This window comes from Staurois parvus, unplaced genomic scaffold (assembly GCF_062004578.1).
Source record: "Staurois parvus isolate SC_StPar_1 unplaced genomic scaffold, SC_StPar_1.0 ptg000086l, whole genome shotgun sequence".
Classification (NCBI taxonomy): domain Eukaryota; kingdom Metazoa; phylum Chordata; class Amphibia; order Anura; family Ranidae; genus Staurois; species Staurois parvus.
This window is the reverse complement of record NW_028317882.1, coordinates 14,628,106-14,837,500: the sequence shown is the minus strand read 5'-3', so window position 1 is coordinate 14,837,500 and position 209,395 is coordinate 14,628,106. Positions and strand designations below refer to the sequence as shown.

The following is a 209,395-nucleotide window of genomic DNA, read 5'->3' as shown; positions in this document are numbered from 1 at the left end:
GCCACCAACTGTATTTGTGCATTGGAGCACCACAACATGCATTATATACAGTGGATATAAAAAGTCTGCCATCATTTAAAGTGCTTCTTAATAACCCCAAATAATGTTCAGCTGTTCTAGTACTTCTTTCCTGACATTTTCTTAGTCGCATCCAACAGTAAAAACCATGGTCTGCAGAGAGCTTCCAAAGCATCAGTGGGATCTCATTAAAAGGTATCAGTCAGGAAAAGGGTACAAAAGAATTTCCAAGGCATTAGCTATACCATGGAACACAATCATCATCAAGTGGAGAAAATATAGTGCAACAATGACATTACCAAGAACTGGACCTCCCTCCAAAATTGATGAAAAGATAAGAAAAAAACTGGTCTGGGAGGTTGCCAAGAGGCTTACAGCAACATTAACCTCCTTAGCGGTATTCCCGAGTGTAGCTCGGGGTAAAATTTGAGTACCAAGAGCGGTAACTCCAAGCTACACTCGGGCTTACCATGCGGCGTTGCTCAGGGAGTCCCTGCAGCACTTACCTTGTCCTTCGCTCCCACGATGTGTCCCCTGCAGCGTCCCCGGCCATCTCCTCCGGCCGATGCCGGCATCCGGTCCCTGTGACGTTGGGACGTACGGGTGCCGGAACCGGCGGCAAATTTGAAATTTTTTAAAAATGGCATTTTTTTTAAAATGACTATTACATAGTAAAACATTGCTGTTTCAATGCATTTCACATACATTTTGTCCCTACTGCTTTGTCCTGTCCCCTGCCTGCATTTTGACTGTTCTTTCTGCCTGGAAACTTAGAAAAGTCCATGGAGTCCAAAAAGCGTCCCTTTATGTCAAAAGCGGTTTTAGACCAGCTAGAGAACAGCAATAGTAAATCAGAACCACTTGCAGAATTGAGTGATAATGATTCGTGGGGAAATTCGTCATCAGACACTGAAAACGATTTTGCGACTTTGCTCAGCGATGTGCGAATTTGCCTCTGTATTTCAAATTTCAGTGTTTTTGGTTTGATTAGATTATTGAATTAATTTTATTATTATATTATTTTTTATGATTTTTTATTAAATTATAATTTAGGATTTCGTGTTTCAAATTTTATCCTACCCGGGATGTTTACTAGACTCTTGTTCGTACAGATTTCAGTGAGTTATTCCTAAAAATTACATCCTACAATAAAAAACTACATATTTCCATGCAAAAAAATGGTACCGCTTTCAGCACAAAAAATCGGAAATAATCAGACCGCCGAGGAGGTTCAAGGAGCTGCAGGGATATCTGGCAAGTACTGGCTGTGTGGTACATGTGACAACGATCTCCCATATTCTTCATATGTCTGGGATATGGGGTAGAGTGGCAAGATGGAAGCCTTTTCTTACGAAGAAAAACATCGAAGCCCGGATAAATTTAGCAAATGCACATCTGAAGTCTCCCAAAAGCATATGGGAAAATGTGTTATGATCTGATGAAACCAAGGTTAAACATTTTGGCAATAATTTCAAAAGATGTGTTTGGCACACAAACAACACTGCACATCACCAAAAGAGCACCATACCTACAGTGAAGCATGGTGGTGACAGCATAATGCTTTGGGGCTGTTTTTCTTCAGCTGGAACTGGGGCCTTAGTCAAGGTAGAGGGAATTATGAACAGTTCCAAATACCAGTCAATATTCGTACAAAACCTTCAGGCTTCTGCTAGAAAGGTGAACATGAAGAGGAACGTTATCTTTCAGCATGACAACGACCCAAAGCATACATCCAAATCAACAAAGGAATGGCTTCACTAGAAGAAGATTAAAGTTTTGGAATGGCCCAGCCAGAGCCCAGACCTGAATCTGATCAAAAATCTGTGGGGTGATCTGGAGAGAACTGTGCATGGGAGATTCCCTCGCAATCTGACAGATTTGGAGTGTTTTTGCAAGGAAGAGTGGACAAATATTGCCAAGCCAAGATGTGCCATGCTGATAGACTCATACCCAAAAAGACAGAGGGCTGGAATAAAATCAAAAAGGTGCTTCAACAAAGTATTAATTTAAGGGTGTGCACACTTATGCAGCCATATTATTTTAGTTTTTTATTTTTACTTCCCACCACCTAAAAGATTTCAGTTTGTTGTTCAACTGAGTTGTACAGTTCCGAAATGATTTATCTTTGTCTTTTTTTTTTTATATCACAGAAACCTGACATTCAACAGGGTTGTGTAGACTTTTTATAGGTAACACATGGTAAAATTAGCTTGCTACTGCAATAGTTTTGAAGCAAGCTGCAAAAAAAACTGTTTTGAAATAAATGAAGAGCTTGCTATTGCTAACCTCTCCTTCTCATTTCCATGGCTGTCATGGCGATCCCGTGGCCTCAATATTTTCTGAGTCACTAACCTGAAAAATATATGCAGATTGGAAATGCTAACTTTGCAGAGTCAGAGTTGATGGGGGAATGCCTCCCACAAACTATTGTGTTCTCCCAGCGGGGGAGGGGGCACAGGAGAACACAAATGATTCTATCAACTGTAGACCCTGGCAATAAACGCATGCTAAAAAAAAACTGAAATGCTGGGTGTCCCCAAGTCAATTGATGGATCAACTTGGGTACAATCAGCCTGGCCATAGATGGATCAAATCTTGACCAGTCCCCGATTGCTGCACCAGCCAAGATTCAAACAATCTATGGCTTAAGAAAGGATTGATAAGAAAGCCAGACAAGTAGTCTTTTAGAATGAGGTCAGCAATGGCATCCTACATATTCCACTTGCCAAGTAATGCCCCACTAAAATATGATCTGAGAAATAAGGACTCACATTTATTATTGGAGTGTCTATTGTACTTTTGTTTCTGAACAGGTTATTACCTAAAAAAGTCCTGTAATGCATGAATGTTTTTGCTAAAGTACAATTAAAAAATTAAAAAAAGACTAACAATCTTTACACAGCATATAGATGATTAAAATTTAGGTTTGACTAGCATTCTCTGTATTTTAATGAATACAGTTAAGAAAAAGCCAACAGTGACCATTCCTATTAAATGTTATCTACAAATTATTCAGCATATAATCTTGGAGATCCATTCTACACTTTACCAGCAAGCCATGTCTGACATATCTGGCTCATTGTAGATGTTTGTACTACATTACATAAATAAATCCAAATTATCTTCAGATACCACAAGTCTCTTTTTTAACCCATGCAACAATAACACACAAGCAATAAAAGACCTTCTAACTTGTTGCCATGAATAGCACAAACACTTTCAAATGTTTTGATACACAAGACTCAGTTTGCATGCTCTACATTAGCAGCTTTTACTTTTTGCAGTGGCTGGCTATTAGTAAGTGGCTTTTTCTGCAAATACAACCTTTGTGTTAAATATTATAAACTAATGGTTTTTTATCTTTCATTAATCTTTTATTTTTGAATATTAACTATATTACCATAATCACCACAGTACACAAAGGGCTTCACAGGGGCAGCATGTCAGTCCTTCTGTTGCTTTGAGACTCAGGCTAGTAAAAATAATTGCTAACTAATTACACCAGGGTTAACTTTAGCAAAACTTTCTTAACCTTTTGTCTGCTGAATTTATTGGGATGAAGCCACCATTACGTATGCTATTAGAAATTATAACAGTGATACAAAAAGTTTTTTTATTTAGAGGAATATTTATTTTAATTTATGTCTGATTTTGCATTAATTCTTCTTCTTCTTATTATTATACTGGATTTATATACCACCAACAGTTTGCGTAGCACTTTACAAAATGAAGGTAGACACTACAGTTGCAATACAATTTGGTACAAAAGGACTCAGAAGGCCCTGCTCCTTAGAGTTTACAATCTAAGGGCTCATTCACACTTGGCTGTTTTACCAACGCTTGCCAAACGCCCCTATAGCGTTTGGCAAGCGTTGGTCCGGCGTTTGCGGAGTGTTTTTTAAAGCTCTGCAAACGCTCCGCAATGCCTATAATGCAGTTTGATTGGTGTTACCGCTCCGCAAACGCCCCACAACCGCGTCACAACCATAGACTAGAATAGGAGGCTTCAATGCCTCCTGACTCGACAAGAGGCGTATGTTTTGCTGCGATGCAAATGCTCCCGTTAAAACAGCACCATGTGCTGCAATGTGCAGAATTGGCAGAGGCATTTGGGAAGCGGTAAAAACGCTTCCCAAACGCCTCTCTGCCGCCTGCACACAGCGCTAGTGTGAACGTAGCCTAAGAGATACCTTTTGTCTATAATTTATATACACCAATTATCAGCTTTTTTGAGCAGGTACAGGTTTTGGGACATGGATTTCTGACACTGGAAAAAGCTTGAAGCTGTTAGAATATAAATGCTTCTTTACTTATTATCATGACCTATTTTACTTTTTATTATTAATTTAGTTCAGAGCAGATACTGTAGAAGACAAAGACTGATCAGCTGTTCTTTGCTAAAGTATGATGACCTTTAATATTCGTTTACAACTCTGAGCGCATCAGCATTATAAAGTCTCATTTACGCATACATTGCCCTCTGAACAGCAATGTACAGTGGATCACTTTTCAGGAGTTTGACTAGCAGTGAGGAGACAATATGTTGCCTCTTCACCACCTGTTTTAACTCATAAAAGCCCACTCAACGGAGACACGTGCTACACACACATTTCCAGAGTAGCCCGGTTCATTTTAATGGGTTGAATGGATGGTACTGAGTTTTGAAGCCTTTAAACCACCATTACTTTCAGTTTGGAGAGATTAAGCACAGATCTTAACCACTTGCCCTTCAGAAGATTTAACCCCCCCCCCCCCCCTCCTGACCAAGCCATTTTTTGCGATACTGCACTGTGTTACTTTAACTGACAACTGTGTGGTCATGCAACGCTGTACATAAATAAAATTGATGCAATTTTTTTCCCACAAATAGAGCTTTCTTTTGATGGTATTTGATCACCACTGCATTTTTTACTTTTTTTGCGCTGTAAACAAAAAAAAGTCCAACAATTTAAAACAGAGATTATTTTTGAATTTCTGCTATAAAACATATCCAATAAAAAAATTTAACAAAATCTAATTTTTTCATAAATTTAGGCCAATATGTATTCTGCTACATATTTTTGGCAAAAAAATCCCACTAAACATGTATTGATTGGTTTGTGTTATAGCGTTTACAAATGGTGGTATATATACTGGATTATTTTTTTATTTATATATATTTTATACTAGTAATCAGCGACTTATGGGAGGACTGCAATATTGTGGCGGATAATCAGACACCAACTGACACATTGTGGGAACCAGTGGTACTAATACAGTGATCAGTGCTAAAAATATGCACTGGCAATGTACTAACAACACTGGTTAGGAAGGCTTTAAACATCTAGGGCGATCAAAGGGTTAACTGTGTGCCTAGCTACGTGCTTTTGTGTAAACCATGAGCTGCTTTTACTATGGAAAGTGATTCATCTTACTCCCTGCTTTGCAGGGACACAAGATTCATCACTTCTTCCCTGTCAGAACAAAGCTCTGCCTTGTTCACATAGGCAGAGTTCAGTTCTGTGTCTCTCCCTGATGATTGGCGGGTGCCGGTAGCTATCCACTACCTGGCACCTGCAGATCGGTTTCTGCCTGGAACACTCACAGCCGAACCAGCACGCCCCCTAGGTGGAAGTGCAGGATCACGCTTATATATGTGATTTTACATAGGAGGACCACCCTTTAACAGTATATACGCTGTGGGGCAGGCGTAAAGTGGTTATGCTGGCCATACATTATACTTCTGGTCTGCTGGCCTTACGTCCTGCGTCACTTCCGGAGAGTAGAACGCACGCCTTGCGGTGCGTTCCAGGCGACCATCTTTGTTGTTTGAGCTGCGTCTGTTATCCTTTGCAAACTAAAAGGCTGTGAGGTCTCTGGATTGGATTGTGGTCCTATGGACCTGTGTGAGCCAATAGAGGAAATAAATCAATGCTTTTAACCTTTTCTGAACATGTGAGTGGCCTGGTATTATTTAATACTGTATTTGGTATTAGCAATATCACACTATGGTATTTTTCTTTTATGCACCATTATGGAGCTTCTATTAGGAGTAAGTGGAAGGATTACATCAAGCCATACAAGGAGAAAGGAGCTCGGGAAGATATAGAGGGGGTGTAGGATCCCTAAAATCTTAAAAGGCGCAACACTCACTAACATCTGGTGGGTGCGGTTGATGTTGATTTTACACTGGTGAATGGTGGAAGCACATTTCTTTGGGAGAAGATCATTTTGAATTTATTTTATGGGAAGAAAGAACTTTTATATTACATTTTATATTTTTTAAGCACACAATTTATATATTTTTTTGGACACTAATATCATTATTTTATTTATCAATGTTTTTTTGATTTATATAACAATTTCGTTTATATGGTGAGGAGGTTGAATTGCGCTGTTTATATATTATTTTACTATTAATTGGTGTATTGCACAGCAGCATATTTTTACCTCTATTGTTTATTGAAAGGTATTCCTGTGAGCTGGGGTGTGAGAGAGATATACTGTATATATATATATTGTACATTCAGATCAGTCCCTTACCCTCAAGGGGCATACAATCTAAGGTCCCTAACTCACATTCATACATACACATACTAGGGCAAATTTAGACAGGAGCCAATTCACCTACCAGCATGTCTTTGGAGTATGGGAGGAAACCAGAGTACCCGGAGGAAACCCACGCAGGCACAGGGAGAACATGCAAACTCCAGGCAGGTGGTGTAGTGGCTGGGATTCGAAACAACGACCCTGGTACTGCCAGGCAGAAGTGCTAACCATTTAGCCACTGTGCTGCCAATGAGTCATCAGTTGTCAGTGGGGTTCCCCACTGATAGCTGAATATAAACAAACCTATTGCTGGCAATTAAATTTTTTTTTAAAAAGCAGCATGGCGGTCCCCCCCCCCCAATCCATACCAGGCCCTTCAAAGGGATTGAGGGTAGGAACTCCCATGCTGTTTTTTTTCACAATTTTTTTTAAATTGCAGGCTGACAGCTGATGACTCATTGGTTGTTAAGGAAGCCAGCTGACAACCAGCTACAGTCACACAAAGCACAAAACGCAAAAATAAGCCTCAAAAACAGGTGTGAAAAAAACACAAAGTGCACACAGAAAATGCATCAACCGTAATCTGCATAGATGTGAACCTAGGGCTGATCAAAAGACATATTGTATATATATCAAATGGTAATCCTAAAACATTGCAAAAAAATTATTTCACAAATATTGTAGACAAAGAAGATTAAAATGTTTTGGCTAATTAAAACACATAATGACCTGCACCCTCCGAACTAATTATATATTCATATCCTGACAATGGGTTAACCTCCCATCGGGGTACTCAGATTATGCAGTCCTTTGCACAAACCATAGTCTTGTTTCAAAGCTTGTATTCAAATTCATTTTAGTCCCAAAAAATATGAGGTTAAATTAACAGAGTATATAGAATATGGCACGGATGTAGCAATCTTGTGCTGACCACATTTGCATGTATCCTGTCAAGTAATGAATATGCTAGACTTCCCATTAACTAAAATAACTGTGTCTATTATTCTTCAGCATATCCATTGCTTCACATGTGTTCATGTGTCAAGCCACTTTAAACCATGAAGGCTGTTGGCCTGTCAACTGGAGACTAAAAGGACCACTTTTAACAAAATATTTAAAAGTGATAAAACGTCTTGTGCCAGAAGTAGGTGTGCTAACAAGCTACAAATAAAGTGCAGAAAAAGAACATGAAATTCATTAGTAAAAATTGGCATTTTCCATGGTCCACATGTCTCATGTGACTTCTAGAAGTGGCACAGCATGCGTCAAATTCATATCGTTTAGTTATATGCATCTGAGGGGTGATAAGAAAGTATAAGTGTACTGGTCAGCATGAAAAAATGTATATCCTAGGTGCTGTTATATCAGCCTTTCTTCCAAGGTGGACACTAGGGTAGTTATCAGACATGCTGTTTATATTTTGTGTTGCAATGTTGTCTTTTCCAGCTTTTTTCTAGGCCACAGAGAGCACAGAAATGGAAGCGGACTTGCATGGCGTGGCTTTTGGATTACTGGATACCGCAACTCTCATTACATTCCTAATTAAGTACTTGATATCCATGGAGATCCAACCAGCATGAAATTTCAGTTGCTTGTCTGTACCATTCTTTCTTTTTACTGCATATTATATTGCATGTTGATTAGATTTTTTTTAGAGATAAATTTTATTAAAGATTTTAATAACAAGGGTAGTAGGGCTAAAGGGAGGAGGCAGATGGGAAAGGGAGGAAATAGGAAAGATAGAATCATAAACAACAGATCTGCCATTAACTCTGTAATGCAAAGTCCTGCTTGATTGTTACATAGTCTGGCTGAAAAAAGAGAAAAGTCCATCCAGTTCAAAAATTTAAAAAAAAAAAGAAGTTATAATCCTATACCCACAGTTGATCTAAAGGAAGGCAAAAAAACCCAGCAAAGAATGATCCAATTTGCTCCTGCAGAGAAAAAAGTTTCTTCCTGATCCCCCGAGAGGCAACCGCATATTCCCTGGATTAACTTTACCTATAAATGTTAGTATCCAGTTATATTCTATGTATCTAAGAAAGAATCCAGGCCTTTTTTAAAGCAATCCACTGAGCTGGCCAGAACCAACTCTTGAGGGAGTCTATTCCACATTTTCACAGCTCACACTGTTAAGAGAGATACTAGTTGAATTGGTTGCTTATGTTTGTCCTCATATTACATTGTTTCGGTAAAGGGAGATTGTACAATCAGACTGTATAGAATATGGACAACTTTAGAGGACTATGCTTTTCTCAATTGCAGAAGATGGTGGAGTAATTTCATTGTACTGTTTGTAACATGCTGCCATGCACAACAAAGTTCATCAAAATTTGTACCGCAAAAAGCCCCCTAAACAGGTTAGTTGGTTTAGAGGAGAATTTATGGATAGTTGTAAGCCAGTCTTTTTAAGACAGAGGAGATGAGAGTTTCCATTTTGGGAGAATTTCCTATCTAGTGTAGTATGCTACCTAGAAAATGAGTTTGCAATACGTAGAAATAATGGGGTCACCAGGTATGGCCAACAGTAGAATTAGAGGATCCAAGCTCAGAGATACACCCAGGATGGTTTTCAGTCTAGCCCACACCTATTGCCAGTAGTATTCAAAAATTGGACATCGCCATATCCTGTGAATAAATGTCCCAACCTCAGTATGTGACTTTATGAAGGTGAAATATCAGGGTTAATCCCATGCAATCTTTGAAGAATATAGCAGATTATATGTAGAAAAGTGTGCTTATTTTTAAATGCACCTATACCCCTTAATTTGTGGTGTAACATGAAAGACATGCATATGGTAGTAGGTTGCTGATAATTCAACTTTGTATTCTGCTATGCTAGAAATAACATTTCTAATGTAAGTATACAATGTAATTGTACTACTTCGACTGGTGGCCTTAAGTAGAGATGCTTCACTATTTAGGCTTCACGTACACTGGCAGCTCCTAAACTTGAGTTTTGGCACAAAATGCCAAAAGCTAAATTCAAGTCCATAAAAGCCTATAGAGGGGATTTACTAACACAGAATCTGGTGCAGCTGTGCATAATAACCAATCAGCTTCTAACTTCAGCTTGTTCAATTAGGCTTTGGCAATAAAACCTGATTGGTTGCACAGCTGCATCAGATTCTGTGCGCTCCAGTTTTCGTATATCTCCCCCTATGTGTCTATGTACACATCGGCTCTTAGAAGATTTGGATCTGCCGCGTTTAGGTGAGGCTAAACCTCCCTCTCCTGAACACAGAAGAATCACGTTCAGGGTAGGAACGTTTTGACCGCCGGCCATGGGAAAATGCAAAATCGTGGTTTCGGGTTGCCTTAGACATCAATCAGAGCAGAACCTGCAGTCATTGATACATGCTAGGCATTATGAAGCTATCTCAGTGATCAGAGCGTGTAGCAGAAGGAAGTTTTCTGGTACCCTTCATGGCTCTGGAATGTCATATGATTGAATCTACAGATCTAAAAAGGATCCTGATGCTGGTAGATGTGAAAATGGTGTCACAAGGCCACAAAGATTACACTTGCTGCTTTCTTATATAGAAAGAGAGTAGTCAGTGACTAATGCTATGATGTATATACAGTATCTCACAGAAGTGAGTACACCCCTCACTTTTTTGTAAATATTTTATTCTATCTTTTCATGTGACAACACTGAAGAAATGACACTTTGCTACAATGTAATGTAGTGAGTGTACAGCTTGTATAACAGTGTAAATTTGCTGTCCCCTAAAAATAACTCAACACACAGTCATTAATGTCTAAACCGCTGGCAACAAAAGTGAGTACACCCCTAAGTGAAAATGTCCAAATTAGGCCCAATTTTCCCTCCTTGGTGTCATGTGACTCGTTAGTGTTAGAAGGTCTCAGGTGTGAATGGGGAGCAGGTGTGTTAAATTTGGTGTTATCAGTCTCTCTCTCTCTCATACTGGTCACTGAATGTTCAATATGGCACCTCATGGCAAAGAACTTTCTGAGGATCTGAAAAAAAGAATTGTTGCTTTACATAAAGATGGCCTAGGCTATAAGTAGATTGCCAAGTCCCTGAAATTGAGCTGCAGCACAGTGGCCAAGACCATACAGCGGTTTAACAGGACAGGTTCCACTCAGAACAGGCCTCGCCATGGTCAGCCAAAGAAGATGAGAGCACATGCTGAGCATCATATCCAGAGGTTGTCTTTGGGAACTAGACATATGAGGTTGAAGGGGTGGGGGGTCAGCCTGTCAGTGCTCAGACCATACACCGCACACTGCATCAAATTGGTCTGCACGGCTGTCGTCCTAGAAGGAAGCTTCTTTTAAAGGTGATGCACAAGAAAGCTTGCGAACAGTTTGCTGAAGACAAGCAGACTAAGGACATGGATTACTGGAACCATTCCAGTAATCCATGTCCTGTTGTCTGATGGGACCAAGATAAACATATTTGGCTCAGATGGTATCAAAATTGTGTGGTGGCAACCAGGTGAGGTGCACAAAGACAAGTCTGTCTTGCCTACAGTCAATCATGGTGGTGGAAGTGTCATGGTCTGGAGCTGCATGAGTGCTGCTGGCACTGAGTAGCTACAGTTTGAGGGAACCATGAATGCCAACATGTACTGTGACATACTGAAGCAGAGCATGATCCCCTCCCTTCAGAGACTGGGCCTCATGACAGTATTCCAACATGATAACGACCCCAAACACACCTCCAAGACGACCACTGCCTTGCTAAAGAAGTTGAGGGTAAAGGTGATGGACTGGCCAAGCATGTCTCCAGACCTAAACCTTATTGAGCATATGTGGAGCAAATGGAAGGTGGAGGAGCACAAGGTCTCTAACATCCACCAGCTCTGTGATGTTGTCATGGAGGAGTGGAAGAGGACTCCAGTGGCAACTTGTGAAGCTCTGGTGAACTCCATGACCAAGAGGGTTAAGGCAGTGCTGGAAAATAATGGTGGCAACACAAAATATTGACACTTTGGGCCCAATTTGGACATTTTCACTTAGGGGTGTACTCACTTTTGTTGCCAGCAGTTTAGACATTAATGGCTGTGTGTTGAGGACAGCAACTTTACACTGTTATACAAGCTGTACACCCACTACTTTACATTGTAGCAAAGTGTAATTTCTTCAGTGTTGTCACATGAAACGATATAATAAAATACTTACAAAAATGTGAGGGGTGTACTCACTTCTGTGAGATACTGTATCTCCCTTCTGCCTGTTCAGATGTGTGATCTTGGCCTTCCAGCAAGACTTCCTTTGCAGTCCTCTACACACATTACATGTGTTGCTGAGTGCACTTCATTTCAGAAGGTACCCGAAAGCACCAAAACAATGCAACTGTTTTGCTGTGCGCCACAATGCACAACAACACATGGTAATGCAGTGCGGTGCACTGTGTTCCAAATATTATGACATGTCTGATTGTTGACACACTTTGGCGTTGATTTACTAAAGGCCAATAGACAGTGCGCTCTGCAAGTACAGTTACTCCAGAGCTTAGTAAATGAGGGAAAGCATCACTTTGCAAAGAATACCCAATCACCTACAAGGAAAATAAAAAAAAAAAACCTGCATATTTGCGTACACATGATTGGATGATGGAAGTCAGCAGAGCTTCTGCACATTTACTAAGCTCCAGAGCAACTGCACTTGTAGAGTGCACAGTCCGTTTGCCTTTAGTAAATCAACCCCTTTGGGTGCAATGGGAACCGTTATTTTAAATGAGCTTATTTGATGGAACACATGACATGTCATAACATGCGTTATTGTACAGAAAAACCCTAAACAAGCCCTCAGTCAGGTAACATTTAAGAGCCAAAAAAGAGGTCAGTGCAGTGTTGTGGCGACAGGTGTGAACAGGGTGTAGGTAGCTAAGTAATTTCAAGCAGCAGTCACTGATTGCAGGTCCAACTGTAATCAAGGGCTGAATGTGGTAGTATCTCCATTGCAGACAACAAATCAGTATATTCTTTTTGCCCTAGTCCACCCTTGGGCTCTATACTGCCACCTACACTGAGAGTAGAGTACAGGTACTTTAAAGTGTTACTAAACCCATGACTGTGCATTCACTATATCTGGTCTCCCACAGTACACAGAACATGGAAGTGCTATTATTTTAGTAAATCTAACCTGCTAAATACCTTTTTTCATCAGCAGTTAGAGCAGTCTTGTGACTTCTATCAGTGTCCAGCAGAGCACATGTTAAAGCTTGTAGGAGGAGTTTTCATTCTTCTCTAGGAGGATGCAGAACCCCTGACCTGTCTGGACAGTGCTGATTGGCCCTGTGCTGATCACATGCACTCTCCCAAGGAAAAAAAAAACTCTCTAGCAATACATACCAAACTGAGCATGTGCAGTGTGATTCGACACAATATGTCTTATCAGGAGAGAAGAGGGGGACACTGGAAGAAGGGGAGGATCAGAGCAGTCAGGATCAAACAGTCTTTTAACACAGTGAAGAGGATTAACCCTTATTAACCCCCTGCATATACAGACTGATTTTACTGTTGTGGGTTTAGTAACATTTTAACTTAGGATTTGTGTTTCAGATCAGTATAAGTGTACTAGGAATATAGGTCAAGGCAGATAACACATATACTTTTACATTCACTTGGCTTTATGTCATTTCTTGGGAAAATAAAATTGTCATCCATATCTTTATTAAGAAATTGATATTTTTTTTGTCTTTTTTTCATTACTGCTCTGATGGTCTCATCTCAATGTAACACTAGTAACAGCATGTGTTATTTTGCTGTGCAGAATCGACAAGCTGAAATATGATCTACATCTGCTTTTAGGGAGCAGTTGGGGACAGCTGTTGATTTTGTATTGTGCATGTGAACATCTGCTCATTCAAATGAGCATAATCAGGTGCAACTGGAAGAATGTTATCTCATAGTAGTCCTACTCTATCAGTATAAGCATTTATAAAGTTACTCAAAAAAAAAAGGCTAGCTGATTTACTAATTTTTAGTATGAGATGACCGCAGCAGTGAAGCACTTTATTTGCTAAACAATGAAGGAAAAAAGAGACTATGCCCTACTTGGAGTGTTCTTTAAGCTGGAAAATCTCTGTGCAGGCTGAGGGTGGGAGTGTATTAAGTCACAGCCGGCATGCTCTGTAAACTGAGTGTTTTGGAACCAATCTTTATTAAATCTTTATTTGCTAAAAAAAAAATAAAATAAAAAGCATAATAATTGCTTAAGAATTCCCCTTTAAGCAAAACATTTAAAAACACCATTCATATTCTATCCGTAGTTCAGATATAAACCACAATTTTTTCAAGGACCTAAAATAGTAAACATTTTCACAAATACTGTTCAAATTGTGTATGTGTTACATTTCATAGTTACCATATCACACATTAGGTTAAAGAAAAAAAGAAAGCAAAAAAAAGGTGAAAAGGAGTAATAGAGAAATGAAGTTGCATCAAAAGCGTTAGTTCAAGCAGGGACTCTTGAATCTGCTTTAGATTATATTTGTCAGGGCTTTCATTAGCTATGTGTTTTATAGGTTATTTACATTAAATTAAAGCCACAAGCTGCAACATTTGGCAGACTTATACTGTGAAACAAATTTTAAAATTGGAAGTCTTATTCCTGGCTTGTGTTGTGCATGTACATTGTATGTTGTAACACAAACCACAGAGTTGGCATTCCAGTTCATGTTTTTATTGTTACACAATATGCCAGACTAAGTCTCTTAAGTAATCCTTAAGTAAAAGTATGTAAGTCTCTTACATTCCGTTACTTTCTCATTACTTATACTGGATCAGGCCCATAAACACTCTCCATCTGCATATGTATAGCAAAGATGCTGTTGTTCGGGGTCCTCAGGAGGACAATCGACATAATCTGTTTAGGCGTTGCATCTGGTGGTCCTCTTGCTGTGTCCATGGCCTGATGTAACTATTTGGGGAGAGCAAGATTCTGTTTAGCGTACGCTCATGGTTCACATGTCTTGAAGGCATCATTATATATTCTTGATTATCTTCAAGTTTGGGACAGTCACACTGGTTTGATACCCAAACATATTCACGGTGTACAAGAGGAAACTTGTTTTTAAATACGTGCTTCACATGTATGTCGTACCGTGTCTCCAGACCGATTTTTCTGCTCCCCATAATCTTGCCACGGATCACTACACACAGGGTGAGTAGGAAATTAGCAAACATAACTACATTTTAAAGATTTTCTTTAAAGAAAAATGTATTTTCAACAGAAATATTATGTTTCCCAAAACACTGAAATTAGTTAAAAGCAAATACTGTATCTGTATTACTGCTATAGATCTAGATTAATGATTGCATTGTAAAATTGGCAAATCTTGCCTATGAATATCATTATGTCATTCAGGGCTTTCTAAATTATATGTTATCAAAAATGTTCATTTAAAGTACAACCTAAGGGCAAAACAATTTTTTCGTTTTGGATGGAGTGGAGAGGGATAAGAACCCCTATCAGGTTTTTATTGCTGTCTGTGCCCCAATTAGGGAGATTCAGCTTATTTGTTTTGTTTACCATTATCATTGAAAGTCAAACGAAAAGAAAACTCCAAATTTTGAGTTGTCACCAGAAAAGTAAAAAAGAGAGCAAAATTTTCAAATTGGGATACTAGTTCAGGTGACCTGGGGGTCCCTAAGGAATTCCCTTAATTTGCAGAGATTTTCTCACTTGTTTTGGCTATGGGAAAGTAAGTGAGGGTAAATTGCACCAATGGGACACAGAAAAAATATATTGATACGAGTTATAACCATTCCCTACTAGTTAAATCCATTTCAAAGTTAATTTGCACTATAAAACATTAGCCATTTTCTATATTGTTCAGTTCATTGAAGTAAAAGTACTTGGTAATCCAATTTTCCTTCTACATCCAGTATCTTCAGCTTTTGACAGGCATGCACATTACCTGCAGCAATGTGAACAGCAGGCAGTCCTACATGATGACCCCAACATCACCAGTACTGGTGGGATAGTATGGGAAGAACCATGCCCCGCTGTCCCAGCACATTTACTCCAGAGCTGCTGTGGTCACATGACCAGTACAAAATAGAGCTTGGAAAATGTATTAGGATATTTCTCAAAAGAGAAAATATAAAACATTTTGTATTTTTTTCCTTACTGAGAAAACAATGTCAGGAATATGTTAGCTACTTTCAAAGGAGTTCACATAAATTGAATTAATCACAGAAGATTAAGATCTATTTAAAATTCTAAATGTAGTCAAATTCTCTTTTTTATTGTATATGCAAAACAGATATATACACTGCTCAAAAAAATTAAAGAAACACTTTGAAAACACATCAGATCTCAATGGGGAAATATATCATGCTGGATATCTATACCGATATAGACTGGGTAATGTGTTACGAATGCAAGAATGCCCCATCGTTTGATTGAAATGAAAATGATCAACCTACAGGGGACTGAATTCAAAGACACCCCAAAAATCAGTGAAAACATGATGCAGCAGGCTAGTCCATTTTGCTGAAATTTAATTGCAGCAACTCAAAATGGTACTCAGCAGTTTGTATGGCCCCCGCATGCTTGTATGCATACCTGACAATGTCGGGGCATGCTCCTAATGAGACGACGAATGGTGTCCTGGGATATTTTCTCCCAGATCTGGACCAGGGCATCACTGAGCTCCTGGACAGTCTGAGGTGCAACCAGGAGGCGTCAAAATGGACCAAAACATGATATCCCAGATGTGTTCTATTGGATTTACGAGCATGGGGGCCATTCAATGGTATCAATTCCTTCATCCTCCAGGAACTGCCTGCATACTCCCACCACATGAGGCCGGGCATTGTCATGCAACAGGAGGAACCCAGGACACACTTCACCAGTGTAGGGTCTGACAATGGGTCCAAGGATTTCATCCCGATACCGAACGACAGTGAGGGTGCCATTGTCTAGTCTGTGCGTCCCTCCATGGATATGCCAGCCAAGACTATTACTGGCTCTCATCAAAGCGGTCATGCTGAACGATGTTACAGGCAGCATACAGCTTCTCCAGACCCTCGAACATCTGTCACGTGTTCAAGGTGAACCTGCTCTCATCTGTGAAAAGCACAGGGCATCCAGCTCTATGGTGCCGGGCAGTGAGCACAGGGCCCACTAGAAGACCCTCAGGCCACCCTCATGAAGTCTGTTTCTGATTGGTCAGAGACATTCACACCAGTGGCCTGCTGGAGGTCATTTTGTAGGGCTCTGGCAGTGCTCATCTTGTTCCTCCTTGCACAATGGAGCAGATACCGGTCCTGCTGATGGGTTAAGGACCTTCTAGGGCCCTGCCCAGCTCTCCTAGAGTAACTGCCTGTCTCCTGGAATCTCCTCCATGCTCTTGAGACACAGCAAACCTAGCAATGGAATGTATTGAAGTGCCATCCTGGAGAAGTTGGACTGACTGTGCAACTGCTGTAGGGTCCAGGTATCGCCTCATGCTACCAGTAGTGACACTGATCCTAGCCAAATGCAAAACTAGTAAAAACAGGCAGAAAAGATGAGTAGGGAAACAAATGTCAGTAGCTTCCACCTGTATAACCATTCCTATTTTGGGGGCCGTCTCATTGTTGCCCATCTAGTGCACCTGTTGTTAATTTCATTAACACCAAAGCAGCTGAAACTGATTAACAACCCTCTCTGCTACTTAACTGACCAGATCAATATCCCAGGAGTTTAAATTGACTTGAAGCTATACTCTGATTAAACAGTGTTCCTTTAATTTTTTTGAGCAGTGTATTGCTCAATACCCCAGGATACTTCATATTCAAAATGGAACCCACAGTGTTTACTAAAGTAATGGCAGTATAATTGTTGAATTTGGACTTGTTAGTCAACATACTTCTAGAAAACTGCTCTAGAATTTGTTGACACACATGTACGGGTCACATTAAGGTGTCTGTTTATGACAGTCGGGCAAAGTCAGGTAAATTTGCCTGCTGTGATAAACCTGCATATATTGGCACATAATGTAAAACCATTCAAAAACTAATTAATGTAAAGCTGTAGTAAATGTTATGTTACTATGGGTGAATCCTTGGCAAATCATTAGTAAATGTCATATGGAAGAGGGAACATAACTTTGAATGTGAGTGTAATCTATGGCTCCAAGGCTCATACAGTAGGTTTTCAGTCAGCTGGGACATTGGTTTGTACTTTTCCTTGTTTGCAGCTCTAGGTTCTCCTTGGAAAGTTCCTTCTAGCAACCCCATTATTAATCAGTGGCCCATTAAGACCACAAATTACTGGTGTGGGACAACTATCAGCACTATTTTAGCAATATTTGCATATTGCATTTCTCCTGTATTCAGAGATCCCAAGGCATTCAAACATGTTTGTAAGTGGAATATTTTGTCCTGGTACTATCTTTGTAAGATTAATGTATAGGAAGGTGCACTCTTAAAGAGACATTTGGAACAGTCTCCTATAGCATAATGTGTAAAGTATTTTATTTTCCAACCATCATTTACTAATGTCTACAGCTGAAAAGGGTGAATTCAATTTATTACAATTTTATTGCACAGACCAGACTAATTTACTGCATGTGCATATTATCACCTGCTGCTGTACTTAAACCGGGTTTTGCCACAAAATTGCCATGAAATTGCCCTTCAAGTTTGCCTTGCAGAACTGGTGTATTTTTGGGAGGTTATTTATTTTTATGATACTTTTTTGCTTTTTTTTTTTTAATCACAGCATGTTTGATCATGCATGCATGCTGCAAAGAAAATACATTCCCTAAATGAACAAAAGGAAATTGAGGAATTTTTTTAATTTAGAGGACAGAAAAAAAGTCACTGGGTCCTTGAAAATTTTCAAAAGACAGTACACTTTTAATTTTTTACTTTATTTTGGTATACTTTTATTGTAATGTTAAACATCACATAATAACAAAATACACCAAGAAAATAAAAAAAGCGAAATGTCTCTAAATGTTTCAAGTTGCTAACCATTGGAAATGTGTTTTTTTTTACCTAATATCTAAAAAAACAAACAAAAAAAAAACACCCCAATAATATAGTTAAAAACATTCAGAACACACCGAAAAACATTCAAGAGCTTTTTTATGCACCTAAAACCACCTAACCTACCCCACTGACTATTGCTGTTCACCTAAAGTGCATTTAGTTAATTTTACTTATGCCTAGATTTAACACTTTAAAATACCTTTAGCTTGAGGATAGCAGAGAAAGGTACTATTTCTGGTGGAATTAAAGTACTGCTTCATAGCATTTAACATTATAATGTAGAAACTGCCCTACTAAAACTCACTAACGATCTACTAACAGCTAAAACCAATGGACACTACTCCGTACTCTTACTACTTGACCTCTCTGCGGCTTTTGATACTGTTGACCATCCCCTCCTCAAATAAAAACTCCACTCTCTTGGCTCTCTCCTAGTTCTCCTCCTACCTATCGCAGCGCTCCTTCAGCGTTACCTATAACGCTGCCTCCTCCTCTTCACTCCCTCTTTCTGTAGGGGTCCCTCAAGGTTCTGTCCTTGGACCCCTTCTCTTCTCCATCTACACCTCCTCCCTTGGTCACTTGATAAACTCCCATGGCTTTAAGTACCATCTCTATGCTGATGACACACAAATGTTTCTACCCCTCACCCCTTCAGTCTCCTCTCGCATTACTAACCTACTAAGTGACATATTGGCATGGATGTCACTCCACTTCCTCAAACTCAATCTTTCCAAAACTGAGCTCTTAGTATTCCCCCAGCCCATGCCCCCTCCCCTGACTTCTACATCAAGATCAATAACCCAATCATCAGTCCCTCCCCTCATGCCAGGGTACTAGGTGTAATCCTAGACTCCCATCTGTCCTTTAAGTCCTAAATCCATTCACTGTAAAATCTTGTAGACTTCACCACCGCAACATCTCCAAGATACGCCCGTTCCTAACCTCGGAAACCACTAAGCAACTTATTCACTCCCTTGTTATATCTCGCCTTGACTATTGTAACTCCCTCCTCATTGACCTACCTAATCGCAGGCTATCCTCTCTTCAGTCTATCATGAATTCTGCTGCCAGACTCATCCACCTTACTAACCGTTCTGTATCTGCCACCCCTCTCTGCCAATCCCTCCACTGGCTTCCCATTGCCCAATGGATAAAATTCAAAACATTAACAATAACGTATAAAGCCATTTATAACTCTGCCCCAAATTACATCACCAATCTTGTCTCTAAATATCACCCAAACCGTACTCTCCGCTCCTCACAAGACCTCCTACTCTCTAGCTCACTTGTCTCCTCCTCCCATGCTTGTCTCCAGGACTTCTCCAGAGCTTCCCCCATCCTCTGGAACTCTCTACCCCAATTTATCAGACTATTGCCTACTCTGCTCACTTTTAGGCGATCGCTGAAAACCTCTCTCTTCAGGGAAGCCTATCCTGCCCTCAGCTAATAATGGAATCTTCTACTCTTCCAACCAGTCCATCCCCCACAGTTACTACCTTTTGTACCACTAGCCCCTCCCTCCTAGATTGTAAGCTCCAAGGAGCAGGGCCCTCCTATCCCTCTTGTATTGAACTGTATTGTTGCTGTATTGTCTCCCGTTATATTGTAAAGCACTGAGCAAACTGATGGTGCTATATAAATCCTGTATAATAATAATAATAATAATAATGATAATAAATATGTCATCCACACAAAATAATTTATATTTCAAAATTAGCAATTTCATTTAATTCTATTAGTAATGGCTGTATGAAAATGTTTGCTCCATAATCATACAACTGTAATAGACTTTTGTCAAATTCGTTCTATTCACTAAACCAAACACCAAGTGGAGGTATGTACCAGCCTACAAATTAGAGACAAGAAGTGCACCTGATGGGGTACTTGCTGTATTCACTGCCATATTTCTTATACAGTATGTGTATATAATGTGTGTATAATATATATATATATATATATATATATATATATATATACACACACACACACACACAAACACATATATACACAAACACACACTGTGTGTGTGTATGTATGTATGTATAATATATACCGTATTTTCCGGCGTATAAGACGACTTTTTAACCCCTGGAAATCTTCTACAAAGTCGGGGGTCGTCTTATACGCCGGGTGTTGTGCTGAAACCTTACCTGTACTTCCGAGCTGACGCTTCTGCGCATGTCTTCGGCAGCAGTAGACGATCGCTGATCACCATTCCTCGCAGAACTGCATGAGACGTCAGATGCAGCCGTTCAGTGCTCGATTGAGCTTGACTGAAACTGTGACATGTGCAGAAGCGTCTTCTTGCCGCTACCCGATGTGTATCCCTTCTCTGCATATCACAGTTTCAGTCAAGCTCAATCGAGCACTGAACGGCTGCATCCGACGTCTCATGCAGTTCTGTGAGGAATGGTGATCAGCGATCGTCTACTGCTGCCGAAGACATGTGCAGAAGCGTCAGCTAGGCAGTACCTTGCAGGAAATACGGTAATTAACATTAATTATTATATATTAATAACTGTGGCAGTTCTCAGATCATCTTGGAGACAGGGAGGGCTGGGCAGGCAGGGAGAGCTGACCCACCCAATCCAAGCAGGCTTTGTTTGCAGTGTGCACAGAAAATACTGGTACATCGCTTGCCGTGATTGGTTGGTAGAGGGGGGTAGTCTTATACGGCGAGTATAGCCCAAAGCCTATATTTTAACAGGAAAAGTAGGGGGGTCGTCTTATACGCCCAGTCGTCTTATACGCCGGAAAATACGGTATATATATATATATATATATATATATATATATACACACACACACACATATACACATACTGTATATATACACAGTATAGTATATACAGTATATACCAGTATAATGAAACAAAAAGGCTTTTAGGGGTTAAAAAAAAATCTCAATTCTGATAATGAATGAGAAAATAACAAAGGCAGCTAAAATAGTTTATGCTTTATGCTGCTTAGAGCATTGACCCTTATGATTATTATGGTTTATGACCACATTACTCATAGAAAGGAAATGACTGTAAAATTAGTTTTTACAATGTTTGCTCTTACCAAAATCACTCTGGCAGTAATGCTTCTTCCTTTGGGATTTTCTTTTGAATGGTACACACTTTTCACACCCTTCTTTAAAAAAAACAGAAAATTTTAATTCCCCAACAACATAATTTAAAAAGATTACCAAGGAAACATAACTATCAGTCATGAAAAATAAACCATACTAGAACCCATTCAAACCACATATACAGATGTGTTCTGTAATTTTATTTTTTTTAATGGGTCAAATTAAAATTCCCTAGCGTGTAATGGATTACTGTTCTAAACCTAGGCTGCCAGATATTATGTAAAAATTAGACTAGTACTGAACAAATATATATAGCCAGGTACTGCTGCAGCCAGAGGAGTGGGCTGTGCATCCCTGCATCCATTCTCCTCCTTCACCTTCCCACTGCTGGGCTCTATTTGACAGGACCGTTGTACCGCTGGGCTGCAAGTTAAGGAGTCTCACGCCTGCTTTTATCCCCTCCCTAGAAGCTGCATTTTGTTCGGGGCAGGCTCTGTGTGTCCTCCCCCACTCACTCTTGCCCCTCTACTGCCTAGCAGCAGTGGCTTTAGACCAATATGTGGCAGAGAGGATTTATCATGCAGCCACAATGGATTCTGGGAGATGTAGTCTGTAAAGGGGCACTGCACAAAACAGGTGAATGACGGCTACTGACTGTAGGACTTTAATACCCAGGATTACCTGCAGGGCCAAGAAAAGGGGTTGGCAGGAGATGAGACTGCCCTGGGCGCAATGGTTTACTGTAGGGATAGGGGCACCTTCATTTTGTTACAAGGCTGACAGAAGTAGTGATAGCAGCAGTGATTTTGACAAGAAGTGAGTGACTGCTGGATATAGGATCCCCTAAGCTTGCACATCATGAATGGGGGGTGGGGGGGTGCTGTTTGACATCTTTGCCCTGGGCACTGGATGACCTTGGCCCAGCACTGATTTCATGTGTCAAGAGGAGATATACAGTATTTTACCAGGCAAATTACCAGAGTTCGGGGAGAACAGCATGAAGAGGGAGAGAGTGCAAACCTTTGCTGGGGTCTGCACAGAATACCAGCCATATGTGGGATAGCCAGTACATGTAGACCTTTGCTGTGCTTGCTTACATACAGACCAGCACCTGTGAGCACCAGAATGAGAGAGCCACTGTGTCTTAGAACCTGAGCTGGCGAGACCTATTTCCGTGTGAAACTGCATCAGAGAGAGCCTGATCATGAGGTCTAAGACTTCTAGGACAATTGATCGCCAGGTGTACTGGAACTGACCCATTGCATACTGGGAGTGGTGAGTGAAACTACAGAGCTTAATCCCTTACTGCCCAAAGATGGCATAAAGACTGATCCGTACTTAACAGCCCATTAGCTTTCAATTGCTTTAAAGGGACAACTTTACATGCACCTCCTTTCCGAAGGGCCCCAACAACAGTTGGCTAATCTCGACAATTAGGTGCCAGGTATTTTAACCAGCACCAGGAGTATTCCTTTGCCAGCAGCGCATATACCCATCCGCTATTAGGGCTGTATGTGTTGAGCGCACCTAGGAACATTGTTTAAGTAGCTATTGCAAAGAAATACAATGAGCTTTCCTTTATGCTATTCTTGCAGATACTGTATAGACTAGTGTAATGGGGTTAGCCTTATTTCATCACAAGTTAATGGCCATAGGTGAGGCTAACCTGCCCATCAGTTAAACTAACATATTCTGTTGTCCTGTTTATTTGTTCTATGCATTGCATTTGCTTACCCTTCAATAATGCATTCACCTTATTAATCCTCAGGTTGCGTGTGGTCTATTTTCTTTGTGTGGTAGAATAATCATGCTTAAGCTACACAGGTGTGAGTAACCAAGTGTGTCAGTGGAGACTGAGTGGCTTCAGGAGTCGAGGCAGAAATTAGAAGACCCAACAAACCAAGTGGCTCATGCAGGGGTAACACTGCATATATTTTTGTATTTGTTTCATATTTACCACTTGCAGTTAACAAATAGTGTACATGCTGCTAGAGCAATTTTATGCTCCAAAGCAAACATACCAGTGTGTATTTCTGACACAAATTCAACACTTGCAGGGTGTCAGATCCTCAAACTTTTGGGTTGCCTACAGTGCCATACCCCCTAGTCTCTACACCATCAAATTTTCTGCTACAAGTTCAAAATTCTTCAATGATTAGTACTGAAAGCTGATAAAAAGTAAGCCTTTAACCATTATTGATTATGTCATAGTATTCAGTGCCGAATATTTTTGTACTTGCTGCAAAAACGATTATGTAGGGGCTGGGGGGAGGCATTTCAGGAGGCATCTCACTTCCAGAAGGGTTGATTTTCTGGCAGAATCTCAGCACTGATATATTTGCCTATGAGTCTCAAGTTGCCAGTCTGTGTTTTACTTATCAAGATAGAAGGTAGGGACAGACTGAACAAAACTCTGGCTCACTCAGCATCGCTGTTGTTTGGGGCAGTAATTTAGGAGGGGCATTGTCAGAACACTGGAGAGCCAGGCTGATACTTTGTGTCAAAGAGCTGTCGGCTGATTCTATGTGCTGCCAACACATGTTCATCCTTGCTGAAGCACCTAGCAGTTAGTAAAAGAGCCCCATATGTATTACTGCCTATGCAGCTTGACTGCATTACAGTAATAAATAGTGAGGGTTCAATTTGGCTTTAAAAAATCATCATATACAGTATATTTTTCTAAATACAAGCAGTGTATGTAGCTAAATTTGCCTTGGTTTCAGCCTCTAGTGGTTCATGTACAAGCAGCAAAAATACCTAATCATATGTTGTCAAGGAACATGCTGATAAAAGCAGAAAGCTGAATGACAGAGAGATGAGCTTATCAGTGTGCTGTTTCTCCTTTAACCACTTGCTTACCAGGCACTTAAATAAAGTTTTTTTTGTTCCTACTATAAAATTTTGCAAACAGGTAATTTTTCTCCTTCACTGATGTGCGTTGATGAGGCTGCATGGATAGGCAGCACTGATGAGGTGGCACGGAAGGCAGCACTGATGGGCACTGATAGGTGGCATTGATAGGTGGCACTCATGAGCTGGCACTGATGGGCAGCACTGATGGGTGGTACTGACTGGTGGCACTGCTGGACATTGATGGGTGGCACTGCTGGGTAGCACTGATGAATCACAGCTAGGCACAGGTGGGTGGCACTGCAGGGCACAGGTGGGTGGCACTGATGGGCACTGATGATCAGTGCCGATCACTTCTCTGACAATTGCTGGTTATCGGCAGTACATTCCTCATGCTGTGACAGCGTGAGGAAAGTGCAGCCGATAACGAGCAACTGTATTTACACGGATATCTGCTGTGTCATTGGACACAGCTGATCACGTGGTATAAGGCCGCTGTGATTGGCCATTTATTGTATCATGTGATCAGCTGTGTCTGTAGGACATGCAGGGGGCACGCAGGGGGTGTGTTCTGGGAGGACGTCCATGGACGCCCTCCCAGAACTAGACAAACGCGCTGTAGCCGTCTTTCGGGTATAGCACGGTAGGGAATCTGTTAAGCTGCCCATAGATGGATCAAAATTCAACTGGTTCATCGGGAACCCGAAGATGTGTGGCCACTCCTGCTCGACAGAAATAGACTTATCCATCAATTTCTGTCTAATGACCTTGTTGAAAAAATTTCCTTGATCAGCAGCTGCAGCCAATAGGCAGCAGCTGCTTATCAGTGTATTCTGATAGCAGAAAGTCCCTGCTGTCACAATACAATGACTCAGTGGGGAGGATTCCTCTACCCACCTCAGTTGAGTGGATAAATTAATCCTCTATGGCCAGCCTTACTTCCCAGTGCCAGGCTGGGGCCTGGGAGGAGACCTGTAGGAATTATTCAACTTCAGTTTAGAAAAAACATCAGGTCTCCTTCCCTCTCAGACAGCACTTTCCTGGTGGTAGAGCAGTTTTAATTTCAGAACTAAATGGGCAGAAAGACAAGTCCTTTGGTGAGTAAAACAGCTTCCTTATACAGTATAATTTATCAATATATTTAGCAGTTTGCCTGATGTCCAGCTTCAAGAAAAAGTGGCTTGCACTATACTATTTGTTGTGTTCGTTCAATACACTGTTATGTGTATATTCATTATATAAACAATATGAAGGTCTGTATAAATGAAAGTGTTATTGAGGTACCTGTTTTTACATTGGAAGGATCATCTAGCTTTTTTTCTGTCTCCATTGTGTTTCCATCACTCCCAGATGCAGGCGTACGTACCCAGGCATCCAAAGCTGAATCCTTGGGATGCTGTGGAGCTTGTATTTGTGAATCCCTCTGGATGCTAAAGTACTTGTCCTTTGGTAGCCAGTATTCATATTCAATGCCTGGGTTCTGCACCTGAAAGAGAACCTGAAAATGGTATTGTAAGTAGATTGTAGGTCAAAGGCTAGTGTGCATACTGCAACTACTATGATTGTATGGTTCAGTAGAAATAAATAGTGAAGAAGGCTTCTCACCAGAATATATAAGTCCTCATTTGTAGGTCCTGGTGCTTCTAGGAACTCATGACTGCCATTATGACCATAACGAACCTCTGTACCTGCTACCCTGTAAACTCCTGGCCTGGACATGGCCCAATTTCCATTGATCTCATAACCCTTGCTCAGGCTCATCAGGGCTAAGGCAAATATGGAAGTGGCAGCTCAATATGCAGAACTGTACAATACATGAACATTAGACAGAAAGGGTTCCTATTTTTTTAGAACATTTAACAGGTTTGGCTTGACATAAAATTTGTACAGAAAAAAAGGCAGATTTTAAAGGGAATGTTTAATTTTTGTTTTAGTGATGGTCAAGTTTAAAAAATAAATTTTTTTACAAATTTGTTTTTAGGTAAACATGAATCAGTGAATATTAACCTTTTGACGCCCGCCACATGCATATATGCAGCTGCTCAGTGTGTGGGCCTTAATGCAGAGAGGCCGCATATATGTGGCCTTGTTAACTACTAACTGTGCTGAGAGCACGCTCCCTGCAAGCTCCCAGCACAGTAGCAGGTGGTGATCGGTAAGCTCCCAATCCATACTTGCGATCGGGAGCTTTCCAAACATGTGACCGCTGTAACAGCCAATCACAGCGATCACATGACCCAAAGGCCCTTCTCCACCTCCTGGCTTTTAGAACCCTTAAAGGGTCGGGAGGCAGCCAGCGCAAAGGGGTTTAAAATGGAACATTGTCTTTTAGAGCCATCAATTCAAATTGTATGGTCTTTATCATGCTTAAAAGACACTTTTTTTCTGTGATGAAAGAAGCCCGTTGTTTATAGAAATCAAATGCTCAAACTGAAATGTATACACACAAGTGAAAAAGACATCAGGGCAGGGATTCCTTCCTTACTGTATAGCTTAGCTTCAATCACAGAAATTGTTCTGTACCACAGGCAGAAACTGATAGACTGTCTCTTTACCTAACTCATGGTGCTCTGTGAACCTTTATGTATTAAATGTTTTTTTTTTATAAAACAAAGACTGTATACAGATAACAAAAAATAAAAAAAATAAAACAAAACAACAACTTAAAACATAAAAAAAACCAAGTTACATAAAATTGATCAAAAACAGCTGATTTTCCCTTTAAAGAGAGAATGTCAGACTGAATACACAATTTAGAATTGTGAGGCTATCTAACTATTCAGGAACAAAAGGAAACACACAGGCAGAAAAGGAAACTTTGACAAAAATAAGAATTTTATACTCACTGTAAAATCCTTTTACGGGAGTCCATTGAGGGACACAGAAAATCTATAAACTTAGGGTTATACTGCAACCTACAAGGGTATTGGACACTGTCAGATGCTAAAAAAAAAAACTGTAGGCCAGCCAAGGATAACTCCTTCCACTACTAGCATGCCTCAGTTTTATAGTAAAGCCCTACTGACAGCATAATCATAAACACAGAGGGGTCGAACCTGGACAAGGTAAAAGGAAAGGATATTACGGTGAGCTCAAAAATCCTTTTTTCCTTCTAGTTCTTTAAGGGATACAGGATCAAGGCATACAGATAATCTTTAACCCTCAAGACAACAAAAGCAGTTCAACTGAGGGAGAAGGACGCAATATAGCAAACAAATGCTTACAGGCACAAGTTAAAACAGCAGAAGAACTGGGACTGCCTGCAGGTCAGAGGACCACCTGACCGTACACCTGAAGCTGGAACAGGCTACCCACCTGTGACACAGATCCTGGAATAATTCTGGGTGTATTAATCACTCCCCTGGGTGCAGATGCTGACAGCTGAGAAATTCTGCCTATCAATTGTCCATGCCTGAAATTTAAATGGAAGACAAGGCTGGAGCTCAACCCAGATAATAGTCCATTTGCCACAGCGAGATGTCTGGTCTTCACTGTATGCCACTACCGTGGTGTTGCCCAGCTGGAGTCAGATTTCTGAGGTTCAGGATCTACAGGTATCTAAGCTGTTGTAATGTCTGGGCGATCAAGGCCACATTGTCTGTCAAAGCCTGCACTGACTGTTCCCACTATGGGGATGCCACAAGAAATGTAGAAGTGCTAGCACTGGGGCCAGCACAAGGTGCAGACAAGAAGCCAAATGGAATGTGCAGAGGACACACAGTAAAGCGCAGGAAATGCTGCAATAGAAATATTGGGACATGCATGTTTACAACCTTGATGTCCTCAGAAACCAGAAAGTGTTCTTGCTGAATGAAGGCAGTGACAGACCTCTCAGATTCCATGCAGAACTTCTGATCCCAAACGAAGACATTCAATGCTTTGATATCCAAGATGGGGTGGATGCCCGCTTTGAGTTTAGGAACCATGAACAGGTTGGATTAAATCCCTTGAAACCATTTGGCAACAGAAACTAAAGAAGTGACACTTTTATCCAGAAGACCCAAGAGGAATCAATGGAGAGCTGATTTTCTGTGCAGTGGTACAGAAAGATAGGAGGTAGGAAAGTGACGATGGGGGAGGGAGCAAAACTCTAGCTTATAGCCCTTGGAAGCCACCTCCTATATCAAAGCATTTGAGATAAAAGCCATCCAAATGTTTGCAAAAGAAAGTGGGGGCACATCCTTATGCAGAGGAAGGTTTGTCTGAGGGTTAGTAGACTTTCAACACCAGACCTTGTCAGAGGACTGGGAGCCAAGCTTAAAAGGTCTGGATGTGGAGGTTGCATAGTGGCATAATGAAGAGAACATTTCTTAGTCTCCGGCAAGGGATTAACTTTCCAAGTCTGTGCCTCGGGCTTCTTTCGCTGGAGAAGATAATTGCTTTTGCCACCAGTAGTATCTTTGGTAATGGAATCAAAGGTTGGTCCAAAGAGACGTCCCTAAAGGCCATGCAGATCAAATGCTCCTTACTTGCAGGTTGACAATATACTGTGTAAACTTTGTATAATAAGTAAAGAAAGCTGGCAACTGACGAGTAAAAGCCAATTTCTAATTTATTTATTTAAATATTATACAATATATTTATAATGTACAGTATGTAAACATATTCTGTTTTTACCCAAAATATTGCGGCTTTGGTCTTTCACCTTAATATGTAAAGCACCAGCTGGAATCCGTGTTACATTTTTGTATTGAAAGAACCCTAAAAGTAAATTTTAAAATGAAGTTAGAAAGTAAAAAAAAAAAAAAAAAAATAGAAAATAGGTTTACATGATTTATGATTTGATATGAACACATTTCCTGGGCAAGTGTTAAAAATACTCTTTCAGTAAACAATGCATAATTGCTTTTAGAATACTAAAAAGCAGTTGCCCGTGCGTATCTGAAGCAGCTTTCAGTATGTGCCAAGTTGTGGGTCTGTTCTTATCAATAGCACCAACACTTTATGTTAAACCCAACCCAAAGCCCAACTCCAGTAAAATGATCTCTTGCTATGGGGCTACGCCTGCACTACAAGGGTTAATTGCAGGTTTGGCTAGGGGGGAAGAAATACTTTTACTCACCTAATCCCCTACTCCACTGGCAGATGGCACTCCCCCAAACTCAGATGGTGGACTATTCCTTTCAACATCAACACATCAGGAATGGATCATGGTATGATGAACCCTGCTTTGGTCTTGATGATGTCAGGATCCTAGACCACTGTAGTGTGGAAGAGAAGGGGTTAGGGGCTGGTCTAGCTGTATGGAGGAGTGGTGAATTGGGTAAATAAATAATTTTTTTTCCGTAGACCTAAACAAGCAATTAAATCTCGCAATGCAGGCGCACTTCCAGTGCCAGAGATAATTTATTAGTTGCCTGGACTTGGACTTAAAGCAATGATTCCAGTTAGTATTTCTAAGTGTCTAAGTGTTAATTCTGGCCATGCTAAAGAACATAGGTCACCCACAACTGAAAATGCTTTAATAATTAACTGCTATCGAATTACCAAGTTTCACAGCTGTAATTTTCTCTCTCTGGCTTGATAGATTTGTTTTTACAGCCTGCAGGCATTGAAAGAATTGTTCCTTGACCCAGTGAGTCATAACTTTTTCAGTTATATTTCAGAATGATTTAAGATTTCTTTTAATGCTATATCAATATAAAGTTCTATGTTTATTGTCAGTCATTCCCAAACCATAACCTACCTAGTTTAGGCAAATAAGTGTGCAAAAAACAACATAACCTGTAGAGGGATAAGGGTCCCGGAAAACATTCCAGATAAAAATGCAGGAGTCTTTCTTGCCACCGCAACTTCCACATGAGTCAACAGTCTCCCCAGATCCCAGAACACCATCACAGCCTGCTGTCTGTAAAATAAGAGCACATGCAGAATTGACAAGAGGCTCAATTCACCTTGCTAGTTAAATTATTGTTGATATAGTGATCCTTGTTTTTACTGTCAATACAATTTTCAGTCAAGAACAATAAGTAACATGTAATCATGAAAACAGTGTACTGTAGACATTAATATAGAATTGAATTGAGACCAGATGTGTTCTAAAGTTAGAGAGTTTATACCGCCTGTGAAGAGGAGAACTTTGGTATGAGGAGGCCAGGCTACAGTGTCACTTACAGTACATAGTTTTGTAAGTCCTAAATTTGTCTGGTAGGTAATGGTGTGTGTGGTCAACAAAGAGAAAATCAACTACAAAAAGAAAGGGAGGTAGGTGGGGAAGAAGAATGCAGTATGTGGGGGGGGGGAATCTTTCAAATCCGCTGAATGTTCCATTCCAAGGTGGTATGCTATAAGGAGGTCAGGGTGCTGGGTGAGAGTTGTTGATGATAATAATAAACTTTATTTTATATAGCACCTTTAAAAAGGTAGCTTCTCAAAAGCGCTTTACAAAGAAAACAAACAAAAAATACACGGGATAAAACAAAGTAAAAAAGGGACCATTAAGTGAAGGCTTGTCTAAAAAAAAGTTTTTAGATTTGATTTGAATGAGTTTAGAGAAGATGACTCTCTGATGTTCCTTGGAAGTGAATTCCAGAATTTTGCAGCATAGCAGGAAAAGGCTCTGTCTCCCATCAAGTGTAGGTGAGTAGGGTGGACATACAGAAGACCATTTGAGGAGCGGAGATCACTAGGGGGTAAGTTGATAAAACTTCAGACAGATAACGGGGTACCAAGCCATAAGGAGCCTTATAAGTGAGCAAGAGGATCTTAAAGTAAATGCGATATGCATTGCAATAGTCAAGTCAGGAGAACACAAATGTATGGATCAGCTTTTCAGCTACAGTGTATGATAGCATAGGACGCAGCGGAGCTGGAAAAAGATGTTCTGACAACATTTTGTACATGTGGACCAAAGGTTAAGCTAGCATCAAATATCACCTCTAGATTTTTCAATTTAGACTGAAGATCAAGTACAGTGCCAACGATAGATAAGCTTCCAGTACTGGCCAAACACAATTTATGGGGGGGGGGGGGGGTGCCAATAAGCAGGACTTCATTCTTGTCACAGTTTAATTGAAGAAAATTATGGAACATCCAAGTTTTTAGATCATAAATACAGTTAGATAGGAGAGAAGCAGCCAAGTAGAATCCAGTTTAGTGTGGAAGTATATCTGAGTGTCGTCAGCATAGAATTGATCATTGAGCCCATGTGATCTAAGCAGTTGGCCAAGTAGAAACATGCTAAAAAGTAAGGGACCCAAGATTGAGCCATGAGGAACATCGTACTTAACTGGACCGACTTCAGTCTGAAATCCGAAAGAGAAACAAAGAGATAGCGATCAGTAAGATATGAATTAATCCATTTCAGAGCCAATTCTGAGACATCAAAAAAGCAATAGAGTAAAAGGTTGTGGTCTACAGTGTCAAAGGCAGAACTTAGATTCAGTAGCATAAGAATAGTTAGTGAGCCAGAATCAGAAGCTAACAGAAGGTTGGCAGTGACTTTGACCAAGACGATTTCTGTTCTGTGAAGTTGCCAAAAACCAGGCTGAAGGGGTTCAAATAGGTTATTTAAAGCCAGGTGGTTATGTAACTGAGATAGCACAACTTGCTGATCAATAGTACCCCAGTTATGATAATTAACAGATTGAGACAGGGAGGTGTTAGAAGCTGCTAATTCCAGATTGAAAAGAATAGCTAGGTCAGCAGAGAGTCCTAAGTCAAAGGAAGAGCAGTCAAAGACAAAAGAACCATTAGCAATGATATGGTTCAGGGTGTGTCCTTTGATATGTATAGGGATGCAAACAAATTGATTTAGGTCAAAACATTCAAGTAAACCCAAAAAACAGTCAATGCCCTGTTTAACTTCTGTAAATTGTACACATTGGGACCAATTTACTAAAACTAGAGAGTTCAAAATCTGGTGCAGCTCTGCATACTGTAAAAACCAATCAGTTTCCATTTTTTTTTTGTCTAAGCTTAATTGAACAAGCTGAAGTTAGAAGCTGATTGGCTAACATGCAAAGCTGCACCAGATTTTGCACTCGGAAGTTTTAGTACATCAACCCCATTTTACTAACAGATCAGCTACTCATCAGTAGCCAGAAGTGAATGCAGATGCCACAGACACATACATATGTCAAAATTTGACATGTGGGCAGGAGCGGGTGACCGAATAAAAAAAAAAAAAAAGCAGCTCAGTACTGAGGACAGGTCTCAAAGACCATCTGAATGAGCACTTAAAGATAACCCCACATTTGCAATAATAATAAGAATATTATTATAGCATACAAAATTGCTACACAAGCCATTTTGTAATGAAATGTTATTAAAATTACCTTTCCATTTAAATCTAATAGCACTTTCATTTTCTAAAATGTTTTGAAAGTTTAATGCAATATGGCAATGTGGAGGCATTTTGTACACCACTGGTTACATAGTTACATAGTTAGTCTGGCTGAAAAAAAAACAAAAGTCCATCCAGTTCAACCAAAAAAAAATGTATAATCCTTTACCCACCATTGATCCAGAGGAAGGCAAAAAAAAACCCAGCAAAACATGATCCAATTTGCTCCTGCAGGGAAAAAAATTCCTTCTTGATTCCCTGAGAGGCAGTTGAATATTCCCTGGATCAACTTTACCTATAAATGTTAGTATCCAGTTATATTCTGTGTATCTAGGAAATAATCCAGGCCGTTTTTAAAGCAATCCACTGAGCTGGCCAGAACCAACACTTGAGGGAGTCTATTCCACATTTCAGCTCTCACTGTGAAGAAACCTTTCCGTATTTGGAGATTAAATCTCTTTTCCTCCAGACATAAAGCATGCCCCCTTGTCCTCTGTGATGACCTCAGGGTGAATAGCTCAACACCGAGTTCACTATATGAACCACTGATGTATTTATACATGTTGATCATATCCCCCCTTAATCTCCTCTTGCCAAGAGAGAATAAATTCAGTTCCTCTAATCTTTCCTCATAGCTGAGCTCCTCCATGCCTCTTATCAGTTTGGTTGCCCTTCTCTGTACTTTCTCCAGTTCCCCAATGTTGTGTTTGTGAATTGGTGCCCCAAACTGAACTGCATATTCCAGATGAGGTCTTACTAATGATTTGTACAGGGGTAAAATGATCTCTCTCTCTGGAGTCTATACCTCTTAATACAAGAGAAGATTTTGCTGGCTTTGGAAACCACAGCTTGGCATTGCATGCCATTATTAAGCTTGTGATCTACCAGAACCCCCAGATCCTTCTCCACCATTGATTCCCCCAGTTGTACTCCCCCTAGTATGTATGATGAATGCATATTCTTAGCCCCCAAGTGCATAACCTTACATTTATCAACATTAAACCTCATTTGCCACATAGTTGCCCAATTAAACAGTGCATTGAGGTCAGCTTGTAAATTGGAGACATCCTGTAAGGACGTTATTCCACTGCAGAGCTTGGTTTCATCTGCAAAGACTGAAATGGGATTTTTAATCCCAGACACTATATCATTTATAAATATATTAAAAAGTAAGGGTCCCACACTGAACCTTGGGGTACACCACTGACAACCCTAGACCATTCAGAGTATGAATCATTAACCACTACTCTCTGAATATGATCTTTTAGCCAGTTTTTCAACCATTTACATACCGATTTTTCCCAAGCCTGTAGACTTTACCTTACACATTAGCCGTGTGTGGGGAACTGTGTCAAACGCTTTTGCTAAATCCAAGTATATCACGTCCACCGCCACACCTCTGTCCAAGGTTTTGCTCACCCCCTCAAGAAATCAGAATTGTTTGATAACTTCTGTCTTTCATGAATCCATGCTGTCTGTTACTTAAAATATTTTTTTTCAGCAAGAACTCATCTATGTGGTCTTTTATTAAACTTTCCAGTATCTTCCCAACTATAGAAGTTAAATTAACAGGTCTATAGTTACTTGGTAAAGATTTTGATCCCTTTTTAAATATAGGCACCACACTGGCCTTACACCAATCCAGTGGTACTATGCCAGTCATTAAAGAGTCCCTAAAAATTAGAAACAATGGCTTTGAAATGACAGGGCTCAATTCTTTAATGACCCGTGGGTGTATGCCATCCGGTCCAGATGCTTTATTCACCTTTATTCTGTCTAAATAATTCTGGATCATATGAGTTGTGAGCCAATGTGGATCATCTGGAGCTGTGTCAATACCATGCCCATTATGGACAAGAGCTCCCCCATGCTCCTTTGTATACACAGAGCTGAAGAAGGTATTTAATACATTTCTTGGAGAGATTTTATTTCTTGTGATATTTATTTCTTGTAAACTTTTATTTCTGGTGAATTTATCAAGTATCTTAGATATTTATGGTTTAAACGTACTTCTAGTCCTTGTGCATTTCTCATAGGAGTTATTCGTTTTATCACCTCGAGCGCTGCACTATTTTTATATATTTATTTGAAGGCATATGGTTTTTCCTTTTAGTGCATTAGCTGCTTTTATGATCTAGTGCTCGCTTACAATTTAACTATTTTAGGTTCATATAGTGAACTTGGTGTTGAGCTATTCACCCTGAGGTCATCACAGAGGACAAGGGGGCACTCTTTACATCTGGAGGAAAAGAAATTGGATCATGCTCTGCTGGGTTTTTTTTTGCCTTCCTCTGGATCAACTATGGGTATAGGATAATAACGTTTTTTTTTTTTTTTCATGGTTAAACTGGATGGACTTTTGTCTTTTTTCAGCCAGACTAACTATGTAACTATGTGAGTGGGCAAACATTCAAAATCAGCAGGGGATCAAATATTTATTTCCTTTACTGTAAGTATATTATCTTTTTTTTTCAATAGTGTTCTCTCTAACTTTTATTCAATGCCTCAGCAAAGGAAGGGTGAGACAACAATTAAAAGACTTTTTAAACTGCTCAAAAAAATTAAAGGAACACTTTTTAATCAGAGTATAGCATCAAGTCAATTAAACTCCTGGGTTATTGATCTGGTCAGTTAAGTAGCAGAGGGGGTTGTTAATCAGTTTTAGCTGCTTTGGTGTTATTGAAATTAACAACAGGTGCACTAGATGGGCAACAATGAGACAATCCCCAAAACAGGAATGGTTTTACACCTCCAGGTTACACCTCAGACAGTCCAGGAGCTCAGTGATGCCCTGGTCCAGATCTGTGAGGAAATATCCCAGGACACCATCATTTGCCTCATTAGGAGCATGCTCCAACGTTGTCAGGCATGCATACAAGCACGTGGGGGCCATACAAACTACTGAGTACCATTTTGAATTGCTGCAATGAAATTTCAGCAAAATTGACTAATGGACTGCATAATTTTTTCACTTTGATTTTTGGGGTGTCTTTGAATTCAGTCCTCTGTAAGTTGATAATTTTCATTTCCAAACAACGATGTGGCATCCTTACATTCCTAACACATTACCCAGTCCATATCAGTATAGATATCCAGCATGATATATTTCCCCATTGAGATCTGATGTATTTTCAAAGTGTTTCTTTAATTTTTTTGAGCAGTATATTTAAAAGCAAGGTCTGCTGTTTAAAACATTCATGCTCACCTAAAAGCAGCACTATTCAGAATATAAATCACTTTTACATATATATACACAACTATTACACTGCACCTATAATGTGATACCTAATGAGACAAATCCAAAATGTAACACCAAATGTGTGCTATACCCTGTGCTATCCAAAAAATAGTTGCAATATTGTTAAATCACCAAATGTGTGTTATACACTGTACAGTCCCCAAAAAATGTGTTAAAAAAAATTGAATAGTGATATGTAGATTATCCACTAGAGGAAGGATTGCACTGCAGTTACTCTGTCTCCTTGTATCATAACTACAGGGATATGATATCAGCCCCATAAGGATTATTAGGTTGTTTCGGTGGAGTGGCACAGGCATTGTGAGAAGGAGCAGTAAAGTACAGCCATTGTGTAGCACTGCTAAACAGTAAGTATTTACGGCCCCATGCAGGGCCGTGGATAAGGGGGTACCACCAGTCCTCCTGTATGGAGCCTAGGCCAGCAGGGGGGACCAGGCGACTGATGTGGGTGAGAAAGGTGATTGGCATGGTGTGGGGGGGGGGGGGGGTTACTGTAAGCGATCCCCTGTATTGCTTTCTCTGCAGCAGCTGAAATCTGGTCTCTTCACCTCTCCCTCCCACTAGCTTTCAGCTGCTGCTGAGAGAACCATACAGGGGATTGGCTCCAGTAATTGCCCCAACTCCACCCATCACCCTCCCTGTGCACCATACATTTCCCGCTGCTGCCCAGGCCCCCCCATGTGCCCACCCCTGTAGTGAAGCTGGCTTCCCTCCTCTTCTTTCCACAAGCAGCTGAAAGCACACAATGAGATCCTTCAGGATGGAGAGTGGGGGAAGGGTCCAGTAAACATGTTACATTTACCAGCCCCTTCCTTTCCTGAATGAGCACAATGAGTGATCAGTACCGATTGCTGACTTTCTTCATTCATAACTGTCAGGTTGGCTGTATGGGGCCCCGTGATTTCTAACAGCTGTCCTGCCCTCATGCACTAATTGTATATCACTAAAACTATACATGAAAAAACACATTTGTTTGTAAATATTATTGTATATGAATAAAGATTATTTGCAGCAAGCTGATCTCTTATATGTGGAGCTAAAAATAACTGACAACATTTTTTAAAAAGACCTAGTCTATCCAAAATATTTTTAGTTTTTGGTGAACATTGATAAGTTGATTCACCTACTTTTCTCATATACATGGGGACTTTAGAGTTCCTATGAGATATATAGTGCTTATGGAAAGGGAGGGAAGGGATAGAGGAGAGTAGATATTTATTGTTGCTTCCACAAGGATTGCTCTCTCTGGATCTCGAAATGGATCCTGCATAGGCTATATTATCTTGTGCATAAGGCCAGGGGCAGACTGACAACTCATGGACCCCCTGAGCAATAGGGGTTCATGGGGCCCCTGTGTCCTTGCCCAAACTCAAAAAAGCCTATGAAAAAGGTACCAGGGGCATCTCATGGGGCCCCCTACTGACCCCGGGCCCTCGGGCAGTGCCCGAGTTTCCAAATGGTCAGTCCGCCCCTGCATAAGGCACAAGCTGCATATTGCAAAAAAACAGCACTAATTATGGCATTACCAACTAAGATCATCCACCTAGAATGTAAGGGAACTTGGGAAAATATTATCTTTAGTAAATATGTTTTGCTTTTGAGATAACATATTTTTAAAAAGAGGTGTGACTTGAAATCCAGTATAGTGATTGCACTAAAAATGTATAACTTTGTGTTTAAATATCTCCTTTATTTGTGCATTTAAGGAACTTTACCAAGTCCACAAAAGGGTGTAGAATGTCTGGAAACCTAAAAGGTACCTCATTCAACAATCCCAACCACTATAAGAAGAATCCCCTCCCCCAAAGAAAAAAATAAATGCAAAGCCCCAAGATTGTAACCGTTTTCTATATAAATTCTTGTCTTTTTATATCAACTTGTAAAACAAATGTAAAGATTATTACCAGGCATTTGCCGCTGATGCAGGTACCGACAGAGTCTTCTCCACAGCTGGTCCCATCAAGTACTCGCCCAAAGGTATAATAAAAGTTATATCCAACAGCCAAACAGTTTAAATCACAGGCATTGGAAGCTGAAATTAATTATATATTTGACATGACTATGATAATTATTCATTATTATCACACATTTTAATAATATAGTAATTCCAATACTAATCTTTTTCTAGTTCTAAAAGACGAACAGGATTTAAAATAAATAGAGATAAGACTTTTAAAATAATGATCATAAAGTGAAACTTCAGAAAACATATTTTGACAATATTTAGGTAGAGTGTAGAAAATGTTTCACTTTTTTTTTTATTTCTTCCTTTATCCCCACTGAGATTATTTTTTCACTCCCTTTCCTAATGATGTGACAGACAGTGAAAAGAAAAAACTGCCCAAACTAAGGGGGCAATCCCAATGTAGATCCCTTTTGCCAGGTTTGCCTTTTAGGATAGCTCCCTTTCCTTTTTCAGGAAAAACAGTGGTGAGATTTCCATTTATTTTTTGTTGCCACCAGAGCAAGAAGTCAAGGTAAACCTTACAGAATTTCTAACTTTTTTGATTTAATTATCCACTTAACGGTGTGATAAAGAGACTCTGTCCTAAAGGAAACCATTGCGTAAGGTGCTTTATGTCATGCATTAACATGAATTGCATTAAGGCAATCCAATTATTCTAATAAGCTGCCAACACACCAGAAAATGCTCCTGCACTATTTTTCCTGACACAGTGCACCACAATACAGGGTTGAGGGCTACATTGTGTTGTACTGCAACATAGAGGTCTTTCTTTTGTATATTTAGAGTGCCATTGAAAATGAATGGTATCGCAACACTGTGCATGATGCATTGACTGCAATGGAAGAAACCCATAGGCATTAATACTATGTCACATGGAGTTTTCACCAGGTTTAAGATCTCTAAGAGATCACTTGCCTATCTCTATGGAATTATTCCCTTGCTAACAGGCCACTGAGATGTTGCTTCTTTGTTTGCACATACAGTAGCTATTAAATGAAATTCAAAAGCGTTCGGAAGCGATTCAACAGAGATGAGTGGAAGGCGCTCCAGTATGAGTTTGTCACTGGCAATGTGTTTTTCAGGTGCCCCAACCTGCAGAAGCATAAAGTGTATGAAACCAGCAGAGCAGACACAGCTTGTTGTGTAATGATGATGGAAAAAGTTATGCATCTATTCAATTTAGCAAATGAACCACACCATCATAAATAGTATAAATATCTGCATTCTGGCCTGTACCTATCCAGGTTAGAACTATGGTGTTACTATTGTAATGAAGAATTTTAAACAATGGAAAAAGCATCATACATTACCTAATCAGAAACTGTCATGGGATATTAAAGTGTTACTAAACCCAGGACCCTGCATTCACTATATCTGATCTCCCACAGTACACAGAACATGGAAATGCAATTATTTTAGTAAATGTAAACTGCTAAATACCTTTTCTCATCAGCATTTAGAGCAGTCTTGTGACTTCTATCGCTGTCCAGCTGAGCACTGGTTAAAGCTTGCAGGAGGAGTTTTCTTTCTGCTCTAGGAGGATGCAAAAACCCCTGACCTCTGTCTGGACAGTGCCGATTATCCCTGTGCTGATCACATGCATTCTCCCAAGAAAAAAATAATTCTCTAGCACTAAACTGAGCATGTGCAGAGTGTCTCCACATGATAAATTGTGGCAGCATCCAAATATTGCAGAGTTCCCCTTTAAACTTTAAGGTTTCTAAAACATCTGTTTGCAGAACCAAGCCATCAGCTCGCTTTCTCCCCCTCATTTCCTGTGGAACAATCTGTTAGCTAAATGTGCAAATCGCAAAGATTATACTCTGTATACTGCTTAGAATGTTTTTTAAAAGTAGAACAAGTGAAGAGGAAATATATGCATTATGACGTAATTGTTGGTATATACACCATGTAAGATGCTTTTGAAGACACTTAGCTTGCAGACATTAGTCCTTGCTAAGTCCCAGCTGGTTAATAAAGCTTGTTTTCTTCAAGTTTGTGTCCGGAGTTTTAACAGGAACTGCTACTACAATATCTTATCAGGAGATAAGGGGAGACACTGGAAGAAGGGGAGGATCAGAGAAGTCAGGATCAAACAGCCTTTTTACACAATGCAGAGGATTAACCCGGTTCCACAGAGCATAGAACAAGCATGCTTTACTGCATATATAGACTGATTTTACTGTTGTGGGTTTAGTAACAGTTTAAGCTTTATTAATGGCAATAATGTTGTAATGATACCTCCATAAAATGGCACCCAGTTGTATGTTTTCTCAGATGAACCTGGTATTGGTCTGTTATTGTAGACAGCACATTGCACATTTCTGAAAGGTACGGCATCTGCAGGGCACTTCTGTGAAATCATACAGCAAGCAAAGAAAAAAAAATACACCATTAGCAATAAGAAAACACACACAAACACACACTTACTATCAAGTCTTTAGTGACTATTATAACATACAGCCAGCCATATGGCATACAAATATGAGGCATGTGTATTCTTATTTACAATATACCTAGATGTACTTTATGTATTTGTTTAAAATTCATGCAATTTTACAGCAGCTACAAAAACTATAGCGAAGGCATGGAAATCTACACTCATCCCTGAAGTGGCAGTCAGGTCATTAGTTACCCAAACTATGCTCCATGAAAAAAATCAAGGTGAGGCTATCGGAGATGATGGAAAAATACACATCAATATGGTACCCTTGGTTCTCCAACTGCCTTCCTAGAGATGCTGCCACAGTTCAGGTTGCCCTTGCCTCCCGGCTCTCCTGACTTTTCTCATTTCACTAGTCCCTCTGGCTGTTTTTACGTTCCCCTTTCTAACTATAACCATGTTACAATGGGAAATGTTCACTATTCTGTATAATACTCTGGAACCTTGTGTACTTGATATCCAATTATGATACTGTACATTAATGCTTTCAGAGGTATACCATATGTTACAATATACTTTATTACATTATCTCTCTGAATCTACTTGTATATTTTGAATGTCTAGGTCACTCTACTTAACTATTTAATATAAATCACTGAACTAAAAATGTTTGCAATAAACCGGCATGAACATTTTGACTTTATGCATGGGACTTCTTTAACAAAAGACCAGGCATTGCTGCTCTCCCTCCTTATTCAGAGTGACTGTTCTTGTATCATTTTCCCCTTCTAGTTTTCTGCAGTTTTCTGAGAAGTGTGATGAACGGCAGTGTCACTATCCTGCCGATGTCACCAGTATGTGACCAGTAAAGACTTTTTTCTGGATTAGGTCAATCACTGTACAAAACAAGTTGCAATAATAAGTGAACAGTAGACTGAAACAGGTTGGGTACTTTTAAGGGAACCCAAGCTGGAAACCTTAGATGTAGGCTATGTAAGCTCTTCCAGATCTAGACACGTGCACAGTAGGGACTCGAGGAGCAGTTAAAGTACAACCAAGTTCACATAAGGGCAAAGTCCTCACTTCAGCAATGGTCCTGTAATGCCCCAAGCAAATGAAGAAGCTAGGCAGGATCCAGGGGACAAGCCACATCCAACAGCTTTTGACCCCCCAGTGAGTATACTCCCTTAGGGTCTTTAATGACAGGGTTCCACAAGACAGATGCACTGCAGCCTCCCAACCAGTAAAACACTCTGCTGATTTACATGTTACACCAAGGGCTAGAATAGTGCCTAATGCAGAGTCCAGTGCCCAGAAGACACATTAGTGGCTGACTCAATTCCTCCTCATAATGGAAACCAGGTCAGCCACCCTGGCTATGCCAAGGATCAGCTTGTCCAGACGCTTCAAAATGGCCCCTAGTTGCTCTGTAGCAACCACAGAATCTTGGAAAAACAAAGTCCTAATAAAAAGCAGAAAAAAGTATGGATACCAGCATACTGGGAGTGGGAAGGGTTATACTGGTTCCTCCTTATAGCTTTTTTGACAGTGTCAAAATTCCTGAAAGGCAGCTGTATAACCATATTTACCCCATGTACCTAAGTACCTCCCATGTCCTTCAATGTACAATTAAGAAAAAAAATACTATCAGGCAATATATGCAGAAAGGAGTGGGGATAGTATTACAGTAGACCAATCATGTACATTACTGCTTTGGGTCAATTGATGTTTATGTTTCTGCTCACAGACTCGTGCTGCAAGCATTTCATGCTAAAAATGTAACGAATCCTTGGGATTAAGGACTGGTCAGATTTGAACCAATGAGAATATCAGACCTTCTGGGACCTTGTTGATCTCTGTGAGAAACAACATATATAGAACTCAGAAGATTTTTTTTTTATCTAACTTTGGATCTGGTCCTAAAAGCCAGAGGATACCCAGGGACCTAGACTGACCAACTGACAAACATCACTAGTCTAAATGGGACAAAAATCCAATAAATGTGCTCCTTGTCTGCAGTAAAAGGTGTATTTATTTAGTGTGTTTTCTTAGGTGTAGTTTACACAATATATTAAACAACTGAATTGTAATTTTAGGGATAATTTGAGTGCAACTGAAAGAACAGCATTACAGAGGAATCCAGAGACAGAAATGAAGACTGCAGACAAGGATGGTTCTATGTATCAAACAATTCTGAAAAGCAATACCTGGTATTGAAGGATTTCATGTGTAAACAAAGAATCAGATAAAAAGGTTATGTTTGTGATAAAAGATACTTTTCCACAAGGAAAGAGTATCATTGACAAAAATATGTGCTTTACGGGCTACCTAAAGTGCATGAATCTGTCAGGGATCCATCTAAGAGGCCTATCATCTTGGGTTGGGTTTCCTTTACAGAGAGGATTAGTGAATTCATAGAATGTACTCTACAGACATTTGTCTTAAACCTTCCCAGTTATGTGAGAGACACTTCACATTTGCTTATTCTTCCATATGACATTGCAGTCCCTGAGCATACTCTTTATTTCAATTTGTACATAGAAGCTCTTTATTCTTCTATTCCACAGCAACAGGGATTGCAGGTTGTAGAACATTACAGGCAAGAGCAATACACAAGAAACATACCAAATGTTTTTTTTTATTCTTCTTGGATTTCTTTTAACACATAACAAATTTGGTTGATGGACAGTATTTCACCCTCACTAGGGGTGCCCCAGCATATGCCAATAAGTATCTTGGGGAATGGAAAAATTGGCTGCTCGATGGTGCATCCTTGCTGTTGTACCTATGCAGGATTTTAATCTGGTACAGGTTCAGCGATGATGTCATGATTTGGTGGCCAGGCTCCATGTAGGAAGTTAGGGATTTTGTGGTGAGTTTGGAACTAATTTACTTTAGACTTACAAGTTTGTATGGTTCTGTTAAGGTCACTTTTTTAGACCTGATTCTTGAATTTGAAATAAGGGGAGAAAAGATGAAACTCTTTAGGAAACCTACTGCCACACAGTTTCCCCAGTGCAGACAGTTTCCACCCCCACACTTTGACAAGGAATATTCTGGTAGGACAATATTTGATACAATGTATCTCTTTCTCTCTCTGGATTTCTGGTTCCCAATTGTTGGGATGTTAGTGAGAGCCCAATCCCTGTGCTGGGAGTGTGCTGTGCAGCACACTCCTAGCACAAAACAATGTATGCATACATGCAGCCTCATAGAATAAGACCTACTCAGTGTGTACATGCAGTAGCAAGTGAATATATATATATTACATATACATATATACACACACACTATATATATATATTTATTTTTATACACACAGTTCTGTGATTTATATATATATATATATATATATATATATATGTAATAAAGACTTTTTTTTAATTTTGCATAGATTTTATCACAATAAAAATAAGGAAGAACAACAAACAAATAAGAATGAAAACATTTTGCATTAATGTTTAAATATAGAAATAAAATCAACAGAGAAAAATGTGCTTGGGGGAGAAGGGGGAGAATACGTTAATTGGGGCTGATTTTAATAAGGGGTTTTTATACAGATCAAAAGCATCCCATTGAATTGTACATGAATGAAAGTACAAAGTAGCAGTAATGGTATCTTGTGTAGTCAAATGAACCTCTAAACAGTGTACCAAATACTGTTCAGAAAAGAAGATCTGTGTTACACAGCAGCAACAAAGCAAGTCCCAGCTGTCATTTTGACCACTGTTAGTTGTGGTAATAAAGGCCAGACTAGAGAAGAGGAGCAGAGTGTGGAAAGGAATGTGGCACTCCTGGCCGCTGTCTGCATCAAGGGGGAAGAGAGCAGTATCACATGGGGCTAAAATAATGGGGCAGCAGTACCGCCACCTAATTACTTCTGCTAAACATAGAAACCCATCTTATTTCAGACAGCTTTTCAGTTTTCGGACGCTCCGACACCCACCGGCACTAGGCACCCACCTAGATCCAGCTCTGATTGCTGTGTCTCCAGGGTAGAAATTTGAGGGAAATATGCCCATCTGAACACAGAGAGCAAAACAATATAGGGGTTTGAAACCCTACTACTACCCTAATATAGTAGCCTACTACCCTACTATATCTAAAAATAATAAAAAGGTTTGGCTCTACATTAAATTTACAATGTCAATGCCTTATTTTCTATTTCAAAAGCTGAAAAAAAAAATTTATTTCCTCATGCAGCCATGTCTTTTGCCACATTTTTATATCTATATTTTAAAGATTTCTGATATACTGTAGATCAAAAACTGAAGCTCAGTGTATCAAACACAAGGCCTGTTCTGACAACCCTTCCTCAACAATCTCTCTCTTCCACAGGTGTGTCCATGGTCCTATTTAGCTTACTTACCACTGGGTCAAGGTGCATTCTCTTTTTTTTTATAAACTTGTTTTTATTGAGTATATGCAAATAAATGTACATGCACAAGAACTATTCTGTATATGCAAATAAAGGTACATTCACAGAGGAATATTCTGAATACCTCAGAAATTTGGCAAGGAACAGATGGCATAATGCCGGTTAACACATAACCAAACTTTAAATAATACAATAGCTTGACCCCTTGAGAAAAAGGGTTATTGTTGTGCTTACCTATGTTCTAGGCATAATAAACTGGAGGGCCTGTGCCCAAAAAAAAAAAAAAAAAATGTCAACAAAGTCCTGGCTGTGCTTATTAAACCATGTGTTGGCCAAGTATTAATTACAGCCGTCATTAAGGTACAATCTTAGTCAAATTTTCAACCTATATATTTATACAGGAACTATATAGAGATTTGCTATGCTGGAAATAGACACAAACCAATACTCAGTAATAGTGGCACAACCTATGCAAGACAATGAATGATGTTTTAGTATGTCATGTGCCACCACACATTAGCTTCTATATGTGTGTTCGGAACTGTATTGTTCATTAACCTAGTTCTAATACCCTAGACCAGCAGACTTACCTTTGAATGACAGGATTTGTATTGTCGTAGATCTCCGACACATGTGTCCTTTGCAGAAATCCTTTGAAAGGCAAAATCAGCATTATATGATATGATATCTAAAAATTTTTTTATAATAATAATAGTTTATTACATTGTATTCAGTTATAAAGTGTCACAGAGTTTATACAAACTTTATTTGAATTTCATTTTACAGAATATTCTAAGTGTAGAGATGTGCTGGTTGCTTTAAATCTTAAGCAGCAGTTGCAAAGCATTTTTTTTCTTTCCCTCTTTGTGAGTGACAGACAGGAAAAGCAGGACTGTGCTCTGATTGGTTGTTGCTACAACTGAAAAGGATCCACCCATAGCAGCACTGTTGTAGCTGGACTTATGATTGACTGTTGAGGAAAGGAGAGAGGAAAAAGGAAGAAGAAGCACATGTGGGGAAGGAGACATTTTCAGGGGACCGCATGGAGCAAGGGCTCCTGGTGTAAAGTCACAGAGTCTCACTCTCTGTGCTGCTAGAGCCCATGGGCTGGGCTGGGAGTGTATAGCAGAGGAATTTTTGCAAGAGGACAGTGTGCAAATCAAGGATTGTCCTGCCTGACACTCAGGATTACAGCCACTCAAGTGCATGTGTCTCTCAAAGTTTGGAGCTGCTGAAAGAGAGAGGATTTCTACTACTGTCTAATGCTATGTAGAGGACAATCCAGAAATAGTGAGTACTCTGTGATGAAAGGGGATTTTGATATTGCTGCATTTGCTGTTCATCTCTGTAGAATGGTCATGAGAAAGCCTGCTCTCTAATTCTCAGAGTGACACAGATCTTGGAAAGCCCAAGCTGCTCAGAATTAGCTATTCCTGCTGCTGATTGATGAGAGAACTCTGTCTCTGTATATTACTGGTGATTGTCTCCTCAAAAATTGTGCTGTGGCTGAAGAGTGTGTTTAGCTCCAAATCCCCACAGAAGCTTGCTGCTCTCAATATACTGAGCAAGTGCCAGTATATCAGGATTTCACCTGTATGGTAAAGATTTTCTTGAAGTGTTGTTTTGTCCATTTGCAGTGTTCACTGGAAAATTCTGCTTAAAGGAGACTGTGCTATCCTGCTACCCCTGGATTACAAATACTCTCCCATGCAGAGAGTGAGTGCTCTTCCATTGATTAAAGGGTCCCAACATTGAGAGACTTTAAGTTTCATCCCACTGGCCAGTGGTTAGGTAGGACATTTCTGCTCTAGATAGTACTGCTATAGCAAATGTCAATAAGCTGCTAAATCTCATTAACAGTTATTGTTTCATGTGTCAATGTCACTCTCATATGTCACCCTAGTCAGTGTGATACTAGTCAGTTTTTGGAGTCTTTGGCGAGTGAATTGTGACTTCTTACTAACTGTGTTATGCAAAGTGGTATCTCTGTTTTATGTACATTACCTGTGTTAAATCAGCTAGTTTTTTTTTCAGGGTTTGTCTTCTTCAATAAAACCCATAAAAAATACTCTCAGAGTGTCGGAGTGTTCTGGGTATAATCGGAGGTGTCACCAGATTCAGGTGGGAGCTGAACCTATATATCTAGCCAAGCATCACCTAAGGGTGTGCTACATATGTATCCTCATACTATATGTAGGATTACCCAAAATTAGCTCTTACACAATGCTTTCTTTTGGTAATATGGCCTAAAATAGCAAAGAAATAATAGCTAAGAGGAGAAGGGGAGAAGTGAGTAAATTAAAGCTGGCCATACATGAATCAAAATTCAGCAGGGACTGGCCTAATTTTGATCCATGTATGGGCACCATGGTTGTACAGAAGTCGATCTAAATCAACTTCTGTACAACCACCCTGTCCAATTGTAGTCGCTAGATCAGCACTGCAGGCTATAGCTGCAGCACTGATCAATATATTCTGACAGTGAGGAGGTCCCCCTAATGCACTTCATCTGATGGTGATGAAGTCTCCAAGCTGTCAGATTACAATAGCACAGTAGGAGGGATTCCCCCATCTACACACTTGATCTGGATGGGGAAATCGGTCATTTAAAAAAAAAGAATAATGTATGCTCTGCCTAAGCCAGTGATTCAGAAAGTATCAAAGACAAAACATCAGCAGGACAGCAAGACAACGAACATTTGTCAGCAATGGTATCCTACATCATTAATGAACTGCACTCAAAGCAGATATAATACAGTTATGCATGTACTAAAAAAAATATTGAATGCATTTGTAAATGCAATTTGTGTAAGCACCTGATCTTTACTTAGTATCAACCTCTTGAATTCTCTTTTATAGAATAAGTTAGATTGGAAGAAGGATAGACAGCATTAGAAACCAATCAGCTTAGCTCTATGCAAATATACAGTACTGAGAAGAAAAATGCTGAGTCAGCCTAGGTTCACACCTATGCAGGTTGCATTTGAGCCATTTCTGCATTGCGTTTTGTTTTTGCACCTGCATTTTTGAAGCGTTTTGTATTTTTTTTCCTTTTTTTTATTATCTTGTTGCTAGGCAGATTTAAAAACACAAAACACAGCAAAAACGTGGCAAAAATGCACTACATGCTTTTCTGCAGTGTTCCCATTAAAGTATATAGAACCAAAAATGCAACAAGTCCCTGACCCTTTTCAAAAAAATTCACCGGGTGAAAACACTGAGATGTGAACATGTGCCATAGGAAATCATGTTAAATGGACTGTACTGCGTTGCTGCAAAACGCTGCAGTTAACGCTTAGGTGTAACCTAGGGTAAAGGAGAGACCAGTATGCTGAGCTCATTAGTCTGATACTGTTCCCTTAAAGTACAACTAAAGGCAAAGATGGAGATGGATTACATGGAGATGGATTAGAACATCTGTCACTTTTTATTGCTGTTTGTGCCTTTTGGGAGATTCACCCTTTGGTCCTGTTCACATTTGTCCTGTTTACCATTATCATTGAAAGTAAAAGAAAATCCCAAATGTTGGGTTGTTCTCCAAAAAAATAACAGAAGGGAAAACTTCCAATGGGGACACTAGTTCTGGTGACCTGGGGGTCCCCAAGGAATTCCTTTAATTTGTAAGAATTTCCTCTCACTTCGGGTTTTGGCTATGGGACAGAAAATTAAGGTATATTTCCCCAATGGGACACAGATGGCAAAAACAAAATTTACGGGGGTTACAAGCCTCCTTTACTCTATCCAAAATGAAAAAAAGTGTTGCCTATGATTCTACTTTAATTGTAATATACAAAAATCAAGTTACTTGCCAGCCTTGCTGTACTCTCTGAAAGGACTGTGCAGATCTCAGGACTAGTTGAGCAGAAATGAGTCTTTTAGCATCCAAGTAAAGGAAAGAAGTGTTATGTCTGTTAGTTAAAGATAGCTTAGAAATTAGGAAAAGTGGCATACTTCAAAAACATACTGTTGTATTTATCAGCCATTTACAAAAACATTGTTTATGCACCTTAGACACTTGCGGCTCCTAAGTACTACTCCATCCCCACATGAACTGGAGCAAGTAGTCCATGATCCCCATGTTGTCCATAGTCCAGAGGAAGAGTACAGCATTCTCTCACTTTGAAGATTCCAACTGTCTCTTACCTACTTCATAAAATGGACCAGAAATTATGTTAGACCTATACCTAATTTGATGGCAAAACATTTCTAAAGTCTAATTCCAACGCCCGAAACAGTACTGGAATTCTTGGACAGGTGACATCTACAGTAACAATAAATAAAGAACATACATAGTCATGCCACTAGCATGACAAGCAGTGCTACATCATACAGCATAACTATCATATGAAAGCAGCAGGAAAATAGGGATTACTTTTATAAAACAGGCTAGAAATCTAAGAAATTGATTAATATGCAATACAGTCAACTTTCTTCTGTTTGTTCATAAAAACGTTCATAAAAAAAGCACAATAATCTTTGAAATAACACATTATCTTCAGTTTACATAAACCAAGCTGCATCATGTAGAGTTACTGAAACTTAATTTGAAATAGCAAAGTTTGTGGAAAGCACATTGTTTTCATAATTCAAATGCCTGTGAGTACATGTTCCCCCACGTATTACTGTGGATAGAGCAGGCAGATTACCAGTGCTGATAGCCTCTCTGACAGCTCTATGTGCAGCAGCTGGGGACAAGAGGAAGTGGCAAAACAAAAGGAATTCCAGAGAATTCCTCTAAGAACAAGAAAACAACTGCAATAATGTTGTTTACGTAATAAATAACACAGTAAAACAAGAAACTATGTTAATATCCATCATATATATGTTCTCTTCTATATACAGTATTTTATGTTGTAAGACTTTAAGCAAGCTTTTTCAATATGTTGTAATTATTTATATACCTAAACTAATAAATACATACCCACCTGCAATATAATATATAATATAAATAGTGTGAAAAAAAACCTTGAATGTGCATGTCACGACAATTTTAGTCCATCTTATAAAAAAAATAAACTAAATAATAATACAATAAAAAAAAATATTTTATATATTTTTTATATATATATATAAATTAAAAAAAAATAAAAATATATATATATATATCCAATGGAAAAGAATGTATACAGTACATACATAAATATAACCTGATACCATATTTACTATATCTGGAAGTATATTTAGGAACATATCACCTGAGCTTGGATGGTAGTATGAATAATAAAAAAGGACATGAGCAGTCTTACACCTGGAAGCCTGATCCTGTTAAAGATACAGAAATATTACAGCTAAGTAGCAATTATCTCACATGCATTGACAGATGTTTACTAAATAAAAAGTGAAAACTCACCAGTTTTCCTGCCACATCTTGAGTGTTTTAAGAAAAAAGAAGACTTTTCAAAATACTCAGCTATGCTTCTCCACAAAACAAGCCAAGATAGCAGTTTCAATTATTACTGCTCAGTTGAGTGACTTTGCTAGATTCCTTATTGCTTACAACAAAACATACCCAAAAAACTGATCCAAGATCCTGAACATGTGTTTTTTTCCTCCCTAAGAAACACGCCTCTTAGATAATACATTTAACAGTCTCCTTCCCAAGGCAATCCGTTCACATCAGTCATGAAAACAAAACGTTTAGCATTCATATGATACAAACACTTGAGTTAATACTGCAGCTGGATGCTTGGAAATCATTTTAAAGGTTGCTCAGTACTTTTGTGTAAATCTATGTACTGCACTTGATGGTGCGTTTTCTTGAATATTCTATGCTCAGTGTCAAATCAGTGCCACCTTATGGAATACCAAACAAAATACAACGTCCATTATAATTTAAACACTGTTTGGAAATTCACAAGAAAAAAGTCACTGTTCGTAAAAATATAGCAACTAGTCTAATAGCAAAATATATTTTAAAAATATATAAAAATAGTCTGTTTTATACACTTTGTTTCAGTTCTTTACCTTCTATTTTTTTGCATGCACTGAAATAAAAGGGTTTTTGTGTTAAGCACAACCATCCCTATCACAAAGCAAAAAACTGCTGAAGCTGAGAGTATTTCTACTTGGTTTTGAGGGGCTACCACTGATGGACTGCATTCAAAATGTCTTGAGAGAAATTAAAGCATTGAGGGCCTTCTCATATAGGAAGGGGCAGGCAGTCCCATCTTGGGTACTTTAAATAGCTTTGAACAAAAGACTTGGTAATGCTCCTGAGGTAGTAGAGGGACCACCACTCCCTGAGAAATGACAGGAAGTCCTTGAGAGAAGCTGACATCACCTAAGGGGAGTGAGAGAGACATGAAGTGAAACACCTTTTTGTGGGGGAAGATAGCAACAGAGATGCTAAACAGGCAAAAATCAACAATCTGTTATCCACAGGTGATAGTAGAACTTCATGCTTCTGTGGAATGAAAGGTCTTAGCAAACAGAGGACTTTTGCTTCAATTAAGGATTAGTCTTGAAGATTTAGAACTTTTCAAAAGGAATTCCTGAAAGCAGTGAAATAAGTGGGCACTTTTATGAGAAGACTAACTGATCTGCCATAATCAGATATTGAGGAATGCTTGGATGCAGACCTTGCAATTGGGATAATTTTTGCCTTCTAAAAGGTGAGATGCAGGTCCACCAACAGTGGTGTCAGAAAAGTGGTGGTAGAAAGAAAATAAAAAAGCAGAATGAAGAAAGGGCATCGAAACAAAAAAAAGGAGAACAAGAACCAGGAGAACCTGTCATAAAGCCACACAATCTGTTTTGCTTTTGGTACCAGGGTTCTCTCTCACATTTCTTTTCTTTTACACTGTTCTCATCTCTTCACTACACTGGTTTCCCATCATTCCATGGGCCTTCTCTCGTTTTTACTTTTTACTTCAGTGGCTGATTAAGTCTTTCCATCACAGTAGTAGCTCAATCGCATTCTCAATGTTGGTGATGTAGCTATTATATCACTATTTACTGTTGAGACTCATAGCAACTAAACGTACTCTTTTTTTCATGTGCGGGCAGCCTATTGTAAACTGCTCAGCACCCCCGCCAGCACATCTAGAGCCCATTGATGGGCCCAAACCCTGCAGGGACCTCAACCTACCTCCAGAGCGGACCGGGTGACCTGGAGCTCTCTCCCCATGCCGGGTCATGTAGTGGGGAGGGGCAGCAGCGGCTCCACGGCACCCAATGCCTGCGGCGGACAGGGGAGCCAAGATGGCATCCAGCTCAGCTCCTGCAGCCTCCACTGCCTCACAGTATTCAGGGGATGCAACCCTTATTGCTCGTTTTGCTGACCTGTTACAACGAGAGATGGATAGAGCTACTACTAAATTGGCATCAAATCTGATACAAGATTTTCAAGAATTGGGTTAACGTCTTGATAGTATTGAATCTAAAGTTGATGCGACAGTCCATAATGCGTCCCAAAACTCCAATATGATTACCAAATTGAAGGATTGACTGGATGAAGCTTACTCTAAAATTGATGATCTAGAGAACTGGGCCAGATTGTCAGGGATCCAGGTATGACTAGAGATGTGTGGACTGACACAGGGAAACACAGGCTTCAAGTATGGTGTAAAAGTAATAATTTATTTAAGGTTACACAATACACAGAACACACAGTGCAAAACCAAACCTTAAACTAGTCTCAATATGTGCGGGAACACAAGCGTAGTCAGGCAGGCCGGGTCAGTAACTATCAGGTAGACAAGGTACAAAGGAGCAGGCAGGAGAAAAGTCAGGAATAGCCGGGGTCGGTGCAGGCAGAGTTCTGGCAGAGTCAGGATCAGGCAGGAATATCAGGCAGGAAGCAGACAGAATGCAGGTACAGGGGCTCATGGGGAACAACACCAAGGCACTGATTGCAGGCCTGGTCTTGCTTAAATACACCTCCTGCAATCAGCCTCAGGTGATGGCTTGATTGCAGGAGTGTGACCCTGGCTTCTGAAAGCACCCTCTGGTAGGAGCTGGTACTGCAGCCCACCAGGCAGGTGAGTCCCAGCACCACCTGTGGTGAGTCCATTCCTGACACTGTGTGGAGAGGTTGTGTGGAAGGCTGCTCTGCTGAGTTCCAGGAAGGCCGGAAAGCCTGAGGCTTTCCTGCCCCAACCCAGCCCAGGTGGGATGTCGGTTCCTGGGTCTGGTTCTACTGGCCTGAAGGCCCCAAAGCCTGGGACCTCAGGTGATTTATCCGGCCCGGACAGGATGGAAGGCCCTGGGCCTAGTCCTGGAGAGAAGAAGGCCCCAAAGCCTGGGACCCCAAGTGCCCTACCCAGCCCAGGCAGGAAGGAGGGACCTGGTTCTGGGTCAAGCGAGGTTAGTACCCCGGAGGGACCTAGTACCAGCCTCCGAATTCCAGCAGTGGAGGACCTGGGAACAGCCCCAAAGAAGGGGGAAACCTAAGGGGGACCGTGTGGTTGCTCGGGCCCGGCTGTTCGAGAGGGAGGAAGCTAAGCTGCAGAAGCTCTCATTAGAGCTAAAAAAGTTCCGAGCCTCTTATGCCTGGGTCTGTTCTAACAAAAGGCAGGCCATGAAGCCTGGCCTGGAGGCCCTGGAGCTCCAGGTCTCCCAGCAGGGATGTTACGTTGCTGCACTGCAGCGGAAGAGTGGGGCCTTGTCAGAGAAATACCTACACGAGGCTAGATTTAGCGTGGCGGCATTGCGGGGGCCAGTAGAAGGGGTCTCCTCAGTAGAAGACCTATCGGAGGAGCAGCTGGTGGAAGGAGAGAAGGAGCAAAGGCAGGATGCATCTGCTCCGATGGAAGGAAACATGGCGTCTGCTAATGTGCAGGATGGCGTGGGCGCGGGATCGCAGGAGTCCCTCCCCCCAGGGCAGCAACCCGTGGATTAGGGGACCCAAGTGGAGGAGGCGGAGTCAGCAGGAAAGCTCCAGTTTGTGTCAAGGGAAGTACCAGAGTTCCGTGAATCAGACTTCCGGTTCACGTCAGAAGACTCAGAGGAGGAAAGAGGAAGTGATGTCATTTCCAAGAAGCCGGCCAAGATGGCGGGGCAGGACAGCGCGGCGTACGTGAGGCTTGAGCGCATCCCTAAGGATGTGTTCGCCAAGGCTGGTAAACTGCCTGGTGATGGACCGGACTCTGCTATTCATGCGGGTGAGGTGATTTTAGGCGCTGGGGCAGCGGGCAACACCCCTAAGGGTGGGATGGTGACGCAGGTTGACGCAGTGGCCCGGGTGGATGAGGTTTCTTCCCCGGAAGTGGTCCCGCGGGGCTCCGACCCCTTGGTGATTGGGCAAGCCCCTGCTAGGGGATCTGTTGGGCAAGTTCCTGTGTTGGGGGTCTCCAATCTTCAGGGTCAGGCCCCAGAAGGCCGAGTTCATGAGGTTTCTTTCCCTCCGGTTGGGGTTCCACAGTCTCGGGGTCCCGTGCCCTCTGTCTCAAATTCCCCTGCTCCTGGTGGTAGTGTGGGGGTCCCTTCAGTTCCGGCTCCCCCTGCAAGTGCCCCTGAGTCTGGTGCTGCTATAGGTTACTCAGCAGTGGTTAGGGGTACTGTGGGACCAATGGGGTCTGCCAGGGTGAGGGTGGGTAACTTACCCACCTATGTGGCTTGCCGCAACATGGTCCAAATAAAATGGACAGGGGAGGGCCCCCCCTTGGGGAGGAGGGAAGTGGTAGACAGAATCCTGGAAATGGGTTTCAAAGGGAGTGAAATTTTTGCTTTTATAGCCCCTGTGAGAACAGGGGAGTATGATGTCTCCTTTGTGAAGCCGGAACACCTGGATCTCTTTTGGCAGAGGTTTGAGGCTGCCTATATCTCTAGCCCCAGGTGGGCCCGCTTATCCCCCAAGCTTGTCGTTGGTAAAGAAAATAACTATACTGGTACGGAATGAATCTATCCCAGCAGCAGACATCCTGGTGTGGTTAGGCCGGTTTAGGGAGGTACTTGGGCCCTTGCATAAAGTGGTTGACGACAGGGGGATTTGGACGGGTGGGTGGACTACCACCATCCGCCTGAAGGTGGAGGGTAATACTATACAGCACGTCCCATCTTCCGCCTTCCTGGGTAAAGACCGGCTGGTCATATTTTACGCGAGCCAACCCAGGGTATGCCACAGATGTGGGATGAAAGGGCACTTTGCTGCCACCTGCCCGGTACAGCGCTGCTGATTGTGCCAAGAAATTGGGCACCTGGCGAAGGACTGCACGGTCATACGATGCAATCTTTGTGGAAAGGTGGGCCACTCGTACAACAGGTGCCCGGAGGCTTTGCACAATCTCCCTGACAGGGAGCTGATTGAGGAGTTTGACAGGATGGATGCAGAGGAGGCAAGTGAGGCGCTGGTTAAGAAGGCCACGGCGCTTGTGACAACCCTTGCAGGGGAGGTCGGGTCTGCTGAGGCTGCAGCTGCCTCTGCCCCATATGGCTTGGTTGGATCCCCTGTCCCCCCCTCAGGTGGGCCTATTCCCCCCCCCAGCTTAAGGAAGCTGCTAAGGGGGCTGGGGAGAGGAAGGCTGTAAGCGGGTCTAGTTTAGCTATGACAGCTCCCCCTGTGCACTTACTGCTGCGGAGGGAGAAGGCAGGTGTGGGGTCTCAAGATCCCATCCCGGGAGGGGTGCAGGTGGAGGAGGGATGGTCTCTGGTGTCCAAAGGAAGGCACCGTAAGCCGGTGCTGTCTTCAGTGGGGTCAGTTTCCTTTGGGGGAAGTGGCCTTGGAAAATCGGTTTGGGGCTCTATCGGGGGAGGAGGAAATGTCCAGTGGTCATGCCACCCCGATGGAGGATGAGGATGCGGGGGGGGGGGGGGTCTCTCAAAAGAGGGAGGGATCTTGCCAAAAAGGTTAGGAGGGTTAAGAAACGTCCCTCTCAATTATCTTAATGGTAGTTCTGGCTCCGATAAAGGTGGCAACCATTAATGTTGCCAGCCTACGGTCTGTAAGAGCAAAGGAAACAGCCTTATTTTTGATCAGTGGGATGGAAGCTGATATTTTCTTTTTGCAGGAGACCAGGTTGTCCAGCTTGGGTGACATCCATCTGGCCAAGCGGGAGTGGAGGCGTGGGCCCTCCTACTGGCCCCTTGCGGCTGAGTCTTACAGCGGAGTCGCGGTGCTTTTTACCGGCATGGTAACGTGTTGGCGGATAATTGAGGTAGAGATCGGAAGATGTCTGATTCTGGATGTTCTCGTAAGGGGGCAAGAGCTCCGTCTCATTAATATCTATGGTCCACAGTCCAAGTGGGACAGGAAGAACCTCTTTGCGAGGATTAAACCTTACCTCTTTACATCTTGGCTGGTGGTCTTTTGAGGTGATTTTAACACCATCACTAGGCCCAAGGACAGGAGAGGCTCCACTGACAGGCTGGGATATGACAGAGTTTTTCTAAATGCTATAGTCAGGGAGGCAGGTCTGGTTGACGCTTGGATTCAAAGTGTCCCAGACGGCACGGGTTTCACCTATAGGAGAGGTAACTGCCAGAGTAGGATAGACAGGTTTTTTTTGAAGGAGAACTCTGCCTTCTCGGCACCTGAGTGTCGGGCGGTAGAGTTTTCCGATCACCTTATGCTGTCTGTCACCTTGAATATTTCAGACACGCCACTGAGAAGAAAGGGCATCTGGAGGATGAATTTGTCTCTGCTGGAGGACAAGGAGGTGAGACGATCTTTCGAGGAGTTCTTTCAAGTGCAGGAGACGGTGCTGGATTTCTGCGGCAGTAAGTCTGAGTGGTGGGAGCTCACCAAAGTGCGGATCAGCAGGTTTTTCAAGGCCATTGGTAAGAGACGGCAGTTTAAACAGTATAACGCCTACCAGTGGTTGCGGAGGAAGCTCGACCGCCTTGTTTCTAGCAGTGGAGATTCGGGGGCAATCTCAGAGGTAAAGCTTTCCTTAGGAAACTCCAGTATGATCGGCGTGCCTCTTTGGTTCTGGAGAGGGATTATGGGAAATACCACTCGCCCGACCCTTTCCAGAATTGCAAACGGAGTGCAGCAGTTAAGACGATCTCTGCTCTGAGGGATAGTACGGGGTCCCTGACTAAATCCAGGTTGGGGATTCTGGAGGTCTCCAGGTCCTTTTATGAGGATTTACTGAGTGAGAAGCACCTTGACCGGACAGGGATGTCGAGCTTTTTGGAATCCATGCCTGGTCTGGACAGTGATATCCCTCTGGCAAGTTTGACTGGGGAGATTACTGCAGAAGAGGTGTCCAGAGCAATTGATAGTCTGGCCATTAAAATGACTCCTGGGCCAGACGGTCTGACAGCCAAATTCTTTAAGGCTTTTAAATCCTGCCTGGCACCACGTCTCGCGGAAGTGTATAACAGCTGTCTGGATGAGGGATCTCTCCCTCCTTCCATGAGACAGTCTGCAGTTATCCTCCTGTCAAAGGGTAAGGATCCTTTGGCTATTGAGAACTGGTGCCCCATCAGCCTCCTCAATGTCGATAGAAAGGTTCTGGCGAAGATCTTGTTCTGGCGCTTGTCGTCAGTGGCAGACAGTTTGCTTTCTCGTCAGCAGCATTGCTTGGTTCAGGGCAGGAGTACCATTACAGCGGTGTTAGCTGTCCGGGAGGCTCTGGAGCGATGTAAGGCTGAAGGATGGGGAAAGTACTTGCTGGCGGTGGATCAGGCAAAGGCCTTTGATCGAGTTGATCACAAGTACCTCTGGCATCTCCTGGACCGGTATGGTTTGGAGGGGAGGTTCATCGGCTGGTTGAAGACATTGTACCAAGGGGCTGAGAGCTTCATGTTGGTGAGCCCTTTGAGGTTGGATCTGGGGTGCGCCAAGGGTGCCCGCTGAGTCCCTTACTCTATGCCTTTGCCATCGACCCCTTCGTCAGGAGGCTAGATGGCGGGGTGGTGAGTGGGGTGCCAGTGGGTGCCACTGGAGATCCGCCTTTGAGAGTTGTGGCTTATGCTGATGACGTTTCTGTTTTTATTTCTGGACCAGAGGAGGCACAGGAGGTGGTTTCAGTAATGGATCAGTATGCCGAGGCATCAGGTTCCAAGGTCAATCAGGACAAATGTGAAGTTCTCTGGATGGGCAGGGAGGGTGAGAGCTTTTCACTCCCGGACGCCTTCCCGATGCCTCAGCCGAACATCAAAGTGTTGGGCATCAATTTTGGCCCTGCTGATTACAGCAAGCAAAATTGGGAATCCAAGCTGTCGGATGCCGAGGTCAAAGTGAGATGCTGGAAGGGGTGGCGGCTCTACTTGAGGGAAAGGGTTGATTTTCAAGACTTTCCTGCTCCCTGTCTTTTTGTACGTCAGCTTCGTTTTCCCCTTGCCAGAATCGCTCTATACGAGGATATATAGCTGCTTCTTCCAGATGTTATGGGGGAATCAGCTGAACCTCGTCAAGAGGGACGTGACTTACTCGTCCAGGCGGGAGGGTGGCCTAGGTATGGTCAACCCGGTGGTCTTTTTCTCTCTGATGTTCTTGAAACATAACTTTGGTAACATGTTGGCAGAGAGACCGCCTGCATGGGTGGGACTGTTCCAGATCTGGTTTGGACCCTTTCTGTGCAGTCGGCAGAGTGGCGGGCCGGTGAGAAGCCTGCCGGTCAAGCATGGTGAGCTCCCGGCTTATGTGGCCCCGTGCCTGAAGTTACTCCGGTGGTGGCATGTGACTGTGGAGGCGGTCCGGTCCCTCCCTAGGAGGCTCCTGGGTGAGAGGATTGTGGCATCTGCTTTCCATGCGCTGCTGGCCTTGAGAGACTGCCCGGGCCATGTTATGAGGGAGGGTTTGCGGTTGATAAATCTTGGGCGGATCCCCCTGAAGTTGCGGGACCAGGCCTGGCTCGCCTTCCATGGCAGGCTCTACGTGAGGGGTAACCTGAAGTACTGTCCTCTGGATGACCGTGGTTGTCCGAGGTCGGAGTGTGGGGATGAAGTGGAGACTATGGACCACTTCTTGCTTCAGTGCCCCTTTAACGTGGATGTGTATAAACAGGTGGGTGGGAGGTGGGTGTTCCTTTCCTCCATCGCATGTCGTATGCGGAGTGGGTGTACGGAGCATTCGAGCGTTGCATGGGTTTTGATTTGGACACCTTGTTTTTAGTCAGCTTAGTTGTCCGTTATTACACCTGGATGGCATGGTGTCAGGTCTCCATTCTGCAGAAGGTCCTCCCTGTTCAGGTGGTGGTGAATGACATCCTTGGTGAGGTGGGGAAAATTTGGGGTCTTGAGAAAGACAGGCTGCGATGCACAGCTTGGATGGAGGCGTGGAGGAACATCAAGCCTGTTGCTGCGGTCTGTTGATCTCGGGTGGTGGGATCTGTCCCTAGTTTCTGCCTTCTGCACTCCCTAGATTTTGCGTTCAGATCCTTTTGGTAGCCTTTTGCACGGTAGGTTGTAGGGGTCAGATGTGGAAGGCCTGCGGGTTCCTTAGTCCTCCCCCGAAGTGTATAATAGTGTGGTTAGGTTTTTTTTTTCTGTATATAGTTTAGGCCATATAGGCAGTAAGCATCAGGTTTGAATATGGAAATTGCATATGGTTTATGTTTATGTCTGAGCCATAAAGGCTCCTACTCATATGGTCTCGGCCATAAAGGCCTTGTAAATACTGTATATAGTTTCCGTTTTTCTTTTCAGGTTAGGGACTTTTATTTATGAGCCGTTCAGGCTATGTTTGAGATTTGTTTTTTTTTCACCCAGGGACTTGGAACTTCCTTAGTTTCTGGCCGTAAAGGCCGTTGTATATATGTATGCATGTATATATTTCTGTGGTTTATTTACAGGAGCTGGACTTTACGTTTGCAGCAATAAAGGCTAAGCTTATTATTTGGTTGATAATTTTCCCCACAGGGACTGTTGGGATTTTTTGTTTCCTTTCTGTTGAGTTTTGTATTTATTTATATTTGTACTTTTGAAATATAAGTTTGCTGGATATGTATGACATCAATACATAATAAAAAAATTTCCATTCCTGACACAGGTGTTACAATTTCCATATTCGGGAGCTCCCGGAATCGGTCAAAGAACTTACTAGCCTTGCTCAATCCCTCATGAGATCCGCGATGCTTGAAATTGATGAGCTTCATACAGAGATTGATTGTATTCATAGGGCACTGATCCCCTAGACCGGGGGAGCCTCCTGGGGATGTTATTGTCAAACCGCATTTTTTCAAGGAAGCTGTCATGAAATATGGTAGAGAAACTCCAAAGCTGGAACTTGCGGGACATAAAATACTAATTTTTACGGATGTTTCTCCGACCACCATCCAGAAATGGAGATCCCTCAAGCCATTACTTTTCCACTTGGTACGGCAGGATATCCGCTATTGGTGGGCCTACCCTTTCCGACTTCAGTTTACCTACAATGGTAAACCTTATATGTTCTCTATATTTCAAGAAGGTGAAGAACTCCTGCTTCAATTGGGTATCATTTCCCATAGTCCATCTCATTCTCCATTGGGAGCTAACTCTTGTCCTCCACCGCTTTCACCATTTTGGTCCGCTTCAAATTCCAGGAAGACAAAATCGCATTTGAAGACTACTTGAGGTTTTTCTTTTTGACTTTTGGGGTTCGTAATTTTTTGTATTTTATGTGGTGGCTTCTCAGTGGTTCCCTTGGGAACATTAGCCACCACTGTTAGGCTGTTTCAAGAAAAAAATGTTTTATATGGCTGTTTGTTGCAATGTGATCTTTATTTCTGCTGATATTTGTTCTTGTGGGGTTCTGGTTATATTAATGTTTACATTATATCGGCTTTTATTTTTTGTGTCGGGGGGTGTCTATGGGCCCTCCCAGACTTGGAAGACTCTCCCCTGAGATAGTTCCCTGGGTAGACCCCTTCCCTTGCAGGGCTTTAGTCCAGAAAATCTTGGTTTATTTTTCTGCTTCGCTTGTGTTATAATGTGTAATACTAGACATTGCTTGACACGAGGGTTTGAATACTCCACGTGTCTTCTTTCTCTTCTTTTTTTTCTTTCCTTTTTTTTCTTTTTCTATCCGAGGGTCAGCCGTCCTTGCTATTGGTTAATCCTGTTTTCTCTTGTGCTCTGGAGGTGGATAGCTCTCGCCGACTATAGTTCCCCAGTTATTGATCATGTCTCCCCAACGGCCTGACAGAGGGGTGATTCGATTGCTCACTCATAATGTCCAGGGGTTTAACTCTCCTTCCAAAGGTATTAAGGCCTTTAATTCATACCACTCTTTAGGTGCAGATATCGTAGCCCTTCAGGAGACACATTTTCCCCCTTCTTTTACCCCACAATATGTCCACAAAGATTATCCTCTTTGTTATTTTGCTAATGCCATGGAGAAGAAATGAGGGCTAGCCCTTTGTTTGTCCCGCCGTTTGTCGTTTACTGAATCTAAAATTATTAAGGATCAGGAGGATTGCTATCTTCTGGTGAAAAGTCACATGAGAGGAAACCTGCTCACTTTTTTGGTATACTATGCTCCAAATATCAATCAGATGGAGTTCATTCATTCTTTATTGAGCTCTTTGGCTTCAGAGCTTGAGGGCGATGTTATTTTGGCTGGTGACTCTAACCTAGAATTAGATCAGCTGCTGGATCGATTCCGTACTGTCGTGCTTAAATCCTCTTCTAGACAGAGACGTAAGTTTGCTCAGTTCTTATATTGCTATGATCTCGTTGATGCCTGGAAAGAAACTAATCCAACTTCCCGACACTACTCCCATTTTTCTAGAGCTCATAATGGTTATTCCCATATTGATCATATATTCCTCCATACCCGTTCACTTTCTAGATTAATTACAGTTAGAATTCTTTCTACACCCTGGTCCGACCCTGACCCAGTTCTTTTAATGCTTTCGTTTTGGACACATGGGTGGACTGCTCTTCATTGGTGCCTTAATGAATCTCTCTTAGGTAACTTCTTATTGTCTTGATATTTCCACACATCTGAAATTTTACTTTGAAATGAAAAAGGCGGATGACACGACTCCGGCTATTAATTGGGCGGCTCATAAGGCCTCGGTCAGGGGTTTATTCAACTGTCTTCGCAACTTAAAAAGGCTCGAAATGAATTGATTTTGACTAAATCTAATGTGTATACTGATCTTGTTGCCCAACATAAACAGACACCCGATCCTACCCTATTGGTTAAACTTGACCAGGCCCAATTGGAACTTAATTTGTGCCTTACTACTATGGCAGATAAACAGTTAAGTTGGGAGTTCACTTGGAGGGACAGACCAGGCACCTTATTAGCACACAAACGGTCTCCTAAACATTCTCATGTGGCTCTTCCTAAAATTAGACTGACTATCGATGCTCTATCTTAAGATCCCAGTAAGATCCTCCAAGAGTTTCATTCCTTTTATACTGATCTTTACTGTTCACCTCGAGGGGACATCTCCTTATCTACAGTTTCCTGAGTTCCTTCTCTTCAGGAGGTCCATAAGATTTAATGGATCAGCCTATCACTTGCGAAGAGATTCAGAACGCCTTAAAAACCTTAGCTCCACATAAATCCCCAGTATCGGACGGCCTTCCTCATGCTTATTATATAGCTTTCCCTGACCTTCTCATTCCACATATGGCCCATTATTTTAATTATTTACGAGACGGGGGGAGTGGTGCCTTCTGATGAAAATAAAGCGTTCATTAGTGTCATTCCTAAGCCTAATAAAGATACTACTGCTGTCTCTAATTATCGTCCTATCTCCTTGATTAATTGTGATCTCAAGATTCTCACTAAAGTTTTGGGTTTACGCCTTAATAAATTTTTAGCTCATTATATTTATGATCAATCAGGATTTATTAGCGGTCGTCAAACACTTGATCAAATTCGCTGCACTTTGGTACTACTGTAAGCTGTACACTCTAATTGAGTCCTGCTGTGGTCTTTAGATCTTCAAAAAGCTTTCGACAGCCTGTCTTGGGCCTATTTATTTCAGATGTTAGGTGCATTTGGGTTTGGCTCCTCCTTTTTGACTTTATTGAGGGCTCTATATTGTAATCCTTCAGCCCAGGTCTCTATTCGTGGATACAAATCGGCTCCTCTACCTGTTGGGAGAGGTACTAGACAGGGTTGCCCCCTTTCACCTTTACTTTTTGCATTAGCAATGGAACCACTTGCTATAGCTATCTATTCTGACCCTGCTATCTCTGGTATCTACTGTGGCCAACGAGATCATAAATGTGCCTTATTTGCTGATGATGTCCTTATGTATGTGTCTGCTCCTCAAGTGTCTTTACCTAGTCTGCTCAATTTACTTCACGGATTTCCTAAGGCTTGGGTCTTACTCTGAATTCCTCTAAAACAATTGCTTTAAATATTTCTTTACCCACTTCGGAGGTTCAATATCTTCGGGACAATTTCGATTTTCAATGGGCCCCCCACTCTCTTTCCTATTTGGGGATCCATCTCACAAGCTCTATTTCAACGCTATATCATGCTAACTATCCCCCTCTTTTTAAACAACGTAAGACCGATTTACATAATTGGGCAGCTCAGATAATGCAGCTCTCCTGCACTACAGCTAGGGGCAATGTACCTCAATGGGTTAGCATTGAGGCCCTATCTTGCCATCCGTATGCTATTGCCTCCCTTATGTGGCTTCCTAGTCAGTTGCGTCCTCCCATCCTCTGCCCTACGTTTTCATATTCTGTAACAATCTGGGATAGATGGTGGGCCTGCAAGCCTTTATTTTCCCTACATACCCCTCTGGCCCCAGTTTTTTGTAATTCACACCTGATTTAACACCATCTGTATTTCAGTGGTGGATCAATAAGGGTTTTTTTGCGTATTGGGGATTGTTTGGAAGGACTTCGACGATATTCTTTCCAATATTTTCAGACAAAGTGCCACCTGCCTTCTAACGAACTGTTTCGCTATCATCAAATCATCTCTTTTATCACTAGCAAGCTTAAATTACTAACGGAACCCTGTATGCTCACCCCTCTCGAGGTCTCCTGTGGGGCTACGGGGACAGTGAAAAGTTGTCTATCTAGGACTCCACACAGACTTCTGCCCCACCTAGCATCCCTCACACAAAAACCCCCTCAACACTCCTCTCCTTTGACCTCGCCACTGTCCTGACCTCCACCCCGCCCAACATTTCTCACACTAAAACCCCCTCAACACTCCACTCCTTCGACCCTGCTACCACTGAAGAGGTCACTAAGGTCTTCTCTGAAGCTCGCCTCACCACCTGCCCCCTTGACCCTGTCCCCACACAACTCCTACGATCACCCTCCTCCTCCATCCTACGCTCCCTCACCCACATCTTTAATCTCTCCCTCTCTGGCACATTCCCCTCCTCTCTGAAGCACGCACACATCACTCCCATACTTAAAAAAAACCCTCCCTGGATCCCACCGTCCTAAACAACCTTAGACCCATCTCCCTGCTGCCATTTACATCCAAACTCCTTGAGCACTTAGCCTATAATCGCCTAAGCTCCCACCTCACCAGCAACAACCTCCTTAATCCCCTACAATCTGGCTTCCATCCCCTACACTCCATCGAAACTGCCCTACTCAAACTCACCAACGACCTGCTAACCGCCAAAGCCAATGGCCACTACTCAGTGCTACTACTCCTCAACCTCTCTGCGGCTTTCTACGCGGTCGACCACCCCCTCCTCAAAAAAAAAAAAAAACTATACTCTTTTGGCCTCAGACTCTGCTCTCTCCTGGCTCTCTTCCTATCACAACGCTCCTTCAGTGTTACCTATAACGCTGCCACCTCCCCCTCACTCCCCATCTCTGTTGGGGTTCCCCAAGGTTCTGTCCTCGGTCCCCTTCTCCATCTACACCTCCTCCCTTGGTCAACTGATACACTCCCACGGTTTCAACTACCATCTCTATGCCGATGACACTCAAATCTATCTCTCTACCCCCCGCCTCACCCCTTCACTCTCCGCCCGAATCACTAGCCTCCTGAACGACATATCAGACTGGATGTCACTCCACTTCCTCAAATTAAACCTTGCCAAAACCGAGCTCCTAGTTTTCCCCCCAGCCCGCGCCCCCCCGACCTCTCTATCATGACCAACAATGCCACCATCAGCCCCACCCCGCAAGCCAGAGTACTAGGTGTCATTCTAGACTCCAATCTGTCTTTCCAGCCCCAATCGCTGACAAATTCATGCAGACTCCACCTCCGCAACATCTCCAAAATACGCACGTTCTTAATTCCAGAAACTTCAAAGCAACTCATTCACTCCCTCATTATACCACGACTTGACTACTGTAACTCCCTCCGCGCTGGCCTACCTCAACACAGGCTATCCCCGCTTCAGTCTATCCTGAATTCTGCGGCCAGACTCATCCACCTTACTAACCGCTCAACGCATAAAATTCAAATTATTAACATTGGCGTACAAAGCTGTTCATAACACTGCCCCAAACTACATCACCGACCTGATATCCATCTACCACCCAAAACGCACTCTCCGCTCCTCACAAGACCTCCTACTCTCTAGTTCCCTGGTCTCTTCCTCCCATGCCCATCTCCAGGACTTCTCCAGGGCTTCCCCCATCCTTTGGAACTCACTACCCCAATCCATCAGACTGTCACCTACCTTCCTCACCTTTAGGCGCACCCTGAAAACCCATCTCTTCAGAAAAGCCTACCTCGCCCTCACCTAATTGCCCATCTCCTCCGCTCTTCCCACCACTCCATCCCCCACAGCTATTTCCTCCTGTACCACTCTCCTCTCCCTCCTAGATTGTAAGCTCCAAGGAGCAGGGCCCTCGAACCCCTCGTGTATTGTATTGTTTTGTTACTGTGCTGTCTCATGTACTCCCATTATAATGCTGTCTCCCATTATAATGTACAGCGATGAGCAAACTGTTGGCGCTATATAAATACTGTATAATAATAATAATATATGCTTCCCTTGTTGATCCAAATATTAAGCTCTCTTATATGGTGCACTGGGAAAAGGATTTAAATATTTCTCTGGAGTTAGACCAGAATACTGCTAATGCTTTATCTAAAATCTCAATTAACACTACACACGTTGAATCTAACTACAAAACGCTTCTTTGGTCGTATTTGGTCCCTACATATCTTGCTAAAATGTACCCTTCTGTGTCACCCAGCTGTTTTCGACATTGTGGACAGGAGGGTACTATGCTCCACATATGGTGGAAATGCCCTGTGGTGACCAGGTTTTGGATCCGTTTATTTAATTTCCTTTACTCGGCAACAGGGATTAATATTTGTAGATCCCCTGAAATAGCTCTATTTAATTTATTGCTCACTGATATTCCTAAGAAATCGATTAAATTGATTCTTTATATGCTGTTGGCGGCAAGTATTACGATAGCGAAACATTGGAAAGAGCAATCTCGCTGGACTTAGTCAAACAGAAACTTAATTAGATTATGATTAATGATAAACTTACTAGTATACTTAATAGCAATACTTTAAATTTGAGAGCACTTGGGTATATTTCTGCTATTTAACGGACTCTTGGCTGGCCCTCTCTCATTTCTTTTCAGGGTTTTATTCTTTGCTTTTCTTCTTCAGTTCTTTCCCCACTTTTCATTCTCTCTACTTTTGTCTACAACTTTAATGATATTATTTGTACCACTCTGTTTCTGGCGCAATTTGCTCCTAATCGATCAAAATCTGCATGTGTTACCAGTGTATTCATTACGCTTTATTGGTCGATTTTGTTGTTGTGTTGCTACACATAGTACTTGAATATACGGTTTCATTGCTTGATGTTCTACAACTCATCATGTTGGTGGGTTGCGATTTCTGTCTTTCTGTATAATGTTTCTAAAAATCCTTAATAAATATATTGAAATATTTATTTATTTATTTATCTAGTTTATATAGCGCCAAAGGGTTTGCTCGGAAATATAAACTTACTCTTTTTTTCTGGCTGTTTCATGAAGTGGTGACACATGCAGAGTTATATTTCTCCAGGCTACAGTGTATTAGATACTACTTCTAAATTAATTTCCATGGCGTCACCTTTATTTATGGGTTCACTGATCATGCTATTATAGTTTCTCCATAGAGCATGTTCTGAATATCTAGGTCTTAGAATTAATACTTTTGTTTCTCTATTTAAAGCCCAATTCCATCCAAGACATTTTTTTTCTAGTTTTGATTAAAGTGTGCAAGGGTTTAACCACACCTTGCCATTGCCAAACTGACGTATGAAGCCAGAGGGTGTCCAAAAAAGTTTTATAAACTCTGGGGCCCTTGGCTTGATCCTCAGGCTATCAGTGACTCCTTGTTATCCCTGAGATCTGTCCCCATATAAGGAAATGTCATTGTATGTTGCTGGCCTAATGTTTATCTGTACCTCAGTATTGGGGTATGTATATTCCTTTATTGATTGCCACCTTAACAAATAACATTTTACATTTATATTTATATAATACATTATACATGTAAATACATTTGAATGGACTTTTTGTGCTAACTTGTTCTGGCAGGGTAATTGCCAGGGTTTTTTTTTATTTTTACTTTTCTTTTCTGGCTGTTGCTGCCAGTTTGTTACTAATATATGAACATGGGTAAATTGCTTTTTACTCGTTAGCTGATGTGTTTTTTTTTTATGGTGAATATCCTACTTATCTTGTGATAGATTATTCTGGAATGTTTGTATACCACAAGGGACTGCGTCTTCCTAGCAGCAGTATCTTCTCCTGTAATGACTGATTGCTGACATGTATTGTCTATGTATGACTTGTACTTTACTTAATAGAAAAAAAATACTGTGTAAGGGTTAGCACCTCTGTCAAATTTTCTGCTTAATTTATGTCTATGTCATGTTTTTTTCTAGTAAAGTACAGAAGGGTTAGAACCTTTGTTGGATATTTCTTACAGTCAGTTCCTGTTTAAAAAATGTCAGAACAGGAAGTGAAGGGAAAACTACTCAATGAGGAAAAAAGAGAAAAATAAAACCATTCTAAAAACTAAAAATATGATTTTTGTACTGATGATAAAATCTTGTTCTTGAAGCTCATTGAGAGGCACAGGAAGCCTTAAACCTTTGTGGCTTTACTGTCACCTACAGGAGAAAAAGACACTGACAACAACAAAAAACTGTTAGCTTGGAATAACCCTGTCCACAACGAGCATACAGTGAGGAACAGAGGTATTTGAACACCCTGCGATTTTGCACGTTCTCCCACTTAGAAATCATGGAGGGGTCTGAAATTCACATTGTAGGTGCATTCCCACTCAGAGACAGGATTTAAAAACTAAAAATCATACAATGTGATTTCCTGAATTTTAAGAATTTATTTGTCTTGCACTGCTGAACATAAGTATTTGTACACCTAAGAAACAGCAAGAATTCTGGCTCTCAAAGACCTGTTACTGTGCCTTTAAAAAGTCCACCTCTACTCCACTCATTAATCTTAGTAGTACCTGTCTGAGCTCTTTAAAGACACCTGTCCACCCCACAGTCAGACGCCAACTACTACCATGGGCAAGACCAAAGAGCTGTCAAAAGACACCAGAGACAAGGCTTGAAAGGGCTACGGGACAATTGCCAAGCAGCTTGGTGAAAATAGATCAACTGTTGGAGCAGCTGTTAGAAAATGGAAGAGGCTAAAGACAACTGTCAGTCTCCCTCGGACTGGGGCTCCATGCAAGATCTCACCTCGTGGGGTATCACTGATAAGAAAGGTTAGGAATCAGCCCAGAACTACAAGGGAGGAGCTGGTCAATGACATAAAGAGAGCTGGGACCACAGTTTCAAAGGTCACTGTCGGTAGAACACTATGCCGTCATGGTTTCAAATCATGCATTGCACGGAAGGTTCCCCTGCTCAAGTCATCACATGTCCAGGCCCGTCTGAAGTTTGCCAATGACCATCTGGATGATGCAGAGGAGGCATGGGAAAAAGTCACGTGGTCAGATGAGACAAAAGTAGAACTTTTTGGTCTAAACTTCACTCGTCGTGTTTGGAGGAAAAAGAAGGATGAGTTGCATCCCAAGAACACCATCCCTACTGTGAAGCATGGGGGTGGTAACATCATGCTTTGGGGGTGCTTTTCTGCAAAGGGGACAAGATGACTGCACTGTATAAAGGAGAGGATGAATGGGGCCATTTATTGTGAGATTTTGAGCAACAACCTCCTTCCCTCAGTCAGATCATTGAAGATGGGTCGTGGCTGGGTCTTCCAACATGACAAAGACCTGAAGCACACAGCCAGGATAACCAAGGAGTGGCTCCGTAAGAAGCGTATCAAGGTTCTGGAGTGGCCTAGCCAGTCTCCAGACCTAAATCCAATAGAACATCTTTGGAGGGAGCTGAAACTCCGTGTTGCTCAGCAACAACCCCAAAACCTGACAGATCTAGAGGAGATATGTGTGGAGGAGTGGGCCAAAATCCCTGTTGCAGTGTGTGAAAACCTGGTCAAGAACTACAGGAAACGTTTGACCTCTGTAATTGCAAACAAAGGCTTCTGTACCAAATATTAACACTGATTTTCTCAGGTGTTCAAATACTTATGTCCAGCAGTGCAAGACAAATAAATTCTTTAAAAATCATACAATGTGATTTCCTAAATTTTTTTTTCTTTAATTCTGTCTCTGAGTGGGAATGCACCTACAATGTGAATTTCAGACCCCTCCATGTGGGAGAACTTGCAAAATTGCAGGGTGTTCAAATACTTCTGTTCCTCACTGTACCTCAGTTTGGTAGCAAAGGATTAACTAGAGTATTATCATAAACATAGATGAGTGGAACCTAGGTCCTTCAATTGACTCCAAGAAAAGGATTTTATAGTACAAATCTTTTTTTATTTCTCATCTATTGAGGGACAGAGGAAGACTTAGACCTTCGGGACTTCCAAAGGCAGTCCAACTGAGGGGTAGACTCCACAGCTAACAAGTCCAAGAAAACAACAGAAGCTGGACACTGCCTGAAGCTCAATATTCATTTTACACCCAAAACTGGCATCAGATGAGGCCTGAAAATCCATCTGGCAAAATTCAGAAATTCAGAAGCCAAGGCAGTAGCCTTGCAAATCTGGGAAAAATTACTAGTCTGCAAGTGCTTCTTGATCTTTTCAGGATCTAACATAGTGCACCATAATGGAAAATAATAATGCTAGATACCATAAGATTGAATGATGATCTGTCTAAGCCATCTTGGGATGGTGGAATGAGAAGTTGGAACAGCCTTATGAAATAATACAGAATCAGTCTTTCTGAAAGAAGCAGTGACTGAGAGATTGACTTACACAGCCCAACTAGCATCCAAACAATTAAGTTATTATTATACAGGATTTATATAGCGCCAACAGTTTGACCAGCGCTTTACAAAATGAAGGTAGACATAACAGTTACAATACAATTTGGTATATGAGGAAACCGAGGGCCCTGCTCGTTAGAGCTTACAATCTAGGAGGAAGGGTTGAGTGATACAAAAAGGTAATAGCTGTGGGGGATGAGCTGATGGAGGAAATAAAAGGCAGTTTACTAGTTAGAAGGGTAGGCTTCTTTAAAGAGAAGGGTTTTCAGGGATTGCCTAAAGGTGGATAGATTTGGAGACAGTTGGACAGAATGGGGTAGGGAGTTTCATAGGATGGGAGAAGCTCAGTAGAAGTCCTGGAGGCATGGATGGGAGGAGGTGACACGGGAAATAGAGAGCAGAAGGTCTTCAGAGTATCAAAAAGAGCGGTTTGGAAGATATTTTGAGACCAGATTAGTGATGTAGCTGGGGGCAGAGTTGTGGATGGCTTTGTAAGTTGTTTTTCGTAATTTGAAATTTTATTCATTGGGCGAGTGGAAGCCAGTGGAGGGATTGGCAGAGAGGGGTAGCAAACACTGAGCGGTTGGTAAGGTGGATGAGCCTGGCAGCAGTATTCATGATGGACTGGAGGGGGGATAGCCTATGTAAAGGTAAGCCAATGAGGAGGGAATTTCAGTAGTTGAGGCGAGAGATAACTAGGGAGTGAATTAGGAGCTTTGTGGTATCATTGGTTAAAAAGGGGCGTATTCTTGAGATGTTGCAGAGGTTGAGGCGGCATGATTTGGACAGGGATTGGAGGTGGGCCTGAAAGGATAGTTCAGAATCCAGGGTTACCCCTAGCACTCTGCCATGAGGGGATGGGTTGATAGTACTGCTATTGATCCTGACCAAGAAATCATGGGAAGAGGCACGCGGGGGAGGAAATATTATGAGCTCAGTTTTGGATAGAGTTTTAGGAAATGGTGTGACATCCAGTCTGATATGTCTGTTAGTAAATCGGTGATACGTGAGGAAACTGATGGGGTGCGTTGAGGAGTAGAGAGATAGATTTGTGTGTCATCAGCATAGAAATGGTATTGAAAACCATGGTAAGTTATCATGACCCAAGGAAGTGGTGTAGATTGAGAATAGGAGAGGTCCAAAGGACAGAACCTTGGGGAACCCCGACAGTAAGAGGAGTAGGAGAGGAAGAGGTAGAGTTGTAAGTGACAATGAAGGTGCGGTGAGATAGGTAAGATTCAAACCAACAGAGAGTACAATCACAGAGACAAAGTAAATAGAGTTTTTGAGGAGGAGGGGGTGGTCAACTGTGTCAAAGGCAGCAGAGAGGTCCAAGAGTAAGAGTACAGAATAGTGACCATTGGTTTTAGCAGTTAGTAAGGAGTTTGTGAGTTTTAGGAGAGCAGTTTCTGTGGAGTGTTGTGGGCGAAATTCAGACTGAAGGGGATCAAGAAGGTTATTCTCAATAAAGGTGGCAGCTCAGCCGGTTGTAGATTAGACATTCAAGGAGTTTGGAGGCAAAAGGGAGTAAGGAGATGGGTCTTAGGTTGCTAAGATTGGTGGGGTCCAGTGAGGCCTTTTTAAGTATGGGGGTGACTAGCGCATATTTTAGAGAGTTGGGGAAGATGCCAGTAGATAGGAAGAGATTGAAGATAGGAGTTAAAGAGTGAAGGATAGAGCCAGAGGGTGACCATAGTATATGTGTGGGAACAGGGTCCAGGGGACAGGTGGTTAGGTGGGCTTTAGAAAAAAGTTTACCAACCTCCTCTATAGTAGCTGGGTTAAACAAGGGAAGTATAGATTGTGCAGGTGGACAAGGAGTGTGGGGTGAGGGAGATATCTGAACAGTGGAGATCTCGTCTTGGATTGTATCAATCTTATTTCTGAAGTGATTAGTGATCTCCTGTGCAATGAGTGAGTTAGTAGTTGGAGGTAAAGAAGGATGAAGTAGAGAGTTAAAGGTAGAAAAGAGTTGACGGGGATTGTGGGAGAGGGTGTTAGTGAGTGATAAAATAGGTCTGTTTGGCAGTGTGGAGACAGGAGTTGTATTTTTGAAGGGCAGATTTATATTGGTCGAAGTCTTGCTGGGTCTTAGTCTAACGCTTTAAACGCTCCAGAGGACAGCTACGTTTTTTGAGGCATCTGGTATTGTCTGTTTGCCAGGGCTGTAGTGGTCAGGGCCTGATTCTGTGTGTATTGAGGGGGGCCAATGTGTCCACAGTGGATGACAGTCAACTGTTGTAGACAGAAGTGGCCAAGTTTCAGGACAGGGCTGAGATTTTGTCAGATACAATCTGTTGCCGAAAAAAGAAGAGATGGCTTAAGATAGTGAAGGTTTCTACGGGTAACTGTTTGGTAGTTGGAAGACAATGAGGAGGAAGCCAAGGAGAGAGTGAAGCTAATAAGGGAGTGATAAGAGAGAGGAAAAGTAAAGTTGATGAGATTTCAAGGAGTGCATAGGTAGGAGAATACAAGGTTGAGGCAGTTACCATTGGAGTGAGTAGAAGCATGTGGCCATTGTTTTAGGTTAAAAGAAGTGGTTAGGCTTAGGAGTTTAGAAGTAGCAGGAGTGTTAAGATTAACAGGGATGTTGAGGTCACCAAGAATGATTGTGGGAATTTCAGAAGAGAGAAAGTAAGGCAGCCAGGCAGAGAAGTCAACAAGGAAGCTTGATACCATTCCAGGAGGCAGATAGATCACAGCAATTCTTAAAGAAACTGGAGAGAATAGATGAATAGAGTGAACTTCAAATGAGGAGAGGAACAGAGAGGGAGGTGAATAAAGGACCTGAAAAGTGCTTTGTGGGGATAGGATTCCAATTCCACCTCCTTTCCATCCACTAGGCCTGGGAGAGCGAATCCAGAGGAGACCACCATGGTAGAGGGCAACAAGAGAGGGAAAGTCGGATTCATGAAGCCAGGTTTCCGTAATTGCAAGCAGGTTAAAGGTGTTTGTGATAAAAAGGTCATCGACAGAGGTGAGTTTGTTACAGACAGAGCAGGCATTCCAAAGGGCACAGGAAAAGGGGAGGCTGGTTCTAGGAAAAAGAGGAATAGTAACCAGATTGTGTGCATTGCGGCCGCTGTTAGAGGATAGGGTGTGCAGGGTGTATTGGTCAAAGGAAAAAGATGGCGGTCCAGGATTTGGGGAAATGTTTCCAGATGTTAGGAGAATCAGAAGGGTGAGAGAGGTAATATGGGAGTATGACTTATATGGAGGGACAGGTCCCAGTGTTCTGGAGGTTTTTTTAGTATGTGGGCTCAGAATTAGCAGGAGTTGAGAAGTACAGTAATGAGGTGAAGACAGGAGGGTGATATATATAAGCTGTGGGGTGGAGAAGAAGGGTGAAGGAGAGTTTGAAGAGAGAGGATACAACTGTGAGAAGGAGAAGTAGGGAGTGCATGTTACAGAGTGGTGAGATGAAGAAGCAGAGCGGGTAAGAGCTGAAAGAGCTGGATGGGGAAACAGGTCACCTGTAGTCTGATTAGTATTTGAAGTGGTCTGCTGTGGTTTTTCACTTTGTGCATTCGCTGAAGTGCAGAGCCATAGTACAATGCTCAATACTTCAGCCAAGATGATAGTTGCCAAGGCTACCCCTGGCTGTGCTGCCCCTGGCTGTGCCTCCCCTAAGGAAGGCCTAAATTTATACGGAGTTGGGTGGGGGTACTGACAATCAATTAGGAATGCATAGCAGAGACACATGGCTAGCAGGGCAAACTTCTCACACCAAAGGAGGACTACAAGAGACAACAAGAGAGCAGGACGGCAGAGTTGCAAAGATTAGGATCAGCTCATAAATTTGGGTTAGACAATAAGAGCAAAATAAACACCACAGTAATATGAATAGAGTTAGAGATTTTGGAAGCAGTAACAATTACCAATAAGAACACTGATAGTTATGAATCAGCTTCAGTTAGAGGTGGATTTTAAAAGCAGTATAGATTACCATAAAGAAGTGCGGGGTGAATTAGCATTCATACATGGCATGGGTGATAGTACAGATGGATATTGCTTGCATTCATTTAAGTGAACTGGAGTTGGACAGAGGTACAGAAGAATGATCTCCTAGTTCAGACAGAAGGTAGAAACTACATTACGGAAGAAGGAAGTCCTGGATCTCAGCACCCTTCTATCTCCATATAGAATGAGAAGAATTATTAGGATTAGGCTGCCAACTGAACCCTAACCTTGCAGAGGTGATGGCAGAAAAAACAGTGTGGAGAAAGTACAGAGCAAAATCCTTCTAATGGATTGACATGGTGGTTTCTGAAGTTCAGAGACAGCCAGATTCAGATCCCACTTGGTAACAGAGGAATGAACAAGGGGAGCTACAGTGGGGCAAAAAAGTATTTAGTCAGCCACCAATTGTGCAAGTTCTCCCACTTAAAATTTGAGAGAGGCCTGTAATTGGCATCATAGGTAGACCTCAACTATGAGAGACAAAATGAGAAAAAAAATCCAGACAATCACATTGGCTGATTTGGAAAGAATTTATTTGCAAATTATGGTGGAAAATAAGTATTTGGTCAATATCAAAAGTTCATCTCAATACTTTTTTATATATCCTTTGTTGGCAATGACAGAGGTTAAACGTTTCCTGTAAGTATTCACAAGGTTGGCGCACTCTGTTGCTGGTATGTTGGCCCATTCCTCCATGCAGATCTCCTCTAGAGCAGTGATGTTTTGGGGCTGTCGCTGGGCAACACTGACTTTCAACTCCCTCCAAAGGTTTTCTATGGGGTTGAGATCTGGAGACTGGCTAGACCACTCCAGGACCTTGAAATGCTTCTTACGAAGCCACTCCTTCATTGCCTGGGCAGTATGTTTGGGATCATTGTCATGTTGGAAGACCCAGACACGTTTCATCTTCAATGCCCTTGCTGATGGAAGGAGGTTTGCACTCAAAATCTCACAATACATGGCCCCATTCATTCTGTCCTGTACATGGATCAGTCGTCCTGGTCTCTTTGCGGAGAAACAGACCCAAAACATGATGTTGCCACCCCCATGCTTCACAGTAGGTATGGTGTTCTTTGGATGCAACTCAACATTCTCTCTCCTCCAAACACGACGAGTTGTGTTTCTACCAAACAGTTCTATTTTGGTTTCATCTGACCATATGACATTCTCCCAATCCTCTTCTGGATCATCCAAATGCTCTCTAGCAAACTTCAGATGGGCCCGGGGAATGTACTGGCGTAAGCAGGGGGACACGTCCGACACTGCAGGATCTGAGTCCCTGGTGGTGTAGTGTGTTACTGATGGTAGTCTTTGTTAAGTTGGTCCCAGCTCTCTGCAGGTCATTCACTAGGTCCCCCCGTGTGGTCCTGGGATTTTTGCTCACCGTTCTTGTGATCATTTTGACCCCACGGGGTGAGATCTTGCGTGGAGCCCCAGATCGAGGGAGATTATCAGTGGTCTTGTATGTCTTCCATTTTCTAATTATTGCTCCCACAGTTGATTTGTTCACACCAAGCTGCTTGCCTATTGCAGATTCAGTCTTCCCAGCCTGGTGCAGGTCTACAATTTTGTTTCTGGTGTCCTTCGACAGCTCTTTGGTCTTCACCATAGTGGAGTTTGGAGTGTGACTGTTTGAGGTTGTGGACAGGTGTCTTTTATACTGATAACAAGTTCAAACAGGTGCCATTGATACAGGTAATGAGTGCAGGACAGAGGAGCCTCTTAAAGAAGAAGGTACAGGTCTGTGAGAGCCAGAAATCTTGCTTGTTTGTAGGTGACCAAATACTTATTTTCCACCATAATTTGCAAATAAATTCTTTCCAAATCAGCCAATGTGATTGTCTGGATTTTTTTTCTCATTTTGTCTCTCATAGTTGAGGTCTACCTATGATGCCAATTACAGGCCTCTCTCATCTGTTTAAGTGGGAGAACTTGCACAATTGGTGGATGACTAAATACTTTTTTGCCCCACTGTACATGGGAAAGTCCCAATAGAAGAGCCTTACTCAAGAAGTTAGGAGTCAATGGTTTCTGAAATAAGATAGAGAGGAAAAAAGCCTGGCCTCTGAAAGAGCTAAGAGCCAAATGGTTGCAATAGGAAAGAAAAGGATTCGTCTCACTAGCGTGGACTACCCGAGATTAACATTAAGCATGTCTTATATGTGTGATCATAAACCTTGCAATAAGTAGACATGCTAGCTTTTATCATTGTGGATATCACTGTTTCAAAGATAAATCTGTTTCTCAAAACCTGGGGCTTCAATAGCCATACCAATATAACCAGTGAATAGGACTCCTCCTCAGGGTGAACTAATCACAGAGCCACCAAAGAATCCACTGCTTATAGCAAACAACAACGCCCAGTGTATGGGCTGAACAAACAACCTAAATTTAAAAAAAAATAATTTATACATGTACAGTTGTGCTCAAAAGTTTACATACCCTGGCAGAAATTGTGAAATTTTGGCATTGATATTGAAAATATGACTGATCATGCCAAAAAATGCTCTTTTATTGAAGGATGGTGGTGATATGAAGCCATTTGTTATCAAATAGTTGTTTGGCTCCTTTTTAAATCATAAAAACAGAAATCACCCAAATGGCCATGATCAAAAGTTTACATACCCTGGAATGTTTGGCCTTGGTACAGACACACAAGGTGACACACATGAGTTAAAATGCCAATTAGAGGTTAATGTTCCATATCTGTGGCTTTTTAAATTGCAATTAGTGTCTGTGTATAAATAGTCAATGAGTTTGTTAGCTCTTACGTGGAAGCACTGACTGGGCTAGATACTGAGCCATGGGGATCGGAAAAGAACTGCGTAACAAGGTAATGGAACTTTATAAAGTTGGAAAAGAACATATAAAGATGTCCAAAGCCTTGACTAAGTCAATCAGGGTTTCCCTTTGTATCCCAAACAATTCTTATGGCAGTTGTGGCTGCAATCTTTCTTGGTCTACCTGACCTTGGCTTGGTATCAAGAGAACCCTGAACTTTCCTCATCTTAATAGGTGATTTAACAGTACTGATTGGCATATTCAAGGCTTTGGACATCTTTTTATGTCCTTTTCCATCTTTATAAAGTTCCATTACCTTGTTTCGCAGGACTTTTTACAGTCCTTTTCTGATCCCCATGGCTCAGTATCTAGCCTAGTCAGTGCTTCCACATAAGAGCTAACAAACTCATTAACTATTTATACACAGACACTAATTGCAATTTAAAAAGCCACAGATGTGGGACATTAACCTCTAATTGGCATTTTAACCCGTGTGTGTCACCTTGTGTGTCTGTACCAAGGCCAAACATTCCAGGGTATGCAAACTTTTGATCATGGCCATTTGGGTGATTTCTATTATAGTTACGATTTAAAAAGGAGCCAAACAACTATTTGATAATAAATGGCTTCATATGATCATCATCCTTCAATAATCAGTCATGATCATATCAGGCATGATCAGTCATATTTTCAATATCAATGCCAAAATTTCACAATTTCTGCCAGGGTATGTAAACTTTTGAGCACAACTGTATATTATGACAGAACAAGGTAAAACTGCTACATCCATTAACATACAAAAGTATATTTATATAACAGACCATGGCACAAGTTACACTTCCTCAGAAATCCCACTCTTTCATACTAACATATGAGTACTGTCCGTGATACTTTTTTTATTTGCACTAACATACAATTTTGAGGACAAGCTTTCCGGTATGTCCCCTTCTTCAAAGTCCAAACAGTACTATTACAAATCACAAAGTTTTGGACTTTGAAGAAGGGGACATACCCCGAAAGCTTGTCCTCAAAATTGTATGTTAGTGCAAATAAAAAAAGTATCACGGACAGTACTCAATTGTTTCTGTCGCAAATGCACTAATACGGCTACAATCACCTCATACTAACATATGAAAGATTAGATTAGCACATATTAAGACAACAAAAGAAATGCTTCATGTAAACCAGTTGCTGAGATTTCAAAATTCACATATACATTAGATATGTTAACAACCTCAAGAGTCATGTTAAGGAATAATCTTCTCAATATATGAAATAAGGACAAAGTGAGATTTCTGTAAATATTTACAAGCAGGCACTTGCAAATGCACAGCAGGTTTGAAAAAGGTAGAAGTGCAATTATTGTGTTTTTAGGATGGAATATATACGCCACTAAACAGGCATTAAGCAAATTGACTTGCAAGTACTGGATAAGAGGCAGATTGAGAGCAGGTATCGAGGTCCAAGGCCAGGCTCAGCCCCCTGCGTCAAAGGAAACCCTCTCTTATCCTGTACTTGCAAGTCCAGATGGTTATTCATTACATCTCTTTACGATAAGTATACCAGTACTCCTGTGGTGGGGATGGACAGTAGTCTTTTGAGTGCCTGTGATTGTTGCCAGCTTTATAACTGCAGTGGCCTGTGATGCTAGTCAACTTCATACCTGCCATTTGCTAAAAATTTCTATTGGTATGTACAAATATTAAATAGATAAACAATTCAAAGCTTCCTACTGCAAAAGCAGGCTATGACATCGCTGCCATAATAGCTGTGAACATGATTTTCATTAAGGTCAATCCTTTCTTCACTTCTAAACAAGTTTAGACAGCAGTGGTTTGAAGTATATATTGCCCCAATATTAGGGCTTACTCTGGACCAGCACTTTATTACTTTTTTGTGTATTGTGCAGACACATTTAAGCAGACTATCAATCATGTATTGGCTGTTATAAATGAACACAATTGGACTTTACAAAAGTACATATCTGTAAGGTTTTTGTGTCTGCCTGTCACGTGGAATGAAAAAGCCTGTTTGGTGGCCTATATATAATATATTTATTTCACCCAGAGAATGCAACAATTGCACTTGGACCCATTTTCAAATCTGCATTTGTACCTCCATGTTCATTTATCTTGAGGTAGTAAACTAATTTGATTTGTATTGCATGTGATTTATGAAATCTCAGCAACTTGTTTACATGAAGCATGTTTTTGTAGTCTCAATGCGGTATTTTCATCTGTTAGTATGGAAGAGGTGGTTTTCTGAGGAATTTTAAATTGTACCATGGTCTTTTAGATGTTATACTTTTGCATGTTAGTGGATGTTGTAATTTCATTTTCTGTTTTCTCATATATTTTTTCCTTTTTAAAGTGGTTTGTCAAGCCCATACACTGGGTGTTGTTGTTTACTATAGTGTTATCCTGTGTAGTGGGGGCCTCATCGTACCATATACAGTGTAGCACTATGAGACAACCCTTTTTTTTTAAAAAAAGGTCTATATAATCCACTGTAGGATTCCTGTAGAATTTGTTGTTGAACCCGGAGGTCTACATCCAGCACTGATCCTGAAACACCTCTGGGTAAAGGGACCATTCCCCAGATCAACATGCAACTGGCTAAAGAAATCTGCTAGTCTGCTTTTCCACACCTAGCCGGAGCTAGAGTTTTTCCCAGGGCAGGACCCGCTCTACCTCTCCCTCTGTGGCAAGACTTTTGTTTCTTCCTTTATGGTTGATACATGCCACTGCCTGTGTTGTCTGACAGAATTTGGATTGAATGACTTTCTAGCAGAATGGTTTAACACTGCAGAGACAAATCTCCTTCAGTTCCAGGATGTTGATTGATAAACGAGACACTGATGACATCCCTGATCTGTCAGGATGCACATTTCTCCTCCTTAGCCTGATACACTGGCATCCTTCCCGAATTCCAGTTTGCTAAACCACCAGACCAGGAACAACCTGGTCCTCGTTGCCACAAGAACCAGCCTATGCAAGGACTGGTTTTTCCACAACTGTACTGTAGAAGTCTGGATTGAAAGCCAAGCAAATGGGACTACCTCAAAAAAGATCAAGATACTTAATTATCTAAAGCAGTCACTTAGACCACACCTGGACTGAAAATTTTGAATATGAGATCCGATTGTCCTCTCAATAGTTTCCTCAACAGGGGGTCATCTAGCTATCTCACAATGGGGATGCCATGAGTGCGCTAACAGGCTAAAACTGGTTCCAGCCCTTTGGTGAATACCTAAGGTGCAGAACAGAGACTGAACAGAAGGCCACAAATTGGTAGTGTATGGGGCCCAATACAAGATTAAGGAAAATTGAGGCACTGGAAAGAGGAGGGCATATAGGTACTCATCCTTGGTGTCCACAGGAGACCAGAAAATCTGCCTGGTGCAAGAAAGGTGAAGACAAACCTAGTAGATTCCCTACAGAATTTCCAGACTAAACTTAAAGAAAAAAAAAAAACATTCAAGGTTTTGAGATCCAAGATGGATGATCCCTTTGGGTATGAGCTGGAGAGGAAGAAAAAAAAAAAAAGGGGTTGGGGGGAAAGATGCTTAACCTCCTTGGATATTAGCAAAAATAATTGATGCATGCAGGTTAGTGCAGGTTTTATACCAAGGGAGGGTTGAATTACAATCAATTTGCAACTGTATTTCCCTTGTAGGTGGCATTATAACAACTGAGTCTGAACTGTGTGAGAAAGAAACCTGCCTTTCCCAGTGTTCGATTTTTGTGGGGCTCTTGCCCTTTAGTTATCCTTTCATTTTGGAAATTAGGGTAAACTTAACCTTTAATCAAAATGGCCCTTCCTACCAAGTTGACTAGGGCAGTGCTCATACCTGTTATACGTATTGATTATGCTAAGGCATCAGCAATGTACATTGTTGCTTTGGATAAGACTTTGAGGAGAATTTAAGATTTGATCCCTCAGTGTTCCTTCTCTGAAAAGAAGGATTTTTTAATTACCTGTGAAATTTTTTTCTTTCAGTATAGTAGAAAACACAGGCTTCTATTAATCAAGACCATGGGTTATATATGGCTACCTTCAGGTGACAACACTGGCAAACACTTTTAGTACAGCCCCCATAACCCCTCCCAGCAATCCTCAGTTTTTTTAGCAAGCAGTCATCAGAGGAAAATGCCAGGACAGAGGGGAGGATGGCCTTTCTCTTGTACTGTGCTCTTAGAAGATTTTACAGGCAAGTCAAAAGCCTTACAGGCAAGTCAAAAGTCTTATTTCTTACAGTACAGAAGGGGGTCAGTAAAAGGGGGGGGGGGGTTCTGTGAGGTCTGGCCACAGTACAGACCTCACAGAACCCCCCCTCCTTTACTAACTGAGCCGCAGGCTCCAGGAGATCGCACCTGACCTACTGCTACTACCATCCCCACAGCTCTGTCCACCCCAGGCTCTCCACTGGTGGCTGGTTAGTTAACCCCCATTTTGCCAGAGTACTGCAGTCCCTGCTGTGCTCTCTTCCCCGTGCTTGACTTAACCCTCTCTATCTAGATCTTAACCCTGCTCTGCCCAGAGCCCTTTGCCCTGGACTTAACCCTTTTCTACCCGGAACCCTTTGCCCTGTGCGCTGGACTTAACCCTTTTCTGCCCAAAACCTTTGCCCAAGGACTTAAACCTCTGTGCCTTGCCTGTTCTGAGGACCTGCCTGTGCCCCCACTGCTCTTCCCTGTGGACTACCTGCCCTCTGCTGCCCCATATTGCCACCCTGAGAATCATTCTTCATTGCTGTGTCTTGTGTTTTTCTGTGAACTTGCTTTTCTATTGTCTGTACCCAGAGTTTCCCCAATACATGTACGCACATCAGGTTTCATGTGACCTGCCTCCATGTGCTCTCCTCTATGCTCCAAGTTTGTCACAACACCTTATGGAGAAAAGAGGTCCAAGACCCTTAAATCACCTGTCTAAATAATTTAAAAAAATAAAAATCCCCATGTCTTTATAAAGAACTTCCTTCTGCATTACCTAAGGGCACAAGGGCTGAGACTTGTTTTGTTGAAGAGAAGCCATGAGAAAGGCAACCTTACAATTAAGGACAGTCAGGGGAGTATTCAGAATAAGCTCACAGGAAGGCTTCCGTAGATCTGAGATGCATGGGTGAAACAGGTACACAAATGGGGGGAACAATGTGAGCATCCCCTAACAAAGGCCTTAAAAGTGAATGAGCAAAGGTCTCTGAAAGAGAATGGTCAAGTTTCGACCTTGGCCAATCAGGGTGCTGAAGGCCGAATATTGCCTCAGTCCAGACAGAAGAAAGGACATTCTGAATGGCACACCCACGTATCTCAACCCACAGCACATTTGCAGGTGTGGAAACCATAAGGTCAAAAAGACCGTACTTGACCATTAAAGAAGTCAGCATGCCAATTGTCTACTCCAACAATGTGAACTGGGTCCACTTTTTGAAGGGTCATGAAGCTTCTGGTGCCTCCCTGATGATTGATGTAAGCCACAGCTGTCTAACTGAGCCCTTGTTGGTCACACCTGAAGCTGGCTGGCCCACAACAGAAAGTAAAGGTGAATGGCCCTTAGCTTGAAAGCATTGATAGGATGTCTGGACTCCCTCAACAATGAAGTCCCTTGGACCATTTCTGTCCCAAGGATTCCTCCACAGCCTTACAGGCAGGCATCCATTATGAGAACTGTCCAGGTTAACAGACAAAATTACTTTCCTGAATCCAGTGCAAGGCTAGTCAACCAGCAGTACAGAATATCCTTGGGACACAGGTGCATAGTCTGGTCCAAAGACTGAGGGAATGTGTCATAAGCGGTCAGTACATTGAGCTGCAGAGGCCTGGAGTGAAACTGGCCAAACACCAATTTCTCAAACGCAGGCCACCATGAGGCCCAGTGCAAAATTGGTGGAAGCTTCTTAGAGTGCAGGGTCCAGACATGAGCACAAAGAATCAATACATGTTCCTGGGAAAGAAAACCCTAGGCTTGGGCCTTGTCCAAGACTCAGCCGAGGTACTAGAAGCTGTGGGATGGATCCAGCGCCTACATCTGGAGGTTGAAGATCTACCTAAAGCTCTGACAGGTCTGTATCACCCACTGCACATTGGCTGCCAGGGCCTGGATGAGTGCTCCAAGTGAAGATAGTTGAGATATCAAATGTGGATTCCATGACAGCACAGCAGCATGATAGGGAAAAGCAGCTGGGTGAAGACCCAGGGGGCTGTGGACATACCAATGGGATGAGCTACAAAATGGAAGTACTGCTCACCCAGTGCAAGCCACAGAAACAACACATGTAGGGGAAAAATGGAAATGAATGTTTGATATCTATTGATTCTAGCAATTCCTCTTGTTGCTATTAAAAACAGGGCCAATTCCATGCGGAACCTTTAAACCTACAAGGTGTTAAGAACCTTCAGGTCTAGGATGGGGCACATTCCCTAGTTAGAACTAAAAACTGGTTGTAGGAACTGAGACAATCACTACCAAAGAAATGCTGCAAGGCAATATTCTCATCGTTGAGGCAAGAGAATTTGAGGACATAATGCAGGGAATGAAATTCCAGCTTGTATCTATGGGATACCATGTCCCAGACCCAAAATGCCAACAGACATCCCCCCACATTGAAAAGTGGAGTGCTCCTTCATTGTGACATCTTGGTGTCAGACGTGACTGGCTTGGATCCAGGGCTTGTGATGGAGCTGAATGGAGAATTTGGCTTCAGAAGCGGAGGTCTGGGAGGAAAGAAATAAACTACCAAAAACTAGAAGTGGCTAACTTGCTGAATATACCTTATTTTTTCTTACTACAGAAGAATATTGTGAAATAAGGCATATAATGACTCTCTGAAGAGTTGTGGTCTATCAAACAGAATGCAGACATGCTGCATTTGTTTGCACTGAATATCGACTCATGTCTGCCCATCTTACCACACCTCTACTGTGGTGCACAGAGATGAACATCATTTAACATTTCAATAAAAAAGAGATTTCCTTTGCTGCTTTCCCTTATTCATTCTGTAATGGGCATAAAGCTGCTTTAGCTGCTCTTTAATACCCAGAGCCTGTCAGGAATGGACTTGCCAGTAATGGTGGGACTCACCTGCCTTGTGGGCTGCAGTACCAGAGCTGGCCAGCGGGTGCTCTCAGCAATCAGAGACTCAACCCTGCAGTCAGCCAAACACCTGAAGCTGATTACGGAGGTGTATTTAAGGGATGGCCAGACCTGCAGTCTGGGCCTTGGTGTGTGTTTTTCTATGGGCCCCTGTATCTTGTTACCTGCATTCCTGTTCCTGCCTGACTGACTCATTGCTGACCCTGCCTGATCCTGACCTCTGCTGACTTCTCCTGTTTGATCCCTGGCTTGTGACCCCGACCATTCTCTGCCTGACCCCCTGTACCTACCTGTCCGTTAGTTGCTGTACCCGGCTCGTGACCTGACTACTCTCTGCCTGCTCCTCCTGTTCCTACCTGCCCGATTGTTATTGACCCGGCCTGCCTGACTACGCTTGCATTGTATGTATTGTTATCTGTGGGTGGCTTGGTTTGGTTCGTTTGCACTTTGTTTATTTTTTAGTACTGCACTGCGTTTTGTATTGTTAGTATTATTAAATTATATTGTTTATAACATATCTGAAGCCTGCGTTTCCCTGCGTCAGTTCACATACCTCTGGTCATACCCGGAGCCCTGACATTACACCAAGGCCAATCCTAACCAGAAGTGGCTGCACAGGGAAACCATCTTGGCTTGTTGCTGGGAAGGATGGATCTTGATGAGGTTGTGTATTTGTCGCTGCTGGTTTTTGATGACAGAGAATATGCTTATCAGACTCTGAGGGAGTATACCCAGGATCAACTGCTAGAATGTATACGGATCGCTCATGTTCTAGTAGATCAGGGCACAGAGTTCTGAGGTGCAACCTTTGATTCAGGTTTGTGTAGAGTTGGCTTCATCTGGTACCCCTGAAAGCAGGAATGACTTTTTGCCACCATTTAGTGCCGACCAGGTAGAGTCCCTGGTGTGGTTATTAGAGGATGATGTGGAGCATTATGCTGCATGTTCACCACAGGTATTAAGGGATTGTATAAACGCAGTGCAGTCTTTGACCAGACAGGCTTTGTGTAAGCTCAGCTTTGTTCAACCCATACTGCAGACATGGTCCGCCGGAGCTTATTGGATGACGTCAAGACGTTCCCTGTAGCTGTCGGCGAGGTGTCCGCGGTGAACGGAGTTCGTCCATTATATGCTTCCTTATACTCTGCCGCTTGTTATACCAGTGTCAGGTGGACACTTGTTTTGTGAGTAAGATGACATTTTAATAAATATATACAGTTTTTACTTACTGCACCATCATGCCTTTCCTTTATTTCTGAGTGATACTGCCATTTATGTGGAGGATGATCGTTGTATAAAAAGTTCTGGCCATATCGCAGAGTGGCTGCAGAGTATTGCTCCTGGTGTCTGGATTTCAAATTACAGAGGGTTGCTTCTTTGGATTCTTTCATCGCTCCCAGAGCAAATACGCTTGTGCTGATTTATAATTTGATCAGCATTAAGCTCTGGCGAGTTTATTCCATTCATCTGGTGGTGGATTGAGCACGGTGGATTTATTTGTCTTAAGAAGAAATTCTTTGGGATGTGGGACTTTTGTACATGAATAAGAATTTATAAATTTGTTCACTGGGGACTTTTTTTTTTTTGATAATATAAATTTATAGTGTTTGGACTTTCTTTGCACGATATATGAAATTTGATATGAGTTAAGCGCATTCCGATTTAGTGTTTTTTACTTTTCACCAATATTTGGGTTAGAGGTTTGCTGCTTTATAGGATTAATTATTGTTGATTGGCGCTTTCTTTTGTTTTTTGTGATGAACTGATCCAGCCTGATGATCCTATCACGCCTGATGACCCAGTGCCCGCTGTCATACCTGGTGATCCAATGCCTGCTGTCGAGCCAGATGATCCAATGCCTGATGACCCAGTGCCCGCTGTCATGCCTGGTGACCCGATGCCCGCTGTCGAGCCAGACGATCCGGTACCTGATGACCCGGTGCCCGCTGTCATGCCAGACGATCCAATGCCTGATGACCAAGTGCCCGCTGTCATGCCTGGTGACCCGATGCCCACTGTCGAGCCAGACGATCCAACGCCAGATGACCCGGTGCCCGCTGTCGATCCAGACGATCCGGTACCTGATGATCCGGTGCCCGCTGTCATGCCTGGTGACCCGAGGCCCGCTGTCGAGCCAGGCGATCCAATGCCTGATGACCCAGTGCCCGCTGTCATGCCTGGTGACCCAATGCCCGCTGTCGAGCCAGATGACCCGGTGCCTGCTGTCGAGCCAGACGATCTGGTACCTGATGACCCAGTGCCCGCTGTCGTGCCAATTGACTCAGAGCCCACTGTCGTGCCTGGTGACTCGGTGCCCACTGCCTTGCCAGATGACGCGGTGCCCGCTGGCGAGCCAAATGACCTGATGCCTGGTGACCCAGTGCCCGCTGTCATACCTGGTGACCTGATGCCCGCTGTCGAGCCAGACGATCCAATGTCTGACCCAGTGCCCGCGGTCATGCCAGTTGACTCGGAACCCACTGTCGTGCCTGGTGACTCGGTGCCCACTGCCTTGCCAGATGACGTGGTGCCCGCTGGCGAGCCAAATGACCTGATGCCTGGTGACCCGATGCCCGCTGTCGTGCCTGATGACCCGGTGCCCACCGCCCCTTCCGGGGGCCCAGCGCTCCGCCCGGGGGCACGGTGCCCGCTGCGCCGCCTAGTGGCCCGGTGCCCCGCCTGGTGATTCGGTGCCCGCTGCTCCGCCTGGTGATCTGGTGTCCAGCCCGATGTGCCTCTGCCCGGAGTCCAGCCCGATGTGCCGCTGCCCGGAGTCCAGCTCCATGTGCCTCTGCCCGGAGTCCAGCCCCATGTGCCGCTGCCCGGAGTCCTGCCCGATGTGCCAGTCTTTGATATCCCGCCAGTTACCAGACCCGGGCGGTGGAACATTTTGCCCAGCTAGGACTGTTTGGAGCATCCTGAGGCCGCTCCTTGAGGGGGGGTACTGTCAGGAATGGACTTGCCAGTAATGGTGGGACTCACCTGCCTTGTGGGCTGCAGTACCAGGGCTGGCAAGCAGGTGCTCTCAGCAATCAGAGACTCAACCCTGCAGTCAGCCAAACACCTGAAGCTGATTACGGAGGTGTATTTAAGGGATGGCCAGACCTGCAGTCTGGACCTTGGTGTGTGTTTTTCTATGGGCCCCTGTATTTTGTTACCTGCATTCCTGTTCCTGCCTGACTGACTCGTTGCCGACCCTGCCTGATCCTGACCTCTGCTGACTTCTGTTTGATCCCTGGCTTGTGACCCTGACCATTCTCTGCCTGACCCCCTGTACCTACCTGCCTGTTAGTTGCTGTACCCGGCTCGTGACCTGACTACTCTCTGCCTGCTCCTACCTGCCCGATTGTTATTGACCCGGCCTGCCTGACTATGCTTGCATTGTATGTATTGTTATCTGTGGGTGGCTTGGTTTGGTTCGTTTGCACTTTGGTTATGTTTTAGTATTGCACTGCGTTTTGTATTGTTAGTATTAATAAATTATATTGTTTAAAACATATCTGAAGCCTGCGTTTCCCTGCGTCAGTTCACATACCTCTGGTCATACCCGGAGCCCTGACAGAGCCACATGAACTACATTGAGGTGGTCCTCAGTTTCATCAGAAGGTAATTAGTACTTTAGAGCTTTACACTAAAACATTCTCTGCAGCAAATTTTAGCCCCTAAGACTTGCCAGAAGAGTCCCAGATCTCTTTAGAAATATTCTGTAATGGTGGATTGGACTGACCGGCACAGCATGCATTGGACTGTTACACCATAAAAAAAGAAAAAGAAAAATAGAAAGCGGAGAGCATCTCTTCTCTCATAGAATCAATAAATCATTTAAAAGAGACCGCTGGATTCTTTATCTATCAATACACATCTGGCAAAAATTTGATTCAAGAGCCTAAGAGTTTGGAATTACATGTTTCACATCTCTTACTACTGGGTCTCAGAATTGGGGGGCTCTTGTTTGGTGGCAGGGTTCTGTCTGGCTGGACCCTGCCCTGAAAGACAGTTTTAGAAATGCCATTACCATCTGCTGCTAGCACATACTCTACACCATGTATCTGCTAGATGAGAGATGAGCAAAAGAGATTTCAAATCATTGCAGTGCTCCTAGATTGTAAGCTCCAAGGAGCAGGGCCCTTCTTTCCCTCTTGCATTGAACTGTGATGTTGCTGTATTGTCTCCCGTTCTATTGTAAAGCGCTGAGCAAACTGTTGGCGCTATATATATCATATATAATAATAATAATTGCACCCTGATCCCATGTTATCCCTGGTACGTGGAAGGTGCATATGCAATCAAAACCACTTCCCCTTACTTAGTAGCCGAAGGAGTGGAAATTCACAAGAGCAGACAGATGGTTCTTCGGGGCCTGGTGCAGCGACGTCATCCTTGCTGTCGCTCTCTCAGGTTCCTCATCCATTCTAGTGTGGACTCTTTAGGGATTAAGTGCAGAAGCTAGAATCAACCAGGAGCACAAAGCCATAGAATATCTTGACAGCGGGTCAGCTGTGGGGCCGAACTCTAGTGCCCTCATAGGTAGAGTAAGTGCTTCTAGTTCTGCTTTGAATAGACTGCTCAGTCAGCACCAGCAGTCTAAATAAATATGTTTCAAGTGTTTATGTTGAAGAGACAGTATCACATAAGGGATAATAAACCGTTTCAGGGAATTGCAGGGTCCTTTTCTCAAGGCAACATAGTGACAAGAAGTATATTCAACACACATATATCCTGGTGTAACATATAGAACCCTGTGCAACACCCCCATGATGTCATAATCCCACCATTAATAATGCAAAAAAACCCAAAAACACAGGAATAAGCATATAATAAAACAGTGAAAAGTGGCACTATAAAGTATGCTAAATCAACTCCTTCAATATCATGGAATATCCCAAAGACAATCCATTAGCAGAAAAGCAGTTTAAAGTAAAAGAATTCCATTGCTGTGGTCCAGTAAACTAAATAAGTACATAGAAGGGGGAGCAAACCTCTGTGGGAATAGGATTCTACTCATGCTCATCGGTTTGGTTTTCAGTGTTAAAACCCTTTGTTTTGCCTGTTGTAGGGTGCAATCTAAAATGTGAGACAACTGGGATGTTCTACAGTGCAATCAAAGTATTCAGACCCCCTCCACTTTTTTCCCAACACAGTAGCCTCCATAATTTATGGCTTTTGCACTGAAGAAAGACGTCAGTCTAGCCACTCTAAATATAAAAAAAAATCCTCCTGCGCTCAATAGGGAAAATTAATTTCTATTATTTAGCTGCTGTCACTCAACTTAAACCACCAAGTCCAATTATAAAGAAAAAAATAGTGAAGCGCTTAAATTATATAAAAGTGAAAACACACTTAAAAGTGGTACTAAGATATATACCAATTCCAAATGTGATAACTTAATATCAAATATATTACTACCAACCCCCCAGTGGGGAAAGGTGGAATAGTGTAACCAAATATATATACAATTAGTGAATGGACACACACAATGTGAAACCTACTTACAGTGCATATATTCCACAAAACAATAAATGAAACTAACCAGTGAGTACAAATCACATGTGATATATTAATTTTTCACTCTCATTAGTGCTCTATATCAATAGACCATAACTACATAGATACAAAATCATTAGTGAAAAAAATCCATGCATGTGACTCTGTGCTTCAAAACCACACGTGTTCTCCACTTCTAAGTGAAAACTTGAATCCTCCAAATGGCAGCAATGCCTGCTCACCTCCCTTCCTTGACCCACACAGGGCCACACAGCTTTTTCCACCTCAGTGGTATATCCTTTATGGCATACTCCTTATTGCATCTCCTTCATCGTTTCTCTACTCCAACTTGTAAGAAGCTTTGACTTCCTGGCACAGCAGCTCCACCAGAGGCTTGTAGTAATCTGATGGTAAAACAGTCTCATCACCGAGCCGCACCTGCAGCTGAAGAAAACCAAGGTTTCCCCTAGATAAAAAAAACCTGCTCAGTTTGACTGGGTGACCAGCTCTTGGTAGAGTCCTGGTTGTGCCAAACTTCCATTTGAGAATTATGGAGGCATCGTGCTTTTGGGAACCTTCAGTGCAGCAGTTTCTTTTTTTTGTAGCCTTCCCCAGATCTGTGCTTTGCAATAATCCTGTCTCTGAGCTCTGCAGGCAGTTCCTTTGACCTTATGGCTTTTGTTCTGATACAGTATGCATTGTCAGCTGTGAGGTCTTTTAGAGAGGTGCATACTTTTCCAAATCATGTATAATCAATGTATTTACCACAGGTGGACTCTAATCAAGGTGTAGAAACATCTCCCCAACAATCAAGCAAAATGGGAAGCACTTGAGCTAAATTTTAAGCATTGTTGCAAATGGTCTAAATACTTATGCCAATGTGATATTTCAGTTTTTCCTTTTTTGTGAATTTGCAAACATTTCTAAAATTCGGTTTTCACTTTGTCATTATGAGGTACTGAGTGTAGCATTAATGAGAGAGAAAAAAAATGTAAACTGTTGCATCAGGCTACAATAAAATTGAAACTGTGAAGGGAGTCTTAATACTTTAGGAATGCAGTATATGTAAAAGTATTTGACAACAGTCTCTGTAATCCAGTAATTAAAAATAAATGGCAATGAAAAAAATCCTATAAATCACCAAGGTCTCTCTCTCAAAGTCTCTCATCCAAATACTAACCAGGCCCAACACTGCTTCGCTTCTGAGATCAGATAGGACAAATTCAGTGTGGTGTGGCTATAGACCTTTCCACCAATGTCTATTGTTAACTGCAATATACGTACTTTAACCACATGCCGCCCAGCCACTGTAGAAATACGGCGGCAGGGCAGCACGGCTGGGCAAAACCACGTTTTAAACCGTGTGTTTTCAAAACAGGCAGGGGGCGCGCCGCCGCCCTACCTGTCCTGCCGATCACGGCCACAGATGTCAGTCGCCGGGTCACAGCCGGTCGTTACCAGCTATGTCCCGGCAATTAGCAGCAATCACTGACAGAGAGCACAGCTGCAGTAGCTGTGCTTTCTGTCAGTTCCCTGACAGCTCCTGACATGCTGATCGGGACAGAAGAGATTATCTGTCCAGATCAGTGTGTCTCCGTGCAGTACACACCCCCGCCCCCTAGTAAAACACTCTCCTCACACAGTTAACCCTTTCAGTGAATAAAGTTAACCCCTTCCTCCCCAGTGCCATTAGTACAGTGTCAGTGTTTTTGTTTGCACTGATCACTGTATTGGTGTCACTGGGGATGTCAGTGACCCCAAGTCAGTTCCCCCCCAGTGCCAGAATGTCCGCCGTAGTCCCGCCATAAGTCGCTAATCGTCGCCATAAGTCGCTGATTGCCGCCATTATTAGTAGAAAAAAAAAAAAAGAAAAAAAAAAGAAAAATCCCAGTATCTTTCCTGCCATTTGTAAATGCTATAACTTTCATGTAAATCGCTTCTCGGCCTTTTGGCTAAGATCAAGTGTAGTATCTGTTCTTATCAGTGTCCAGTGGGGGTGCTCCCGACCATTCTAGCTTTGCGGGGATGGTTGTTGTATAGTACCCTCACTGGTATGATGGGGGTCCGGAAGGCTAGTACCGGAGGGACAGAAACCGGGGAGCGCCACGAGTTAAGCTGGGGCCCCGGGAGTAATTCCTCTGGGAAGACTGGAAAGACCCAGTACCTCCTGATTTGGACGGATCTACCTTGGTCTGGCCAGGAGCTGGGGACGCAAAAAGTCCGCAAACTCAGTGCCCCCTGGGGAAGACGCTCTCAGGGGTGTCACTAGTAACACTTGGGTGTGGGACCCCACGGTGTGAAGATGACACATGGCCACTGTTTTTCACCTCTTTTTGCACAGCGCCCTAAGGACCAGGTCTTTTGGCTAAGTCCAGGGCAATTTTTGCTACGGGCCTCAGGGCCTGGTCTGTGCACATTTCGGCACGGTACCATTTTTTTATTTTATTTACTTTACTTTATTTATTTATTATGCACTCCCACGTTTGTCACTTTTTTCTTTGCCTTATGTGTGTGTTTTTCACGGATGGAGGGTGTGGGTCCTCGGGCCTACCCTGAAGTCTAGGGGGAGGATGTGTGGCCATACGGTTCCTTCCTCCCCTGATCCCTAGAGGACTCTTCTTCGGGAGAGTCCCCTTGCCTAGTACTGAATGTCCGGCTTTGGCTGGGCATAGGGAACGGTGGTCCACCAGGCCTTTTGGCCAGGAGGACCAAGTGGGAACCTTGTCCCCGTCAGGAGCTTCGTGCCCCGGGGGATCAGGGTAAGCGGTCCAAGCCCCTTTAGGGGTAGGACACAGCACACCCCTAAGTGCACTTTTTCGTGTGGTGTTTTGCACTTGCACATTTTTTGTGAACACTTACGGGTTTTTACGTTATAGTTGCACGTTTGCGGACTTAAAAAAAAAAAAAAAAACTTTCCTGTAAACCAATTAATTTACACGTATTGGGTTTTTTTTTTTTTAGCAAAGACATGTCGCAGAATACATTTTGGCATTAATTTGACTAAATTTGATTTTTAAATTTTTTTTTACTGGACATGTTTTATAGCAAAAAGTCCAAAATATTGGTTTCTTTTCCTCAAATTTGTCAGCCTTTTTTTTTTTTTTATATAGCACAAAAAATAAAAACGCACAGGCGATCAAATACCACCGAAAGAAAGCTCAATTTGTGAAAAAAAAAAAAAAGGAGGTAAATTTCATTTATGTACCGTATTGCATGACCACGCAATTGTCCGTTAAACTAGCGCAGCGCTGTATAGCAAAAAAATGGCGTAAATTGCAGTATCTATACCATAGTTTGTAGATGCTATCTTTCACACAAAGCAATCAATATACACTTATTGGGATTTTTTTTACCAAAAACATGTAGCAGAATACATTTTGCCTTAAGTTTATAACTAACTTTTGAGTTTACTATATATTTTTTATAGCTAAAAGTAAAAAATATTGTTTTTCTTCAAAATTTTTGGTCTTTTTTTGTTTATAGCATGAAAAATAAAAAGCGCACAGGTGATCAAATACCACCGAAAGAAAGCTCTATTTGTGTGAAAAAAAGGATGTAAATTTCGTTTGGGTGCAGCATTGCATGATCGCGCAATTATCAGTTGAATTAGTGCAGCACCGAGTAGCAAAAAGAGGCCTGGTCATTAAGGGGGGTAAATCCTCAGGAAGGCAAGTGGTTAAAATGCTTTACATAAACTGTGAAATCCTGCTAATAAAACAAAAAACCTAAATCAACAACTCTGAAACCCAAGCAGGTGAACATGAAAAGAATCCTATTCACACATTTATCATTTCAGAAGGTTTTCTCTGAATGTCCTTAACCAAATGCAAAGATGCAAATGTTATGGCATGGCAACAATCCGTCGCATTTATTTCGATCACCCATCATTACAAGATTGAGTGCACCTTCTAATTGGACTTTAGAGTATCTCCATCCTACCGGCCCACTCTACTGATGCATATCTGCTTGGACAGGGTGAGTGCCCCTGTTACTAAATACAGAGACCAAAACAGAAGGTACCAATATACCTTGTTCCATCTAGGCCGAGGAAACAAATATTTGAGCAGACTTGTCAAGGATGCTTTTGTTTGAGGTAAGCCTTCTGTTTCCTGTATCAGATGGGCAGATCCACTCTCTAGTACTGTCCTGGAGGATGATTAAGCAAAAGGAAGATGCTGATTGTTAACGTTTCTTTTGATTTTTCTTTTGATGGGAATGTAACCCCTCCCCATTGTAATTGTCACAAAAGATAAAACAAGCGTACATGTGTTTGAAACTGTAATAGAAACTTTCTATGTTGAAAGTTCAATTAAATAAACAAATATTATAAGCAGACTCAGGGATTAGAAAGAAAAAAAAAAAAAAGTTTTCCACGTTTTTAAACCCTGCTGCATTTGTAACTACTACTTCTGTATCATGTGAGTTATTCAGCTGCTCTGTAATTTTGGTTGACATGTTTAAAAATACTTCTCAAACCCATTTTGGTTGGAAAAAAAACAAACAAAAAAAACAAACACACAAATATGCTCTTGCGTGTAACCAAAAAGATTTAGTGAAATAAATGGGCTTTATGCATGAATTGTGTTCTTCCATTTCGGCACCAAAAATGTGTAAACATACCCTAATGATGCCCAAATTCTTGGCAAATTTGGCAAGAATTCTGAACATGTTTCTCTTAAATCAAAAAAACGATTTCCTAAAACTGAATAGTGCTCTGCAATCTTTCATCCACAATTCCGAACATTTACCTTTCTGGAGCAGGAAAGATTAAAAAAAAAAAAAAAAAAAAAGTGTAAAAAGGAGCTAAATATACAGGAGGCAGACTGTCATGGACCATATAATTTGAAGCAAAAATTTTAATCAACTGATGTAATGCTCCAATCTTGTGCAGCTAACGTGTATGTGTACAAAAATTAGCTTTCTTCTGCATGGTGACATGTAGCAGAATACATTTTGGCCTAAATTTATGAAGAAATTTAATTTTTAAAAAGTATTTTTATTGGATATGTTTATAGCAAAAAGTCAGAAATTTTTTTCAAAATTGTCGGTCTTTTTGTTTACAGCGCAAAAAAAATAGCAATGCCAAGCTGCGGTTTGTAAAGCGAGCAAAATCCTCTCTTGTATTAAAAGAGGTATAAACGAGAGAGAGAGAGAGAGAGATCATATCACCCCTTTACAAATCATTAGTAAGACCTCATCTGGTATATGCAGTTCAATTTTGGGCACCAATTCACAAAAAGAACATTGGGGAACTGGAGAAAGCACAGAGAAGGGCAACCAAACTGGTAAGAGGCATGGAGGAGATCAGCTATGAGGAAAGATTAGAGGAACTGAATTTATTCTCTCTTGAGAAGAGATTAAGGGGGATATGATCAACATGTATAAATACATCAGTGGTTCATATTGTGAACTCGGTGTTGAGTTATTCACCCTGAGGTCATCACAGAGGACAAGGGGGCACTCTTTACATCTGGAGGAAAAAGAGATTTAACCTGCAAACACGGAAAGGTTTCTTCACAGTAAGAGCTGTGAAAATGTGGAATAGACTCCCTCAAGAGTTGGTTCTAGCCAGTTTAATGGATTGCTTAAAAAAAAAGCCTAGACTCTTTCTTGGATACACAGAATATAACTGGATACTAACATTTATAGGTAAAGTTGATCTGATTGCCTCTCGGGGGATCAGGAAGAAATTTTCTTTCCCTGCAGGAGCAAATGGCATCATGCTTTGCTGTTTTTTTTGCCTTCATTTGGATCAACTGTGGGTGTAGGATTATAACTTTTTTTTTTAATGTTGAACTGGATGGACTTTTGTTTTTTTTTCAGTCAGACCAACTATGTAACCAAGATTAAATACCAACGAAAGAAAGCTTTTTTTATGGGAAAAAAATTACAAATGTAATTTATGTACAGTGTTGCATGACCACACAATTGTCAGTAAAAGTAATGCAGTGCCGTATTGCAAAAAATGGCCTGGTCGGGAAGGGGAATACATCCTCTGGAGGGCAAGTGGGTTACTAAATAAGACCCAAAGCATACAGTAAAGGATACATGTAAATATTTATTTGGCAACCATTAATAATATGTTAGCATACATCAGTCTGCAATGGTAGCAATAAGATTCATATTTACAGAATCAGTGCAGTCTGTGCTAAAAAATCCCTGATTATCTTTTGTTGGTCACTGATCTACAAGGCAATATAGGTAATATGGGTTTGTATCGCCTCATGGCTCGTGGTTAATAAGCAAAGTCAACTGGGGGTTAACACTTTAGGGTAAGCTAAATTAAGTAAAAGTAAAAAAATATAGTCAACATTATTATCTGTAATAAAAAGGCTAACAGATGAGTTGTCATCACAGAAAAAAAAAATAAAGATCTATGTCAAACAGTAGAACAGCCACTGCTGATGAGTGAGCACTAGAAAAAAACCTGAAGAAAAAAAGGTGTTGCTCAAATGACCAGAATTTAGCTGTACGTTTCCAACTTCAACCAATAAGGAACCTGATTTCATTGTTTGTGTGGGTTATGGTTTGGTCCAATCTTTATAAATGATCTCCATGAATAAAAACAGACGCTTAGAAAACCAAAGCACAGCAGAGAAGACCGGCTTTAACTGCATGTACTGACAGCTATTCGGCACTGTGCTCAATAATAAACTCTATTGTACAGAGGCATGTAGGATCACATAGAGAGACTTGTCGCTTACTGCTGTTTGTAGTTTGCAAATGGCTCTTATTCTTAAAATAGTCGTACAGAACACTGAATAGAAAATTCAAGGCAGAAATTCCAATTGATTAAGTTTGGTTTACAGCATATCCCAAATGTCCAGTAGTGGCAAATTCATATTAATATGATTCCCTTTACGGCTACAAATTTTCCTCAGGTTTGATCCTCTTCTTATCCAAAATCTGTTCCTCAAACAGTTTTCTTTCCCTGAGCAAAACAAAAAAATTGTACTACATTAGTATTTAGGAACAATGCATTTTTCTAGCACAAATATAACTGTGGATGTTTCTGTTACCTCTTACTGAGTAAAGGTCCGTCTAAAAACTTCTTCTCTGCTTTTCCATAGCTTAAGCCTTCTGTAGCAGATATAGCAAAAATGACAGCCTGCATATGAAACAATTGAAACAATGAATATTCCTAAAACATGGCAAATGTAGGTATTGTATTTGTATAAGCCAAGGATTCAAATTGAGCGGTATGTCCTGTAAATTTCTATCTGTACTAACTACCTAAAGTGTAAATTTTGCACCATGTGCTTAAAAAAGGACAACTGTACCTTGTTACAGCTGTCCTTAACCAATTCCCTCTACCCCTCTGACTGCATCGCACTAGGACAAACACTTATCACTCCTATGCCAAAGATGTACTTCCAAGCGATCACATAAGGTCACCATTAGTGAGGCTCTCTCTCTCTCTCGAGAGAGAGTAAATGTCACCGTGGTGGCTTTTGAGAGAAAGGCTGTGTGGCCCTGAGGGGCCACATACTGAAAATTGTTAGACTGGGACTGAGAGTATCCGTCCTGGTGGGATGCAATAAGGGGATGTGGAGAATTCATGTAAGGACAATTGTACACAAAGCAAGAATGTCCAAGAAAGAGAAATATGGGGGCCAACATCGATAACTTTTTTTTACAAAAGATAGCTACATCAGCACCCCCCCCCCCCCCACTTCTCCCCTTCTGTTCTATGGAAATCTTGACAGCGGGGAAAGGATGAGGGAAATCTCTGCACCAACATCGCTTCTGTTGCCACTGCGATCACTTATTTCATTTGACCTGCTGGGTTGTCAGTGTACACCCAGCTTTAGTGAATGTGATGAAGCTTCACTTTATAAAGAATAACCATTCAAGTGCAAGGAAAATAAAAAAAATTATAATTTTTTTGTTACTAAGGCTACTTTCACACTTATCCGTGCGTTTGCGGTGCATTTTTTGTACAGGAATGTGACTCAAAAACTGCACCAAAAACGCAATGTGGATGCGTATTTGCTTGTGTTTTCCATTCTTTTCAGTGGGGAGGTATGTTTTTAGTGCAGTTTTTTTATTGCATCAAAAATGCAGCAAGCAAGATTTTAAAAAACATTGGGCCGCAACGGATCAGTGTGAAGAGTTCTGTAGGATTGCAGGGTCACAAGTTTTCGTTCTGCTTTCTTTTGTTAAACGCGAAAGCAGAAGAAAAACGTATCAGTGTGAAAGCAGCCTAACTGTAAAATCTCTCTCTCTGAGTTCATTGATGGGCACAGCTCTTCAGATTCTTGACCATTAGGGTTTTATAGCGCTACCCACAGGAGTAGGACACTAGGCAGAAAAGAATTCATCACCTCAAATGGGCAGTCCTCTCTGACATAAAACCCCCTCTCTAATATTAGGCAAGCCAGTTATTTACAAAGCAGTGCTAGAAGCAAAATCTCCAAAAGAGAGATTTGTCGTCAAACTCAGATAAAGGGAGTTTAAGGTGAGTAACAAAAAACCCCGTTTTCTCTTACGTTCATTGACGAACACAGCTCTTCATATTCTTGACCATTAGGGATGTCCCAAAGCAATGCCTCAATGAGGGGTGGGCAAGCCAAAAAAATCTAAGCAACCAGACAAAACATGCCAAGGACAAAAACCCCAGAGGGGAGAACAGGAACTTTAAACAGCAGCCTGCAAAGCTTTGCAGCAGAAACTAGCATCAGAAGATGCAAACACATCAACTTTGTCGAACTGTGTAGAAGTGTGCACAGACAACCAGGTTGCAGCCTTGCGAACCTGAGATAAACACGCATGATTCCAGAGTGCCCAGGGCACTCTTCCTGGTGGAATGCGCTGTAACAGGGAAGAGAGGCTCCCACCCCTCAATGGCTTTAGTCTGACCAATGGTCTGCTGAATCAAAAACGGGAAATAGTGGCACACAAGAATGCCATGCCTTTCCTTGCCCATCCATGAGTATAAAGGAGTTGGACCTCCAGAAGGTGGCTGTCAGGGATAAGCACACCCAAACCACCCAGACAACATTCAAGGAGTGCAAAGCCACTTCCTCAGGGTGCGATGTTTGAGGACACAAGGAAGGAAGGACAATGCTCTCATTCAGGTGGAAATCTGACACCACCTTCAGGAAAAAAGAAGGGGACAGATGAAGAACCAGCTTATCCTTGTGCACATCAAAAATCAGAACGATTACAGGACAAGGCCATCAGTTCAGACACCTGCTTCACAGAAGTGATGATGGTCAAGAAGGCAACCTGGCTTCCACAGATGGTAAAGCAGGGTGGTAGACCCTGGGACCGGGAGGTCCTTCTAAAGAGAACTCCCAAGGAGCGTCCGTGACCAGCCACTCCATGTCCGTGTACTACATGAGGCTAGATTGATTAGAATCTCCTCAGCTAATATCCTGTGCAGCAGGTAAGGAGGAAGCTTGAGAGGAGGAAATGTGTAAACGAGGCAATATTGGTCTCAGAGTGCCGGCAGAGCATCTGCCAGGGGTTCCCTTGTTCCTGCCACAAAACTTCCTGTTGAGGCAGGATGCAGGAAGGTCCATGTCTGGTGGATATCATGAGACCAGTGTAGGCATGCACGTCGACAGGGAGGACTGCTTAGGAGTAGATAGGATAGGAGCAGTTAGACCACCATCCAAAGCTTGAGGTGCTTGTCCTCTGGAAGAAACACCTTGACCTGTGCAAAATTGAGTATTAGTCCCAGATAATCCAGATGAATATGAATCTCAAGAAATTTGCCCTGTCCCCAACCAGAAGGCTTAAGTCTTGCACGGAACGTATCTTGACATTATCCATCAAGACCAGGCGAGTCTCCACCCACAGGAGCAAGTCGCCCAGCTAACCAATCAAGACAATCCTGCGTTGTCTCAATAACACCAGGACTGCAGGCAAAACCTTGGGAAATACCCAGGGGGCATAGGCCAGACCAAAGGGAAGCACCACAAATTGATAATGTGTGTCCCCGACCGGGAAGCATGAGAAACGCTGATGTCCCTCGCAAATGGGAATGTACAGATACGTGTCGATGTCTATGAAAGCCAGTAAAGGGAGGCCACCACAGAGAAAATGGATTCCATCTTGAACCTTTGCACCCATGCAAAGATATTCAAGGCCTTGAGATCCTTGAGAAGATTGGGCGAACTCCAACCTCCATCGGGATCGTGGACATGTTGAAGTAAAACCCCAGAACCAGTCACCTGAATAATCACTGCCTAAAAAAGCAGGTCCTGCACAGCCCCATAGAGAACCCGAAAGGCACGATCATGGAACATGAAAATTAAAGGGAAAGACATTTTCTGTTGGAAAGGAAAGAAATTCTATTTTGTAACCCGCCACAATTAGATTGGGGACCCACTTGTCAGGAATGAGGGAGGTTCATGGGTCCAGCGAAGGCGACCCCCACCTGGACATGGGTGGGGGCAAACCTTCATGCTGAGGACGACTAATCCGCAGTCTTGGTAAAGCCTATGGGACCAGGAATGCTTGGCACTGTCCGCGGGGGGCCTTGAAAGGCTTGGAACCTTTGCCAGGGGAATGAAAAATCCACTTATGAGCTGTGAAGGAAGGCCCAGACTTCTGAACCAGTTCCTTACTTTTCTTGGCCTGTGGGAGAAAGGTACTCTTGCCACCTATAAAAGTTTTGAGGTCATCCAGGGTGGCTACTAAAAAGGTTCTTGCAGACCAGTCTTTCCAGGGTGAATGCCTCTTTGAAGTCTGGTCGGCAGACCAACACTTGATCCAAAGCACCTGTCAGAGCACCACTGAGAAAGAGAGCTTTGAAAGGAGCGGAGCAGCATCAAGGGATGAGTCACAAATGTACTTCAAGCCCTGGACCAACTGGACCTTGGCTTATTTGGTTAGCGTCTGGGACCCCAGCGCTATGGCCAGCACAGGACATAATGCTCACCCTGCAATGGTAAACATAGATCGTGCGATTTCTTTCAGCCTGCGGAAGGACCCTTCAAAGAGGGGGACTCCTCCACTGGAATCATAGTGGCTTTGTTTAGCCTAGAAATAGGAGGGTCCACCACAGGAGAAGTCCACTTTTTTTTTTTCCCCAGAAGGGTCTCCTCAAAAGCATTTAGGAAGCATGAAAGCAGCTTTTGGAATTTCCCAATTCTTGTAAATAAATTTGTCAAGCAGTGCTGGATAAGGAAAAAAAATTTAATAGACATAGCCGGTTTGTGTGTACCAAAGTGGACTTGAATGGGGCATTGTCCTTCCTACCTTGTGTCCTCAACGTTTTGCGTTTTTCATACAGCGTAATCAGTGCAGTGAATAACACCTTCTCCTGTGTGGCTGCAGAGGCCTCATCCTCCCTATACAAGGGTTCAGGTGGATAGGTCATTGGGACCTGCAGAATGCACAGAACCTATGACAGGAGAGCCTGACTAGGGTTCAGAGGCATCCAGTAAGGGATGCTTCCTGCTCATCTTGCACCCGAACATTGCCTCCACCTGGTAGACAAAATGACTCTAGGACCATCAAGAGTGCATCTAGTGGAACAGAAGGATCTGAGGGACCGGCTGACTTCATGGCAAAACCCCACCAGGGGAGGTACTGCTGCAAACAGGACCCTAAAAAAGGAGGGGGGAGAAAATTGCCCCCCCCCCCATGCCAACCCAGCAGAGAGAGTTACCCCAGGAAGGACTCACTACCCGATTGCCAAGGAATCTGGATGCTGCCAATCGCTGTGCCAAAGAAGAGCTCACCAAAGAGTCCCAGGGACCGCCCAAGTAACAGCCCGACAGATGAAAAGTAAGATGGTCACTGCCTCCAGCTACACAAAAATGGCCACCAGTAACATCCCCCAGACAGCTCCCATACAGTACATTAAGCATGTTCCACCGAAAAAAAGGCTGCCCTTCCTGAATCTGAAGAGCTGTGTCCATCAATGAACTCAGAGAAAGGGATTTTACGGTTAGTAACAAAATCCCACATTCACTAAGTTCTGGGGAAAATAGGAGTGCAACTGTACTTGCACAGTCTATTTGACTTAATAAATCAATCTCAGCGTACAAACTCCAGGCAAACCTAAAATACACAGATGAAAGCATTAGGAAAAGACCTCACTTGCCAAATGATTCATGTTTCTATCCATTCAGTCCTAATACACACAACCTTGTCTGGCAGGACTGGAGAACTGACTGTTCCATACTGCAGTTAAGTAATACAACTAGTCTAACCTTTGCTGTACAGGGGAGTGCAGGAGGCTGACACCAAAACTAAAATTCAGGTACTTACATTAGTTGCATTTAACTCTCTGTGCCACCAACATTACAATGACAATGGTGGTGTTAACAAATCCTGGTTGTGAGTCAACACACATTTTCACTCCTGGCTACTGGCCATGTAGTAGTTGAAGTGATTTTACATAGTTAGTCTGGCTGAAAAAAGACAAAAGTCCATCCAGTTCAACCATAGAAGAAAAAAAAAAAAGTTATAATCCTATACCCACAATTGATCCAGAGGAAGGCAAACAAAAACCCAGCAGAGCATGATCCAATTTGCACCTGCTGGGAAAAAAATTCCTTCCTGATCCCCCGAGAGGCAATTGGATATTTCCTGGATCAACTTTACCTATAAATGTTAGTATCCAGTTACATTCTGTGTATCTAAGAAATAATCCAGGCCTTTTTTTGAAGCAATCCACTGAGCTGGCCAGAACCAACTCTTGAGGGAGTCTATTCCACATTTTCACAGCTCTCACTGTGAAGAAACCTTTCCGTGTTTGGAGATTAAATTTCTTTTCCTCCAGACGTAAAGAGTGCCCCCTTGTCCTCTGTGTTGACCTCAGGGTGAATAGCTCTACACAGAGTTCACTATATGAACCACTAATGTATTTATACAGGTTGATCACATCCCCCTTTAATCTCCTCTTCTCAAGAGAGAATAAATTTAGTTCCTCTAATCTTTCCTCATAGCTGAGCTTCTCCATGCCTCCTATCAGTTTGGTTGCCCTTCTCTGTACTTTCTCCAGTTCTCCAATGTTCTTTTTGTGAATTGGTGCCCAAAACTGAACTGCATATTCCAAATGAGGTGTTACTAATGATTTGTACAGGGGTAATATGATATCTCTCTCTCTGGAGCATGTGCATGAAGGTGCCTGCTACTTCCCCCAGCCAAGTGTTATGGGGAAACCTCTCTCCTTTTAGAATAGAGAATAGCGGGAGACCCCCAATTTCTCCTTAAATCAGAGCTCCACCCAAAAGGCGAAGTTCCGCTTTAAGGCCTCCTCCCTCCTCTTTCAGGAATGGCAATTTTGGGGAAAATCAAGTACCCTCTCCTCCCTCCCTGCAGTTTTTTGGGACACATGACAGTCCCCAGGAGACTGCTAGACCATTCACAATGCACAGGGAGGCTAGCACATACACAGTGGGTACCCGGCTGTGAAGCTCCAAGCTGTCACAGCTGGGTGCCCACAGTTAAGATGCCTCTTCAAAGACAGAAGATTAGAAATGAAAACAGCTGGGGTGAGCACATTGATGGATCATGGGACAGGTAAGAGGCTTTTTATTAAATGACAGCAGCTAGTTTTTGTAGCTGCTGACTTTTCAACCTTTTACATAGGAGACTGGAGTTCCTCTTTAGGAAGAACCTGCCATTTGCACTATGTTATCACATTGGGGCTTATCAGTCCTCCTTGTGAAAGCAACAATGTAAAAAAAACAAAAATGTAAGTTTAATGTGGCATGTTAAACCCCCTAACTGTCCAGACCAACAAAACTCTTACTTTCGGTTATAAACCATGGCAAATAAAAATGCCAGGAAAGTAAAAACACCCCGAAAGGACCTCTTTTGCAGAGTAGGTACCCTGAAATGATCTGATTTTTTTTTTACCAAAATTTTTGTAAATTAAGAAATATGCTGGTAATGAGGGGTTAAAACATGGGGCTTGGCAATAGTGTACTAGATACAACAGAACACAGAGGGATAAGGAGATGAATGGGAAGATGGAGATGAAAAGGTTAATATATAAAATGTAGATAAGCTGTGTGAGGAGTTAACAGAGGTCAGATTAAGGATAGGATGGAGCTCACATATGTTGTAGAGAGATAACAGTACAGAGCTGTATGCCAGTGTTTCTGGTAGTAGTTACACTTATTTTTATTATGTACTGACTATGATCAGGAATTTCCCATTATCTCAAAATTAATCTTTTCACCTCAAAAGGATTCTTTAGGCCTAAAATGTGCATTTTAGCATGTGTGAAAAATGATAAAATTACTAAAGAAAAGAGAGCTAAAATGCATGACATTATTTTCCTTTCCTTTATAACCATATGATATGAAAATATAACCCAAGGGGCATCATACACACAGTTTCAAGGTTCAAGGCACTGATGCAAACTGTTTCCTTGTACTTTACTCCTTGTCTGCTACATAATTTCAGGCTGGTCATAGATGTGCAGACTTCCTTTTAATTTCAGGGTTTTCATGTTCCTATATGCAATGTAAAACAATGGTTTATTTCTACATAGAGGAAACTGAGCAATCCTCAACTACCTTTTGACATTTTTACCATGTAGTTCTTGAACACTATGAAATAGAGTAATATGAGGAAACCGACTTTACCTCTGGAAACAGCACCTCAAGAATGAATTTGGTTTGATCGCCATTCATAAGCTTTTTTGACTGTATGTTCATATTTTCACAAAGCACTTGCAGATAGCCCATCACAAGCTCAGCCTGTTCTTCATCTTCAATATAGGTCTCCAGGCACTCCACACTTTGGTTTGATGACTGAAACTTCTCTAACCAATGTGACTTTTTCTTCCCCTCAAGGATGCCTTTTAGGTGACGTTCTGCCTGCCTACTCTTCACTATGCACTCCACCAGTTTCTCATTTGCTCTATCTCTGGATGCCCGCGCCCGGTCTGGTAGAATTTTCTTTTTCACAAGAGAACCACTGTCTGTGATGTTTGGGACAGGCTCACGTATTTCTGGATATATTGAAGGGAAATTCAATTTGGTTTTAGAGCACTCTTTTCTTACTGGGTAGCCTGCAACAGAGAAAATACTTATTTATATATTTTCACAACTCATTTCTGCTTGTTAAAGTCCCTTGTCTAATGTTCTGTCTAACAGAAGCAATTTTATATACATTTTTTATTGAACATAAAACCACAGACTTGAAACTACTTACTGATGGCTGAGGTGCAGTATTCCAAGAAAGAACCAGAAAATGAACCACAACCTGTATCAAAGCGAAGAAAAAGAAAAAGTATATCAGATTTAGTTATACTATAGCAACACCTCATCAAATGGACAAGAGAGCATTATACCTCAATAAATATTGAGGGTGGACAAGGAAAAATACAAGGCATATCACATGGTCTCAAAAGAAAAGACAAAGAATCTCAGTCAGGGTCAGGGAAAAGACAGAGCATATCACACAATCTGAATAGATGACAGAGAATGCCTCAACAAAGCAGAGCCTCATATCACTGTCTGACTAGGGGACAACATTTTTCCTTCTTCTGCACTACATGATTTAAAGTGTAAAAAAAGAGGAAAAAACATTTGCAATCCAATTTACATAAAATCTTGTGTAGAGAAAAAGACCGCCACAATTAACTGACCCAGTAACAAACACAGAATTCAGTGGAGTCTGGTTTGGAGGTATTACCTTTAATTTTGGAAGTTATATTTACTCATACAAAGATTGTCAATAAAGAAAGGATTTTCAGACCTTTTCTTCCACTAACTGGTCTGTGCATTGACCACCACTAGTAAATCAATGCTCAAATATCGATCAACTGGGAATGACGATATGGTCAACAAGAGAGTGTATGTACTTCACTTACAAAATGTTTTTATTTCAGCCAACATGATCAGTGTGCGTTTGACAATTCCCTCGTTGGATAAATTTTGTCATCATTGTAGATATCTAAATCTACTGAAGGTTGAAACACTCCTGGCAAAGGAAAACTGGCCACACAAACAAACCATGTTATTACAAAATCTTTAGATTTGTCTGGTTTTAAAGTCTTTAAAGCTGTCAAGTATTTTGATATCCCACCAAATCAACCCAGTTAATTTTAAAGCCTCCAGGTTTTGTGTTACTTTAAATATTTTGTTTGGGCCAAGCTGGCCTAAACAATTTCCATTACTAAGAAATGCGGGCACTATCAGCACTGTATAAACTAAGTAGTATCTGCTACATACAGTATACAGCACTGTGTTCTGGCAGTGGTATGGGGACTTCCTGTCCCATTTCTGAAACAAAGTCAGGCTGACAGCTCCTCAGCCATTCACAGGAAGCCTTGTAATTTTTAAACGAATACAAGGTTTCCTTTGATTGGCTGAGGTAGAGATTGTCTCTTAACTCACTCCCCTCTCCACCTCAGACAATAAGAAAATAAATGTATTCATAAAAATACAAGGGTTCCTGTGAGTGGCTGAGCATCGCTCAGCATAACGAGATTTTGTTCCGGGAACAGGATGAGAAGCCCCCCATACACCTGCCAAAACACAGTGCTGTATGCTATACGTAGCTGATGCTACATACAGTTTAAATAGAGCTAAATGACAGAGGCATTTCTTAGTAATGAAAATTATTTATTTAGGTCAACTTCGCTCAAAAAATGTTTTTAACCGTTTCAATACCGTGCAATTTTACACCTTCCTGCCCAGGCCATGTTTCAGCGCTCTCACACTTTGAATGACAATTGCGCGGTCATACAACACTGTACCCAAACTAAAATTTTATCATTTTCTTCACACAACTAGAGCTTTCTTTTGGTGGTATTTAATCACCGCTGAGGTTTTTATTTTTTGCTAAATTAACAAAAAAGACCAAAAATTTTGAAAAAAAACCACACATTTTTCTTTGTTTCTGTTATAAAAGTTTACAAATAAATAATTGTTCTTCATAAATTTAGGCCGAGATGTATTCTGCTACATGTCTTTGGTGAAAATAACCCAAATTAGGATGTATTTTTTAGTTTGTAGGAAAGTTATAGAGTTCACAAACTATGGTATAGATCTGAAAATTGATCAATCCTGAAGTACCGACAGCCAATCTAATTTCTTCAGGTCCAAGAATGTCAGAACAGTACAGATATCCCCAAATGACCCCTTTTTGCAGAGTAGACAGTCCGACGTACTTCATAAGAGGCATGGCGAGTTTTTTGAAGTTGTATTTTTTTGTCATAATTTTTCGGAAAATGAAAAAATTAAAAAAATTATTTTCACAATTTTTTTTTACATACAGTCACCAGTGCAGTACAGCGTCATCATATAACTGGCATGGCGGTGAACAGGGACACTGACTGGTGACAGTATGAAAAAAAAAATATATATATTTTTTTAAATTTTTTAAAATTTTGTTTATTATATTTAATTTATTACTTTTTTTTTACTTTTTTTCATATTTTACTATGACCAAAGTAGTACAATGTTACCATAGTAACATTGTACTACTTTGGGGAAGTGATCAGGATTTTTTTTTTTTTACACAATTTGCTTATAGCAAAGACTTACTTTGCTATAAGCAAGCATTTACCTGAATGACATCGATTCATTCAGCTTTTTTTTTTTTTTTGTGCTTAGCTGTGATTTGGTCACAGCTAATCACATGACATGTGCATGTGATTAGCTGTGACCATTCACAGCTAGGCACTAGTATACAATGGATGGCATCATGAATGAAGCCATCCATTGTATACAACTATCATGTGACCTGCTGTGATTGGTCACAGCAGGTCACATGGTTTCAGCAACGGGAGCCGGTACTCGGATCTGTCATCGGCCGTGTCCGAGGTGCACGGCCGGTGACAGATCGCGCTTCTGCGCCGCTCTGCATTATCGCAAACGGCGCATGTGCGGGAGCACGCCAAATGGCGTGCACCCGGAGTGCAGAGACACATTTGAAGCCGCCAAACGGCCATTGGCCGGGCGGCTAATGGTTAAAATAACAATATCTGGGGTTAATCTTTAAACTGTTGCTGCCCGTGTAACACGTGTGTAGTGTCAAAAAGGGTAGGCTTTAGGGCCAGTTCACACTACATGCGTTTCAGTGTGCTTTTTTTTATGCATCAAAAACGCACAGAAAGAAGGTTATATGGTTGTCAATGTCATAGTTCACATCAGTGCTTGCAGTTCCAGTGCATTCCGGTTACAGAGGGAGAAAAGAAAAAAGAAGAACAGGCTACATTTTTCCTGCACAGAACTGTACTGGAACGCAGTAAAACGCATCAAAACTGCAATAGAATGCGCCAAAAACGCACGTCCCTATTTGAATAGAAAAATAGGGGGGAAAATGAACCAGAATGCATCAAAAACGCACCGGAACGCGCCAAAAATGCATACACGGAAACGCATTCGGAATGCATTTCTATAGTGTGAACCAGCCCTTAATGCGCACATGCTGCGCATATAAATTGCTGGCCAGCTGATGTTTCTGTGCCGAGAGCACACTCACTATGCACTCCCAGCACAGAGACCGAGCTGTGAAAAACAGCTCCCGAGTCCCCACTAACAATCAGTAGCCAGTGGGACCAGCTCCCCATCAAGTGACCACCATGACAGCCAATCATAGTGATCACAAGATTAAGGGGTTAAAATAATCTGTCCCTAATTTACTTCAGTTACTTCAATTTTCAACTGGAAGACTGGATAAAAGCACAAGGAGATATCTAAAAAGTAACTTTAATTTGGTGTCCTTTGCCTAAAGATCCCAAACTAATGGCAAGTAAAATGGTTATTACAAGTGTTCAGCTTTCATTGTGTAATTAGTAATTCTACTGTTTCTTTGATCTGCCCCATAAATCTTTTGTGAAAAGTTTGCAAGTTTAAACAAAAACAGTGAAATGGGATACATCTGAGTGGAACTACTACTCTATTGCCTTAAGGCCAAGTTTATTATTGTTTTTAATCAGTACAAAAGGGACAGTATTGACATTGAATGAGAAATACCTATTGTGCTGGGGGCTGCTCTTGAAATCCTTCGTCCTCTGCCTCCCTCATACCCCCACAACAGTAATCTGCCAGTGCTGCAGGCATTAATACGAGCTACTGGACCTGTCATAGGCGCTTGACAAGAGTGGCGACTATGCCCGCCGTTCCTGCTTCCCACCTTCATTTATAGAAGCTGTACTATAGCTTCCAGCAAAGAAACATTCCCTATGAATGAAGGGACTGGTGGATGAATTAAACGTCCACCTCCTCCATTTACATAGCGGATGAAGAGACCATTCTCTGGAGTTCAGCCACTGATGACGGAAGAAGTCCATCTTCCAATTTTCCACGGGTGGGATGTGCACAGCAGTCAGCGCTCCAACGTGACTTTCTGCCCAACCTAGGATGAGGTCTGCTTCTTTTTGAACTGCACTTTTGCCCCCCCCTGCTAACTGATGTAAGCAGTCAGGAAATCTTGCAGCTGAAAGGTCAAGCGTTGAAGGGACCACTGAATTGTCCTAGGCTCAGCAATATTTATGAGGAGCCAAGCTTCCTCCATTGACCAGATCCCCTGCACTGAAAGGGCAACCAGGACTACTCAGAAGTCCAGTGGGCTAGCATCGTTTGTGAGAAACAGCCAGATCAACACGAAAAAGGATTTGCCCCATTCCAGTGTCAGGATGGAGATCCATCATGCCAAAACAAGCACAGTCTTATTGCTCAGGCCCATGAGATGATCCACAGATTGAGCCTGCTTTTTTCCACGCTGAGAGATTGTTGAGCTGTAAAGGTCTAGAGTGAAACTGGGTGTAAAGGACTGTGCTGAAGGAAGGGACCATTAGGCTCAAAACCCTCATGCAAAAGCAAATGGTTGGGTGTCTCCTGGACCACAAGGTCCAAGCATGGGAGCAAATAGATTTGAGTTTGTCCAGGGGAAGGAAAGGAAGACCCTAGACTGGGCGATATTCAAGGATGGCTCAGATATTCCAAGCCATGCATCTTATTTCTAAGGATTTAGGATCCTTATGAAACTCTGCATGGCCTGCACAGTCCAGCCAACATTGGCAGACAGAACCTAACTGTTCCCTCAGCTCACCAAAATATCCCATAATGGGTATACCCTGATAGTGAAGCAGAGCGAGAACAGTGACTAACACTCTGGTGTAGACCCAAGATACAGTGGACAGGCCAAAGGTAAAGGCAACATATTAGTAATGCTGTGAGTCCACAGCAAAACACAGGTACTTTTGATGTGCTGGAAAGATAGGGATGTGCACATAAGCATTCTATATGTCCACAGACCGTCATCCCATGACCACCTATCTCTAGGATGGTCATTTGCGCTTTTGGAACTATCCCAGTATACAACGTGGTAATGGTAACCAGTGTTCCTTCACTTGCATTACTGCCTCTGGAGGAGAGGAGGAATTTTGGCATTGATATAACCCCTGTGAGGGAACACTGGTTACCATTACCATGTTGCGTACTGGGATAGTCCCAAAAGCGCAAACGACCATCCTAGAGATAGGTGGTCATGGGATGGCGGTGAGTGTAAATCCATGTGGGGCACCAGTTTGAGCACACTGGAACACCTGTCAATTTATTACAGAGTGCACAATCAAAGATTTAGCACCTTTGCACTGTATCTTCACATACTGGGACTGTGCACTAATACCAGTATAGCAAATATTGTTTATTACCAATTATTTTCATATTGTCACTGATTTTTGCTGATTGCATGGTCTGAGCGCAGGCTATATGTTATTTATTTAAAATTTTGTGTGTATAAATTCACAATTAGGACTGCTGCTTAATTTGGGTATTTGACAATATTGTTTGCATTCATAAGTGCAGCGCCATTCTCTTTTCCACTGATTGTGATGAAGACTTGTTACTAGACCTGGCGGGTTTGGAGGTCCAGTTTCTGCAACTGAACTGCATTCTTGGCTTGGATTAGGCCACTGACCCGACAGAAATTGAGTTGTCATCGGCTGAATCATCGGTCTTTAAGGACGTATCGGCCGCCCGCTCCTTAACAACTTGCTATTCACTGGTTGGTAAAGACACCTGCAGCTGCCTGCTCCTTAACCATGTTTACTGAAGAGGCATAGAAGATGAACAAAAAAAAAACAAAAAAAAAAAAAAACACTAAATGCCTCTAGAAGCAGCTTTTTTTAAGTTAGTGTGCATGAAGTCTAAAAGTCTGGAGGAAAAAGATTTAACCTCCACACGCGGAAAGGCTTAATCACAATAAGAAATGTGAAACTGTAGAATAGACTCCCTCAAGAACGAGTTCTGGCCAGCTCTGCAGTTTGTTTTTTTTTTTTTTTACAAGGAATTGAATGCATTCCTAAATTTACAAAATACAAATGGAAACATTTACAGTTAACACCAGGAGTAGTTGATCTAAGGAATATCAGATTGCCTCCTGGGGGGCCAGGAAGGATTCACAGAATAAAATTTAAAAGTACAGCAAGTGAGCTCACCCAATCGAATTTTGTAGTCACATATTAGAGCATCACACCAATCCACCGATTTCCCATAATCTTTACGAGCAACTTCCTTAAAAAATAAATATAAACCAAATGGTCACAAAAACAAACAAATATAGCAAACATCAGAACTGGAGAAGCCAGGGATACTGCATTATATGTTGTACCATACCAAAAAAAACTGTTAAAAGTTTCAGTTTCTCCTGAGAAAACAGTGAGGGAGGGGAGCGGCGACATGGAGCTAGGGGTTTATAGATGGGTGGTAGGACAGGCAATGGGGTGTTTCTCACATTAGTGCAGAGAATGCATTAAGGTGAACAATTTTCATACTTTATTACCACTAAGTGGGTCTAAAACTTGCCGCAAATATAGTGACACCATACAGTGAAAAAAAACTGTTCAAACATAAAATATGACAATCATGCAAATGCAAACTGATATTGTAAAACAGTCTATAACAATGCGCAGAACAAGTGCCAGCAATTCAACATGTAGACCCTTTGCTCCATTCATCATAAGTAAACCCCACCTTCTTATCATAAAAAAATAACTTCACTTTATTAATAAAGAATAATGAATAAATTTCAAAGCCAGCTGTTACCTTGTCAAACTCATATGTGCAAAAAATGTACTGAATATATTGCAAAGTCAGATATTATCCTGAGGTGAGTAAATACAGCTAGTATATGAAGACTAATAATTGTGCATGAAACAAACCACCTATCCACCTAATGAGTAGATCAGGGCTTAAAATTTTGAGTCTTGAGCTACTAGCCAGGCCTTAGGAGTTACTCACCATCAGTTGCTCCACCCATCCGCTACCCTGTCACGCCACTAATCCCTCCCCTAAACATGCCCTCGTAAATTCTCTCATTAAAATGACACTGTTACAGAAATATATACCCTCCTTCACCCCCCCCCCATAGGCATGTCCTCTACCCCCATTTAAAAAAAAAAGAAAGGGGGGTGAGAGATAGAGAAGGGGGTGAGAGAAAAAGAGGGGGGGAGGGGGGCAAAAAAAAGGGGGTGATTGGTATTTCTACTACTCACAATTATGGCACCATCCCCCCATAATTTGAGGTTATAATGACCACACAACCCCCCTCTTAGAACACATGGTTTCTATTATGGTACAATGCACCCCCCCCCCACCAGAACACACACAGGGCCCCCTACTACATAAAGTGAATACAGACTCTGGGCCCTTGGGTAGTGAGTGCCTACATGCCTGAAAGCTTATTCCGCCTCTGGCACCCCACTCCATATCCATCGGCTGTTTGATTGATCTGGCCCTCACCCCCATGTTATTTCCACTCGCGAAATGCGAGCAGGCGAGTGGAAATTTCAAGGCCTGGAGTAGATGATATATAAATTCTACTAATTGTGTGCAATACCACCAAAATATGTACCTATAATGATGAGTGCATACACTGATCAATGTATGGTATACATGAAATATAAATGTAATAATTTTCAATCTTAAATGTAAATGAACAAAGAAACATCCATATGGAAAGTTTGTGTGAAGACAGAAAAAAAAAAAAAGTCCCAATTTCCAAAACTAGAAAGCAAGGACTCCTCAGGTGCACGCCACTCCATGCAAAAATGAGAGGCTTACCAGAAATGTTTAACACTTAGCTTAAATGGTGGTCAAGCAAAGCTTTGTAAAATATCTCCTGTGACTCCAACTTTATCCTCGTACACCAATACACAATCGCCAGAGAAGCCCTTATCAAATTCCACTTACAGAGGTTTAAGTATCCAGATCAAACATGAAAGAGACCATCACGCTCACCAGAGCATATGTCACCACGCATACATGCCATGCGGCAGCCATCTTGGATGTGGGCAGTATCAATGTTTTAACATCATAACAGCGCTGTGCATGGTTTCAACTAAGTGTAATTTTAAGCTAATAAACCTTTTGGAAACTGATTTCACACAATGGAGAGCGCGTTTGTCTCTTGCATGTTTGATCTGGATACTTAAACCTCTGCAAGTAGATTTTGACCATTGATGTGGGCTTCTCTGGCAGTTGTGTATTGGTATACGAGGATAAAGTTTGAGTCACAGGAGATATTTTACAAAGCTTTGCTTGACCACCCTTTAAACTGAGGGTTAAGCATTTCTGGCAAGGCTCTTTTTGCATGGAGTGGTGTGCAGCTGAGGAGTCCTGGCAGATCTTTATCAGCCCGTCAAGATGATAGACAATTGCTTTCTCATTTTGGAAATTTTTTTTCTTTGTCTTCACACAAACTCTTTCCACGTGTATCTTTCTTCATCATTTGTGTTTAAGATCGAAAATAATTATATTTATATAATTTATACCATACATCAGTGTATTCACTCATCACTATAGATATATATTTTGGTGGTATTGCACACAATTAGTATATAGCACCTACAGGTGGATAGGTGATTTGTTTCATGCAAAATTATTAGGCTTTTTCATATACTAGCCGTATTTACTCACCTTCATAGGGTAATATCTGGCTTTGCAATATAGTCAGCACCTTTACATTAAAATTTTTTCTTTGCACACGTGCTATTGACAAGGTAACACCTGGCTTTGCAATTTATTATTGTTTCTTAATATGAACACGTCAGAATGAGGTCTATTTTTTGTGTGTGCTGCCCTTTTTGGGAATATTTTAGGAGTATCCAGCATCAGGGTATAGTGCAAAATTACACTTTACATGATAGTTTGAAACTAGCGCCGATTTCTTTCTTTTTTCTAAACCCCACCTGCTTACCAGAGAGAATGACCCCAGATTCAAGAGGTCAGCAGCGCACGAGTGCAGGACGCAGCCTGTCAGTAACCAGATAACTTTCAAGTAAGCTGTCAGATCCCTTGCTCCCCAACTTCAAGAACAAGAGCGATGGTTCCAAATGTTAAATACCCAGGACAACATCAAGCTTGCATCAATATTGTTGGTGGTGGTGAAGGATTGGTTCACTTGTGTGCTGACAGTTTTTCCTGGATTTGTTTGAAATAAGTTCACAGTGGACTTTTTTTGGGAATGTTTCATTCACACATTAATACTCTTGTAACACGATGTGTAACACCTTGGTCATTTATTTAGAATTTGTCTTTTTTTTTATTTGAGAAGTACAGCCAAATCTCTTTTGGCTGTACTTCTACTGTTCATCATAGTGCTCGTTCTGTACTCCTGTGACCTGCTTTTAGCTGACAGCACGCTGTTGGCTGGCGTCACTCAGTTGGGCCAGGCAGGAGAAAGATCCTGACTTTAATTCGAGATCCACCCAAGAGTCTGGAGCGGCACCTGGCTCAGCCACTCAGCTAAGCGCTGACCGCCTGAGCCTGCCACTCCCTCCTCCTCCACAGTCCAGTGCTCCAGTGAGCGTGTGGGGGTAGAGCAGAGAGTAGTGACTGACAATCACCACTCTGCTCATAGCAGCAGTGAGTTCTGACCCTTAGAGCTGGAGGGGACAGATGCAGCATCGGACCGATGATGCATCCATCAAAAAAAAAAAAAAAAAAAAAAAAAAAAGGCACACACCTCTTTTTAGAAGAGAAAATGATTGGTCATTTATTTTGAACATTGGCAAATTTTATTTAAAGAGACAGTGCAATACATGTTCACAGATTTATGTGAATATCTGTTTGTGACAATTTAGGAGGCAGCGTTTTGGTTTTTTTTTTTTTTTTTTTAGCAAAAACACATTAATAATATTCTTGTAGGGGTTTGACATTAGCACAGAGTTCATTTGGAGTGTAGCGATATTTCTATTTATGTTCTGTTATGCTTTTTAGTATACAGCATCCCTGATTATTGATTCAACACCGTTTTCAGGATTATATTATAACATTAGTTTCACTAATTTAATCATTACAACCCCTGATGTTTAGCAGTGACCACAACTTGAGGCATTTGAGCAGATAAACTGGAGTGTACAAATACAAACCAGTAACTAGATAATATACTAGTTTATAACTGCAAACTACTGTCTAGCTTTACTTTTGTGTATTCCTTTACTTAGATATTCAATTGTTGATATATGAGAAGCATGCCCCGGAAGGGCATTGCTAACATGGCACACACTTCAATAAAATGCACTGATCTTGGGCAGAAATTTGCTAGCATTAATTCATGAGATTATAGAAATAGACATATCTGATGTTGTGAATTACTACAGTTAAGTGCTCTATGTCTTCTTAAATAAAAGTCTTCTCTTTTATCAATATGACTTATGTAGAAATGAAGAACTTTTATCTTGCTCTGTAGAATAAATATCTGCCTTGCAGACTTAAAATCAAGAGATTAGTGGCATATGCTGCAAGATAAAGTAGTAATCTCCAAGCATAAAAAATGCAGTAGTTAAAATACATCTGAAGATAATCCATCACAGCTAAAAATACACCTGAAGATAATCCATCACAGCTAAAAACACATCTGAAGATAATCCATCACAGCTAAAATTGGTTAAAGTGTTACTAAACCCAGGACCCTGCATTCACTATAACCGTTCTCCCACAGTACACGAAACATGGAAATGCAATTATTTTAGTAAATATAATTTGCTAAATACCTTTCCTCATCAGCAGTTAGAGCAGTCTTGTGACTTCAGCTGAGCACTGGTTAAATCTTGTAAGAGTTTTCTTTCTGCACTAGGATAATGTGAAACCCCTGACCCTCTGTCTGGACAGTGCTGATTGGCCCTGTGCTGATCACATGCACCCAAGAAAAAAACAAAAACACAACCTCTAGCAATACACACCAAACTGAGCATGTGCATGCGACTACGGATTCCAACCGTATCAGGTGGACATTTCAACAAGAGGAGGGGCAGAGAAGAAAGGATCAGCCTTTTTATACAATACAGAGGATTATTCCCTTAGGTTCCACAGTGAGTATAACAGGCATGCTTTACTGCATATACAGACTGGTTTTAAGATTGTGGGTTTAGTAACACTTTAAAGCCAAAATCTGGGCAGTTAAAATTTACCCATGGAGTGGGGTCCCCTCTATACTGCATGGGTTAAATGCTTGCTTGTCTATGGGGAAATGAATATGTAAGATGGCGCCCGCGCCAGTCGTGATGCCACAGCACCCCGGAAGCTCCTCCCACTGGCGTACCTACGCGTTACGTCGCGGTCTGTCATGTGACTTCCTCAGGATATACCAATCCCCAGGAAGTCACATGACAGACCGTGACATAACGCGTAGATACGCCAGTGGGAGGAGCTTCCCGGGTGCGGTGACATCACGTCCAGTGCGGGCGCCATCTTGGTGCACCCGTTTTTGCTTATTACCCATGCAGTACACCCATAGTGTGGTGTGAAAGCCTTATTCACCTTGTTAAACGTGAGTGGGCAATTTTATTTATATTACTTGTATCCAGGGTGGATAAAAATCAATGATTTTTTAAAAAAAATTTAAAAAAAAAAAAAATTGGATTTTTTTCATTTAAATCTGATTTTTTTTGAATAAAATGCTTTTTGAGGAAAATATATTACCATCCAAAGGTTATTCCATCATGAAATAAAGATTAGTTTTTAATAAGGCTGTATATGTTTAATTTTTTTGGTAAATAAATTCCATTAATCCATTCACAATGTCATGCTCTTCCAGAGGTTTTTATAAGATTATTGGGCAGTTTCTCTGCCTACAAGATATTATCACAGATGCTTGGTTTACTTTTGCAGTTCTCAAAACTGAATTTGACTCAGCGGAGATCACATGCCTCTTCTTCACAGCAAAAATGTTATAACCTGAACACAGTTAAGAAAAAGACCTTAATTGGGATAATGAGGGAATAACACACACCTGGCCATGGAACAGCTGAGAAGCCAATTGTCCCATTACTTTTGGTCCCTTAACAAGTGGGAGGCACATATGCAAACTGTTGTAATTCCTACACCGTTCACCTGATTTGGATGTAAATACCCTCAAATTAAATCTGACAGTCTGCAGTTAAAGCACATCTTGTTCCTTTCATTTTTAAATCCATTGTGGTGGTGTATAGAGCCAAAAATGTTAGAATTGTGTCAATGTCCCAATATTTATGGACCTGACTGTATGTACTAGTATTTTTGCATGGTTTTGCACAGTTCACTTTATTTCCATATCCCCCAGGGGATACACATATTGTGTTTGCACACTGGTATGGTACCTCGAGTGAGGATCTAAGAGGGGGAGAGTGAACTCATTCATTACTGTTAATGCATGTATTTATGTGTGATTAGTTTGTGCCGATATATTGTGTATAGTAGCGCCGCACTACTCCTCCACTTCCTGATGCTCCAGAAAGTGGACAGGCCGTCACTGTTCAATGCAGTACTGCTGGTCCTGCATTGTACATCATGACATCAAACAGCTGCAAATGAAGTAGCTTCAAGGGATTGGACACAGAGAGAGGACGTCTGCAAGAGTGAACCGTAAGATAAGAATTTGTACGTCTTTCGTCCCACCTAGCCAAATGAGCATTTGACACATGCCGTGCAGGGGGAACCTCACTGCACAGGTAAATTTAAGATCATCCCAAAGTTGGGCATTAAGTCTAAATTTCCTAAACTGTTTCTACTGTTATAAACATACATGCTTTCTGCGCATTTAAAAGTGCCAGTGTTTCCTAGGTATGATTAAATACAACATAATTTCAATACTATAAAAGTCATTCTGCTGACTGCAGGAAATATATCAGTCTCTGATGCACTAGCCTTCCACCAACTTACCAAAAACTGCTGTTTCTCTGGACACTCATAATGCTTTAACGTGCGAAGGGATACTTGAAAACTAAAAAAAAAACAAAAAAAAAAACCTTTCAGTAATTTCAGAATGGGAGGCAGAAGCTGTCATCCATGCGGTATGCAACCGATTTTTGATTAAAAAAAGCATCAGATAAATGAATTAGAGAAACGTTTTTGGGAACATTGATAGACAACAATACTCCATTGACAGACTTCAACAATACTTATAGGCCTGTAATTCTTAGGAATAACTCACTGAAATCTTTCCGAACAAGAGTCTAGTAAACATCCTGGGTATGATAAAATTTGAAACACGAAATCATAAATTATAATATAATAAATAATCATAAAAAATTATAATATAATAAACTTAATTCAATAATGTAATCAAACCAAAAACACTGAAATTTGAAATATAGCGCCAAATTCGCACATCGCTGAGCTCAGTTGCAGAATCGTTTTCAGTGTCTGATGACGAATTTCCCCACGAATCATTATCACTCAATTCTGCAAGTAGTTCTAATTTACTATCGCTGTTCTCTAGCTGGTCTAAAACCACTTTTGACCTAAAGGGACGCTTTTTGGATGCCATGGACGTTTCTCAGTTTTCAGGCAGAAAGAACAGTAAAAATGCAGGCAGGGTACAGGACAAAGCACTAGGGACAAAATGTATGTGAAATGCTTTGATACAGTAATGTAATACTATCAGATTTTAGTGTATTGAGTGAATGTCACATTTTTAAATTTCCCGCTGGTTCCGTCCCCCGCACGTCCCGAAGCTCGCAGGGAACAGAACCCGGAAGATGGATGCCGGCATCGAACGGAGGAGATGCCCGGGGACGCTGCAGGGGGGACATAGCGGGAGCGCAGGACAAGGTAAGTGCTGGAGGGATCCCTGAGCAACGCTGCAGGGTAATCCTGAGTGTAGCTCGGGGTTACTGCTTCTGGTACTGAAAGTTAACCCTGAGCGACACTCGGGAATACCGGCAGAGGGGTTAAAGTGTATATTTCATTTCATAATTCATATATGTGTCTATGTTAATATATATTGGTATTAAAACATATCCTCTTCCCTTTGCATTGCTTTCCTTTGTGTGCAATACCTGGTGATCCTGCCAGTTCCCCTGGTTTCCTACTTCAAACTGACCATGCTAGGGCATGGAAGCACATCCAGGCCAGCATGGTCAGTTTGCATCTTTGCATTCTACTTGGTAGCATAGCCTGCTTGTACTCCACTTGTCAGACTTGTGCTTACACACCCCCCTGCCCAGTTCATCACTGGAAAGATCAGAGTACTGCTGTTTCTCTGCCTCTTGCAGACATGCCACCCCGCCCAGCTTCTAACTGCATATTTGTCTTTGTGCCTGTGCTCCATTCAAGCTGCTGTTGCCCCCCAAGATGATGGAATTCATGGACATCTCTGATACTGAATTATCCACCTCATCCTTTCAGGAAGACTGTAGGAAGAACAGAACTAAGGCAAGCCAAAGATGATGTAATTTTCTTTTCTGTAACCATGGGTTGCAGGAAAGAAAATTGCTCAATTCCCCCATCAACACAGTTCGTGTTGGTGGGGGAATCCCTTCCATGGAGCTATTATGTTCTGCCGAGAGAAAACAGACAATGATTACTGCTCGCGGCTGTAGCCGCTGGCAGCAATTGTATGTAAAAAAAAAAATCTGTCAGGCTGGTTGACAGATGATTCCAACATGGTTCTAGTCTGACTTGCACTATATGCATCCTGATGTGATAGCCTTCAAAGAGGATCACTGCAGCCAGCACTAGACTCAATAGGGTGTTGAGCACTAAACCATTTGGATAGGAAGCACACATGAATCCCTGCAATTGGAGCGGAGCTTTGCACACCAGCAGCTGTGAGCCAAGTGAAATCCCAGGCTTCTCATGTTGTGAGTGCAATATACTAGGGTCAACCCTAGCAGATTTTTTTGTGAACCCAGGTGACGCTATACAGACTGTATTGGCTCTTTAAAGCCTAATTACAGCCAGATAAACAGAAAAATCAACACAAGGGACATAACTTACAGTCAGCAGGATGTGTCACTTGTACTCTTGCCCCTTCTCTTAGTTGAAATCCTCCTCTGTCCATGCTCCACTCTGGATTTACTTTAATCTACACTATGAGAGACTGATAAGTATACTGGATCATTTATGATTGGTGCACTTGCATGGCTTTAGCTGCTTTAACCTCCCTGGAGGTATTCCCGAGTGTAGCTCGGGATAAAATTTCAGCACCAAAAGTGGTAACCTCGAGCTACACTGGGGAATACCCTGCATCGTTGCTCAGGGATCCTTTCTGCACTTACCTTGTCCTTCGCTCCCGCACTGTCCCCCTTGCAGCGTCCCCGGGCATCTCCTCCGGCAGATGCCGGCATCTGTCTTCCGGGTTCTGTTCCCTGCAACGTCGGGATGTATGAGGATGGAACCGGCGGGAAATTTTAAAAAGTGACACATTCACTCAATACACTAAAATCTGATAGTATTACATTACTGTATCAAAGCATTTCACATACATTTTGTCCCTAGTGCTTTGTCCTGTGCCCTGCCTGCATTTTTACTGTTCTTTCTGCCTGGAAACTGAGAAACGTCCATGGCATCCAAAAAGCGTCCCTTTAGGTCAAAAGCGGTTTTAGACCAGCTAGAGAACAGCAATAGTAAATTAGAATCACTTGCAGAATTGAGTGATGATTCATGGGGAAATTCATCATCAGACACTGAAAACGATTTTGTGACTAAGCTCAGTGATGTGCGAACTTGGCGCTCTATTTCAAATTTCAGTGTTTTTGGTTTGATTATATTATTGAATTATATTTATATTATTTTTTATGATGATTTATTAAATTATAATTTATGATTTTGTGTTTTAAATTTTATCATACCCGTGATGTTTACTAGACTCTTGTTTGGACAGATTTCAGTGAGTTATTCCTAAAAATTACAGGCCTACAATAAAAAAAAACTACATATTTCCATGCAAAAAAATGTGCTGCTTTGAGCACAGAAATACTGACATAATCAGACCGCTAGGGAGGTTAAGGGCTTTGTGAGAAAGGCTTATCAAGTGGAAATTTCCAGTTCTGAATTATTATACATACTAAGGACTGGTCCAAGAATGGATGTTGTTGGTGGTGCACCGAAATTAAAATTCTGGACCAAAGCCGAAAATTCAGGATGTACTTGGCCAAAAACGGAAAGTGAAATTGACAGAAAAGAAAACCAAAATATATAATATATACACACACATATATATATATATACACACACACATACACACACACAGATACAGTTAGGTTTTATTTCCTATTTAGGCTGGTTATTAGCCAAGTCTCTGCCTCATCTGACTGCATTGATGTGGGAACCCTGGAGGATGTGCTGGTTGTGATCATCTGGCTGTCTTGGGCCCAATAAATGTGCTTTTATTATCTATTGAAATGTGAGTGGCCTGGAGTCTGTTTAATATAGGATTAGAATGATCTTGGCAATATTACACTATGTAAGTTTTTTTCTCTGAAAACACGGTGGAGGAAGCGAGGAGGCCACGGTGAGGACCTGAAAGAGGATCTTATCTTGGGGAGGCTAACATTGAGTGGATGGAAAGAGGGCGTGGGATTCCCTATAAAATTCCCAAAGGCTTTACATTCACCTAAAGCTGGTGAGTGCATTTGATGTTGGTGTGCACGGGTGAAAGGTGGAAGGCTAGGAATCTCATTTGGAGGTCTTTATTTTTCACCACAAGGGACTTTATGGAGTTTTTTTGACACAAATATGCACTAAGTGATATGGAATTTTGATACTTTGTCATTTATTAATATCTATTTTGCGCTATTTATACATTTCACTGTTTGTGTATTCACACTTTTTGTACAGCAGCAATTTAGAAAAGTGATTTATTTAATTTGGATTGGTGCAGGAATATTTTTTCTTTCATTTTTATTGTTCTCAATCATCGTCTGGGAAGACCAGGTGATGTCAATCTCAAAAGGTTTTAAATGCCCAGACTCATCTGACCTTGCCCCAACAATCAGCACCATGGGTTCTTCTTAGCAGTTGTCTAGAAAACTGAAACTGAAAATACTTGACGCTCACAAAGCTAGAGAAGGCTATAAGAAGATAGCAAAGCGTTTTCAGATGTCAATATCCTCTGTTCGGAATGTAATTAAGAAATGGCAGTCATCAGGAACAGTGGAAGTTAAAGCAACATCTGGAAGACCAAGAAAAATATCAGACAGAACAGCTCGCAGGATTGTGAGAAAAACAATTCAAAACCCACGTTTGACTGCACGATCTCTCCAGAAAGATCTGGCAGACACTGGAGTTGTGGTACACTATTCCACTATAAAGAGATACTTGTACAAATATGGTCTTCATGGAAGAGCCATCAGAAGAAAACCTCTTCTACGTCCTCACCACAAAAATCATCGTTTGAACTTTGCAAATGAACATATAGACAAGCCTGATGCATTTTGGAAACAAGTTCTGTGGACCGATGAGGTTAAAATTGAACTTTTTGGTCGGAATGAGCAAAGGTACATTTGGAGAAGAAGGGGCACAGAATTTAATGAAAAGAACCTCTGTCCAACTGTTAAGCATAGGGAACATCTCACGAGTAGAAGGAAAAATGGATTCAATAAAATTTCAGCAAATTTTGGATGGTAACTTGATGCCATCTGTGAAAAAGCTGAAGTTAAAGAGAGGATGGCTTCTACAAATGGATAATGATCCTAAACACACCTCAAAATCCACGGGGGATTACATCAAGAGGCGTAAACTGAAGGTTTTGCCATGGCCTTCACAATCTCCTGACCTCAACATAATTGAAAATCTATGGATAGACCTTAAAAGAGCAGTGCGTGACAGACAGCCCAGAAATCTCAAAGAACTGGAAGACTTTTGTAAGGAAGAATGGGCAAAGATACCTCAAACAAGAATTGAAAGACTCTTGGCTGGCTACAAAAAGTGTTTACAAGCTGTGATACTTGCCAAAGGGGGCAGTACAAGATATTAACTCTGCAGGGTGCCCAAACTTTTGCAGACACCATTTTTTTGTTTTCTGTTATTTTGAAAGTGTAAATGATGGAAATAAAATCTAACTTTTGTTGACATATTATAAGAATGTCTAATCTGTAATTTGATGCCTTTTGGAGATTTTTCCATCTTTCCTTGGCTTCTTTATGCACATTAACCTCCCTAGCGGTATGATTATTTCATATTTTTGGTGCTGAAAGCGGTACCATTATTTTGCATGGAAATATGTAGTTTTTTTATTGTAGGCTGTAATTTTTAGGAATAACGCACTGAAATCTGTCTGAACAAGATTCTTAATCATATATTTAATTCAATTATATAATCAAACCAAAAACACTGAAATTTTAAATATAGCGCCAAGTTCGCACATCGCTGAGCAAAGTCGCAAAATTGTTTTCAGTGTCTGATGACGAATTTCTCCACGAATCATTATCACTCAATTCTGCAAGTGGTTCTGATTTACTATCGCTGTTCTCTAGCTGATCTAAAACCGATTTTGACGTAAAGGGATGCTTTTTGGACGCCATGGACTTTGCATTTTGATCTTTCTGCCTGCAAACTTAGAAGACAGGGAACAGGATAAAGCACTAGGGACAAAATGTATGTGAAATGGGTTGAAACAGCAATGTTTTACTATGTAAAATCGTTTTGCAAAAAATGAATTTTTTTTAAAATTTTCAAATTTCCCACTGCTGGCGGCGCCCGTACGTCCCGACGTCACAGGGACCGGAACACAGGAGGCGGATGCCGGCATCAGCCGGAGGAGATGGCCGGGGACGCTGCAGGGGACACATCGCGGGAGCGAAGGACAAGGTAAGTGCTGCAGGGACTCCCTATACAGCGCTGCATGGTAAGCCCGAGTGTAGCTCGGGGTTACCGCTTTTGGTATAGACATTTTACCCCGAGCTACACTCGGGAATACCGTTAGGGAGGTTAATACAACTTTTTAGCTGGGGTGCCCAAACTTTCGATCCCCACTGTACATACATATACATTTATATATATTTTATTTAAACATTTTTTTTCTTATATAGAATTGCATTACCGTATTTTCCGGCGTATAAGATGACTTTTTTACTTAAAAACATACCCCAACAATTGGGGGTCGTCTTATACGCCGGGTATAGAACCGCTGGATGTGCGGTAATACTGTACGGTAGCTTCAGCTACATACAGTATACCGCGCTGAGCCAATCACGGCGAGCGATGTATTCTATTAATGAATACAGAGCCTGCTCGGATTGGCTGAAGTTGTGACATCAGCCCGCCTCTCTGACGCAGCCAATCCGAGCAGGCTCTGTATTCATTAATAGAATACATTACTTGCCGTGATTGGCTCATATGACGTCCTTCCATTCTCTGCGCATGCGTCCCTTGGACACAGCGGATCACCGATCACGGATAGAGCCGAAGATGTCGGCTCGGTCATGTGACCAGCTGTGTCCAATCACAGCTGATCACATGTAAACAGGGAAATGCCGGTTATCGGCATTTCTCTCCTCTCGAGCTGTCACGCTGACAGCTCGAGAGGAGAGGAGAGCCGGTAATCAGCTTTCCGCGGAGGGGACATGTACACTGATCATCAGGGCACTGATGATCAGTGTGCCCTGATGATCAGTGTAGCCCCAGCAGTGCCAGCTGTCAGTGTCCATCAGTGCCACATCAATGCAAAATATCAGTGCCTACCAGTGCACATCAATGCCACATCAGTGCCCATCTGAGCTGCTTTTCAGTGCCACCCATCAGTGCCACCTATCAATGCCAGTGCTGCCAATCAGTGCCGCCTATCAGTGCCATGTATCAGTGCTGCCTTTCAGTGCCCATCAGTGATGTCTGTCAATGCCCATCAGTGCCACCTATCAGTGCTGCCAGTCAGTGCCGCACTATCAGTGCCAGTCAGTGCCGCCTATCAGTGCCAGTCAGTGCCGCCTATCAGTGCCATGTATCAGTGATGCCTGTCAATGCCCATCAGTGCCACCTACCAGTGCCTCCTCATCAGTGCCACCTATTTCATATGGGTACAGTGTTGCATGACCGCGCCATTGTCAAAGTGTGACAGTGCTGAAAGCTGAAAATTGGCCTGGGGGGGAAGTGGGTATAAGTGCCCTGTAGGCTAGGGGTTAAATGGTGTTGCCTCAGAAGGGGGGTAGTCTTATATGACGAGTATAGCCCAAAACCTATGTTTTAACTGGAAAATTAGGGGGTCGTCTTATACACCCAGTCGCCTTATACGCCGGAAAATACGGTATATTCGACTTTTTAATGAAGGTCATGAATTTAAATGACTATGAATTTAAAAATACAATCCAGTAACAAATTGTGTGTTGCTTTCAATAAAAGCTGACAGAAAATAAAATTAAATATATAAAATTACAAAAACGTAAAGGAGTTTTTGCTTTGAAGTTATTAGGGGGCGTTTTTTGCATTGAAGTCCATGGGACAAGATTTAGCATCAAAGTCAGTGGGGGAGCTTTTGCATCAAAGTCAATGATCATTATCGGCATCTTCTATTCTTTATCAGCAAAACTCCAATAACCCTATTTTTGGCCCATAATTTTTTTCACATATTTTTTTCACATATCGGTGCATCACTACATGTTGCCCTTTGATAACACTTAATACCTGTGCGAAGGAGGGTATTTTGCCATCCTACTATCCCCCTCTGGACCACAGGGATTAAGCTTCCACCTGATGGACTTTTTTGAGTTCCATGACACATAGCGACATTCTTGTGCAGCTTGGAGGTTCCTAAGTGACACTTTTCTTCTCAGACACAAGGGAGTTTTGATGGTGGTACTACACTTGTTTGTCTGTGGTGGACTATAAACACCTGCCAATCCACATCACTCCTCTAGACTGTCTGTACTGTTGGAACACTATGAGCAATTCATGGATATTCATTAATTAACAACAAAACCCTTATCTATTTGTCAGGCTGCTTTGAGGATAGTTACTTGCTTCTTAGCTAATTTGTTGCCATGTGGTAATGCTCACATGGATATACATTATGATATTTGAAACAATCCTTGAACAACGCTCATATATTTGGGGACATGATGGGTGATGTGTGTGTTTTAACTCACCAGGTATCTTTTTGTGTAAATGTCAATAAAGATTTTTGTAGAGATATCTGTCATAGCTTAATCATTTTGTGTTCTCCCCCCCCCCTTTTTTTCTTTTTTGAACTATCCTATACTACATGTTTAGAGTGGTAAGAGCCATAAATCCATTTTTATGGTATTGTTTTAGGTATTGTGGATGGCTCCCTCTCCATAATCATAGACATATAATACAATTCTATATATACTTTCAGTAGTTTTTGACCTGATAGGATACTTTCTTTTGGTGCTCAAGATAAAGATAGGAGTCGGGGAAGTGAGCGGCAAGGAGAGAGAAGCAGTATAAGATCTATAGGAGAAGGTCTGGATATGAGGTGGAAGCAGAGCGATGACTCCAGTCTGAATATGAGTTGTGGTGCTTGGTGTTCCTCATGGCTGAAGTGGGATACCAATCACTTGCAAGGGGAATTGGGGTATTGGTATTCTCATGGTAATGCAGGTTTCAACTTTCACTCAGATTTATGGGCAAACTCTGTAAGGGGGAATCTTATCTACAGAATTTGTGGACAGAATTTGGAGCTCTGCAGAACTCATGCAATCCATCTAAGGGCCCTAGAAGCTTTTAAAACAATCTTGCTCATCATAGATTTTTCATTCTCATCAGCAAGCAAAGCAGAAGAGTTTTTGAAACACAGGAATATGATCTGGGCAGGGCTGACAGTAGGATTATTTTGGATAGTGTGTTATGACCACTCCCTTGACTGAAAAGCATAGATAAAATACTGCATTCCAAGAGCTGTCTGGTGTGTGGACAGCTCCACCAGACATGCAACTTAGTGACCTCTGGATGTAATACACCACCAGCAACAGGGAGAGGCTGTCTGAAAAATCTTCTCTAAGTTCATCTCCATTCATCTCGTCACTTAAAAAGCCCTCAATGGACCCCACCAGTCTGAACAACTTAAGACCCATGTTTTTTGCTCCCATTTACCTTTAAACATTTACAATGCTTAGCTCTGTCTAAGATCCTAGCTCACTACCAACCTTCTTGACCCCTTACAGTGTGGCTTTCGCTTGTAACACTCCAAACTGCTCTACTAAAACGCACGATCAATTTATTAACTGTTAAAACCAATAGCCACTAATCCATAGTCCTTAATATTAGACCTTTCTGCTGCCTTTTATACTGTTAACCACCTGCTCCTCCTAAATAAACTCCACTCCCACGACGCCCAAGACTCTGAATGAACATTTTAATGGGAGAAGAACCAGTTAAGATCAGTGTTGCCTACAGCTCTATCTCCTCCTCCTCACTTCCGCTTTCTGTAGGAATCCTGTAGGGCTCTGTCCTTTGACCCCCTTCTCATCTTTACCTACACTTTCTCTCTTGATCACTTGATAACCTCCCATGGCTTCCAATATCATCTGTATGCTAACCAAATCTATCACTCCTCACCGCACACGTTCATTCTCTTCTCACACTTCTCTTACCAACATCCTCAAACTAAAACTTTCTAAAACCAGGCTTTTAATATTTCTCACCCCCCCCAGCCTGTGCCATCCTCCGTGAGTTTTCCATCAAGTTCAATAGTACAACTATCAGTGCTTCTCTTTGTGCCAGGGTACTAGATATAGTAGATTCTGCCCTGTCCTTTAAGCCCCAAATCCAACCACTGTCCAAAGCTTGTGAACATCACCTTGGTAACATTTTTAAAATACACCCCTTCCTAACCAATTAAACCATCAAACTACTCATTTACTCCCTTATCTCTCGCCTTTACTATTGCAACCTTCTCATAGGCCTACCTCTACCCCTTCAGTCAATCATGAATGCTGCTGCCAGACTCATGTACCCTGCCACCTGCTCAGTATCCACCACCCCTCTCTGGTAATCAGAAGCCAGTGAAAGGAATGGCAAACAAATAAAATTCAAAATACTTAGAACATACAAAGCCATTTCACAACTCTCTCTCTCTAGCTCTCATCTCCTCTTCCCATGCTTGCCTCCAGGACTTCTCCAGAGCCTCGCCCCATCCTCTGGAACTCTCTACCTCAATCTGTCCACCCATCTCCTACACTATTCACCCTTAGGCAATCCTAGAGAACTTCTCTTCAGGGAAGCCTATCCTGCCTGTTTAAAAATTGAGAAATGGGGAATACGTTTCCAAAACACATTGTCATGGCAATCCGCTATGTGACGTGTGGGGGTGACTTATGATTCAGCCTGAGGAAAGACCGCAATGGACCGGCAGGTACACTCCACTGGTATTGTTATCTTAAGATATGTTGGTGTAAATGTTCCTGGGCAGGCGGCTTCAACACCCCAGAGGATTTCCAGTCTCCCTGGCTTGTAGAAAATTGTAAGAAAAGTTGAAATTGAGGTGCCACACCACTGTTAAAAGGTCCAGATACAACTTTATTCCATTAAAGGTCAGAGGAATAAGTTAAGATGTAACCAACGCGTTTCAGTGTTCCAAGTGCCCCCTTGATCAGGGCTAAAACAGAAGATTTTAATTTCAATCTGACATGAACACAAAGTCCCCTCAAAGGAGTCATAATTAAAAGAGACAATCATAATGAGTATCAAAAAAATTTACATAAAAATGAGAACATGAGTGCTGAACAAAAATGAGAACATGGGTGCTGAAAAACAAAACAAATAATAATTATAATCATTATTATTAAAATGGTATATTGTGGTTGATAGGTTAGCCTTAATCTATACAAAAAAAAAAAGTATAAAAAGATAATAAAAATGATATTGGCGTGAATACCGCTAAGGATGATGATACCTCCTCTGCAATGATACATTGTTATTAAAATTAAAACTTTTTGGACCTAGTAAAACATATAGAAAATGACAAAAATATAACGAAAGAGCTGATCGGAGCCATACATTGTACGAACTGGCTGTCCAATCACTGAGCAAACTGCCCAGTCTTAAAAATATCATGCATTAAGGGGTACAATTCAAGTGGCCCATTCCATTGGTGGTGGATCCAATCACGAATGTGCAATCTGATTGTACTGTGTGTATGCACAACCCAGAAGGCAATCACAAGGTTGTATACCCACAGGCTATAGAGTGCATCTGGGGAATAGATCATCTGAAGCAGATCATTTGTGTATGTACAGACCATTGCTGTATGCGGTATGGTAAGTAAAATAGTGTGTCTGAGGTCAAAGATACCGACTCATGTTGACAACATACATTAACAAGACAGATCTGAGAGGAAAAAAAAAAAACAAACAAACTGTGCATTACCTTGACTGGCAATAAAGTGAACAGACCAGGAGTAAACTGGACTTACAATGGAATCTGAAGAAAGGATAGAATGAGATCAGGGTGAATATTAGGTAAAATTATTATTGGTAAGATCTGATGGGAAAATAAAAGGTATCCTCACTTATGCCAGTGTAAATTAAAAGCAAAGGCCTAATCAGCAGCTTGTTTGGCAGCAACCATGTTAGTCCAGTCTGCCATGTTTAGAAGACTAAATTGGCTCCAAAAAAGGAGGAGAGGGAGGAAGGGGAAGGTCAAAGGGGGAAGATGTGTCTAGACTCAGAGTGGCATTGGTTGATAGTGGGAGGGTCTGAACCAATCACAAAAAGAAACATAGTGATGGATGTGTAAAGCCTGCAGTGTGTGAACGGTGAGTGAGCAGTGTGTGTTTGGGACATGTGACTGATAACATTTATTAAAAATGCTAAATTATGTCTGTTTGGGTTTATCATTGCTCTAACATAAAAGAGTGTTTTTGTGCATTCTAAAAATGTTAAAAACCATAACAATCAGGTTGTAACATGTAACATTCCTTTTAGATCAATTTATTACCGAGAATGTATGAATGTGTTATGACTTTCAGTAGTACCATCATTATGATCTTTAATCATTTTATTATTATACTACCTTTTTATATTAGGCCAACATATCAACCACAATATACCATTTTAATAATAATGATTATAACATTTTTTGGTTTTGTTTTTCAGCACCCATATGCTCATTTTTGTTCAGCACACGTTCTCATTTTTATGTAAATTGTTTTGATACTCTCAATATGATATGCTGTTTGACATCAACACAATGTCCCCTCAGAGGAGTCATAATTAAAACCAGATTGTAATGAAAATCTTATGTTCTTTTTAGCCCTGATGGAGACACTTGGATCCCTGAAACGCATTGGCTGCTACTCGAATTGAACCGCTGACCTTTAATGGAATAAAGTTGTATTTGTACCTCTTAAAAGTGGTCTGGCGCTTCAATTTCAACTTTTCTTATGATTCACCTTGTCAGGGGGATATTGGTATACCTTTCCTCAGAGCCAGCAGCAGGAGTGCTGCGTGTTGCAAGCCTGCTGGTAAGAGTACAGAGGAAGTATTCTACTGGCGTATACCAAGCTAGGTCTCTGACCAAGACTATAGTAATATCCCTGTGAAATGCGCCCCCCCCCCAGGGTCACGTGAGTGCATATTTGTTTTGTTATATAAAAGCGTTTTATTGTGCTAGTGATGCACTTCTCTGGTGTCCCTGTTTGTTTTCAAGAGTATCCTGCATCCCCTTGTGCAGTCTAACAGGGTCAGCTGTTGATGTACTAGCACCCATAAAAGTTGTATGCGACTGCCTAAAGGACATCCAAAGCAGCAAGCAGAGTGGACAGGTTTTTCACCTTGTTTGGAACTACATGTCCCATCATCCCTATTGCCAATGCCCTGTGCTCCTTGGCCTAATCGCAATCATACATTGGAGGAAGTACAGGGGCAAAGTTTGTAAGCTGTGTCAGCTTCTGGGCTGTCAGAGTGTGTGTGTGTGTGTGTGTGTGCACACAGGCAGCGCAAGTATGGCTGTAAGTGCAAGTGAGATTGTGCACACAACAGTGACTGCATATGACCCTGTAATGTAAAGGAGTCACTTTAGCAGAAAATCAGGGCAGTGCTGTGGGTCCCACCTGAGGCAGGAGGAAAACAGGACTTTAGAACACTTGCCTACCAGCCACTTTCACCCCCTTCCTGCTCAGGCCAACCAATTTTCAGCTTTCAGTGCTGTCGCACTTTGAATGACAATTGTGTGGTCATGCAACACTGTAGCCAAACAACATTTGTTATAATTTTTTTTTTTTTTTTTTAAGACAGATAGAGATTTCTTTTAGTGGTATTTAATCACCACTGGGATTTTTATTCTTTTGCTAAACAAACTAAAAAAAAAAAAAAAAAAAAAAAAAAAAGACTAAGACTAAAAATTTTGAAAAAAAAAAAAGTTATTTTTGTTATAAAATTTTGTAAATAAGTAATTTTTCTGCTTCACTGATGTGCGGTAATGAGCCTGCAGTGATGGGCACTGATGGGCATTGGCAGGCATCACTGATTGGCACAGATAGGCGGCACTAATGAGCACAGTTAGGCAGCACTGATTGGCGACACTGACTGGCACTGAAAGGCAGCTCTGTTGGGCACCGATATGTGGCATTGATGGGCACTGGTAGGGCCACACTGATTATCAGTGCCATGATGATCAGTGTAGATGTCCCCTCTGAGGAATGTCGATTACCAACTCTCCTCTCGAGCTGGTAGCGGGAGAGGACTGCCGATAACCAGCATTTCTTATTTACATGTGATCAGCTGTGATTGGACACAGCTCATAACAGAGCTGACGTCATCGGCTCTTTACAGTGATCGGTTATCCGCTGTGTCCCGAGGGCGTGCATGCACAGTTAAGAGTGGGAGGACGTCATATGACATCCACCCAGAACGAGAGAACCGCCGCCCGCCTGTCATTACTTTATATGGCGGGGAGGTGGTTAAGCTGCTGAGGCACATACCGCAGCAATAATTAAACTCTGTTGCTTTTTGTGCTTTATCCCCTTTGTTTGCTGTTCTGCACAAGGTTGCAGAGCGACCTCTTTCACTTGAATGGGCCAAGCTTGGCAGGTGCTACACCCATTAACCATGATAGGCGTATAACTCTTGATGCGGCTGTGACATGTGTACACCCCTGGCCACTGCAGCTAAAGGGGGTATGGTTGGGGTAGGGATAGTAAAGGCACGTTTTACCACCCCCCAAACTGCAAAAGTAAATGAACCTTTACTGTTCTGAGCCCCCTATAAAGGAAGCTTTCACACTGATGTGCTGCCATTTACCTGCAAGGTGGGTGCAGTATGGTGCATCTGTGACTTTTCTGGGTTAAGTGCACTTTGTCAGACTTTTTTTTATATCCTGCAGGTGTGGGGCACTTTCTGAAAGCGCACCATAACTTCTGCATTCAAGGGTTTTGATGTGCTTTCAGAAAGTGCACCAAACCCACAGGACATAATAGAAGTCTATGGCTAAACACAGCCAACCCAGGAAAGTCGCAGATGCACTGTGCTGCACCCACGGTGCAGGTAAACCACAGCACATCAGTGTGAAAGCAACCTCATACAGGGCTCAGAAAAGTAACGGTCCATTTACATTTGCAGTTTGGGAAGTGGATACCCAGAACAACTTCAGAATAAAATTAGTACTTTATACTATCGCTGATCAAAAAAAGAAAAAGAAAGAATTTTGATATACCAGTAAAATCATTTTCCTGGAATACAGTACACGAAACAGTCTTCTTTAAAGCATTCTGACTGGGTTATATGAAGCTACATTCAGATGATTGGATACTACAAAAAGGCTGCAGAAACATACATGTATATAACCCCTCCCACTCCCAGCTAGCTTTAGTTTTGTAGCCATGGGGAGATCATAAGAATAAAGGGATGGGTACTGTGTCTGTACTGAACTCTAGGAAATAAATTTTTCCGTAAAAGCCAAAAATGCTGTTTTTCTGATCATATAGTACAGGACACAGGCTTTTTTAGAGCATTACAAATGGTGTGTTTAAAAGCAGTCCAACTGAAAGGTGTGCAACATAGCAACTATGCCAACAGGCTCACATAACAAACAGGTCAGGAATTCTAATGCAGGCCATAGACTGGGAGAAAACCGGCCGTCTTTTTTTTTTTAGAAAAACGAAAAATCGGTCGTTCAATCAGCAGACGTTACCACCATTGGTAACTGATTTTCGTCCCGTTTACGGCCGGCAATTACAGTTGTGTTCAAAATAATAGCAGTGTGTTAAAAAAAAAAGGGAATAAAGCTCAAAATCCTTCTAATAGCTTTTATTTCCATACACACAAATGCATTGGGAACACTACACATTCTATTCCAAATCAAAATATGAAGAAAAATATATCAAATTTGTGTTGTTCATCTAAAGAAATTGAAGAAAAGTGAATATTAGACTGTTCAAAAAAATAGCAGTGTTTGTATTCTTTACAAACTCAAACATTCACTATATAAACTGAAAAATGTTTGAAGATTTTGCTTTCCTTTAAATCACTTAATATTTAGTTGTATAACCACGGTTTCTGAGAACTGCTGTACATCTGTGTTGCATGGAGTCAACCAACCTCTGGCACCTGGTATTCCAGCCCAGCATGATTGGACTACATTCCACAGTTCTTCTCTATTTCTTGGTTTTGCCTCAGAAACTGCATTTTTGATGACACCCCACAAGTTTTCTATTGGATTAAGATTCGGGGATTGGGCTGGCCACTCCATAACGTTGGTCTGGAACCAAGATGTTGCACGTTTACTGGTGTGTTTGGGGTCGTTGTCTTGTTGGAACACCCATTTCAAGGGCATTTCCTCTTCAGCAAAAGGCAGAATGACCTCTTCAAGTATTCCGATGTATTCAAACTGATCCATGATCCCCAGTATGCGATAAATAGGCCCAACACCGTAGTATGATAAACATCCCCATATCATGATGCTTGCGCAACCATGCTTCACGGTCTTCACAGTGTACTGTGGCTTGAATTCAGTGTTTGGGGGTTGTCTGACAAACTGTCTCCGGCCACTAGACCCAAAAAGAACAAATCTTACTTTCATCAGTCCACAAAATGTTGCGCCATTTCTCTTTAGGCCAGTCAATGTGCTCTTGTCAGGGTCCGCCGCGGCGTCTGTCCCAGCACATGCGCAGTCGCGGCGGCTCGCGCCGGGATACGGGCACTAGGTCCCGGCCGGCCGCGGCTGAAGGAAACTCGCGCTTGCGTAGTAGGCGCCGCGAGTACACGCTGGGCAACCAATGACAGCGCAGGGCGCGGTATTTAAAGATGCCCTGCACTGTCAGATTACCGCAAGGTCTTTCATGCTACCTGTGTTCCTGTACCCTGAGTTCTGTTGCTGTTTTTGACCTGGATTGCCCTGACTACGCTGCCTTCTCCTGTTTTGACCCAGATTGCCCTGACTACACTGCCTTCTCCTATCCTGACCCCTGGCTTATCTGACCTCTCTGCGGACTGACTACCCCGGTATTGACCCTGCGTGTGACCCGACTATCCTTTGCCTGCCGATTCTGTACCTCGCTGCTCCCACGGTAACGACTGGCCTGTCTGACTGCGATCCATCCATCCCGCCTGGGCCTGCCAGTCTCTTCACATCAGGCTCCTCCTGTATCCATCCCCTGTGGTCCCCTCTGCCACGGGTGGGAGTGCTCAGAGGTTGTGACCTGGTCCTGGTCTGCTTCAAGTCCATCCCCACCATCAGGGGCCCTGGTGAATACGCAGACCGGGACTTAGACTCCACGCTCTGGGTAATCCTGTCCGGTGGGCTGCCAGAGGTACCACCTGGCGGATCATAACAGCTCTTTGGCAAATTGTAACCTCTTCAGCACGTCTTTTTTTCAACAGTGGGACTTTGCGGGGGCTTCTTGCAGATAGCTTGGCTTCACATAGGCGTCTTCTAATTGTAACAGTACTCACAGGTAACTTTAGACCTTCTTTGATCTTCCTGGAGCTGATTGTTGGCTGAGTCCTTGCCATTTTGGCTATTCTTCTATCCATTTGAATGGTAGTTTTTCGCTTTCTTCCACGTCTTTCAGGTTTTGGTTGCCATTTTAAAGCATTTACGATCATTTGAGCTGAGCAGCCTATCATTTTCTGCACTTCTTTATATGTTTTCCCCTCTCCAATCAACTTTTTAATCAAGGTACGCTGTTCTTCAGAACAATGTCTGGAACGACCCATTTCCCTCAGAATTTCAGAGAGAAATGCACTGTAACCAGCATGTACAACATTTGCTGCCTTCCTTCCTTAAATAAGGGCAATAATTGCCACCTGTTTTTCAAAGAATGAATGACCTCACTAACAGAACTCCACACTGCTATTATTTTGAACATGCCCCTTTCAATTAGTGATTCAATTACACAGAATCAGCAGCATGCATGTCATGACTGTTGGGTTTGTTGGATTTCTATTACTCTACTACACCTGCTAGTAAATTATTTGCCATGTAGATATATCATTTCTACCAAAAACAGTGAATGATCAGGTTAGTGATGTCTGACTGCTATTATTTTGAACACAACTGCATATATGCAGAAGAAGAAATAGAATATGAATAAAAAGTAGAAATACAATATGAAGAAGAAATAGAATATGAATAAGAGGAAGAAAACGTTGCAACATTGTATCTATTTGTATCCATTTCAGATATATATGTTTCTATTCAGATACAAAATAGATACAATGTTTCTATACATTTAAATGTCAAATATAATATCGGACTGAAATTCTTTTTTTTCTCTTTTTCATATTCTATTTCTTCTATTTCTACTTCTTTATATTCTACCTATTTTTATTCATATTCTATTTCTTCTTCTCGTTCATATTCTATTTTTTTCCTTTTCTTTTCCTTCTTTCATGTCACTGCTCATGCGCATTTTTTAAAATCGGAAAAAGATCGGCAGATTTGTCCATCATTGCCGCAAAAATCGGCAGAATGACAAATTTGGCCGAATATTTCCCAGCAGGACCGATAATCGAAAAGGGCAAAAATCACTAAAAACAGCCGACCGATTACCGCACGATCCGAAAATCGGCCAATTTATTTTTCGCCCATTTTTCATCCCATCTATGGCCTGCATAAGAGCAGCTTGTAGCACGTTATACCTGATATTGGCATCAGAGAAGGCTAGAATATCCACATGGTAGAACTTGAATCTGAGAAACAGATGCCTGATGCTAAAGAGCCTATGATGCACTAACTGATCTGGTGTAATGGGTTCTAAGAGGGAAGGAAGGAACCCTATCTTGCAGATTAAAGGCTCTAATGAGAATTTGTCTGATCCACCTAGCTATGGTGGGGAGAGAAACAGGAAAACCCTTCAGAAAACAGAGAATCCCACAGTAAGTAGTAGTAAAATCCAACAGTGCACACCACACTAGGAGAGTGGATAGAAATTTCTCTAGGATGTTTTGAATCTGGACATAAGGAAGGAAAGACATCATCCTGTTTTAAGTGAAAGGCAAGAGACCACCTTCAGCAGGAAGGAAACCCTGGACCTCAAGACAACTCTGCCCTTGTGCAACATGAAGAAAGGCTCCTTATCCACTTGCCCTCCAGAAGATATACCCCTCTTCATGACCAGGCCATTTTTTGCAATAAGGCACTGTACTAGTTTAACTGACAATTGCGCGGTCATGCAACACTGTACATAAATGAAATTGATATCAGTTTTGCACACAAATAGAGCTCTCTTTTGGTGGTATTTGATGATCCCTGTGTTTTTTCTTTTTTGTGCTATAAATGAAAAAAGACCAATTTTTTTAACTTTTTGCTACAAAACATATACAATAAAAATTAAAAAAAAAATTTTCTTCAGAAAATTTAGGCCACAATATTTTCTGCTACAAGGTCTTTAGTAAAAAAAAATCCCAATAAGTGTATATTAATTGGTTTGCATGAAAGTTAATTGTTATTTATTTATACTAATAATGGCACCAAAACAGCAACTTATAGCGGGACTGGATAGTACGGTGGCCATTCTAACACTGACACAGGGTGGGTACTGACTACCTGCCATTAACATCTCCTGTAACACTAATACAGTGATCAGTGCTAATAACACTGGGCAGGAAGGGGTTAACATCTGGGACGATCAAAGGGTTAACTGTGTGTTAGGGAATGATTAAACTGTACCGTGTAGCAGTTTAATAGGGGACGTGCTGGTTTTTAACTCCCTGCTTTGCAGAGAGATAAAAACCAGCACGTCCACGCTGACATGAGTGATCTGTGTTTACACTCACAGATTGGACCTGTCAGGGATCCGGGTATGACCAGAAATGTGTGGGAACACAGGCGTAGTCAAGGCAGGAAAGGTGGAATATGGTCAGGCAGTCCGTATGGGTCTGTAATGCACCGCCTGGCGGTACCTCTAGCAACCCGCGGAATAGGATCCGCCAGAGGTATATTCTGGAGGAGAGCCTGACGTGAAGAGGTGGATGGGTCCGTGCAGGACGGATGGATGGCTGAGCAGAATCGTGGTCAGACAGGCCGGGCCGGTAACGGTAGGGATAGCGCGGTACAAGGCAGCAGGCACAGAATAGTCGGGTCACTCGCCGGGTCAGTAACAGGAGATCAGATCCAATGAGGGTATCCATAGAGAAGTCAGACAGGCCAGGGATCAGGGCAGGAGAAGTCAGCAGAGGTCAGGATCAAAGCAGGGTCAGCAACAAATCAGATAGGCAGATATGCAGGAACACAGGATACCAGGTACAGGAGCTCATGGGAAACAAACACCAAGGCACTGATTGCAGGCCTGGTCCTGCTTACATAGACCTCCTGCAATCAGCCTCAGGTGATGGCTTGATTGCAGGAGTGAGACCCTGGCTGCTGAAAGTACCCTCTGGTAGGAGCTGGTACTGCAGCCCACAGAGCAAGTGAGCCACAGCACCACCAGTGGTGAGTCCATTCCTGACAGTACCCCCCCTCAAGGAGTGGCCTCAGGACGCTCCAAACAGTCCTTAATAGAAAAAAATGTTCCACCGCCTGGGTCAGGTAACTGGCTGGATATCCCACTGCCGGAGTCAAGCAACTGGCTGGACACAGGATTTCCAGAAGCAGGCTGGGCATCAGGAGCTGGCACGTCAGGCTGGGCAGCGGGCACCATGTCGTCAGGCTGGGCAGCGGGTCGACAGGCTGGGCAGCGGGTCGTCCGGCTGGGCAGCGGGCACCGGGTCGTCAGGCTGGGCAGCGGGCACCGGGTAGGGTCATCTGGCACGACAGCGGGCACCGGGGCGCCAGGCTGGACCATGGGCACCGGGGCGCCAGGCTGCACCACGGGTACCGGGGCGCCAGGCTGCACCACGGGTACCGGGGCGCCAGGCTGCACCACGGGTACCGGGGCGCCAGGCTGCATCACGGGTACCGGGGCGCCAGGCTGCATCACGGGTACCGGGGCGCCAGGCTGCATCACGGGTACCGGGGCGCCAGGCTGGACCACGGGCACCGGGGCGCCAGGCTGGACCATGGGCACTGGGCTGCCAGGCTGGACCACGGGCACCGGGGCGCCAGGCTAGATCGGGTCATCAGGCTAGATCGGGTCATCAGACGACATGCTGACCGATTTGGATACTGGCAGGATGGTACTGGTTGGAAAAAATTTTCGCTTCTTCTTGGTTTTAGTTACTGAAGTATTGCAAGCAAATGCAGGTCTGTAAACAGAGGGAGCAGCTGGAGACAGAAGAGCTGAAGGATGGAACAGAGGAGGGAATAGTTGCTACAGAGGGCTTTTTTTTACAGGGTTAAAGGCAGGATAGGTGCAGCGAGTGGGAACAGGGTACTGACATGTGGTTGATAGCAGGGTATACTGGGCTGGAACTGGGGGTGCTGTGGGAAATGGAGGAATAGAGCTTTGAAAAAATGGATTAGAGGCAGGCCTGGGTTTTTGCAAGCTGACTGAGGCTGGGTGTAACAAATCTGACCATGTCTGTAATACCGGTTGAATAAAGCTTAGCTTACATGTAGCCTGTCTGACCAAAGACTGCACTGCGTTTATACAATCCACAAGCACATGTGATGGACAAGCTGAATAATGCTCAAGGAAACAATCTAGATCATCCTCCAACAACCATACCAGTGACTCTACTTGATCTGCACTAAATGGTGGAAAAAAGTCATCCCTGCTTTCAGGGGTACTAGATAAAGCCAACTCAGCACAAGCCTGGATCAATGGCTGCACCTCAGAGAACTCCATGCCCTGATCTACTAGTGCAGTGGTGGGCAACCTTTTTTTTCAACTGAGCCAAATCTCGCCAAAACCATGATTGAAATTTATTTTGAGAGCCACATTTTTAAAACTGAAAATACATCTCCCATATAGTAATTCATCCCCCATAGTAATTCATCCCCCATATAGTAATTCATCCCCCATAGTGTAATTCATCCCCCATAGTGTAATTCATCCCCCATAGTGTAATTCATCCCCCATAGTAATTCATCCCCCATATAGTAATTCATCCCCCATATAGTAATTCATCCTCCATATAGTAATTCATCCCCCATAGTAATTCATCCCCCATATAGTAATTCATCCCCCATAGCAATTCATCCCCCGTATAGTATTTCATCCCTCGTATAGTATTTCATCCCCCGTATAGTATTTCATCCCCCGTATAGTATTTCATCCCCCATATAGTATTTCATCCCCCATATAGTATTTCATCCCTCATATAGTATTTCATCCCCCATATAGTAATTCATCCCTCATATAGTATTTCATCCCTCATATAGTATTTCATCCCCCCATATAGTATTTCATCCCTCATATAGTATTTCATCCCCCCATATAGTATTTCATCCCTCATATAGTAATTCATCCCTCATATAGTATTTCATCCCCCCATATAGTAATTCATCCCTCATATAGTATTTCATCCCCCCATATAGTATTTCATCCCCCCATATAGTATTTCATCCCTCATATAGTAATTCATCCCTCATATAGTATTTCATCCCCCCATATAGTATTTCATCCCCCCATATAGTATTTCATCCCCCCATATAGTATTTCATCCCTCATATAGTAATTCATCCCTCATATAGTATTTCATCCCTCATATAGTATTTCATCCCTCATATAGTATTTCATCCCCCCATATAGTATTTCATCCCCTCATATAGTATTTCATCCCTCATATAGTATTTCATCCCCCCATATAGTATTTCATCCCTCATACAGTAATTCATCCCTCATATAGTAATTCATCCCCCATATAGTATTTCATCCCTCATATAGTATTTCATCCCCCCATATAGTATTTCATCCCTCATATAGTAATTCATCCCCCCATATAGTATTTCATCCCCCCATATAGTATTTCATCCCCCCATATAGTATTTCATCCCTCATATAGTAATTCATCCCTGATATAGTAATTCATCCCCCATATAGTATTTCATCCCCCCATATAGTATTTCATCCCTCATAAAGTAATTCATCCCTCATATAGTATTTCATCCCCCACAGTACTATTCCCCCCCCCCCCCCTTCTAGTAAGCCAAGTCCCCCGTGTCAATTCACTTACCTTTTGCGTTCCTCTCGCTGTCTTCCCGCGCCGTTCGGGTCTTCAGGGCGGACTGTGAGAGGAGCCTAGCTCCCCTCCCCTCACGTTCGGCACGCTGCCCCGCCTACACACATCCTGACAGCCACATCCGCAAGCCGGATTAAAAGGTCCGCGCGGACTTTTGGGGCTGCCAACCGAGAGGAGGCAGGGGAGCGGCCGACCGAGAGGAGGGAGGGGAGCAGGCGCCCGGCACACAGAAGAGCCGCATTAGACTGGGTAAAGAGCCGCATGTGGCTCGCGAGCCGCGGCTTGCCGACCACTGTACTAGTGAATAATAAACTTGCATGCACTCTAGCAGCTGATCCCTGGTATACTTCCTCAAAATCTGACAGTAGTACTCTCTGTCTTCTGTTGCTAGCAAAGACAAGTATACAACTTCATCCAGATGCATCATTTCCCAACAACAAGCCAAGGTGGCTTCCCTGTGCAGCCACTTCTGGTCAGGATTGGCCTTGGTGTTATGTCAGGGATCCGGCTTTGACCAGAAATGTGTGGGAACACAGGCGTAGTCAGGGCTGGAGAGGTGGAATGGTCAGGCAGGCCGTATGGGTCTGTAATGCACCACCTGGCGGTACCTCTAGCAACCCACGGAATAGGATTCCCCAGAGTGCGGAGTCTAAGTCCCAGTCTGCTTGTTCACCAGGGCCCCTGATGGTGGGGATGGATTTGGAGCAGACAGAGACCAGGTCGCGGCCCCTGAGTACACCCACCCATGGTAGAGGGATCCGCCAGAGGTATATTCTGGAGGAGAGCCTGTCAGCTGCTCTGCCAATCACCAAGTCCCGATCATGAATCGCTGGCTGGGATCCGGTGACTGACACCTAAAGGAGCCAATGACAACGCGGGTAAGATGGCGTGTGTAGCAAACTAGCTCATCCAGCTGGAAGCAGAGTTCTCCTTTACCTTGCTGTATTTGAGGTCTTCCTCAAATCATTCCTCACATCCCCCCCTTGCATTCCTGTGAGGCAGACTTTATCTCCTGGCAGATGATGTGGAACAAGGAGACTAAGACATGAGAAGTGGAGCCAGCCCGTCTCCGGAGGTGTCACTTTGGTCACCCAAAGCTATGTAAGCCCCACACCTTATCAACCTGACCCAGAACTGAACATTCCTCAGGTCAAACATATGTTTCATATCATGGAACATGAGCTGGCAGTTTCAGTTTAAAATCTCCCAATGACCACTCCCAAAAGGTGTAGTCAGAGCCCCCCCCCCCTCCCTTTGTGAGGGACTTTTAAAAAAAAGACAGGCTGACAAGCCTAGAAGAGAGTGAAAGTTTTTTTAACACACACACACACACACACACACACACACACACACAGAGATCTCCGAGGTAACATGGTAACAGAGGAGATCAAAGAACCTTTCTGCTCTGCATCTTGAATTTACTAAAACCAGGCAAGGCAAGTAACTTACCCTGTAATTTCCTCGCTATTCTATGTTTGCTGTGTCTTTATATACATATATATATATTTTTGTGACATCTCTTTGTAAATATTTATTTGCATCCAACACTTTTAGTAATAAATCTTTCTTTCTGAAAGTGTTAAACTGTTTCTAAGCGCTTACTTGCAATTCACGAATCCCTGCCTTTGAAGAGACGCTACGGCTTGTTATATCTCTGCTTTATAGATCAATATTTCAATCATTATAGTGTATATCTGATAACGGGAGTTTCACAGTCTCCGACAAAAGTGGTGGTGGCAGTAGAGGGTTAGTTGCGTAACTAACCCGACCCAGTAACAAGCGCATTCAGGCTGCAGGCACCGATTGTAGTCCATTAGCTGGGCAATCGCTGTGTAGGGTGCAGCTGGGTGGGGCCTTGTTACGCGCGTCACACCGCGGTTTTGGATGGGCCGGCCCTTCGGTCACGAGTTTGGTGAGAAGGTCTGGGGTCTGGCGCCGCGGGCGTGACGTATTACTGTTAGTCGCGGCTGTGCGATTGTCGCCTGTTGGTGGCGGCGACCGCGGGTCTTGACATATTGTTGGCAGCGTACGTGGGATAATTGCAGTAAGAGCTTCAGTGCAGTGTTAAAAGTTGGCTCTGCACTGAAGGATTGTAACCTTTATGGAAACAGTCCTTAGGAACAAGTGGTGCATCTTTTAGTTTATATATATGTGTGTGTATAGAGAGACACATAGCAACAACTCCTTTTCCTACTGTTCTCTTCTATCTTTGCTTGCAATTATGCCTGGTGAAGCAGATTACGAGAAAATGAGAAAAGGTGATTTGAAAGTTGAATGTGCCTCACGAGGATTGGACGTCGGTCGCAAAACTCGTGAAGATTTGATTAGTGATCTAGTGGAGTATGATATTCGAGCAAATCAGAACTTGGGGGAACTTGAACATGGAGGGGTTCCCGTTACCCACATTGCCAGTGGCTCAGAGACGGCCTCACAGGATGGGCATACAGAGACTGACACTGGAGGATCACCAAAGGTTAACGTCACACCACTGCCTGAGTGCGCTAACACCGTGGTGCCTGGAACCAGCAGAGACTCTTCTCAGATGCAGGAGTCCTTGAAACGCCTCATGGAGACAGATCTGGAGGCATACCTGCGGTTCATGGAACGCCAGGCTGACAGAGAAACTGCAGAGCGCCAAGCAGCGGCTGACAGAGAGGAACGCCAAGCTGAAAGGGCGGCTGAGAGAGAGGCGGTGCAGAGGGAAGCTGATCGTCGGCACGAGCTGGAGATGGCAAGGCTCCAGCAGCAACCGGGTCAGAACCTCGGGTCCCTAGATCACAGGGACGCCACTCTTTCCGTGGGCGCAGCCAAGTTTCCAGTGATGGAAAAGGACAGTGACATTGACACATACTTACTGTCCTTTGAAAAACCGTGCCGTCAGTACCATGTGCCCCAAGCTCAATGGGTTCGGTACCTGACTCCAGGGCTACGAGGCAAGGCCCTGGGCGCGTTTGTTGAATTGCCAGAGGGGCAAGATGATGACTATGAACTTTTAAAAAATGCCATTATCCGGAAGTACCAGATGACCCCGGAAGTGTACCGCAAGCGGTTCAGGTCCATGCAGAAGGGACCTGGGGACTCTTACACGGATGTGGCAAGTTGCTTACGTACCACATTCCGACAGTGGACTAAGGGACTGAAAGTTGATTCTTATGAATCTTTGGAGGATCTCATGATCCGAGATCAACTCTTGCACATTTGTCCAGCAGACGTCAGACAGTTCGTCTTGGAGAGGGAGCCAGCATCTACTACAGCTGCAGCAGATCTGGCAGATACCTTTGTCCACACGCGAGTGCCTGAACCTCGCAAAGCTCCTCCAAACAGCTGGAAAGGGGGGAAATCGTTCCTAGCAACCTCTCCTACTTCGGTGAGTCAAGCTTCCCCTCCTCCCAACCCTGCAGCGCTTGGAGCCAAGCCATTCCTGCCTGACACCCGCAGATGTTTCACCTGTGGGAAAGCCGGACATCTCAGGACGCAGTGTCCTGAGCAGAAGCAGACGACATCACCTGGCCAGCCGGCCAGCAACTCTTCTTCTATGCTGTTCGTTCGCAGGAAGATGCGGGTGACCCCCGACAACTTGCAGCCCGTTACCGTGGGCAACCGGTCTGCAACTGGTTTCCGGGACACTGGGGCAGAAGTCACCTTGATCCGGCCAGAGCTGATTGAGCCACAGAACCTCATCCCAGGAAAGTTCCTGACCCTCACAGGAGTTGGGGGGACCCAATCACGCATACCCTGTGCAAAGGTATTCCTAGATTGGGGTGCGGGGAGGGGGATGAGAGAGGTGGGGGTCTCGGATGAACTGCCCACCCGTTTTGTTGGGTGCTGACCTAGGCGCTCTTCTTTCGTATTATGCTCCTGCCGAGAAGACCCGGAAGGGCCCTCTGGAACTCTCTGGACCAGCCAAGGAACTGTGGACAGATATTGGGGTAATGTCTGGGCCACCGGCGGATGGACAGAGGGAGGGGGCTGGGAATGGTATGGGGCTGCAGGAGTCTCCATTAGCTGGAGAACCAGAAGAAATCCCCTGGCCTGGGGAGGTATTGAACTCATGTGTCACGGATATTATGAACATGACTGTGGAGGATCGTTGTGGTGACACTGAGGGTGATCTTACTAATGTTAGTAACATTGGGAATACAGTCTGGAATGTCAGTAATAATATCAGTAGCATTGATAGGAATGTCATGGATCATATCAGTAGCATTGATGGTAATGTCATTGATAATGTTTGTATTGTTGACGGCAATGTTGGTAATGCTAACAATGAGTATGAGATTTGTGATGAAACAAAGGATGCATTTTCAGTGTTGGGGGCTGAGGTACGGTCTCTGGGGGCTGAGCAAGGGGATTGTCTGGATAGGCCTGTCCCTTGCCCAGGCTCAGAAAATTGTGCCTTGATAAGTGCCCAGCCGTTGGCCTTGCATAGGACTAGGCAGCTGGCTGAGACTTGTAGTTCCACACCTCAGGCAGCACTGAAAAGCGATTCCCAAAAGGAGCTTCAGAGGCCCGCTAGCTGTGAGTTGCCCTGCTAAGGAAGGCACACCACAGCTGGCTGGGACTTGTAGTTCCCCACTTCAGGCAGCCCTGAAAAGTGAGTCCCAAAGGACCTTCAGAGGTAAGCTGGCTGGGACTTGCAGTTTCACACTTCAGGCAGCCCTGAAAAGTGAGTCCCAAAGGACCTTCAGAGGTAAGCTGGCTGGTACTTGTAGTTCCACACTTCAGGCAGCCCTGAAAAGTGAGTCTCAAGGGACCTTCAGAGGTAAGCTAACTGAGATTTGTAGTCCCACAGGGAAGACTGCTCTGGAAAGTCATTCATATGGAGCTTTCAGCTTGTGTCCTGAGCTGAGCCCCCCTGCTGGGGAGAGTAAACAAACGAGCAAGGAGGCTAGAATGACTGGCCTAGTCAGTGGGGGCTGGGAGCCTGAAAGCCTGTCAGTTAATCTCACTTGTCAAGGTGTGTTCAAAGGCAGACAGACAAGAGGTCAGAGGCAGCAGGCCTGGATTACGAGTGGAAGGAAGGTTGATGCTTGGGTTACAGAGAGGGGGCCTCCGGGCCCAGACCCAATCACCCTTCCCTAGCACTTGGGGTCCGGAGCAGCTGCCCAGGCCTCTGATAGATGGTGTCTGGATTCAGAAGGTGCCGGCTGACTGGGCCACAGAGGCAAAGGGAATGGCACAGTCAGGAATCCAGGGATCAGCTAGAGTCTGAGCAGTCCTAGTGGTCACGGTCCTCCAGCAGGATATGATGACCAGGCTTTCTGAGAACCTTGGGAAACTGAACACCAGCCCTGGGTTTGTGGCCTGCCCCATGCCCAGGAGCCATGAGGCAATGGAGCATCCGGAAGGTGCCTATTGTTTTGCCATCATGGACTTGAGCAAGGAGCACGGGCCACCATCTCTAACCTAGCAAGCTCCAGACGAGCCAGCCTTCACTACCCCATATGGCTTGCCTGAATCCACGGGAAAGCTAGTTGGGGTTGAGAAGGCACTGACCGCCACTCCCGCGGTCAGGAGTGGCCCGCAATTCGCAGTGGACCTGGGTGCAGTTGTCCACTTTAGGGGCCTCGCGGTGCTTGGCCCTGTCTGGGAAGAGCCACTTGGGCCCCTGTCACTAGGCTGGAACAAACCGCCTGTGCCCAGTCCGACAGCCAAGAAGGGTAACTGTCAGAGGGGCATGTCAGTGGTTCAGTTTAGGAACCCATCAGTAAAAAGAGACCCCCAGAGGTCTGGGCGTGGGGAGACGAGGCAGTTGAGGCCTGGTCTGCTCCCCAGGCCAAAAAGCAGGTTACGTCAGTCGCGGGTACAGCTGGCTACGGTAAGACGCCTGGATGCGATGATCATGGCTCAGCTGGACCTGTGACTGACCTGGCAGACAGGAAACTGGAGGAACTGGTGTCCTGGATGCTAGCAGGTAACGAGGACTGTCCATCTTGGATGAAGGTATCTGTGGACACCACTGGGAGGCGAGGCCCAGAATTCGCCTGTCCGGTTCCGGTGCACACGGACGCTACTACCTTCAGGCCAGATGTAGTCCTAAGCCTGAGGAAGAAGGTAGGAGAGGGAAATCTTCTTTACCTCGACAAGAAGCTACATATTAATATGTTAGCAAAGGACACCCCTGAGCCGAAGTGTTTTGTGAACAGGTGGGCACCCCAGCAGTTGCCATGCGATTCGGATAGCCACAGCCGACTGGTACCCACCCGTGACCACTCACTTGGTCGGCCCAGCAGTGCTGCTGGAGAGAACGGCTTCCTGTTCAGACGGAATTCGGTTCTCCCACAGTACAGCGGTACCAGGACGTCCCAAGAGGAACCTCTGGACAGAGGTCGGGTGCGTCAGGAGAGAACTTGTAGATCCCTCCTTAGCGCCCACTTAAGGGGGAGGTGTAGCAAACTAGCTCATCCAGCTGGAAGCAGAGTTCTCCTTTACCTTGCTGTATTTGAGGTCTTCCTCGAATCATTCCTCACATCCCCCCCTTGCATTCCTGTGAGGCAGACTTTATCTCCTGGCAGATGATGTGGAACAAGGAGACTAAGACATGAGAAGTGGAGCCAGCCCGTCTCCGGAGGTGTCACTTTGGTCACCCAAAGCTACTGTATGTAAGCCCCACACCTTATCAACCTGACCCAGAACTGAACATTCCTCAGGTCAAACATATGTTTCATATCATGGAACATGAGCTGGCAGTTTCAGTTTAAAATCTCCCAATGACCACTCCCAAAAGGTGTAGTCAGAGCCCCCCCCCCTCCCTTTGTGAGGGACTTTTAAAAAAAAAAAAAAAGACAGGCTGACAAGCCTAGAAGAGAGTGAAAGTTTTTTTTAACACACACACACACACACACACACACACACACACACACACAGATCTCCGAGGTAACATCGTAACAGAGGAGATCAAAGAACCTTTCTGCTCTGCATCTTGAATTTACTAAAACCAGGCAAGGCAAGTAACTTACCCTGTAATTTCCTCGCTATTCTGTTTGCTGTGTCTTTATATACATATATATATATTTTTGTGACATCTCTTTGTAAATATTTATTTGCATCCAAACGCTTTTAGTAATAAATCTTTCTTTCTGAAAGTGTTAAACTGTTTCTAAGCGCTTACTTGCAATTCACGAATCCCTGCCTTTGAAGAGACGCTACGGCTTGTTATATCTCTGCTTTATAGATCAATATTTCAATCATTATAGTGTATATTTGGTAACGGGAGTTTCCCAGTCTCCGACAAAAGTGGTGGTGGCAGTAGAGGGTTAGTTGCGTAACTAACCCGACCCAGTAACAAGCGCATTCAGGCTGCAGGCACCGATTGTAGTCCATTAGCTGGGCAATCGCTGTGTAGGGTGCAGCTGGGTGGGGCCTTGTTACGCGCGTCACACCGCGGTTTTGGATCGGCCGGCCCTTCGGTCACGAGTTTGGTGAGAAGGTCTGGGGTCTGGCGCCGTGGGCGTGACGTATTAGTGTTAGTCGCGGCTGTGCGATTGTCGCATGTTGGTGGCGGCGACCGCGGGTCGTGACAGCGTGCGTGCCCCATACCTGGAAGTGCAGAATCACATACATACACACACATGTGATTTTGTGCAGATCGACAGCCCTGTAGCAACAAAACTGCTACAGAACGGTCGTAAAGTGGCTTTTAAAGAATAAGACCGCTAATTCAAAGACCATCCTCAGAGATGATAGCCATAACAAAAGGCAATCTGACAGTTAAGGTCAGGCAGAAGAATATCCCTAATGGATTCAAAGGGTGGCTTTTTAAGTGCTAAGAGAACCAGACTAAGATCCCAAGTGGCTACAGGAGAACCAACAGATGTGAGCTACTCCTTGAACAAAGGCCGCAACTAGAGAGTAAGAGGCCAAAAGGTCTCTGAAACAGAACAGTCAATGATAAAATGCGTTTTAGTGGTACTCAAGACCAACTGTTGATGCAGACCATATTGGGAAGGGCAGGATAAGTCCCATGGAGTGCCTTCTAAGATGGCAGTTCCTCGACTCGCAACAAGCAAAGTAGGCCTTCCAGATGCGATGTTAGACTTTGAGAAGTCAACATCCTAGCCTTCAAGAGGGTACGAATGACAGAGTCTGAAAGGCCTTTCATCAGCCATGCCATTTAAGCCACAGCCAAGTAGCAGGATGGAACACTGGCCACACTGGGACATGAGCTTTGGATGGTCCGGAAGGGATCACAGAGGTTCTGCCAGGAGCTTAAACATGCCTGAGTGCCACTTCCTCTTGGGTCAATTCAGTGCAAAGAGGATAATCAGGGTGCCCTCCTCAATGTTGTTGAATCTGGATGCCAAAACACTCACATCTGGTGTTCCCACCTGAGGCAAAGGGCTTGAAAGACTTCTGGATGGTGGTATTGTTACACTGGATTCTCATCTGGTATTCTTGAAATAGAGAAGTGCAGTGTTGAAGGGAGTACCAAATCATCCTGAGATCCAGAGTGTTGATTGAACTTCATTCAAAGGCTTAGTCCCCTGCACCAATAGGATGTTCATGACTGCTCCCTAGCCTGACTCGCATCTGTCATGTGACCTTTCTATGACTGTAAAGGGAAAGACTTCCCTAATTCCACTGCCAGTAAGAATCCACTACATCTAGGAAAATCTGGCATTGGTGTTCAGATGCATAGGGCAGTCCAACAACTAAGTCTGTTTGTTCCACCTGGCCAGAATATTGAGCTCCAATGGTCTGACATAGAACCCAAGCACATGGGCCCGGAGACTAAAGTCTATCAAAGAAGCATAGATAAAAAGGCTTCCTCTGGGCCCAGACAATATAATGAAGGGCCCATTAAAAATGCTCCCAAACAGGTACTCATGACCAGGAGATGTTGCTTGGCTGGTTTCCCAATGCCAAAGCTTCCAATGAAGCTTCCATCAGAAAATCATCTAACGAAGGTGATGGCAACGAGGAAGGTCACCTTGTGAGTGAATGCAGACAGATGGATAGCCGATAGGTTTAGAGGGCCATTTTTGAAGAATCGACAGGGCCAATTGAAGTACTATGGAGTCAGATGTGGATGTATGGGCAAACCCTTTGTGAGGGACTTTGTGGGCAACCTGTACAAAGGCCCTTTCCAAACAATGAGAGGCTAGTGGACTTTAAAAAAAGAATCAAGATATTAGCCTTGATAATATTCAGGGCCAACTGCTAATCCAGACCAGACTGGAGAAAAGGCAGGATGCATCCCATTGAGCATTTCCTGGGACAGAACTTCTGTACCTTGCACCATGTGAAGTATGTTATTCAAATGCTATCAGATGTTGTGAGGAGATATTTCTAGATAATTAGCAGCAATGGATTTGGATAGACCTAGGCTTCAAAAGCCAAGCAGTTAAAGCCAGCAACCATGAAGCAGGGTGGTAAAGCGCTTCTTGAAACAGAAGATCCAGACAGCCTTGGAGATGCCATGGAGAGTATACCAGGAGTCTGGTGAGGTTAGAGTAGAACATCAGCACGGGCTAGTTCAGTGTGAATACCCTCTCTCTCGATCCTGGCAAATGTTATTAGGGAGAAGGAAAGGAGGAGAAGGAAAGGAGGAGAAGGAAAGGCATAGATATCGGATTCCCCAGAGACACCCAGAGTCACCAAACCATCCACTACTATGGGCAGAAGATCCATGGATCTGGAGACAATCTTGTCAAGTTTGTTTAACCTAGAAGCCAGGAGATTCACAAACAGTGTTCCCTACCTGCAACAAAGGTCCTGAAACACCTAAGCATGAAGAGACCATTCTCCGGATTCTAGATGCTGTCAAATTAGGGAGTCTGCCTGCTAATTTGTGGTATGAGCACAATAGATAGCACTGGGTCAGGATACAGCCTCCAGGACAGCCAATGTGAAAATCTGCAAATTCTCTCTCGGCTCTCTCGCTCCTCAATAGGACAGATACAGCAGCAGTCATTGGCTTCTGCTGCTGTCAATCAGAGCCAGTGATGAGGGGGTGAGGGCGGGGCAGAGCCCACTCTGTGTGTCTTATGGACACACAGAGCAGGGATTGAGAGAGCACACATGAAGGCTCCCATAGCAAGCAGCTTTCTATGGGGGCACTCAGCAGGGGGGAGGAGCCAGGAGCTTCAGCAGGGACTTGAGAAGAAGAGGATCAGGGCTGCAAAAGTCATTAAACCGAGCAGGCAAGTATGACATAACGGTTGCTTAAAAAAACAAAACAAAAAACAAAACAAAAAAAAAAAAAAACCTTTATTACTTTAACTTTGTTTTTTTTTTTAACTTCGTCTTTAAAAATATACAGAAAATTAAAGAGTTACTAAACCCACAACAGTAAAATCAGTCTGTATATGCAGTAAAGCATGCTGTGGTTAATCCTCTGCATTGAGTAAAAAGGCTGTTTGATCCTCCCCTTCTTCCAGTGTTCCCCTCTTATCTCCTGATAAGACATCCTGCAGAGACACTGTGCAAATGCTCAGTTTGGTGTTCATTGCTAGAGAGTTTTTTTTTTCTTGGGAGAGTGCATGTGATCAGCACAGGGCCAATCAGCACTGTCCAGACAAAGGTCATGGATTCTGCATCCTCCTAGAGCAGGAAGAAAACCACCTACAAGCTTTAAAGTGCTCTGCTCGACAATGATAGAAGTCACAAGACTGCTCTAATTGCTGATGAGAAAAGGTATATAGCAGTTTACATTTACTAAAATAATTGCATTTCCACGTTCTGTACTGTGGGAGACCAGATATAGTGATTGCAGGGTCCTGGGTTAAGTAACTTACTGCTAAATAGACAGACTTGTAACTAGAATGAGAAAATGGCTCTAGAGCTTAAAGCACATCTCCGGGCAGTAAAAAAAATGATCCCTTGCAATGGGGCTCTGCCCTCATTGCAAGCGTTATTTGCTCGTTTATGCCTAGGGGAACAATAAAATAGCACCGCTCTAGACGTAAAAAAACTGAGGGACAGTCCACTCTCGGATTGTGGGGGGAGCGCTGCCTGCAGGGGGTGAGGAGGATCAGGCAAGTAAAACAGCTTCTCCTCTGAAAAAGCAAAAACTATTATCCCTTGCAATGCAGGCCCAGCCCCACTGCAAGGGATAATGGTTTCATCTGTCTGGATATAAAAAGGCCCCAGCATGAGATATACAGTATTTTTTCATATTAAAAGTTCATGTATGTGTAAAGGCAACTTTTACAGATATTACTTCTCAGAGATCAGTACTCCCTCTGACAAACAAATACTTTGTTTGCTTTTCTCACTAGAAGGATGGTGCCATCTTTATGGAAGCATTATCTGGGACAGCATCTACGTTCTGCCTAAACATTTTGGCTTAGAGATGACACAGTCATGTAAATCTTGGTAAATTGAAAATATTGGACGAAACACATTGGGAAGGCGTTACAGTGCTGACGTCACACCGCTGCACGATCCTGGGGCGGCAGCGGCCACATACAGTATGTATGCTTTTTTCTGTTTTGTGCAACTTTGTATACATATTATGAATAAATGACTACACTATTGGAAGTATTTAATGCTCCTGGTGAGTCTTATTTTACCAGAGTCTGGGCAGAGAGGATGCCATCCACACATCGATTACTGTGACAAGATACATATGTTCCCGCTGGGCTATACTGGCGTTTGTGCTGCTGTAGTGGCAGCTAAGAGCTCTGGTGAGTTTGTAATTCAGTGGGAGACGGTGGTGGTTTATTTACTACTTAATTGTGTTGTCTACAATTAAGAACACTCTTTTAGGGTGATGGACAGACACTTATTGAATACTTTGTTTATGGATATATTGAACATTTGGCTTATATGGACATTTATCGAACACTTAACACTAATAATCAGTTTTGTCACTTCAAATAGTTTATTTAGCTGCACTTAATATTTTCAATTTTCATTAGGTTTTTATACTACCTAATTGTGCCAGCTGCTTTGCTAGTCAGCACGGATATTTTTTTTTAGATTATGTAAATCTTGTTGTCTGTGCAGTTCTGTGCTGGACATTTGTAAACACAGCCTCTCACAATGTACCTTGCTACCAAATTACAATGTACAGCCTGAACATTTGGAGAAATATTACATCTGCAACAGATTAATGCCATCATCTCACCCTGGTCCCATGTCTGAAGCTCAGACTGCTTTCTAATTATAAAAAGTCTTTTTTTTTTTTAAGAGTATATTGCTGTTGCACACTGTGACATCAGCAATTTATTCATGCAGACATGAGAATTTACCAACAGGTCAACTTTTAGCTGATTAAAGAAATGGCCATCTTTGTCTTACATTAGAGTTTTCACAAGGCATCTTTCTTTACCTTTGCTTCTGAGATTTAGGATCAGAAAGGCACTCCTCCACAAATATTATTGAGGCACGCTTTTCTTTGTTTCGCACTAATTTTACCTGTCATATATAAAAATTCTCATTTATTATCTCTGACAGAGTTTGTTATCACTGTCAATTCTAAAAAGAGTAGTACGACAGATGAAACCTTACCAAAGACGGCCAGTAGGGGTATCGCTTAAATTTACACCAGACAAACGCCCCACGCTCAAAGGAGACTGGTTCTGGAAAAAAAATATGTCACTCAGACATCTGGAATTGTTTTTCACAACACACATGGCCAAAAGTAACCAAAATTTTGTGAAATAAAGCACAAATGAAGAAAACAGAGGATACATACAGACTGCAAAACGTACCATATAAATGGAATAATTCAGTTTCTGGGTTTATTACCACTTGACAACCAAGCCTTTTCTGACATTTTTTGTTTACATGTAAAAAAAAAATCAGTATTTTTGCCTAGAAAATTACTCAAAACCCCCACAGGCCCTATAGAAAAAAAAATGGTGGGTGTTGCAATTTTTTAAAGTCACATGGTATTTGCGCTTTTTTTTAAATTTTAAAAACACAATACCCAATAGTTTGGTATCCATTTACTCGGCGTAACATCATCTTTTAACCACATGCCGCCCAGCCACTGTGGAAATACGGCGGCAGGACGGCACGGCTGGGCAAAACCACGTTTTAAAACGTGTGTTTTCAAAACAGGTAGGAGGCGCGCCATCGCCCTACCTGTCCCGCCGAGTCACAGCCGGTCGTTACCGGCTGTGTCCAGGCGATTAGCGGCAATCACTGACAGAGAGCACAGCTGCAGTAGCTCTGCTCTCTGTCAGTTCCCTGACAGCTCCTGACATGCTGAGCAGGAGAGAAGAGTTTTTCTCTCCCGGTCAGCTTGTCCCCCTGCAGTACACACCCCCGCCCTCTAGTAAAACACTCCACTCACACAGTTAACCCTTTCACTGAAAAATAAAGTTAACCCCTTCCTCCCCAGTGCCATTAGTACAGTGTCAGTGATCACTGTATTGGTGTCACTGGGGATGCCAGTGACCCCAAGTCAGTTCCCCCCCAGTGTCAGAATGTCCGCCGCAGTCCCGCCATAAGTCCCTGATCGCCGCCATTATTAGTATGAAAAATTTAAAAATCCCAGTATCTTTCCCGCCATTTGTAAACGCTATAACTTTCACATAAACCAATTAATTTACACGTATTGGGGTTTTTTTTATTTTTTTAGCAAAGACATGTCGCAGAATGCATTTTGGCAGAAATTTATGACTAAATTTGATTTTTCAATTTTTTTTTACTGGACATGTTTTATAGCAAAAAGTCCAAAATTGTCGACCTTTTTTTTTTATAGCGCAAAAATAAAAAACGCACAGGCGATCAAATACCACTGAAAGAAATCTCAATTTGTGGGAAAAAAAGGATGTAAATTTCATTTATGTACCATATTGCATGACTGCGCAATTGTCCGTTAAACTAGCGCAGCGCTGTATAGCAAAAAAATGGAGTAAATTGCATTATCTATACCATAGTTCGTAAATGTTATAACTTTCACACAAAGCAATCAATATACACTTATTGGGATTTTTTATACCAAAAAAATGTAGCAGAATACATTTTGGCCTAAATTTCTAACTAAGTTTGAGTTTACTATATATTTTTTATAGCTGAAAGTAAAAAAATAAAGTTTTTCTACAAAATTTTTGGTCTTTTTTTGTTTATAGCGTGAAAAATAAAAAGCGCACAGGTGATCAAATTGCACCAAAAGAAAGCTCTATTTGTGTGAAAAAAAGGGCGTAAATTCCGTTTGGGTGCAGCATTGCATGACCGCGCAATTATCAGTTGAATAAGTGCAGCGTCGAGTAGCAAAAAGAGGCCTGGTCATTAAGGGGGGTAAATCCTCAGGAGGGCAAGTGGTTAAATTTTACCAAAACATGCCACGCCAGTGCAACTACGACAAACAGCGTAAATGTTATTATCTATAGCTGACACTTTAAAATTCCTTACAGGTTACCACTTCAGATTTATAGAAGATGCCTGGTGCTAGAATTACTGCCCTTGATCGGACGTTCACAGCGATACCTCTCATGTGTGGGATGATCACTGTTTGCGCATGTGCGGGACCGACACATGCGTTTGCCTTTGTGCAGAGGAAGGGGGCACTTTAAAAAATGACTACTTTGTTTTTTTCCCACACTGTCTTTTTTTTGATCACTTATCAGAGGGAATATAAATATCCCCTGTGATAGCAATAAGCAGGGACTCTTTACTGAGAGATCTGGGGTCTATTAGACCCCAGATCTCTCCTTTGTCCTTCCCGACATCTGATCACACCAAGGTTGGTGTGATCAGATGCTTTCCTAAATAAAATATGGTGCTGTTTACATCCTGCAAATACTCATCTCTTCTGGTTTCGTACATCACAGAGATGATCGTAGCTGTTGCAGTCTCTGACTACCTATAAGGTCAGCTGTCGGTAGCACCAGATGTTTGCTTGGGTCTCCCTGTGGGACAGGAGAGCCCGAGAGAGCTGCAAAAAATGTCAGGAAAGGGGGAGGGGCATCATCCCATTTTAGCCACTTGAAGTCCAGTGACATACAGGTATGTTGCTGGTCACCTAGTGGTTATGATAGTTTGGTATATTGCTTATTTTATTAGTAGTAAACATTTTATGTAAAAATCTCAAAACACCGGATTAAAATGTTCTGGATAGCATGAAGTACTTCTTCCGCAAGTGTAATGTATGAGAAGGCAGAAAAACTGGGGGCTCTAAAATACTGAATAGGCTTTAATTATAATATATATTGGAGAAAAATGTCTGACAGTAGTTGATTTTAGTTATTCTAAGGAGCGGAGAACTGCAACATGACAGTTTGCCATAGGCAAGAACACCATATCATTTTATCGAGTTTTATAAATAAACTTCAGTAATAGCTTATGCTACCTTTCTTGAGTTCAATGACAGGAAGGTCTACATCTTCCTCTGTATCATCATTTGGCCACACTTGTGGAACAGTGTTTGATTCTGGAGAACTACATTCCATAGACAATTCTGAAGATAAGAAATCTGAAACAAAACACACATTTGATTACATTTTCAATTAAATACCAACTGGTACATGACCTCAAAAAGGACAGAAAAAAAACCTTATATAAAAAAAATTGAAAGGGGGTTCAGTGAGCCAATGAGGAATTCTTGACTCCATTTAGGTACATATACGTCAAAGTGATAACCAGACTTACCGTTGACCATAAAACCCAATGCAGCAATCATGGACTCTGTGCAACATATCTGAGCTCAGCAATCCCCTCCAAAGCCAGTTTCAGACAAACCAACAAGTGTAAGCAAGCAAGATCATAAACTTTACACCCTAGATGTGGTAACAACTACTGACACTGCAATTAATTTTATCCAATGGCAAGTTTGTGCAGCTGGTATTTGACCACTCTTTGATTGTATATGCATGTGTATCAGATCATATGACCTTGCCCAAATACCAATATTTCTTGAGCAAATACACGAATTGGTCTATATAAAGCCAATACTGGAACAAATTGGTCTTTATAAAGTTCAGATTCTCAACAAATTTGCCAAATGTCACACTACTACATATAACTAAAGAACTGATTCCTGACAAAACCCCTATGGGTTGCTCTTTAATAAAGATAGACATCACAGACCTACACATGCAGTATTTCCAAAGAAACAAAATCCAGAAAATTAGTAGGCGACTCCCCAAACTAGTAATTTGCATTCTTGTAGAGACTGCTGAGCAAAAACTAGAGATCATTACAAGTACACAGTGACAATCAGTGGTAATAAAAATCTAGTACTATGTTCAGGAAAATCATTGACTATTCATAGTACTTACATTTCCACAAATCACCAGATATGCTACATGCAAGCAGGAATTGAATGCAAGAGAAGAGACTGAAAACACAGGAAATGTACAGGACAGAGCATTGAGATTTGCCCCTTAAGCTGGACTCTGGGCAAATGATTTTGCAAGGGTTAACTGCTCGTTTTATCCTAGGACAGATGAGATATACGTACCTAATCTTCCCCGCAGAAGACTGGTCTGTCAACCCCACGTTCCAGCGGTCTTGAAAATGGACTGTTCCTGATGCCATCACACCCAGAACATGCTCCGTAGACAGGAACAGTCCACCGTCAGATCGCGGGGGAGTGCGTTTTTCCACAGGATCGAAGTATCAGGAGGAGTATAAACTTTGTGATCACCCCTAGAAAAAAAAGAAATGAGTAGTTGACCCATGCAGAGCAGCTTGACTGCATGGGGAAAAAAAAAAAAATTTTGTCTGGAGTTGGGCTTTAATACACACACCTCAATTCACAGTATCCAAGACACAAGTGAGCGCTGACTTCTGACTTATACATCTCACTCTCCAGTGAGATCTGCACTCTGGAACACACAGCTCACTTCCCACTAACACTCTGGAACACACAGCTCACTCTTCACTATCAATGTCATGAGTACTACACTCCAGCACACACAGCCTATTCCCATTATCCATGCCATCAGTGAGATCTACACTTCAGCACACACAGCCTATTCCCATTATCCATGCCATCAGTGAGATCTACACTTCAGCACACACAGCCCTATTCCCATTATCCATGCCATCAGTGAGATCTACACTTCAGCACACACCGCTCACACTCCATTATTCATGTCACCAGTGAAATCTACACTCCAGCGCACACTGCTCTCTTCCATTATCCACGTCACCAGTGAGATCCACACTCCAGTGTACACAGCTCATGCCCCACCTCACCAGTGAGATCTACACTCCAGCGCCCACAGCTCCTGGGCTTTTATTTCAGTAGGAACATGGGGTAATGCAGTTTCGGCACCTCCAGCACCGAACATATGTAATGGAAAGGGGGGCTGGAGTGTGCTAGAGGGACTATTAATGCTGGCTGGTTTATTGTTGCTAGAGGGGATCTATCTTTACATGGTAGTCTATTGTTGCTTCAGAGGTCTATTGTTGCTAGAAGGGGTCTACTGTTTGGGGTCAGTTTACTGTTGATGACTGCTGGGGTTCTATTGTTGCTGGAAGGCATCTGGGATGTCTATTGTTGCTGGGGGTCAATTGTTCCTGGAAAGGATCTGCTGCTGAGTTTGGAGTCTACTGTTGCTGGCTGCTAGAGAGTTTATTGATGCTGGCTGCTGGGAAATCTGTTGTTGCTGCAGGGAGTCCATTGTTGCTACAATCCATTGTTGCTGGGGTTGAATGCTGCTGGTGGGGGATCTACTGTTGAGTTAGGGGTCTATATTTGCTGGCTGCTGGAGAATCTATTGATGCTGACTGCAGGGGATCTATTTTACTGCTTTCTTATCATTAAAGAATTTCACACAAATTACTTAGCACCCCAAAAGGAGACTTGGCTCTTTAATCTCTTAAAGGGGCGTTACTGGGTGGTGGGTGAAACCAAGGGGCAGTGCTCAGAGGTCTCCACTCCTGCACACACAGGTCACTCCCCATTATCAATGCAACCAGTGAAATCTACACTCCAGCACACACACCGCTCACTCCCCATTATCCATGTCACCAGTGAGATCTACACTCCAGCACAAACTGCTCACTCCCCATTATCCATGCCACCAGTGAGATCTACACTCCAGCACACACTGCTCACTTCCCATTATCCATGTCACCAGTGAGATCTACACTCCAGCACACACTGGTCACTCCACATTATCCATGTCACCAGTGAGATCTACAATCCAGCACACACAGCTCACTCCCCATTATCCATACCAGTGAGATCTACATGCCAAGACACACACACACACACCTCCATGTCACTAGTATCCATGCCACCAGTGAGATTTACAATCCAACACACAGATAATTTGGCTCATAGTGCAGCATCAATAGGCAGTAACATAAAATAAGTTGCATGGAACACCATTAGTGAACGGGAACTCAAACAAAGGATACTTGTATCAGATAGCCAGAAAATCGAACACCACCATTGAAAAAGCAGCCAGTGCCATTATATCATGATGAAAAGGTATATAAAAAGTCCTATAAATTATCTGACCGTTTAAACATAGTAGAATAAGAAGTACTATCAGTTTAGTTTTTAAATTCTCATTGGCGTCCCCCAGGGGACTAGGTGCACAGAGCACTGATCGATGGCTGCATTATTAAAAGTACTTTTTTTTTTCCTGCACAGCACTAGTGCAGACCTCCTTTTCATTTTCACAGAGCTGGATCCTATATGTACTGTATGTGGACACTTCTGCTCTCCCATAAAGCTACATAGCACTAAAAGCCCACACCAATATTGTTGTACGCACTTCTTCAGAGGTGTACTTATAAGGCCCTTTGCACACAAGGGCATCTAGTTGCAGTGTGTGCATCCAGACGTTTTCCGCTTGTGTTGTGGGCCTGTGCTTTTGTGAATGATGGCAAGCCGTTGACAATGCTAGCTTAGCAATCAAAGCACGGGTCAGAATGGGACCAAGTGCTCCATGCACTAGGTCCCCTGCAGTTCCACAATGATTTATAAATGATAATGATTATTTCTTTAAGGGTGGTCATAATAAACCCAGCTTATCAGACAAGTTAATAATCACATACAAAACCACAGTGCCCAAAAAAGAGCATGTACAGGATAATAGCTATGTTATGCCCCATACAAACGATAAGAAAAATCGTACAAAAAAATTTCACGGAGCCACTGATCGAACGATTTTCTTTTCATTGATGAGCAGGATGTTTTAACCGATAACGATATTGTGAACAAAAAAATCCAGTTGAACAACAGTGAAAAACTGTTGTTTCGCATACGAACGACCGATTTTCTATGTGGTGGTATGACAGTCGTACGAAAAAAATCAAGCGCAATCATGCATGAGCAGAAACAGAAGATGACCCGGATGTTTATCTCCAAGGAATCTTCGTAAACACGAACGAAAAATCCAGTATATCGCTCGTTCTGGCCGGAAGGGTGTGGCTACAAGGTCACACGCACCCTGCATCACTTCCACTTGTATGGAAGATGTCAACACTTCGTATTGCCCGAACAATTTTTTTTTAATTAGGTTAATGTGGGCCACGATTAATGCGGGCCACGATTTCGGGCAACAAATGCCTCTCGGTCGTCGCATGATTGATCGGTCGATTTTCTAATCGTGTATTCCCATCTTAACACTGTCCAGCGCTTCCAAGCTGGCTCACCTCTTTGCCTTGTGTCGAAACCAGAGCTTGTTCCAGCTTCTAAAATAAAGTCATACAGATCAATACAAGACAGTGCCACCACAGTGAACTCTTTTGACATGTTTCACACAAATATGGTCTTAATCGCAATCATACTCTTTAGAGGAGGTGTTTGTGCTAGTCCAGAACAATAAAGCTTATTTTACTCATTGCTGTTCAATTTCTGTCCTTCAAAAATACTCAACTCTACTATATTTTCAACTCTGGTTAAAAGCTGAAAGTAGCACTCCTTTCATAGCCTACTGGCATACAGACACAGTAACCTTCCCCAGCGGTCTGATGTCAGTATTTCTGTGCTCAAAGCGGTACATTTTTTTGCATGGAAATATGTATTTATTGTAGGCCTGTAATTCTTTATTTGTAGGCCTGTATTGTAGGCCTGTAATTCTCAGGAATAACTCACTGAAATCTGTCCGAACAAAAGTCTAGTAAACATCCGGGTATGTTAAAATTTGAAAAACTAAATCATAAAATCATAAATTATAATTTATTAAATAATCATAAAAAAAAAATAAATTTAATTCAATAATATAATCAAACTAAAAACACTGAAATTTGAAATAGAGCGCCAAGTTCGCACATCACTGAGCAAAGTCGTAAAATCTGATAACTAATTTCCCCAGGAATCATCATTCAATTCTGCAAGTGGTTCTAATTTACTACCACTGTTCTCTAGCTGGTCTAAAACCGCTTTTGACCTAAAGGGATGCTTTTTGGACACCATGGACGTTTCTCAGTTTCCAGGCAGAAAGAACAGTAAAAATGTAGGCAGGGCACAGGACAAAGCACTAGGGATAAAATGTATGTGAAATGGTTTGATACAGTAATGTTTTACTATGTGATTTTAGCGAATGTCACTTTTTCACATTTTTAAATTTCCCGCCAGTTCCGTCCCCTGTACATCCTGACGTCGCAGGGAACGGAACCCAGAAAACGGATGCCGGAATCGGCCGGAGGATATTGCCGGGGACACTGCAGGGGGGACATCACGGGAGCGCAGGACAAGGCAAGTGCAGAAGGGATCCCGGAGCAGCGCCGTAAGGCATTCCCAAGTGTAGCTCGGGGTTACTGCTTGTGGTGCTGAAACTTTACCCCGAGCTACACTCGGGAATACTGCCAGGGAGGTTAACATGCTATGTCTGCTTTGTATAGAAGGACTGCACATTTTTACTGAGAGTCAGGGATACATTTTAAAGTACGTTCTCTCAATCCACTCCCAGGTTTATTCCTTGGTCAAATAGGAAGAAAGTTACAAAAACAAACTAAAAGTTTAATTTTTTAGTTCTCTTTATCAAGTGCCCTCCAAATATATATAGCTTCAATTAGTTGTTACCCACTTTATATAAACCAACACTCCTATTAAGTATTGCAGTCTCATGGTCACTTAAAGAACAAAGACAAAGGCAGATCACTGATTATTACCTACCATGATATGACAGTCACATCTATTATAAAAAATTTAGAGCTCTGTCTTGTGTAGACTGTACATGTTAACCCAATGATACAAATTACCTTTAGATCTACCAAAGAACTATTTTTAGGCAATATACTGTACAGATATTTAAAAAAAAAAATCCACCAGATTGTGCAGGCCCTCATAGTATAAAGTTTTGGTGAATCCAAAGGCACCTGACTTTACTTTGTTATTCTCTGATAAGAAATAGTTAAAGTGGTTGTAAACCCTTGCATATAAAACAGTAAAATGACTGGCCTCAGGTGATACACAAACCCTTCAACATTGGTTGGACTAGCTACAGTCTTCTCTTCTCTGCGTCCATTCAAAGTGCTGAATGTATAAAGCTTGTATGAGAGTTCAGGAAAAAAAGGGGTGGAGAGCTGAAATTACACACTGCAGAGCTCAGTAAGGTTGACTGGAGTAGTAAAAAATACACACATCCCTACCCTTGTCAATCTACTGGAGGTCCCTCCTTCCGTCACTATTTTTCTTTTGGCGACAGAAAAGCTTGTCAATAGTGATTCATGCTGATAGGAGGAATGAACAAGCAGATAGAAAGAACACTTAGTGCTCTTAATTGAGACAAGTACACACTATAGAGGGATATGCTTTGTTCATATTTCATGTCTGAGGTTTACAGCCACTTTAATACATATCATTACAACAAGACTTTATGTTCTAGGTTAATCAGTCCAGATTATGCCAGTGATGGTGCATTCATTTTGTATTACCTGACTCAGTGAAGCTGAACTCTGGCAAAGGGAGCTGGTTGTATTTGCTCTTTCTGTGGGAATCTTCTTCTTCTGTATCAGATCTGAACTCCTGTATAGTGATGGGCACCTGTACATTGTCTTTTTTTGAATGCTGTGAAACAAGGCATTTGGGATGCGGATTTCCTTTCCCTGTGGCCTTTTTACCTGGATCAGTTGACATGACATTCTGTATCTTCTTTGCAGTGGAAAGATGGCTCTTAAGCCTGGCCTTTCTATTCTTGCCTTTTTCAGACTTCTGCTCTTCTGTGGTACTGCTGTTAAGGGGCAACATTTTGGGTGCGGTCTTTTTCCTACTGCCTTTTTCTGTGTTTGTGTCTTCCACCCTTTTTCTTTTTCTTCTAACATCTGTGTCTGTTATCTGGGTGGGTTTATGAACTTTGGACTTGTTTGATGTCTTGGAGCACACAGAACGTTTACTTGTTCTTAAGCATCTCCCCCTTTTGAGTGTTGTGCTGCCTTCATCTACCATGGTAGAATCTGAAGTTTCTTTCTCCATAAGTTTTTTTCTTGAAGAAGTGCATTCATTACCCCTCTCATGTTTCATGATGTTCATTGCTGTGCTGAGTGCACTTCGGTACTTTAGTTCCTCAACAGTAACTTTGAGATTCTTAGATCTGTCTGCAGGAAAATAATCATATTCTTAGAAACTCATAAAAAAATGGTAAATATTAACAGATCATTCAGCCTACAAAAGTGAAAGAAAATGTCTTGTTTTATCTATGTGGTAAAGGCCTGGCAAAGCATACAAGAAAAAAAAAAATTAAAAAAGGTGAATTGGGTACCATTACAATCAGATCAACTCAGGTTTACATGGATGAGAACCTATCACGAGCCAGCGCTGTGCCCATCTGCAGAGGGTGTTGGTCTCGCTCTCTCATCACAGTCTCTGACAGCAAAATTCACTCCCACTGCTGTCCCAATCAAATCCTGTGAGGAGGAAGTAGGGGTGGGGCCGAACTGCACTGTGTTAATTGATGTACACAGCCCAGCTCGGGAGCGAGCCTGCAGGTGTGCATAGGAAGCTGCTTCTTTTGGCGGCACACAGAGAAGAGGAGGATAAAAAAAAGGCAGCCAAGAGTGCCAACAGGGGACCAGAGAAAAGGAGGTTCTGGGCTGCTCTGTGCAATATTATTTCAGACAGCAGTTAAGTATACCCTGTTTATTATTTTAAATTAATAAAATAAAAAAAAAAAACCACACAACCGCTCTAAGGCTAATGTCATCCACAGCATCTGACACATTTTACTGACGGATTCTTTAAGTTATCTCGGTTAACTGTTTTTATCCACGGGGGTTGGGATTAGATTGAATTTAGAACTAATCATCTCTGCAGCCTCAAGTCACAGTCTTAGTTATTGATTTCTGCAAAAGGAGGCGGGCCACAGCTAGATCAGCTGTTCAGTTGCACCAAGAAAAGCACCAAACAATACGTGTCCAAGAATGATATTTTTTCAGTAAGGGACCTTCTTAGACGTCGAATTGTCACAAGAACAGGTGTTTCACATTTGAGGATTTTTCTATTACTTCTTGCTCTGATAAAAACTCATTTTACATTTCCTTTCAATTCCAATGTCAATGACACTGATCACCATGGCAAATAGAGGGGTGAATCTACCAAGAGGGGACAAAAACTTGACAAAAGGTTTAACACGTGCTTACTCAAATTTCAAAATTTAATAAAATTTATTGTACAGTTTTATGCACTTCAAAAACAGCAGAAATACATCAGAAGACCAAAACTAAGCCATAACCTAGGCCTCCACACCCCACTTCTAATAAATTGTATAATACTAGAAAGGAAAAAATATATATATAGTTTGCACTATTGCCACACCAATCATGATGAATGTAGAAGAAGCCTAACTGGACTGACAAGCCAAAAGTTATCTGGCAATTGGTAGCTTAGTTTGAAATTTTGTAAAATGCAAAAAACGTCACCTAGATCTTCACTAATTTTCTGTAGCTCAACCATCAGAAAAGGTTTCGTTTCGTTGTACTTTACAAATACCCTGTGGAGGGGGGAAAAAAAAATAAAAATTTGAATAAACACATTTTAAAATCTTCATTATCAAAGTGTATATCCACTTTTGCAGTAAAATTTGAGAAAATCCCACTATACATTTGTTATGTATTCCTATTCACAAAGCAAAACTAAAATTAGTTTTTTTTAAATATTTCCTACTTTTTCAATGTTTTGAGGAGAAGGTATAATGGGTGACTGCAAGTATTTCTCTGCCAGCTCAACATGATCTGTCCCAAAAGTTTTCAAATCTAGTACAACTGATGAGAAAATATCTGTTTACATCAGGGGTGTCAAACTGGTGGCCCTCCAGCTGTTGCGAAACTACAAGTCCCATCATGCCTCTGCCTTTTGGAGTCATGCTTGTAACTGTCAAACTTGCAATGCCTCATGGGACTTGTAGTTTGGCAACAGCCAGAGGCACACCAGTTTGACACCCGTGGTCTAACATGGCACAGAAAGGGTTAAAAAAAGGTAAGTTGTAATTTTTTTAATGGCTATGTGAGTTGGGACATGTAACAAATTTAGGCTACTCTCACAGTGAGGTGTTTTTGAAGCATTTTTGCGTTAACAAAAAGCACCTGAAAAGCTCAAGAAAAACACTTCCCTATTTATATGAATGTATATCTATGTATGTTTTCACACTGAGGCATTGCACTTGTGGTGTGGTGTAAAAACCCCTGCATCTTTGGGGCATGTTTGGGTAGTTTAAAAAAAAAAAAAAAAAAAAAAAAAAAAAGCAGCCCCAATGGAAAACGCCTGAAAGCCGCCTCTGAGAAGCGTTTTTGGTGCAGTTTTTAAGTCACATGTCCTTTAAAAGTACTCAAAGCGCAGTAAAAACGCTTGTGTGTGAAAGTAGCCTTAAAGTATGCATTAGCTGCAGTTTTTTTGAAAAAGTGGACATACCCGTTAACCACTTGGCTCTGGAAGGTTTTAATCTCTTCCTGACCAGTGCATTTTTTTGTTGCTATTCAGCAAAATGCTACTTTAACTGTCAACTGTCATGCAACACTGTCCCACATGAAATTTATATAATTTTATTTTTTCACACAAATAGATCTTTTTGGGAGTATTTGATCACTTTTTTTTTTAATTTTCTAAAAAGAAAAAAAAAAAAAAAAAGCGTTGTGGCGAGATCTGTCACCGGCCGTGTACCTCGGACACGGCCGATGACATATCTGTGTACCGGCCCCGTTGCCAGTACCATGTGACCTGCTGAGACCAATCACAGTAGGTCACATGGCAGGTGTATACAATGAACGGCTTCCTTTCATTCTATCCATTGTATACAAGTGTGTCTAGCTGTAAATGGTCACAGTGATCACATGCACAGGCTGGGCCAGTCACAGCCCATCTGTGTCATGTGATTAGCTGTGGCCAATCACAACTAATCACAAAAAAAAAAGCTGAATGAAATTGATTTCATATAGTAAAGAAATTCTTTGCTATAAGCAATCAAATTGTGTAAAAAAAAAAAAAAAAAATTATACTGATCACTTCCCTAAAGTAGTACAATGTTACTATGGTAACATTGTACTACTTTGGTCATAGTGTAAAATGAAAAAAAATAAATAGAATATCTTAAAAAAAAACATTTTTTAAAAAATTAGCAATTATTTTTTTCACAGTCACCAGTCATTGTCCCTGATCACCGCCACACCAGCTATAAGAGGATGCTGTACTGCACTGGTGACAGTATGTTAATACACACAAAAAAAAAATTATGAAATTTGTTTTTAATTTCTTCATGTTCCGTAAAATGACAAAAAAATTACAACTTCAAAAAAAACAAAAAACAAAAAAACTCACCATGCCTCTTATGAAATACGTTGGACTGTCTACTTTGCAACAAGGGGTCATTTGGGGGATATCTGTACTGTTCTGACATTTTTGGGCATCAAGAAAATAGATTGGCCCTCAGTACTTCAGGATTGATCAATTTTCAGATATATACCATAGCTTGTGAACTCTATAACTTTCCTACAGACTAAATAATAAACACTGATTTGGGTTATTTTCACCAAAGAAATGTAGCAGAATACATCTTGGCCTAAATTTATGAACAATTATTTGCAAACTTTTATAACAAAAAAACCCCCAAAAAAACAAAAAACAAAAAAAACACGTTTTTGTTTCTAATTTTCGGTCTTTTTTTGTTCATTTAGTAAAAAATAAAACCCCCAGTGGTGATTAAATACCACCAAAAGAAAGCTCTAGTTGTGTGAACAAAATTATAACATTTTAGTTTGGGTACAATGTTGTATGACCTCGCAATTGTCATTCAAAGTGTGAGAGCGCTGAAACCTGCAAAGTGGCCTGGGCAGGAAGGGGGTAAAAGTGCCCAGTATTGATGTGGTTAAAATGTATATTAATCAGTTTGTGTGAAAAGGTATAGCGTCTACAAACTATGGTATATATGCTGGAATTTACACAGTTTTTACTTCCTGACTGCCCATCACATTTCTTGAGGTGCTAAGATGCCAGGACAGTACAAACATTACCCAATCCCCCCCTTTGGAAAGTAGGCTCCCTAAGGTATTTGCATGTTGAGTCCAAGGAAGAAACAAAAATTTTACTTAGGTTTTTGGAAAATGACAAAAAAAAAAAAAAAAAAAAAAGTTCTTTTTGCTTTTCACAAAGTTGGCACTTTAGATTTTTTCACGCGCCATTGGTATATGTTGAACTACACCCCAAAAACAGATTCTGCTACTTCTCCTGAATATAGGTATACATGTGACAGACTTTTTGGCAGCTTAGTCATGTACAGGGGCCCAAAATCCAATGACCACCTTCATGCTTTCAAAGAGCATAATTTCCTCATTTGATTTCCTGACTACCTGCCACAGTTTTGGAGGCCCTGAAATGCCAGGATAGTAAAAACATCCCCAGCCCAAAAGAAAGCAGACACCCCAAGGTACTTGCTGAGAGGCATGATGAGCCTTTGGAAGATTTTATTTATTTTTTCCACAAGTTTTTGAATGAATTTTTTTTTTTTTTTTTTAAACACAAGGTTGTCACTTTAATGAGATATTTGTCACACATGCCATGGGTATACATGGAATTACACCCCAAAACACATTCTGCTACTTCTCCAGAGTATGGAGAAACCAAATGTGAGAAACATTTTGGCAGCGTAGCCACGTACAGGAGCTAGGCCCAAAATCCAAAGACCACCCTTCAGGCGTAATTAGCTGATCCTGCATTTTTGGGGACACTATGCTATTGGAGACTCTATCCATCCAGACACCATACTAGTAATGACGGTGTTCAGCAACATAGTGCGACTGTGATAGCGTGGCGGCCAATCTGGCACTAGCTGACCCTGGCTGGAAGGGACGCTAACTGACTGACGCCATCTGAGACACTAATACAGTGATCAGTGAATAAATATTGTTCACTGGTGATAGTGCAATCAAAGGGTTACGTGGCTCAAAGGGTTAAATGTATCCAATAAATGGATGCAAGTGTAAATGTGCTGTTTCTACTCACACAGGTCCTAATTTCTTATCTCCCTGAACATAAAGAGCTCAGGTGAGGGAAGAACCAGCCAGAACCTGTGTCTGTGTTTGTAAATAAGAGACAGAGCTGTGCTGTGATTGGCTACAGCCAATCAGCAGATTCATGGCCAAAAGCATTGGCTAGGACCTGCTGACAAACTGCATGCTCCCGGAACCCAGAAGACCGGCAACAACGTACAGGTACACTGTCCTGCCTGCCTGTGCCACCTATGCGAAGTTAATCTACTGTGGGAAGGCGGCAAGTGGTTAAGTTACCCTGTGAGGTATATTTTTGCACTTACTGTAAATTCTTATCTTAAAATCCATTGAAGGGACACAGGAATCCAGAAACAGCCAGGTTATACTGCCAGCTGAGACACTGGCAAACAAATGAAATCCAGTCCCTGTAGAACCGCTCTTCTTGTAAGCAAGAAATACACAGGACCAATCAAACACAGAGGGAAGACCCTGCGCTACTCAACAGACTAAATATGAGTTTTCTACTTAAAGGATAAGCTCAGCTTTGGGAACATATTATATGTTCTACCCGTTTAGGGTGGAACATGTAACATGCTCCCATAGTCGCAGCTGCCGCCCGCTGCGACTTCTCCCCATACTGTCAAATTTTAAAACACCGCGGCCGCGCGGGGCTCCGCCTGCACTGTCGCATCATTCATTCATGACTTCGGCTGTCAGCTTGCAGTTTTCAATGAACTACAGCACCGTGGTAGTTCATTGAAGCTTCCTGTCAGAATATCTGCTTGCTTGTACAACTCGTACAGCAAGCAGATATTCTGACAGGTCTGCAGGAGACCTGCATGGTATTAGCAATCTACTGATCGCTGGTGCAATGCTTTCCAGACTCCTGTAGAAAAAAAAACAAAAAACGTGCATTTATTATTTTTGTCTAAAAGGTGAACTTATCCTTTAACATAAAACGTTTTCTTCATCGCCCACTGAGGGACACGGGAATTCAGAAGCAGCTAGATGTACAAAAGCAGTCCAACTGAGAGGTGAGTAAAAGCTACTGCCAGGCCCAAACAAAATTTGGAACCCATCCATATTACAGAAGTATCAGAATGACCAATTTCTAAATCACAGCTAGAGGAGGTGAAGCCCTTCACGGCAGGGGAGCTGCCACAATCAAGGAGAGGGCACAGATAATCAACCTGGTTCTGTAGACTAGTACAGAGAATCACCTCAACAGGGTAAGCTACTACCTGAGAAAATAATGGGCCTCAACTAGCAAGAGGTTGGAGGGCAAAACAACAATCCACAAAAACATGTGTAAAAAAAACAAACAAACAAAATACTACCCAAAATGGGGTGTGAACAAGTGAAAATTGAAAAACAAGTCTGCAGGAGGAAGTTTGGATGATAAACAAGTTAAAAAAAAAAAAAAAAAAAGACAACCAGCCAGTCAACAGAAGGCGGCTAAGCCTAGCAGTTCACACTGTTGGACCTCTGGGAAAGGAAGTTCCATGATGAGGAAAGAGGTTGCCTGATCAGACCACCAATTGTGCAAAGCAAGGATAGGCTGAGCGTGCCACCTGCAGAAAGGGTAGGCAGGGTGGCGGGTGCACTGTAACCTAGATTGGTTCACAAGAACAATAGAAAAAAGGATGAGAGCAGGACTCCTTCCAACCAAATAGCCTGGGGACAACACTGCAATCTGTCTATAACCACTTACCCTTTATATGATTCCAAGATTAAGACTCATCCAACCTATCCCCAAATCAAGGCAGAATCCTCAGCCATGGAGTGAGGGGTAATCACACGAATAAGAACAGGTCTCTCGTTGGCAATAGGACAGAGGAAGGAATCTAAGGGGACTTCCTCGAAAGGCTTCAGCTCAGCCATAGAAGGTCACAAAGGTTTCTGGACTTAGGCTCCAAGATAGTACAGGGCCACATTGTGATAGATAATTTCCCTCCTAACATGAAGAGGGGCACTCAAATGTTGAACCTTTACCAAATCAATGTGGAGACCATTGCACACTGCATCAACAAGATTAGAGATACACCTTGTAAATCAGAGTCATCTGCAGGTCACACTAAAAACAGCTTCTCCAGGAGATGACTGCAGGGACTCTGAACCTGATAGTAACAAGGATCTTGGACACAGTTTAAGTTAGAGTTCCAGAAAGGTCAGAGATGCCAGAGATTACGCCAGAGTGCACTTAAGAGCCTCTGAGAGCAGACTGCTCCAATAGTTGAACCCTAACAGACAGAAAGCTCAAAAGGTGGAAATGGAGGTCCATGTGGGCCCACACGATGGAGCTGAAGATGACCCAGATGAGGACAATAATAGGGGCCCCAGGTTCTAGATTACAGGAGCCGGTTCCATCCGAGGATATGGGTAAATGCCTCCAGATCCCCTTGGGGAGTATAGGCTAAGGTCACCTGCTGCAGCAAAACTATCCTCTGGATGTCTGAGACATGTTGGACCACATAGTGGAAAGCAACAAGGCCCAATGTGAGGCAAGGCTGCAAGTACTAACAACCCCACCGTTGATAAGGGTGGGAGGGTGCTTTCTCTAGGCTGAATGATAGAAAAGAGTGTGAAGCACTTAATCTAGCAATGATGTCAGCACTCTGTACCTCAGCTTTAACCCATACTGCAGTGAAACCGGCGGTGGCAGGAAATTTGAAAGGCACCAAACAGTAAACAGATCCTATTTTAGTTCAGCTAACCTTAGGGCTTTCAGGGGTCTGCTTTCAGGGCCTTGTGTAAAAACAGTCCACAGTGGATTGCTTTTCAGAGGGCTGTATAGCAGCAGCAGGCCGACATTCATTGGGCACCACTCGCCAAAATGGATTGCACCACAACTACAAGCCAAATGTTTGCCTCGCAGTTGAGGTGTGGCACCTTTGATCTTAATAGACGAGTCTGACATATGGTGCTGCTGTTAATTCTGCAGCCCAAATTTGAACCGGCCATGCTGCAAAGCACCATGACCACAGCATGTGTACAGGCTGTAATGTTAGAATCTCAGTGGGTCAGCAGGGGGCCGTAAAACCGCATCTCCACTGCCTGTTTTTCCTGCCCTCCGTTAACCAGTGTGAATGAGCCCTAACTCACAGTTTTCAAAGAAGTCAACACTGGAGACTGTGGCACAGCTCTGGAACCAGAATGGTATCTGCAGCTAACACTACACAAAAGGTCTTGACAGGTGCCATAATCCAGAGCCTACTGCCCAAACATCAAATTATAGCCTACCCCCACAATTCTCCAGGGTGCCCAGGCATTCAAAGCAATTTCTGAGGACACGGCAATCAGAGTGGCTGCTATGTAAAAACCAGCTTGAGCAACAATGTGACAACCTTGACTGAAGACACTGAGGAAAAAATACCATGAAGATAGAAGGCTAGAGTAGCTGAGAAAAAGGCACCTAAAAGACATCAAGAAACTGAAGCATGCTGGATAGAGAAGGGGGTCATACAGGGGCTGGCTTACAACTATTTCTGTTTGGCAGTGTCCTGACTGTGTATGAATTTCTGTGTCCCTTAATGGATGACAGAGAAAAACAAATTCTAGGTAAAACTGTGCTAATGGAAATATTCAAACAGCTTCCTAAAAAATTTGGAAATTCCTTCCTTTAGCAGGGATGCAATGTTAAATTATATATGATAACTCTAGATAGGTGTAGGCCAGCTGTGTTTACAGCCCTGGCCAAAGGTTTTGAGAATGACACAAATTAATTTATCTGCAAGGAAAGTCATCATTGCTTTGCACAAAAAGGGATTCATGGGCAAAAATACTGCTGCTAAGACTGCACATAAATCAATCCTTTGTCGGATCATCAAGAACTTCAAGGAGAGAGGTTCAATTGTTGTGAAGGTGGCTTCAGGGTCCAGCAAGCGCCAGGACTGTCTCCTAAAGTTGATTCAGCTGTGGCATCAGGGCACCTCCAGTGCAGAATTTGCTCAGGAATGGCAGCAGGAAGGTTTGAGTGCATCTGCATGCACAGTGAGGCAAAGACTTTTGGAGGATGGCCTGGTGTGAAGAAGGGCAGCAAAGAAGCCACTTCTCTCCAGGAAAACAGGGAAAGACCGATAATCTGCAAAAGGTACAGGGATTGGACTGTTGAGGACTGGGGGAAAGTCATCTTCCCTGATGACTCCCATTTCCGATTGTTTGGGGCATCCGTAAAAAACCTTGTCCGGAGAAGAAAAAGGTGAGTGCTACCATCAGACCTGTGTCATGCCAAACAGTAAAGCATCCCAAGACCATTCATGTGTAGGGTTGCTTCCCAGCCAAGGGAATGGGCTCACTCAAAAATGGTACAAAAACGGTACAAAAACATCCTCAGAGCAACTACTCCCAACCATCCAAGAACAGTTAAACCCATTGAGAACTTATGGTCAGTCTTCAAAAGAGAAAAAAAAAAAAAACGCTGACAAATTCCATGCATTGATTAGGCACTATTGGGCTGCCATCAGTCAGGATGTGGACCAGCATACCAGGGTTAACTGTAAAAGTCTTGAAAAAAAGGGGTCAACACTGCAAATATTGACTCTTTGCATAAACTTAAATGTAATTGTCAATAAAAGCCTTTGAAACTTAAAAACTTATGAAATGCTTGTAATTATACTTCAGTATACCATAATAACACTGAAGCAGCAGACTATGTGAAAATAATATTTGTGTCATTCGCAAAACACCTGACCAGGGCTGTACAGAGCAGAAGCCAAAAACAGCACAAAAAAAAAAAAAAAAAAAAACCACAGTAATTGTTAAAAATGGTTATAAGTTTATCACCACCCTCTTTGGAGCCATTGGCTGATTAAAGTTGAAAAGGAGAGTTAAGCTTGAAACTGTGATAAAACGGTTAGAAACTGTTGGAAAATATACTTAACTGTTCATGCTCTTCAAATATTTCTACTTGTAATTTGCAGTTCTTGGATAAAGGTTGCTTGAATTTAGTTAAAACCTTAATCATAAAGGAGCAAAAAAAAAAAAATAAAAAAAAAAATACAAAAAAAAAAAAGCACACCTTTACATACCAGAAACATGACAAACACAAAATACATGAACAATCACTTCCTAATATGTAAAATGCACTGGATAATAAATCAGAAGAAATTATCACATTTAAAAGCTCAGTTTATCCTGTGTGCCACAAAAAAATGGCTGTATTTCAAGCTTTAAAATAATAAATTTTATTTATTTCATTTTGGGAGGTATGCGCCACACATTATGGACATTGTTAAAGTGGAACTCCAAAACCAACACTTTTTTTGCTTGCAGAGTGGGAGATTGTCAGAACATGTCATGCTTTAAAGGCTTTGGTTTTGTAAGTATTAGCATTCAGATATCCATTTCTTAGGAGATCATTCGAAAAAGTATTATTTTTGTTGCAGGCTAAACATAAAAAGTACTTGTGCTGTATCATGTAATACAATTTGATCAAAAAATGTCAAAAGATTAAAAAAAAAAAAAAAAACCCAGTCGAACCTCATAGCACACAAGTCTTTCCAAGTATTACAAATAATAATCCTGCATAACAGGTCCATTCACAGCCTTGCATGATATCACACAACTAGTTAATTCTTAGACCACTTAGACACCTAAAAGCAATCCCTTGGAGGGGCAGGAAAAAGCAAACAATGGCCAATATGTCCAACAAGAAAAAAATAGGACAAAACAGTCAAAAAACCCTAAATGGTTGCCAGGAGGACTCTGTCCAAGGCCTGACAACTTGTCAAATGTATACATAGAAGGCCAGGTGGCAACCCCAAGGACCTGGGAACCAAGCTCTGATGCTGAAAGGCCCAGGAAGCACCAATAGGAGGATCATTCCTCTATAGTTTGCACATCTTGAGTAATGATTCGTCAAATCCACCTGGCAATAGTGGATCCCAGGAGACCACAGGCAACACAGACAGACTGACAAATCAGGGACGTGGCTGCGAGATAAACTCACACATCCCTAACCTCAAGACAATGGGGAGCAATCTCCTTAGAAGGCTTAGGAGCCAGACAAAAAGGAAGACAACACTAGGTTTTGATTTAAGTGAAATGCCAAAACCAACTTGGGGGGGGAAAAAAAAAAAAAAAAAAAAAAAAAAAAAGGAGGTTTGAGGTTACAAATGAAACTTATCCTTGTGACGTACAAAAAGTATTTCTTTACAGGATACGGCTGCGAGTTCAGACACCCTTAATTGTGCTCAGGGTCAAGTCTATTCTGGGTTTAAGCTTCTATTTGCATCAACCTAAGTAGGCATTCCATGTGTGGCGAAAGCTTTCTGGTCTTCAGTAAGGTGCGGATCACGGATTCGGAAACCTCCTATTCTTTGGGACTTGGGTTTCAACAGCCATAAAGCAGGATACACCATGGCTCCTTAAGAAAGACGGTCTAGACGATTGGGGAGGGCCCATGAAGAGTCTGCCAGGAGTGTGACTAGGTCTGAATATCGTGCTCTTGGGTGAGTTTGGTGCAATAAGAATCACTGGTATGCCCTCTCTATCCTCCAAATCAGATGCGGTAGGAATTTGAGAGGTGAAAAATAGAATTAGAAGCGCATCCACCATGAAGGCACAAGGATCCCTGGTCTTGGACACAAACCTATCCAGATTGTGGCTGAATCTGGGTACCAGCAGATCTACGCCAGGCATTCTCCACCAGAGACAGTGACTGAAATACCTTTGGATGGAGGGACCAATCCCCACGATACACACATTGACTGTTAAAGAAGTTCACTTGCCAGCTTTCCACACCTGAAAGTGAAGTTCTGCCCAATACAGAGTGAGCTCTGGCCAGACTTCTAGGACCACCTTAATAACTGCGGTGAAAAGCAAGCAGAGTTCCAGGATGCTGATCAGCATCTGAGATGGGCCGAAAAAGGGTGCTCTACTCATAGTACCATTTACTGAGAGGAGGGGTGGCCTTAAGAGTCTCATGCTATCTTACATCCCGAGGTCTGATGTGTCCCATGCAGTACAATGCAGAGCTGAAAAGGTTGCATGCAGCGTGTCCCAGGTAGAAAAGGGCACCAAGTTTGTACTACTACACAGACATGGCTGTGGTTGCAGATGGGCGGGCTGCACCTGCATGAGCATGCAGGACTAACACCAGAGGCCCTCTCCTGCCATTAGTTGGGCAGCACTTATTGCCCCACTAGATACAGTACCAAGGCACACCTCTGCTTCCAGGCACAGAAGGGGGAACCCTCAAACTGTGCCCCAGCTTCCTACAGTCCAAGGATAAAAACTCAGCATCAAGGACCCTAAATAGAGGCAATATACTTACATGGAAATTGTTGCAGATATGCAAACAGCTCTCTGAGGTCAGGCACAGCCTGCAGGGTCTTCAGGAACTGGTCTATGCTGCAGCAAACTATGGTTCTGAACCTGTAAAGGACCCTATCAGCTAACTCATGTAATGTAGCTGTCTGCCAGGGTGAGCACAATCCATGGAGTCCATTGTATGCAGCAGCTTACAGACCATTCCTGTTCTTCTCTCAAGGGTCCAGGCACAATCCCTAGGAATGGAAGTCTGTAAGGACAGATTCAGAAAATGTTGCTTCTCCAGAGCACAAAGGTTCAGCAGCAGGAAGCGAGTAAAAGGAGTGAGAGCGGTTATGCAGGGCTGAGTCAAGATTTGCTATCTGCCAGTGTCCACATAGGGGTGGAACATAACCCAATGGTCTAGAAATTATTTCTCCGGAAATGCACAATTAATATTCTTTGCTGCAAATATTTTGAATTTGAAGACTTCATTGTTGTTTTTAGTCAGTAGCTGGGCTTCCTTTATTTTAATAAGAAACTTGTTTACCCAGGTCAAAAGGACTTGTTAAATAAGAAATGATGCTGGCAGGAGATGGAAGGAGGCAGTGAGATGCCTTTGGTGGAAAAAAAGAATAAACTGAACCAAGCCAAGTAAATCGTGGACAAACTTGCACAAAAGACCAGAGACTTATTTTCGTCGGGTTTCTCTATTGCATACAGACTGTTGCCAACATTTATATGCCAAGAAAAAATAGATAGCACATGCATGTGTTTATGCACATTTTTAGTACCCCGTATGTAAACAAAATATGCTTGTTTAGTAAGGCTAGGTTTACACTTAAGCGGGTGTTTGTGGGTGCAGGAGTCGCAGCTGTTCCCGCACCTGCAACCACCCACAGCCAAATCGTAGAGACGCATGGGGCTGCCATTCATTCATTCTTAATGGCACCCCCATGCATCTAAACCCGCAATCAGTTTGTGGGTGCGGGAACCGTAGGGAAATCCCTTTCCCCGGCAGCTACTGCAAAATGGTGCAGGTACCTTTTTTGAAGGAAAAAAAAGCAGGCACAGTAGCCCTTTCAAATGAATGAACTGCCATGCCCATGCAAACGCGGGCTGCAAACCAGCTGTCGGAACTATTCTGTGCTCACAGAAAAACTGTAAGGCCTGAACTTATCTCTATATAATGTAACATGGGCATGCTGGAAGCCATTTTGTTCCTTATAATCTATTAGTAATCTAAGTTTATGGACTCTTAACATCAGACATTCTCAGTTTCTTACAGCATACTTTCCCATGTTGTAAATTTGGGGGGTATGGTTGTACCAGACAGCAAGTGTACAATCCAAATGTACACGTTCCTGCGTTAAAAATGGCTGTGTGTATAAGTGGGTGCTGCAGCGACCGTCGGCTGGAACCGAACAGAATCAGCAAGGGAAAATGTCACCAGCACACGAGGATCACCAATCTGGGTCCAAAAGTTTTAATGAACGATCACATAATTACAGCAAGGCAACGTTTCAGGAGTCTCGCAGAACATCAGGCACGTGACCATCAGCAAGGGAGAATTTCACCAGTGCACGAGGATCACCAATATGGGGCCAAGCGTTTTAATGAACATGGTCACATGCATGATGAAGGGGTCCTGCGAGACTCTGAAACGTTGACTTGATGTAACTATGTGATCGTTCATTAAAACTTTTGGACCCATATCGGTGATCCTCTGTGTGCTGGTGACATTCTCCCTTGGTTGTACCAGGCAGTCAGGAGATGAGGACTGATCATGGTACCAATTTGCAAGATTAATTGAGGAGGCCATGTCTCGGACTTAACAAAAGACAACTGTTCACGATGATTTATTGCATAAAGTGAACACTTGTCTAATTAGGTAATTAGTTTTTTATATTATTATATTCAGAGATTCTCTATATAATCCAGATATATATATATATATATATATATATATATATATATATAATTTTTTTTTGTATTGGTCTTAGCAAGTAAAACATACTGGTACATATTTTGGATGTTTTGAACATTATACATTTTTTGTGAGATTATATTACAACATCCATATTTATCATCTGAATTTAGATAATTAAGAAATCTCAGTACAAGTGACCTCAGCGAATGTTTGTAAGAGGTATAGATAGAACTGTTTTTCATAATCACTTAGGCAATACATTATTTTTAAGTGACACTAGTCCCAGTTTATCTAACCAGTGCTGTTAGAATAGCAACTATCGCTTAAGTTTATAGCCTTCTAACAAGCTGAATGTTAGAGGTCAACTCTTGACATGGCACAGGAGTTGTTAGGGAAAACAAAAAGTATTCTTAAACTTATAGTGCCCCCCTTTAGGTAATTGGGATCATTTAGTAAAGAAAAAAGGGACACTTTTGATTGATGTCATAATTAGGCAAGATAAGCTTTGCCCGCCTAGGGTTTTTTTTTTTTTTTTTTTTATGATAAAAGTTAGGACAGGAGACAACACTGATACCAAAGAATCTATATTGATAATGTATAACTTTCATTTTTCAGCAGGCAACCTGTGGTCGCCTTATATTGCCAGCTAAACTGTTTAGTCTGATAAGTTATGGCTAGCACCGGAGTTGATTTTTAAATTATTTTAACTGCAGTATAAATTATCTTCATTTCAACTCTTGGGGGGGGGGGGGATTCTCTTTGGAATATCCCCGAAGCTGGTGATATAATCACAAAATAGCTAAACTTAGTGGAAATTAGTTCTTGACCTCAGATTCTAGGCTTATTGGATAGTCCTACGTAGGGTATTCTAAATTATTTAATGTGCAGTGAAAACTTTGCGCTTTGAATTTCTGGATGCAGGGAGAGATCACGTTTTCAATTTGCATATCCTTTGTCATATTCTGCTGAGTTACTGAGCATTTCATATGCGGCATTTTTTTTTTTTGTTAAGACAGTTTTCATTAACATTTTTGCTGGTTTGAATTTGTAACCACTTTTTTTTTTTTAATTAGATAATTGAACTGCTATTTTGATTTCATTTTTTATCATCGCCAATTTTAAATTACCATTTTGCACTCATTTTTATCATTAATATATATTGTTTTGCACATAATTAATCTTCAAATTAACGCCAATAAATAACTCTGGTTATCTTTTGATTTAAGAAAATTAGTAGGGAATCTCCTTAATTCCAGATCCCGGTCTGTTTTCAGAAATTATATACTGATTATTTTTTTCAGAGCTAAAGTTCTGACACCCCTCAAGTGCGAACCTAGCCCTAAAGCATATTAAATGTATTTCCTTGATCACTTTACTGCAAGAATTAGACAATTTATCCATGAAGAAAAAGCAAAACAGGTGTTACACTTTAACCTGCTACTCACCTTTGCAGGCCAGAAGCGGCTCCTCCACTTACAGAAGATGAAGGCTGGAGAATCCATGGTTCATCTTTATACAGGTTTGTTCTGGAGCTTTTAAAATAAAACAGATGTCAATATTAAAATGGAGTTTAGGTTTGAGTAAAATTATTGAAAAAGGGAGGGATGGAAGGATGCATTTAGGATGTAAATCACAGTTCTTTACAATCACTGTACTGCTTCAGTAAAATAACTTCAGCATTAACATACAACAGGCTCAATTCATAAAGTTTTTACACATTTTTAAGGATCTTTATGTGCCTGTTACTTTCAAATCTCAGACTTTTTTCAAAATCAGGATTTTTGGCTTGCCCATAAAAGTCTTTTCTTGGTCCTGGACATAGGGGAGTTGGTTTACTAAAACTGGAGAGTGCAAAATCTGTGCAGCTCTGTATAGAAACCAATCAGCTTCCAGTTTTTTAAATTGAACAAGCTGAATAGTTAGAAGCTAATTGGCTACCATGCACAACTTCACTAGATTTTGCACTCTCCGGTTTTAGTAAAGCATGGTGTCTGCAAGATGATTTGGATTTTGCTGCCACCTGCAGGTGAATGGACACTGACCGAAAATAGCATAATCCCTCCCAGCTGAGTGAAGCCTCAGTTTTGTAGCAAGGGATGAGGAACAAAAAGACAAAATGGGGGAGGGATCCTTGTGTCCTGTAAAGTACTTACAACCCAAAACATAACAGGGAACCTGCAGAGGTTTGAACATCAAACTGGTGAAACTTGGTGAACGTGTGAAGAGAACACCAGGTGACAGCCTTACAAGCTTGAACAGAGGCTTCATGCCAAAATGCCCCAGAAGCACGGGCACCCCTGCTGGAATGGGCCTTGACTGGAAATGAAAAAACCTTGCCCTCAAGATCATAGGCCTTAGAAATGAACTGACAAATTCACCTAGAAATGGTGGATCGAGAAGCTGTCTGACCCTTGTGAGGACCCGCAGACAGGACAAACAGTGAATGAGACTGTTGAGACGAAACTGTTGAAACTATTTTGATAAATCAAAACTGCTTGAACAGCATACAAAGCACGATACATTTTCTCCTTGGCATGTTTAGGATAAAAAAAAGGACACAAAACACAACGCCCTGAATGTAGGTGGAATGAGAAAACCACCATTGGTAAACAAAATTAAAAATAGGCCTCACCCTTATCCTGAAGAATCAGGAAAGAAGAGCAAGGACAACTCAAAGACTCTAGGAGCTGAAGTACTGACAATCAAAAAGACAACCTTTTGTGTAAGAAACAACAAGCAATCTCTCGGATAGTTTCAAACAGAGAAGTCACCAGACAACACCAAACTAAGGTCCAACTAAGACAAAGGTGGCCACACAGGCGGAACGATCTGCTTGACACAAAGGCTCATTACCAAGGAATGCAAAGCAATGGATTTCTGAAACATAATGGTCAAGCCAGGACCTGCCCCTTGTTTGTCCTTTACATAGAATCCCAGTTTTCATGTCAGTGAAATACTTTGTGATCACTGCCCACAGGGCCCCCTCAATGTTCCTCAGCAGGGTTCAGTTACTGCCCCCCCTGGGACCCAGGATGGAGACCAGTCTAGGCAATGCCCTTACCTTACTCCAGCAGCGATATACAGAATAGGTAATAAAAGACTGCATTCAAAAATGCCCCAGAAAGGAATCTTCAGAGACTTCACACATGCATCCATCATCTAAGGACACCAACTCAAAACAGAGGCTTAGCTAAGCTGGGAGTGGTTGTGCCTGGGCAGGGAAACGCCTTTATTTGGCCAGTGTCCATTCACCTGAAGGTGACAGTATAACCCTCGCTACCATAAATATGAACACCCCCTGTGATGTGCATTAAAAGTTTCAGATTTTTTTTTAATTAACCAACATGTCATACTTACCTGTTCTGTGCAATGGTTTTCCACTGATCAGCCCCGAGCCTCCCCTATTCAGGTGTCCTGCTGGTGTTCCTGGCTCATCCCCCCTGCTGAGCAAGCATGCATAACAAGTGGCTTGCTCTGGGGGCACTTGTGTGGGCTCGCTCCCAAACTGCCTCCGTGTGTCTATGCATCCCTCCCACCTCACTGGCTGTGAAGGACAGCAGTGGGAGCCAATGGTTAATGCTGCTGTGTCTCAGCCAATGAGTACAGAGAGAATGCATGAAGGTAAAAAACTTCAGCCTTTAGAAAACACTTAAAGAAAGAAGGATCCTTATCCTGATGTGTAGGCTTTGTAAACTGAGCAGAAGAGCACCTTTAATCTACTTAGGCAAATGAAGCAATCCTTCCAATATAAACTATTTGTCATTCTGTCCCCAAGGAGCTATACTGAGATGCCCACCCATCTGCTAGTTCAAATTTCATGACTTGTGGTTTTAAAGATGTCTTCTGATGCAGGTGTAGTTCTAACAAAGCATCCCTGGACTCTTTGGATCTGTGTTCTCCTAAGCTCATAATACTACACTAAATTGCATTCCATCCCTGAAATAACTCATGTATGTATGCATACATTTACACAATCCATCAACATACCTTTTTATGAATTTATACATATTCCTTTAAAACAGCCTATCTTCTAAACATGGAGGAACCTTGCAATTTTTTTCCAGTCTAAGGGAACCACTGCTACTACTAATGGTACATTAGTATGACAGTCACTGAGAAGAATGTTCCTTATATTTGTGGTCACTGGGAAGATCCTCCCCCTTGTAGATAGCTAAAAATATTATTGCTGTCCATAGTTACCCATTTGAGATGCAGATGTTGCTCAAGGAACCCCTAGCAACCTCTGGAGGAATCCTAGGGTTCCACAGAACCCTAGTTGAGAAAAGCTGCTCCAAAACATTACCATAAAAGCCTAGATCACACAAATAAATATTATTGAATCGATCATCCAAATTTGACCTATTTTATTACGACTCAAGTGCCCAGTACCACTTAGAGGCTAAAAGGTGCAGGCATATGTTTATTAAAAAGGTATGCAAGATGAGAATATGAATGAATATGAATATATATATATATATATATATATATATATTTATTTATTTATTTATTTTTGTGCATCTTAAGGCTTACATTTATAAAAATAACTGTAGACAGCCTTGCCTCTTCTCACATTAATTAAATCTTTATGTATTTCTCCCAGATACTTAAAAGGGCAACCAGTCTAAAGTATGTGGATTTAGGACTGCAAGCTGCTACTATTGGCACATACAATATAAGGAATTACTTCAAATTATATATTTGTTCATAATAATGTAGCTTTAAGCTTGTTGTAGCTTTATTTTTTAAATCCTAACATTTTTCCAGGGAGTGTTATCAGAGGATGCTGCATCCTTCACATTAGTCTTTTATACATAAAGCCTTATGTCCAAATCATTTCCAGAAGGGCCTAGATTGTGGGAGGGGAAACACAGCATGAACACAAAATCTTTACATTTATAATGTCTCTGGTCGGGAAACCTGACATTATAAATGTAAAGGTTTCCCGTATGTATAATATACAGTCATGGCCGAAATTGTTGGCACCCTTGATATTTCTCCAGGAAATCATGTATTTCTCACGAAACGTATTGCATTAACACATGTTTTGCTATACACATGTTTATTCCCTTTGTGTGTATTGGGACAAAACAAAAAAAGGGAGGAAAGAAAGCAAATTCGACATAATGTCACACAAACCTCCAAAAATGGGCTGGACAAAAGTATTGGCACCCTTTCACAACTGCGGATAAATAAGAATGTTACAAGCATGTGATGCTCCTGTAAACTCACCTGGGGCAAGTAACAGGTGTGGGCAATATAGAAATCACACCTGAAAGCAGATAAAAAGGAGAGACGTTCACTTAACCTTTGCATTGTGTGTCTGTCTGTGCCACACTAAGCATGGACAACAGAAAGAGGAGACGAGAACTGTCTGAGGACCTGAGAACCAAAATTGTGGCAAAATATCAACAATCTCAAGGTTACAAGTCCATCTCCAGAGAACTAGATTTGCCTTTGTCCACAGTGCGCAACATTATCAAGAAGTTTGCAACCCATGGCACTGTAGCTAATCTCCCTGGTCGTGGACGGATGAGGAAAATTGATGAAAGATTGCAACGCAGAATAGTCCGGATGGTGGATAAGCAGCCCCAAACATGTTCCAAAGACATTCAAGCTGTCCTGCAGGCTCAGGGAGCATCAGTGTCAGCGCGAACTATCCGTCGACATTTAAATGAAATGAAACGCTATGGCAGGAGACCCAGGAGGACCCCACTGCTGACACAGAGACATAAAAAAGCAAGACTACAGTTTGCCAAAATGTACTTGAGTAAGCCAAAAGCCTTCTGGGAAAACGTCTTGTGGACAGATGAGACCAAGATAGAGCTTTTCGGTAAAGCACATCATTCTACTGTTTACCGAAAACGGAATGAGGCCTACAAAGAACAAAACACAGTACCTACGGTAAAATATGGTGGAGGTTCAATGATGTTTTGGGGTTGTTTTGCTGCCTCTGGCACTGGGTGCCTTGACTGTGTGCAAGGCATCATGAAATCTGAGGATTACCAAAGGATTTTGGGTCGCACTGTAGGGCCCAGTGTCAGAAAGCTGGGTTTGCGTCCAAGATCCTGGGTCTTCCAGCAGGACAATGACCCCAAACATACGTCAAAAAGCACTCAGAAATGGATGGCAAAGAAGCGCTGGAGAGTTCTGAAGTGGCCAGCAATGAGCCCAGATCTAAATCCCATTGAACACCTGTGGAGAGATCTTAAAATTGCTGTTGGGAAAAGGTGTCCTTCCAATAAGAGAGACCTGGAGCTGTTTGCAAAGGAAGAGTGGTCCAAAATTCCGGGTGAGAGGTGTCAGAAGCTTATTGATGGTTATAGGAAGCGACTGATTTCAGTTATGTTTTCCAAAGGGTGTGCAACCAAATATTAAGTTAAGGGTGCCAATACTTTTGTCCAGCCCATTTTTGGGGTTTTGTGTGACATTATGTCATATTTGCTTTTCTGCCTCTGTTTTATATTTGTTCCAATACATACAAAGGGAATAAACATGTGTATAGCAAAACATGTGTTAATGCAATACCTTTTTTGTGTGAAATACTTGATTTTCAGGAAAAATATCAAGGGTGCCAACAATTTCGGCCATGACTGTAGGTATGTATAATGTATATTGCAAAGTAGGAACCCTAACCATTTAAAACCCAACTCCAGGGAGAAAAAAAAACAAAACAAAAAAACAAAACACTCTTGCAGTGGGGCTCCCCATACTGTAAAGGTTAAAGTGGTAAACCCTTACCTATACCCAGTGAAGTGACTGGCCTCAGATGTGACACAGAGATGAAACACATCCTCCTACATAAGTTTTATCTGTTAATCTGTGGCCATCTCTTCTCTATAGCCACTCAAAGTACAGACGTTATACAGCTTGTCTGAGCTTTCAGAAAGCATGGGACAAGGAATTAAAGTCACATACTGCAAATCTCAGGAAGTGAAGCTCCGAGAGCTGACTGGAGGTAAGGAATAAGCACAGCCCCCCCCCTTCACACAACTCACAGGAACAGAGCTGACACTGTCAATCACAGGCTGTGTGCTGGCACTCCCTCTCCTGTTACTTTTCTATCTCTTGGCATCAGGAAAACATGCCAGAAGAGACTGCACACAGCAGAGGAAAGAGGCAGCAGAGAGCAATTACACTTAGTGCTCTGGATTGAGACAATACAAATTATAGAGGGATATACTTTGTTCATATTTCATGTCTGAGGTATACGACAACTTTAAATGCCCATTATGTCTAGGGGTGCATAAATAAGGTGTAAATACTTGCCTTAATGTCTCACTCAAGTAGCGTCCCTCCAATGCTGCTACCAGTCCCCTGCAGCCTGCGCTCTAAGCTCTGACCGGCTCCAGTCGCACACCAGTCTCTTTAGCAAAAAAGACAGAGCTCATGTACCTGCATTGTATGTGATGATGCCATTCAAAGATTGGAGCTTCAGGCAGAGGAGAAGGGTGCCAAGATAGGGTGGAAGTATTACAGCCCGTATTTTCACCCCTCAACATAACAAGCATTTAGCCCTTGCAGTGCAGGAGTACCCCATTGCAATGGTGGATTTTGTAACATTCCTGTATTGGGGCTTAAAAAGATTGCACCACCATCTGGCTAAAGCTGGGTTCACACTTGAGCGATTTGTAGCTCAAAGCTCCAAAAGCGCTCAAACTTAAAAAATCAATAGCTCTCTATGATTCTTGTTCACACCTGATCGCACAAACAGGCACCAAAGAGAGCAACTGATGTTTAAGGTTTGAGCGTTTCTGGAGCTTCAAGCTAGAAATCGTTGAAGTGTGAATCCAGTCGAAGATCTAGAATTTTGCTGTAGACTTGAGACTCGGAATGGTAAGATCTGAAGATGGACGCAAAGATACTGTTTATGTTTGCCTCACAAAGGAAAAGCAACTCTTCTCTACAGCAATACATTGCAGTTGATTTATTAAAGAAAATAAAGCTGTTTGCCAAGCAAAGTACAGGTTTAATTTGCAAAGTGAATGTTTGTAACTTAGGTGAAGCAGTGCTCACATTGCAGGGGTGTGGAAATTTTTTAAAACACTACTTGTCCAGAGACTAAATTGGCACCCCGATCTACTTGTCCCTCATGACAAGCTACTTGTCCTGATAGGAAAAAAAAAAAAAAAAAAAAAAAAAAATTTTGTTTTAACCAAAACCGTATTTAAATCTGCTTTAAGGGATGTCTGGCTCTTTTAAAAACAAAAAGGGCTTTATGGCGACTTAAAATGTTTAATATTTTTAACATTACGCTGTTTATCTCCTCCTTCCCTCCCTGCCTGTCTCCAGCACCGCACCCGGGGACTAGCAGGGAGGGGAGAGACCTTATTATTTATTTATTTATTTCAGGTACTTATATAGCGCCGTCAATTTACGCAGCACTTTACATATATATTGTACATTCACATCAGTCCCTAACCCTCAAGGGGTGTACAATCTAAGGTCCCTAACTTACATTCATACATACACATATTAGGGCCAATTTAGACAGGATCCAATTAACCTACCAGCATGTCTTTTGGAGTGCGGGAGGAAACCGGAGTACCCAGAGGAAACCCGAGTACCCAGAGGAAACCCACACAGGCACAGGGAGAACATGCAAAGTCCAGGCAGGTGGTGCCGTGGCTGGGATTCGAACCAACAACCCTAGTACTGCCAGGCGGGCGTGCTAACCATTTAGCCACTGTGCTGCCCGATGCAGTGTAATGAGCACCGATTGGCTGCTTGTCAGGAAAGGGGAGTGTCGGGCTTTTCCTTTATTCCTTTCACTGCCAGAGCTGTTTTTGTGTTTTTTTTCACACGTTTAAAAAAAAAATCAGTTAAGGCCTGAAGATTACACAAAACATTATATATTTTCTGAAATCAGAGACCCTAAAAAATAAAATAGTGGTACTTCCAATTTTTTATGTCACACGATATAATCACAAAGGTCTAGGAAACGCAAAACTTCAGTAGAAAAAAAAAAAAAAAAAACACACTTAAGTTAATTTTAAAAGGCACAAAAAGCAATAAATTATCCATCAAGTAAATAGATATCCAACATGTAAAGCTTTAAATCTGCACACGCTCGTGAAATGGCAACAAACTTTAGTACCCTGTATTTTCTATAGGTGATGCTTTTAAAGTCCCTTATAGGTCATCAGTTTACCGTTACGGAGGAAGTCTGGTGCTAGCATTATTGCTCTCATTCTGGCATGTGCGACGTTACGCAACATGTATATCACAATCGTCGTTTTCATGTGTAGGTGCTCCAGTGCTTTTACGTTTGTACGTGCGTACATATGTGGGGGGCCTTGAAAATTTTTGAGGGGGTTATGTACTTGGATGTAACTTTAATTTTTAAAGCATAAAAAAAATTTTTTACATTTTTTTTGGTGACAGTTCTCTTTATTGAGACATCCAGGGTCTAAGAGACCCTGCATGTCTCCCCTGTGCTCCACTGAATGTAATGCAGTGCACATCACACTGCATTACATTCTTTCCTGGCCTAGTTGGCAGGGAATCTGACAACGTGGACCCGGAAGTAGCGTCACATCACTTTCAGGTCAGGACAAGAAGGGGAGGGGAGCAGAGCAGATGTGTCTGCTCTCCTCCCTCCCCTATACCCGCCTGCAGCCGCTGACTGGTCCCGGGCCCGCAGATGGCCAAGCGAAGCCCGGGTGACAGCGGGCAGGAAGGGGGGGGGGGCACGGAGGCTGGCACCATAGTGGTTACAGCAGAAAAAGGTGAAGGTTCTGGAGTGGCCATCACCGTCTTCTGACCTTAATATCATTAAGCCAAATCAGAGTAAATCAGGTGGGGGACAATGTATGACTCAGACTGTAAAGAACCCTTAAGAAATTACTAGAAAATGGGGTTTTAACAATAGGAGTAAAGTGTTACTCAGCTAATAGTCATTTAAAGTCATCTATGCAGATTTCAATCCAGAAAACGAGGTGGCTGTAAATTTAGCATGTTTTTTAGTGAACTAGTAAGACCCTTCAAAAACCTAATATCGTCCACCCTTCTGATCCACTTTTGGACTGTGGGGAGAGATGTGGATGTCTACATCACCATAATGCCTGAGCAGGCAGCATTTACCAAATGAGAACAGAGGACACACACACTGCAGGTATAGAGTTGTCCTGAAGAAGAAAAAGGTGGGCGATTTAGACATTTCCCTGTCAGTGTATGTCTGGTTAGTCTCATGTACTTGGTGCAAAAAGGTGACTAAAGCAGGGCAGGACCAAAATATATGAAACACGTCTCCTGGAGTGGATTCACATCACCAACAGGTGTTTGCTGAAGAGGGGTGCATAGCATGAAGTACCACTGGAGTACAATATCAAAAGGATGAGGATATTGTTATCTAGATTCTTGGTATTTGTTGCGAAAAGGATTTATACTAAAGGAGGGTATTTTAGAGCGTTCAACAAAGGTGAAAGTGACATATAGATCTCTGTTTCATTATTGAAGGAATCACAGGGAGAGTCTGGAGGCTTCTAGTGTTGAAGTAGGGAAGGCAATCGGCACTCCGTTTCCAAAGGTGTAAGGTCTCAGGCAAATACTTCAAAGTCCAGGGTAAAGAGCGTAAGAAGTGGGCCAGTTGCAGAATTTGAAAGGGGTCCAGAGAAGAGAGGACTAGGTCATTAGGACATTTGAGAAGGGGACAACTAGGATGTCCAGCATAGGAAATGAATGGCGCAGCATTTATTCTTGTGCTAAAGCAGAAAAAATTCTTTATGTTGGATGCCAGGTGGAAGAGTCAGATTACCGAATACATGGGAGAGAGGAAAGGGATATGGGGCAAGTTCCTACGTATCTAGAGCTTTGGTGCAGGTACACCAGGCTGACCCCACAATAAGTTGTTTTTTTCAAGTAGCCATTTCAGACCGTAAAGAGGGGAGGTTTAAATTTGAGTGAGAAAAAAACATGTGGAATCACCTGAGAAGTTGGATACTGTAACGGAACTGACCCAGACTGCGTTTCAGTACTTCCGTTAGAATACCTCTTCCCTGTTCGAACACCGAAAACAGACACCACAGCCGACCATACAAGACTAGACGACACCAGTCTTGAGGTAAACCAAGAGATAGACTAGTTTATATAAAACACAGATACAAGATATATACACACTCAGGGGACAGTCCCCCCCCCGGATAATGACACAGGGCGGGGAAATCTACATTTAGTAACAAGAAACACAGGTATTCAAACTTCACACCAGCAGACAGTCCCATCAGGAGGGAGGGCTGCTGGAGACACCCCCACTAAGCTAATACACAAACACATACATCCCACAATAGTTTGCTCCCAAGCCAGACAGACAACAATGGGATGCAGTCACATGACATTAAGCAATCAACAACCCCCCACCCCAATATCAGGACAGATTACCCTGTACCCCTAACAGGCACAGGGTGATTTACACATAAGAGGGATATGAGGAGCTGAGATAGGGGTCTCCCCACCTCTCCAAGGTGAGCTGGGTTCCATGGGCCCCCCACCCAAAGTGACTCCCGTCATAGATACCAAAACATTTAATGCGAGACAGTAACTATTTGAATTTGATTTTTGGAAGTTAAATGTGGAAGTCTGATACTTACTTGAAAGTGGAGAAATCTGCAAAAGGTTTAGGAGGGTGATCTCTGGATTAAAATAGCAAGTCATCAGCATATGGTGAGCCTTATGAACATGGGATCCTACCGTGATACCTCTAACATTTGGATTGCCTCAGGCATGTTGAATGGAAGATTCAAGGGTCAATATAAACATTAATGGGGAAAGTGTACAGCCCAGATGTGTTCTATTTCAAATAGCAAAGGGTGGGGATAACACGCCACTGGCTCTGCCTTGTGCAGAGGGGTGGAATAAAGGGAATTAACACACAACTGCAAATTTGGGCCCAGTCCAATAAGTTTTAGTGCAGAGAGGGTAACCATCCAGTCAACCTTGTCAAAGACCTTTTCAGCATCTGTGGAGAGGAAAAATATTCACTCATGTTTAAACAGAACTGAGCAAATTACATCCACCGCTCTCATGGTTCCATCTCAAGCTTTTCTCTTGGGCATAAAGCCCACCTGGTCCCAATGGATCAGTTGGTGTAAGTGATTAAGCAGCCTACTGGCAATTCTTTTTGCAAATAGGTTTAAATCCAATTAAGGAGTGAGATAGGTCTATAATTAGGATAGTATTGTGGGTCTTTCCATTAATTCGGTACCCCAGATATACAGTGAAGGAAATAAGTATTTGATCCCCTGCTGATTTTGAATGTTTACCCACTCACAAAGAAATGATCAGTCTAAAAATCGAATGGTAGGTGTATTGTAACAGAGACAGAACAGCAACAAAAAAATTCAAAAGAAATGCATGTCTAACAAATTATGCACCGATTTGCATGTTCATGAGGGAAATAAGTATTTGATCCCCTTCACAAAACATGGCTTAGTACTTGGTGGCAAATCCCTTGTTGGCAATCACAGAGGTCAGATGTTTCCTGTAGTTGGCCACCAGGTTTGCACACATCTTAGGAGGGATTTTGGCCCACGCCTCTTGGCAGATCCTCTATAAAGCCTTAAGATTTGGTGGCTGACGTTTGGAAACTCAAACTTTCAGCTCCCTCCATAGATGTTCATCGGATTAAGGTCTGGAGACTGGCTAGGCCGCTCCAGGACCTTAATGTGTTTCTTCTTGAACCACTCCTTTGTTGCCTTGGCCATGTGTTTTGGGTCATTGTCATGCTGGAACACCCATCCACGACCCATTTTCAATGCTCTGGCTGAGGGAAGAAGGTTCTCACCCAAGATTTGACGGTACATTGCCCCGTCCATCGTCCCTTTGATGCGGTGCAGTTGTCCTGTGTCACGATCGCAGTGTCAGACCCCAGACCTTCTCACCAAACTCATGACCCAAGGACTAGCCAATCTAAAATCGCGATGCCACACCCAGCTGCATCCTGCACAACGATTTTCCAGCTAATGGATCACAGATCGTTGTACCGGCAGCCTGAGCGATCGTTACTGGGTCAGGTTAATTATGCAATTAACCCTTCACACTGACACCACCTCCTTTTTGTACAGAGAAAGAGGAAACTCTGCGTTATCAGCTATAACACTATAATGATTGAGATAATCGTCTTTATAAAACGGTCCGCAGGCCGGTTATACAGAGGTTTAAACAACCACAGTAGCGTCACTTTAGAGGCAGGAATTCGTGAGTTGCAATACAGAGCTATAGAAACAGTTCAACACTTTCAGAAAGAAAGATTTATTACTTAAAGTTCAAACAGGAGCAATAAAAATATTTACAGAACAAAGATGTAACTAAGATATATATATATATATATATATATATATATATATATATATATATATATATATATAGATATATATACATATATATACACACACACATACATATACAAAGAACCATAGCACAGCAAAGGGATATCGGAGAGAGGTGAAAGGGTTAAAGAACTTGCTAAAGTCCTGGGTTAGCAGATCCAAGTATCAGAGCAGAAGGGGGCTTTGATCTTCCTATGTTACGATGGAAAAAATGGGAGAATTCTTCAACTTCCCTTCTTAGGCCTGACAGCCTGTTTTCAAGTCCCCAGCAGGGCGGGTGGCTCTGCAGTCAAAGGCCAATCTCCACTTAGGGCGTGGAGATAGGGGTGGATGCCTCAACTAGAGCAAAAATATCTTCCATAACTCATATTTGCCTATAACTTTTCACCTGCACAAGTGACAGTCCACCCGCCGGTATATTATTATACAGACCAGTCTGAGGATTGATTAGATATGCATTATGAAATTATATACTGCACAGTTCACGAGATCTATGTTTCTGCTTCCTGTGTGTCCGAGACAAGGCGAGTGACCCACCAAAATGTTCGGCTCCTCTTGGCCCATCTGGCAAGAGGCTCGGTTTTTATGTAAGGCTCTCATATTCCAAGATATGAGACATAGGGGAAAAATGGATTTGAGAAGTGTTTATTTGATTCTATCACCTATGCTGAGCTAGGTTTATTAGCTCGGAATCTCTTTCAACTTCTGGGAAAGTTTGCCTCATCTCTCCCGAGGTGTGAAATGGCACAGGTTTTTTTGGACAGTGCTGCACCACGTGGCTCCCTGCTGGGACACTTAACACACACACATCTGTCACTGTGCCTCTCAGAGTGAGAGGAGGGGGAAGAACGAGGTAATAACATGGCTATTCTTAACAAAATGGCAGACTGCATCAGTCTCTGGTGGGCACGTTTGCAACACTGTCCCCTTAGCAGAAAAACACCCCCAAAAGCAGAATGTTTCCACCACCATGTTTGACACTTAGGATGGTGTTCTTGGGGTCAATGGCAGCATTCCTCCTCCTTCAAACACGACGAGTTGAGTTGATGCCAAAGAGCTCGATTTTGGTCTCATCTGAACACAACTCTTTCAACCAGTCCTCCTCTGCATCATTCAGATGTTCATTGGCAGACTTCAGATGGGCCTGGACATGTGCTTTCTTGAGTAGAGGGACCTTGCGGGCACTGCAGGATTTCAATCCTTCTCGGCGTAGTGTGTTACCAATTGTTTTCTTGGTGACTGTGGTCCCAGCTACCTGGAGATCATTGACAAGATACTCACGTGTAGTTCTGGGATGATTCCTCACTGTTCTCATGATCATTGACACTCCACGAGGAGAGATCTTGCATGGTGCACCAGACCTAGAGAAACTGACAGTTTTGTGTTTCTTCCATTTGTGAATGATTGTACCAATTGTTGTCACCTTCTCACCAAGCTGCTTGGCAATAATTTGGTAGCCCTGTCCAGCCTTGTGTAGGTCTACAATCTTGTCCCTGACATCCTTGGACAGCTCTTTGGTCTTTGCCATGGTAGAGAAATTGAAATCTGATTGTTTGATTGCTCCTGTGGACAGGTGTCTTTTATACAGGTAACAAAATGAGATTAGCAGCACTCCCTTTAAGAGACTACTTCTAATCTCAGCTTGTTACCTGTATGAAAGACACGTGGTAGCCAGAAATCCTGCTGAATGATAGGGGATCAAATACTTATTTCCCTCATGAACATCAGTGCATAATTTGTTAGACATACATTTCATTTGAATTTTTTGTTGCTATTCTGTCTCTCAGTGTTACAATACACCTACCATTCGAATTTTGACTGATCATTTCTTTGTGAGTGGGCAAACATTCAAAATCAGCAGGGGATCAAATACTTATTTCCTTCACTGTATATGCCATTAAAGCAAAGGGATGTAGGGATTGACCGTGACTTAAGGGACTAAGTGCCCTAATAAAATGAGGGGTTAGGTAGTCCTGGAATGTTTTATAGTACTACAACGTGAAGCCATCGGGTCCTGGAAGTCTTTTGGCATGTTTCATACCTGAGAGAAATCATGTTGGTTCCAAAGGCTTCTCAAGGAGTTGGGACTCTTGTATGTTGAACGAGAGGAGACCTGACTTTTAGAGGCAGTTTCTGGTTTTACATGAGATAATGGGGTGTGCTGAGAGGAAGAGATGGGAATAAGAAGAGTAAACATAGCAAAAAAAAGAATTGGTCAGGGAGAGGGAAAAAAAAGTTAGTTTGTATTTGGGATCAGTAGACATGGCAAGCTATACATCAGCAAAGCAGGGTGGTCGTAACGTTATGCTGTATTGAAGAACAAGGCCACAAATATATCAATCAAGCTGAAACTCTGTCACCACGTCAGTTAGTACTGCACAGTTCTCTGGTGACATCACTGTTCCAAGATAGCCTCACACTACTGCAATATTTTTACCCAAGTTAGAGGACAGTGAAAATATGGGACTTGGCAGAGTACCACAGTGTGTTTGAGAAGAGTGGAGCAAGGGAAACTGTCTGCTGGACTTCATGGACTAGTAAGCAGGGGTGTGGAAACCTTTTAAAAAACTACTTGTCCAAGGGACTAAATCAGTGTCCCAATCTTCTTGTCCCTCATGACAATCTACTTGTCCAGATAAACATTTTTTAGTTTTTTTAACCAAAACCATATTTAAACCGGAGGGGATATTAGGAATGTTTTTAAAACAAAAAGGGGTTTTATGGTGACTTAAACGTGTAATATTTTTAACATTGGGCTGTATATCTCCTCCTCCCCTCCCTGTCTCCAGCACTGCCCCCAGGGACTAGCAGGGAGCAGAGAGACCTCGCAGTGTAATGAGCACTGATTGGGTGCTTGTCAGGAAAGGGGAGTGTCAGGCTTATCCTTTATCCCTTTCACTGCCAGAGCCGTTTTTGCGTTTTTTTGCACAAGTTTAAATAAATAATTTTAGGCCTGAAGATTACACAAAACCCCCAAACATTATATATTTTCTGAAATTAGAGACCCTAGAGCATAAAACAGTGGTAGTTTCAATTTTGTATGTTGTATTTTTTACCGAAATTTTCCGGTAATATCATGCAAGTTAGTTAATTCTAGGACACAAAAAAAAAAAAGCAATAAATTACCATTTTTTTTGTAAAATATAAAAGATGAGGTTACAGCAAGTAAATAGATATCCAACATGTCAAACCTTAAATTTGCGTGCACTCGTGAAATGGCGACAAACTTCAGTACCCTATATTTTCTATAGGCGACACTTTTAAAGCCCCTTCTAGGTCATCAGTATAGTGTAACGGAGGAGGTCTGGTGCTAGAATTATTACTCTCATTCTGGCATGCGTGGCGATATGTAACGTGTATCACAATCGACATTTTCGTGCGTAGACACCCCAGTGTGTGCTTTTATGTTTGTATGTATATGTGGGGGGAGATTATGTGCTTGGGTGTAACTTTCATATTTTACAATTAAAAAAAATATTTTTTTTTTTTCTCCTTAATTTTTTTTTTCCATCACATAGAGGACAATGTCCCTTATGTGATTTTTTTGGTGACAGGTTCTCAAGTATAGGCCAGGGTTGTGGGGAAGGAGCCTTTGTCCTCAACATAGGGACAATGGGCTCCATTCACTAAAGCAGATTGCATGCAGTATTTGGGTGTGTGGACACATTTTCCCTAAATATCATATGCGATCCTGTAATTTTCAAATCACTGTGCCATCTTGTGGTACTTACCACAAAACGCTCAGTAAATACCACATAAAACAGCATTAAACAATCCACAAAAGGAAATAAACGCATGCACAAATGAGGTAGTGGTCCAAGCATTGATAGTTAATGTATGTGCTGGATTTTAACTGGATTGTTAAGGAGCTGGCAGCCGCCAGCATCCTTAACCACTTCCTGCCGCCTCTATGCATATATGCGGTCTCTCGGCGTTTGGGCCTTAACACCAAGTGGCTGCATATATGTGGCCCTGTGTAAATAACCCCAAGCCTTTTTTTTTTTTTTTTTTTACATATTGGCATGGGGTTCCCCTTAAAATCCATACCAGACCCAAAGAGCTTGGTTTAGACTGAGGGGGTCCGTACGCTATTTTTTTTTTCTCAATTTTTAATTGCCAGCAGATTAGTCATATTTAAGGATGCTGGTGGCCGAACTCTTAACAACCAGTTATTTACTGTTTGTTAACCTCCCTAGCGGTCTGATTATGTCCATAACCTCCGCAACCTTAACCCTGCCTCCCTCCACTCCGCAGCTGATCAACTCCATGACCGCATCCTCCCCCTGTCCTGCCCCGACTTGGCTATGACCGCCTACAACAATGCGCTGTCAACAGCCCTTGACTCACTAGCGCCTTTAACCACACGCAACATCAGACCCCGACCGCTCCAGCCCTGGCAGACTGATCACACCAAAACCCTCAAACGACACAGTCGTGCCCTGGAGCGACTATGGCGCAAAACCAAATCCCAACAAGCCTTCACCGGATACAAATCTGCCTTCCACACCTACACCTCCTCCCTCCATACTGCCAAACAAGCCTACTTCCTGACCCTCATCAAGGCCCTCTGCTCCAATCCTCGCCGACTCTTCTCCTCCTTCAACTCTCTACTCTCGCCACCCCCACCTCCACCCAGCACCTCACTCACTGCCCTTGAGATTGCCAATCACTTCAAAAACAAGATTGACACAATTCGCAAGGACATTGCCGCAACTCACACGCCTTCTCAACCCGTCCCCTCTCACACAGCTACCCCCTCATCCCCCTCGACATAACCCACAGGGACTTTGTCGCTGCTCAAACTCCCTCCAACCCCCTTCCCCCTCACTCAGCTACCCCCTCTACACCCCTCTCCCTCGGCCCCACCACTGCTCTGACCTCCTCTCCCACCCCACCCTAGATTCCTCATACTGAAGCTCCCCCAACACTCTGCACCTTTGACCTTACTACCATCGAAGAAGTCTCCAAGATCCTCTCTGATGCCCGCCTCACCACCTGCCCCCTCGACCCTATCCCCTCAACTCCTACAACCTCCCTCCCCCTCCATCCTACGCTCCCTCACCCACATCTTCAATCTCTCCCTCTCCTCCGGCACTTTCCCTTCCCCTCTGAAACATGCACACATCACCCCCATAATTAAAAAGCCCTCCCTGGAGCCCAATGACCTGAACAACCTCAGACCCATCTCCCTGCTCCCATTTACATCTAAACTCCTCGAGCGCCTAGTCTACGCGCGCCTATGCTCTCACCTCAACGACAACAACCTCCTCGATCCCCTACAGTCCGGCTTCCGTCCCCTACACTCCACCGAAACTGCCTTACTCAAACTCTCCAACGACCTGCTAACCGCCAAAGCTAATGGCCACTAATCAGTGCTCCTACTCCTTGACCTCTCTGCAGCCTTTGACACAGTCGACCACCCCCTCCTCCTCAAAAAACTACACTCCCTCGGCCTCAGAGATTCTGCTCTCTCCTGGCTCTCATCCTACCCGTCACAACGCTCTTTCAGCGTTACCTATAATGCCACCACCTCCCTCTCACTCCCCCTCTCCGTTGGGGTCCCTCAAGGCTCAGTCCTCGGGCCCCTTCTCTTCTCCATCTACACCTCCTCCCTTGGCCAACTCATACACTCTCACGGCTTCAACTACCACCTCTATGCCGACGACACACAAATCTATCTCTCAACCCCCCACCTCACCCCCTCGGTCTCCGCCCGTTTCTTGTCTTCCCTCCAGCCCGGACACCACCCCCCATTGACTTCTCCATCATGTCCAACAACGCCACCATCAAACCCGCCCCGCAGGCCAGAATACTTGGTGTCATTTTGGACTCCAACCTATCCTTCCAGCCCCAAGTCCACTCTTTAACAAACTCGTGCAGACTCCACCTCCGCAACATCGCCAAAATCCGCACATTCCTAACTCCAGAAACCACTAAACAGCTCATCCACTCCCTCATCATATCACGACTCGACTACTGCAACTCCCTCCTCACTGGCCTGCCTCGCCGCTGGCTATCCCCGCTTCAGTCCATCCTGAATACGGCTGCCAGACTCATTCACCTTTCCAACCGCTCCGTTTCCGCCACCCCCCTCTGCCAATCCCTCCACTGGCTTCCGATTGCACAACGGATCAAATTCAAAATCCTAACGCTGACGTACAAAGCTGTCCACCATACTGCCCCGAACTACATCACTGACCTAATATCCAAGTACCGCCCAGCACGCACACTCCGCTCCTCACAAGACCTCCTTCTCTCTAGTTCCCTGGTCTCCTCCTCCCATGCCCGCCTCCAGGACTTCTCCAGGGTGTCACCCATCCTCTGGAACTCCCTGCCCCAACCCATCAGATTATCACCTACTCTCCTCTCCTTTAGGCGCACCCTGAAAACCCATCTCTTCAGGGAAGCCTACCCCGCCCCCTGCTAACTTGCCGACCTCCTCCACTCTTCCTACCACTCCATCCCCCACAGCTATCTCCTCCTGTGCCACCATCCCCTCCCTCCTAGATTGTAAGCTCGAAAGAGCAGGGCCCTCGATCCCCTCATGTTTTGCATTGTATTGGTATTGTTCTGTCACATGTTCTGTTCCCCTCTGTAATGTACAGCGCTGAGCGAACTATTGGCGCTTTATAAATACTGTATAATAATAATATTTCTGTGCTCAAAGCGGTACATTTTTTTGCATGGAAATATGTTTTTTTATTGTAGGCCTGTAATTTTCAGGAATAACTCACTGAAATCTGTCCGAACAAGAGTCTAGTAAACATCCCGGGTAGGATAAAACTTGAAACACAAAATCATAAATTATAATTTAATAATCATAAAAAATTATAATAAATTTAATTCAATAATATAATCAAAGCAAAAACACTGAAATTTGAAATATAGCGCCAAGTTCGCACATCACTGAGCAAAGTCGCAAAATCGTTTTCAGTTTCTGATGACGAATTTCCCCACGAATCATTATCATTCAATTCTGCAAGTGGTTCTGATTTACTATCGCTGTTCTCTAGTCGGTCTAAATCCGATTTTGACCTAAAAGGGATGCTTTTTGGACGCCATGGACTTTTCTCAGTTTCCAGGCAGAAAGAACAGTAAAAATGCAGGCAGGGCACAGGACAAAGCACTAGGGACAAAATGTATGTGAAATGGTTTGATACAGTAATGTTTTACTATGATTTTAGTGAATGTCACTTTTTGTCATTTTCAAATTTCCCACCGTTCCGTCCCCCGTACGTCCCGACGCTCACAGGGGACGGAACCCAGCATCCGCCAGATTACATTGCCGGGGACACTGCAGGAGGGACATCACGGGAGCACAGGGCAAGGTGAGGGATCGAGGGATTGTGGAGCAGCGCCGCATGGTAAGCCCGAGTGTAGCTCGGGGTTACTGCTTGAGGTACTGAAACTTTACCCTGAGCTACACTCGGGAATACCGCCAGGGAGGCTACAGATGTCAGTGTTAAAATACCACAAGCCTTCACTACTAAAATACTGCATCCCTTGAAAAAATAGCACATGCAGTATTTTAGCAGCATTTTTCAGTGAATTGAAAAAAAAATTTTTGAAAAAAAAAACACAACAAAAAGTTGTATTTACTACATTTCTTAAAGTGGTAGCTACCGCTTCGTGAATGGAACCCATTGTGCTTTACCAAGACCCTTCCCCCACGTTGAGGACATGTGGTAAGGTTAAGGAAGGGGTACACACTTGTCCCCCACTTTCCTGGCTCGGATTAAGGGTCTGGATTTTTAGAGAGACGCCACACTTGTGTGCAGTACCCCCATATAATCTATGCAGGACTCAAACGTAATCTGGTATGTATTTTGGAGGGGGCTCTACATGCGTTATTTCCATTCTTGCTTTAGTTTTTGCTACAGAAAGTGACATTGAAAAAGGAAAAAAAGTGATACAGTTTAAATTACCAGCAAATTACATTTGTCATTGCAGGCTTGGGAAAAAAAATCCCGAAAAACACACAAACAGAACAATGAACCTTCCAAAGTCCCAACAAATACATAGCAGAACCTTGAAATGTCATTAGCCCACAATTAACTGCCTCCTGCCCGCCATATAAGGAAATGACGGATGCAAGGTGGTTCTCTCGTTCTGGGGGCACGCAGCGCAGCGCTCGGTGGTGCGCTGTGTTCCTGGGACACAGCGGATCACCGATCAGCTGAAAGAGCCGATGACTTCGGCTCTGTCATGGGATCAGCTGTGTGCAATCACAGCTGATCGCATGTATATAAGGAAATGCCAGTTATTGGCATTTCTCTCCTCACAAGTGGTCATGCTGACAGCTTGTGAGGAGAGGAGAGCTGGTAGTCAGCATTCTTCAGAAGGGACATCTACAAGGACCATCAGGGCACTGATAATCAGTGCCCTGATGATCAGTGTAGCCCCCTCAATGCCACCTGTCAGTGCCCATCAATGCCACATATCAGTGCCCATCTGAGCTTCCTTTCAGTGCCAACTATCAGTGCCAGTCAATGCCATATATGAGTACTGCCTTTCAGTGCCCATCAGTGATGACTGTCAATGCCCATCAGTACCACCTGCCACCTATCAGTGCAGTTGTTTTTGGTTTATCAAAAAATTAAAAAAACTCAGTGGTGATTAAATACCACCAAAAGAAAGCTCCGTCTCAAAAAAATGATAAAAATTTCATATGGGTAGTGTTGCATGACCGCGCAACTGTCATTCAAATTGCGACAGCGCTAAAAGCTGAAAATTGGCCTGGGCAGGAAGGGAGTGAAAGTGCCCGGTAGGCAAGTGGTTAAAAACCTTTCTTCTTTGTAAATGTCAGTGCTGCTACAGTATCTCGAGATATGCACCTTTACAGGCAGGATTAGGACATCCCTGGGCATGTTAGTTAAAGGAGTTGGGCATTTTTTAAATGTTTAACTTTAAAGCGCTGGTAAACTCCACAGATTTTTTTTTCTATGTAAAGGGCCCCCTGCAGCGTTATGCCATGCACCACATACTAGCACATTATGGAAGACTTACCTGTCAAATGCAGCCCTCCGGCGCTGACCTGTCACTGCTCTCGATGCTTCTATCCTCATCTGGTCCTCCTTGTGGGTTCACATTTTCTGGCAGTTTGAATAGCTGGACGTTCCTATGCATGCGCACTTGATGTCATCTCCTGGAGCTGATCTGAATATCTACTAAATGACACAAGGTTAGTAGATATTCAAAGTACCTACATATAAGATTTATTATAACCTTAACTGTAGGTAGAAGTTTAAAATAAATGTTTACTGCGGGGAAAAAAAAAAAAAGAAAAAAGGAATCACAGCTCCAGGCCAAAAAGTCCTAAACGCCCAGGGAGGAGGTGGGGAAGGACTGACCACCACAGTGGTCACATGAACAAGAGCTCGTCCTGCTGATCACACTGAACAGACAGCTGCTGGAAAGTAAACTGCAGCAGTTGACTTGTCCAGGAGCTGTATGTTACGACTGAGGTAGAGGGCGGTGTGGTGTGTGATTGAGCTCCCTTTTTTTTTCTAATTTACAGTGAAATTTTTTTTACGTGTACAAAAAAGGGACACCTCATTCATGACTATTTATACAATGTCATGCAATTCTGTACAGCGCGCTGCGATAAAATGCAGCTCGGGACTGCACTGCAGTGTGAATAGGACACACAGAAAATTGTTTTCTGTGTATCCTTTTGGTGACTAGTGCTTATGTGCAGTTTCTGGCATTTTACTGCACTGTCAGTGTGAACTGGCCCTAAGGCTTTATTTAGGCTAGGTTACTTTAACTGACAATTGCATGGTCATGCAATGCTGTACAAAAATTAAATTGATGTCCTTTTTCCCCACAAATAGAGCTTTCTTTTGGTGGTATTTGATGACCTGTGCGGTTTTATTTTTTTACACTATAAACAAAAAAGGACTGACAATTTTGAAAAGAAAAAAAAAAAAAAATATATACTTTTGACTTTTTGCTATAAAACATCCAGTACAAAAAAAAAAAAAAAAAAAATCTAAATTTCTTCATAAATGTAGGCCAAAATGTATTCTGCTACATGTCTGCTGAAAAAAAAATCCCAATACATGTAAATTGTTGGTTTACAGGAAAGTTATAGTATCTACAAATGGCGGTGTATATATACTGGAATTTTTATACTAGTAATGGAAGCGATCAGCGACTTATAGTGGGACTACGGCGAGCATTCTGACACCGGGTAGGAACTGATTAACTGCCACTGACATCCCAATGACACTAATACAGTGATCAATGCTAATAAAAAGCACTGACACTGTACTAATGAAACTGGGCAGGAAGGGGTTAACATCTGGGGCAATCAAAGGGTTAACCGTGTGCCGTTTTACATAATGTGCTGTGTTTTACTAGGGAGACATGCCGATGTGTATTTCTCTGTTGCGCAGAGAAATACGCAGCAGCATGTCCTTGCTGGCAGAAGAGAGCCCTGTGTTGTTTACATACAGATCTCACCCGTCAGTTCTACACTGCGATCGCTGGGTGCCGGCGGGGACTCGGTGATTGACATCCGTAGCTGCCAATGGCAGCGCGGGTAGGGTGGTACGCATGCACGCCCCCTACCCGGAAATGCAGATACATGATTTTGCGCAGCCCTGCCACCCTGTATCAGTACTTCAACTATAAGGCGGAGGGCAAGCGGTTAGTAAATCAGCCTCTCTACATTATAGCTCTCATTGCTTCAATTGGTTCGAAAGGTTGAATGTTTTTTACCTTTATGTATTCTATGCATGAACGTAAAATACCTGTGTGCAGCAGCCCCCAATCCTCACCTGAGCCCCCTCCGATCCAGCAACATTCTCAACAGCCTGTGCTGTCTGGGGACTCTTCCTCCTCATTGGCTGAGACAGCACTGGGAGCCCATTGACTCCTGCTGCTGTCAATCACAGCCAGTGAGCCAAAGCAAAGAGTGGGGGTGAGCCGAGCAGCAGCTCTGTGTGTCTTATGGACGCACTGAGCAGCAGCTCGGGGGACCAGCACGCAGCAGTGCCCCCAGGGAGACATGCTGATGTGCATTTCTCTGTTGTGCAGAGAAATACACAGCAGCATGTCCTTGCTGGCAGAAGAGAGCTCTGTCTTCTTTACACAGGTTTCTCCTTTGTCAGTTCTAAACGCTGATTGCTGGGTGCCGGCGGGGAATCTCCAGCTGGGACCCGATGATTGACATCCGCAGCCACCAATGGCGGTGCGGGTAGGGCGACATGCGTGCACGCCCCCTACCTAGAAATGCAAATCACATATATATACACGTGATTTTGCGCAGCCCTGCCGCCCTGTACCAGTAGTTCTACTATAGGGCGGTTGGAAAGCGGTTAAAATAAGCACAGCCATGCTGGGCTTTGCCCACCTGGCTGCATCACTCATTCACAGAGTCATGTGAATGGAAGAACTACAACTACCATCCGCCATTGCTGCCTGCCTGTATGAGGTACAAGCAGACAGATACATTGACAGTCTGCAGGAGCATTGTATTGCACCAGAGATCTGCTGATCGTGGGTGCAATGCTTTACAGCAGTGGTCTCCAAACCGCAGCCTGGGGGCTGGATGTGGCACTTTGCTTGCCCCTACCTGCCCCTTGGGGCACTATTTCACCAACATACACTAATGATGGGGCACAATTCCCCCTACTGATACCATCAATGGGGCACTATTCTTCCCACTTATACCAACAACATGGCACTATTCCTACCACTAAAACAGATGGGGCATTTTCTACTCCCACTGGACAAAGTCTGCCCCGCCCCCTCCGAAGGACAGTAAGCTGGCCCTTTGCTTAGAAAGTTTGGAGACCCCCTGCTTTACAGGGTCCTAATAAAAAAAAAAAAAAATTAACCTACAAAAAGATGTGTATTTATTAATTTTTTTTAAAGGTGAACTTGTTTTTTAAAAAGCACCCTTTAGACCAGCCTCTCTCAAACTTTTCACCCCCAAGGAACGCTTGCAATAATTTTCAGGTCTTCGGATACCCCTCCTAAGTTTTGTCCATTGGGGGTTACTAGGAAAGTGCCACTGACATTGGTGGAGGTAAGTGGGAAGAATGCCCCTCCCCCTTATAGTGATACCTATGACTCTGCCAAATGATGTCGCGCCTAGAACAGGGGTGGCGAACACGCGGCTCTTGAGCCGCATGCGGCTCCCGGCCAAAATGAATGCGGCTCTTTGCTCTTACTTCTTTGATCTTACCTGTTCCTCTATCCAGCGGCGCGCTGTCTTCCGGCTTCTGTAGTGTGGGCACTGGGCATGACAGCCAGGTGCCAAGTGCGCATGCGCAAGAAGCGGTGCTTTTTGTGAATGGTAAGGCGGTACCTGGGACACATGACAGATCCCAGAAGCCGCTGGACCAATCACAAAGCGCAAGTGCTTCTCGCTCATGCGCACCGGGCACCCGGCTGTCATGCGGAGCGCCATTACAGAAGCCGGGAAGACAGCGCGCGGCTGGATCGAGGAACAGGTAAGATCAAACAAAAACTCTGCGGAAGTAAGAGCGGGTACCTGTCAAATTCAGGTACCCGCTCCCCACCTCCCCACAGGTCAGCAGTCATCTGTGCTGTCCGCAGTCTCTGGTCATCCCTGTGCTGTCCGCAGTCTCTGGTCATCCCTGTGCTGTCCGCAGTCTCTGGTCATCCCTGTGCTGTCCGCAGTCTCTGGTCATCCCTGTGCTGTCCGCAGTCTCTGGTCATCCCTGTGCTGTCCGCAGTCTCTGGTCATCCCTGTGCTGTCCGCAGTCTCTGGTCATCCCTGTGCTGTCCGCAGTCTCTGGTCATCCCTGTGTTTTGTAAGGGGAAGAAAGTGTTATGGTGAATAATATGGTTTTAATTATGTGTTTTTGTGCGAGTGTTTGTCTGTTTTGGCAGGTCACTGCGTGGTGTGGCTCTCTGACTTTCAGTTTAAAATTTTGGCTCTTTGTGTCTAACTTGCTCGCCACCCCTGGCCTAGAACTATGAGGTCAGTTAGCCTCAGCTCAAGTAACCCTTAGCCACTTCTGGAGGAACCCTGGTTGAGAATGGCTGCTTTAGACACTGCACACGTTAGCAGACGGCAAAAGGTTAAAGTGTTACTGAACCCAGGACCCTTTATTCAGTATATTTGGTCTCCCACAGTACACACAACATGGAAAGGCAATTCATTTAGTAAATATAAACTGCTGAATACCTTTTCTGATCAGCTGTTAGAGCAGTCTTGTGGCTTCTATCAGTGTCCAGCAGAGCACTGGTTAAAGCTTGTAGTTTTCTTTCTGCCCTAGGAGGATGCAAAACCCCTGATCCTCTCTCTGGACAGAGCCGAATGGCCCTGTGCTAATCACATGCACTTGCCCAAGAAAATTTTTTTTAAAAAAAACCCCACAGTAAACTGAGCATGTACATGTGGACTACGGGTTCAGTCGGTCTTATCAGGTGGACATTTAAACAAGAGGAGGGGCAGAGAAAACAGGACCAAATGGCCTTCTTACACAATTCAGAGGATTAACCCCTTAGGGTCCACAGTGAATATAACATGCATGCTTTACTGCTTATACAGTCTGATTTTACTGTTGTGGGTTTAGTAACAGTTTAAGGGCTCAGATGGGCACTGATGCCATGTCTGCATCCAACTCGGACCTACGTGCAGGTAGCCCATAAGCCCTCGATCACATCAAAGCCCATTTTGAAATCGTGCAACTTACAGTGAAGTTGCATGATTTCAAAATCGGTGACCTGCCAATTTCAGTTGCGATGTGCAAGACATCTGACACATATCTTTGCAAATCACAACAAAAGTAGTGCATGTACCACTTTAGAAATCAGTGCGGCTCCGACCAAATCAAAATCGCACCCATGTGACTGCTCTATTAGTGGACAATAGGGTGCGACCTGGCATACGATTTACAAGTTGCATGGCATGCAAATCTAATGCCAAGTCGCACCCGATGTGACTGGGTTGTAAAAGCGGATGTGGAAGCAGCGGCTGCACGGACACAGTCACGCATCAAGGTCTGACACGGGCAGCAGTGGGTGCACAGCTGCACAGGGTGCATTTAGTTCTGGGTACACCCACTTTTGTCTGCATGTCAAACTTTGTGTCTGTCTACATTGACTTCTATGGGCTGCCTGTGCACAATGTGGATGCAGCAGTGTGCCTATGGTCATACAGTGATGGGAGCAGGAATCCAGGAAGTGCCTGCACACCTTCCTCCTGCATGTACATGATCGATCCTCCTATTCCAATCATGTCTGGAGTAATACACTGCTAGGAAACACGTCCTCTCTGTACACAAACATGTCACCAAATGTATCTAAACCTAGAGAAACTCAAACGTAGCCACCCTCATGTCTCCTGCCTATGGCCGCAAACAGGGAGCTCAGCTACAGCCATGAACCCCGTCCACTCTCAGCGCCATACTCCACACACACCAGTACCTACCTGATCGCTCAGTGCGCACAAGCTACCTTCCTCCACACTCACACACAGCCTTTCCGATGATTGGCAGAGGAAGACCCGCCCACTTCTACAAAACGCCGTTCAAAACCGCCAGCCCGAACGCACAGGGAGAGTGGGCGGTGCCAAGAAGCCCCGCCTAGTGGAAGGGAAGAGTTGAGGGCTCTGGTCTGCAGTGTGGAGTAGGGTGGGGTGTAGTAAACACAGGAGGGAAGGGGAGGGCGGGAGCGGGCTGTTCGAAATGCTGGTATGTTGTGTAGACGTTTGAGGGAGGAGTGCCCGCTGACCAGTGGCTGTTGACTAGAACTGAGCTTTCAGCTCAATAGGTTGTGTTACTATTCATTTCAGTTATCAGTATTGTGCAGGAAGAAGCCATTTGCTTTTTACAGAAATCGATCATTGCAGTGAATGTTCTCACAAGAGCAGGGGCGGACTGACAATTTGGAAACTCAGGCACTGCCCGGGGTCAGTAGGGGGCCACATGAGGTGCCCCTGGTACCTTTTTCATAGGCTTTTTTGAGTTTAGGCAAGGACACGGGCCCCATGATCCCCTTTTGCCCGGGGGCCCCATGAGTTGTCAGTCCGCCCCTGCACATGAGTGAAAATTCTTAACTTCTTTAACCACTTGTCCTCCAGAGGTAGGGTCGCCACCTCATCCCTTTAAAACCAAACACATTAAGGCTAGGTTCACATCTGTGCGGGTGGTGCCGCTGCAGATACACACAAAATCCGTGCAGCCGCACCACCTGCACAGAGGAATGCAGACCCACAGGCGGGTGCCATTACTTCTAATGGCACGTCACCCACACTGGAAATCACAACTGTACTGGGAACCGAGGTTCCCGTGTGGGCTGCGTTTTCAGAAGTGCAGGGACTTCTTCCCTGCGTATTCAAATGAATGGGCTCTTGTGCCTGCGCAAAACGTGGAGATGTGAACCAGGGGTAAAGCGGAGTTCCACCTAAAAAAAATAAATAAAAGTCAGCAGCTACAAAAACTGTAGCTGGTGACTTTTAAAATACAGTCACTTACTGTCCCTTGGTCCAGCGGTGTCCTCACCACGGCTGGTTTCACCGGCTGTCTTCCCTCCCTGGTGCCGGCATCTTCAGTGTGGGCACCCGGCTGTGAGAGCTTGCAGCTTCACAGCTGGGTGCCCACTGCGCATGCGAGAGAAGCGCTGCGCTTTGTGAATGGCCCCGTAGTCTTCTGGGACCTATCACATGTCCCAGAAGACTACGAGGAGGGAGAAAGGGAGGACAACTTCCGTCTCTGATCGCCTAGGCCAGGGGTCTGCAACCTTTAAGACATAAAGAGCCACTTGGACCCGTTTCCGAGAGGGAAAAAAAGACTGGGAGCCGCAAAACCATTGCAACATTTAAAACAAATCCGACACTGCATATATTGCAAAAAGCGCTCTGGTCATGAAGGGGGTTTAAGGGCCCAGTAAGCAAAGGGTTAATCAGGGCCACAGTGTATCGTCATAATCACAATCATAGCCTTAGGTCAGTGGTGGGCAACCTTTTTTTTCAATTGAGCCAAATCTCGCCAAAACCACGACTGAAATTTATTTTGAGAGCCACATTTTTAAAACTGAAAATACATCCCCCATATAGTAATTCATCCCCCATAGTAATTCATCCCCTCTATAGTAATTCATCCCCCGTATAGTAATTCATCCCCCATAGTAATTCATCCCCCATATAGTAATTCATCCCCCATAGTAATTCATCCCCTCTATAGTAATTCATCCCCCGTATAGTAATTCATCCCCCATAGTAATTCATCCCCCATATAGTAATTCATCCCCCATAGTAATTCATCCCCCATATAGTAATTCATCCCCCATAGTAATTCATCCCCCATATAGTAATTCATCCCCCATAGTAATTCATCCCCCCTATAGTAATTCATTCCCCATATTGTGTCAATTCACTTACCTTTGCTCCGCGCGTTCCTCTCGCCATGTTCCCGCGCCGTTTCGGTCTTCAGGGCGGACTGTGAGAGGAGAGGAGTTCGTCACGCTTCCCCACCTACATCCTGACAGCCAAGTTTGCCACGCTCCGCGGGCCGGATTAAAAGGTCCGCCGGGCCGTAGTTTACCCATTGCTGGGCTAGCTGCAGAGTCCTGACTTTTGGGGCGGCCGCCCGAGAGGAGGGAGGGGAGCGGGCACCCGGCACACAGAAGAGCCGCAGCAAAGGTGAAAAAGAGCCGCATGCGGCTCTGGAGCCGCGGGTTGCCGACACCCGGCCTAGGCAATCGCAGCGGAAGTGGGAGCGGGTACCTGTCAAATTTGGGTACCCGCTCCCCAAAGGTATCAATCCTTAATGGGGAGCAGGGTACAAAGGCTTAAAGCAGAACTTCCCCTTTTGGGTGGAGCTCCTCTTTAAATACACTGGCTCTGGGGCTGATTCACACTGAGGAGTTTTTAAAGTGTTTTTGCGTTAAAAAAAGCACCTGAAAAGCTCATGAAAAATGCTTCTCTGTGTATGTGAATGTATATCTATGTATGTTTTCACACTGAGGCGGTGCTGTATAAAAACTCCTGCTTGCAGCATCTTTGGGGCATGTTAGAGGAGTTAAAAAAACACCCCAGAAACACCTCTTCCCATTGAAATCAATGGAAAATGCCTAAAAGTGCCTCAAAAACGCCTCTGAGAAGCATTTTTGGTGCAGTTTTTAAGTCACATGTCCTTTAAAAACGCCTAGAAAGCGCAGTATGTGTTTTTGCAGCGCATCAGTGTTAAAGGCTCCGTTCACACCTATGCAGTTTGCTTTTTGTCCGTTTTGCAGTGCTTTTTGCAGTTCGTTTCACGTTTTTCTACAGGCGTTTTTGATGCGTTTTAACCACATTTTGTTCAGCTATTTTTTTTTTTTTTTAAGTGGAATTTTTTTTTTTTTAGCTGGGCAGAATTGAAATGCAAAACGCGGCAAAAACGCACTACCATGCATTTCAGCATATTGATCCATTGAACTCTTTTGCAGCAAAAACACTGCTTTTTGCTTTTAAAAATGTCCCCAACTCTTTCCAAAAGCGTACCAGCTCCAAAAAGCCAGGATGTGAACATGTTCCATAGGAAACCATGTTAAATAGACTGTAGGGTGTATCTGCAAAAAACACTAAAAAATGCATTGGCGAGTTTAGGATTGCTTATTTACGGGTGTATTAGCCTCAGTTGTTTGTATAATATTTTTGTATTTTATATCTATGCCGAGTTGTCCCGGTGGATGGTCGTGTACCCCACCGAGCTGGCTAGCGGTCTGGTCTTCTGTCCTGCCTGCTTACACACCAACGGGGTACGCTTTTGATGGCAGGGGATTCAAACTTAGTGCTAAACCCTGCATTAGATAAATATCCAGTAGAGCGCTCTGACCCTTCCGCATCAGCGAAGTCCTTTGTACGCATGTTAAATACCCATGATCTGGTAGATTTATGGCGTGAATTTCATCCTCGGGGGAAAGACTACACTTATTATTCACACCCTCATCATTCTCATTCCAGAATTGACCATGCATTCGTTTCTCGTAAACACCTCCCTTTGGTTCGCTCTATTTCTATTTTAACGGTCCCATGGTCAGATCACGAGCCTATTCTGGTAGTCTGCCGATCGCTCCTATGTTGGCCGGCCTCCTCTTCCTGGATAATGAACGACTCCTTGCTTTCGCTGAAGGAGATTCAGACAGAGCTACATCGTAAGTCTCAGGAATATTTCCAATTAAATTCGGGTTCTTTCTCTTGTTCAGTAACATTATGGGAAGCATACAAGGCGGTTCTTAGGGGTCATATTATCCACATAGCTTCGAGGCGAAAGAAGGAAAGGCAGTTTAAACAACGTCAGTTGGAATCGAAGTTAGCTTCTGTGTCGGCCCAATTTAAACAGTCACCTTCCCCGTCGAATTGTAGACTGTTGGATCAGGCTCGTTTAGAATTGGATCTGTGCTTAACAGATGAGGCTGAGCGTTCCTTACGTTGGACTCGTCAGAAATGGTATAGCAAAGCAAACAAACCAGACTCTATGTTGGCCCGTAGATTGCGTTCTTTCGCGCAACATCCCAAACCGATATCTTTACGTACTCGTCACAATACCCTCACGAGTAACCCTGTAGCGGTCTTGGAGGAGTTCCGGCACCGACTAGCTAAACTTTACTCTGATCCCACTCGGACTGACCCTCAGTCCATTTCTGACTTTTTAGCTCGTCTGCCCCTGCCTACTTTAATGCCGGCCCATAAGGATTTGATGGACCGTAATATCCAAGTATCTGAGGTTTTGCAATGCATAGCAGACCTGAAAACGGGCAAACGCCCAGGTCCTGATGGATATACGGCACTATATTATAAGAAATTAGCTGATGTGCTCGCTCCCCACTTTGCCGCTATGTTTAACGCGGTGAAGGGAGGTTCAAATTTTTCCCCGTTCTCCTTGACTGCTAATGTGGTTATGATCCCTAAACTGGATTGAGATCACTCTTCTTGGGCAAATTATAGGCCTATTTCTCTTATCAATATCGACATGAAGATTCTTACTAAGATCTTGGCTACTCGATTGAATTCCTTCCTTTCTCGTCTGGTCAAAAAGGACCAGGTGGGATTTGTTCCCCACAGGCAGGCTGGAGATGCTATCAGACATATTTTACAATTGCAACATTTGGCCCATACTCGTAAACTCGATATGATGCTGTTATCCTTAGACATCAATAAGGCCTTTGACACTTTATCCTGGCCGTATCTCCTATCGGTCCTTCACTGCTTTGGCCCTTCCTTCTTACGATGGATCTCTTCACTATACACATCCCCTCAAGCAAAGCTTAGATACTACGGATTTGAGTCTTCTACGTTCTCGGTTGCCAGAGGCACTAGACAGGGTTGCCCGCTTTCCCCTTTACTTTTTATCTTAGCCTTGGAACCGTTGGTTGAAGCCATCCGTTTACATCCTGATATTAGGGGGATTGATGTGGCAGGCTCCCAGCATAAATTGTCTTTGTTTGCGGATGATATATTATTGTCAATTTTGAACCCGGGGATTACTTTGCCCAATTTGCTCGCAGTTCTCGATTCCTTTGCCACCCTTTCAGGTTTACATGTCAACCCAGCAAAATCAAGAGCTATGTCAGTTACCCTCTCACCGTCACTTTTGGCTACTTTGAAGCAAACGTTCCCTTTTCAATGGCTTTTGGCATTACCATATTTAGGAATTAAGCTTACCCCGACCTATGATGGACTGTATCAGGCTAACTTTCCCACTGTTTTTCATGAGCTGACTGAGTTATTGTCCTCTTGGTCTCATTTCCCGCTTTCATGGTTCGGCAGAATCAATGCAATCCGTATGACCTATCTCCCAAAACTTCTTTACCTATTTCGTGTTTTGCCAGTTCCAGTACCTTCGCATATATTGCGTATCCATCAACGAAAACTTCTGCCCTTTATTTGGAGCTCCTCTCGACCCAGAATTAGCAAACATATCTTATTCGCGCGACGGAGTGCAGGCGGGTTATCTGTTCTGAATCTCCAGTCTT

At 42.6% G+C, this 209,395-nt stretch overlaps 2 protein-coding genes, 1 long non-coding RNA gene and 1 pseudogene across 19 annotated transcripts; 2 read left to right on the top strand and 2 right to left on the bottom strand.

The window, feature by feature from the left end:
* Positions 1-14,186: 14,186 nt before the first annotated feature.
* Positions 14,187-50,522, bottom strand: LOC149468555 (ADAMTS-like protein 5). Of its 5 annotated transcripts, XM_089670112.1 has the most exons (13): positions 50,046-50,520; positions 49,891-49,957; positions 48,702-48,838; positions 45,286-45,346; positions 40,176-40,287; positions 37,873-38,000; positions 30,150-30,273; positions 29,043-29,126; positions 26,031-26,191; positions 25,710-25,923; positions 21,566-21,637; positions 14,623-14,671; positions 14,187-14,439 (listed from the first exon to the last, which is right to left on the bottom strand). In XM_089670112.1, the coding sequence occupies exons 1-13, from the start codon at positions 50,060-50,062 to the stop codon at positions 14,364-14,366; spliced, it is 1,302 nt and encodes a 433-aa protein (XP_089526238.1). In that variant the 5' UTR covers positions 50,063-50,520; the 3' UTR covers positions 14,187-14,363. The 5 variants fall into 5 exon arrangements, with proteins under 5 accessions (XP_089526238.1, XP_089526241.1, XP_089526236.1 ...); XM_089670115.1 differs by lacking the exon at positions 14,623-14,671 and having other exon boundaries at positions 50,046-50,522; XM_089670110.1 differs by having other exon boundaries at positions 14,187-14,671; positions 50,046-50,503.
* A 40,513-nt stretch (positions 50,523-91,035) lies between these two features.
* Positions 91,036-91,151, top strand: LOC149468554 (U2 spliceosomal RNA; annotated as a pseudogene).
* A 3,985-nt stretch (positions 91,152-95,136) lies between these two features.
* Positions 95,137-204,062, bottom strand: LOC149468552 (PWWP domain-containing DNA repair factor 3A-like). Of its 13 annotated transcripts, none has more exons than XM_089670096.1 (15): positions 203,871-204,062; positions 198,467-198,627; positions 177,584-177,670; positions 163,403-163,473; positions 161,423-162,082; positions 154,932-155,054; positions 152,141-152,211; positions 151,962-152,047; positions 128,556-128,609; positions 117,174-117,234; positions 110,471-110,546; positions 104,230-104,280; positions 103,659-104,086; positions 96,123-96,211; positions 95,137-96,034 (listed from the first exon to the last, which is right to left on the bottom strand). In XM_089670096.1, the coding sequence occupies exons 2-15, from the start codon at positions 198,523-198,525 to the stop codon at positions 95,968-95,970; spliced, it is 1,983 nt and encodes a 660-aa protein (XP_089526222.1). In that variant the 5' UTR covers positions 198,526-198,627; positions 203,871-204,062; the 3' UTR covers positions 95,137-95,967. The 13 variants fall into 13 exon arrangements, with proteins under 13 accessions (XP_089526222.1, XP_089526223.1, XP_089526224.1 ...); XM_089670097.1 differs by having other exon boundaries at positions 198,467-198,624; XM_089670098.1 differs by lacking the exon at positions 198,467-198,627 and adding an exon at positions 171,841-171,914.
* LOC149468553 (uncharacterized) lies at positions 150,155-151,171 on the top strand. The gene is made up of 2 exons (XR_016311717.1): positions 150,155-150,322; positions 150,907-151,171. It is a non-coding gene; the product is annotated as an uncharacterized LOC149468553 (long non-coding RNA).
* Positions 204,063-209,395: the final 5,333 nt, after the last annotated feature.

Coding starts and splice junctions, on each gene's coding strand:
- LOC149468552 (XM_089670096.1), bottom strand. CDS start 198,525: ATGAGGATAGAAGCATCGAGAGCAGTGACAGGTCAGCGCCGGAGGGCT. Junction 104,281..110,470: donor TGACTACAAAATTCGATTGG/GTGAGCTCACTT, acceptor GCTTTGATACAG/GTTGTGGTTCATTTTCTGGT. Junction 96,212..103,658: donor TTGAGGTGCTGTTTCCAGAG/GTAAAGTCGGTT, acceptor TTTCATATGCAG/GCTGTCATTTTTGCTATATC.
- LOC149468555 (XM_089670110.1), bottom strand. Junction 48,839..49,890: donor ATACTACCATCCAAGCTCAG/GTGATATGTTCC, acceptor TTTATGAAGTAG/GTAAGAGACAGTTGGAATCT. Junction 45,347..48,701: donor AGGAGCCGCAAGTGTCTAAG/GTGCATAAACAA, acceptor TGCCTTTCAAAG/GATTTCTGCAAAGGACACAT.